Source organism: Trichoplusia ni, chromosome 15, assembly GCF_003590095.1.
Source record: "Trichoplusia ni isolate ovarian cell line Hi5 chromosome 15, tn1, whole genome shotgun sequence".
In the NCBI taxonomy this organism is placed as follows: domain Eukaryota; kingdom Metazoa; phylum Arthropoda; class Insecta; order Lepidoptera; family Noctuidae; genus Trichoplusia; species Trichoplusia ni.
Genome location: NC_039492.1, coordinates 5,687,563 through 5,953,743, shown reverse-complemented (window position 1 = coordinate 5,953,743; position 266,181 = coordinate 5,687,563). Strand labels below are relative to the sequence as shown.

Below are 266,181 nucleotides of genomic sequence, written 5' to 3'. Positions count from 1 at the left end.
GGTGTTGAATCAATATGACAAGCGCTCACTTGGATCGGATTGCAAGCCTGAATGGAGGCTGTTCAAGATTCGGGAGGATCCCTCTAAATATGTTTATTGATGTCGAGAGGGCATAATTAAATTTGTTAAGCCGGATCGAGGACAGGACGAAAGTAATTAATTTTAATATTTGGAATTATAGGTATGTTTATCTTTGTCTTGGAATTAACGATTACGAATTTTAATACCAGGCCTATATTCGTCCCACTGCTAGGCACAGGCCTCTTCCCTTTTCTGATGTTTTGAGCACTGATCACCGCGCTAGATTACTTGATGATTTCAGATTTTTTTATTTGAAATCTGGGTTTCTTTACGATGTTTTTCTTTAACGTTTTGTCTTTACATATATCTTTGAAAAGATCACATTGGTACTTTGCCTGCGCTCGATCAAACCTGCATTTCGAGCAAACCATGTATATAACCGCAAATCAAATATGCGGAAGTGTTCCCTGATAACAAACCTCTTTTTCTAAATGAAACTGTCAGCGTAGGTGATCGCGATACAACAATACCAGGGGAAACGTCCTGTTTAACAGAGGAGCTCGCTATCTTCTTTACGTAAATCGAATGAACACAAAATTAGCATTTTATCTGAAGTTATTAGTATCTACGTTAAATGGCATCGGTACGCCCCCCTTCCACCCCCCCCCCTGTCCCCTGTCCAGAGTTCTCGGGATCGCTGATTGAATCGCGCCGATTATGACGTTAATCTGTTCAATGCAAATTGGACGAGCTAGTCATTTACATCCCTTTACCAGAATTCGGCGTTAAAATATTCAAATATTTATTGTTTTGCTAGACAGCTGTACGATACTCACCGGTTTTGTCGCAGTTCTCGAATCTGGGTCGATAGCTTAACGTGGAACGTCAATAGACGTGGAATAAGATTACGCGTGATTGTTTGTTAGTTAAACAAACGATTCAGCAGTTTTAATTCATGATTGTAGTATGTTGTCCTTCTGAATGTTTAGTTGGTTAAGTCGTGGTTTCGAATCTGTAAATGTTCTGTAAGGAATACTCAATAGAGCTGGAGCAAGACAATATCCAGGAACACATATCCAGTTTTTAATCGTAATCAGAAATCAGTTGTTGCGTCATTTCAATTATAACTCTGATCCAATTAAATTGAATATCGATATACCAATTTAATTTAATTATAAAGTTTAGCTAAAATGTGAGGTCTTTCTACCTAAGATACGGCATTCAACTTAATGCAATTCATATGCCTACTCCAAGTAAATACTTTAACACAACCCTAACTTAGAAAAAGGACTAGAACAGAAATAACAAGTAATTCTTAGCATGTTGCCTTGAGACTAAAACACATTAAGGTTATTAAAACGAGCTGAATAGTATTCAAGGAGATATAGCGGCAGTCTGGCAGCTAGACTAATTCCGATCTGCTCTGCCATTATCACAGCAAGGAAAACATAAAATACACTCGGTCCTCAAACAAGTGTACCAAAACTATTCTTGAACGTTAGATATTTCTTCAGTACTTGTATTCCTTATAATGTGATGAAGGAAGTGTTGTTCTAGAATGTTCTTTAATAAACAGTTAATATGTGCTATTTTGGTATTTATATGAATTTGGGGCACTTTAGAAAGAAAACAGATGTTTCTGCATACAGTATTGGTAACAAAGGAAAATATTTAACACTATTAAATGATGTAGCGGTTTACTCACGCGTATTTATCGCCGACGATTTTTTAGCGAGTCGAACTTCGAAGTTCGACTCGCGATCCCGCCGCGTCTGTTCATGATTAAGGACTCCGGTTGGGTCCGAAACTAGTCGGGCTACCCCGATAAATACGCGTGAGTAAACCGTTACATCATTTAATAATGAATCAGTCTCACGATAGTTATTATAAAAATATATTACACTGACTTTTATGCTCGGTAATATAGTTCCGCAAAAAAGTTTTGATTTTTTAAAACACTCTTTAGTTATATAAATATTGTATCTTAAATACTATAATACCTACTAAATCCATTGTAAAGCGATAAATGTAGAAAAGTTGCCTCAAAACGTCGCACTAAGTGAACTGGTTTTGATGATTTTAAGATCATTTGACGTGAAATAGCTATTTGTTGTTTTGCTCAGTAGGCTTTTATTTGAAATAGATTGTATGCTTTTGTTTTAAAATTATTATTATTAAGTCAAGAGCTTTAAAGATTAGCTAAGTATTTTTTTATAAAACAACGTAAATAAACACCGTAAAAAGAGATTTGCCCTGAAAGAGAGACTTCTGCCCAGCAGTGAAATAATAGCCAAAAATAAACAAATAAACCATTTTATACCAACAACATGTTATTTGTTATTTAATGCAACTTACGAAAGTTTAACAAGCTGTATCATCATTTACAGAGCACAATTGTAAAACCACTTTTGACAGTTCAACTTCTAACTGCCCGGAACTATAAACCTGTAATATATGTTCTAAGTTTTATTTACAACAACTTTATTATATTTATGAAACTATTTGTTAAATCAAATGTTTAAGTTTTTACTTCGTGAGCATTTCAGAAAATAACGGTCAGTGATACATTAGTCAGCTGTTCGTCTGTCTAACTTTAGCGAATAAACTGATTCGATTATTGTTAATGAATTTTCTTTGTTTGATAGCCCGTTTTGTGACGATAGTTCTAAGATAGTTCATCGAAATTGGTTGAGTAATAAACAAGATGTAGAGGGTGAAATTTTGGATGAATATTTGGAAGTTTTATCTATAGATCCTCATCCTTAATTTTTACATTTATATTTATAAAGTTATAAAAAACTTAAAAAAAAATGGCCATATTAATTACTTCAGGCGTTCGACAATCCATGTGACAGTATGACGTCATTCGACACCCACACATACACATCTATGTAAATATTAAGCTTACACACATCCAAAAAAAAAAAATAGCTTTATTCTATATTTAAAATATATTTGCGAGAACTGTTATCACCATTCAGCCGTAGAAATGATTTATTTTCTGCGAAAAGGTTTTTACGAACTCTTTACACCACATTTTGTAAATGAAGCGATGGAATTTATCGAAAATGATTACGGAAAACGCACAAACAATTATAAGAAATTATAAAATAAATATACTTTTTAAAAATATATAAGGCGAAAATAAAAAATATGCGTGATTTTTTATATCGCTCGAGCAATCTAGATTATAATTATAAAAAACAACTACTTAAAAAATTTAATAATTTATTTTAAGTCTAAAACACTAGAATATCGTAACGTTTCGCTCTGCCAGTGGACCGCAGTACGTTGATGTCGGCATTAAAATATAATTAAAGCAGATAATGTTACTTATAATGTTGCGTAAAATGCAATCGGTTATAATAACGGCCTTTTAAATATGCAGGACCTTCGTTGCCTTTCACTACAATACTTTTATAATGTGGTTTGGTGCATAAATATTTAAAGTGAAAGTAGAATTAAGTAGCGTCACTGGCCACAAAAATAAAACAAATATAAAGTGTGTCAATGAAATTTTAAGCGCAATACAAAAAACACAAAGTACTCGTTCGGACGGCACCAAGGTCATCACATTTGCTCATAAATCATCTCGGTACCATTCACACCAACCTCACTACATTAACTTAGGCCAGCAAGTTAATAAAAGCTAAATAAATAGGTGGTGTGTTCACAAATCTGGGCGTTCTCTCATTCTATCGGCACATTTACAGTAACAAATCGGCGATGTCGGAAGTGGGTACACAAGTTAATGATTGGATATTTGAGAACGTCTGAAAAGATTAAATGCGCGCCGTTATTCAGCGGGCTCGCCGAGTGATTGCTGCCTCCCCGACGTATTAGATCGCTGACTACGGTATTTGAATAACTATGAATCCCCCTTCAGATGTCTATTAACTGCTTAATTACGGTTATAACGGTTCCAGTTGGAATCGATCGTGCAATTATGGATATTAGGGCCGAACAAACCGTCTTCTTTCACTTTTCTAAACGGTTTATTTTTATTTAAATGAAGACGATTCCAAGAAATGTTTTCAGACGGAAAAATTAGAAACCGACGCATTAAGACTTATTACAGTTATAAAATAAACATTTCACAAGATAAGTAGTCTGAATTCACATTATACTGTTTTAATTTATATCATTATGATTCTGTTTGTGTATAATGTGTCTTTAAAATTAATTAATGAGATTTTTATGTTCTTGAAAAGGTGGTGAGTAATGCCGCTCAACACTTCGTTATTGTTTAAAAGCTACGTATTATACGGTTCTTACTTTGAAACAACATTCAATTTTATTCGATATTTAATTCTAAACGAGCTAGGCTATTTAAATTTGAACTTTGTAGACTAGACCTGCGTGCTGCTCGCGTAGTCTAGCCAAAACCTCCTTAGAAGTAATTACTTCCTACTGCATTTTATTCCCAAAAGCAATTTAAAACCGCCTTAGCAATTACGGTCCCATTCATAGTTAATACGCGATAAGTACTGAATAAACAATGCCTAAATACACGCAAACTACACAGAATTAAGGTGCTCAAGTAAGTACCGAACAAAGGCTAGCACATGAACCCAATTATTGAATCGGGAACTATTCAATAACTCACTAAGTCGATTCATAGCAGACGGCTTTAAATTATTTAAAGAAATTTCAGAATTTAAAACTTCCTCTTCGTTTCTAGTGGAGTGATTTGCAGCGCAGGGAGTTAGTCTAAGTGAGTAAAAGAGTAAAAGTCTAAAGTCAATGTTTGCTGCCGTGATTTCAGCTCCCCTCGGCCGGCGGTGACGCGCACTTTCCTCTCTCCCACTACGCTTTGGGAAAATGTGCATCACTATTTTTAGTGACGTTAAATAAAGTCCGATTCGATTTCGGAACAACTGTCCGTCGATCAGTCACCGCTCAAAGTGCATAGTGATGCTACTATTTCAGGGTATTGACTGCCAGTTTTACATTTTATTACTGAATGTCGCTTTACACTAAATTTGCCTTTTTTATATTCGTGTTTATTTGTTGTATAGCAATGTTTTAATTCTTAGTTCGTGTAAATAGAGTCGGCGTCGTGCTCAATCTGTAAAATATTTTTCAATAATGAACTAATGAAACACGTCTTAAATGTGAAGTTTACATTAACGCTTTTTCACGTTTCTTTAACATTTATCTCTTTTAAAATAATGCTTGAATTAAAAAAAAAATCGTGGAAGCAGGTATATTTTTATTGAGAAAATAACGATTACAACCAGATGCATACATCCACAAAGACATACATACTAAGAACAACCATTCAAAGATCACAGAAACGTTTGTCATCGGGATTTGAACCCGGTTCACATCGCGCACAGTGCGTTCAATGTAAATATTGTCTCTTACTTTGAAATTTCAAACAAGACACCAAAACATCCAAGTTACAAATACTGTATAAGGAGCACCAATAAACCGCAACATAATTCCAAAATTAAAAGCTCAAGTAACTTAAATGGGAGCACTTCATAATACTCGAGCTGTTTCTTTGAAAATTTCGCATGCAATTGCATCTGAGAGGAGTAAAGAGTGGCTTGGAATAAAGGGGCGCATGTCATTTCCCGCCGGCCTCGAGGGCGAAATCGCATGAGCAAATGTTGACATCGTCCTCTTCTCGGATCAGGCCTGCTAGACGCACTATTCAGCCTTATACTTCCGTTGAATGGAGCTCGCAAGTAGCATACTTAGGTAGGTCCCTCTTGTTTATACGAATGAACTGAAATGTGAGCCGGTTACAACTTGATTAGCGCCAAACTGACTTTTGCACCTTGCGAACTTGGTAATAGAAATACTTGATATATATTAGATAATTGAAAATTTTAGACATCACCTCAGATACGGTTATTGACACTATGTATGACGTAGTTAACGCTAAAACATTTCAGTATTGTGTGCACTCTATAGTTCAGGACACAATGGACATATTTCAATAGAAATCTTCACATAAAAATATTACTAATACTAAAATCTGAATATCTGCAGTTCAAACCTATTACGATGGTATTGTTTGCCTCGAGAGATTATTTTATTCTCAAGCTATTTGCATGTTAGGTTTAAAGACTACAAGTACTCAAGCCCGCCATCTTTTATGATGTGGATAAATGAGCAACAAAGGAGAAATTGATCTTTTCTAAATATTTTTATTCGTTGGGTGGCTTATTGGAGCCCTTTGTTACGATAACGCTTTTGTAGAAAAACATGTTTTGTTTTATTCGTACCGCTTAGAAATGAAAACGTTTAATCCGAGAATGTTGGGAATTAAACAGAAGTATTTTATTTATCTATTCTCCACGTTATACTACGTTTCGCTCTAAACCTTTGTCAAATAAATAACGGCAAAATTCGAGTCGCGATAGACAATAATTTGAGTTCGTAAACAAGTTGGCGTTAGCACTAATTGCGTATCAATATTGCGGGCAAATGAATTACGAAAGATTACATTACTGGAAGTTCGTTATAAAATTACGCTAAAAATATTAAGAGCCGTAATTCGCGTTGGTTCAATTTAAAATATGAGAGTACACTACATTATATTCCGTGAGGAGAATATTTCGATCGCGGCAATTTTATGAGTGCGGTGATCTGAACGATCAATTTGCATCGTAATTAGGAGCTTGCTCTGTTTTAACACAAATTAGCTTTACCGAATAGCTGGTTATTTTCTGAAAGCAAACACGTACGCCGCTTTATCGTCCATTGTAATATTGGATTATGAGTTAAACAAATACATTACGTGGAAGCTGCGTTGTTTTTATTTGTGTGTTGCTTTTGGCTTTGTCTTGTGTTAATTAGAATGCATGATTGTGTTATATTTTGATCTCATTTTTTTGGCAATATTAATAAAAAAAATATCATGACCTGAACCTTTATTTCAATGTTATTTATTGTTCAGATTTATTTGACCTTACACAAATTCCGTAAGGCTACAAAATAAACTTGATCTTTTTCTATCGATTAGTCAGATATTAATAAGTGCACTTTGTGCTAAAATGTTACAGATTTCAGTTCTGACCGAAGCGTCCTACAAGTTAGTTAAATAATAAATGATACTACCAAAGTCTAGACTGTAATATGCCGCCGTACTACAAGTGCAAGATATTAACTTGGACTCAAGGGTCAGGCAAATGACTTTTAGATATTCTTAAGCTAAAAACAAAAAACCTTATCCACTGAGTCCTTTAAAAAGGTTAAGACCATTTTTTGAGAACTGAATAATATTCTCTTTTAAGTTATGTTAATTAATGAAATTAATTTGATGAAAAAAGATTAAATTATTAAACTAAAAGTCGTTAATTTAGCTTTCATCACAATTATGATGGTAATGTTTTTCAAAACATACAAATGTGCTATTTATATATCGATTAAAATTATGCAAATACATAAACAAATGTTAAAAACAATACTTATAGTTGAAGTATTGATATAAAATTGTGCAAAATGAACTCGTCATAATCCCGCATAACGCTTTTCAATTAGACTTGTACAACACACTGCCGGTCATTCTTTTAAACACTAAAACCGGATTCTGCTCGTAACATAAAACTAGATTCGAGTATCAGTATTCATATTCACGTCTTATACTTAACTTAGTAATAGAACAAACTGGCAGAAGGAATAAATTCAGCGTATATAGTGGGTTAAAGCAGCTTACTCGTTAGAATCAAACGTAGGAACAGGAGTGGAGTGGAACACCACAGAATTCTGTCTCAGTCATTATGAATTCATGGGCCAAGCGGACGAACTGCATTGCCAAGCAAATGTTGTCTACAGGACCTTCTTGGCTTTTTGAATAGTCTATTTTGTTTCAAAGGTTAAGTAAAATATGTGGTGGCTGATGAGAAGGAACGCAGCCTATGTAACTCTTTTTATCCAGAATAATTTATCTAAATGTGTGGGTGTGCTGTTTAGCTTTCAGTAAAAAAGCAGTTAAAAGTTATACAACATCACGCACGTACAATATCAACACATTGACCTGTGTATTACGTATCTTTGTAAAGTAAAATAACCAACAATACACTGTCTATAAAATAAGTATGAATAAAGAACAATGACATCAATATTGCGACGTTTAATGTCGCCGGTGTACGTACAGACGACAAGCCGATACAAAATGTTTACGTTCGACGTCGACCACTTTTGCCGACACAAAAATCCAACGACATTTTCCAAGAAACGAAAATACTTCCACACGTACACCAAGGGACAGGGAACACGACAATATACGAGGGTTTCGAATACCAGTAAAAAATAAAACATTCATTTCAAACGTAACTGTACTTCAGCCAAGGTAATTCAACAAGTAAGTATTACGAGTGTAAACGTGTACTGGTGGCACGCGATTTGCAAATAAAGCTACGAAGATATCAAACAACAACGTTTACCGCAACATGCGATAAAAACCTCTGCCGTTTCAAATGGAAATAACAAATGGATGTCTGATATATTTTTTCCACTGCGTTACTATCCGATGTGGCTTAAACCGACTTTAATAATTCATTAACTCCGCTGAGCCACTAATGAGATTTCTTTCCATAAAGTTACCAATACACACAGTGCGAGTCTGCGACCCGTGCACGATACACTCAGTCTAATTGTTTTAAGCGAGACTTCACTGCACTCTTAGGACTTTCACAATTAAAACTCGATGAATTTCTCAAAATGTCTATTTTCACTCCAATTAGGAATTCAATTTAACCCTTATCTGCGACATCGACAAACACCTATTTGACCTCTACACGCGAGTTAATACACCCTTTCTACAATAATATACTTTATCCACACACCATAAAAACGAACAACCTTCAGCTCCTAAACCTTACGGATACATTAGGCGCGGCCATAACCGAAAATTCACTTCCAATGTCTCACATTTGATAACAAAGGAAAAACACCCGACGACCGACAAGATGTTCTAAAAATACTTTCGCAATCTAGCTACCTGTTCACCTGGCCTGGCCATTCCGGCCTTCCCATAAAGAAGAGTAGACGGGAAGCGCCGGGAAGGGTTTATCGTTCCTGAGGGAGCGGCCGCGTGCCCGACACTATATCATTGCCGCCTCTATCTCTACGTACACTACGAGTTCTTTGTACTCGGCGAAGCATAAAACTTTCTGAAAACACTCTTAATATGTAACGTACTCTGAGGTGTTACAATCGAACTCGGTGCGGTTCATTTAAGTTAGACGAAAGCTCTTGTTTTCCTTTGCATGTGTGTGTGTAATGTCTACCATACACCCGCGCACACACACGCCGAGCCCGCCGACGCCCTAGGCACTGCCGAACTACCTGCATAATGGGCCTTGATAAATCCGATCGATTTCATGTAATAAAAACACCGTTATCGCAGCTGATGTCGAAAATAATTTAATTAGCAGAATTAAAACCAACACTCGCAGTAAATAACTTTGTAATTTGTTAAATAACGGCGTGTTTTTGTGCATTATTGTGATATATTAATCGTTAATGCGTCGCTTGTCAATGTATTCGTAATGAAATGCCTGTACACAGTGCGGTCGGGGTTGCGACACCGCCGACAAACAAAATATGAAATAATGTTCGCGTTATTTGCATAATGTTCACCATAAACGGTAGGGTATATAGAGAGCCATCATATTATCGTGACGTCATAAAGGCCTGTGCTAGGAGCGGCGGATAAACGCAGTTGACGTGCATAAAGCTTTGTCCCGGGATGTCACTATGCCGTAAGAATACCTATTGGTATCTATCATAATGTTCGGGATGAGAGGGTGTCCGAGATAACAAATATTTTGACTTTGTATGTGTATACATTTTTGGTACGAGTATCTATCTATCATTTTATTCACATGACTTATCGAGATATACATTAAAATGTATAAGTTTTAAGAACTGTCAAGCTTTTATTTAGACATACGAGTACGCCCGAGCACTTCTTGCTATTTATAATTTATAGAGTGATTCTGTATTCATTATTCATAGATGCCTCATATTGACGAAAAAAACGCGTAATCGATTTACCTGATTTGAATTTCAAAACGATTTGACACAGGCACACAAGAATTCATACAAAAATAAACATTCCAATTTCGAATACGTTTTATTCTTTTTATAAAAATAAGTATTTCGAATTTGGATTAAAGACGTTTTCATTGAAAAATGGCGTCTATATAAATAGTTTCTTTGCTTATAAACTTTACACTAACAACTTGAATAAACTACATTTTAACAACAGCAATCACTTAATTAATTATTTACGTTGGGTCAAATCACTTTATATTCTGCGGTACAGAGTACAGACGGTACATAAAGTCCCCTCTAAAGTCACAGCATACAATAAACTAGAGGCAGAGATACTGCGATATATGCTCGTGTTACTATGTGCGGAACCGCAGAAACCGGGAGACTTTACAGGACCCTGGGGATAGCCGGAACACCTGAACGGTATACATTGATTTTACATGAACTTCGCAACACGACATCGTTGTTCGCACATAAGTGCAGATGGTAGTGTACAGTCGGTGACAACGAATTACAAATTCCAATATTGTTTCGTTGTTCATTTGTTTATTTGTTTTTTAATGTTGGTAACGGCCTTGTTTATATTTTACTTTTACGTCGGTGTTCTTTTTTGATATGCAAGAATTAAAAAAAAACATGTTTTTGAATTAAGAAGTTGTAAGAAAGTAAGCTTTCTGGTACATTTTTAATGAACTTATTTTGTTTTAAATGAACATAAAGTTGTGTCATTTCCCTTTACCTACTTTCGTTCTTAATAATATTGGGTTCATTGTAGTTAATACAATTCTATCGTAAATGGTCAGATATCTGTTTTTGTGTGTAAGTTTCAATAAGCTATGTTCCTATAGATAGCGGAGTGATTGATTTATAGTAGGCGCCGTCGCGACGTTCAACTTCGAATCAATTCGTGTAGTACCTAGTTCAGTTGTTTTTATCGAAATCATTCATAGTATTTTTAGGATTACGCAACCGATGTTAAAAAAACAGAATCATACAAATAATAAATAAAACTTCGTTGTTCGTTCGTCTGTTACAACTCGACTACTAGACAGATGAATTTTTGATATTATGACGTATTTCTCCACTAAAACAAAAAATAATAATAATCGAAGTCAAGCTACGGTAGTTACGGTCATAATTTGATGTGAAACCAATTTTTGTCTATGTTTAGCATATATCTACAGAACCTATAGCGTCGCAAGTTCGACTCGTACTTAACCGCTTGTTTACGAAAACTTAAAATAAAATACGACTTCAAATTCCAAAGTCAAGATTCATAGCAAGTATCCGCACATAATAACGCGTGTGCAGCTAATAAGATAACATTTTCCAAATCGTATTCACCCCAGCAAATTACCAACATAATGTGAATACGGGGCCCTGCTAAATAATTATAGCATTTTCCAGTTACGTATGAGTTTCAGGCGGTTTCTTCGGAGGGACCGCGGAGGGCGCCGGGCGGAGTCCTGAGAAAACTTTTGGGTCTTTATTTATTGTTATTGCCTCATTAAGGTACCTACGTAGCAGGCGATATCCTACAAATTGCAAATAAATAAGCCACCACTTCAGACACGTGTGGAATATACAAGCGCTTCTACTTATCTAATTACCTAGGTGTTTTCGTACAGCTCACTTATTTACTTGAATATAAAAACATTCTACACGCTTACTTCGGTTGGTTCACTCCTTATGATATTGTATTGTGAAAAGTAAAACGAAAATATATCTTTCAAAGCTTTTAGACTTAAAAGGCAAAAGGAAGCCTAACATTTCGACGGATTTTGTTTCATCACTAATAATAAAGTAATACGTTGCTGTACCGAACACATTAGCAATAACAGACAACTTTCTTATACATTTTAATACGGTTGAATTTTAATTAAAAGCCTTATTCAGTAACTTTAAGGTACTCTTGACTAAGTAAATATTGATACCTCGAAACACGTGAAAGACGCTTTGATTGAGCGAAAGCGAACTCAATAATTTATCAATTTAATTTTGAGATTGAACCACAGATCGTCGAGGGGAGGGAATAATTCAATGTGGAGCATTCAACCTGAATCAACCTTCACTAAATTAGCGAACAATAATTGTTTATTCTCGCAAAGCAACAGTCGTCAATCGTCATTCAGATACAACAAAGAATAACTCGTACGCGATTATTTGCAGTGAACAGTTTCAAATAAACAAACCAAACAAAATGGGTCGCATTAACCGAGCTTACAATAATGCTCTAACGAGCAACGTCCGCAGCCGCATTTCGTCTGATTCGAATGACTCATGATTAAAATATTATCGATAAATAAACTCAGAACTGCTTCAGCTAAACATTGCAACATCGCAAATAGCGCGTTAACTCAAAGGTGGAGCTCAGGTATTTTGGACTTATTGAGCGCAAATTTTGAAGACCGCAACCCTTTGAATAGTCAATGTCGCGTACCCTTATCTCGCCACAGAAAGGCGACACCACATTACCGGTATTATAGCAGTGCTCCGCGCCGCGGCGTCGCGCGACCCGAAACAGGCCCTCGCTTACAGTATTAAAGTATCGAATTGTATGCACACTTTGAAGTACAGGGCATTTTCAAAGTGCAATTTATATTGTATTGGAAGTTAGAGCGGCGCGTTTACCCGGCTCCACAATATTTTGTGTCGGGCCAATGTGCCGCGCGGCTGAGCCTTGCTCCGTGTTGTTGTCGCTCTCCGACCGGTTTTACATTTTCTTGTCTAAGGAGAAAATTTAATAAGCATAAGTGGAGTTCCCGCACTCTATTGCTGTAGCAGACGATTAGAAAAGTTTTTATATGTTGTTGAGATCTCTTTGGAGAGCTGGTTCGGGTTTTTAGTATGCAGTTTCATTGTTTAGGTGCTTAATAATAAATTAATCAAATGTTGTGTTTTTATATAAGACAAATAACAAGAATTTGCTTTTACTGTAAGTACATAAAAAAATGTACGCCAAATTTACTGAAGGTAAGACAATCCAACTAACCAATCCAATTCCTCTCCTTACTGTCTCGGATAGTCTCGCAGTCAAGCGTAAGAAATACCCTTCGATAGTAAATTCAGTAGTGTCCACTGAGGTGTACCCGAAACCGAATACACTTTGGAATAATGTCGTGGCAGTTGCGTGACACAGGTGTAACCACGCACCTCGCCGCCGATAGCCCAATCCGCCGAGCGAGCAGCGACCAGACCCGACCAGTCACTTTACTGCGCCCGAGGGATTCGCTCCTATATCATGACAGAGCTACCTCTCCTCATTCCCCCTTCATATGTTCTACTCAGCTATATTTATAAATTTTGGTTTGATACATATTATCTTCCATGTTTCTGTCATTTTTTTGAGTCATGAGACTAATATCTCTCGACTATAATTAAGGAATGTTTGTTTCTCGTAAATAAAGTCCTAATCGCTCAATTGACAGCAATCAAATCGAAACCCTTTAAAAGGGTTACATAATAGACTCACAAATAAAGTGATTAAATCAACTCAAACAAACTTCAATCACCGCAATTCAAATCGAAAATCTACGTCAAAAAAGAGCACGTAAGATCAATCGGTAGAGCGAATGTGGCGAAGGCCCGACGGGGATCAGATCAGGCGGTTGGGGCTGTATTTATTTACATGTAATTAGGTCGGTGTCAGTGATCGACGGCGGCAACGGACGTCCGCGCCGAGGTAAACAATCCATTACAAGGCTGTCAGGGTGCCAGCCCGCCAGCCCGCCAGCCAGCCCGTGCATACAGCGCCCAATATCGCCGACAAACACGCGAATTTAGACCAGTTCACTGTCGCCCAACATCAATATTGACCACTATTGACTTTTCGATATAAATACTTAGCGAACAAACACCTCGCCACGCTAAAGAGCTCCCCTTTATAATGAACTGTCGACGCTTGTGCCAATATTTTGGTTTTGTTTTTCGTGTGGAATTGATTTGTTCTTGTAGATTTTCTTTCATACATGACATATATTTGCTTTAAACAAAAATCTTAGAAATGGAGCTGGTTGTCAGTACATAACAGTTTTCTTGACTTATTTATGAAAACATGTTCATGATTCATGCAACAATACATATTTGCTGTACTTAACGCATTCACAAAAATAAGAATATCACAAATTATCGCTAAGTCTGGAGCAAACAGCACTGTAAGTAGGTGGCCACAGCCGACTATGATTTATGGGGTGCACTTACCATGAAGCGGGCCGTATGCCAGCTTGGCAATGTTAACTTAAAAATAAACATTATCTACATGGAACATCGCCGAAACAGCCGCACGTTCATACAGTATCATTGCTATTTTTCTTTCGAAATAATAACATTATCTGCGTCCCTTGAAGCGCACAAAGCAGACCCCCGATGCAGTAATCCATTCAATGTATCACTATGCAACTCGTACTCTTATCTTACTACGTATAGCCACGCCAATCCGTTACCGATATTTAGGCAAAATACAAATTCTTTTTGGCGCCACGCGATTCTCTACCCTACTCGACCAGTGTTAGGTCGGAAATCATGGACGAAGCGATAAATTTTACAACGTTTTACAGCGAATAATCCGGCTGATATTGGAAGGCTCGTCGATGCATTCACTGGGATGCACGAAATTTTCTATAAGGATAAAAGCAAACAAGATAGCCATCGGAGCAATGTTACGAGTTGTGGCCGCGCGCTGTAGGTACGCAAGTAATGCGCCTAACTGCTGCGGTTTGGCTGCGAAGCGACGGACAAATGGAAGTTTGAAAGCAATAAAACATTTTTATTTGCTCATGTCAAGTACTGGACGATGAAGCCGAAATTTTACAACCATTGAGGTTTTCATCGCAAATATTTGTTAGAAACGTTTCATTCGATTAAATTATTTTTGTGTTGACTGTGGCGGGCTTTATTTTACGGATATAATAACGGCCCAACTTTTTTGGCGTGTAATAGGAACAACAGTGACAATACGGCGGCGTGGCGTCGGCGAACGTTAAAATGTTTCCGTTTTTGGCGTACTCTCAAGTTAGTTAATGTTTCCAAAACAACGCTGCGAACACTGGGATACCTATTTGCGGCGTAAAGTTTGGACGTGACTTGCTCTATGCGCTTCTGCCACACACAAACTGCTAATAATAACGTTCTAATCTACTGCATTAGACACCGGTCCTTTGTGATTCAAACTGTACTAATTAGCAGCGCCCGCTAAAAGCCACCGAAATGGACGTTTGAATTGAGCAAGTTTTATAAAGATGTCGTGTAAGATATTAATTTGGGCCATCGTAATATTTGGAGGCTGTCCATTGAGAGCGCCCCTTGACAGGTTAATATTCGTTCATCTAAATACACTGTTAAAACTTTTGTCATTTGGTGACTGACAGATTGGGGCTTGGTATTAGAGATATTGCGGCGCCTTATTATATCCGGTTATTGCAGATACTATTAGGATACCTTATAGAATTTAATGGAGGTTTACATTATGATCTCTCGGTCCTAAATCAACATTAAGGTAAAGTAACTTTTATAAGAGGATTGATAAGGAGTCGGTGATGTAAGCTTGTTACCATTCTGATAAAGTTTAGTAGAGAATAAACGGAACGGGAAAAATTCTCTGAAATAATACAATTCCCAAGTTGGAAATTAGGTTAAATAAGTGATTACATAATACACTTTACTCGAAATTGTATTTCTGGTTTTTGTTTGATCTATTTTTGGACTTTAAATAAGAAAAACGAGTTAAGTAATGTTTCTCCAGAGGCTAGCAGGTAATTCTTATACAGTAAAAATTAAAACTGGCTTCAGAAATCGTTTTCTTAGAAAACCTATACAAGCAATCTCATTACATATTTCATAATTAAAATAACATCACATTACAATCTAAGACACTCAAATTCGACCAAAATTTTGAGATAAACACTCCACATACGGCGCGAGTTCCACAAATTAAAACAATTAGTTACATACCGGACACCGCCTCTTTACACCCGTGACAATTTCCACCAACCTCGTGATTTATCACCGGCTAAATAAAAACCGATTTGTGTTAACTCCTACTTTTAGTACAAAGTGCACTACATTCTGTAGGGAAAACAGTTTTTTTTCCTACTACTTTGGCTCCGTGCCTGTTCGAAGCGGTTTATGGTTTTAAATCCAAAAAGCTGACGCCGACTTCGGAACAAATGTAGTTTGCTACATTACTTTCCTGGTTAATTGCTTATTGGCTGTAAATTACTATTATTTATGAAGTTTTTATGAATTGTCACGTCATTTTTTGTAACTGAATGTCTGTAATAAAGATGAAGATTATATATCAGATGAATTAATCTTGTTGGCTCTTAAACGTCAGTAATTGATTATTTTATTTAATCAGTAGCAAATAATTAAAGGTTAGTTAGAATTTCATTATGATGGAACTTAGCAGAAGGAGGCCTCTGAAGTACTTTATTATACAGAACATCATTCTCGTTTTGCCTTTTGTATTCATATTAATTTCCCTGTAAAAGCTTTTTGAGTTTTTCTAAGTAAGGCTTTTCCTTATGGTCGTCATAATTTAATGTAGTACTGCGTCAGGCGCGGCAAGGTACGGGGTGAGGCGCCGCCGCCACGCCGCCACCACGCCACCGCCACGCCACCGCCACGCCGCCGCCACGCCGGCGTCCGCGTCGCCTCGTCAGCGACAATTAACGCGAGCCGCGGCCCATAATTCACTCCCACCGACAGTCGCTATCGCACACCACTCGCATCCACAACCCAACTGAAAATTCTACTTTTAACCACCACCTACGGTCGCAATGCCACACCAACGGGCCCCACCACTGTCGCATTGGTGTTTGTAATTTAAATTTTGAATTTACATAGTTTATTGCGGTTTAAGAACGCAATTTGTTAATACGCAAGTAGACACGCTTGGATTTATGTCTCGTTGGTATTCAGCATGCAACTTGTGTTGTGCATAACTTTACAGCGACTGCTACGGAACCGTATTACGCTCGCGACCGTAATTAAATATTGGTTTACTGAATTAAAGCGATCCATTATCTCGAAATAAACAATTTACGTCTCGTTCGTGACGGAAGGAAAACTTTTTTTCTATCTACCGATCTGAATATTTTGGGCAAGCGGACGCGGCGGTGCGGCCGCATTAAGCGAAAAACTTTATAATTAACGAGCTCTATCCCCCTGTAATTGTACATAACTAAACAGGGTGATTTGTCGTGTAATCAATCATTGAACACACCGCGTGTACATATCTATTGATCCCGCGCCCAAAAGGAACTAATTTGGAATGTTATAACACGAAACTATGATCCGCTTTAGATCATTGGAAACAGAATATGCATATTACTGCACCAAATGACTTCGTAACACTGGTTTTGCTATTTTGTAGAACAGCGTGGCCTCTTTATTTACTCTCTTCTCACCTGAATAGTTTCACGAAAGGGAGCAATTAATTCTCTCAGTCTAGTCACGAAAATTTTTCATTTTAATTAAAGCTCCGACCGGAGGATCGTCGGCTAATTAACCCATTAAAACACAGACTCTCCTTTCATTTTGTCTTTTTTCCTCGAGCGTTCACTTTCTTGTGATTTTCGAAATGAAAATGAAAATATGAATGCAGAGTTAAGTACAGATGCCGTCATAGCCGACGCCAGGACTGTTTGCGAACACAAGTGCTCTGGACTTCTCTCCGCAAATATTGGTAAAATAAATCATACGCCGATAAACGGTACTACATGTTACAGAATTTAATACGATTAGCTTTATTTAATTATAACTGTCCGGAATCTGTCTAAAATATGAATTATGGAAGTATAACTCGGGTTGACGCAATAGAGCCTGCCTGGCTGTCAAAGAGTTTGACTTAGTTTTTATTTTGAGTGACGTCGAAGTAAATGTTTTAGGAAAAGAGTTTTAAATATCAATCACTTTTGTTTTAAGCTTTTTATTTTCTGAGAGAGAAACGCTAACGTATTATAAATTGTTTTGTATTTGAACGGATGAAATAATATGAACAGTTACATCAAAACGCAAAGCATGTCATTGTTCAAAAAACGTTAGCTGTAATAAAAGAGTTGTTGAAACAAATTAAAGTGAAATATAATTTTAGCGAGGCTAAAGATAATTTGAACTATTTGAAAGTCTAATTGAATAAATAAAAATTCTTAACGAACAAAATAGATGTCTCAGATACTCATCAAATAAAAATTCGGCTCAACGTTCTCAGTTAATTAATCCATTAAAATTTTTCATCACTTTAAATTACTTGTTTGAGCAAAGTACGTGATGAAAACTTTTCAGAATGTTCCCCTCCTGTAAACACATCACGTACAACAAAATAAATGATAAACCTAGCTGATTTAGTAACCGTACTCGGAGCTATTAATATGTTAAATTAACGTGTGTCTGCAAAAACTCTAATTTCTGCGGTAAATGATGAAAATCCACAATTATCATTAAAGGGTAGTTTACAATGCAAGCTGAAACTTGTTGCCGTCATAAAAGCGAGCGGCGAAACTCGGCGAGACAATGGCACATGTCAGCCGACGTAAGGCCGCGCGCACAAAGCGAGTGCCTACAAGTACAGTCAACAAGACAAGCCGGTAAAGCTGCGATCATCTGAATGACGAAGCAATTACGCGCATTCAGCTCGGGGCGCAGTCAGTCGAGGCAAGTGGTGAGATTGGTTTCAATAAAAGCGCAATCCCTCCCCCCATGTTTTTCTTTCATCACTCAACTTTGAATGGTGTTATTCAGTACTGCAATTATTACTGCACTTTGTCACCTTGTACCAAATTTAATGATTTGTTTTTTTATTGTTTCAGGTAAATCTTTTCAACATCTTCTAACATCTTTCATCACGTACAACTGAGAACAGGTAATGTGCATTGACACTGAAAACAAGCTAAATTGATCAGCAATAAATACATTTCAATCATAGATGTCGATACAAAAACCAAGTCTTGAAAATTAACATTTGATTACCTGTTCAATATCATCTACGATATCATGCAATTAAGTGAACAATAGAATCACTTAAAACAATAAATGCAATCCAACATTAGTCCGCATCACTTAACACCGCCGCTAAAAAATCATTGAAGCTGTAAATTATCGTAAAAAACAAGCATAAACCCGTCCGCGGCACGTGCCGTGCTTAGGAAGAAATACTAACGTCCGACAAACGGATCATTGAAGTGCTGCTTGAAATGTGCCCGCGGCTGCGCTGATTAATCATCGCTCAGTGATTAATTAGTGGTGAAAACCCCGATGAAGAGCAGCGATCCTACAGTCAGCACTCGCCCTTACTCGCGATTAAAAATAAACATATTTTAACTAGAGATAGTATCTGTTATGCTATGATATTGCCTCTTCACTCAGTTTTACATTAGCATGATAATCCGTAGGTGTATTACAATGGCATTCTTTGTTGTAAAGAGATAAACAGACTGGATGGTTGCGTTCGTTTTGCAATTTTATTAAGTTCTTTTAACTTTGTGTGTCAGAAACGTTTCTTACGATTTTATCCCTTTACCGTACGATACGCTACGGAATAATCAAATACTTTGTTAAGTTAAAACAGATGTAAACATTTCGAATAAAGTTTCGTCGCTGTTACCGTACTAAGTTTGCTCTCTGAAAACAAACAAGCATTCTAAGCGTGACTCTAATCTGAAAATAGTGTAGTTGTCACTCGGTCCGCAGACTGGTGTGCATGCGTTAGTAAACACTGTTACAGGGTTGTTAAGTAGAGAACATACTCTAAGTGATTGCCTCGTTCATCGGAGTCGTTTGACGAACGGCCGCTCTACGATTTACACCCAAATAAGTCGTTACTCATATTACAGGGGGAGATTTAAATGTCGCTTTTTTAAGATGAATATTTTACAGTTTGTACGCCAGCCCGACCGTTATTCATTGTCAGTGAATTTAATACGTTAAGTGCACCCATTTATGAGTAAAGTTTTAAATGCGTGCGAGATTGATCGTGTGGATAGGATGACTAATATATTTGTGTTGCTACCCACACGCTGGTGTCAATGGCCGATGTCAAAATTGGTTAGCTATCGATCAGATGACAATTCAATATTTGTTCGTAACACGTGATCAAGAGAAGGGGTTGAAGTTATTAATAGTAAAAGTCGTATCTTATGTGTGAGATATCTTACCTTTATTTTTTAAACGCGGCTTGTTCTGATGGATCCAATATTCCATAACAAGCTTTTTCAAATTGGTTTATTACCTCTGTAGTCTGATCGATGCTTGTTCTTAGCTTCGTTAAGTCTGGTCTGCAATGTTCATCAAATAAACTATTAGAGAGTTAGGGTACTGTAATTCTTGTATCTACTGCACTATATTTATCCATCGATTCTTGAAGATCAATTCTTCACAGTTGTTTGTACAACCTAAACAAAGTATATATTTCTGGCATATTTTCTTTTCTTGATTCGCAGTAATTAAGACCTTCAGCGTCTAAGGAATTGCTCGTTTTTTATGCTTAATCTTGGCCGTTCGTTCTTGTAATATGCAACATTCTTTCTAGTTAGAGTAAAAACAAAAACTTTAAAGTACGTTCCAACGGGAGAGAGTTACCCTCAGCCCGAATATCAACCTAAAATGTTACGTACTGTGCATTCTCTGGGGATATTTTTGACAGTATCAACTGTGCCACTAGCAAAGGTTTGCAAATGTAGCCAATTAAATGAAATTGAAAACATACTTAATATTAGATTAAATAACTTACTTTGTTTTCATACGTTGGAAGACAAGTTGAATGCGATACGCTATGTGATAAAACAGATCTTTAAAACTTGTATCATTATTGTATGAGATGAATAATTTATAATTACACATACGTGTGTGGGAGTAAGTTAAACTTAAAGCACATTAGGCTATGAGTAATGCGGCGCCTAGCGAACGTAATAAATTGATTTATTTATAATAATGTCGGCAACTCGGTGCGATTAAGTAGGAAATATGACGTTGTGTCGACGGTGGATGCTTCTCGGTCGGCTCGTAATTACAATAATTGCAAAACTTTCTCACTACAGTCTTAACCGCGATGCTTTAGGGCCGTTCGTTTGTATTTATGCATGCCGCGTAAACAAGTCTTAATGGCGTTTCGTTTTATATTTTCTTTGTGAGAGCTTCGGATCCGTCGGCGAGCAGTCGCAGAGAAAATGTATACCTTGAACACGACGGGAAAAATCCTAGTTCAAGTTTACGAGTGTTTCATAATCATTGTGTCGAAACACGTAAAATTTCCTCGAGTTTTATGCAGACGCAGCATCGTTTGGTCGGATGGGTCGTCCGGCCGGCGTTGTAAAAATATTCCCGGGAATCGTGTGGAAACAAAACAAGTGCTACGTAAAAGTAACAGATTACAGACCACTCCGCGTTTACAACGGACGCGCTACGGGACCTCTTTGTTCATATGCGGACCCACGGGAGGTGAGCTATTTTTCGCCTATACCTATTTGTATTTTCATGAAAACATGCATTGTCCGTAGGTTTTTTAAATTTTCATGCTTTTAAATTGTGTTGGTATACGTCGGATTATTTTAGATTTGCTGTGTGAGAAATATAAATGACTTTTAAAATGGGATTTAGAGTTGGCTGTTGTTGCCAGTACTTGCATTTTCCACCGGCTTGCTCATTTACAAATCTTAAACGTTTGCGAATATTTATTAAAGTATTAACTGTCGACATAAATAAAGATAGCGAGGTAATTTATTCTATTCTTTAGATCTAGGACATGCTATACAGATTTTACTTACTACTTAGGTACGTAAAGTAATTAGGTACCAAGACATATGAAGCATAAACTTTTTGTGCGGCATTTCACTTTTTCGACAATTAAACTTACTCATAAACTTAAGAACTCCTCTGTACCTAAGGCAAAAATATAGGAATCTATGGAAAGGTTGTAACTTGTGGTGTAAGACAGAACTGTGTCCGTCTGACGGTCTATCGGTCCTATCACACCCACTCTGTCTATTTAGACAGTTGATATATTCATACAGTTGATATATTTTGACGACCTCCGTGGTCGAGTGGCATACGTACCGGTTTCAAGGTGTCGCTAGCTCTGAGGTCCCGGGTTCGATCCCCGGTCGGGTCAATGTATAAAATTCAAATTTCTGCATTGTCTCGGGTCTGGGTGTTTGTGGTAGCTTCGTTGTATCTGAATTCCATGACACAAGTGAAAAAGAATATTAATGAATATTAATATTTATGTCTGTCATAAAACTTGATCTAATCGTATAACCAAGATTATCGATCTTTTAATCTCTAGTAATTTTAATTAGCGAAATGAAACCTAACTAATACGTAGTTAACAAACTTACGTAAGTTTAATTAAGTTGGTTTTAAATGAAGTTCTTCGTTAATGCGGCACAAGTCACAAAGTTTTGCAATAATTACAAAAAATCTAACTTCGGAAGTTATTGATTTCAGAAGATCGGAATGCGTGGAATATTTTGTTAAATTCACTAATCTATGATTTGCAACCGATTCAGCTTTCTGAACTGAAACATTTTTAATGGCCATTATTTCTCACAATACTTTCCCCCACCGTTCGTCAGCGGTGTCTCGTTAGGATCGAACCTGCACCAACCAACTACAAATCCTTGCATATGACCAACAAGCCCACCATGTCGGATACTTTTAATCCAACACAAAAAATAGAACAATTTCCTACCTATTCGTTACCATAAATTGTCTTTTATCCAACATAGCACATGTTTGAAAAACAGCTGATTACGTAGAACATGTGTTAACATAAGTTGGTCTCTCCGTTTATCTTGCGACGAATCAGTGTTTCCATTTAAGTTTGTTGGCTTGTGTAAGTAACACCGGAGATCGGGCGCTCCCAGCCATAATAATACATGTTCGCACCGAGCCTAGGTTAGGCACATTTCTGAAGACGTTAGGCCTGATAGAAAATGCTAAAATGTTTCGCAATCAAGACTTACATTTATTTTATCGTGACGTAATCTTGGGGTTAATAGGAAAATTCAAATGTTCCGGAATGAAATTTTAGTTCTAATAGTCATGTTACTTTGAATCCTCATGCAGTATAATTACTTAAGCGATTCGAAGAAATTTAAATTGTCTATAGGCTCTGTAGTATGTATTAACATCAGCCAATCGCAATCGGTATCGTATGTATAAATACTTTATTTTTCCCATGCCTGTCCAAGTTCCAAAAAGTTTTTAATCAAAAGATTGGAATATACATACGGAACTGTCCAGTTCAAAGTACGAAGCCCGAAATCTCTTTAGAAGACTCGTATATTTTTTTATGTTTCCGTCTAATTCAGCGATATCTATCAACATTAACGGCTGCAGAAAGGTCTTGTCTAGGGGCCCAAATCCGGCAAATTAACTAGAAAATATAATGTGGTTGAGTACCCGCGTCTTAGCTACAAAATGTACATAATTAGAAAAGTTTTTACGAGCGGTGCCTTGCCAAGTCGCGGCTTGTCACCGCCTGACACGACCCCCCATGTCCGGACGCGGATTATAATTTTACTGAACAAATTATTTACAAATTGTGATTCTTGTTTTGGTTTTTCTCTTGTTTTGTTATTCGACCCCTCAATGATACTGATCACCGCAAGTTTAACTGTGTTGAAGTTATTAAATTTGGATTTTTAAACAAGGTTTTATTAAAAAGTGCTCGGATTTTATTTTTGTTTGTTCTCCAAGTTCTCCAGTAAGTGCTGAAACGTAAAACAATATTATTTGAGATAAATATCTTTTAGCATGTAGCTAAAAATATGACACGGTATATAAACTGCAGGAAACGTCCAATATATCTTATACGTTCCATCTTAAAAGAGTTGTAAATATGCCAAGTAATTATTCAACGATTGCACTTTAAAGTAATAGAAATAATTTATGGCCACCGCTATTCCGACTCGGAAAGAAGACAAACAAATTATCTGCAACATCTTAACTTTGCCAAAAGGGTAATCCTCCATCGCGGGCCATAAATTTAGTCTTAAAATATCTACAAAGCGTCAGACCGTAATATTTAAAACCGCACATTAGGACGCGAAGCTGGCGATACATGGTGTCCCGAAACATGTTATGTATGTGTCAACGGTCACGAAAGATTCGCAGTACTTGGCTGGGGCGGCGTTATAAAAATAATTGCCGTTTTTGGCACGACACCGCGTCAACGGCGGGTTCCTTGCCCTAAATGAGTGTAATTACAAAAGTTTTTATTACTAACTGCGCGCCAAAACCTCCTTCCACGATCGTATTATAACGTTGGTGACGCGAAGGCTCACTACATCCGGCTTTGTTTCAAATTACATAAAATTTTACACATTTAAAATGGCGCGTTGTAAAATACTTTGTGGGGGCCACTGTTCCCTGTTACTTGGCGAGGTTTTGTCACGTTAACTTGAATGTGCAAGCTTTTAAAGGTGCTTAAATACCTTTCATTAAACGAGGCCAAAGCTCTTCAAGAAAATCTTTTTCATTAATTAAGAGGTCGTTTGAAGACACAATATTTTTAATCTGAACATTGCCTACAATTTTATATAGTTTACAAATGGCGTTTCTAACTGTAATATGTCCCAACTATTAAAAACAGTTTAGGTACACATAAAGCTATATTACGAACGCGAGCTTAAAATATTATGAATAATAGATAACCGTCACGAATACTAAATATACCCTGATGGTGAATAAAGTAAAATGTTTCATCTTCCGGTTTTGACTCAATGTTCGGTTAAAAATTATAAGTAATTGTTTTACCAATCTTCCTCCGTAATTGCACTGGATTCTTAAAATTCATTTCGAATACCTTCATAATCAAGGTTTCACCTTCGCATCCAACCCCTGCTCTTCAGATCCACTTCCAGGATTAACGATTCATATTTTCGGTTTAAAAATACCATTTAATACAATTGCGTAGACTTGGAGAAATTTAACTCATTAAATTAACAAAAGCAATTAACAAAAGGGATTTATAGCGCGGATGTAAGTGGAAATGCCGGCGCAGGAGGGGACCGGGAAGGTCTTATACTGACCTCCTTGTCCTCGACTGTCCTTCAATAAGGTCAAGTCTCAACACCCTATTGACTACGTAAATGGATAACTAGCTAAGGTTCTAGATTTTTAATTATTATTATTTTTCGAAACAATTTCGCTCACATATAATAAAAGACGAAAAATAAATGTCGGATCTTTTGTTCCAAATTGAATTGGCACCCAAACTTTGTATAAATTCAACGAACAAACATGATTTGCACTAAGTACACAACCTCACTAGCAGACATTTAACGGAAAATGTTTTCAGCTAATCGAAGACATTAGCTAATTGAACATTGTAGGGATCACGTAGCAACGCTTTTTATCGCTCGGGAAGCACATTCTCACCACCTGTGCAGCGCCAGGCTGCAGGCACATATAACACTATCTCACTACGCGAGCGAAATAAATGCTGGAATTAGAAATTAAATTTTCATTTAGGTGTAGGTCGATAGATATCGGCGCGGATCGAGCGGGTCGGAGAGCAGCTCCTGCACAATGAGCCGATTAGTTCCTTAACGAAGCCGGGGCTGATTCGGGCCGAGGGGAGCGCCGTGCACGAAATAAACGGAAAAGCACGTGAAGTTAGAAAATCCCAAGATACGGAACTCGCATTCGTTTAGCATGACTTTTCACATTTCGGAATGTAAATGGCCCTGAACTAGGAATTCTAAGTTAAACGTTCGACAGACGAATGAGTTTTCAAAGAGCTTGGTATTTACCGCACACGTCTTTGTTTTTCGTGGCAACGAAGAAAACATTTCTTAGCTTTCCTCGGAAAGTCTAGGACTGAGAGGGAAAACGAATTATACTGATCCAGCGTGATGAGCTGGCGCGACTTTTATTATATTCTTTTGTCTAGTCGTGAACTTATTTATGTATAGACATTACTAGAGCAATTACTGCATGCACTGGTGAGTACTAACATTATGCGACGTCGCAGCGAGTCCGATAGTAGTACACTTAGGGACCTTATTATTTATTAACAGTGATACAGGGAGTCAGGGCGCGTGCATGTCAGATGTGTCGTGCGGCGGGCGGGCGGCGGGCGGCGTGCATATGCGGCGCCGCGATATGCCACGTCCTGCGTGATGTATGCGACACTCACGAGGTCTCCTTCTTGCTTAACACCGTGAACACTCGCACGGCATAAATTTAAGCTTAAACCTACAACTTGAGTCCAGAAATGTGTGGAATTCCCAGAATGAAGTTTTTACAAGTTCACCAACGTTTTCAACGACTAACTCTGTAAATTATTACGTCTCGGTACACCTACGCTTAACGTCTTAACAAAGATTTATGAATTACGAACTTTAGATTTCCTTAAAATGATACGCTTCACTGCAAATGTAGACAAATACTAGAATGAATGGCTTTTGTTGTTGCCTTTGTTCGGGATTTTGATGCTGAATAAGTTGAAATTTGTGTTGGTAGTTAAGGTAAAATCGAGCACGATTTTTAATAAATTCTCAGGGGAGCGATTAAAAGTGAAGATAGTCGAGGTGAGGAAGTGTGGCGAGGTGTAAGGTGGGCCCGGCGGGGCAGGGCGGGGGCGGGGGGAGTCTCGGGGAGTGCCGCGGAGCCGCAATATCGCGTTCGGTGGAGCGTGGCCGGCGTCGCGACATTTGCATCTTTCTAAATGAAACCATATTACCGATGTTGTGGCGCACTTATTGAACGAGTTATTGTGATGATGGAGCCGCTCCGATAAAGTCCCTACTGCCGCCAGCAAATGTTTTTTTTTCGGTATTTAAATACGGGAAGGACCAAAAATGGTTGCGGGCAAAAGTTATTTAACTTAAATGTGGGCAAAGATTTATGATTTTCAATTTACATATTTCTAAAGCTTTTTATAACGATACACCGTTATTGTTAATGGTCATTGTTTCAGCTTAAGGTTGAATGCTTATTAGGCCACCAGTTCGTTCCATTTTTAATAAGCAATTATGACGTTCCAATTTTATGAAGACCACTTATAACCATTAGAAAAGATAAACTTAAATAACCAAATGCACTAAAAAGCTGTTGTTGGTAGTAGTTGTAATGTAAACATACACTTTCATCTGTACCTGGGATCTCTTAATTAACATTTAAAACTTTTCATAATTAACCATCATTACAACTCTTGTTTATTTTCGTGCAATTATTTTACAAATTTAAATTATTCTTCCCAGTGGCATGGCCGGTATTGTTTTATAAAATTCTCAGTTATTTTATTTTCAATTATAGGTTGGCTTAATCAACGAAAAATACAATTTACTGAACGTTGTCGGGAATAACAAACACATTTTCCCCAGTGAATGCAATGCAAAAGTTTCAGACGATAAAATCAATTGACCTACATATGTTTAAAATGTGTACTGCTATCGGTATAGTTAAATGACAACGTCAGGTACACAAAGAATTCCCCACACGTATTCGATTCCTGATTCCCTACAGAAAGAAAGACGCCTTTACAGCGAGATTCGGTGCCCGTTCCCAGCCGCAATATGTATGATAAATAAATTGCTATCCAATATCAAATGGAAGCAATACCGGTGAAATGTACAAAGCGTTTACTCATATTACATGTATGCGTAGGAATGACTCCTCTGGAGGGCCGAGGGAGCCGCCCGCCCTCCAGATGGTCACTCATCATTGTATTTAACAAACGAGGTTTTTAATACCGCGCTATCACCTGCGTCTAAAAGGTTTTATAACTTATTGTCTTCGGTCAAACAAGGGTCACCTTAAAACGAACTCATATGGTAAATTTAAATCATCCTTTGTTTATGCTTTGAGATCTTTATCGTTGCTTTTAATTACAGCTAAATTAATGAACGAATTCATTCGCATAAAACGTAGTGTTTGCGTTGGCAGAGATTCTTATCGGAGTCTAATCTAGATAAGCTAAAGGAGGTCCAGTCGTAAGAATTCCCGTCAGGCACCAATATTTGCTGGGTAAACGAGTATATTCAGTAAAAGTAAGCCTTTTTATTTAGGCCGCATTTAACTTTGCCAATTGTCGGTAAATGGGGCCGCAACGAAGGTAAGAGGGCTCGAAGTCGCGTTTGTGTAAAGTATTAGACCAATAACGAACATAATGCGAACTCGGATAGAATTGGCTCTTCCACATATCATGTTAGATTGGAGCGTTATATTCTGCAGCTGTATGACTGAAACGTAAGTAAAAAATCCCAATCTAAGAAATCGGAACAAAAAACACTCAGATACAAGGCTTGATGTCATTCTGACTCGAGGACAAATGAGACAAAGGAAATAAGAAATATTAAACGTGACTCGAATGTCAAGAAGCTTTCCATACAATGATACGGGTTTGTGCCATCACACGCTGGGTACATGTAAACCATGCAGCTTTTATGGAAATAGCGTTATTATAACAGAGAAACGACACGCCGTTACCGTCGAGATTTGTTACAAAAACGTTGAGATTGCTTTGTTTTTTGCAGTGCTCCTGCGAACCCACGCTCAATTAATACTAAAAGATCTACAAGATTCTTTAAAACAAAACAAGTGACTATAGCATGTCAGCTGGGTAATAAATAAATACTGCATCGCTTAGACAACGCTTCATTTCTCAAGATAAAACAGAATTAAGTCATCAAAGTGTTCCGTGATCTGAACTTACAGTCATAAAGTAATATAATATTGAAATACAAGAGTCAATTACTCAGTTAATATCCAATAAATCTATAGTATACCGGGTATACGGTAGGTAAGTGTCGATGTATGGAACTGCTCTATGTAGAACAAGTCTGGAAAGAGAGCTTGTTGGAAGCAGATAATGCGAGTAATGAAATAATGAGCTAAACTTAAACGGGCTGTAAAATTTATGTTTCGTGTAGCTTAAAAACAGCTCCCCGGAGATTCCCAGCTACGGAACCGAGTTAACGTTTTGCTTTCAGTTTTAGCTGCTTTTTTCCTACAACTTGAATTTAGCTTGTGGCCGTCTGTGTTTTTCCGAGTTAAAAGTTTATGTTCAGCTCTTTCATACCAACATTTTAGGGAGAATTAGGATATAAAGAGTGTTTATTATTACTTTAGAATTAACTTTTTATACGAGTACTAATTCTGGATAAGTATTTAAACCTTCACCGCAATATTCCCTCCCCGAAATATAAACCGGTATTATTTCACCTCGAGGAAATAAAGGGAAACGGGAGAACGTTTCATATTTCTTCTAAATAAAATCTTCCAGGAGAAACCGTTTTTAAAAATAGTTTCGAAGCAAATCTAATAACAACCGCGGACACTTGAAGTAGGATTGTGCTCACGTTGACCTCGACGTCGCTGAAATAAAAGTAGTGCTTTATCTAGACAGACGTATTATCTAGATATCTGAGGAGGAAGCTGATTAACGTCAGGCGGGGTGTGGAGCAACCACGCAACCGCCGGGGAGGGCCACAAACAACACGATTTATTGTTAATGGCCCATACCCGCACATTGAACGCGATGAATTCCTTACGCAAACATCCACACTGTATTACTAATACAAATAGGGTTATACACATGAACATTGATGACGTCGACTTCATTTACTCATCGAGAATGTTTGTCGTACTGGAATATATCGCAAAACGATTGTTATATATAATCAATTAGCGTGTTTGCGAAACTTAGTGCAAATCTTTTGCTCGCACGAGAAACACCGTGATTCAGAGATTAAGCCGTAACAACACACTGAGATTCCACGTGCTAACAAGACTTAACAACTCGTTCTAGTGTGTCGTCCAACTTTCTAGACAACGCGTAAACACACTACTTTGATCTAAGCACAAGTACACGCATACTTGAATAAAAATGGTATGCAAGAGCAGCAAACCAGAATATCGATACAGAGGTGTATGTATATATTTTTAAAACATTAAGGTCGAGTTTCTGTCTGTCCCTCTCGCAGTTTATGGTCCGTAAAATAGTCTGCAGAGAGGACTCACTTTGTTCCAAACGGCACAGGATGTAGTTTCGGAAGTGAAACTTTGTGAAAATATTGTGTTGGATATTAATTGTTCGTACAGCTCGCGCTTTCATTGTTTTGCACACATTATGTGATACCGGCGTTATGAGAACGAGATACCCTGGCGTATAATATTAGAAAATGTTTTATTCAAAAGGCTCTCACAATAAAAACCGGTCAATTTGAGCTCACCGCGTATAAAAACGCTATTCCTGTAATATTTACATTAACAACTCTGAGGATATGATAAGGGTTTCGTTTTATCCTTTCAGGAGCGGAATGATCCCGTAACAAAACGAATAATCTCGTTCGAACGTTAAAAATGTAAAAGTGGCATCTCTTTCCCCTTCAATCCCGCTCTCCGAAGATTAGAAAACACGTTTGAGAGAGCTCTCGAACAATTTTCCGTTTACGTAGCGGTAATTGTCTTAGAACAGGCACGAATAGCTATCTGTCGGTGGGCACGGCGCGGCGGCGGCGCGGCGCCGGGAGCGCACTGCGGTAGCCTCCGCCGCAGCCCAGCTTCCTCCGCCGAAACCTCCGATACGCTACGTGCACTGAATCCTAATACCACCTGTACTGATTTTATTTTTGCCTCCCTCATTCTTGATTCAACTATCTAATAGTTATCTGCAGACTTCCGATGATTCTCTTCACTCCGAGCCAACGAAAACGTTTTAATTTTTAAACTCAATTTCCGCATTGTCATGTGTTTACGTGCGGAGCAGTTTATGGCCGTTTTTATGTTTTGGTTCAAACATTTCTTTCCGTGTAAATTATGCAGAAATCAATTCCGGCCAATAAGCTGGGCGCTGGTAAATAATTCAGTGCTGATTGTAACGAGGGTCCAAGTCCGCTCTAAATGTTCCCCGGGAACCGCGCGGTCCGCAAACGCGTCTTGTTTTTCCTTATCTCTGTATAAGAATGTTCTCTTACGAAGCATTTCAACTGAGTCTCATGTCCTTGTGTTCACGTTTTCCCAATTATGTAACATATTGATTTTCGATTAATTCAATTCGAGGTTGCGATAAGACAAGATTTCAGAAACTATTACAGTTTTTAACTCCATTAAGGGGAATGTATTTGTAAAGCCAAAACGAAATCACTAGGCACCCCCACAACCTGCTCTAGATTCCACAAGCGTCCACTGTCCACCGCACTCCAGCTGATTCAATTATTTCATTAAAATAATCTTCTCTAAAGACTACGAGGTCTGCACTATGCACTATATTGAATAATATCATCACGAGTGTTAAGCAAGTTATGCGATTAAGTTCGTACATTTACATAATTGCGGTTAATTATCTAAGCTAAACCATTGAGGGATTTTGTTACTAAATATATTAAGTAAAATAAATTAAACGAAACATTTCGTCCTCGGCGCCGCTTAGAACAGTACAAATAGCCTTAAAATTTAATCGTTTTCTGCAAAGATTTTTCCATGAAAAGTTTTCCACTTCAAACTTTGCCACTTCGCCGAAGCCAAGTCGCGTTTAACAAAGCTTTTTCATACTTACATTTTTATATCAGGAATGGAACGTCACGCTCGGTTTCATCGGCACTCGTCCGCCCGACCGCGAAAAGAACGCATAGACCGGTAATAGGTGACGCCTTATACAATATTCCGGTCACGTCTAGAATTCCTTATATTTCATCTTTTTCTACGGCCCCGAAAAATGTCATCGAATACACATTTTCTCGTAATCCTCATAAGTCTCATGGCCTCGGCACCGCAGCTCCCCGTCACGTGACACCTCACCCCCCCCCCCCTCACAGCCGCCACCCCCGCGACAACAAGTTCACGCCGTGTCGTGACTCGCATTTGCAATAACACTTTGGGTAAGGTGCCGCGACGAGCCAGCCTTCAATTAGGTAATGGTCTGCCATATAAGTTGTCTCAAGACATTGAATAAAACAGCATCTCCGCGCGTGACAACCTCACTAATTCAGCTCATAATGAATGCCGCATGTGGACGCTGACATCCCTCATCGCTTTAAAGATGCTTGCTCTACATTGTGCAGAGAAAGTTTTAATTGAGAAGAGTGCGGGTATTTTGCTCACCTAGACAGATTGGGGCGCGTGTTAGGATTTAGAGTCGAATCCTTCTCCTTATCGGGAGCAGGTTGGAACATGCACCTTGCACCGTCGTCGGAAGTTTCCGACAACAGTCCAACTAGTTTGGAAGCTTGGAAACTCCATCAGATACGTGAGCTGGAGCGATTACCTCAAGCCAGCTACAAAGTGGAGGCGGGGACGTGCATTGCCAATATGTTGTATATTAACATCGTGTTGTCGTACCTACTTATGCTGACAACAAGTTTAGATTACGTCGCATTAACTTGACGCTGATCAGAATATTTTGTAGAAGCTAAAAATACTTGTGACCTGTTCTGAAGTTTTGGTCCCCTCCCATCATGTTTTATGAAATGATACAGTATAGTGTACTGAGTCAGTATTCCAGGAAGTATATTTATTTTTTATTTAAGTCCTATAAGGGACAAAGCTCTCCTTACTTACAAAGTCTGAACAGCTTACGTCCGCCCAGACTTCAAGTTGTCTACCTGTTTTCTATTATTTAATAGAGTTCCAAGTTCTTCTTGAATTTCTTACTACTTTTGCTATCGTCGGATGTGTGATAAAATTTATTTGTTTGATATTATGGACTTTGAAAACTCGTAAACAACTACTTGTTTGTTTTCACTATTAGGTTTTTGTGCGAACTTCGTCAAAGAAAACCCATCAAATAAGTAGAAACTGTCTTAAAATTACGATTGTTTTTCTCATTTCAACAAGTATATCAGTTTGTGTAAATGGTGAGATACTTTTATAAGTATGGCTCTTAAGTTTTAAATGGGTGTTTGTTTGGAAAGAAATAAATTATATTTTCTTTAATAGTTTTATGTCCAAAACTAATCGTATTTATTAGTTTAACAAACCGACAAAATAGGATGTAAGCAGTAGAAGTGATGTAATGTAATATCGATGAAGTGCACTCCTTGGTGAGAGTTAACAATGGCAATATTTCAACACGTAGTGTAGTGCGGGCACTAACTAGTGAACACAGCTGGAGTTGCGGTGCAGTGACAATGTTTGGACGCCGCATCCTTGGGCCGTCCGGGCCGTGCGTCGCATCCGCAATGAGGCCCGCCGGACGACGCCCGCCCGCCGCACTAATTTATAGCAACGGTTAATTACCTACAAGAATCTGACTCAGCCCGGTCCGACAACAAAGCCGGCCGCACTGGAGCCGCGTGTTTGTTGTGCGCACACCGCTAATCAATCTGATGCTATTACAACTGGACGCCGCCCGGACCCCGCTAGCAACGTGACTCCTTTTAAAAACTTCCACTATTCAACGAACTGCGATAGTAAGCTACATTTATCTAATTGCACTTTCGTTACACAGAATTTTAAAGTTAGTCTCGGTTTAGTAAATAATTAATTAAGAACGATTAAGGTAACTGTTGTGGAATATTTAAAGTTTGCGGCGAGGTAAAACCGAAACCGTTAGGCATATATCGAGTACAAAATTAATTATGTAAAGCCGTAATGACTTAATTAACCGCGTTATTTAATGGCTGTTTCAAAGTTAAAATATGCCAAGAATTATTATAATTCTTATTTATTTGATTATTCTTGTCCCTCACTGGCGCAGCTAATTAATATGCATAATGTATATCGAGCAGAATACTAGGAAAAGTTATGCTATTTGCGAAACTTTGATTAAGACTTTATATTCATAAAGCACATTTAATTATTATGTTAACGAAACCTTCTTTTGAATAAAATATTAGACATGGTCTGTCAAAGAGAATTAAGCATTCTTTATTTCACGTGTTGAAAAAAATAATAAAAATCTCGTCTAATGAAAGCGTTGCGGTCCTGGAAACTTGTAGCAAGGCCCCATCAACTCGCCTTCATTTCGTAAGGAGTGCGTATATGAACATAAAAAATGCATTTATTCCGAGGAAAGTAGTAAAATACAAACGAATGTTTTGTTTTTAGTACTACAGAGAGGTCTCAGGGAGGTGTTTTCGCTGTTAAATTATGCAGAAATCAATTCCTTTTTCCGGAGTGAGCCTTGCTACCGTCTGATAAATAATACATCTGTAATTGTGAGCTGGTCTCGGACGCCGGCGTGCCGTCCGCGTGCCGCCGCGGCGACCATCACCTCACTCCGCACACGACCTCAGTCGCTTCTAAGATCATATCTCCGATTATATCTTCCTCCGTCTTAGTGTTACCCTGGCATAGTGCCAGTGGCATTCTCAAACTTCCACTTGTCTTTAACAAACTTCTGACGCGCTCATTAGTGAGAGTAAGGTCAGTTGCCCTCTTCGTGTTAAAGTACATTTAGGGAATTGAAATATAGGTCTGAGTGGACTTAGGTTTCCGTTTAAATATAAAATCATAATCTTAGCAACTAGTTTAGGTTCTATTTATAACAATTACTTAGGAACGTTAAAGGTAGATTAAGATGGCTGTGAACCAGTTTTGCAAAGTTTGAGATACTAATCTTATTTCAAGAAGTCTGTATTTGTTTCTAATTTTATAATTAACACTGAATGTCAAATCTAACCTTACCAAACTACTTTAAATGCGAGTACTTTTCATAAAATTGTTCAATCGAGTTCAAAAAAGACAATCGGTTTGTCTTCCTTACGAAATTCCTTGTCTTTTACCATACACAGAAGCGACGGTAAAATAAACCGGACTCCATCCTATCAATACATAAAATATACCTAGCGATGCAGCAAGTAAGTAGAACAAAATTGCCCCAAAATCAACGGCTGCATAAAGGATTCACGACATGGCTAGCACGAAAAGGGCAACATTTATTTTAGTCTACCTCTACGTGCATCAGCTTTTAACAAGTTGCCAGCTGATACAAATTCCTTGCGAATATCTAGTAACGAGCTGCACAATATATTAGTGTGCTGAGCTGGTAATGTCCCCTGCACTTAGTACGGGACGGTATTGATAGCTATCCGTGATAATGTTTCATAAGACTGCTGCATCGATAATATTAGTCCGATATGTTTTGTAGAACAGTTTATAATTTGGGATAGTCTTTTGTTTAGATAGTAATATTGAGGAATAGAACCCGAATGAGGCAAGGAAGACACTTGAGAATATGAGAGAAATCATGTTTTAAAAAATCCTACTGTCGAGAAATGAAAAAAGACCTTTCTGCAATAAGAATATAAAAAAACAGGAACTGCTTATCTTCTGTCCTGAACGATCTTGAACTATTTTTAATAATATTAAAACTTGTATAATTGTTGATAAATTACTTTAAGTCATATTGTAACTCTAGATCTTATCGCGGTTAAATTTTAAATTTAAAAAAAAAGCCGCGATAAAATCTTTAAAAGTAGTTTCATTTCAATGTCTAACATTCGCGTAAACCTAAGAAACCTCTATAAATTAATATCATTTCCTAGTTTCAAATTCAAAATAGTAAATCAAAGGAAGACGAAAGCCATCAACAATTATGATCGAGACAAAACATCTCAGCATTTAGGTTAATGTTTTGTTTAAAGGGAGCTTTCTGAAAGTTTGACTGACGTCATTAATTAGTCAATTATAGTCGGCACTTTGCTTTAAGCTGCTTCCAACCGCAAAACAGACCCTAGACTTTCGATTGGGCCGAGATTTTCAGACAGTCTGAAGCTCTATTTAGCTCAGTACGTACATTTAACGTTACTTAAGTTAGATGCTAAATTAATAGTGTTAACACTAATGGTGTGATAAGGTGCAGGTACGATCCCATCGCAGGCATAGCACTGATGTGACTTTTAAGTTATAGTAACTCTATTAATTACTCTAAGGCCCCACTGATAAATGGCAAAGGAAAAGATAGTGAGGAAACCTTCATTCCAAATATTGGAATCTGAAATTTCTCATCCGCAATGAGCTAGCGTGGAGGTATCCATGTAAAATGTCTTATCAATTACTACTTTAAACATTAAACTGGCAAATCAATTTAAAGGTGACCTTTCAAAATTCAACCACAATGGTCTCAAAAAAATGTCTTCTCTCATAGTTTCGAGACCTAAAAAACCATAACAAAAATAAACTTTGATGTTTCGTTTTCCAAAACGTTTTATTTGACTGTTCCACCTGGGCAAGTCACGGATTGACGCGGATATCGAAATCCAATCAACTCGTGTTGATTGACAGCTGGTCAGGACCGGGGAACGTATCGCATGACACGACCGCATAAACTGTAGGGAAATAATCCTCGTCTTGCTTGCAAAGCACCGATTTTAAAACCGGACTCGGGCAGTTTTGAAACGTAAGTAAAATTGAGAAGTATACTCGATTTTATTAAAGTTTAGTAGGGCTGTTGGAGAGGCAGAGTAAGAATCTCTGTAACTTTTTAAATTTTAGGCGTGTTTTTTTTTGCGAAATAAAAATGTAGAAATAAATAGTAAAAAATAATCCAATTGCTCTATTAAAAAAATAGTCATAATAAAACATTTTTGTTACTATTTGTTAATATGTGCGATAATTATTGTGACACCAAAAAAACATCATGAAACAACCACAGCACTACCAACAACAATAAATAACAACATAAAAAAATACTTGCAAACAACACAATCAATACACCAGTATCACCAAGAATTAGTGTCCCAGGAATATCGATGAGCAATTACCTATACAATTGTTATTCCGGTGCAACCGCGGCCGGAGAGCGGGATGCATCCACAATCTGTTTTGTACAATCAACATCGCAGAGGAACCCGCTTTGTGCATTAGTCGGCCGTCCACCCCCGACCACTTTAAGGCTTTATATTCAAGTGTTGAACCCCGTTGATGAGTTTCGGCTCAAGAACTCTCCCAATCTGAATATAATAATCGAATCATCAGTTTGTCAATCAGATTTACAATATCTATGAGTAAGAAATTGGATTTGGATTTAAATATTGTTGACTAGTAATGGAATAAAAATATACATGATAAATATATAAAAGCTAAACAGTTTCAGATAAATCTTATTGATATGTCTAGGTCATACAGCATACAGCGTCATACAATTTTTTTAAAGCAACAAAGCAACAAAATACTATTCAAAGATAAAATAAAATTTACTGTTATTTAGTTATTTTATTTTATCTAATAACGCAAGCAAAATGGACGTTGTATAGTGAAGGCTATTGTATTGTATCCATAAACAAGCCTATGAAACGCGAGTTATAATAGTACGCATAGCAAACGACCCGCCAGCGCCGGCTGACAAATTCAAATAAAATTTACTCGACATACGTGAACTACATTCGAGCCGCCTATATCCCGGTTCAGCTTATAACTAAATAACCTCGTCACGGGAAGATAACGAACTATCAATTAAACTCGCGTATGTGTGCCGAATATGAAAGTAATGTCAATTTTTCCATCAGCTCTAGCCGGGCCGCGCGGGAATACAGCTTTGTTAATTAAAATGCCTCGCCTAACACGACCCTCCGCGAGCACGCATGACAATACCCAAATTATCATAAAGACAAATAGTAACTATCATTATTTATTTATTTATACTCCACATATTATTGTGAAATCTTAGAACTTTTTGTACGTATAAATAGAGCCAACTCATAAAGTGGAACATGGCATCATTCCAAAATATAACAAGTGAAATATCCTAATACTGGTACCTACAACGATGGCAACATTATGAGAAAACGAGAACCCTTTTTCCAATAAGTATGATCGAACGACGGAGTTTCTCGTCGGAGCTGGGAATTCTTGGGCAGTTGAGAACAAGTTGGGGCAGCCCTGGCCGCGGCGGCAATATCGGCAAGTTGGGCGGCCGCAGCTGGCATGCGCCGCAATGTCTCAATAATCCTCAAGGTACCCTCCTAATCGACTCTTCCTTAGTTCGACGCAAGTGTGACTAACTGATTAATTCTGCGACTCGCTGTACGTGCCGGTCTGTCTTCGCCCATTATTGTTTGCCCTACACTTCGTCCGCTCGTGTCCCATTATTGAGCGATATTTGGACTATTATTGGCGGAGTCGCACGGAGCCTTATATTTATATGTTATCGAAGGGTGGCCATTACATACTACGGCATATAGTTTCGGATTGTAATTGCCGCTATTTTGTTAGATTGAATCCGATTTCGTCCGCTTAGTTTTAATGGTTCGTTCTTGTTTTGGAATTGCGAGATGTTAGGCGCATTACCGGCCCGCACTGACTCGCTTGAGCGACGGTTTTGGCTGGCGTATTAATTAACTAGAGCGTTTAATCGTAATTTCTTGCACTCGCTTGAATTCTTGTTGCACCAAAATTCATATTTTACATCTAAAGTGGTACTACCAGTTAAACAAATCGCAGCGTATTGCAATTTGCAACAAATTACGTTGGGTGATACAGCGTGTATCAAGTTTACTGATGTCAATGTTTGTTGTTTGAAAATAGTCAATTACTGTTCCACTTTGCCGCGGCCCACGTACTAATGTTTACCAAATCAACAGTCAACTATGTCACCTTTATTAATAATTTAATGCTCCACTAATTTAGCCACCAATACATACATAATTACACTGGCAGGGAGCACAGGCGGTGGACATCATTATAGTAACATACGACGATATAAATTAAAACATCAGAGTTAGTAAATTTAATAGCAACTGTGATCTACCGGTTACATTAACGCGCCTGGATAGTGATTATTTTAACGAGACGTTAACGTCGACGTAAAGCTATAATCATTTTGTAATTAGTTATGGCGGTAAAGACTACTTATAATTAACTGATTTATTAAGTGTGATTTCACATCTTCTCACAAAATTGTGACATTGCGTTCGATATTCCCAAGTAGAATCATAGTTGAGTAATGATCTGCACTTGTGTCACTTGGACACAGTCGCCAGGTGGTGAGACCGCGTCATCGTACATGAATCATATCACTTGCATACATTTGGCAACACACGCTCTGAGCACAGGCAAAAATACATCTCCAATATTAATAACATCCTGACACCTGGAAAACTGATTCAAAGTACGCTTTGTCTTCTTCTTGTTTGATTTCATTTTTCGTTTAAATATTTATACAGTAAATTCTATCGCACGTTAAGCGCTTTAATCCGATCCTGAAATTAAAATAGCGCAGTCTTTTAATCGATGCTTCAGTATCAGTAATGTAGTCTGAAAATAAGTAAAGGCTAAAGGCAAATCCGTTCTCGGCAGCCATTATTGAGAGCTACCTCGAGCTATTAAACATCTGTTGTTGTTAACTCTTTGCCTCTGTTAATTGCTATATTCTTGATTCCCTGAGCTTTTTCCGATAAAACGTAGATTGCTCTACTTGTTGGGCCGGAGGGAGGTCGCTCGTGAGGCGGGGGACGTTAGATAAAACGAGGGTATATCGCCAATAACTCGCTCCATTGTTTGTTGGCGGCTGACTTAATAAGTTCTCCGAATTTATTATGATTTGTAGGCTCGTCGTTTGTCGTCTTATTACGAAGCTTTTAACATACTCTAGTCGTATAGTGTGTTACTGCGCACAATATGAAACCACCAATTTGTTCTTTTACAACCATCTTAAAAAGGGACGCCCCTATTTCTGTTTTAGCCCTCGAGGTAACCGCACTAACTAAAAGAATGGAATGTTTTATGTGCTTCTAGAATGAAGAGTATCAGGAACTTTACGTCTCAGAGTCAGACCAAGCCCATGAATTCATGATCATAAACCTTTTTCAGGGGCTTTGTATTAAATATTGTCGCAGTAAATTCGGTCAGAATGGCATAAATAACTAAACAATACAACAATGTAATCGAGAGGACTGGAGTTAAATGAAAAAATAATTTCATTATCTTAAGAAATACGCTGGAGTGTTAATTAAAACTAGTTTCTTTCTTGACACAAGGACCCTCTGGGATTTCGAGCTAAAAGTATTAATATAAATAAGTAGGCATCAGGGTCGTGATTTATCCTTGATTGATTTACAACATAAACTTGCGGCACACTTGACATCCATCATCAAAATTAATGGAAGTTGATCGGACGGATCCGTAGACATTTGAAAAATTGATGTTGTTAATAAATTACTTTGAATAATGCGCCGCTAAGTGTTCTACTGATTTGTAATTTTATGAGGACGTTTGGCAAGCCAGCTAATAACGACTTATCAATGATTCTTTTGTCTTTATAATGAAGAGGTTTTACTAAGAAAGTTTATTTGTAAAAGAATGTTTAGATTTTTCACACAATAATATATTTTTTAATGAAAGACTTTTCTTTAAAAGTATCTTTATTATATTTCGTATATTATAACTTTTAATATACGAAAAACAGAATTGAATTGCAGTTTTTATACTAATTTAAAGAGATCATACGAACACAGCGGTTTTATTAAAACCGTTAACAAGAAAACCATACGTCGATCATAAAATTCTGTTTTCTAATTAATCAATTTAGAAAACACGTTAGTGTCGATCAGTTACAAGTGGGTATTAAATGAGATTTTATAAGTGACGGTGACAATGCATTATTGCGGATTAAGAACATAACGACTTAGCTTTTAAGTGTATACTACACTAAAAGCAGCTTAGCTAAAGCATCGCTTAAGATACAATAATGAAACTTCATCGCATTTGTAATAGTAACGTTTTCATTGTATTTAGTTACTCATGAATCATGCGATTTTAGTTAAAACATTTCAAAAAAATAAATCCATTCTTTTCACAATATTTTAATTGTAATTACTTTCGTGAGGTGAATTCATCAATAATGATTTATTTAATAAAGGTTTACTCACGCGTATTTATCGGTATACTCCGACTAGTTTTGGTCATTGTTTCGTATGGTTTGGATATTATTTAAAAATACCTTCCAAGAAAGGTTTCTACCACGTACATACATACTAATAAGTATTTTTCTTTCTATTCATGATAAAGTTAATAGTTAACAATGATCAAATAAGTAAATGCTTATTTTTGAGATGATGATGTTTTTTTGATGATTTAAGAGTTTTAATAATAGCAAATAACAAGCCTCTACATATTTACTTCTTTCGCCACTATAGATTCAGTCTAAACATTTCTGTTAAGATCTTCAGAAAAGATAAATAATAACTGAAACCTAATATAATCAATTTTACACTTAATTAGAACTTTCTGATACCTAGACAATCAAAACAATAGACTGCTAATTAAATTAGGTTGTTGACACTGTAATATATCAAAGGTTATTATTGCACTATAATTGCTTCGAAAAAAATACGATTAATTGTATTCTGTATTACCAAGTTAACAATTGTGGGAACTAAAGCATTATTTTTATGTTATGGTATTTTAACAATATGTATTGATGTCGTACTCTATCTAAGTGAGTTCTTAAATTTTAATAACAATAGTTAACACTCTAATATCTATATCGATGACAGATTTAAGTCAAGTATGGTTTAAGTCGAAACGACATGTTCATAATTGTTTTCTTCTTTGTAACCCGTTACGACTGTAAAATATGTATAAATAACTGTGACCCACAATTTGACTTGACTTTCGAAACACGGAAGCAAATTTCTATAACATAGATGATCACCCATTGTCGAATGGCATCAAGCTTAGCTTAACCATGATCGACCAACTTGTACACTCATAGCTTAGCGACGACCATCTTATCCAACTCACATACACACATAATAATTAAAAAGTAGCTTGCTTGCACAATAAAATGCTTCTGCATCGCTTCAACTGTGTGTTTAACTTTAAATGACTTTCAAGAAAGCCAATAAATAAAATTGAGTGCACTTCGTCGGTTGGAGTCATTAACGAGTGTCTGTCGAAACCTAGCGGGGACAACCTCGTAAATCATTACTAATAATACCGCCGCCATAGATATACTAACCGGCGGACACGACCGTCCTCACTACACTTAACGGTGTGACTGATATTTTTAATATGGAAACAACAAGTGACATTTACTTCAAACACAATTAGTCTTCTTACACATCTTCAGAAAAAAAATATTTGAGAATTTTTAATGTAGATGTATGTTGTTTTCTGTAATAGAGAAAGCATTTAGAAAAAGGGACAACAGGGATAGAAAATTGGAAGTAGGTTCAGTTACTGATGAGAACATTAACAGATGGGAATTCCCGGGGCTCGCCTAGCCGAGTAAGCCCTTAGGCGCAGAAAATGAAAGGTCCAAAAACTCAATGACAACGTACAAATGACGTAACCGCTCAGAATGCTATTTTGCCGGGGAAGCTCGGAAGCGTGACGCTACATACAAATTAACTCAGAAATACTCATTACAAATTACAAATTTGTCATCAGTCACCCTGAACCACAAATCGACCTCGTCACGATTCCACCGCGAGATTCGCACGGCGACCTATTTGTTATAATTACGTTAAATAAACAAAATATAACGAGTCATTTAACACTGTCATTTAATATTAACGATATAGCTCGTCTAAACTGCGTACGTCCATGTTATTCCTATGAAACACCAGATTTATATAACACCTGGTTTCTTAAATCAACTCAGACGCTGGCATTGGGAATGATACAAAAATATAGCTCAACATGCTGTAATTTTGTAGCAAAAATAAATTTGTTACGTCAAATCATTTCTCTTCGAAATGATTATTTAGTTTGGTCAGAGAATAGCGAGATAGCGATGTAGTGTGCATGAATCTTACAGAATTACAGCTACAGTACGTTATAATCAGGTAAATGAATATTTAAACCTGTTACGGTACAGTAAAAGCGTTGTGTGAATCATTTTCTACCGTATTTGGTACAGTTTCTTCGCTTACTTATCTAGTTTTATATTATTTAGGTTCGAGATTTTATTCAAGTATTTTTTTCGTCAGTTCGTTCTACTTTTCTTTCGTTTTTGTCATTATATTAGATTTTCAAATAAACATCATTAAACTAAAATATACACTTAAAAATTTATATTATGTACTCGTTGTTATGAGATTTATCTTACAACAACGAGTACGTACTCCTGTCATGCGTATACTATAAAGTTCTCCTGGATATGTACCAAAAATTGAACCATTATTCATAATTTCATTCATAAAATTTCTCGTTCAGTTTTTTTTATGGGTAGCTCTGAAAAGAAGCATGTTTTATTTTTATTTTTCACATTGATGAACATATTATAAGATTTTATTAAAAAAATGTCGTATTTAGTAGATTAAATTAATTAGCAGTTACTTTGTTGTCCTGAGGCGCGTAATTAAGATAATTCAGTACAGTGTGACGCAGTGCGCGGCCCAGCGCTCTAATTGAATCCAACAACATCGGAGAATAACTCCGGCTGCAGCGAAACTCTTCTGCTGAATCAAAATGATAATAAAACTCGGTTTAATCCAGTTTCACTTGATAGCGATACGGGAAGTTACACATTTGAACGGAATTTTAATAGTGTTTTACTATTAAAATTCCGTTCATTAATTACTAATTCAATTTTTCAATAGGTTTTTAGAGAAGATCTTAAACATTGTAAACGTAATCCTATTATTCATTAAAACCTCTGTAGTGTTGTAACACAACACGCTCCCAGACCTACCCAGACTCCATAAATTAGAAATAATGAGCTCCGTAATTGCCAGACTTCAATGTAGACTCACTCGCAATACAGAAAGCCAACTCTTAGTTAAAAGTCTTTGGGCGTTGTGTATAGACATAATCAAAGTTCCAGAAGTGCACCGGCCAATAAAGCTGGCCGAAAGCAATCGGTCGCCTCTATTCGGCACAATACTCTGTGCCACTCCATTCCCACTGTTCTCTCCGCTCACCGAGGAACGAGTGCAATTTCCCGCGTTCCGTATCGCGGGCGACGTACAAAAATTGCTTTTCTGAACGTGAAAATATAGAGAAAAAAAAGCTGGTGCCATGCAAATTTTTGTAAAGTCATTCGGAGGCGTGCGTTTGTATTTCTCGGGTGAGGGTAAAGAAGGCGAACGATTGTCGCGGGGAATTCCTTTATTTTGTAAGAGGGATATTGCGCGTCGCATGCAGGCGAGCTCCCAGCTGCCGCCCGAATGAGCGTTGTTTACCGGCGGCGACCGGCGACCGGCAATACGCCCGCATCCAGCTCCCGATGCACCGCCGCCGCTTCGATTCCGACAAACCGCTCTTATTAAACACGACTATCCGTGATTACACGCTACATGCGCTCGTTCCTTCGCTCGTCATCGACTTTTACAAGTTAATATTAGGCAATAAATCACTTCAGTCGCCCGACAAAAGAATTCAGCTGTAGTGTGTTTATCTGACAAAAGTTGTTTTCCCGGGTAGGTACAGGTCTCGGGGCGGCGGGCGGCGGGTCAAGGCTCGATTTGCTCGTAAATACAAATAAATAGGATACCGTCTGAATCTCATTGCCTGATGCTTATCATATTTTATGGTTTCGTAAACTAGCGTACAAATGTTGCAATAAGAACGAATTGTTTCGTTTGTTTGCTGGTAAAATTGGGTTCGTTAATCTTAGGTAGAGTCAATTTTACTTATTGGATACTAGAGGACTTTATCTGAAACCTGACTACTATTTCAGCCAACGTTTAATGAAATCGGTAGTACCTACAGGTAATTTACGTAAACTGGTAATTTTATATTCCGGGCACAGTTTATAATTATTGTGATAACCGTATTTTCAGTGGGGGATTCCAACTCAATTTAAAATTTCCATTCACAGTGGATTCCCAAATATGTCAATTTCCATTTCACTGTTCCATTTACATTCCTGTGGGGAATACCAAAAATATCAAACTATTTCATGAATGACCCCTGCTTTAGATAAGGTTCGAGATTTGCTTTTTTGCGATAAACATAACAATACAGTATTGTAAATGAGTATAGCTTTTGGTTTAATATAAAATGTAATTTATTTTACGTTATAATGGTAACTAATAAAAAATAACATTTTTATGATACTATGTACATTTTACTTGACACAATAATTGCCCACGATAGTATAAAATTCTGTCTTCTATAGAAGTTTTTTTTCTATCGGATTAACTTGTATAAATCGAGTAATATTCGCTTAAATCAAACGATCTATCGTCAATAAAATGTTTTCTCAGACACCAATAACCTGTCCCCAATTACTTCATAAAAATATATTTTTATGAAAGTATTCCTCCATTTCGATATACCTACCTATCGATGATAATGATATTCAACATTGTCTCGAATCCTCAGACAATGATATTCTCCGTTCTACTAAAACTAAATAAGCTGTCTATGTAATTTTGTTTTCAGGTTACGTTGCCGCCTTGTAGCCAGGAGATAATTTGCGAAAAGGTAAGTCCTCATAAGCATCTATTTGTATTCACGAGCATGGGAACTATTCCTCGGCGGGATCCGCTGCCTCTCGAAGCTTTTGATCCTTTTTAACGGCGAATATCAAAAGAGAGAGTAACAGAAAATATTGCACCCTACGAACGTTGCTACATAATAAGCAATCAAAAGGAACGCTGACAATCGGTACGAGGCAAATTCAAAGATACGTTTTTCAAGACGTCTTCGAGCCCTGCTCCTAATGCGATTCTAATGCTTTGTTCGAGGAAACAATAAAATTTAAGTGTTATGTTCTCGATTCATTTGAATTTACAAAAAGGCTTGTAGGTACTCTTGTTTGGGTACGGAGTCAGTTGTTAGTGGGTTCGGAAATAAAAATACGGAGTACACAGATTTCCATTTGACAAAAAATCTATTTTGAAAATGCGCAAGCAACATCTCGGTTCAGTTTACGAGTTTCATCGAGCTCGCTTTCGTCTTCCTATTTCGTGGTGGAATAGCCCTAATAACATGCCACAACTCATTCTGATTTATACCGTCTCGTTATAATTGTGCGCTTCGCTGGCGCGCCGCTATTGCCTGCTGTTGCAATTTTCATGCAACCGATTCGCGAGAATGGATTTATTCTTTCTGGCAATTTGCTCGTAACTCCCTAGCCTGATATTGCTCGAGATAATTTAATTTTAAAACAGCTAGGCGGCTAATGGAGCTTTTGCGCTTAATTTACCTATACCAGACCTTATCACTAACTGGCTTCTTTTGTTACGGTTTGGTGAGACACGCCAGCCTACGGATAGTGACTCATTTAATAAATTCATTCTTGAAAAAGTGTATTATGTAAATGGAGCGGATTCTGGGTTAATATCAGCACGGGTAATTTCCAGTCATGTTAACAGCCGCTCTGAAATCGTGCGAAGGACGTCCTAAAATAGTGTACCTATTTATTACAACATGAATCAGTGTGTGTTCCTAAGAAACTGTTATGCGGTGTGTACATATAAATAAAACGTAATGGCCAGACATTTAGAGATCAACACGGACATATAAAAATATTAATCACCAGTCGTAACTTAAATATCTAAGTTTGGCAGTTTAGTTCGGTTCAGTCGCATTGATAGCCGAACAGTTAACTGAACTAACTCTTGGTTTAACGCATCAAAACTTCCCCTGTTTCTTGTGATTACGAGCTCTCTAACAATACAATCAATCGTCAACTTTTATTTGACTTATCTTGGAAATAAAAAACAAGTAAACAAACGTTGGGTTTCGGATTTCGTAGATCCCGGTACAAAGTTTGAAGGTGGGCCGACGACCGTCTCCCTAATAGAGAAGAAAAATACGTTAATGTACCCTCAGATCCCGAAGACAAATAAACCGAGGCGGACAGGGACCAAATAAAAGCGGGGAGGCACCGAGATAAATAACAATGATCCTGTGGAACGAGTCAGCGTAGCGACGCTGTGCGGTGCGGAGCGGAGCAGTGCGGAGCGGAGCAGTGCGGAGCGGAGCGGACGCTGTCACACTACTCACACTTACCCGCTTTTATTAGACTAGCTTACAAATCATTTAATACCCTCTAATAAAAATAAATCACTTTCTTGCGTCATTCCTCCAAGCAATATTACTTCTACCGACTCCCACCTTCATATTAACATAGAAAATATATAGGTATCAGAAAATATTCCTGATCGAACATGTATATTAAATGCGTAAACAAGAATATAAATTTATAACATGGTAAATAAGTCAAGTATTTGAAGAAAATGTTGGGTAGGAAACTTAACCCTACAATGAAATGGATAGATCCAATGCTCTGCTGCGCGAAACAATACCCACCGCTTGTCAGTTGCGGAAGTGTCGGATGTTACAGGGTTGACAGTTTGTGTGTCTTTAATTTTAGTCTCGTAAAACATGAATAGTTACAACGTACATTGTTCCTCGTTTCAATGTGTAATGATGATAAATGGCTTTCATTTATTCCATTTAACGTAACACTGGCCTTTATCAAAGTATTTATTTTCTTTGTTTATTTTCGAAGAGAAAATCCGATTCGCAGTCTTATTTGGCTTTTGGAAAACATTCTTACTTCATTCACATAATCAGCACTGACGACATAGTAATGACTATGTCGATTCCCATTATGTAAAAGTTCTGAAATATATTAAAGCCACATAAATTATTTTGATCATGAATCACAACTGCCAACGATCAAAGTTAAACAGTACTGTATACATAAATATTAATGGCATCGATTACGTTTGTTGTCAGTAACAATATTAAATTCATAACCAGAACGCGAACATCCTCAAGATTTATTTGCTGGGACAATGCATTTTCTTCTAATCCTCTTGCAAGCTAACGACAATTTAGCATCGTTTAAAAAATTTAAATCATCCAAGGAAACTTGAATAATTTTGACCCTTTACCCAACCCTGCGCCGAGCGAAGCGGATTTCACGATATCTTTTTGTCTGCGTCAAGCTGGCGGCTTGTCATAATCTTCTTCCTCAAAACAATGTCAGTTTTAATTAAAATACTTTAAAATAATAAAACTTAGGATAAAAGAGAACAAAATCGGGGCAATTGTACGCAGGCTTTATCGTCGAAACCGGGAAATATACGTTTGTGGGATCCATTCGTTTCGGATCTGACATTTATGAATATGAAAATGTAATCTTTTGTTGTTATAATAATATCAAGTCGTTGAAATGTTAAATATAAATTTAATGACAAGTGAATATAGTCCACGTTGAGTTTGTTGTGAAAACAATAAATAGTCGTAACGTCTGTTTAAATAGGCACCTACGCAAATTGGCTCTTAAATAACGGGCCTATTTTTAGTCCGTCGAAATGAACACAGAACTGCGCTTATGTTGTTTTGAACAAGACTATCGTATCGGATCGGAGCGCCGAGTTCGAATGACGTTTAAGCCCCTAAGTCAAACTGTCAATAGGCATGCGACCAACGACTTGTTTATCAGTAATTAGCTTCCTGCGCCCGCATACTCGATAACTCTGTAACCGCGAGCCGAGCACTGATTTCTAACCGGCCAGTGAAATTACTAAGTTATCTAATTAACTCGCTGTTGTTATGACACTAATTTGATAACTGTGGATTTATGCGTAGTTAGAACTTGCCCTTACTACGTTCTGATAATACTTGTGCATTACTGTTCTATTTATAATTGTGATTATATTAATTGATTTGTTGCGATGGTCACGGACATGTTTGTGATGATTCATACTGAAGTCTTCTCGATACGTTTAGTCTAGTGTGTCTTGGAGATGTAACACATTGCTGATTCTGATCTGTAAATGTTTCTATTACTACGTATGGCGAAAACCGGTCAAGCGCGAGTTGGACTCGGGACACTGACGGATCCGTAAAAAAACTTTCTTAAGAATATGGTCTATTCAACCAATCCATCAAATTTGTAAGTTTACCTGTACCTAGTTTTGCTTAATCTTGATTTTGTCTGCCTAGCAATAATAGTATAGTCTGGTGACATACGAACGACGGGCCTTAGTAAAAGTGTTCCGTTACCACCCTCTGGGTGCGAAATCCTAAAAATGCCCCTTATTGTAGATCCAGTTGTAGATAGTAATAAGCTTAAACAATATAAAAAAATACAAAAATAGTTATCTACATAATAGTATACAGTTTTACAACCTACTTATTACCTTCCCTTACCTATTTAGGGTGGTACTCAGGTAATTAAAGGCTAAGGTAATGTCTACAATAGACAAATAATTACAGTGATGGACCTTGCAATGGTCTCGCGGAGCGTGTGCGGGCGCACTGCAACCCGACCCACTTGGCATTAGTTATGAAGGATAGCGAAAGATATGCAGTGGACACTGATAAATAAATTGTAATACAAACTATTTGGATATGAAGGAGAATCGTGAAGTTGCAGTAGTAGAGTTTGTGCGTGGAAGACTATGAATTCATTTGTTAAATTATAGTGAAAAACAAGGTTTTTAGGTTAAACTGAAATCAACAGACTGTACTATAAATAATTAAGTTCTTTTTTATCTGTTAAACCGATCGTTTTCTAATTTGGTAACCAACTCCAATCTCATTTACAAAGCATTAAAAGAAAGATTCCCGAAATTCCACAAATACTTACCTATTTACAAAAGAAAACTGTGTCAAATAAACACTGTTGGCCGTGCTAATACGGAGATATAATCAATGAGCGGGCAACACTCAAAAACGAAATTCTTTCGTAAGCCCAGAATACTTCTATCCGACGAAATATTTATTCTATTATAAAAATGTGGGATCGTTTCGATAACACCTCTGGATATTTATACATCTAACGCAACAGTCAGTTGGAAGCCAAAACAACAACTAATGCAGACCGGAAAGAGATTGTAGGTGGCAGCACTAAAACTCGCAAATTTAAAATTACCAAGGAAGATTTATCAATGTGTACCATTTTGTTTATAATGGCGATTGTTCGATACACTCACGCGCATTCCTCAAATCATTCGACTAGGAAACTCAATATCGTAATCCTTCGTGATCATGAGCTGACGTAAAGACATAAACGATGTCCTTTTTGTGTTGCAAGACAGAAACTTTCCAAACGACACATGCGCACGAGTAGAACCTAATCCGTCTATTTTTTTTTCTTCTCTAAATCAGCGCTTGCTTTTGTTTTTCTTTACCGACCTGCACTTATTTTTGCCAGTATCTGACCGCTACATGTATTTTATTCAGTCTTGTCTCTTTGTAGACGTCATTCATAAATAGTTATGAGGTGTAGTGTCGCAGTCGCAGTGCTATTAGGGTTACAAAGTACATTATTTCAGTAGAAGACCGAGATTTTATGTTGTTCTTGTATTTCTGATCTTAGAGCTTTTCTGTTCGCGTTCCATCTTTGAAGTTATGAAAGTCTTGTTGCAATACAACGGATTTATTTTGATGATTTTTAACATTATTTCTAGCTGTAGTAAAAAGGGTTTCAGTGAAAATAAAGCATTGTTACAATTTCGATTTTTTTAAAACTCCCAAAAAATTGCTGCAAATATTCCAAATGAAGTGTCGAAGTGTGGGCTTGCGGTGTAGGTTTTACCAGTTAATTTGAATGTCAGGAAAATAAATATGAACTCATTTTTCCACAACTAAACAAATTCCCGAAGAGTTTATGACAGTTGATATAGTCACAACACCCACCTGTTTACAAGCCGTAGAAGGTCAATCACACAAGTGGAGCTGACGTCACGAACGAAAACTTCGCCCTCTTAGTACATCGCAATGTTAGCACATTGGAATTAATTATAATAGAATGTAATGTTAATAATTTTACAAATTGTGTTTCTAAATATCCAAGCAATTATGTGAGCGACTCCACGGCTGTATCACGCGGACTAGAAACCGCAATATCACTACTCTACTGATATTACATTCCCGTCGCCCCCCCCCCGCTCTCGACGCCATGAAGTCCCGTCCACCCCTCCCCACTCCACTCCAAACCCCATAGGGTAATGAATTCGACCACAGCCATTCTATCGATATGACCTATAAAAATTTAGGACGCAATTATTGCTTAATCACTTCATGTACGAATTCTGTGAATACATCGTCAATTGTTATCCAATGTAAGCAAATCTCGTGTTTTGTGTACGTTAGTAATGGTCACGAAATCGATATTCGATTGTTTTCCGATGTAACCTTAAGCCTTACACTTGTTTGTTAAGAGGTACATCCTAAACGATCAAATGGATAAGTTAGTTATCAATTCATTAGTAGTTCACCGTTCGGCAGACGTGTTGAGTAAGAGCCTACATAACCTATTTGCTGCAGAGTGTCTAAGTGTCTAGATCACTCTCAGACATTTAGGGTTAGGTTATGCTATGATGCCGCCATGATAAATGACTCAGACCCCTAAGCACATATTCATTTTGTTAATTACTTCTACTAAGTATCATTGCAATATGTCCCGTCTTGCGAATATAACGTGAAATATAAACGGCGTAAAGTTTTACAACTTCAAATTATTTCAGTTATTATCATTAACAAGTCGCTGTCTTATGTGATTCTCGAGAAACATTATTAATTTCATTGTCTTTACTCTCGCAAGTAATTAAATGTATGGTTGGTACGTATTGAAGACAAATGATATTAAACATTTTTGGAATTGTAATTTTGCGTACAATAAATCAATGGATTCTGAACAATTAGTATTCAGTTTCAATTAGTAAACTTTGAAATGTCTTCTGTTTCTTTTGTCAGTACGTATGAAGTCGTTGCGGTGTCATATACTTGAGCCAACTTGAACACCCACTAGCATACCGAGAAAACCACTGTTACCATTTTAAGCTGATCTCCCGTGCCCCCTTTATTTCTACAGAAAACTACAATTTCTTGTACGATATGACAGCTCCACTCAAATTGGATACATGTAATAGCGAAAGCGTGTCCCATAAAGAACATTCTATGTTTTGTGCATCTGGCTTGTTTCATTACGCGTCGCAATACTGTTTCAATATTTTAAAACAGGCTAAGTTATTGTACGAGTTATATTAATAATAATATTATGTTTTCCTGTAGGGGAAATTTAATATCAGCTACATTAGAAATATGACGCTATATCTCAATATTTTCCGAAATTAAAGTTAAGGTTTTTTCTGACCTTCTTGACTGCAACTTTTTCCAAGTATTTTATCAAAAAGAAACGAGAGAGAGAAGAATTTATAAGAAAAATCAAATGAAAAATAATCGATGTCATTTCCCAACAACTCCATATCTTACGGTAAAGTTTGCACTTGCACGTCGAACAACACGTAATACCTTCCAAGAGTTTCATATTAGAATAGTATGGAACAGTAAATTTACTCTTTTCATCCTTGCTCCGTGGGACACAAACGCAAGATTTTTCGCTTAGGACCAAGGGATAAGTTTTCATATAGAGAATTTTGCAGAGTGCTTTTGGGATTTAGTCTTTGGCTTAGTTGCTCTACTGCGCTCAAGCTTTGCTATAAAAACCAACAACAAAATCCAACCAGTAATTAAATATGGAGGGAAATATGCTCTAAATCTGGGTTTCAAAATGCATTATCCTAAACATTTCGTTTGTGTGCGTTTTATAATTGCACAACATTTTCATGAATGCAAACTTTTTGTGTAGTTTTTTTAAAGCTTGTAAAATGTAAAACGGCATCGGAATATTCTGCACTCTGCTCCAAATGAGTGACAGTCAATATTCGCGCGAGCACTGTAAAACTCTTACGTCGCACCGATCTTACAAGCCATTTGTCAGTCGGAACACAAACATGTTGTCAAATGAAAACAATTGCAGCTTTTATCGTCGATCTACGGGCACTTGGGCACCAGAAAATTGTGTCCGATACATCACAACCGCTTTTATAGCCTCGTGTTTTCTATATTTAGTGCCAAAGAGGAAAGGAGGAAACATGGTATACGCTTGAGTTATTAGAGAATTGAATTGATTATATTATTGGGAAATATTTTATTGTGAAGTCAGGAATCGATATGTTTTTAGCTTTGACTGCTTTTCTGTCCTAATAGGCACACATATGCTTTTGTCAAAAGTTCAAAGTTCAAGCTATTTTCATGTTCGTCCACATGCCTAACCCGCGTTCCCTTTCACTGGGCCACTATTAGGCGAAATGTAAACATGATTATCTCTGTTACATCGCAAATCATTCGTTATGGTTTCGATGTGGCGATAGTTGATTTTGTATTCCGCCGCTGGTGAACTATGCAATAGCCGGGGCGGAATCAGACGGAAACAAATTCAATGCTGGTACATACACCGGATTGCTTCATAGTCGTAAACTTTGGCCCGACTTCCCACGTCCGTTGTTCCGGGCGTTCATTTTTAAACAAGTGATTTAGATACTATAAAGTTTCGCTGTTTTGCTTTCGAGTGAGTCAAATGCACTCGCCGCTTTTTGACTTAACGTATACGACACTGCTTAAAATATGTACAGACTTTCTTCTTAGAGTGAACTTTTACGTTCTGAAGAAACTCTAAACCGGCCTCTTATACCAACCAGGTTTAAGCTAACGTCGTACCGTTAGGAAGATTAATATGATAGCAGTAAGAAAAACGTACACGTACATTTCCCCGTAACTACACGTAATAGGTACATATTTCTTCTTCTCCGATTGGTTTATGTACTTGTTCTGCAGTATTTCTTGTTTTGGTAAGGGTTATGTTAGTATCAAAGTTTGGAAATACGATGTAAACAAAGTACACTAGGCATCGGTGGCGACTAATCTTTTAGCGCGTCACCGGCGTACGCACATAAATTGTAGGTGAGTTACGAGCCGCCCCGAACGAAACCGATGCTACGTACCTACTCGATGCTACCTTCTCCCCACTGTAAATTTCAACTTTACTAGGAGAATTGTTCAGAACAAATAATCGGATTGCACGCGTCATCCAATTGAATATTCCGGTTTATTACTTTTATTACACACTGAAAATGATTACGCCCATAGTACTCTGCTGACACTTGCAATTTGCATCAGTTATGCGCAAGATGATTGCGTTACAGTCGCGCTTTTATTTTACCTTCGGATAAATATTTTAATGTACAACACACAACGAAAAACTTTGCGCAAAATCCATTTGTTACGGTACTAAATCACATATTACTTTCGTGTCTGCTTCCAGGAACGAAAAGAAATGAATTAATTTCGCAAAAGTGTCGTGTAGTCTAGCAAGGCAGTCGCTGGTAACCGAAGTTAGTTCTTCATTATTACATTTCTGTTTCCGGTCTTCGGATTTTGATTTATGACTTTAATTTGGCAAGGTTGGCGACGACAGGCCGAGACATGTCGGAGTGTTTTCAAGGAGCCATCGTGCAATTGTTTAATTAATCTTAAGCTACGGAAGCGCTGCGGGTGCACTACACTTGGCCCAACTTTAAACTCGTTAAAAGTTCCTTTGAAACATTTGGCGTCAGATAAGCCGCAGTCAGACTTCGGTTCCGAGATTGTTAACTTATCTAGTGTTATAATTAAACATGGTCCCATGTTTCATTTCTCGCGTCTTTCTTTGTCTATATGAAAATGTCTGTATTGTAAGAGTTGAATACGATGTAATATATTGAACACAGTTGACTTAGTTTTTTAGTTGTGTTCAAGGTGCTTTTTAATCTCGAGTCTGACTTTTGAAAGGTGCAACTTAGTACCCTAATTTGAATAAACCATTTGTTTTTCATCATTGGAAGGTCTATTTTTTTATACGTTTATTCAAAGAAGTTCACCGACCAATCTTAAACGTCATCTGTAAACTTGAAAACAACTTGAACTATTTCTAGTTCTTTATCGTATAGCCTCTGTACGTATCGACCTATGCTCTGCCTTTTTATTTCAACTTAGTCTCTCACAGTTCTGGCTCACTCCGGGGAGTTGCGCTGGTTTTGGTGGATCCTGATATAGAAGCCCGATTCGTTCTGCAGTAACTACATACTTTGTTAAACCTGGTATACATTGGTTTCACTATTCTGTTTAAGTATTCTCACACATCAATAATTTACCGTTCTTTTTTTATTTTCATTAAATTAAATCTCTTTTTTTACAACATTGATTCGAAATGCAATTAATTTGTTTGCATTTTAAATCAGCATATGATAATACTATTTATGGGATTAGATAGGAGTTTAATACAATTCTCCTAAAACATTTATAATTTGAATAATAGTGGGTAAATAATAAGGTATGTTGTTACGATGGATACGCTTTACTCTTATTTAAATAAAACAGAATAATTCTTACGCAAAACGAGTACTATTTTGACTCTCGTTACTTTACTAACAATCCCCAACCGTCTTATCTTTTCAAAGAAAACTGAAATGCATATGGCGGATGAACTTTCGTCCGAATGTTAAAATGTAAAGTCCATTCCACAGACATTCATGCAATATTCCTGAGTAGGAAAGTAGACATTTAAGTGCAAATATGGCGTCATGAATTACTAGAAGAGAGGACAATATGGTGTTTGTATTGTCATTGAAGACACTCAGGGGCACTGTCGCCGTGATCGCCGAAAGCATGTACCTAACAGCGAGCATTCAGGGAACAAGCCTCATTCCGAGCGTACAAGATGGCCGACAATGGCCCTTAGCGGATAATTACTCAAATAGATTGCCCATTGGGGCATTGTCTCTGTGTGCTGTACTGGCATTATATTAGGAATGTTTCTGACTGGCATCAATACCACTCATATAGCTCGGATAGTTTGGTAAGAACTCTAGCTAGTGAAATTAAGTTCAAAAAATGTGTAGTAATTTTTCTTAAACTAAAATATTATGCATAAATTGATATGATACCAGAAGCTGAATGGTATCATATTTCCAATCCAAGTGAATGCCTATTTTTTGTGCAATCTCAAAGAATGTCAGTCATATTTTAATACGCGATTGAATATGTAATAGATATTCATATAAAAGATAATGTTCTCGCGACTTCATTTCCACGAGGGCGACGGCCCGGCAAAATTTTTCCCGGTTTTGCATCACCAGCATTTAATCAGGGGTTTTGATCAACACGTCCTCGCTTGGTAATATAATTACAGTTAACAGCAGTGCGGCGACGTTATCGCGCGTATAAATTAGAGCGATTTACATTTACGGTCGAGACATAGGCCCCGCCATTATCGTGAATGATGCGGGGTTAGGTGCGGGCGCGGGATCATCGCACCACGCTGAGCTATTGCTGCTTCACTGAGCTCTCCTGTCTCCTCGGCCGGCACTACATCAAACACTTTTTATTCAAAACCGTTTTTAATATTAACCAATGCTGACTTTAGGGAGGAGTGAATAACTGAATAAATTACATCAACAGTATTTGTCTACTCTAAATGTTAACGAGAAACATGAAATAAATCGATTACCGAAAACTGATTTGTGTATACAATCTCAAAAGATTACGACAATAATGTCAAAATGATGAACCAATTTTGTGTTGCAAATGATACCCCTGTATGGGGAGGCGGATTAGCTCAGGTAATATAATCAGCCGGCGTTAGGTAACACACCAACAACACACCACTAATTCTTATTCATACTAAATCAAATTAAAGTCGTTGATTACTCGTTCACTCAAATTACATTCGTCATACTGCTTGTAAATTAAATTCCCATATTTCGCGCAAAACCTGTGCAAATTGGTCTTAATTTAGTTGAAACGTATAGCCTTAATGGTAAGCGTATAAGCAATATCACTTTAATACAGTGCGCCGGGGGAGGGAGCGCGACACACCGCCGGTAAGGGTTGCTTCCACATAATTCTCCGATATAATATTATTTATTATAGCCTTGGAGACAATCCCCTCTGATACCTACGACGTAACATAACTATGTATCCCGGTCTTAGTGGAGATACCGGGAATGATTCCGCTGCTCGATGCCACTACGTACGCCAGTGATTTATTGAAACTGCTCTCAATCTTTATTATTGTTTTATCAAAAACGTAAAGGATACGTATAGAACGATTTTAGTTTTATTTCTCTCGTAAACATTTTTTGCAATGAAATTAACATCTGTAAGTTTATAAAGCACCACTCAGACTTATTACCCTTTACATTAAATTAATGTTACTTAGTCTAAATAGAAGGATTTAGGGTAATTTAGGTTAACCGCTGTTCATGTTACTCAATCAATAAGACCCTTTAAAAGCCAATTCGCGGGGCTCAGTAAATGTGTGAGGCCAATTTGATTTACAACACGATATAAGACGGATCATTAGTGCGGCCGGTAATTGTTACGCGTCATCACGGCACAATACTGTTCATGTGTGCCAGTGTGCTCTACAATGTACCAATTATACAGATAAATGCGTGTTGTTAACTAAAATCTACATTACAATATGCGTTCACTATATAATTGCTATATTGTTAATGATAGACAGGTACATAAATCAGCACTATTCAAAACAATTGAATACGTAGATGTATAAACAAAGTACAAGCCGTCAGTACAGCACCGCCGCGCATTTCAAATGATTGCAGAGTGAGAACATTTTAAACTCGTCTCTTCTGAAATTCGATTCCATTCGACGCGGACGTCTAACGTTGCACGTGCACTGACTAGCTAAGAATTCCACTGAATGTGTTCAGTTCCAATATAGAGCTTCAGTCAACTAAACTTTTATATTTACATAGCTAATCCGGCATGGAGCTCAACGCATTATTTATACTTTGTATGTCTCGCGCGTAGAAAAAGCAGTGAGGACAACCCCTCCTAGACATCTTGATAACAACTTCGACAATCTTGGATCGGACCCAAGTTCTCGAACAAATTAATATATTTTATCTCAAATTTATAACAATATTCTCCTACATAAGCTATAGGCACATTTAGTAAATGGCAAGCAGCCGTAAATTGTGGCCGTTTGAAGCGACCGACATCGGAGTCGAGGCAATCTCATTTTTTGTCGCAACACAGCCATGGCGTCTTCGAGCTTACTACATATTACATTCATTATTGAGCGATATCGATGAAAATCTCCAGCATCCAATCTCGCGGGATCGCTGGCGGCACGCGTATTCTTGTAATTTCTGAGGCATAATTTTATTTATTAGAGTGTGCCCCCGCCGGAGCGGCGAGAGCACCCCATTTGCCGCTTCATTGACTTACAACGGCACTCTATAACACTTCGCACATATTTCTGTAGCGCCTCTCCCACAGATGTCGGATCCCTCGCACCTCATTATATTGCGGATGACATTTAATAAAACATTATGGGTATCTCTCAAACGGTTTTCGATAACCGTGTACACTACACATCACATGGTTATCTGTGAAAGAGGCTGCACATATCTTGTAAAACCATTCAAGCTTGAAATTAGTCATAAATATTCGGATATCTGGCAATGGACTATAAAAACCATTATACTTTTTTATATTCAGTACCCTTAAATCCAATGAAAGTAAACATTTTTCCACAGTATTAGCAAAATAATCAAAGTCTAAATCTGAAAGACTAACGGAGCTTTCTACATATCACTTAACTCCCATCTCGGCTCGCATTCCAGTCTTTATTTCATCCCATCCCATTCTTAGTTCAGACGCAGCATAACTTAAAATATGAATGTATAACGTAATCAAATTAACAGCATTCAATCATTGCACAATTGCATGTAACCCAAAATAGCAGTATCATTTTGATTAACCACACAATTAGTTTGACCATGTTACTATGTTACCGCATTTGTGTCCAACTAATGTATAATTTCATTGAGTTCAGACATGGCGTTGTTAACTATTGAGGTGTGAAACTGATGAGGCTTATTATTTATGTACATTATTGCCAGCCTTTGTTATTTCTATGCGGTTTTAATTCATATTTATATCTGTAGTACCTTTTCGGACAACCTTTTCAAGGTAACCTTTTTAAGGTAATAATAAAAATAAGAAACCATAGGCTTTTTTATCGCGAGATGATTCACAAACATTGAAGACAGATGCACAAAGACACACAGATTTCAAACTAGCATTCGTAGATTCGAAATCGTGACACTTCGCGCACAAGGGGTTTCGTGTGGTGACCTATACAACTTGGCTTTCTGTGCAGTCACCGATTTTCCACTGGTGGCACCAAAACTCGTCCCATATTCAGAAGATTTGAACACTGATCATCACGCTAGCTCACTGCGACTGCTCACTTTATGATTTGATTTATTTACTTTGTATCATAAATATGTATAAAGTCAAGTATATTTTGGTGTCCAATCTCGGAATATGTAAAGAGGCATAATATGTGCCATAATATTTTGAAGGTACACTGACTTCTAAGATACAGGTACCTACACCTAGTTTAGAAGTCAGGGTTTTTTTTACTTTATGTTCTATACCATTGCCTTAGCTCTAAAACAATGTAATATTTAAAAACTTTTTTTTGGTGAATAAAGATTATTATTACTTTTGGATTTCAGATTCCAATATTTGGATTCACAGTTTCTTATAATAATTGGAGTGATACGTATAACTTTGAAAAGATCACATTACTACTATGACAGTGTTGGACTTGCTCTGCAAGGACGTAACGACCGCAGCCACAGCTGATCAAAAATTGTTTCTTCAAAATCGTTTTTCGTTTGTTTTTAGATTGCTACTTCTTCGTCCCACAACATTTGCATCTGTTATCATATATCCCATCTCAATATAAACCATGTCTGAACTAGTTCAAGAATATGCACATTTCCTTGTATCGCGGAAACTTTCATCTAACTTTTCATTCCAATGCGGGCCGAATTTCACAAAACAAGCTTCTATATTCGCCTCATACGTATACAACGAAGTGCGCTAACATTTCTGAGCAAGATATGTATAGGCATAAGTTCACAAAGCTTATTCAGTCTATTGCAATCGTGATAACGTTCAGTCACATATACAGTACTATCGTAAAGTTTAATTTTATTAACAGACTAATATTCAGTACAAATGAAATATTCATTGTTATTCATTACTGTTGTAACAGAATAATTTGAGCATTATCTTTCTCGGCAGGTTTCTGAAAGAAATGATTAAATCGCACCATTTTTTTTTGTCTCTCCTCTAATAAGAAAGCCGAAAAATAAAGCACCAGGAAAACTGGGCATGCATTTAAAATAATTTCAAGTTAACTTTTTCCGTTTAACAATGAAACTTGTAAAATATGATGAAAGGGAGAGTTATTATACTCATTTGCATATTATAATACAGACGAGAGCCTACCCATTAGACATAAAAAATGCAAAATTGTTGTGTCATACTAAAGATTATGGAGCCCCAGTTAAACATCGTGTTTCACAATGCATTACTTGGTTCTTAAAGTCTGTCCATAGAGAATACTTGTAGTGTGCAAATATACACATCATATATTTTTAAACAAACCCGTTATTGCTCCTCGCGACGAGCTCTCAACCACCCCCGTCGGTACTGTTTGAAACTCAGCTTAGCTCTAGCATGTTTCAATTTTTACATATTATGTAGTACATGTATTCTGAAGCAAGGCTGCAAAGACTAAAAATAAACAAGGAAATATTGAATTTGTTACAAGGATAAAACTTTAAACAAGTTTCGCAAATGCCTTAGTTCGTTTTACAGCATTTGTGCGCGCGGCCGGCTGACGGATTTTGATTTATCATTTTAATTTGGCGAGCGGTGACGACGGACCGAGGTGTGCCCCCGGGATCCCGCGGGATCCGCCGGGCCCTCGGTTTAAATTCAAATCCGTTGTATTATATAATTATTTTGTGGGTACATAAAATAAAATTAACAAATAAATTCATTACGATTACCATGGTATTTTTGGAACAGTTTAAAGTAAATCTCTTTAGAATTTAAATGTAATTGCTTTAAAAACAAGCGATTCACAATGAACCAGTGAAGCGGCAAGTTATGTAAATGAAGTGAATGTAAAGTCACACATGACCGTTAGTGTTTGGCTGGCATGGGGTGGCAGCGGCAGTTAGCAGCTTAGAGCGTGGTACCGTCACGCATCCCCTACCCCTGCCCTTCGCAGACGCCGGCGTCGCCGCCGCCCGCCTTCATTTGTTTTCTGGTGTCACTTCTTATCTCGTCTCGCAATTATTACAATTTGTCCGCTCCTCCCCTTATCTTAGAGAGTTTGCTACTTCAGCATAAAGGCAACCGACTTCAGCAGATTCGCAAGATCATATTGAGGCGAATCGCTTTTTTTTCTAATTTTCGCAGCTGAATTATTTTGAAAACTTTGAATTATGACAGTGCCGTAAATTGCAGAGGTGGCCACGAAATGCCGCAGACAGGCGAGCTCGTTGTTTGTTGTTTTGCTAACTTCAGTTTTTCATCGCTCGGCCGACGGTCCTTGTTTTGATAGGGCCATTTCACTCAACGGAGATTTTTTATAATGTTGTCTTCCCCGTATTCCATTCAAACTAAAGGAGCAACTTTTTTTAATCAATGCTGAACATTGATAGCATGTATTATGTTAGTATAGACTGCAGTACCTATTGCTTTGAGTGTTTCTTATATTACTTAAATATTACATATGCTTATTACTGTCTTTCAAATGCGTAGCTAGGCCTATAAGACTGTCCTATAGCAGCATTTAGCATCTTAATGATCTGTCGCAGGGATCTCGAAGCTGTGCACTGCCTTGCAGGTATTTCAGTACAGGTGTACATGAATTAACCACTCGCGTCACCGGTCGTTAGTGCTGCCGATTGCCGCTCAAACGCGTCGACTCTGTATTTTTATCGCTCCTTCGGCGGAGGGGAGAGTCGCGTGCGCTCGTTGTCGCAACAAAATGTTCAATTTTAGATACAAATAAAAAAGGTCGGACGCGTCGCACAGAATATTAACGGCGCACAATATGAACGTAGGCATCCGGAATTCGCGTCAAAAGTGCCAAAACGATGTTATTCTTTTCCGCGCGGAGGTAATAAGCGAGGCGGTCCCAGCCGTGCCGCGGATATGAAATCCAGAAATGTTTATGGCACGCGATAATGGGACGGCTTCGTATCCGATCCGGGTTTACGGATGAAAGGATCCACTCGTAATTAGAATCCTTAAGGCCTTTTGTAATAGCGTAATTGTTTCCCGTTGTCGCCTCGGAGCACGCCGTTATCTCTATGAATGGAATGACTCGAATACAAAGAAGAGACTGCAAGCATAACGCGGACGCTCTAGTTTCGTTTGCGAATTTTTATTATGTGTTATATTGGGCACAGATAAAGTAGAGTTTCGTGTAGCGTCAGTGGGCGGGTGACACACGCGTCACGTCGCTGAGTGATTGAGAGCCGCCAGTTGCAGCGGCCGGCGCGCGACGCCGAGCGCGCGCGTGCCTGCGCCGATCTATGCCACGGATTGCACGCCAAACATCCTCACCTCTAATTACACGCGTAACTCAACAATCTATCACTATGCGTTACACGAGCGACGGAAAAATAGAGCAACGCCTACACCGGCCACCCACTAATCGAAACTGTAAATTAGATAGATTTATAACAATACTCATACATAATATTGCAATAATTGGCTCGCTATTGAATAGCTAAACGGCCAGCTAGTACGCTAATTGATCCTTTCAAGTAGTTTAATCATGCAGTGATTATGTGTAGATAATACATAGGTAGTGAGTCGCGTCAGTAGTGTGTTAGCGCTACGGGTGTAGGTACCCGCGTACAGAATGGGTGTGCTACATAGACACATGGATCGGTACACCGCAATAACCCCGGAGCCATGTTAACACGCTTAGAGCAGATTTGCCTATGAATTGTTCAACTCTGCAATTCGATTGAGTTATTGCTCGACGGACCATCAGCGGTAATTGTATTTCCTAATTGGCTCAGTTAGGTTATTAGGCTTGTGTGTTACTCTCGATACCTCGCGCCCATTTCCGGTGCGTTCTTTAGGGAATGATACACTCAACATTCAGGAGAACTCCAGTTAATGTGCGAGGGTCTCGGACAAGCTCTCTTATTATAGTCCCAGTGGCCGTGTACCGAGTGCTACTTCGGCTCAATGCGTGAGTTCGGTGTGGTCCTTCAATAGACTCCCTGTAATAATATTTACATACAAAGACGTTCCCGCCAATGCTTTGCGCTTTGTACGCAAATTCGTAATTTTCTACGAACTGCTACTACATAGATGGCTGCCTATTTGTAACAATGAATTGACTTATAAAGTAATGTTGCTATGCAAAACATTGACATTATTTAGTAACGTAGCTAGTAACTGAAGCTCGCCTCTAAGTCGAGTTACAGTTTAAATAAGACACATGTTGGAAATCAAACAATAGTTAGCGAGGGCATCCCACGTAAGAGATTAATTGCATCAACTTTCGCTGGCCGAAACATGCAGGCCGGTGGAAGTAGTGTGAGGGAGAAAGCAGCACTTCACGGGAGCGGAACAGAACGGATTAAATTGCAAGTACGCTGATGTATTTATAGCTGGGCCGGAGACAAACGAGCGAGCGCGTGATGGACCTGCCTCGTTATGGGAATTAATCGAAGTTGCAGCTAACGGCACACCTGCACCGTCTAACTGAAATATGCTCCGCGCTGCAACACTGCTACATCTGGGGATCCTGCTAAAGTCGCTAGCATCAACGTGAAATTAACATCGGCTTACAATGGTTATTCATAAATACGGGCTGGTGCTAACAATGGCTGCTATTGCAAGATCGTGTAACGTGTCTGGTAAATGCCAAACTCGTGCTTTATGTAACACAATAATGCTGGCATTTAAAAAAAGTAATTGCCTGTTATTAAACTTATTAGTCGTTAACTGTTGGAGGATACACCTTGCTGTTTGGTCTTATCTTGATAGTAATTTAGTAATGGTAATTAAAACTATTTGACGTACCTATATTTAATGAGCATACTTATTATTTATCAATTCTTTTCGAAACTTATTTTTCTACAATTATCATTACCGAAAAATATCTTAAAATACCGATAACGTTACGACATCACCTCAATAAGCAATATAATAATTTAAGTACCTTTTATTTTTATGTCATTACTTGATCAAACAAGTGAATAAACGAAACGAAAAAGGAAGAAAAGTTTCGACAAGTTCGTTAAAAAAACCGACGCCAATAGCTAACCTATTCAAATTAAATAAGACCTCATTCGACTAACAAAGATTTGTCTTGTCTTTATTTGAAAGTTAGACAATAATTTCCAATTCCGAAGTAAAACCAATTTAAAAAGACGAATACATAAGCCGAGATTTGCATTACAATTTGGCCCTTCCTTTAATTTTTATTTCACTCCAATACCAGATCTATTTAAGAATAGATGAAAGCGAATTCTTACTGAAGTCCCTCGACTAATAATACTAACAATATATTTCAGGTTTAATTGGTAATACGACTTGTTGGGAACGTCTGTGCACATTGAATTGTTCAATTTGATCATTATAGTTGGAACGGGCACCTGCGCTCCACGCAGTCTACATGAGCTAAAATAACCGCGAAATCGTACTATTGGCCATTCGTAGCCATTCAATACAAACACGCACTTCTATCGTCATTTCGGTTCAATTGCCAGATACCTAGATTCTACATTATTAGTCACTAATGATTTCTACAATCAGTTCTGTAGTAGCACTCAATAAAACTTCATTGTAGTTATATTAACGAGTCAATCACGAATAAAAATAATAACGAGCCTCAATTTTGAAGGTTAAAAGTCTCGAATCGTTTTAACGACGGAACTTCGTGATCAAACAGAATCAAATCGAAAAGCATTTTGTTGGGATTTGCGGTAGTTTTTCATCGTTTCCCCCCGATAAAGCAAAGCGAACAACGAGAAAATTCGAGTCAACTGTTAAGCAACAAAGGCGGCTTTGATTCGCGAACAATGCAGCGAGCAGTCGACGGCTGGTATTGTATCGCGTTCGTTACATAGAATATTTATGGCGTCTACAAACAAAACTTGAAGAAGCTAAGTGGTCTAAGTTCGCGCTAATTTAAGAGTTGGGCGCGCTAGCAAGCGGAGCGTGCAGGCGGCGCGGCGCGGGCGGCGCGCGGCGGCGGGTCGCGCGGCGCCTGCGAGCCTGCCACAGTTTGTCATAACTTAGTCGGTTACGACACCGAGCCTGCCTCACAGACACATACTGCTTCATTTAACGCAGCTTTTGTTCTTACTCACGGAAGCTAATCAAAATGTACGTGCATATGGGGTCTTTTCCACCCGTAATGAAAGTGTCGCCACTTGGCAATATTGTTTTCGAGCAATAAGTGTTCTGCACCCGAGTATGTTCCTCTAGATTAAGTTGTAACAAATTGTCGTAGTTAGTTAATTTGTTTCTGTTGAGGAAGGGCGACCGTGTAATCACATACTGTCTTGTGATTCTCACCTCTAATTGCTGTCAGGTAATACACTTATATTTGACTTGGTTAGCCTCTTATCCAATTACTCTATTATTATAGCATGAAAGGAATAGAAAGACATTTTCTTCTGCAGCAAACATTATAAAGTTCGTATGGTATGGTAAACTTAGAAATAAAAAAATGCATCAAAAATATATTCCTACTCCGACTTATCCACAACTTATTCGCATAAAACAGACAGTGTGAAATTAAAAAGATGTAAGCTGTAATAAATATTATTATATGCATATAAAATTTGGTATAAGCGTCGGTTAAAATTCCGCGTCTAAATTAACATAATTTAAAATTCAAAACCGTATGAAATACTTCATTGCGGAGAGCACGCCACTGAAAGGGGCATATTTAATTCTTTCAGCAGCACTTTCCGAGGAATGAGTGGCGTAAAAATCCTTCAAGAATATCAAGCACGTTTCGACTTGACTTTAGAAAAAGAAAAATACGGGTAAAAATAATAAATAGCGGTATAATGGCGATCTTCACGCGAAAGATTAGCCACAAAAGCCAGGGGCTTAGCAGTATTTATAAGGAGTGTTAGCGGCACGCCACAGGGCGGATCTCGAAATGTTTCTCCTGCCTCGTGACTTCTCAAAAAGTGTTTTTCCTATATTAGATAATGTACAGGAAAAATTTGGTCATTGAATTCTCCCAAATGTCTGCTTTATATCATTTATCCGAATTATTCTTGATAATATTTTGTGTCTTTTACCAGAAATACTAAAACAACAACGTAATTTTCATCTCAAGTTTCTAACAACGTAACAGCAAGAACTTGAGTTTTAAGTATACAATTTGCTAGATAAACTCGTCTAAAATCAGTGCATAAATTCTGGCTAAGCTACGGCAACTACTCTTAGTGATAAACTAGCAACAGTTGCAGTTATTAATCAAGTGGCAACGGGCAAGCTACACGCACTTGATTGCGCGTCTCTAGTTAATGCTACTTTACTCCTGTTAGAGTTAGGCATAGATGCGAACATTTGGACCTAGTTACCGGACGGTCCCAGCGCGGAGCCGCGAACCCGCAACTTCGCCATAACTCGTTTACTCTCGACCACCTAATTTGCTTGCCGACTACGTACACCAGCTTGTCAGTATAATTTATAGCATCTTTACACAGAGTTCAACATTGTATTATTAAACTTTTGTTGCCTATTTATCTCTAGACGTTCACGTTTTGCACGAGATGTTTACTGTAACAACATCAGCTAACTTAATCAATGTTAACTTTGCAGATAGACAAACACTTGTTTACAAAAACCATTCACTTTTAAAAATACGCCCATTGAATATATTGAAGCTAAGAAGATTGAACTTCTTGTAAAATGGTTAACTTAAACAAATGTGCTTTTAATTTCAAGTTTATGACTTGAGATTAATGTTGATTATGCAAGTGTGCGACTACGTGTCTCGAATAAATTAAATAAATGTTTGAATTGTGGCAAATGAGTGCAGTGATTGTTGGAAGCATTAAATCTTGCAGCGAGGTGGTACTAAGGTGGGTAATGAATACAAACTGCGGGCCGCGTGGTTAGCACCGCAGTAAATTAAGGCGGGAGTGGTGCGGCCCGCGAATTGGAAACCACTACCGTGAAGCTGGCGAGGAGGCCAGGAGGCAACTCCCCAGCGGATCGTTCTCCTTCCGAACCTACCTTCGATTACCTGAAATCCAGAGCATTGGGAAAATATAAAAGAACTTACTGCTAATTGAAAATCAAAGCCAGACACATACAGGTTTGAGGAAAGGATAATTATAACAATAGGATAAGGTAAAACAATAAAGTTTGTTAGTGCGTTAGGTATCGATAACATACTTGAAATTCAGTTAACTACTTATACTTTTAAAGTTTGTCTTACTTGGAATTTTAAACCGCTGCTTTTATATGATATACCTACGAACACTAATTTAGAGAGCCACCACAAAGAAAACGATTTGCACAATCAAAGAACAATCTATAATATTCTTTCGCGCTTTACACGATACATACAATTTAATAAATTTATAGACGTGGAAAACTTACCAAGAATTTGTTGTGAATATAAAAGTACTCGATCAAAGAGGTGCATTTCCACATTCTGCAATTACGCGAGTTCGTAGAAATCGTCGAATCGATAGGGGTCATCGGCACCATAGGAATCATCTATGAGGTTGCACCCTTAGGAGGGTGTTTGCCACACATTATAACCCTCCGCCCTCGCGAACATAGAATTCCAGGAAAACATTGCAGCACCTTCCATTCTTTATTTATCTTACTGGAAAGTACGTAGTTACATACTCGTATTAAGACGGCAAAACTAGTCTGGTTATAAAATATATTCAGGGACGATATTCTTCGAACAAGAAACAGGCATTGTCTGCTCAACGTACAGTTATATTAATATAATTATCCCATTATTATTCAGGTCGAAACCAAACAACATTTGAAGGTAAATAAACATCGGTTATCGATTTGATCTCCGTCTCGATACGCCGCCTTCCTTTGCTTGCACACGCATTGTTCTCTTGTCTGTTGTCTATTTATGTGAAATCGCACTGATACTATCCTGAAATGTTTCTATTGAACCTGATTCTTAGAATAGAAACGCGAAAACTTCTTTTCCAATTTTCTCTCAATGGCCATTAGGATGAGAAATGTAAAGTAGATTCCCGGACGAAGTCGAGATATGTGTTTGAGAAGAATGAAATTTCGAACTAAACTGGCATCGCACCGGCGCGGCGGGCGATAGGATCCTCCCAGCCGACGAAACGACCTCAGATACGAACTATTTTGAAATTATTTGCATGTGTCATGGAACCCCTTTGGTTAGATATGTGTATAAAATTGTGTTCCAAAAATAAAAATACCGTGCAAAATCCGCTGTACTTTCCGACGGCTCATTTGGCTCGTCTTAAGCTAAGTCAATATGATTAAGGACTTTCTGTTGTTAGGAAAGCAGTGATACAAGTTGTGTCCACAACAAACAGGCCTCTCAAATCGTGACTTAACGCAGTGTCAACAGGTTACTTGAGTCGAGTTGACAATCTATAATTTAGCGCCGGCGGACCAAGTTGCAAACGGGACCCCTCGCTTATTTGCGAGCCCACAAGAAACTTTAAACTATTCAGACTAATATATAACGTGCTTTAGAGTTCTAAGCTCATGACCCGTTACGTCGATTCACCTGGATCCTTGAAAACAGGAGGTTGTATTTTCGGGTGAGCTGTTAAACTTACTATTATTACGCGTGGTGGAACGTGATTAACCCATCCGTGAGGATTCCGGAATTTGAATTACAACTTTAATTTAAGTGCTTAATTTTAGGATGACCCAATAAATAGGGAAATAACTTTAAACCCTTGCCTCGTACTTAGGGTAAAAAGCCGACGTTTAAACCAGATAAAATTTAAAAAATAAATTCAGTAGAAGCACACGCACATGAGTAAGTTCACCAGATGAAACTTTACACCTTAGTTAAGATAATTAAACTAAAGTATATGAAACTACAGGCTACGAGAGCTAACTTTTAAATGAGAAAAAGAAGTAATTCTTTACCGTTTCACATCAATCTTACTGAAACTTTACAAAATAGAAAAAGAAACTTCGTCTTGCAATAAGTGAATAGAAGTAACTTTATTAAAACCGAACTGACTAATGCAAATTAAATGGACGATTCTTTGTAGTGAACCATATTTTCATATTAAGAATGCGAGCCCCTGCTGGCAAACACAATTTCTTCTTACAATGGAGGTTAGGGGTGAGGGCTAAGGGTGGGGGCGGACTAACATCGCTGCACTTTTAAACCCACCGGTCACCGTGGCTGTCTCGTCTCAAACATGACGACCAAGCCTTAATTGGTTGGGCGAAGTATGACAGTCTTACAAAAGAAAAACTGCTTCTCTGATTTCGGTCTGAAATTACTAGATTAAGCTTAATGTGTTACCTCAAATAGAAAACGTAGATAAACTGTCGTAAGATAATATTTGAGCTCACAACATATCTCTGAGTTACGCTTTGTACAGCCACAGAGATGCTCGCACTGAAATATATCTCCTTAGATTTGACTAAACACAATAACGTTAGCATAAAAACTCGTTTCAACAGTGTAAATGAACATTGTGTAACTTGTCAGCTCGTATTTTTTGTGCTCATAGTCCAGTACTATGGCTGGTGGGTGCATTTTTATGTAACCATTCCACGTTTCTAATAGAGCGAGCTCATTTTAAAGTAAAAGTTTGAAAATTTAAATTTACACGGTAACTCACTGGGCGACTTATAATTTGTTCTGCACGTCTGGGAAAAAGACCCCGGCCGCTGCGCGTTTAGGGTTAATATAGAAACAATGAATTAAACAGGCTACAGTATCTTATGACTGTATTACATAAAACATGAAATAATGCTCGGGTTATGTAAGGAACACTTTTGTTAGATAAGACTTTTGTATTACCTCAATGTTTCTGTGATCTTGCTTTTGGACCGACTTAGTTAAGCTGGTTAGTCAACTGTCTTTCTTCATTTTGATACTCAACCTCACATTACTTTTGTTTCTTCTTATAGAAAAATAAACCGACTCCGCAATAATACTGTACTAAGCCAATTTAGGAACGATCACGGTACTGTATCGTGATTCATTTATCACCTCTTTCAACCACACTTTCTACGAAACTATTTGGTTACACATTACGTAAGAAGTATGCAACAATGCCAACAACAGACACAGCACAGTACAAATAAAACACTTTACCAACATATCAAATACTGAGGTCGCATATCCGTAACAAAATAAAACTGTAACAAAAATAGCAAAGGGCAAAAAATACATATCGTATCTTCGCTTTACTCTTTGATCGGAGGTCGCGAGCTAGCGAGTTTTCACCGTTATTTCTTTAGCTGAGAAATCCCCTCGCACAAGTTTAGTTAGGAATTCCGTACACCTATCTTCGTATCGCACCACATATTTTGTGTAGACGGGAGGCAGGGGAAGTTTCCGTTTCCTTGTGAAAATCTTCCCTTACGCGTAAGTATATTCTGGAAGGGCAGCTTTGATAAACCATTATTATTAATTTTGATTCTGCACGTAAAGGAAGTAAACGTTTATGTGGGTTTCTTTTGATGGTGTGTAGTTTAGTGTTGTTTTTACGCTTTGTACGATCTATTTAATTTACTTTAGAATGCTACTTACATTTATACTGATGACTTGATATACCATACACAACATCAGAGATCATTAAACGTCATCAAGTTCAAATAAGTAATGACGATGTAGGTACAATTTACAATTTGAATCCATTAAAAGATGACTCAAATATAAAATAAATTGTGTACAAAGTAATCGCTTTCGTAATAAAATGTAATTATGAGAGGAACAACGTAAACCTTTTTATAATCGAATGATGGTTTACTAAATTATGTTACCATAGCGTTGAGATATGTTCGTGTAAAATGTAAACACACTTGGTGGGGGCTCGTACGTAATGTACGTGGCGTGTTGTCGTCTCGTCGCGAATACCTCTCCTGTGTAATATTGGGAAAAACTTGTGCGGCGACGGATAGTTGCGGGGGTCAAGTTAATGATATCGCCGCCATTTGCGGACGAGTCCCCGCTCCGAATTGCGCCCGGGCACGTTAATGGGCTCAGCTACAGCACTCTGAATATTTTAAAGGACATTCACCGAAATTACTACAAAAATAATGTCGCTTTGCTTGTACCGAATTACCCGAGAAACGGTTTAGAGACCGGCAATAAATATGCGCGGAATCCTCTTCCTATTGCCTCTTTGGAGATTGCTTTTCGGATTAAACATTTTCAGTATAATTTTTTACCTAAGTTCGATCAAAGGTTAAAATTGTTATCTGAAAGTTCCCCATACCATGTATCCCACCCCTGTGTCTAGCATCGATTTGTTATAAAGTGAACGTTCAGAGAAGTCAGCTTCACTTGCGACTGTTTCAGAACACCGATGTTGTAAATTATAAATGAGCCTCAGTGATAGAAGAGAAGGAGCACGTGGGCGGCGCGGCTGTCGAACGAATATTGTGCCGGCACCGCGCCCGCTCCCGCGCCCGCGCCCGCCATGCACCCGGCCGCGTGCAGACAGAGAGCTACGTGCGCCGCATAATGCACCGTCCCGTGCAAAATTCACAACTACGTACCCTCCGGCAAAATAAATTTACTACCTCTATCTTATTTGCTCTAATTCGCGAAAACTGCAACTCGAAACTCTGGTCTAGCTGTAATGATCGTACGACACCGTTTGCAGAATTAGTGATGAGTAGCGAATGTTTCGTTTGGATTAATAATTTGTGTCTAGAAAGCGCCTGCATAAATACATGTCTGCGGTACTATAGTAAATGTTATGAACTTCTTTTGCATTTTGCAAAGTGCAAAAGTTTTGTACGCGCCGGTGTATCGGGGCACGCGATGCATGCGAACGCGAAGACTTCCCCTAACTTTTTCACTCCGGATTTCTTCATTTAAATAATGTTTCCTCAACTAAACGCATTTTGCGAAGGTAGGTGATAATCTCGTTTATGTTATATAATATAGTGTATTTAACATTATCTTTGTATGGAGAAATAGGAATGTGGTAGGTAATGTTAAACGTTAAATGTGAAAAATCTTCAAGTGGGATCTTGATTTAAATGAAAAAAGAATAAGTAGTAAGAAATAAATAATTCAAAGATTGTTAGCGAGACATAAAGCAATTCTTTGAATAGTAGTGAACTTCTTTCAATTGATTCTCCGCAATAAAGTTCCTCTGCAGCCTATTTATTAAAAAAGTTGGTGCTTTAACCGAAGGATGCGGCAAGCACCTGACCCTGTTCTTTTAAAATTATTTTCGTCGGCGATTTGTAAAACAAAGCGTGTTATGTCTTAAAGAAATGGATGGCCTGCGAGTTGCCGCGCGGTTCCCCTTCACCCCTTTTTGAAAACATTGCTTTGGTTATTAGATTTGAATAAAGTCGAAACCCTTTGTTATAGGTCCCCATAACGAACGTTATGCATAATGTTGACGTCATGGATAATTTAATGAAGTTTAAAAATCCTAGTGTACGACAGGGTTGACACGTAGGAACAAAAAATAATTATTTGAAAGTTTGACACGTTATACTTTAAAAAAAGGATCAAATCTACTTACGAACGAATTAGCACATAATAACAAAATATGCGAGACTGTCGCTCTTGTTTTTCAGAGACTTGATTTACGCGTTCACACTTGTGATGGAAAACTTGCTTCAGCCTAATTTACACATAAATTTGTAGACTATTCACAACTTATCGAGTTAAATTCGTTGTGAACTCTATGTAATAAACAAAATTTGACACTAGCTAGCTTACAACAAAATAATTTAGTATGTTCTTTACAAAACTTCTAGATTACCAAAACATATTCAAAATAAAATCAAAATGTTACCCATGTACATATATTATGTATACCTACGTATTATACAATTTCAGAAATAATTCGTCTACAAGAAAAATAAGACAAAAATATGAATAATAAGCTAGCACACCAACGAACATTGGAATAAATACTTCATAATGCGCAAGCACATATCAGAATGACAGTTGACAGCTGTCACAATTTGAAGTCGTCCTTGTTTTTTTTCATATTTATTATCGATACGGTTTCTCTTTGTTGTTTTGATTATCCGTCAAATATTTGTAAACGGCCTAATAAAAATAAATAAAACAAAATTCTTTATTTTAGCGCAATATCTTTTATACCTTTGGAAAATATTCAAACCCCTTTAGATATTTCAGATTCTATTCATTTAGATTTTCCTCAAGGCAACCCCTTTCGTTTTATTTTTTCAGTAATCATTACGATACTGTTTACCTTAACAGTATTAAATCGTTTTAGCGGCTTTCAATTTGATTTTATTATTTTTTTTACTTTCTTCAGTAATGCCAAGGGCATTTTATTCCCACTATAGTACCTGCCTACCTATCTGTAAGAAATATAATAACATCAAGGACTTATTAAATTTACAAATATTAATAAACGCATTTCTCAAATATCCTAAGGGCCAAGCATTAATTTTATGATATTTAAGTACTTATAAAAAAAAACAATATCTACCAAACCAGCACAACCAGTCAACCTATTTTCACAAACATCAAATGTCTGTACAACATTCTTTATACAACTTCCTAGTTATCAAAACCTACGACGTAAACACTAACTTAGTCACATAAAAACCATATTTCAGCGGTACGAATCGATTTAAACTTACCTACATAATAACTGTAATACACAGCTTCCTTATGGTAACTCGCAGTAGGCTTTGTCTGGCACCTTGGTCTTATTAACGTGCATAAATATCTGTTCCCCGCCGCCTCGCCCCAATTTAGCGCCAGTACGCGGCGCTCCTAACAAATCAACCTGTTCTAGGTAATTCCAACATTTATCCATTTTTGGGTAGTTGCTCAGTATATTTTTAGGGGTTTGGCTATAAGACAATTTTTCTTATATTAAACCTACTGAACTTTTTGTTTTTTGTCTATGTCATAATATAAAAAAGTTCCACAATGTACTTACGTAGATCTACAACCTTGTTCCATGAAGTTCTTTACAAATAAATTCAAATAATTTATAGTTAGCAAGTGAATATTACCAAAACTAGGTATGACAGCCGGAGCAATACCTACTCAGATAATTCTATAGAAACCAAAATTAATTATTTTACTTGCGTACCGAATTTTGTTTACAACATCCGAGCGCCCTATGATCCGCGGGGATGCATGCATATTTTATTTGTTTGGAACATCAGGTCGAGAGTAAAACAAAGTTGAATAGTATTTTACTAGATTTTATTATCTGAAACGGGTAATTTCCCCTGTACAAACACTCGCCTCTGTTCATTCGAGAGCCCCAGCGCGCGCTAAATTTGAATTCATGTTACGAACGGGCTACATAAACCAATTACTGAGCAGAGCCAATGGCGGGTGGCGGCACGCGGGGAATCGATAATTCACAATATGCCCGCTAGAGGGCAACGCAGACGACGCGGTGCGCGCCCACACCACTCCTCCACGTTGCGCACCCGTCTGATGAACCTTGTAACGGCGTAAGATCAAAACAATCATGCGTCCAAAAAAGAATTTCATTTTTTTAATAATTGTAGGTAATTAAAGTATTAACATGTCTAAAATTTTAAGATCATTTGTTTTGAAGTTTATTGAATAAATTTAAATTTTAGTGAAATGGTTTTTAAAATTATTTATGTATTTTTTTATGAATATAAACTGTCTTTTTCTCATAAGGACTCGGAAATAAATAACACATCTAACAATTTTAAGCAATATAGCGCTACTGCACAAAATATCACATTTTTTATCTACGCCGGTGCAAAGTCACGTCGAGCTGTCGCTCGTAGTCAGCTGCTGCTTAGCTTGCCGTTTCGTGTCGCGCTTCTTGTCCGCTTTCAATGTTTTCCGTTTTATTTTGTTATTTCTGTGATGCAAACCGATTTTTTAACTAATATTTATATTATTACGTTAATGTGAATGAAACTGTGCAATAAATACAGTGGTATCAGCCCCCGGACAACAGAAAGAAAGAGGTAAACGCCTTAATATTTTTGTTTGTCGCGAACATAACCTCTCTGACATCACGTACGATGCTCAATTTCAGTCGTTTAGCTTTTTATGTGAATTGTAGAGCTGGATAAGAGTCTTTATAAAAGAATCGGATGTCGGTATAAAGTTTCCATTCAGTGTAATCGTTGAATTTTATGTTTATGTTCCGTATTGATGATTCCGATAATACGAGGTGTTCCTTCATTATAGAGCTAATGTTATTTCCCGTAATGCTTTTATCCGTATATTTTGAAGTGTTATTAACCATAAAACTCGATTATACATGTGGAATTGAGTTACATTTTGCATGCTTTTAATTCCATTTAGTCCGGTCAAATGTTGACTCTAAAGTGAATCACCATGACAATGCTTGCTTGATAAAACAATGACATCGTGTTCCCACAGGGGGCGTTACTTGTCGGAAAATACAAAATAGCGAACTAAATAAAACAGTAACTGTATGAGTGTTGTTTTCCATTGCATGAAATAAACATTCAGCATTTTTGATGTATAAGTATTATGGTAAGGTAGCGGTATGTGTATTGTTTCATAGTCATGGTTCTTTTGTGATACACTGATTACCGTAAATACTTACCTACTGTGAGTGTTCTGTGTCATAACTTTTTATTGTTTAGATACTCGACGAAGTACTTACGACCACGTGCTTTAGTATCGTGTGTAAGCATTAGAGAAAGTAAAAAGGGTGAATAGTGCGAAAGAGACAAGTAATGCAGGTTGGCGACCGCATCGATATTATGTTTTAAAGAGAGACATAAACTGTGTAAGTTTGTGTACCGAAGGCGTAAATTCTTATAAACAGACAAAGGAGAGCGAGACAAGGCCATGTAGGAGGTATTTTTAACAGGGCATTCACACGAAAACAGCCTAACCAAGCAGCTAGACTATTGAACTTAGGTACTAAAATAAATTACAAAATGTCTAGAAGATCATTAATACAAAAACGTGAATTGCGAATACTTTTTATTTGGTTTCGCATGCCTATGGGAATTTTAATATGTCTTTTGTTTTTGTTTAGGAGTAGCTTGAAAATACTTGAAATAAAATTCATACCTCTAAGAACACCAGTTAAATACCTGTGTGCTACATAAAAAAAAAACCTATGTCTAACATTCCATTAAACAATTGTTTAAGTCATTACTTGTAAGAACATTTCGTTGTTATTGACTATTTTTTTTAATGTAGAAATATATCCTCAATTGTCTCTATGTTGGCATGCGTGTGAACGTTTTTGTTCTATATCATAAAAGATTATTATAAAAAATCTTAAATGTTTGCTGTTAAGATCAACATGAATAAATCTGTCTAGTTGTTTTGATATTACTGTTATACGTACACTAAAATATTCCTATCTACTTTCTCGATAGTTAGCGATCCGTATTTATAAAGCAAAAATATTTTCTTAAACGTATCTCTAAGATATTCGTGGTAGTTAATGGTATCGCGTAATTTTTCGTTACCATATTTAATTAGTCGCGTTTCTCTTATTTATAAAACCCATAAGTATCCCAGTGCTGGGCAACGCCCTCTTCCCAAGTTTGAGCATTGCTCACCACACTTGATTGTCGGCGATTTTAGAGTCCAATATTTGGAAACCAACCTTTCCTCAGAAAGTATCGTTCTTTGTTTTTCAGTGGTGTCTTAGAACGGTCAAGAAAAATAAAATTATGTAGGTGTAATTTTGTATAACTGTAAAGAAGTCACACCTTCGTTCATACAAATCTGTACTAGGAACCACTTAAATATTAGATTCAAATGAAAGAATTAATAAAACTGTTGGCCAATACTACTAAATTCCGTGTTAGAGTTCGAAATCTTACGAAAGATGTTAAATAATGTACGTCGCTACAATAAGTACACTACGCAGTGTTGTACGGAACCCGTATATCAATTTTAACTTGCCCTTGACTGACTTCTATTATTGTAGTCGTGTAACAGCCGGTAACTGTTAGTAAACACATCATGTGTAGTCGTTCAAATCGTACCTATTCAAAGATTCAGACTGTATGTATATGATGTCAATAATTTTGTTCGACTCATGCGCATAAATACATACGAATTTTGGTGTCGTCGCAAACTTGATGTGTTTTGGCGTCAGATAACTATACGTATTCTCTGTCGACTTCGAGATTACCTCATACTTATTAAACAACTGCATGTCTTTAAGTATACAAATGGTCTTTACTGTTAACTGACTAAGCAATACTTTCCAGGTTAACTAAATGTAACCACCCACAGCAAGTCTTAATACGGTTAGTCAAACCCACAAAGGCCGAATAAACTAGCTTTAGCAAGGTTCAAGTTATATATCGAGTCTGAAACTGCAACTGCATAGAGACAGAATCGTAGTCAATAGCTTACAAAATGCAGTGTAGAGAGTGAATGATGTCCTCAAAGAGCTTCATACAACAATATCCATCCATCTATCTTTGTCTTACGTACCTTTCGTATGTAAATGTATCTCGCTCGAACCATCCCGTAGTTCTTTTAGACGTGCCTAAATCCACCGTTCGTACTTCGTTGATTAAGAACAGATAGTAATTAATCACAGCGATCCCTTAATCTCAATATAAGTCTACTTATAACAGACATATTTGGTATATCTCGTGGAGCATAGCTTGTATGATATTACTAAATGATTCCGTAAGTAGGTAATACCTTTGAATGTCAGGCTAAGGCTGTGCTATTTGACATTTTAAAGTATGACAACATGTGTTTTATCAATCAATATTTAATTTACATACACTTAAATGTTTCGGATTCGAATACTAAAATGTGAGGCCATTTTAAGTAGTCCTAACTAGACAGTTTAATCTATTCAATCTGTATTCCTTGTATCTGTACTGCTTGTCAACCATGAATGTCAGAACTTTCCTAAGCTAATTGGTAACGTATTCTAAAATTCTGTTAAATACAGATGACTAGCTGAATAACGTTTGCAAATGTCGACTTTTGTCGAAAATGTCCGTCTCGTCGGCCATATTCCGTTTAATGTCGCAATATTGTGAGCGTCGGCGGGCGGCCGCGGCCGGTCGCATGCATTTACATACATTAATGCGGACGGTGCACATGCATGCACCTCGCTCTGAATGTGTGTGCGCTGCGAATTAACTGTAATTGAGCCATTCGGACAGCGGCGAGCCGCGCTCTACTGCCTCTGTAGTTTGGCCGCTCAGCCACCACTTTACGTGTGTCGTTGTATCTATTACAAACAATATCAGCATTATCTACTTCCCATTATATCCGTGGGTGGTTGCTCAGATTTCGTATATTCCATAAGATTAAATTCCATTCGTTTTCTTCGTTATGAATAATGTATCTAAACTTTCTTTTTCTTCTATTTCCTGCGTTATGGCTGGGTCACGTGAGTTGTCCTATTCGCGACAACAACCTACCAATGCTAAAGTTAAGAATATTCATCTTCACCCCTTTCTAGAGAAACAAACAGGGGCGCCGGAATTTCGTTATTAAGGCTACTGAGGGGGTTTGTGCTCTACCGTCGCGCACCTGACTGATTGATAGCACTTCTTTCCACCTCGGGTCGAGCTTGTAATCGAGCCATTAATAAAGTTTACTGCCTCCAAGTTTATCCTGCGGACTCGTTATTTGCTTAATGGGCCGGCAAACGGCTCGGGCACGAGACACCTGTGTTGGTCCACTCATTGTGAGCTGAACACTAATTGACGTATTGATAAAGATGTTAGTGGAACTCTGAACAGATTGACTTTCCTTCGCATCATTAGTTATCATGGATTTAAGGAGGACAGCGTTTGTCACCCTTGCTCTACCGATTTATCTTCATGAATGGAAAACTTTATTGAATCTATGTAATTTAACCCTTATTTACAAACAATACACTAGAAAAAAAAGCAATAACTCTTAATGTTATTTTTACAAATCTATTTTTTAAGTGTTTGATGGAAATAAATAGAGGCATGAATTATTTTATTTGGTTTCTAAATTATCTGACAGTGGGTCGAGCTAATGTCACTCGACGCTTGACAAAGCGACTGTTGGCACGGAGAGGCTTTGCTCGCAGCTATGTAAACAAAGAGGGCAAAAAGGTTGACGCAGAAAGAATAAGTTTTATTTATATTGCAGTTCAAAACAGTTAAGATTGAAAATAAGAACCTAAATGAGACTAGTTATTTTTCAAATTTGCAAGATAAATATTCGTCTTATAAATCTGTTTATTGTTCTTCAAAGTTGCAGTCAGCTAACTAATGTACAGGAATCCAACCAGGCTGAATAAAGCTTTTAGTGGTATTGGCTTTCGTCAATTGCGCTGTGTAGTGCTATTGTCAGTATTTTGACAGTGAACACTCGACAGCGAGAGGCTTAACTTGACAGAATGTAAACGGTGTGGAGACAAGGGAGGTGCGGTGTCGTCATAAAAAAGGGCAAAGCAATAATTGCGGTGGAGTGCGGGGCGGCATCGGCGCACGAGCTTGGCCTCTTCCTTCCGCCCGCCGTGATTGAAAGTTGACATTGAACGGCGCGGGGTGGCACCAGGTACGGCCCTCGCTATTTTTGACCCCGCGACCTATCGCGCCGGCGATCGGCCTCGACAGAAACTTGCCGTTTTAATCGCGTGAATGTGCCGCACAGTTTGCAAATGCGCACAATACTAACATTTCGTGTACCAACGTGAAATGGGGTCGTTTACAGCTCCATATTCATCGATGCAATTAAATCATAACAGTTTAATATACAACTGATATAAATACTTTCTTGTATGCGTAGGTAGGTATAAGTTTAGTAGTAACCAGGTCAAGTGTGTTGCAGAAGTTGAATATGGCGCCCACAAGTTATCAACTTTCTTTTGTTGATTATAAAATTAAATACGATTTTTTTTTGTATTGTCAATCCATCGGTCATACTTGTAATCCAAATGGTTTGAATGGAGATGTTGACACCACAGCCGTGGCAGAGTATCGCTTGAATTGGGTCAACGCCTACCGACAAAAGGTGCGGCGTCAGATAAGAGACATTTCCCGGCGTCCAGCTGCCGCGTGGCCCTACTAAAACAAAGAACAATGATATATATCTCATTTATTTACGTTCACCACGTTTCTTTTTTTCACCGTACGCAACCAATGTATAGATAATCATTAAGCGTCGTTTACTCGGCGCCCTTTAATGTGTTTGCATGCTCGACAATTTGATACCACGCCTGTTTGCATTGTTGCCATTTTGCCTTCCCGATTAGGGTCGCATTCGAGCTCCATATTTATTAGAGCGTAGGACTCGCGACACGACTTTCATTTTATACGGATACAACATGTCTATAATAGCTATATTACGCGTTCCTTTTTCCGAGGGATAAGTATTTAAATGATAAAAGTATTTGTACATACACAACATCGCACTGTTTTACCGAGCATACAGGCCAAAAACTACGTAACGCACGTGCTACGATCAAATTACGTAGCCATTCGTCATGCTTGCTCAGTGTTGCATCGACTGCATCGTGATTGTTTATAAAATGTTACTTAGGTTCCCTTTAATCACGTTGGGTCACCAAAGAAACTTTTTATTCGACCTTTTACGTAGTTGCCTAGGGGTTCGAGTAGAATTTTTAAAACTCTTTGACAGACTAAAGCACAAACATGGCGTAACTGGATAGTAGTGGTAGCTACGTATAGAAAGCTCTGTGGCGGAAGGACGTGTCACTCACGGCGCGCTGACGTCTGCCTGCTTTCAGTGGAGCGCCAGGCGAGTTTCCGACCTGCCCTCCGACACCGACACTATTCAACGTCACATAGTTCACAATTGCAATGCCGCACACAATCGAAATCCCTCACATTGATGCTACTCAAACTCTTTAATACCATTTTACATCTGGTATTTCCATTACGTAAATTGAAGAAAATTAACAGAATCTGTTAAATTTTAAGTAAAACAAATAATTACACGAGAGGCAACGCGCGTGTAAAAGCCTGAACCGCGTACAAATTACAATAAATTGTGAAATGAGACAACAATGGCAGTGTCTCTGAAGGGACTCGGGACCCGGTAATCATTACGTAAAATGTTGTGACACGGGATAAACAGCCAGACGTTCGAACCGAGGACGCCGCTAGATAGAGTCCACAAATTATATGGAAACCCTTTCCATGTACCAATAAGCACAGACCCAATATAAGTTTACATGCCAAATATTGTAAGCCTTTTCATTTGGTCTCCTAATTAATTTAGAACATTGATTTATTTATTTCGCAAACCAGTCGAATTATTAACAAAAATAGGACTGTTCAAATATCATTGTATAACAAAATTATATATAACAATAGCGTTAAAAACGTGAGTGCTACGTAAAAAGTAAAAAGCGCAAGTTATGTGGGAGCAAACACTTGACCAGCTCGGGTCGCCGCCGTAATCGTATATTAAATGAATTAACACATCAAACGACATATTTATAGCCCGAAAAACGTAACACTTTTTTGTTGTTAAGGTCCCTGAAACAAAAAAGCTTTTATGTTTGCCGGCCGACATTGTTATGTATATTTTAATAAAATGTAGTCTACTTTGAAACTTCAAATAAACAAGTTATGTTTAGACCAACGACGTCATTGCGTTGTTGTAGTACGGGCTTGTACAATACCCTATAGATTTGAAATTTTACAATTAAAACATATGAAGTGGATTTTTCCTTCCCAAAATGTGTATAAATATGTATGTAAAATTGTGCACTATCCCTTTATATCCAAATCCGTTATAAACAAAAAATGATAAACGTCAGTGACAATACTCGGACTTGGGAGTGGCAGTTTAATACCAGGTTTAAATAGCTCTATACAGTTTGAAATCTGTGGCCGCAGAAGTTGATTGGCGGGCCACAGATTTAGCTATTGAATGTGTCATTTATTTATGTTTGTTAATGCCTGTAAGTGGAAAACGCCGGGCAATGTGAGGCGGTTTATCACGTGCGAACCGGGTCGGCCGACGGAGTTCGCCGTGACGTGCCCGCTGCCATAATGCGCTCAATCACGCGACATTACACGCTATTGGTAAAATTTATTTGTAACTAAAAGTTTGTTTACAGCATCTACTTAACGCCCCCACCTCCCACTCCTACAATGTGCTTAAACTTAGTTTATTAGACCTTATATTTTACAAGCGACTTCGTTGTCGTGTTACATAAATCTACATGTCTTCATAACAGTTTTCAGCGGGTTAAATTCGAATTCTACAACACACTTGTCTAAATTAGAGTAAATAATGACTTTGCCGAGTAAAGCCATGTAGCCATGTAGGTATACCTCTGCTTTTCTTCCGGATGAAAATGAATTTGTGATAAATTCACAATTGTTTGACCGCTGACGCTTTTTCCATAGACACAAAGTGAACGTCATTGTTATTCAACGCGAGTATTGTAATTATATTGTTGCGCAATACACGATGTATTATGCTACAGCATATATGAATAATACGGAATGTTACACATACCTAAAAAGTATTGTCTGATATTGATCTAAAAATGATTATGCAAAAAGTTTCATAATTATTACATGATCTTATTTTAACGAGAACATAAAATTTCGTTATTGAAATACCTTGGAATCAGGTTAATCAAAGATACCAGCCTAATAGACCACACAGCCTAAAGTAAAGCATGAAATATAACCACTAGAAACATTTTGTTATGGAAACATAATTAAGCTTATCGGCTTTATTAGTCCTAGTAATCATTATTTTGTAACCGTAAAACCACAACAGATAAGAAATTCATACAGAGTACAGTAGTAATGCGTGTTGATATTCAATTCCATCCCCTTTGTATTCTACTCTGATAAAGTTCCGAACGTAGTAATACTAACTTATTGCCAATGTAACAATGGTTAGAGTAATCTTTGAATAGCTACATTATGTCCGTAACTGAGTACGTTATAACACAGTAGTCGTATTGTGACGTGATTGAAATTTCATACGACCGACGACAACGGGGTAGTTACAAAAGTTGTTTAGTATTTTATGAGGTAGCAGTCCTCATTGTAGTCGCTGTTATATCCCTATGTTCCATAAAACTCTCTAATGCTTTAACGATACAATAAATCACAAACTTGGTTCTAACCACGAGGTAACAACTTTGTAATGAGATATGATAGTTCCTACATACGAAGAAGATATCAAGTTTAGTATTTGCTCGTTTTAATTACTTACGGCAAATATAGATTTAATTTATCAAGCAGTGAAAACCCAAAACTTCTTGGTTTAAAGTCCATATTGAATTTATACATACTTCTGTTGATTTCGTATGTTTCCAAATTCGGAAATCGGAGAAAGGAATTGATAAATAATTTATCGTTTAATCTCGAATCTCCGGACAATGAAGGCTTTGTACAAGCGATAATTTAATTTATTCCGACAACATGAGCAATAGGTACCAGTCCGTTTACGTTTTCAAACTTTTTGTGCGCGGTATATTCGGGCAAGTAGTTTTATGTCGACCATTTTGACTTTTATTTTATTTTTCGTTTATTTTCCCTTGCGCGGCCGTAAAACGTACCTGGGCTCGCTCGCGGGGATAACGGAGCGGGCTCACGAAAAATTTATTATTGAGACCTTTTCGCCCGAGCTCCATCGACAGACATTGCGAAGGCGAAAGTTATGAATGACACATGTTTTGAAATATTACCTGCAGTGAACTGCTCCCGAGAAGAAAATTTCATAGGATGAGAAGTTTATTTGTCGTGAAATATGTGGGAGTTTTACGAGAGCGGGCGACTTTTACAATGCTACGGATCAAGCAATTTTCTTACTTTTCGGTCTATATTGCAGAGTAATAAGGCTGAAAGGTACATTCCGGAGAATAAAAGTATGAGGTGCGACAAATTGGATGAGAAAAGTTTGTTATTCAGTCCTTGAGCGCCTATTTGCTTCGTTACCAACAAGGAGTTTTTGAATCAAAGGAAGAGTGGCAGCGTTTCCCTGCAGCTTTATTAAAAATGAAAACTAATTTCTTAATCTGTGAGGCGCTGTGGATGAAATCATCCTTATTAAAATCAATATTCATGCAGTCAAAAATATTACGTTTACACAGTGGGTAGGAAAGGTCGCTTATTACATAAATCAATTAATTGATAGCCATGTAGATGAATGTGTTATTGGATTTAACTGGAGCCAAATTGGCGCACTTGGAACGCCTCAATGGTCTCATAGTCATCCTGACTTCGACATCTGCCTAGCACATGTGGTCTTTACTCTCGTGGCATCTGTGCGCTTGACCTAACATTCACCCATATAATATACCCATGTAGTGTATTAAATGGTGCGAAGTTTATTTTTGTCAATACAAGAAAATATTATGGAACAAACTTCAGCATATGCGAGAACCACTCTTGTATAAATAAGTATACGTACAGTATACAACTGTGTCATCGCTCGAATGGCGATTCGTTGTCGGGCGAAATTAGCGCCAACTCGCCCGTCCGGAGCCTCTGTTTTATTCAGACCCTTGGGAACTCTGACACAATGAAAAAATTGTTGTATGGTATGCTGATGTTTTATTTTTTTTCGCCAATTATGGAAATGCGCGGGCTTCGCGCGCCACCTGGCGTGGACGTGCGCCACAAGCTATTCTCCCGAGGCCGGCCACTACTGATGCTAGTTTGTTCCTGTTTCGAGCTAGAGAAAGTTCTAATTTCACTTTTACTATGACAACCTTATAACTCTTAGTTAGTGTGTAGAGTATCACAAATAGCCTGTATTATTTTGATCACGTGTCTAGACAGTTTGTCGAGTTTTCAGTTGAGACAGAGAATAGACATTTATGAAGACAAGGGTTCGCCTCGTTGTTTCAAATCTTCAATTATTCTGTAATTAGTTCTACCTTGGGTTCGCTTAGTTTATATACATTTTTAAACACTTGTCCAAAACTTTTACTTCTCTATGAGGTGATTAATAAAAGTTCAGAAAAAGTAGACCGGCTTACAAACCTGCAACAACCTTCCTTTTGTGTGTCTAATAATGCAATCACTTTATTGGGCCAATGATTTTATCCGCACGAACATAATAAGTAATTTCGCATGGCCGGTCGATATTGTGCAAGTAATGTAATCGTGCTGTATCGAAAGTGGTTATCGAGTGGGCGATCGGTATTTTCCCGTCACCATCGCGGCCTGAGTCACCGCCGGCGCGCCGCACAGCGCACGATTCGCAGAACTCGCTTCAACCCTTCGCAGAGGGTGCGTTCGCTAATGACTACCGGACAACGACCGCCCTCCGAATGGCAAACCAGACTTCGTGCGAATGTACACCCTCGAAACCACAACAGTAAACTCCAATTCGGCAGATTCCGCTATCAGTCTGCAATTCTGTGCGTGTTTATATGCAGCTTTTCAATCGGCAACATTATTTTGATAAATATGCATGAAGTGGCGAAACCAGCGGCGTGGGTAACACAACACGCCATCGTGAAAATTTAATGACATTTCCTGGTAGTCACATAATGAGTCATATCCGTCGAAGGGTTAATTTTAACGCGATATCGCAACATAAAATCATCAATTTCCTATCAAGGGGTTGCTATGGTAAAGCACTTTACCTAATACGCGAATGTTTTAGTGTTGCTATATAGGAGAATAAAGTGAGAAACATAGTTATAGTTAAGAGTTTACGCCAAAATTCAATTTTAGGTCATGTAGCTGTAATCAGCTATTTATAATAACTAATCTTTCGTTCTCCGATGATATTGACTCTAACATGTACGTAAGTTGTTGTACAGTTATTTTTTTATTTCGAAACTCTTTTTCTTCCTTCGAATTTAGTTTAAGTCCAAAGATTTCGTAAATCTAACGCCTGAATACTCCTCTACAATGTAGAACACAAATGACTATAATTACTGTAACCGTCGAGCTCCATTACAAGTAAAAAGTAAATATTTGCCTGACTCATTGTATCCTTTCATGAAGTTTGTTAAATTAAGCACTGTTTGTGTACACGTTTGTGTATCTTGATTGCTCCAGTTCCGATTGTGGGTTGCTTTGTGCTTAACTTGATGGCGTCTGTCTTTACGTCACTTTATTCGAGCAGAGTTCGCTCGCTTTGCTCGTGAATCTGAGACTTGGCTTATCTAGATTTAGTCGAAACAGTACCTATGTAGTATGTACACAAGTAATGAGATTTTCTAGCTACCGTAACACTAGACTGTTCAAAGAGCTTTAATAGGCATCTGCATTCATCAAGAGTTCTACGTTACCCGCCATACATTTGCATGGATACTTGATACTAATTTTGGGTTTAGCGTAAGTGCATCTCGTTAGACACAATTATTTGCTTAGCTCATTGTTATTTTGATTTCTGTACAAATTTAAATGTGTCTCTCTAATTTCAAGTATCCGTTTCAAAACTCATTCGTAATGCATTGTATTGTACTGCTCTATATCTCACACCTCAATATAAAGCGAGAAACAGATAAACACACATTTAAATTATTACAAACAATACTGTAAATTTGAAAGTGTCCGTTGCTCCCCTCCCGGCTGGCAGCCCTCCCCTGCAGCGACACATTCGATAAGTGTAGATAACAATCGCCATTTTACATTCACTTCACCAGCCACCTTGACCCACGCAAGGTGATTCAGTGATATTATAACGCTGTATCCGCCAATGACCACTTCGAAAGTATCTAGACGTTATTCAGACAGGCTGGCATAGTTTGCTCTTGATGCAGTCTTGAGATTTTCAACCGTGCAAATGGCAACCATTTTACTGCCATTTCAAATCAAACTTAAAGTTTTCGATTTCACGGTTGTTTTAAATTGGATCATGTATTAGACGTGCAATTAATTTCCACGACATAAAACCTAACACTACCAAAAATATTTTATTATTCTTAAAATATTCGCTACTACGATAAAAAAATACGTATAAAGCAGGAGTAACTTAAACAAAGAAACTCAAACCAGTTTAGTCATTCATACTACCGGTAGACACACAAAAACAGATTTTTGTTTTGGGTGGATATTTAACGTTTCAGTTTCACCTCCTCTCTATATGCCATTAAAAAAACTCTTTAATACTGTAAATTAATTAGAAGTTTTGGTAAACTTTCTCGTTCTTTAACTTGCTGAAAAGCGTCTTTTTCTATTACCTTACCGGATTATAACTGGTAAAACATCTCACTGACAGTATGAGCTCATTTCCTGAAACATAAAACACGGGCATCATAACAAATAGAGCAATAAGGTTGTTTTGCTGCGCGCCACATCGCATCGCATGCACAAAACTGGTTGCGTTGTGAAATAATGCCATGAGCCTGCCACTTTTTACTCCGCAATATTATTAAATTTTGTTTAACGCAAGTTTATGTGAAGTAATGGTGTATTAAAATGTTTCTTAGTAAATGGTTAATAATTACTGCTTTATGCTTCACTTTAAAAGTGCTAGTATCAATTTCACTTTACCTTTATGTTATTTATGAAGTAATGGGATTATTATACCTTTGCACTTATATTAGAGAAATTGAAACAATGTAGTCGGTATAATTATGCAAATCTTGATAATGCCATTTTCTTATTGCTTATTTTTATTGATAGACGGATAATAAGGAAAGTATTAACAAACGTCATTGAACTCAATGCAATACTCTACCTACCTTATGGACATAATTTAAATAACAAATTATACAAGGAGCAAAGAACTGCATAATGTCCACATAAAGCTATATCCACAGCATTAAAACTTATGAAATCGTGATTTTAATGCAGTGTATAAGCAGATGACCCGACTAATGCACCGGCCGGCGACCGACTTCGACAGAAGGGCTCTTTCGCAAACTGGTTTGTGTGCGCCGGTTTCGCCGCCCCCGCCGCATGGCCACAATCGCCCGCCAACTCCGCACAGCTCGCCTGTTTAATCCACGATGTAATAAAACTTATATAACATTCCATTTTCTGATGTTAGTTAATCATTTAATGAAATTCGCTATTCGACCATACTGAACATTTTCTTGTTCGAAACCGTTACAACTCAAGTTAAATTCTCGTTTCATAACATTGTAATTATCATCGATAATCGGGTAATAGTGACACCACAGACATAAAACGTTAACGGATAAAGGTCAGGCAGTAATAATGGATAACTTAATGTTCTCTACTGTCACAGACAAGTGCGTTTTCATATTGATTCAGCTTAATTTAATATTCACGTTTATTTGCTTTGGTACAATATCGATTTGTTAAAACTCGTAGTGTACATTTATATTTACAGTGCTTACGTAACAAGATATGTTGTCAGAGTGTTACTACATTTGCGTGCATGTACAGTGCACACTGACTACACTGAGGTTGGCGCGAGCAGTTTTGCAACCGTGTTAACTTCTCCGCTTTTGATTGCTTGTCAGTCAACTCAAAACATATACAATACCCTCTCGTTCTACATACTTTTTGTACTCCATCTTTTGCCGTCCAACATAACTGTCTGGCATTCATTTAGCACTATTTGACTGTCGCGCTCAGCATGACTAATTTAGAATTTTTCGTCATGTTCTGCTGATTAGATAATATGACAGACAGTTTAAAAGAATAAAGAGCAGTCAGATGGTCGCACTGTGTTGTATTCGTTAGTACAAGTACAATGAGATTTGCACGGCTTATGCGCAGCGGTAGACTTTCTGGCAAGAGAAAGTGCAATGCTGCTCTACTTTCCACTTTTAACTAATACACACTATGGTATAAAACACGAATACAATTGCCATATTTGTCGATAAGTAAACCGCAGACAAAATGTGTTTATCAGGCCAGCGCAACAAGGATAAAAGTAGTTCTACTGTGCATTACGACTATTGGCTTTCAATAATTATAATTATTAAAAGTTCAAATGAACGATGGGAATTAATTTGAAGTTTAAGTTATAATATGTTGAAACCATGTATGTTAGTGAATATATATTTTATTTAAACACTAACAATGCCTTGCAAACATTGTAATTATTTTGCTTTGCATTAAAAATATACGTTTGGAAACTTGATATTTAAACGCGTCTCGTATTGCAAGGTGAAGTTGAATTCCTTGGTTATGGTCTAATAAACGTGGTATAAAAGACCTGTCAAGGCAGTAATATCGATTGTAAGATAATAAAGATTACACGTGCACAAGCATGCAATGTTCAGTACGTAGAACAATTTAATGAAACATGCATACCAACGCGTTTCCTGTGAATAATAGTAATTTACATTAAGAGATTAGTACATCCGTAACAGCCGAAGTTGTATGACTACACACATAACTGTGTCGTGTTATGTGGCGCCTACAGTCTGCCGCATGGGCGAGACGACGACTGAATTCGTAGCTTTTATTGCTTCATTAAATGCAATTTCTTTTATAGGTCGTAAATTCGTAGTATTCTAACTATATATTTTTCATAATGATGCATACCTAAATGTAGGTTTTTCAATTAGAACGGAAACGTAAAATGTTTTAATTTGCCTGCTAATATATTTAAATAATAATTATGATAGGGCTATATCAGTGAATGAGGAAATTCCTAGAATTCAGTTGGCAAGGAATAACGAGCCATTTTTGTTATAAATCCAGACAGAACGCTACTGTGGGTTGCAGAGAATAATTCTAAATTTGAACATTCGTCGCGTTGAATCAGAAATACCATTTAGATCTAAATGGATGATTTTGCCTAAAGTGAGCTGAGACGTTAGAAGTGTAACTAAGTATAACCCCACTTGAAAATCATTTCATGAAATATTCGCTGTGTTTTCTTAAGTTAGTTATAATAGTTCTGTTATACAGCGACGCCATAGTCTAAAGCATAAACGCAGGGTTTGCAGGCAAGTTTCAGCCGGGCTGCCGGGCAGCCGGGGGTCGCGAGGTGTTCCGATTTTAATCTTTCTTGCTGCCGCAGCCACGCTACTTCGCTCCAATGGAGCCATTTGCATGCGACTCGTGGGCGAGGTCCGTCTACCCACGGTTACACGGATCGTAAATTTTGTCCTTTTACTTCCAAGGAGGGATTTTTTCCAGAGGAGCAGATGTCCATTTTTGCGTAAAGGGCTAATTTATTACATGTTGCGGCAAAATCCATAAAAGGATCTTTGAATTAAAATCAGTATCGGAAATGTGATCGTTGACCTCTCATTTTTGGCAAATGTTAAACATAAAACCAGATTTAATGTTTTGCTTTTGAAAGTCAATTGCGTAATGATTCTGTACATTTGATTTTGGCACTATTAGTGTGGTTTCGAGCGCGTGATGTATAGTAACTTAATGTGAAATGGTCTTATTGTGATTGAGAGAATAATGAACGGAGTAACGAACCCGAGATCGATACGATCGGAAAGACCATTCTCGGCACCAGCTCGATTCACTTTCTAGTTAGCGGGCGCCATTGTTAGCTGGCTCTAATTTATCTAATGTAAAAGTCATTCCCCGTTCAAAACACTTGCTTATCTCCATTATTGTTAGGTGAAAGTTCTATATGGCGATATTTACAATTGCATACGTTTTAAACGTACATTTCTCAACCTAATAAAAGAAAATCCTGTAAATAACATCTATTTAGTCTAAAGGCACGAGTGTTCTCAGAAAAGGCTACTGTCCGACTAAAGCGGTGTTGCAACATTCGTAATGACTCATACTTTTGGCTATTAAAGCGCCGAAGGCCAAGTAACGCGCTGTGCAATATTCGTCAACTCAAACATTTCCATTGCAATAACTCTGCTCCATTAAACAATTTCGACCGTTACTTGCAATATACTTTTATATGCTGATATGTACATTTATTATTTTTAGCGTTGATTCAATTCAAAGTCACATACGCACAATAAATCCAACTTAACATATAATGGAGCATTGCTCATGCGGCGTAATCAGTACTGTCCGCCGTACGAATGCACATTGCATTGAGACAAATACAAATTACAGAAGTACTTAAATAGAGAGTCAGTCATTCGAACGCAAACAAAAAATAGCACCCATAAAACGAAATCATCAAGCGAGACGAACAGCAGACTCACCCGATTACTCAGCGTGTAATTTTGTCGTTGCGTTAGGTAGTAAATATGGGGCTTTAGAAACTTGAGAAATAAATCTATCGATAAATATTTACAGATACATTGTCAGCCGATACGCAACATCGCACACAATACCATTTTAAAATTTTGCAGGCAGGATTCATTGGCATAACAATTGCGCATACGTCTTCATTAAACCTCCTTGAACTCGAGACTTAACCTTCAAAGCTGTGTTCGACAGATCATACTATTTACCTGTCTACCCAACTAATAAGGAATTGCTTACGTTATTTGTACGCTGTTTATGGGTTCTGAAACTCGGTCTAATTTACTTATTCAGCAAGTTTGGGATTATAATCATTTTCCTTATTCATAACCATTTCCTGACACGGTCATCTAACAGACAAGAGAAGAATACTAGCTTTATTTACTGAACTCATTCTATCACGTGACAGATTCAATCCGTGACGATTATTGCATCAGTTTACAAAAAAAAAAAGTAAAAAACCGTGTTCTAATTGTGCATTTGATACTTTTGTATTATTTTCTCCGTGACTCAATAAAAGATTTATCGGTAAGGCCGCCTGAATGACGCTATAAAACAACAAATTCAATAGTTTGTGAATCAACACTAGTTATACTAGCCTCTTGTTACTCGAGACTCTAGGTAATATTTACATTATTTTAACGAACTGTTGTTAGTATTTTAATTTAAAGCGCTTGCTAAATATTTAACAAGACTAAACGAAGTGATGCTCAATGCTCATTTTACTTAATGTTTAACGCAGACTTGCTTTAGCCAAGTAGCCTAAGAATGTGTATTTTTGATAACAAAGGAATGAAACAATGAACAGCTTTCGTTAGAATGCAACAAACGAATATCTTTGCTGTTACTAGTTTTGTTTATAAACATTATTTATACAAAAACCGGTCGCAATTGAAGTATGTCTGTAGCTTACAAGACACGTCATCATCGAAGCATGGCAACATAGCTTTCGCAAATTGATTGTTTTCTGAATACTTGCCAAATTCCCAACCGATAGACGTTGCGAATTAGCAAAGCAGAACACAATCAATTTATTTATGAAAGAACGTATTTACTACACTTTCCCTTTTTAATGTCCTATTCAAAGTTATTTCTGGTATTAAAGCGATTTGCAGCAGATGTTATTATGTTCTTTGCAAAATTGCAAAGTATACATTGGAGCATTTAAAATCGAGTACTTACGTGTGTTAAGAAGCAAACCCTTGAACTCGTCTCGAAGAAATCACCAACAAGCTCGTTGAACCTTCCCTCGAGTAGGGCACGTATTGTACTTGTATAAGTACCCCTTACTTTTCCTGTATTCAAGAAGTTGCCATATTGTGTATGTTATCGGTGATAATTTCGAGTTATTTATTGGGTCCTCTTTCCCAGTTCCGTTTTTGCTTTCTTTTTTTGTAATTTTTGTACTGCTTCATGTATTTTTACCAATTTCTCTTTGTTTACGGTAAGCGTTACAAGTTTCATGTAATCATACAGATTAGTTGGTTACAGACCTCTAGTAAACAAGCGAACTTGAAGGCAGACTCACGCTGTTGATTTATTGAGTTGTCTCTCGTCATCTATCGTATATCTTTTACCAGTATTGCTATTCATATCCAGTGATCATCTAAAAGAAATCTCTTCTCGCATTTTATACGCTGACGTCATAGGTGCAATGTCCGGGCCGTGAAGATTGCAGATGCGCGGGCGCAATGCGCTTAAACATGACGTTATTGAGCGCATCAAATAATAATGGCATTTTAGAACGTTTTATTTTATATCCCGTATATTTTGTCAGGCATTAACACGCAAATCTCTTTTTACTCTTATACAGGTAGGTATGTGAGGAAAATTTACAAAATATATTTATCAAATACTGTTTCTTCAACAGTCAGTCAAAATCCGCAGTGGAATAAGTTATTCGATGCGTTTGAAACGCAAACAGATTAGTTGGTGTGCAATTAGAGTGCGGAGGTTGCGGCGCGCGTTAAGTGCCGCCCTACGGATTACGCCTTCGTGTTCACCGCGCAGTGTTTACTCACCGGCGAAGTGGACGTTTAGCGATCGCCTCACTAATGCGCTTTGTTCAATTATTGATCGATGAATCATTGATTTGGTTTTACGGAGAGCTGGAATACAGTCTACCGTTGCTTTACTCCAATGACTCAGATCTTTGCCTATTCCTGAAATTATTCGGCTCGAAAGCTAGCTCGGTTAAGCAAATTGAATGTATATCTGTGTATTGTGAAAGTTAAAGTTTCTTACCTTGATACCGAATTTCTAACTCACTTAATAGCAAAGTTAAGGTTTATGACAACTAAGTTGCTATTCCGTTTGTGCAAATAATTTTACAATGTATACTATTTATAGAGACCAATAATAATATGAAACTGGTACTTAAAAAGATTTCAGCTTGGTCAGCTCATAGAAAAATATAAATTTTGCCTCAATGAGCAATAAATTACCATGACAGGATGCATTTAACAAAACAATTGCAAATGGATAAAATAAATTACGCGATAACTGTGCAAATAATTTATGAGTCCAGACGACAAGTCTAATTTATGAGTATCTTGATTAGAGATTATGGAAGTCAATGACCGACATAGCATTACATAGACTAGTAATTACTCACCATACATGTCGTCATGAATGTTGTATGGTAGAGTCAGTCACCTTGGCACACGGGGGCGAGCACGTGGGCACTCGCCACTGAACTTGACACCAGAGCCACCGCTCTGCATGCTAATCCTGTCATTGGCTTTGCTTGTTGCAACCTAGCCGACTTTGTTGTGCCGCTACATAACACTCAAGGAATTTCATTAAAACTGCAATTAGCTCCGTGTATTTCAGATCACGCTATTTTCATTACCGTTTTTGTAACAGTTATCTTCCTACACATTGAACTACATTGTGGAAGCGTCATAACTGTTAACTAAATAATCGACCATTAAAAACTTTGTAGACAAATAGATGTCTGAACTTTCGTATATTTGTTTCTTTTTTATTGAGGCGTTCAAACTCAACACAGTAACAAACTTATCCGTCGCGGCATCGTCGCGTTCAGACCGGCAATGTTGAAGATTTTAACTCATTTAGTTACGGTTTTTATGAATGCTATAGGCGGTAAAACAAACTGACAGAACTTAGCTGTGATCGTGTGAAAAGTGTATCAAGCTATGCCCATTCCACCTATCAAAATTCAAGGCTACGATAATAAGCCCAAAATTTACACCATATCCCTACGCATCAATTTTCACCCGCACGCACATTTTATGGCAGCTACGGTCACGCACTCCATATACTATAAATGTGAAATTATTAAAATTAGGGCTTCTTTTGAATGTCGACTTCTGCGAGAATATGAAAATTGGAAAAGTTTTAGACTCACGTGCCACAAGCCTACATAGTATAACTTAGATGAACTTCCCCTCTGTTGAAAAGGACACGTTCTATTTAGTTATTTAGAATAGAATTTGTAGGACTGGAGGATCACATAAATCTCATGTGGCAAACTCATTATCATGCCAGTAGCTTATGTCCATTTTTCGAAAAAGTATGCACTACAGCTTTAGTGACCTTGTTGCTATTGTCTGACTGTTTGCGATTGATTCAACAGTTTTATGGATTGATGCCCAAATTAGACAGCAAGTTAATAGGTTAGCGTGGGTGCGGCGATTCAACGTTTCGGTTCTTCATCCATTCCGTCTTGTTTATCGATTAGTCAAGAATCCGCGCCCATGGGCCAACTTATGTCATTTGGCCGGGAGTCAAGGACGACGCCGCGCGGCTCGCCGGTGCCTCGCCGGCCTTATTTGGCGATTGGTGGGCGCCAGTTTTACGACTTTGCCTTTTTTCCTACGCCCTGTTTCCATGTTGACTACACTTTAGATAATACATATGCGTATGTGTGCTGCAAACACACATACGAATCATTGACCTCTGACAGTTTTTTCATCTTCATGTTGTCTCAAGGACGACAATTCAGTCTGTAGTCTTATCATGTCGTCATCTACAAGATTGCTTATTTTGTTAAGTAACGCTGGATAACTTGGATACCTACTTTCCAACTTATTTCTTGTTAATAGATGAAAGGATAAATATCTGTCAGTAATTAAGCCTCTGGATGTGAGCTTTTTTATTAGTATGCGAGTAAATTTGTTATTGCGTAAGGAATGCGTGCAATCGGAAGCATTAACTGTGCAGGTCGGTGACGGGCTCTGTTGGCTGGAAAAATGGAACGTGACATTTTAAATTTGGCGCAAAGCTCGCGACATTAATCTGGCGCGTCGCCGCCCTCGCCCATGCCGTGCGTGGCCTAATCCGCCCGCTCCCCGAACGACCCGGGAAGATGGAAAAATCTCGAAAGACTCACATCAAATTACCAGCTTTAAAGCGTAGTGAATTCCCTTGGGCTCGAGACGACACACCTTGCCTTTCAGAAACGCCCCTAAATAACGTCGCGGTGTCCTTCGGGAAGTTTGGAAGGTTCGGGTGCGCACGTGCTTTTGTCATAGTCATACTTTCGTGGAGTTTTACGTACGACGTGCCGCGCACTTCGATTGAGTTTTGAAAACGCGTTATCCAACTTTATAAATAAAATTCTTACTTTAAAGTACTTTTTCTTATACCGAGTATAAAAAAACAACTCGAAACTGTCATCAAAGAAGTGTTTTTTAAATAAGAAACATAGGTTTCTCTGAAACGAACTTATTCAGCTGAACTCCATTACTTAAAATTACAACTTCGAAAGATACATATGTCATTGTAACAACTTTAAAATATTTTTGCAATTTGGAGAACGTTAAGCAAAAAAATAAACTGAATTCAGGTCTCTCATATAGCGTCGCTACTTAATTTTTCTTAGTAGACTTTAATTTTATGATAACATTTACTCATACTCTTTACAAAGTAAATGAGAAACTAGTTAGTAGACACTTGTTCGACTCGAGCACGGTTCATCAATTAGATCGTAAATTAACATGGTCCATTACGGAATTCGACTCAGATCATGTTGATGCTAGTTTACTTTAACGGTAATTGCTCTTATAAATAGTTAGCAACTTCACTTCCTCATTAGAACCATAAATGCTTACCGTAGCAAAAGCCAATTCCTCATGTTCAGTGTGTCGTGTAAAGTTTCGCTATTGTTGTCTGGCGACGCTGGCTCAGCGGTGATCCCCCTATCTCAAGCCATAGGTCACAAGAGATACATAGCAACAAGCTCAAACTATAATTCAGAGCTACTACAGCAAGGAACATAAACTACTGTTATCTTCTGCAAGTTGATAAAAATGCAAACATTCCAGATTGTATTCCGTCTTTAAACGACCGTAGCGTCCGCAGTTACTGAGATTATAAATGAAATAATAGATCTTGGTGAAAAACATAATATTCTAAGAAACCCTCGTGTGAACCTTAAGGCCTTTGTCTCCGAACTGGCGTGCCGCGCAAAAGTAGCTCAAGCTTTTGAAATACCGTCTTGCTCGCTATTTCAGACGTTCTGTAAAAAGACGCGTAACACGTTAGCGCCGCAAGCGTGAAACTTGCACACTTGCGGTCGCCTCGACGCTCAACAAGCGTGCTTTAACGTGCCCTACTGCCTCTTATTAGCCGTATCTCCAGGCCTAATTCACTTAACTTATTTAACACAGCGATACTACGTCATATCTTAACTCATGTTTATGATCTCCTTATTAAATCCTGCTAAGTAGGTAAATTAAACAATTTAAACTATTAGCCTAAAACTCAGCCACCGTTTCATTGCGTTAATTAGTTAATAAATGTGAATGTGAAGCTTTTCCTCTTACGGTATCTTACCGTCGCGGTCGTAGAGTTCGCTTCGCTAGCTAACTATTACACCGAACAATAAGATAGCAATCGCACACTGTAGAAAGGTAATGTACCTTGTAAAGATATTTGCACGAAATCCAATCTTGTACATGTCGCCGTTTCCGTAATGAATTCAACAATAATTAGAGTTGCCGCGAGAGCGCTCGCTAAGCTTACCGGCGGATGTCACAAATCCTAGCCAAGGGCCGGGGCGTGTAATGCAAATAACAGTGTTTACCTGGCCCCGCCCGCGTCGCCAACCGCGCCGCCATCGCCGCGCGATTCATAATAACAGCTTTTATTTCCGTAACTAGCTACGACGCTCTCATTTTGTCGGTTAACGCGTATTGTGTCATGGCGAAACGAATGCCACCCAGTAATGGAGTTTTCAAGCGCAGCTTTTTCGTTCGGCGCTGCAATAGGAAATTATGTAAGTAGTATGGACTTGATTGCATAATAAACATTTCTTAGTTTTCTTCGATTATATTAAAACCTTCTTCTGACCTTTGGAACATGAACGCTAAAGCACTAACTGCAATATATTTTTAGACGACATACCTAACGAAAACATATACCTACATATGTTCGTACCTAAAAGAAATCCAAACATACAAGTCATTAATTCGATAAATTAAACTTGAGCTGAGTCGAAACGAGACGGTCGAGAGAAAATAAAGTATGACTACAAAGTCACGCACCACAACACAGTTGACTTAAAATGCTTTTACTGCACATATTATATAGCTCTGTCTCGTAAGCTTGTGTGTGTTTAAATCAGGCCGAGTGCGTCGCCAACGCTCCAAACTTCAATTTGAAGACGAGTCTTCGAAGCCGCGTAGAGGGGCTATTGCCAGTTTTACATAGGTATCATTTGCCGGGCATATTGGAAAACTTCTAATTGGTTTAGTTTTATATTCATGTGCTCATCATTCTAAGAACACATTTTATTCCAAAAATGACATTTTATACCGACACAGTATAAAATATTTTACTAATAACGATTTTCTCATCTTTTCAGATTTTGCCCGGAGTCATATATCATTGTAAAGGAGCTCTCTTCAAAGTAAGTCTAATTACATAAGTTACAACTATCCAAGTTAATTAAACTGTAACCGCAATGACAAGTCATATCATATTCTGAATTTATCTACCGACTATTCATCTGTAATTATTTTGTCTAGCTGAAAATTTATTTCGGATTTAAATATCGCTGTTTCTCTCTCTGTCAAATTTTTCATGATTTCTCTCTTGGCAAAATACCAAGATCTTACTCGCTTATCTTTCGTAACTTTGCTCAGCAAAATAGTTCAAGTTTTCTCAATACTTTCCTGTTTTTTTTACCCTGCATGTCGATTGGTTCAATCATTCGTCTGGGGTTAGTTTAATGTTTTAATGTTTATTCTTCACACAAATACCAATTCACAAATACGTTAACCGACTTATCATTGTTCTTGCCTAATTTAGGATGGGTCGCGAAATAACTCTTTCGTGAAAATTACTTGAGAGCCCAAATTATGTACAATCCGACTTACATAAAACGCATCCTGTCGTACTCCGAATGATTGTAAACTTGTAGTGCACACTAAGTCTGCCACAACGGAGTAACATGAGCGGCATTGTCTGGAACTACAGACCGATCCACATTAATAAATGCCAGATTGCCCCTACGAAAACCGACGTCTACATCACAGTTGGGCCCATACACCTCTTCGTCCTCATAAAATAACCACACAGTGATTGCAAGTATACTTCATCCATTCGAAACTACTAAACATTTTAGCAGAAATTCGAAACAAGTCTTAATTCGTTATTCGCTTATGTTCGCTTAACAATATTCTATTTTTTACACTAAATTCCGCACTAAGATTTATGATTAATATTTTAAGATGCCAAACTTATATTACTGTGGTATTTTTTCCTCTGAGTTCGTTTCATGTCCGTATAATCAAAATCAAAAGTTTTTATTTCAAGTATTATCGATATCCATAAAAACCGAAACAAATTACGAAATGAAGGCTGAAAGTACGTAAAAGTAAATATCAATGATGACGGTTGTCAAAGTAGTCTATATTAATTGTTGCTACCTTATTAATGACGGGATTTAGAATAGAAATAACTCGGCTTCTTGGTTTTGAGCCAACGCTACTATCATCGTTTACATATTTAGCACTTGACATTGTAATTGCACTTATTCAATTTTGCCTGAAATTTTAGTACATTTGCAGTGTGTGCGTATAATAAAATACCTTCATTATTCTGACACAAGTTTATACATATCCCTTTAATACCTTCACCGAAGTTTGCACTCCCAAACTTGTAAGAACAATTAGTCATAAATAATTGAACATGGCCGATATTCCTTTGTAAGAAGACAAAGAGATGTCATACTCAAAACTTTGTCAATTTAGTTTGAAACCGTAAAGCCCCTTACTAGCTCATGTCCTTACTTGGTAGAAAAGTGGAGGTAACATCAAGAGAACTTTCCACTCGGGGTACAGTCGTACTTACCTTGTCTAGAAAGGGATCAAACTGCGGTGCATTCTCCGCAATGTATTATGCAGTCCCGGGGCGGGTGCCAGTGTAAGCGGCTCGGAATCACTCCCACTCCCCGTCGAAGAACACACAGCTATTCCTTGAAATTTTCTATTCCAAAAGTTGAGGAAACCATTTCGTTTCAAATATCTTTTGTGAATTACTTGTGACGGTTCTGATGATCGTAACTTATACCCGTGTTAGCTCTTTCATTTCTCAAGCGAATATCATTTAACAATAACTTTTATAGCAAGAATTATTGGCTTTGCTTTTTCTATTTTAGCAGATCGAATCAATCTGAACAAAAACCTCTGAAAATATCCATAGATACAAAGTAATATTACTTCGTCAGCAGTTATTCGAATATGATTCAGGTAGGTATAGTACGTTCTCGAACTAAAAAGAGACTGTTAGCAATCTCATTTTAATCGGATCATTTATCAAACGTCAAGAGAGCACAATGGCAACTTACTGCAGTTGAATCTGTAAGTGAAACGGCACGATTAGGGTGATAGCGAGCGCCTTATAAAGTTAAAATGTACGTAGCAACACGTTCATTGCAAAGTACGGTCTACCTGCGCTGATAAACAGACAATATTTCCTTACGGGTTTGTTGTCACAGCTATTTTAAATTTATGTGAATGTTGTGCCGATGTACAGAGCAAATGTTCGCCGGCTGGGTAAGCTAATCGCATCTCATTTCCTACGTGTCGCTCGTTGTAGTGGGAAGCACAAATGAGATTGTGGGCTGACGTGTCGTTCCGGAGACCCAGTCGCGTTCGACATCGCACCCGAAACCGCATCGCCACGCTACGCGCTGTTTACAAAACATGCTATCAGTACTCTACATGTATTACATATGTAATTTGTTAGAGAGGTATCATCTAATCCAATCATTTCAAGTGTAATTTATTTGGCAAATAATACACAACAAGGTTTTATTTTGTGGAGTTTATAAAACAATATAACCTCTTGGCAATCGAAGTTGTTAATTGTTGGTTTTATACATAAATAACAAACTAGCGTTCCGGTAAATAACTGAAAATATTTTTTATGGCTAAGCCAAACTTAACTTGATTCGTGTTCAACGCGAAATCGTAAAATTCTTTTTATGACTTGTTTGCATTTAATTTTTTCGACTGTGAAAAGTATTGTTCTACTTAGTTACTATTATGGTAAAAGGTACTTTGGTATGTCCAATAATACGCCTCTAAAGCTGCCTACTTTTGCACGACAACGTTTAAATAGCTTGCATTATGACGATATCTAATTTGTTAATCATGTTCTCACTTAACAGGTTTAGATATGTATTTAACGAAAAGCAATTTGCTTAAATCGCAATGAACGGCTTTTCGAACGAATAGAGGTCCTTTATCGCGTTTCACGCAACTTTCCTCGGCCGACTCTCTACTTACACGATTAATTTGAGTCGATAAATCCGCATTAAAAGCGGAGCAGGGGGCAGCCAACCGCGCCGTTCAGTGTAAGTAGCCCCCATTCCGACCTTTTTGTTCTCACTACAATCACTTGTTCATAGTAAACTCTTTAATCTATTATCGCTCTACCTTCCTGAGTGTAACATAGCGTGACATGTCATAAGTGAAACGTTTTCGTAGCCGCTATCGATCGGAAATTGGTAAGGTCTAAATGTCGGTTTCATACGGTCTGGCGGCGGGCGCACGTCACTGGCCGTCGAGACAGACAGGCAGCGTGCGCGGCGCCTGCGAGCCCATTAGACGTCTGCCCGATGTGGAACGCTCGATAAACTTGTAAAAACGCCTTCTACCCATTTAATTTTATACCTTCGCTTAAGCTTTGCTATTGGCAGATTTCTTCCTCCTTTTTTATGGGACCGGCATTAACTGTATCGTGCGTCTATTATTTCTCGCTTGTTTAATCTGCTCGTTAATCCAACAGTGTCATTTTAAATACAAGCATTTGCAATTAATTCAGAACCTTCAAGTTATTTTGTACTTTTATTAGCATTTAAGGCTCGATTGTCATAACAAAGCTAGAAAATAGCATTCCAGAAAAATATACATTTATCTTATCCCCTGTAAAGTTTAAACTTATCATTTAGAAACGTACGCCAAACACACCTCAAACGGGGAAGTGATATTGGTACAAAATATTTATGACTTTATGTGATAAAGTTTATGTTGCGGTAAGAGTTTTATTTCTCTCGTGAAACGACTATAACTTTTTTCGAATAACGTAATATAAAATGAAGGAATATTGGCCAATAAAATATAATGTTTTCTGCATTATGTATAAATGTATCACGTATGAACGTTATTAACATATACCTTTTTTACGCATTATTAAAAGTTATACATAAATTATATGCAAAAAAAGTTATAGAATTTTATAACCTTCGTTGAAGCTTTGTCAGGCGCTCTACACTTTTGAAAATCTTCGACCGAAAATTCGATGTAATATTCATGAATAAAAAAAAATATTCTCATTTCACACGTAGCGATAGCATTTCATATTGTGTGTAGGATATGAGGAAGTCAAGGAGTGATAACGTATTACATATTAAGGAACTAAAGTTGCTTCCGAACAAAATTTACGATATATTTCATACATTTTCTGTAGTCGATATAAACTTTCTATGCGGAATGGATTCTTGAAGGCGACATATTCAACGATTAAATGCTTCTAAACTCCTAATTAGAATGTAAAGAGAACTTCAATAATACTTTGCCGGTTGTCGGGGCACGTACGCGAACTTTTATTCAGCGAATTTGGTTACGTAATTCGTTGGAAATATTCAAGTTTTCCCTTCGGCGAGACGTTATCGCGGGTGGGCTCTCAACGCGGGCGTGGGCGGGCAGCCGCTCCCCGCGGGGACTTAATTTGTTGCTCTCCTGGCGCCTCGCATCTCACTTTCAAACGGCGTAACGCGACCTTACCACTTCCCATTCTCCGACGCCGTGTAGACATCATGTTCTCCAGCGCCTCAGCTTGAGCTAGATCGAACAACGCTGTATTTCAATACATATTGCGTTATAACACACTTATTACTCCGATATTGAAAGGAAAATGTACGCTTTTCTTAACCTTAACATTTTGTCTTCATATCTGTATTGTTTCCGGAACTGGCCAAGATTGTTTCGAATTACTCCGAATTGACGTCAAAAAGGAAAAAGCATAAATTTATAAGTAAAAAACGTCAATATTCCTTTTTCTGATAAAAAGCAAACATAATTTTACAAAACCTGTTACAATAGACAGGACTTCGTTTTACGGCAAAAGTAATAATTTGTTAAAAGAGCAAAGTAATGCTGCAAATCCACAAAGACGTATTTTTAGCCAAATTCTATTACATTCCCGAAATACTTGACACGCGTTCATTTTATTCCAAATTCGATATACCATAGATTCGCGTGGCACAAGCAGCGCGACAATCTAATCACAATACCATAAAGGAGTGCACCGTAAAATATTTATGGGTGCGGGAGCAGGCACGCTCCGGTACCCGTCTCCACCACGGGCCATCTACCTCCATCAACCTCGACGATAGTTCTCTGAACGATACCACACCCCGTAATACTGTTGTTCAATGTAAATTAAGGACTAAGGTTACAACACGAATCAACTTTTGTTTTTCTTGTACCTACTAAAGCGTACAAGCAAATGTGTCGACGCAGTCATTTTGAATAGCATAATTATCTGAATAGAATTATAGTTTAGTATAAAGAAATTGAGTGTGCAGAGAGCTCAATTAAGCAAGTCCTGGGACCGCGGTGGGCGCAGTGCTCGTTACACACCCGCTCAAATTGGCGCCGACCACTGAACTGTAACGATAATGACGCCGCGTGAGTTGTGCCCCATTCGTCCACTAACGTAAGCTAACTCCTCTCATGGGAAACCCTAAAAGCCACTTCATACGAAGTATGTACTTCCACATTTGGCAGTCTCGCAAAACTTTGTGGTTTTTGTGGCACATAAACAACTAGCACACGTGTGCGTCCGACCGCGTATCGATTGATTTGACTTAAAATGCATAGTTTTGAGCCGCGATGTCGATCGGTTTCCGCCAAATTTTCCGCTGCGGGCGCTTGGCAACCGCACTTTGTGGTACGCCACAGTTATCCATACAAATTGAGAGGTTAACGCGGTAGACGTTACGTCAACTTATACAATAGCAATTTTCAACGTTTCACAATTATTCATATTCGCCATAACTCCAATCGCAGAACGTATTTGGCAACACTCATAATCATAGCGAGCGCGATCGACCACTGAAAGCTTTTTGAAAGCTCGTAGTGACGCGCGATGAAAGGTTCATGCGCCGATTTCAAGCGACTGCTGTGGCCCAACCAGCGAAAGTGACAGCTTTTATGAATGCTTTCTAATATATCCTCAGCATATTGTGAATATAATTAATATGTATCATACCTTGGTGACTCACTGTACTCAAAATTTAAAAAGTTAGTTGTTGAAACTTGGAACTGGGTATCGGGTAACAGTCAAAAAAGTATATTCGTTTGCTCTCGGATACGTGATAAATAGCCAAATAATGCGCCCTCTGTCGCTGCTCTAACCCCACCCCTAATGTCTTCTTAATGCTGCATGGAGTTGTCACATTGCACATTTTGAACTGGGGTTAGTCTTATTCGTTTTACCAAAGGTAAAACGCCCTCGTTAGCCGCCTCAAATCTTTTTCCATATATTACGAAGAATATGATCATGAAAAATACATTTTTGTATTTTTTTTGCTATTTTTCGTGTGCATTTAATTTTTAGCCCAAAGTTTAACCACATTTAAGATACATACAGACATACTGGCCACGTTTACAAAAAAAAGGGTTATTTTATAATTTTAAACAAAAGTTAGGTATTTTGAGTTTGTTGTATTAGTATCTAGTTCTATCTCAATTAAAAGTAGAGAATTCGAAAATCTAAATTTGCTTTGTCATTTTAAAAAAAGCTTTTTGGCGCCCACTCAAAAGACAGTGTTCTAAATTAAACTAATTAAACAATATAATACAGTGTGAGTGTGAGACATATTCGCATGTCACAACAACGAGTGGGGCCGCATCGGTTGTCGGCGATACACGCTGGAGCAGTTATCTCAGTATCGCCTGACTACGCCCGTTGTGGCCGCCATGTTTATTTTTAGTCTCGCGTGTACATTCACTATTGCGATGAAATTTACAGCGATCGCCGCGGCTCGCCGCTTGCCGGACTCCGATACCGACGCTTCAAATGACAAGCTACCGCTATTTCAAAAATGTCTGCTATTTTACGCGAGAATTCCCGCTCTTTCGATGAGCAATAATTCTTTTGTTCAACGGGTGAAAGGTCCATGAGATTACTTTTATTACGCGTTATTAGAAAACCCCTGGCATCACATCTATACATTCTATACGTTGTTTTATTTTAAATGCCTTAAAGAGTCTGATTACGTATTATTTCATTGTTTAATAGACGTAAATAAATTCAAACCAAATTCAGTTAACACGGACATGGACGGAATATAACATTTAGGGAAATATGTATAAATATCGAGTTGCCTATCCTTATTCGTCCAATAACATGACGCACGGTACGAGGTTTCGCTGTCAAGCTGAGATTTGGCGTAACTTAGTGACTGATTAGCAATTGGTGTGAGTTGGCGGGCGCGACAGGTGGTCGGGGTGCGGGGGCCTGACCCGCGGCCTCTCCTCTGATTGATGGCCACGTCCCGTTCGCGCTCTGGCTTGCCATCTTACATTTGATTTCCACATCGCCTTAACTGAAATGGGCTGCAAATGTTTTCAGAGTGAAGGCCTGTCCAACAAATATCAACACACGCTAATTTCTTTAGAAATCAATTAACTTTCGTATCGATATACTCTTAACTGAACTTGATTTTGAACATTTAATTTATTTTAAGGACTACATATTTTGGTTATCGAGGTACAAATCATGCAACAAAATAAATGAGTCACTTAATATGCTAAAAATAAAATTATAACCTTTCGCGAAATCTTAATACGACTTGAACTTAGGGAAGTGAGACGAGTGTCACGCAAATGTCAAATGTCGATTGTTGCGCCTGAGCGGTCCCACGCTCCGAGAGCGCGGTCTAATAACCCGAGGTCAAGTCTTGGCTCATGCATATTCACAGGCGACGGTGAAGCCGCCGGTGGCTCATCTGTAACGGTCCTGCGACCGGTTGTATGAGCTCATTGTTGCGTGTGCCCACATGGAGGACGCGGACGCGGTCGTCCTGCGCCGGCGCCGCCGGCCCGCGCTGCAAGCAACACAATTTAGGTTTTAGGTAGCATCCGAAATTATACCTACCCTAATTATGTTTAATCTAGAGTCACATTTTAAAAGAATTCTTAAACAAGATTATATGTTGTTTCTGATTAAGTCACTACAAGCTTCAATTGATCTATGTTTCAGAACCAAGCATGACGTATCACTTTGGTAATTAGAATTTTCTTAGTACTCAATACTAAAGAGTAGTGTATTTTAATCCTATCTTATGCAAAAATACGTATTTAGCTGCTTTCACGCAAAGCGGCCCGGTTATTAAGATTACAAATACGGGGTCAGCTGATAAAAGCCGTTGTTGATTTGTATTCTAAATAGATGCCAGCTACAACTGCCGGCCCAGGGGTGCATGTTTAATTTAAAATACGTTTCTTTTTACCTGTTTTATTATGATTTTATTAAAACTGATCGATTATTGTCGATATTTAAAAAAAAAAAAAAAAATTGTAGGCGACGGCACATGTTTTGCAATCGCTAGCGAAAACTTCAAAATTGCAAGTATATTATCAATATTTTAATAAACACAATTTATGATCCCTTCCATGTTATGTCATACTAATATACGTTATTAAATATTTATTACGAGTTTCGGTATCCAACATTATTCAACATTTAGTCGTAGCAGCATTATAAACTGTTGCGTATTGTTATATTTAAAAGCAATTTATTTTTTATTTAAAATGTCATTTAGCTATAACATTTAGATTGGTCAGTTTTTACTGGCTGTTTTGGCCTGTGTCCGCGTGTCGAATTTGTTCAATGTCGATTCTGAAGCGGAACAAAACAACGCATTGCGTCAGATAAAGTCAAATGCGTCTTTTTTGTTACTGATTACGATTGAGCATTACAGAATGTGTTGAACATTTTAATTTCAACATATCTGTTCCGAGCGTAATCTTGTAATCTTCGAAATATTTGCATAATAACAACAAAACAAATTGTAAAGCATGACAACTCCTATTCTACTGTGTAACAAAGTAAAAATGTAAGTTTTAAAGTAATTATTGTTACAAAGAATAATAACACAAAGATGGTGCAGCAATGCAATTCACATTTTGAAGGATCATTAAATTGCGCATTACAAGGCCCCCGCGCGTCGAGGGCCAATTAAAAAGAACTGCTAAGATGAAGCTCGTAAAAATGAACTCGTGTTCTCAACTGATTAAAAAGTCCGCTCTAATCTTGCTCAAGTAAAATTTTTAATCAAATTCATTTATCGCAAACGACCCTTACGCCTCTTTATCTTTGACCCAGAATGACATCAAAAATAATAGTTGGCATGTACGAAAATATCATGCAGGTGTTTTGAACATAAAATAGAAAACAGACTGTTATATCTATCTGTTTGTATAAAGGATCAAAGTTTCATAGATAATTTCGCTTTCAGGATTCACTGCCGAGATCTATCAATTAACGCGCAAACTCCATCGGCTTTCAGGTGAATGTCAATTAATGTCAAAGTCTGAGTAGCGTCGTCCGCAGAGAGAGTATCTGTAAACCGGTAGATAAACGAAATGGTTAGCAACAAGTATCTTTAGTGTACTTTACAATAATATTCCGTAAGCTGTTTGGAATAAATCGACAGCTTGGAACAGTGGTAAACATGTTTGACTACTAATTTATGTTGAGACATGACGGCTCGAAGGCCAAACACGGCATAAAACTTGGATGTACAAGATTATCTTTCTATTGTTCTTAAATCACTGAAATAGATGTCTGACAAAACTACTCACGAAGGGAATATACATAATATGGTACTTGAACAAGCTTAATGTTTTTTTTTTTTTATCAATTATGACAATGATTTATGTTTCGTAAGAAACTATAAAAACATCTTTATATTAATTTAAATAGTGTTAACTTTGTCGTTTTACGTTAATTTCTATGCAATTCAAAACATTGATTGCTAATATTATCGCACGTATGTACATAATGATGGATATTGCACATCTAGACATTTACATCGGGCTGGCTGCTTGATTGATTGATGGTGACTGACTTACCGCTGTTATCATAGTGAATAAATCAACTGAGAGTTCATTTTATTTATCGTGTTATTTATAAAATAGACTTATCAATATGTTAAAAGTACCTAAAGATTTATACACCAATAAAATTATAAGCCATTCGCAAAATTACACTTCATAATAATTTGACACGTTCTAACATATGTTACGAAATGAAAACAATCTTATGTGAATGCACTAAATATTGATGTTTTGCAAACAGACGTAGTGTGGGACAGTTACGACACGATCACTATGAAATCAATTAATTTATCGCCGTTCCCATGCCGACGAATGACCTTAACAATAAATGTTGATTATTTAATTTTAACAATCAATTAGTTTCGCAAAACTTATTATTATAATATTATTATTTGATTGCCTAGATTGTTTCATAAACTCTTAACTTAGTGTGACCAAAATTCATTTTATTTGGAGACAAAAACCAATGCGTGTGGATTGAATATCCACCACTAAACTAGATCAAATTGTAAACTTGCGAAATCCCAAATATAGAGGCATGCAAACCTTAGGTCGCCTGCTCTTACCGTGTGGCTCACGTTTGCACACCAAAGTCGATATCAGAGTTTCGAAATATCGTCTGCGGTTACAATAATATCACTTTGTACATATTTAGAAACCTGCACAGGTCAGTGCAGTGTTATTCAATCTGCGACCTATTTGTGGTCAATCGCTCCACCAGACGGTCTCAACCGCTTCGTACTAACTTATACCGAACTTGTTTGCACTTGTATGTCACATTATTACTCTACAGATAATACACCTAATGCATTGTCTCTTCAGACAGATGTTCTTACTCATTTAACTTTTTTTTTAAAAGCGTTTGTTATTTTAATCGCCTCTCCCGTCACTGTTACCGCTTTGATTTTTACATAGTACATGTTATACCATATTCAGTTACAAGCATGATCGTTTAATATGATTACACTAAATATTCGTGATCATAGCCTCTTTGTAGAAATTATCATCTGGATTAATTCCCAAGAAAATACCATCTTAAAATTTCCGATATCATGGAATTCTAAATTATATAAATATTGAATCACTTCTTCATTTCCGAGCTTCCGGCAAACGAGGACTCGCACGACGAGACTAATAAGTGGGTCAAGTAACCCTTTGGCGTGTAGAGGAGTGAGAGCAATCACACGCGCCGCCCGCCTAATTGAAGTCCAATGTCGCGCGGCCCGCCCACGGTGATTGATACCGCCCAGACCAGGCCGGCTTCTAATTCGATTGTGATATTGTTTGGACGCGCATCGACGTCACTCCCACGAGCTAGAATCTAATATGTACGCACGCGGATGATGTCATCCTGAGACAGCGATCGCTCGATTCATTTCGAGTGGTCGAACGAGATACGCTTCGAGGGAGATTGATGAGTGTCCGTTAAAGCGTGTTGTATCGCTCGTTGTCACCGTGAAAAAAAAGCGCTTAAGCAGGCACGGCAGAAAGGTGGTGGTGGGGGCTAATTAGTCGCGCCATAGCCATCAATATCCATTAGCGGCGCCGCACGCGACGCTCGGCGGCGAGTCGCGCCTCCCCGACGCTGTGCCGCGCCGCGCTACACCGCGCCGCGCCGCCGCCCTTGACGATTGCTCATACTACCCGTGTGTCGATTTGCGATAAGGGTTTGCACTTCCGTGACTGACCGACGCCGCACTTTAAAACGAACAAAAATAGAACAGACTTGGCGGCACCTACGCCAAACATATGTTAGAAATTTTAGCTCAGCAAAATAAAAAAATCATAATAACAATAATTACGCCTTAAGACAACTTTTCTTTTTAAACGTGACCAAATCTGTTACATATAACGTAAACTGTTTATAAAACGCGTGTTGCTCCCGTCCATCAAAACAACATCTACAAAGGACCCGAGGGGCTTTTATTAAATATCGAATATTGTTTGAGTTGAGCATGCATCGAACTCACTTGAATGATTCGATTTAATTTTAAACTTCACCTTACCGCACCGGCGATACTGGTAAAGGGTTGCCCTCTGCCCTAATCTTTGAACTATGACTTGACCGTTAGTACGCATTTATAATTTGCTCTTCGATTATTTAGTACGGTGGAATGGTACGGCGAGATACGAATAAATTAGTTTCGTGTTTGGGAACAAAGCCGGTTCAAAGTTTTGAGTAACGGTCACTGGATCGTTTTAAGAGATCAATTTATTTCTCTGTTTGTTCGTTAACCATGCTTTATATGCATCGTCTTATTTTATTAACAATGAATTTTCATGAACTCCTATCAAACTGCTACCTGAACAGATAAAACATGACTTCATAGGCTCATAGGTACAGAATTTAGTTAGGAATGTTGGATGTCGGATCTAGATTTGCTTAAGGTATTGAAAATTAATTCAAAATTAGGTGTACCTTTGTATGTTTGTCTTAAAGTGAAGTCAAAATCGCTTTCTTAAAACAAATGTCATTGATGTTTCAAATATCTAATCCTTTATTAGAAAACGATATACAATTACACCCTAGTCGATAATAACGACCGTTGCAAGAGCATTAATGTAATTCACTTGTTTAACGGGTTACTAAAAGAAGTTGACAGAGATTCCCCTATGATTGAACTATGGCCGGGTCGCGGGGCCGATAGCTGCCCCAGACACGCCGAGCGCGACCCGCAGGTGTAAACTCGCCCTTACTTAGTTGCAGCTTCCACACACCTCATTTACATAGCCAAGGTATCTTATGCACTGTGCATGCACTCGCTTCTCACTTTATAATTCAAATGATCCACACGAGCGCCGGCTGAATTCGAGGAAATGTGAGAATTTGTAACGGAATTATAGCAGCAATTTAGACAGAGTTCTTTGTTTATATCCTTTTACCTAGCTCGACAAATTATGCTGTTAAAGGCTAACCAAATATGAAGTTATATTTTTATTTGGTTCTGGTATTAAATTCTATTTTCATTATACGCTTTATGCCTACCTTATCAATGGATTTATTAACCTGAACGATTGTGGCGAATTTCGAATCGCGTTAGTTTGGCTCTGCGTGGCGCAATTCAAAGCAACACTCACTGTGACTGGATTTTGAGAGCTATCCTTTGTTAAAGTTGCGAGTTCTAACCGCTTTGAAGTGCAGTTTGAATTTGATCATGTTATGGCGCAAAAAGATTCATTATCATGTGCTTTAGCAATAAAGGTTAGCAGGTGAAAAACTTTGCAACGTTGTAGTTGCGCACTCTCATGCTTACTGCTAATCATAGTGGCCTTGCCCTGATGTAATCAAATTAGATGACTGACGTCATCGACTTCAACACCATTATGCTAATTTACACGAGCGGTGATCTAACATCGATTGAAGACGGATAGATGCCTCCGAAATCACCGCCACTATTGATGGATGTAAATAAATATAAACCGGTATGTAAATACATTTGTGTGAATGCTTGAAAATATATTATAACGATTCTTGAAGATCGTCATCGTTTTTAGCAAGGTTACTTCTTAAGCTTTCCAGACAGATCGCAGAAATCAGACCAGAATTATTAAGTTAATCTTTAACGTCCATTGCGAACATCTAACCAGTTTAAGTAATAATGGTACCGGATCAAAGCAATATTTTTGAAACATTATGACGGTACGGTCGACCTGGCGGGAGGCGCGTAGGTTGATTCCAGCCAAGTGGTAACTTCCTTCATTACGTCAGTTTTGTGAATCACAATTTGTTCCATAAGACATTAACACTTTTTGGTCCTATTCTACATCGACCGCGATCTTGTTCCACGCTTAACCTCGGCTCGTGACCTTGTTTAATCCAAATCTGACAATAACAAAAGTCAGTCGCGATTTAGTAACAAGTTAAGTAAAAAACTGGTATTTTTAAATTGGTACAGACATCATATCGTCTGCAAATTCGTCACGTTGATGTATCAAACGGGTTTGTCTGCTTCTGAATAAATAACCGCTCTTCCATTTAATGGAAATAGTCAAGTTCCACAACCATTACACAAAGCTGATTGCAGAGAAACATGAACACAAACCCAAGCTCAGAACAATATTACGATTACGTCATTCATAAAGTAAGTGCATTTATGTAGGGAGCGAGGGAGCCATCTTTGTGCGCCTCCGCTGCGGGCCGCTGCTTGTGATATGAAAAGCAGTTTTCTGTGGAGTAAATAATAGAGTGACAGTGAGAAGGCCTCGTGCATCCGTGACAAGTAACGTGGCCCCGTGTGATGGTCCCGTATCCTTTATATCATACTACTTATTTAAAATAGTCACTTTTGTTCATCTGGGTTTCAAGAATTTTGAAGCCTCGTTTTAAAACGAACATGTAGGCACCTAGTTTTTATAAATAACATTGAAGTTTATCTTCAATATCCATAAATTCTTGTTATTCTTAACTGTAATTAATGAGCTATTTTCCTGAAACTGCTTCCCTAGGAGGTGAAAATTCCGTACACAATTCAAGCAACATGATACCATAAGTAAGTATTCCCAGACGGCTAATGAAACTTCGCAAAGCCAACACGAGACCGCGCTTATTTAGAGACGACGATGTCGAGCAGATGACGCCCAAACAAATCTCAATATCTGGCATATGGTATGAATATTTAGAGCAGGAGAACGCATCGAACGTTTCTCTGCACGGCTATAAGACATCGAAAATAGATTGTGCGAATGGGGTTAGACGCACCTGTTATTTGGCTTTCGGGCGGGTGCGGTGTCGGGAGCGCGGGGTGGCAGATTCATTAATAATGGCCCACAATGAGACGCCATTATTTACGAGTTGCGGCAACCGAGTTGAACCGCATCGCACACAGCGCAGTGCCTTCAGTCCCTGTCCGGAAACAACTAAGTAACTTAAGCAAAATCTCTGTAGGAATTATATTAGACGGCAAAAACGATATTAAACACTTCCATGTACTGACATAAATCATTATAATCGCTTCGACAGGCTCTTCGTTTTTGTTGAACCTAATTTGTTTCGTCACCATCATAAGAGCTTAAATTCTAACAATCGAACTCCTGATTCCCTGTACTTCATTTGCGTCTTTGAGCCAGACATATACGGCAATCCTAAAAACTAATTTGGTAAGACGGTCCATACCAGAGAGCATCGCATTTAAACATGACTAACAGATTGCGTATTATGCCACCTTGTTATGGCCATGAATGTTTATACACATTTTTTTTTAATAATCAAAATTTCATGGAAATGTTTCATACAGCAAGTAACTAAATTAATGCTGCTACAAATATTTATAATATTGAAGTAGGTTATGTATTTATTTAAAACGGCAAAATATTAAAAATAGCTTGCACGCGCTTTATTGTTTATTCAATTTTTTTTAGTCGAGGATTAAAAACAAGTTCCGTTGATACTTTCGTTTTTTTTTTTTTTTTCTTGATATACCTGTTGTGTGTCATAAAAAACATTCGTTTTCATTTCAATATTAAAATTGAAAACCTGAACGTGGAACTCGAGAAATCGTATTACATAAATTTACGACATAAAATTTTGACAATTATATTATTTACAAATGTCAATTCAATTTCTAGCTAAGAGACACGATGATTGGCGTTTTGCAACACAAAGTATCTTTTGTGTTCTTATATTTGCTTATATTTTTATGTCATGACTCAACATTTTTTGCACATCAAAATCAAGGTTTACTCAGTACTGGTTGTTTTTGTTCACCTCCAAGCAAAACATTATCTACAATAAATTCATGAACAAATCGAAATTGTATTAAATTTTCGGCAGTGATACGTGTTTCGAACCCCTGAGAGACATTATAAGCGATCAAATAAACAAAGAGCTATCGGACTAAATTCGTGCATGAACAGTCAGATAGCCTCAGTAGAGGCGGTGAGATGAGGTAAGCGACCTTAAAAGCCACTCAGCACTGTGCGCTTTCCGCGCCGGCGCCGCTCGCTGCGTTTCTTATTACTTAGCGAATAATTCGGATAATAACTAGCTACTCTGAAGCACTTGCTCTTATAATACTTATAGGTACATTGTCTACAGGCTGTTAAACATTGACGCCCTCCACGTACCACTGTAACTCTAATACAACACCTAAATCATAGTTATTTTAAGCTAATAAGCACTGTGGTTAACGAATCTAATTATTTTACTTGTCTATGGTACATAAAATACGTTTATTTTAATTAACCAATTATAAAAGTCAGTGACTGCTAATTTAAATTTTCTTTTGCTGACTATTATTTTTATCAGGACTGCACTATATTTTAAAAGATTGTTGTTAGTATGAACTCGATCCGAAAAGTAAACGAATACCTACCTCCAAGTGAAGAGCAGCAAAACACCTGTACAATTTCGCGTTTCGGCCGATCACTATAAGTGAATCAAATATCAGCAAATAGAAGTTTTTCATTTCCGCACCTACGTCACTGATCCGGAACCTGTTTCAGCACGCGAATCATCTAAAGATGGGCAAACGTTCATCGAAAACCGAACACACGGAAATCACCGCCTTCGACTCCAGAAGAGCGCATCGTATACTGAACAAAATACATTTTAACTTTTTCGAGATGAATTGTGTACAAACTGCAATTCGTAAATAGTCACAATTAATGTGCAGTTGAATTTTGTAAGAAGATCAATGTAGGCAGGCAACAGAGTACAAATGTTGAGTCGAATGGAGCGAGTTAATTAACGTTTATGCGGAGTCATCAAACAGGCGTAAGCGCGAAACCTTCGGGACAGGCTCAGAAGCGCGACTCCGCCTCACCGCTTTTAATTAAACGTTGGTACCGCGGTGCTAAGAAGTCATCTACAACCCACTTACCAACACCACCCTCTATACATTTAATCAAAAACATGTCAATTGTAGAAATATAATGCAAAAATAATTTGACTATGAAGTTAATTTATTTGATCAAGTGCGTGTGCATACGAATGCTTTGTTTTCGTTTCTGTAATTTTGTGTTTTATAAATAATATGTTATGTATAGTTATCGTCATAGAAGCCACTCGTCGATTTAACAGCAGTTACAAAATACAGAGTTTATCCGCGTTAAGCTTTCCAAAATGATTTTCTGCTGCAAGTCAATTTATTTTAATTGGCAATGAAATTACTTCCCAATTAGCTGACTATAGAATACTAAAAAAAGTGACTAGACAATAATTTCTATTGAAGTGTAATTGTTCATCTAGTTGCAAGTGTCTAAAGAAAAAAATAATCAATAAATCACAAGTGATGCGTCCGTGCTCCTAGCGGGGGTTAGCCAATTACTACGTCGCGCTTCAAGGAAGCTAACCAGTTTCTAAATTCTTCGTATATTTAATTTAGCTTAATTGGTGTGTGGATACACGGCGGCAGTCGACCGAGAATTGGAGCCTCTGTGTTGGCGAAATCGCGTTTAAAACGGTACCCTCGCGAATCACACTTCGTGCGCACTCTCTTCTCTTATCGCATAAGTGGTATTATTGTTCTCGTATAGACGTTCATTTTTTTGACACTTTTCCGAGGCTTATGCTAACGGAAACTGAATTACATTTTTTGTCACGGTCATCGTAAGTGTCAATGGGTGATAGTCAGCGTTATTGTTTTGATGTCGCCGGCATACTTTCAAAAGAATTGCAGTAGAGCGTGAGATTCGATTATTTATTAATCATTGAATAAATATATCTCCTTAAATCTGTTTTTTTTTAAATTATTTATTTATGTTATATCCGATATAACATACCGATTCAACATTACCGTATGAATAGATAATTCTAAAGATGATGTCAACCGTCTTTAAATATGATAAATATTGTCTTTATGAAGTCACAAAAGGAAAGGACAATCGTGTTTGTGGGTGCTCAAATGGTGATGATGTGAATGGTACAGGAAACTCGGCGCGTGCACGGTAAACTGATGTCGAGATGAGCAACGTGGGCGCACCCCCACTAATTTATTGTTGTCGAACAATTGACCACACTTACGTTTTGCGCATTATTCAGCAAAACAGAAATTTTAACGAGCTACCACTTAATTAATAAATTCTATAGAAGTGTCGATTGCAATGTTTTTCGCAGATTGGCTTGTTTAAGCATCTCAAGTTCAGCACTTAGTTGCGTTCAAAGGAGATACCCGCCATGATCGCTAACATCATGCTGGTAATAAACATTGTTCTCGAAATGTTCTCCAGTATCCGAACAAGGAGAGAGGTGCGGTGTTCGATTACACGTGCGGTGATTGGTAACTGTGTTGTAGGTATGTGTTTCATATACGCTGTACTTACTTATATTTTTATGTGTGTGAGAACTGCGTTCGTCGTGGGACGGGGCAGTGCATTTTTTGCGAACGCGAGATGAACGGCAGGTTATTGAACTGCGCCGCTTGTCTCGGTGCCGAATTTTGCCAACGGAGCGCATCTTTCAGCATTTTTACTTGCTGCATTTATGTAGCAATTCAAATATACGGAAATAAAAGTAGTTTTCATCCTAATTGTAGCGTTGGTTTAAAATTTAAAAAATCAATGATCGATATATTAGCATGCTAATTACGTTTAAAAATAGCCATTGCCGTTGTTAAAGCACAGTGGTAACACTTAAGTCGCGTGTTAGCGTTGGACGACGGCTCGCCGGCACGCATTGTGAGCAGGCGAGCGGCACGACGAAACAGCTGTCGGTATCATTGCTCACTCATTAGACGGTTAAAAAAATTGTTCAAAAACAACTAATTAGCACCGCTGCCGTGCTTATTTCCCGTCTTTTATCCGAGAAGAATGTATGGCCGACGCGTGCTTTCTTACTTTATGAAGCGCAATAAGCTTTCGCCCCGACTAGGTGAAGTATGAAGAAAACACCCGCCACCAACCAAGATAATGCGCAATAAAAATTCAGAACGGAGCTCTTCCACGAACGCGATATAGGCTACTGATATAGTTTTAATGCTATTATGTACCACCAACTAATTGCCTGATAAAATGAAACTCTACCTTACATTCTCTTTAATATTTAAATTGTTTTAAGTAAGTGTTCGCATTAGAACGTTATAGTTTGGTATCAGTTCATTTGACTCAGTGCTTATATTTACTTCTCTTATTATCATTTCAACACGTGGTTCTTAATGGTTTATCGAAACATCTTAATATGGACTCAAACAGTTTAAATAAAACTTAGCACTTTGCTCATTTAGAATTCATTGCAAAATACAGCGGATTAAAAGTTAAATTGAAGGCAACAATAAGTTGGCCTTGTCTCGGGCATTGACCACGATTTTACAACAAATCATTTGCAGCTCTGCATTATTAAGATGATAGCTAGCCGAATAAAAAATGGTTGGATATTTCGAGTCAAACGACTATAAGAAGCGTATAAACGAGCGTATAGACGTCACGCTTGGTGGCGTGCGCGCCACAAAAACTAGCACACGTCGCATTCGTGACTGCTGCCGCCTGCGCCCGCAACGCTGCACGACCGACCAAACTGTTCAGACAATGCAGACCTTATCTCAGACTGAACATTACTTTTCGAAACACATGGCCATTCGATAACTCAGTCTTATGGTCACTCCCAGTAAGGTGGCTAAGATGAAAGTAAGATGTAAAAATGTTCACCATGATCCAGCTTTCGAAATGGCAAGAATGATCAATGATGAGGATTACAATTTGCTTCGTTCCAGAATAGAGCCACAACTGTTAGAAAGTCCATAACTAGCATTCAGTTTATTCACTACTCAGCATCATATTAGTTTTTGGTTAATTGAAGCAAATAGGTTGACCAAGTTTTTGCTTATTAGGTGTAGAAGTTGTCATAAAGCGCTTTAGATCAATAATAAAGTAGGATTTTCAATTAGGTTAATTGCTTTAATATCCGATAACTTGTATTAGAGTGAGCATCAGATTGCGAGGGCGAGGGGAGTCTATCGTGTCCTCCGGCAGGTCACGCGCCACGCAAACTCGTTCTGCAGCGCACTTTCGCCGCTCTTCGCCTGCGCCGGAGTTTGTTGCTAGCTCGCTTGCACACACTGCACCCTCCCCCCACAATTCACCCGACATGGACAACTTACCAGACATGTTGCAACCTTGCAATCAAGTCCTTTGTTCTCTCTTTTGTATTTTGTCAACTCGGCAAGGCAAAGCTTTCGGTGAAAGCTTTCTTGCCGTGATATTTGAAACAATTAGCATTGGCCCGATAGAGCTATCATAAAACGAGAATATATATAGTGAATTCCACACGTATGTTATTAATATTGCCCAATTTAAAGCTGAAAAAATTAAAAATATTTTCGCTGGTACATGAATGTCGGTAAAAAAAATGTCTTGTGCTCAAAGAGTGGAAATAATCGGTGCAACACATTGACCGGCTAAAACTCTATACAATCGACGGGGCGGGCGGAAGTGTGGCAGTGGCGAAAAGCTCGCAACTGCATGAGGAGAAAGGAAGCGGCGCGCCGCGCGGTGTGATAAGGCGGCCGGCTGGCGTCGGTCGCGGGGCGGCGCGGGGCCGCGGGCGCGGGGTGCGCGCGCAGCAGCAGCCCCCGCGCCGCGCCATTCGCCTCCCGTCAGTCGCCCGCCGACTCCGCTTGTGCTTGTGTGACTCGCGCCGCTCCGTGCACCGCACTCGTGCCCCGAACACGACGCGTGGCGCCCCACTGTGGCCGCGAACGCGACCTCTACGCTACCGGCGAAACGTTTCTCCTAACTTACGTGCAACTTGCTATGTTTTAACTTACGGACATTTACACTCCCTTACCCGGCTTGTTTATCCCTCATCATGTAAGTGTTACGCTCATTCTATTAAATGCGGCTTGTCTCGTCGAAATTCGGAACTTGCGACAAAGTGAATATCGTGAAAGTTTGGTGAATAAAGGCTAGTGAGTTGTTGGCAATCGTGATTCGTACCATCATCAGTCTTGTTAGTGTTTATCTTTGTTTGTGGACGCAGTTAATCGACGATTTCCGAAATTCGACGGAAAGTTTCCAACAGTAGGAGCGGGCGGTATGTTTCTAGTGCCGGGTAATGCTGCTGAATCGGTCCGCTCGCTCCGCCGCATGAGAGCTTTTGCCTTGGTTTAACCTGCCAATGCAGAGGGGGCCTGTGCTACTCGCACGACAAACCCAAGTTAAAGCTTTCATCGACATTGCCTATAATGTAAAAGTTACGCTAAGTAGACTTTCCTAATCCCGGCCGAAACTTTTCCCTTCATCGTTCAACTTCAATTTCTTCTACTAGTGGGTTTGGCTATTTCTTTCGTAGATTTATGTGATGTGTTCTTTCATGTTTCTTCTATAAAACTTCCTCTGCAATTCTTTGCGGCAAAGTGTTTAATTCTGAAAACCTGTTTTAATCCAGAAATTGCAATCTTTATACCGTAAAGGGTTTACTCGAGCAATATTTTATGAATTGTACTGAGTTAAATATATATATTGTAAACCGAAATTTATTAGTCAGACTTAACTGTAACTTTTTGGATAAAAGTAAGTAAAAATTATCAGTGAGTCTCCTTGAAAATTCCAGTTTCCAAATTAATAGTAACCAAAACTTGCATGCTTGTCTTATCATATCTGCAGTGAGAAAATTACGTAGTTTTTAATCTTATCGTGTAATATAACACAACAGTGTGCTGACTGAAGATAAAAATAGTTCATAAAATATTCCATATATTAACCGGCCATCGTTATAAAGACACATATTTCTTTAAAAAATCCAAGGTCTTGTTAAGAAGCTTCAAAGTTTCACGGAAAGATTGTTAAAATGTCTTATCCGAAATTTCCAAATAATTTTCTTACATTTATGTCACTTGACAAAACGAAAAAATTTACGATTAAATTTGCTTACTTTGTCATGCTCTAAATTATATTTTAAAAGCAAAAACCGCAGTAAAGCAGAGCTGAGCGTGTTAATTTTAAAAATGGCAGGGCTTATCCATTTGTACGTACAATGGTTTGTTTGCAACGATCCTACGAGGGTACAGCTGGGCCTGCTACCTGCTCGACAATAAAAACGTGTGTCAATAGAGAGCCCGCCGTGCATTATTATTATTGGCCCGTACCAACACTTAATACAGATATCAATTTTAATAATTGAATTGTTAACTCGAAATCCGTTGAACGTATGCACGAAACTGATTTACAAATATATAGGAGACCTCATTTCATGCCCAAAAGTCCCATAAAAGTTAAATAAATAATCCATAGTTTATCGGCACTAAAATTCCGAGAAACGAAAAATTGTTTCTTAAATTTGAAACCGTTAAATATAATCTATACCTATTCTAGTAACAATGACTAACTCGAAAATAAGGATAGACCAAAACCTAAACCGGCAACGATAACTGTTATCAGCACTATCTTATCTCGGCATAATTAAAGTGGTTTAACTGAATTACATGACCAAATATATCATTGATTTTATCGTCCATTGTCACCCGACAAAGAAAGATTTTTGCTTTATGGTCATCCGATAAATTAGTCTATGCCAAAATCTCTTGTTGTATTTACGCAAAACTAAAAATCATTGCAGTCAATCTACCGTCCTTAGCTAATCTCGTATTGACCAAAGACGATATTCTCAGTCAGTCCTCGTTTCCTCGTTTTGTCTTTTCAGTTTCTAATTTTCGTTAAATTTTTGAATTTACATCTCAACAATCTGTGTTTTCACCTCATCTTTGAATTAAATTAAACTTGCTCACTGTGGAACTCTTGCAGTTTTACATTCTTATACCTACTCGAGATCACCGCGTCTCCTTTGATATAATATTTGTTTAATTTAACTTCTTAGTGTTTTGTCAAACAATCTGAATTTTTCGCTTAAAAGCAAAATCTTATCGTGCAAAAAACTTAGCGTTGGTAACCTTATCCAACTTGAAAGCCTTTGAATTTTCTTTCCACACAAGCAACTTAGTTGTGTTCATGTTTATTAAAAGAAGTAGATATATTGTGTCGTGATTAGTGTGAGGTGGTGTGTCTGATAGGATCAGCGCCAGCGGCAGCAGGTCGCCAGCCCCCGCTCCTCGTTCGATAAGGCGTGCACATTAACGGGCGTGCAGCAGCGATAGCGCCAGAATCGCGTAATTTGCGCCTCGTAAATTTAAGCCGTCGCAAATTTTTCGCCTCTCTCGCTAATTACCAGTCCGCCGACGTCCCCTGAGACTGCTAAATGTGCCTCGTGCACGTCCCGAATGCGAAAGTAGCGCTAGTTGCGATTTGCTTTGCCTCGCACACGGTAAACAATTGGCTTTGTTTTGGCTACTATGGTTCACCTACGTGTTTAACTAACCATTTAGTTAAAGCTGCATAAAATTTTTAGTATAACAATGACAATGTTAATTTCCGTGACATTTCCATGTAAATTAATACCAAGTATTCAAATTTTCCATTGAGTGCATAACCTGTTATAAACCTACAAAAGTTTAATAAAATAAACAGGACTTTGTAAATCACATTTTACAGATATGTAATACATGACCATTTCTGATAATTTATTTAATAATGAAACATGCAACCTCGTACTACACGACATAATTACACAAATAATGTAGAGTTTGCATTTCAGTCACAAAATTAACTTCAGTAAACATCCTTCTAAGTAATTGATAACACTTTTTTCCTTGACGATGTGAGTCAACAATTGCGCGCTCTGACCAACGAATATAGAACCATGCGTGGAATAACAAACGGTGACATCACTTTGGATGCCGCCGAACACAAGCGAAACCGAGTCAAAACGTTCAATTTTCAACCGTCGTCGCAAGATTTATGATTTAAATTGCATTACAGGGGGCAAAGAAAATATGCCCTTGAACGTTATTACAAACCGCAATCGCAGTTTGGATTGATGGAAATGTCGCATATGAAAAATGGGGACTTGGCTCTGATAACGGCGTAATGTCATACAATTTAAATTATCTGCTCTGTAACGATCTGAATATTTAATTAGACTGCACCTTGTTATAAACCTAGTTTAACATTTAACATGCAAAAAAAACTGATCAACGCCATTGTTTCTGCTTCTAGATTAAAATACAGTGTTATAAAATGGTCTAGCCTGGTTCGTCATTTATAGTCAAATAGATTCCCACAATATTTCATTAGAAGCAGTCGTTCCTACTCCTCGTTCTCGGCCCTAACACTTTTTAGACTTTCGGAGGTAGGAGTTTTCTTCCGGAAAGCTTTAAATTTTACCAATAACTATAGATGCAGATTACATCAAAGTGGGGGAGTGCACTGCGCTCGTCGTTGTTTTAATCAAGCATGTCGAAGGTGAACACGGTGGTGGTTTTTGCGACGATGTCTGCACCGAACCGCGAAACAAACCAAGGTCACAACGCGACCATACCTGTCCTGCTTTCCGCCTGCCTGCCATTGTCCAACGGCCTTGCTGTCTAGGCAACTTTTTATCGTTCAACTGAACGCTCCAGTTGATTGCTGCCATCTCCGACACCGATAAGTCTAGTTGGCGATAAGAAAAGAGGGCATTCACTGCCTCTTGTAAATCAGTGCAATTCAAAATGCTCGACTATTTAAACTTCCTTTTTAGAATTGTCTGTGAATATATATCACATAATTTCACGAATAAATTACGTGGAAGGAACTTACACTCCTCCTAAGATATCTAACCTCGAAAAAAAAAAGACGTTGGTGTAGTTGGAAAAACACGCTCTCATAAAAAGTTCATATTCTTATAACTTTATACGAGTTTTCCTTAGACTATTAACAATTTTCAAAATATTTGTTAGTGCTCAATCTATTCTACAAATATGTGCGATTCACATTTTTCATAAAACCCACACAGTTTCTTGTTGCTTAAATAACTTTTTAAAGGAAAAATTTCTGACTTCAGTATTTATCGAGCAAAGTAATTGTTGCCAACCGATGTGTAATGCAAGATATGACTATCGATACTTCTAACTTCATTCATCCGTATCACGTAACTTATTTAAAAACAAAAAATATTTTTCCAGTTATTTATCTTTGAAGGTAACGAACCAACCAATACCTTTCAAACAGCTGCACCACGCGTACGCTCGACCTTACCCCGATTCTGTCGAACCCAATTCTACCGCAAATTATAAAGCCTTCGAAAATTACCGTCGCAAGCGTTCACTTTTCATTTACAATGACTTTGATAATACTGAACCTATTTGAAATAACTGAATTCAAGGTTATATCGTATATAACAGTAAAAAATGAGAAAAGCGTAAAACTCCTTGTTCAGAAACGATAAATTGATTTATTACACTTCTTTCATTATTCTTGAAATATTCGCTAGGAATTCTATATAATTCCCGAAATTTTTTCGTAGAAGGTTTCCAGACGAGGTGTTCGCATTCTGATTGTCTTGATAGCTTAGTGGTAAGAGCGCCCTCCCAAGAGGTGGGAGATCCAGGTTCGACTCCCGGTCAAGACCGTGGATGCAGACAAGTAGTCTGGTTGCCTTTGTGCAGAAATACAAAATGATTTTTAAAACACTGCGTTTTTCTGATAACTATTTAATCTTCATGATATTCTCGATGGTAACTTGATCGAATCGGCGATCTCACAAAGGCCCGCTCGACTGTTTTTCCCCCTCCTGCGCCCACCCTGTCCCCGACCGCTCTCACGAGATTCTTATTTAGATTCGCTTCCGTCTGATTGCTCTTGGTAATCTTTTCACTGGGTTATTGAATGTCTTCCCCGTGCGTGTCGAACACCGAAGGAATCTCCAAGCTATCGGCGCCGACTTGAAAAGAATCGGCCCTCGATATCATTTGCAACCATACTCCATTTCTGGTTTAAATGAAGATAGTAAATTCATTTTCGTGAATTGGCTTTTTATTTGTTTTCAATTATTTAAGAAGAGATGTTTTTAATACTTTTGCACTTGATAGTATTAATTTGGTCTATGTGAAGTATTATTGTTTACTTTTATTATAGATTTTCACTAAATTAAACGAAGATACAAAACAATAGATTCGTACTATATTATAAAAGATACTAACTAAGACGGATGACAAAGGGTTATTACAGCTGTGGGCCTTGATGTAACTAGATTTGGTCAACCACAGAATTGTGTAATCATTATTACCTGTTTCCTTGTTACACAGTAAAATCTAATTTCACGCCAGCTACTTTGCAAAGTAATCGATGCTATTTCAACAATTTGTCACAATAAAACCATAATTTAGAGCGATTCATTCACCCTGTTACTCGATAAAACAACGTCGTAACACAATAAAAAACGTAACAAAGCCGTGCCGTTCAGGAAAATGTGTCGGATCGAGGCGAGCGCATCCACTCCGCGTGAAACGGTCCCGATGCATCTATGTTGAAAATAAAATTTGAAGATTTATGCACGGTGAAGAGCGCGACGTTGCGTTGCCGCACACCGAGCTATTTTCAACCAGGTTATGCTTTAAATAGCGCATTACGATAGGATTTGGTTTCACGAGTTTTTCCCTGTTCCCGGCCTCAACGTTACGTTTCTAGTGGCAGCGCCCACACAAAGAATTTTTCTGTGCGATGATTCCCCTGACACTTATTGGCGTTGCCGCCGTGAAAACACTTTTACATCTTTTCATAGTTTTATTCTGATGAGATTGACGTCAGATAATCCGGCTTGGTCGATCAAAGCTTTTTGATTGGATTCTACTCTATTAATGAGTTGGCTCTTTGTTGTTTAATTGTTCTTTAAAGTCTCGTTGTTTCGTGTATCTCATATGGTAACTTTTGTAACTTTTATTTTTCAACAGATTTATTATATAACAAATTAAAACAAAAATACCTTTTCAGCTGTCGATAAAATTGCAAATAATGTATTTGGGTAATAGTAACTCGTGTTAAATGTTTTTAATCATTATTGTCACCCTAGCCGTAATTTTTTTGCGTATGTTTATGATTGTCATTGCGGCTTTAGTCTAATAAGTTAAATGTAACCCATCGATGTGCCATGACCTCATTATCTACCTACTCGGTTATCATTTACATTTTAATATACTCATTCCTAAATCATATCATACTTCAATTTCATAAATCAAAACACCAAGTAGGATAATGATTATGGTGGCAGGTCGGAGGCGACGATCTACAATTCAGTATAAAGGTACCTTTCTGCCTACATTATAGCCAGCATCCAATTTAAAATATGTGATAACTGCTAATTCCTCTTGTGCACCTTTTATAGTTCACAATGCATTTGTTGCTGGCTAATAACATTGCGACAGAACGAGACCTGACAATAATGTTCGCGTGAAATGTGCTGCGAGTGGCGACGTCGCGCCCTGCCCATGTGGCGCGCGCGGCGTGGTCACGGCGCGGGCCTGAGAGCGGCCGCCGCGCGTGCTTGCTAACCCGGTAGCCGCTTGAGCTTGGCTCCGGGGCTGAAGGCCCGGAGAGTAACCAGTGTGTTTTGTTGTTCGCAGAGTTGAGCCCCGCACCGCACCGGCTTGCTCGCTGACCGCCGAGCCGCTAATCTAGCTTTTTCGCGCCCCACCGTCGCCCGCCCAGACCCGCACCGGCCGCCGCCATGCTCGCGCACCAAGCACCGCTCGCCCTCTACTAAACTCAACCGTCAACATCGATTAGAACGCGTGTGATAATAATAATTTAATACTCGCCTAAATAAGCTTGCAACGTCGGTGTCTTTAATTCTAACTTAATTGTAAGATTAATCAACTAGTAAGTAGGTACCTAACGTGGTAGTCGCGCGTGAATAGCCGCGGAGCCGCGTTCCGTGCGTGTGTGTAGTAGTGCAGTGAGGGTGCGCGATCGCAACGCCAGTGGCCGCTACAGCAGAAGCTCTCTCTAGCCGTGTGACCAGCGCATGCTGAGAGCGCGCGGGCGCGCTCGCCCCCCGCCGCCTATGCGCCGCACTCGCTCTGCGTAACTGTGCGCGCATCTACCGCCCCTGAAATTAATGGCAACAATGGCCACCATGGTGAACATGAATAACCTCTTAAACGGCAAGGACTCACGTTGGCTGCAACTCGAAGTGTGCCGCGAATTCCAACGGAATAAGTGCTCGCGACCCGACACCGAATGCAAGTTTGCGCATCCTCCGGCTACTGTCGAGGTGCAGAATGGAAGAGTTACGGCCTGCTACGACAGTATCAAGGTGAGTTAAACTAATTAATACATTATCACCTCTTGAAGGAAATTGTATCTACCATTTAGGAAACTTTCAAAACCTTATGCAGCTGCGATTTTCCGGTTGAACAAGAAACAACCCCTCAAGGCGACATTTCGCCGCCGCTATTCCGCTCGCCGACCTCAATCCCAAGGCTAGCTTGAAGTGACGTCACCCTGCCGCCGCCCGCCGCCGTCGTTCGTCTACTATTGTATGGGAATTGGCATAGCGCTAACATAATGAGCAGGACGATGACTCGTAGCATTAACTTGTTCTCCTTCTATATATAGGTTCTTGTATAATTAATATTTTCATTACGTAATATCTGCTATAGTTATGTTACGTGCGTTTAGTATAGTATAAGCTTGAGTTTAGATTTCAACTGGGTTTAATTTAACGAAATTTAATAGCATAGGCAACATTAATATTTTACACCGATTTGCACAAATAAAACGGTTTATCGGTAAGTTTGTTCGGCTATTACGTGCTATAGCGTTATCAACACGGTAGAATGACGTGATAACGGGTAGGTATTTCGGGCGAATGGAGGGCGATAAAAATTAAAACTGACATGTAAACACGCACCTCCGCCGCTGCATCGCCTCGGGCCAGAGGCCTTATCGCGATTATGTCCACTCGTTCGACTTCCAAATAACAAAGGCCGTTTATTTTACTAAAATACATACAGAGAGCGCTCATTATCCAAAACTGCATTATTACTTATTGTAAATTATGATTTTAATTCTGACATTATGTGGAATGCATTTGTTTTAATTTAAAAAACGAACTATAAAAAAAACATTTATAGACGAATTAAATTCATCGCTCTGTCCGATGTAAGACTGTTCTTTCTCTTACTAAGGAAACTGACAATGCAAGTCTGAATACTCTGATATTTATCTTTAAGGTACATAGTTTATTCGTGAAATAGAACAATAAAAAACCACATTATACAGTTGTAGATATCCTGTTATATCCTGTTAATTCTGTATCTGGGTTTTAGAGAAATCTTCTGTTAATACATGATCTCAGCCCGCATAGAACTTAAATGTACAAGAGATTGCAGTAGTGTACAACAAGTAACACGTGTGTGGCTGCAGTTGGTAATTCGCTTAAAGCCGGCATGATGTTTAGTCCGAGACTACACAATGATACGGACATTGTGCGGGAGAGAGGCTTTGTTCCTCCCGTTGGTATCGCGCGATTGCGTCCGCACTACCGAGCCGGGCTGTGCGCCTCACAATACCGTCGCCGTCGCCGCGTCGCCGCGACGCACAGCGCAATCACCATAACAAATCAGCTCTGGAAAACAACCACACTAAGAAAATTTAATTACTCATTATCTAATCATTTTTCACACAAAGATTGATTAAATTAAACAAAGTAGGTATAGGTGTTATAATTGATGAACCATTTCCAACATATTTCGTTACATTACGATTTACAACACGATACGCTTATCTTATGTTTTCTAAACATTTCCGATAACATTTTATAAACGGTAGAGGTACGTTTAGTTTGTTATTAAATCATGTTTGATAGATTACATTTTTAAGCAACTAGACTAACGGGTTTTTCCATCAAGGACATAAAACCATTCCTTGTAGTAATTGCCACTCATATAAACGGACCTAACTTGCATCAAAGTATGTGACTCACTAATTTAAGATTATCATAGTTGATTACTCAGAATGTGAAATGCTGAATAATATCTACTAACTGCATCTCTTGGAAACTGTTTGAGCTCAAGAAAACTAAATAATCCCGAGAGAATACAAAATAGTGCATAGTACGAAGCTTCGACGCTAATCTGCACAATAAAAAGCATCTCGTTTTAGACCGTCGCTTATACTGTTGACCGGCGATGGACCGTCCAGATATTTAACTCGGGGACGAAAAAGTAAACAACGGCTTTGTGAGGCGCACTAGTCCTCTAGCCCTTTGAAGCAGCCTGCCCAATGCCCCGCCGCCGAGCTGCCTAATCGAGCAAAGCGAAAACTTGCTTCTTTCATCACAAACCAGAAAAGATATGTGATTTATCCTTTCAAAGTATTACTTCCGGATTTGTTCACCAGTTTTATACAGAAGTTCCAAAAACAATATATCACTGCAGAAATTACATCATGCATTCTTTAGATAAAGATTGAAATGGATATGTATTAAGATAAATCCATTTTTTATCAAGTACATGTAAATTTGAAAATGTGAATGTGTACCTTAATTTCGTCCCTTTAATCACCTGACAAACAGACGTTAATATGAAACAAAACCAAATGTTATCCCACAAAAGTTGTCGCCGCCTCGCTGGTATCTACGTAGGTAATCGCGGGCTGATCAAACAACCCCGCGGCTCAGCCCGCGCCCGCGTCGCCACTCCGTCGCGAACGTCTCTCGTGATTAAGCCTTCAATTACGCGATATGACGAGGGGGTCATATTTGATTAGGCTACGTGTTGTGTTGATTAAACCGAGCTTATTGCCTTATTCAGTTAACCTCGCCCACGCTCCTCATATGTACCTGCAAACGATGCGACGTATTGTCACAAACTATGTAGATTTGAAAACGTTCTTTTGCGTCACCTTCAAGACATTTAATTTGCTGACATTAAAACGACCATGAAACATTGACCGCACGCCTCGACGAAGGCGTCAACGAGTCAACACAGTCACATAAGTTTTAATATTAACATTAGACAGGAAAATGTTACGTGGCTGCATCAATTTAGCTATCAAAACTCCGATTGTGTCATGCATCTATACGTAGCTACACGTCATCGCCTTGCGAAATCTACCAGACAGTGACTTCATCTTAGTCAACAACTGTGTTATGGTTGATTAAATTCTTAACAGTTTTTGCCAACTGTTACATTAGACCAGACTTATAAAAAATCGCGTGCTATCCAGGTTTGCGTGTGGTAATAAAAATACTTTAAGCGATATTTTTATTAAGCAATTTATTACTCGCTTTTTATTTTATTATAACACTAACGAATAGTCAGTGCAACTCGATAGTTACATATACCGTTATCGGATTAGAAACAATCGCATTACAACAAGTGCAAGATAGAGATAATGCTAAGTCAAAGCACTTAAAAATGTATATTTATCGAGGCCTAAACGTTAGGCCCAGTATGTATAAAGCATCATTCACCTTATTAACTATGCACCCACACATCATGAAATATTGTGTGCAAGCCTAATAAAGTACTTTGTAAAGGGCAGTAGTGAAAGTGTGCGTGGGTTCAGGTGAACTGCGTTCGCAAAGCTTGCAGTATTGCCTTACGTGGGCAGTGATAGATGCACCGACGGTCGCCGGCACCACGCCGCCGGCCCGCGCTCCACACTCGAAATAGAAGTACACAACCAACTCGTCCTCCCACACGCTCGCTTTCATCGCAGAGCTGATTTGTGTGCAAATTCACTTTTTAACTCGAAATACTCTACCTTGAACACTCTATTGAAATCATAGCTATTTTACATTCTAGTGCTAACAATTTTATGTTACAAACTGATTTTATTACCAGAGATTCCAGTGAAACTGCACAGAAAATATGTATAATAAATCTTGTTCCCTACGTACAAAGCTAGCTGAATAAAACGTTGCAACCCTTGCCAGCGAGGTCTAGTTAATCGGAACTGCAGTTCTGAGAATCCAAAAAACACTTGCAGAAATCACAAATGACCCCTTTCCTTAATAATATATTTTGTATTCTATTTTTGCTTTGTTCGTTTTTCTTCCGCTTTGAAAACTAAAAATATTTGAAAATATCAATGATGAAATGCTTTGATAAACTCCAATCACCTCGACTCGGTCGTTTCACAAATAAGCAAAACTACGGCTAACAAATCTGGAGCAAAGGCCATTGCTTTGGGTACTCCTCTTGAGGGGGTTTTAAAACTCGTCCGCCAAGTGTTCCACAGCTGAACATTCAGAGCATTCGGGCTATTTAAAAGCTGCGAGTAATCTCAACCAACGAGTTTTGTTTGCCGCGCTAGAGTTGGTTCATAAAATGTCGGATAGCTTTATACACCGGCTAAATTATCTTTACGAAAACTTCTTTAGTAAGAATTCTTCAAGTCGCACATTTTCATAGAGTACAATCATCTAAGTAAAGGCAATCATTATAATGTAACTGCAAGAATAATCAGCAAATAAACCACAGAAATGGATGTAATTATACCGCGAAATAATATTCATCTTATAATTAACCTACAATTCTATTTTATTCAGTGACGCACAAACAAGGTCACCAATCTGGGACTGGAGATTGTACGTGAACCTCCACGCATTGTAGATAGATAAGTAGACGTGGCCGAGACAGCGGGCTCTGTTAGAATAGCAAGCACCGTTACGTGATTCATTATAGGTATACGTATGTCTCTCGGTCCGTCCTGCCTCCAGACCGCAATGACGAGAAATTAACCGTGGAATGTTTACTGCCTACGTGGTTCACTTAAGAACTGTAATTGGAAAAGGATATGCATTTACAGGATAGATTAAACTGGTTTTAATAAAAACATCACTCGATCAGATCGATGTTTTAACGCTTAATTGACTCTATTCGCGTGAAGTAGGCAATGTTTATTCATAAGAATAGAAGTAAGTGACGTTGGTGCCCAATTAAGCATGAAAAATTTAATACGCAAACAATCCCTTTAGAGTAAAATAAAGATAATGAAGTCTAATGAAGACATTTAACTAGCGGGTTTATTGTACTCAATTTAGATTCTTTCACTAAATCTGGCTGGGTTGCGTTTTGCGAAAACGAACGTTCATTAACTGTGTGCTGCAGCCAGCGCTGTGGGCGCACTCGTCGCGTGCTATCGTTTGCATTAGTTTTCAAAAATCACTTAATCTGACCTGGATTGAACGGCAGTATGCTTCAAGTAATTGCTGAATAAATTGTCGTTCCGGTTTTAATTGTACCAGCTTTTCGAACGCCTAACTAGTCGTGTGGTGGTTATGTTTAAAGTATATGTATGTAACTATCCTATACTCGTGAACGTGTTTAAATTAGAATTATAATTCAGTCATTTGTAAAAAAAAAATGGAACTCTATCTAACAAAAATGTGATCAAAAAAGACCATGGACTAAAATCGTGATTCATGTAGAATGTAATTCGCGAACTCATTGAAGTCGGTCGGTATCTAGAGTCGTTACGCAGTTATAAATAACTGATTTTAATAAGATGTCCAACTTTCACGTTGCGTGATAAGTGGGGTGTCACGTTCCGTTCGCTCTCAGATTTCGCCACTCGCCGTTCAAATTGCACTTGGGTTGGCGTTCGTGCGCACTCTATGCACTTAGCCAACTCGATATTACAACATTAATTGAAAAGCATACTGTATTAACTTAATTATACTCTCGCAATACAAACTAAAATGTATATTTCCATTAAATTTCATTATTTACAATGTTCAGCAGATTAAAATGTTGTGGAACATTAAATAACTGCTGAAAATGTGCTTTCTAAAAACGTCCCTCTCTAAATTTAATCTTTCGGCCGAACGCAGAGCACGGGCGAAAAATACTGTCGTGCCTTGTCCATTAGGTAAAGTATATTTTTAGATGGTGCTCTCGACAGCATAAACTTTCATTCCACTTTCAGTTAAGATAGCGTCTTAATGCTCTTAAAACGTATAAATATAATGGGGTGAATCATGGCGGTGACTGTTAACTTGGTCATTTCCGGCCACGGTACTAGTAGAATGAAGACAGAATGGACTATTCCCACTATAGCATTTCCAGAGTCGTCAATAAAAAATACCACGAATCGTTCGCGAATGAGGAGGGGCGGCGCGCGGCGCATTCCTACATGCCGCGCATTTCCATCCGATATTGCGCCGCCATTATGCCCTGCTCCTCGGCTCCCGCCCCTTGGGCCTCACCCCGCCGCCCTTTAATTAAACGGTGAGGCCCGAGAGACACGTCTCCACCACCAACGTGGAAAATCACGTAAATAGCTCCAAAGTTATTTTCTTTTGTTAAGTCCATCCTATCGGGAACTAACTTGCTTCATTTCCATACTTCACGTTTCACCCTTCTACATTTCGTGTATCTACTAAATGTTTTAAGAAATTTAATCATTAAACCACCACTGCGAAAATAAAAATAACTACTGCTGCAATAAAAGCAGCAAAGCTGAAAAAGGGAACATGGCTCTGCAGTAATTTTTCGCCCGGGTGTAATAGTAAGCAAAATAGGCTCGCAACATTCGTCGTTTCCATGGCAATGGCTAGGTGAAACAATGCGTGTAATTCGACGACATTAACCTCCTTTCTCGACACATCCGCGTAATAAAATAAAGGCGGCTCCGACAGGGCTCATAATGACGCCTGAGGCTCCGGCGTCGGGTGTAGGGTGTAATGAGCGCGACTTATCTCCGCTCATTTGCATTCCGAGTATCAGCCTCGACCTTGGCACCTTGCTTGCATCACGATTCACGTATACAACGTGCCGAATTCTACGCCGCGCTACGCAGGACGGCTGGACGCAACTATTACGTCACCAGTCGCCGCCGATACGAGACTATTACGCGATAGCGAAAGTCTAGTCTGTCCCTTTACGGCTATATTGAACAACTGGTCTGTGCTGCCGATCAGTTAGTCGGATCATATAAGGACACTTATTCGCTAAGTTGAAGTAGCGTTCGGTGGCGTAAATTACATGTTGAATTTTTATATTATGGTATGGTACATAGCCATCCTATATATTTCGATCTAATGATAGTGACCTGAGTGTTGAATCATGCTTATACTAATTTTGCTACTGAAATGTTTGTAGGAAAACTACAAATAATTTCTTATAACGTTTATTTTTACCAACAATCATTTCGACTTCCTACTCCATTATTATGCGGTTAAAATAGAGTTGGTAATACGAGTATCCTTCAGATTATATTGAGTTAATATCTACATATTTCTGCAAATATATGGATATGTCGCTTACAAAATCGCTGTGTTAGAGAGAAGCGAGATCTGTCCCCGACATGCTACAGCCGAAGCAGATGGTTATCCTTACTTAGATCGGTACTCACCGTATCGCTGGATTACTGAGATCGACAGGCAATCGCTTCGCAAAAGTGCATTTTCAGCCGGAGGCGAGGCGCGAGCTCGATGTGCTACGCTTTAGCCCCGACGACGCTTTACATGACAATTGCGATGTCCCGAGGGCGAGCGTCGTCGTCGCGACGCAGACGCTCCAGTGCCGTCGCCATCTCGCCGTTTCACAACCACGTGCAATATCGAATGATTATTAAAAGTTTAACCGTATTTAACATATAATGAAACCGGCCGAATTGTAAATGCTTTTATACTTGGAGAAAGTTTCACTACCTTCATTGTTTTTTAGCTCATAAGTCAGTGAAAGGTGATGTTGGAAACGTAACATGAGACTAGGCAGTCGAAGTGCATGCCGACGGTTCGGTTCCGACGGTCAATAAATGACAAGTAGACAGAGAGTTTGGGCTGTTCTTTCTCGACTATGTTTGCATAATTGAATACATTCACTAGTCGCGTCACGCGCGCCTCCATCCAACTCAGCATCCTTAATTGGCCTACGTATTATTTGCCAATTAAAGTGAATTCTCATCGCGGACGTGACACGAAACCTGTATGGATTCCACAGGAAAATGGATTGTCGGGTTTAGAACCCTCTAAATTATTATAGGCAAACAAACCCGCCACAGTTAAACGTGTACGTACCAGTGCCTATATGTTTACAATTGCAAATTCATGTCCGGCCATAGTGTATACTGTTGGTGACGTACGCCTCGTAAATAGATTCACACGTCGCGATATAAACAAAACCTACACTGATGACACTCTGTCTATAAATAACCATACATTTAAGTGACTCATAACCCCGCCAACTACAAATACATAAATAAGAAGTAATAATATAAGTTTCTGCTAAAAGTACACTGACATTATTGGTTGAAAGTTGCAAAACCGGCTCCTCAACTTAGTGCTCTGGGCTGTAACACAAGATTAAATTGCTCTTACAAAATAATGTAATACTTTTTATAGCGAAATACTGTTTGTATTTGTCGTTTACAAACCCGAAAATCTTGGAAATGTATATTCAATGAAGAACGCAAATATAATAAACTGTCGAAATCAAATAAGAGTCGGAGTGATTAGATTTTAGAAACAATATCAATTGATGTTTCAAAGGATATTATTCATACTTTGAAATAGCTTATAAATGCAAAAAAGTTATTGTATTACATAATAAATAGCCGCGGGTGGTTCGTTTTTCCGGATGGTTTACGAGTTTTACTTTTAAAGAAATGAAAAACGACAGTGATCGCAATTTGTTTTTCTTTCGTAGTAGTTGTTCATTTCTTAACACAGACGTTACACAAGTTGAAAAGATTTTTACTAACGCTATGGAGACTTGGGATTCAAGGCCAGGCGTCGTGTAGGAATCGAGTTCCTGATCCGTCCGGGATGCCTCTCGCTCGCTCCCGCCCGGCCGGCTGGAATGCGTGCAAAATAAACAAGTATAACCGGTTACGTTTCGCATCGCGCTTTGCCCACTCGAAGCCAGACGCAGCCTTTTCTCTAATCCCATACTTAACAGCTTGTGTATTCAGAAAGAACTTTATATATTGTATCCGCAAATCGATGCAATGCAGTCGTGTGAAATAAGTAGGATTAGCGCCGGCACTTACTTGTGCACTTATGGTTTTTTCTTTTCACTAACGTATAAAGCAGTTCTATTGCATTGTCTCTAAGAACGTGCTCTTTGCTTTATTTTTAGTACTTTCGAGTGTCGCTTTGATCTTAATGTAGCTTTATGTTTCTAATGTAGAAATTCGAGATTTGTGTTAACTACTTTATCTATTTCTCTTTGTATACGTGGAATACGTATAGATTTGTGGGTACCACCTTTATGTTAGTTTGTCCCTAATATGTTTTTTGTGAGGATCGCTAGCTGCGTCATTATTTATGTTGCAAAATGCACGTCGTGGAGCACTGGACAATATGTTACCGTTCACGGCGACCGATAGACGACATCGGCCATATATCTCCCGGCGGCAGGCGTGATGTATCGCCGCCGATCACACCTCACTACAAACTAACCATCAACAACCCATTATATTATAGCCCCACATTATCTTCTTAGAAGCCCCTGTATGACAAATGTAGAGGAACGCCAAAAAAAACCGAAAAACGTTATTAAAGATTATAGATTCGTGTTATAAAATTAAAGGCGTCGCTGGATTGCAACAGGAAAAATAATTTAAATACCGTTATATTGGTGGTTAGTCGAATGCGTTAAGTGTTAAAAATTTCCTACAAATAAATGGAATCGAACATTTTGTGAGGATAACCAAGTTTTACCGGAAATAATAAACTAGATAGCTGTAATGTACAATGTGAAACACGTTTCAAAGTATTCGATGGAATAATGTATTTAAAATGATTAATTAAATGTTCAGCGGCCCAATTCATTAAAGAAGCTTCCGAAATAATGTGTCAGCCTCGTTTTTACGATGATGTTTACATTTCGTGGTGAGCGTTGTCTGTCGCGTTAGGTCGCGAGCCGCGAGACGCGCCACTCAATGGGCGCGAGCCGAGGATGAGTGCCGACAGACAGTCGCGGCCCGCTCCACGATTCTTGTTAAGTGGTGAGCATTCATTATTTAGCGACACTTCTACTACAGTTATCTTTGCCTTTTTACACTTTTTCAAACAGAAGCTCGGTGTTCCATGCCAACTGAAGTACGAAAGCTCTTTTAAGTGTTATTAAGATTTTTGGATTTACACAATTTTATCTACGTTTCCCGATTCACACGAAGGTGTGAATGTGCTGAGTATTCAGACTTATAAGTCTCTTTTTTATGCTCTATAGTACATTGAAGACATCCTTATCATTTTTAACGATAATAAGTAACTACTTGCCATAGAGATAAATCCAGCTTCATGACGTCGAAGACTTTCCTAATCTCGATATTAAAATCTGGTGGCTGGATAATGTAGTTTAATTTAAACTTATTCATTCTGATATTTTCGAGGTACCTAATCCCAACTAATGAGAAATCATAAAGTTTTTGTTTTCTATCCAAAAGTTTTACCACACGATTTTATTCCATATATTCTCTTAAATTAAACCCGGGTTTTTATTTCCCAAACATCGTAATTAAAAATAATTTCACAGGTCGGAGTAATTTATCAATTATTCAGCGCCCCAAGTTTGCACACAATTAACTCGATGAGATTTTTAAGTACAAAGCGAGTGTTCACCGGCGGAATGATCGCGGCGCAGTACTGTGTTGTAAAGTAGAGCAGAGTAGAGTTTTTGTCGGCAGGTTCGTTAGTCGCAGCGAGGTGACGCCGCTACAGTACGTACTCGTGCTCGAGAGCGCTCCTCCAACTCTTTAACTGCCTACATGAAGGACACTTCACGGTGCACTCTCCTATTATAAACTGCGCTTTTAATGGTTTGCGCCGATTTTAATTATTTTCGCTATTTTTGGTTCACTTCATTCGTATCTGGAAGCGCTAGAAATATACCACTACGAATGTGCAGTTTTTAAGTGGGAAACAGTTTTATATTTTTAAAGAGTACTTACCGAATCTTGCCCGCTAAAATTAGTTAGGATTAACTGACATAGTATGAGGAAAATAATCTAAACTAAATTACCAACGAAGATGGTCTTACATTACGTAGAGGCCTTAGCGTAACAGTAAACACTTCAGTTTACACGGCTGAAATATTAGATAGATCGTTACACCGCCGTACTCACACATGCAAGATACTCATTCCGTTATCGCATTAAACTCATATTCAGGCGATAATCCCGTTAGTTTGCAATAGGCTGACCGCGTCGGATGCTGCACCAACAAAATCTATTAAGTTCGCCAGCTCGTTCCATCACGGCGTGCGATAATGCAAGCGTTGTTGCGTATACCGCGAGTCGCGACTAAACGTTCGGGTGTGCTCCACGACCGCGGATTACCACACGCACAATATCCACCAAATTGGATAATACACTTAAAATACAATCGCGCTATGAACGCGCTGTAATCTAGTGACGCGGCTGCCGATGAGCATATTAATTTGTCGCGGGAATAGGATTAGCGGGCGCCGGCGGGGGCGCGGCGCGCAGGGCGTGATGCGATCACAGGCTTACTGTGTTCACCCAAAGCACCGACGCTCTTAAAATTACTGCCTCTTGTATTTTGATAGGTAATTGTCTGGTTGCAACTAGATAGAGATATCTTTGTAGAGGGTACGGAAGGCAGACATAATTTGTACTAGACTCTGTATAGATTGCATCTCTACATTATGTATACAACTAAACGCGAAAACATTTCTAGTATGGACAAAGATATCCATATAAAGCATGGCTATCATCGGCCCGGGTAGTTTAAACGCTTTTTGAGAGTTGGATGGACAAAACTGCGGCAGTTTCTTTCCGAACGGCAATATTTCTTAGTTTGACAGCGGGATCGTGGTGAGGTGTTGTGCGGCTCCGACGCCGCGCCGCGCCGCCGGCTTCGTCTTCCAACTTTGAAAGCGTCGTGCCGGAGTATTTCGCCTCGTGAAAAGTTTTAAACTGTACACTTTATGTACTTTATTGTCTTCGCGGGGCTCGTCTATCTGCGTAAAATTTAAACATCTAGGTACTTTTCACAACAAATCGCAGTGTGTAAACTCCATCGCTTTGAAGTTTCCACATAATAAAAGCTCAACGAACATTAAGGACTTTACGAATGGTTTCCCGATGGCATGTAACGAACAAACATCTGTTGGTAATCTCCTAGCAACAACAGAACGACCGTTAAGTCTCTTATGTGTTGTGGACACGCTACTGGTTTTTCAGAAAGCTCCGCCCTTCGTCTATCGTATCTCCACGCTCCTCCCTTCGTGTCTCTTGATGCCCTACTTGTTGAACAGAGACGTTAAATGTTTATAAATTTACAACTCGTATGATTCGCTGCTCACCTTTATACTTATTAAATAACAGATAACATTCGTAAGGCGTCATTATAACGCGGCATTTTGTAAAGGATTTAGGGAGGGAGCCGCAAGAGGAGGTCACTTTTATTGAGTGAATAACTTAAAAAAGTCGTAGGTAAGTCAACAAGGTGTAACCAGGCACGCTCGGTCTGTACCCGTGTCAGCTTAAATCGAAATTTCGCCGCGGCGGATAGCGCCAGTTAACTTGTAAGTTGTAACTCACTTTTGATGTATCGTTGTTTTTGTAGAGTTGGAATCCTTGTAAATATCAGAACAGTAAAGTTTTGGGTCGCCTACCTACCATTTTAGTTATGTTGGTGAGATTTAAAACTACTTTATTAAATACGCTTGAAAAGTTTCGGTTAAAGGAACTTTCTATAACGGCTTTATCCGGTACTGACTAATACATCATCCTTAGATAATAATGTAGGCAGCACGTTCAGATTACATTTGGTCAGTAGAACTTAATAAATGGCGGCAGATTGTAGAGCGGCGTCATTGTGCAGTATTACACCAGCGGGGACCGATAATAAAACAATGCTCGAACCCGACGGTTTTACGAGCCGATCTCGAGCACAGATAGTGGCAACAGGGAATAAACAGCGCGTAAAGTCATCCGTATTTAAACTTGCAAACGTTCGCTACGTCTATGCGAATGTAACTTGAAGTATATTACCACACTGGTGTGACCTCATTACATTAGCTCGCGTCGTCACATCTACATTACAATCGGGCATCGTAGCCATTGAAAAGACACGTGCGTATGTAAGAACCACTGCTAATAAGTAACATACTTACCAATAGATAAGAAACATGCAAAAAATACCGAGAACACGAAGCCTAGCTGTTCATATTTCAAATAATAATATTGAAAAAGAGTAGTAATGCAAAATTTGTTAAAAGCAATTCATATTAATGGCTTTAGTTTCAAATACAAACAATCAACATATGATGATAGCAATAGTCGAATAAGTGTGCTCACCAGTCGGCTTCTACGGTTTTACGTAAATGGCCGTCGATAAACCGACCTCCACTCGCGCGGCGACGCTCATTTGCATTCATAGGCTCGTAACCCTTCCTCGTTCTTCCACAGCTTATGCAGTCTCATCCGTAGCGCTCCAGCGTAAAACTTGCTGCTTTGCCTTTTGCAAGATAATTTACGACTCCCTATGTAATACGTCCAGGCGATATGAGTTCGGCGTGTATCTACGGACCATGAGGTCGCGGTGTTGCCGTTCGATTTACATATTATATTAAACTCGCCGTCGCCCGAGCCCCTATTCCTCTTCGCCACCGGCCGTTACGCTCCAACTTTTCTCAATTTTTCCGCCCATAAAGCGCCCGAAAGGAAAGTTTCTCCACCCGCCGCGTGAGGTCGAGTGTAAATACACTTTTTATAATGTACTTAGTCACTCTGTCGCCCCTTCAAAAAGAGACTTCGTTTAATAAGGATTTTTACAGTGACTTTGATATTAGATCTGTAAATTAACATTATTAAATCTTTAGATTAAATAAACCTGCAAAGTTAGTAATTTAAATTTGTTATACCTACAGAACGCGGGGCTTGTGTCAATAGCAGCTTGTGCGTAAACCATAGGTATTAAGGAGTGCAAGCGTGTAGCAATTTTCTCAGGTCGAAGCGACGTTCGCATGTCTGCTACGCACGTACACTCGTCTGGCGCAGTCACCTCGCACCTGTGTAAGCAACGAAAGTTACTGACCTTGACTACGGACAATTTTGTACCACGTGCTTTGTTTTACTTACATAACGCGTATTGACAGTTTTCTTTACGACTCACTTGAAGTATTTTATAGTTAAGTAAAACATTTAGGTCTTTACTTTTATATTTATTAACCGTGCAACACGAGCGGTAATCATGTACTGTATAACCCATATCCTTATGTAAAATATAATACTGGCTGATGACGACATACCAAATAAACTGACGAAAGCTTGCGTGTCACTCAACCAACCCCCTCGGTGAGCCCCTATCGTTAAAACTTTCCAAATGTGACTACACTTGCAACCCTTTGTGTAATTTTTCCTCTTTTGTATTACGATTAGACGTCCACTATCTTCGCCAGCACCACTTCATTTTTTATCCTTACAAAGTATCGCAGTTTTTATATCCCAGCTATTTCTCACCACAAAGTTTCTTTTAGAGCCTGATCCTATGATTTGGTCGTATTAGCGGGTGGATCAAAGAGCCGCTAGGGCGCACGGGGCGCCGCCGGTTGACTCTCTGGCCCGATAGCGTCAATCTAACGCTCAATTAGCCGAATGCGATTATCCGATTTGGATCCAGAATCGCGAGCGTCTCCGGCGCGCGCCTCCCCAAGACAAGCTCGCCAACTTTATTAATTAAGCCGTGTCTTATCTCTTGTTAGCACTCATTCTATTATTTGTCTTTTCACCGCTCATTTCCATAATTTCATCGGCGAGTAATTACTTACCACTAACGCGAAGCATTTCTCATTGTGTTTGCATATTTTGTTATCGTTTGCATTGTAAACATTCTCAAGTAGAGTTTAGTAAAAACAATGAAACGGATTTTAGTTCCTTACGAGTATCTACTAATGCACAATTATATAATCTCGACCAAATCTTGAGTATTATTTTTCTTAGTCTTGGCAAATGTCAAAATCGTATTGTTTTCTTCTTTGTTCCGGAGTGTCATTTGTGTTCATAAAATGGTGCGTCAATAAGGATGTGATGGGAGGGCACGGGTAGCAGGCGAGCGTTCTCTCTCCCCTCTGTGTGTTTAATTAGCTTAATTGACATCGTGAGGCGCGGTGTCCAAGCGTTTGTTTGCGATATCGTGTTACCGCACCCGCCGGCGCCATCACCGCGCGCCGCCACATAGGCGACGTAGCCATTGATGGCGTTGCTGAATTTCTTTGAAGTTTCGATCTATAGTAAATACTCAACACGAACATTTGAATCGACAACACAAAAAAAGTATCTCTATCCATCAAAACCTTTTTGACCCTAAAATATATCAATAATCTGCATGTGTCGATATTGAGTAGAACCACCCAAACGCCAATACAGCATGGCATCAGACGCTGCTTAAAATACATTCGGATTTCGCTCTTACTCGTCCCTTTTCATGTGTATATAAAGGTAAAATTGCCACGATTTTTTCCTTAAATTGCCCGGAAAATAAATTGTAGTCCGTACGTGAACTGACTTTAATGATCCCATATAGTGCGCAGTCCTACAATTTTGAGTAGTTTTCTCTTATTCAAAAATCCAATGGAGCGCATAAATCTATGATGTTTCGTTATTGTATACATTTTGCATTATTCAGCTACGCTTTTCTGCCGGTACCATCTTAACGCATTAATAAAATGTTGACTGAATGATCAATAACAATTCTAATTAATATCTCCACTCATTTCCATCATACGGAGTGCGTGTGATTAATCTCGCCGAACAAAGAAGTCTGTTTCCGCGAACCCTCCACACTATCGATCATTCACCTCCTCGAATAAAAATAATAATAAATAATAGGGCCGACGCCATTGTCCAAACGAGGCGTGCGTGTCAGCGAAAGTTTTAGCTATTTGATGTAATGTCGACTAACTAAAATTATTATGGTGGGAGCCTATCCACCAACACCACTTACCGATTTCTTTGTTTATAATCGTGGGACCCAAGGTCGCACAAGACTAACAATGAACATGTACAATTCACATGTTCTTTATAGATAACCATGTGCAACACTTGATAGTCATTTCAAGCTGTTTTTCCTAGTTCTCTAAACTGTTTAGCTATTTTTTTATCTGCTAAGTATCTTGCAACAGAACATGTTTGTTTCTCCACTGCATAATAAGCTCTATCATATTAGTTTACTATACAAGACAAGTTTGATGGATGATCACACAACGCAGCGCCGCCCTACCTTACGCCGTGTAACACACCTCTAACGAACACAAACACTTTGCCACATATAAGTACTACGGTACACCTGTTAACTTTATTATACATCAATTAACTTATTATAAAAACTGTACCACCCCTTAAGACTATAGTTATAGGCGTATTATGTTAGGGAACAAGGAATAAAAGTCAAAGATTTTTTTTAAAACAGGACATATTTCGATATCTACATATTTGCAAAATGTATCGCTTGATAAATTCGCTGTGCTGCGCCCACACTCGTCGGTGTCTTGGACCGAACCATGCACGTGCTGATATCGTAATACCATAACAAATGTCCTCCTTGGTCGCCTTTTTATTTTAGATACGTATGAGTTATGTCGCACAGACGCGCTTTATTCGAGTTGCTGCAGGTAACTCCGCTCTCAAAAATATATCCACTAAGATTTTCCAGACGTTTATCGTTGTCTTTCATTTTATTTTGTATGTTATAGTGACTTCTGATGTTATTATTATTATTTTCTCGTGACTTTTTTTGTTTCTAATGTAAATTTTAAAAACTAATTCTTTGACAAAAGTCTTGCAACCCGATCATTGATTGCGTGGATGTGAACCATGAATCGATAAATTCAATTTAGATCAGTGTCGAACGAGTTCGGCATTAGCGGCGCACATCGATCCGTTATCTCTGTTCACGGACAAAGAGAGATGAAATTTTAATCGGTCTCGTTGCCTGCCATCGCAGAAGTTGGTTGGCGAGCCTGCGCCAGGCGCCGTCCTACTCGTATTGTAATGAGTGGGCCCGCGAGCCGCGGCCGCTTCTCTCACCACTTGAATAATACATGTATGGAGTGCGGGGCAGCCATCGCAACCCACCTCCGCTGCGTACTGCCCATGCCCGACTACCATCAAACGAATCGATCACAATCGTTACTCTCGATACCTTATTTACATTGCGTTCATAATTCACACGACTCGCATCATGTGATTCAATAAATTAAAAACAAAATGAGCTCTGAATCTAGAACGCAATGGGTAGCCGCAATTTTTGAAACCAATCATCTGATATACCCGTTGGTCGTTGATTATAAGCGAGGGGACCTCTTCTTACCCGGACGTGACTTGCTTGATTTAGGACAATTATGAGGAAGGGATAAAGTTACGTAATCTTATACCTCAAAGCGGTCAGTACTTTTGTTTCTACCCAAAATTTTTACAGCTGGAGTTTATTTTACATGAAAATAAATTGTCTCTTTATTATACAGTAGATTTTTGCTAATTATTAAATACAAAAATAATAATAGGCATACATACGATCTTCGTAACGTTTTATTAAGAAGTTTAGAAAAGTTATGAAGAAATAAAAACCCAAATATATACAGCGCGGCGTAAACATTTTTACCTGCAATATAAATACATATTTAATGTGAGAAGTTTAAGATTCTTCTTAAAAGTAAGAAACGGAAAGTATTCCCGGATTTTAATATCAATTCGGAGAGATCTTCTTTAATAAGTTGTAAACTTATGTTGGAGGGTTCTTGCCGCAAATTCGATGCTACAGGCACCGGCGACTACCGGCAATCTCGTTAAAATCTACGACGAAACTCCGCAATGGCGTTTCACGACCATTTATGAAATCACATGCTACGGCTAATAGTATGTAAGTAGTTACTTATACTTGTACCATCAGCTGTAACTAACTCCGGCAACTTGCGATAGTACCGGAACAATGTCTTGTTTTGAAGTTGCTATTGTTGTGATATACATGCTAAGGTTGGATGCTCTTTCACATGAACCAAGTTTAAAATATATTTATTCAGTCTTTTCTTGGAGTGCCTTGTTATTCGAGGCATATAAACAGAAAAAAGGAGGAAAATTAAATAATACTTTTGCTAAATCGTAAATTCTGATAAAACTTCAATTAACTAGGGGCTTTTAGCATAAAATTTGACCCAATTTTCCGTAACATTTACTTAAATTCTTTTTCTAATAGCAATCTCAAGGGTGGAAGGTACATAGCTGTCCACTTCCACCGCAGGCGGTGTCGTTAAGGGTGTAGTGGCGGTCTCTCCTTATCGCGCGCCACTACGCGAGTAATGACGCCTTCGATCGTTGGCTAATGGCCTCCGCGGGCCCACTTAGATACGCAAATGAGCATCGACAAGTACCGCCAGCCAGCAATCGCGATTACGCGTACACATTACTCCGACTGATGCTGCGCGCTGTGCGAACCGTGCCTTACACGTGCGTCGTGCAGCGCCCGTCTGTGAAACACGACCTCTGTTTACATACCCAGTCGGTCAAACAAAACTCAATTTAGTTGCACTACGTAAAATATTTAGAATGTTAGAGCGCAAGTATATTTTGAAAAGATGATTGTTAATCATATAAGTCATCCCGACTCTCATGTTTATACAATTTATTTATGGGACAAAAACAAACAGAAGATTTGGGCAGACGAAATATCCAGATTTCCCTAAATCTCGTCATTCACCTAAACTGTATTCTCGGCATCTCTCCGGCAAAAAACGTTCCCTGTTCAGAGCACTCGGCTGACACATGTCCTCTAGTGGCTTTATACAAACCCCGTCTAGTGGCTACCGAATCCATGACACATTAAATTCTTATCTACGAGCTGAATACATTGACTGTATGTTTGTACGTACGTATATTTATTTCTCTACAATTTACACCATACTCACTCGAATGGCGAGTAAACACGTTTATTTTAATGAACAAAGAGTGCTTGACATTTATTGCTAGTAACTGCAAGGAGCAATGGTTATTGCTTGTGATATTAGTTTGAGAAAGTAATGTATTTAATTATTTAGTGGTAGCTCTATATTTTTATTTACTCCCAACAAAACGATTTCGTACATAAAAATAAGAATAGCTACCAAAAGTGTAATTCGAAAGAGGGTATTCGTGTCGTTCACGTCGTTTGTCACGTATAATGCCCTATATAAAATTTTATTTTAGTCTAGAACAAGAACAAACCGACGTGCCTCGCTGTCCACTCCCTTGCTTGAGGACATTTTGTATTTTTTATTAAAAGTAGCTTTCTTTTATTGCCTCCATACACAGACATGAGCTTATCAACGTGTCGCATCCGCAACGAGTTTAAGATATAATTATATATGTATAATTTCCTATGATTGGGTAGGATTCTGAATGTTTAAGAGCGCATTAGATTAGGATTATTCACGTTTTATAAGCAAGCAATCCCGCATCGTGGGGTGGTTTATTAAACCTAAAAAGATGTTTGCGGCGCGACCAACAATGCAGGGGCGCCGCGACGGCGCCCGCCCAGCTGTAAATGGAGTGCGCATTAATACTCAACTATGTAATAAATGTTATTGTTTGTCATAAAGTTTGTTTTATGAAGGTCGGCCGCCCCGGCCCTCGACGCTGTCGGACCTTTAATAAAGTTTAGCGTTTGCTTATAACCTCCATACAGATTTAAGCACGATCATGTGGATTGTTATTATAGTTTTATTTATTTCCGACATGAAAACAGCGCACAACTCCAGTCGCTTACCGATCAAGTCAGATAAACGATATCCTCTTTGCTGCTCGATAAGAGCAGACACAAAATAAAATAATCTTATTTTGATATTTCGAGTAGATACACCCGATGCCTTGCGACGGCGATGTCGCGAGATCGCTGAGTCATTGAAAAAGTTGTGCTTAGCTTTGCAAGCAATATTTTCTGCTTCGACCTTTTCGTACCCGGGTCGAAAGCTTTCTAGATGCCATTTGCGGTGTAGACAAATTATTATTTCATGTCTTTTTTAAACTTTTAATAGAAGTTGTTCTTTGTAAATTTGATTTCAAATCATTCTTTCTATGAAGTTTTGTTATCCTCTTTTTACATATAGAGTATCTATTTAAGCATACAGAAGTTTTTTTGATAGGTACTTGAAACTTCGTCTTTATTTGTGAAAAAATACTTTTTTACGAGCGGAGACACAAACTTTCCGACTTATTTGGTATGTAACACGGCGGTCCCGCACTGCTGTAGGGGGGGCTTGAAGACGTTCAGCGCAATTTTTCAACGCTTCGGTCTCGTGTTCGGAAAGCCGATGGCCCTCGCCGCAGTGCACCACCCCCGCTGCCCCGCTCCTGGCGCGTGCCACACCTGCTCCAGCGCTGAACTGCTGCAACTTTAATCCCCCAATCCGCCACCGCACGACCGCACACCGGGGCGATGCTATATTTCAATTAGTTCGACCATCCATTTCCGACGTGAAACTACGCGCCGCTGATCCTACCTCATAACGTCCGCCAGGACGTCGATCCCAGTTGATACGTCAAGGGCCGAGACTACCCGCGATCATAATGCTCTACTAATCTCTTGTAAATTGAGAGTATTATACGCCATATTCGTAGACAGCCTCACTCATCAACGATAAGCTCGGATACATTTTTCACGATAAATCTTGATTCACAAGAACACTTTTCGCCTCTAAACTCGTGACGATTAAACATTTAAAGCCCAATTAATTGCAAGTTTTGTTTTGCATATTAATGGGTCGTTCCCGTGGAGCCTCGTCGCCCGGCCGGCATTAAGTTTCGTCGGGTGCACATAGAGCGGAATAATCGCCACTGTCTCGACTTCATTTATCGCTACCGTGTTGTTCAACGTTCACATTGCCGCGATTGTCTGCTCGTGCACAAATTAAAACAGACAACTTCAATCACAAATAACAGAGTCATTACTTCTCATTCGTTCCTCACATAGATTTGCTTCTGTTTCCAATCTCAAAAATATATAACATTGAATGATTTGGAATAAAGGAGACATCTTATTCCTAGCCAAGTCAGAATTTGGGCAGCCGCACGTGTTGGTCATACCGCTGAATCAACTGAACCCGACTCCCTACCGCAACTGAATGTACTTAATTTGATTTCGATTGTATTAAACCCCACTTCGACTCCAATTAATGACCTGAAAGGGCCCTTAATAATAACGGCGCTTTATGAACCTTTATATCACATTTGGCAATCAAATTAAATGATTTAAAAGTTTTAGGTTGGCGATTATTATCTTACTATCCATTTATTCTTTCTTAAACTCCTGGCAATGCTAAGTGACAAAATATTTTCGATATCACAGAAATTATCGATCAGAAGTTCGTAAAAATGACTAACAGCAATGACATTTCAAAAAAATGTCTGCTCTTATTACAGAATTATTTATCTAGGTTATCACAATTCTCGTAACTTATAAAAACAAAAACTATGCTTCATAATATGTCAGCTAAGGTAACGGAAAAGTAGGTACTGAATAACAGCAATATTTAATCACAAACTTTGTTAGTTTCGACCTTCATTTTACATACTTTGAGTAAACTAGGGAAGAATCATGTAAATAAACCGTCACTTTGACAATTGTGACTGAAGTTACATTGATTTTTTTCTATTAAACTTTTGCTATAATAGTGTCAGCATCGTCCTCGAAATCAGAAAGTTCATATTGGGATACGTAGATACGTTTGACAAAAACCACAAACAACTTTACAGTGACGTTACATTGTAGAGACAACAGGCGGCGTAGAGGCACAAAGTAATTAGATAGCTGTTGTATTGTTCGCTTGTTCAGCGCTTTTCCAATGAACGGTCGTCGTTCGGTCTCTTGTTTAATTGCGAGCCACACCGTAACGGACAGCGGCCCGTTTTTGTCCTGCCCCGAATGAGATGAACCGCGCATCCTTTAATGAGTCGCTTCTCCCGGCTGCTCGGACACTCGGACCCTTCCGACATCTACATTTCAAGCTCTCTTGAACATTTGACTTTGAATTTGGCTAACATGATTTTAATCCAAGGAATTATTTAGGTATGTTAATATGGATTTGTATGAATTGATATCATCATCATGATTGCAATGCGTATTCAACATGCGAGAAACAGTTTAGGGCTTAGTATTGCGATATTGGTGATTATGTCATGATGACGATAATGTGAAATAATAAAAACACCAAATGTAAAAACTTGTAAATAAATCAACTTCTGAAATAAATTAGAAAACAAACAAATTAGTTACCAACAACATGTATACACAAAGTAGTTGAAAGTTTCAACATATTCCAACGCTATAAAGTTACCCGTTTAATTATTCAGCAACATTACTCTTTGGTCAAATTAAATCGAATCAACTTATTGTGGGTAAACTAAAAGTTTGCCGTCTCCGATATATCTGCGGAGCGGCGCCGCTCTCGCCCGCATTCGGCGCCGCGTAAATAATTCACACGCTCGGAAACGAGTTGGCCTACTCGGATACCGCATGTAATTCCACCTTTTCACGCCGAAAGGTTTCCGAGCACGCATTAAAGTTTTTGTCCAACCCCCGTGCCTATTCACGATTAATTTTCCAAATTCTATTCCCTAACTTATTTATTGAGAGGGCGTTTCGTAAATACTTTGCTTAATTGACACCCGAAGCTCCGAACTCTGCGTTAACCCTATAAATTATTCATTTACAGTAGTGTAGATGACAATAACTGTATTTCGTCTGGGCATAATATAATGATCTTGTTACGCTCTGCGGGGATATCGGATCTTGTTAACATACGTTAGTGACGACTAGAATATCTGAGCGTTGCTTTAATTAATTATTGCGTGTCATTAATAACGACGGGGAAGGCGGTGTGTAGATGGGGTGTGCGTAGTGTAAGGCGATACCAGGGTACCTGATCCGTGGCCGGAACAAGCCTTGACAGCGTCTACGTGTGTGTGTTCGTAGCTCGGCCTTCAAGCCACATCACGCACTTGTCATTTGTCACATGTGTCTGCCGCACGGGGTAACTTCAGCGTTCATTATTATGTCTTGGAGCTGAACGGAGTATTCGATTACATTACTCAATCTCAAACTTACCGTTAGGATAAGTAACAAAATAGGTTGTAGTCGTAAATTTATTTTAGGGCACCAGATTGAAGCAATCACTTTTTAAGTTGACGTCATGTTTACTTTATATTAAGCTGTCGTACACGTAACGATCATCGATCGTTGCACTTGTAAGCCTTCCATTAGGTGTCAAACGGTTAACTTCAGTCTGTTCTTGTTTGTCATCGGGGCCCGTCGCGCGCTCGCTTACCGTACTTTCGGTACACAATATAAATGGTGTTACAGTGAAAAATCGTCTCATCGACGACGTTGAGAGGCATCAGCCGAACACTTCCTAGGTAAACCGTTTGGTAGGCTCGCAACAAAGAGGCGTAGTTCCGAAACAATCAAATTAATTTTCTCCGTTGTTGTTTAATTAGCGCCGAGTCTTGGATAGCGCGGCGGGCGGCCGATGTTTATCATCGGATACAATCGCAAGCCGCCTCACCCCTCTCGCCCGGCTCTCCAACGAAACCCATTATTATCAAAGTCAAGACTGTACACCCAAGTAACTTTGGTTCGTCACTCCTGCTTTCATTGTTATTATTAGCGACATTGTTTAGGCTAATTGACTTTAGCGTAAACAAATCGAGTGATCCGACTAATTGTGTAATCTTTTTGTTTCAGGTAATCTTATTTGAATGCTGTGATATAATTTAATGGTAGAAAAATCACTATGCGGCAAACGTATGTATTTATATTTAAGTGACATATTAACAAAGTAGTTGAGGCGCAAACTGTCTGTCTGTCTGTACTCTGTCGGGGGTGGGAAATATGAAACAGAATAGTTTGTATGAAGCCTTACCGAGTTAATCTGAAGCCATATTTAATTAAATTGTGAGGGTACGTGGACGTCGCCGCTGTCCATTCTGTAGTCCACGGTCTATCAGTGCGGACGACTTGTAAACTTACGCGTATCTATACCAACATTTCTACAATATTTCTCTGCAGTCGGTGAGCATATATTTATTTTTTAATATCATATTCAGTCTCGTAGATGCTACTGGTGACTATTTAATTACACTGGTATTTATAATACCAATATAATAAATAATGTGCTAATTAATTAAGTAATTCTCATTTATCTGTTTCTTTACTTAGTAATTAACTGACGATATGATTCGATACTTCCTAAAATTGTAAATCTATACAAAGTGGAGACAATAATGTAAAATATAAATTTTACTATTCCACAAATTAACAATTCTCGGGGCAAGTGTTGTGTGTATAAATTTAATTGAACGATAAAATTGTTCACTAATTGGACGCTTTCAATATAAATTCCAATGTTAACGTGTGCGGACTTAATAAGAAAAACTCGTGTCGGTTTGCGCATCGCCGTCGACTCGCTCTGCGCCCCCCTCTAATCTAATTATCCAGTACGTTCTTCTAAAAACTTACAAGGAGCGAGTGCAAGCCGTTTGCTCTATTCTTCCCTGCCCATTCTGAAACCCCCACCTATCCACTGAACCACCACAAAGCAGATAATTGTTTTTGTCAATTCAATTATTCGATCCCACGTACCTACATCGATACGTACTTATAGTGAACGAATTATACTTAATTCGCCCCAACGGCAAGGGATTATTTTCAGCGGCTGACCCGCGTCGACCTGACCCCATCCTCTGACCTCGGCGCGATGATCTGCACCCTTCATTCGGCTAACCTGTTTTATGAGATTAGCGCGATAAACACTTTACCTAGTGGAATATTAAACGAACTTCCCCTGAAGTATAGAAAGTTATTTAGTAAAATTATTGCTGAAGCACCCTCGTAACAAAGTAAAAGGTAGAACCGCGCGAGAACACGTATTACCGACCTGGCAAGACAGTTTCCTCATTTACAAATTAACTCGTAAGTATTACGTATCCAACTGTGTGTTTATGTAAGGGGGGGGGATAATTAAGCTTGCGCTTGTATTACGATACATTTTACGATTTATTCTGTTAAAGTATGAATAGATAAAAAAACTATTCGTTAAATATCTTATAGCAACTATTTGCCCGTAATAAACTGCAATCCGAACATAAAAATACTACACAAACAACATTCGCCCGTAAACTTATATCTTAAAGCTATCATAAAAACAAACGCCTATCCCAAGCGCCGTAATTGGAAAAGGATTTAATCAAATTGGAAAATACGGCGCAGCGCTACTTAATATTAGCATGGAGTCGTGAGCGTATAAAGTAACATACGGCTAGTGTATTTCGTCGACGGACTAAACGGCTCAACTCCGAGGCTCGTATTTGTAACACGGCGCGTTATTAATAGCCGCGATAGCGAGGTGGCCCGCGGCGGACCACGATATTTGGGAAATCCGGATTTGCATAGGATAATGGGGAGCGCGCCGCTGCACCTCGCAATGTGGACGCGACGCCTTGCGCTATACCTGCCCGCCGCCGCGCCGCCGCCTGCCTCGCCGCATACGTAACGAGACGTCAACCCGATGTGGATTTTAAACTAACTCTTCTAAGAAATGACTTGCAAATATATTGTGCAACGTATATGTACCTATTCCCAGGTTAGTTACGCGATTAAATACAGTATACAGGTAGTCGAACAAGATTAAATTACTTATATTTGATTGGAGGCAAGTTTAGTGTCTGTTGATATTAATATCTTGTCAGAAAGTTTACTTCCTATGAAAGTAAATTACTTCTTTTTAAATAACGACATCGACTTCTGTGTAAAAACAACTCCTAAAGTTTTTAGTTTTATTTATTTCGACATAATGTATTTTGTAATTGCATAGCTTTGCAGCAATCAGGGTGTTTGTCTGAAAACAGCCATTAATTCAGTGAAAAAACGAACAAAACTATGATAATTGGTGAGGGGTCTAGCGACGATGTGGGGTAGAGCGGGGGCGGCGGCGGCGCGGCGGTCGCGTGCCTGATGTATGCGCCGCCGCCGCGACGCCAGACCCGCTGGCGCCGCGACGCCGCCCCACAATGCAGATATCGTGCATTCGACTCCATTCCATACCGAGGGCCGGCATCACGCCTTTGCCGTTTATAACCGTTTACTACCACGCGAAACTCACCTGACACACGGCAGCGCCGCGGCTACAACACCCGCCTCGGTCTCTATAGCTGCTATCGGAAATCGACTGCCACACAAATTGATCCACTTCGTACGTTTCTAAAAGTAAACCTTGCAGGCCCACACTTGATTGATGACCTGCGTAATGACCCAGGAAACTATTTCCCTCGTATTTCCTCTACTCAATAAAGCATCAAATATTATGCTTATTTATATATTGGTATCAGTTTATTTGGAGTTTGTCAATGCGGCCTGTAGTGCCGACTTTGCTCGAAAGACCGTCATTTGTCAAGATTATGGCTGTTAGGGGATAAAGATATGAAAAGGTTATTGTTTTGAATATCTCTTATGTATCTAACTTCTCCAGCATATGTTGGTTGTCAATGGATGAGATTATTTATTGATAGAAGTATTCGGAACGTTACATTTCACGTGGCTGAGTTAATTGAACGCACAACCCAGTATTAAGTAGGTAGAGTATATTTTGACCTTTCTGTGGCAGTCATGCGACCTTATAGATGAGGTGGCACAATTAGCACGTACAAAACTCGTCAGTCACGGCTTGGCGCCGAGTGGCAATTACGGTATTTCATCCTCAATAAAAGTGCACTCAGGCCCCGCTTACGTTGGAGAAAGCTCCCCGTCGCCTATAAAGCTAATGTGGACGTATAGAGATTTAAATGACGGGTCTGTACTTGGACTCGAGGGACTTCAAGAGAGGCACACCGGCTGTGTGGTCACCCTCTGATACAGAAATCCTAAGCTGATATTCGAATTAAAAGTTTTGTGTGTATTAACAATTCTGAAAAAAAAACTATCATCACACACGTATATACTCACCTGTAAACATACACGCGCACAAATCCACTAGCTCTCGACATCAACGACCTTCGATGTTTTCAGTAAACAACCTTTTTATACTCGGCATTTTGTGTTCCCAAGAAAAAACTACTGAACCCTTCCAAATAGAAACATATATTGCACAAACTTTAACAAATAAACTTCAGGAAATACTCTCATCCAACACTTCGAGAGCCATCATGATTCTACGTTAGTGTCAGTAAGGGAAAAGAAAAACATTTTCCAATATTTACCTCATTATGTAGAGGTATAGACTAAATAACGGCAGTCGTATAGCGTGTGAGCAAACATTTTGGCGATTAATCAGGGAATACAGTGCTATATCGAGGCGCGGGAGGCGGCACATTTATTTTATGTGCCGGCAATGTTACATACGCCATAAAAGTCGTTAGGACGGGCGTAACGTCTCGCCGTCGTCTTGCCCGCTTTAATTATACCTAGATAATGCGGCGCCGACTGCGCCCTACGCCCCGTGCCGCCCTGAGCCGCCCGACACCAACCTTCGCGACATTAACGTAACACGATGCAATAACACAGTGCCACTCTTCCTAATGTACCCGGCCATACACAATCATTCTCTATATTACGTACATTCGCAACATAAAAGGGCAATGTAGAGCGAACAAAGTTTCGCTTAGCATCGTAAATCACCGCGGTTAATAATTTCACTCCGTTTAGAAAATTGATTTATGCTTACATATTTACTGGCTTTGAAGGCTTAGTAAATGAAATATGCACGGGCTCCTTGTATTTTGTTTACAAATGAGATACTCGGGAGCACGCACCGTGGACCAAACGGAAAACTCACATCTTATCTTGAAAGCAGTGCTAATTTATATGACACTCAGTATAAACAGTAATTAAAAAGATTTCTGCGTTCCAATTAATTTTCTCAGGAATTGAATTCATTTGTTTTTTAGAATTAGTACAATAAATAATTGCCCGTCGTTATTTCGATAAACTTTTTCTCAGCTACAAACAAAATTGAAACCCGCAGTAATGATTTCTCTTGATTTGAAGAATTGTTAAATAAAAAATTAGTCTTCAAATATAATCAAGTAAAGTAGATAAAACGAATACTACTTCACGATGGTAGGCACTATGTGGTATTTTATTATTCATAGCTTGGTTGGTTTCCGAAAGTCGACGGTCTCCAGACGGGTATGTGTCGAGTCGAGGCGTTACGCTGAAGGTAGGGGTCGGGCACGGGCACAGATGGAGATTTATCACGCCCGCCGGAGCTGAGACTACAAGTTCGCGCATTAAACGAGTCCGGGACATTAGCCGCCTGCAAGATGCCGCCCGAGATCATAATTAAGTGCCGCCCAATTTATCGGTGCGACCCGAGCCCGAAAACTCCTCTTAAAGTTCCCTTATCGTACGTAGCAAAGGCTCTTTATTTTGTAGTTAGTTCGCTACGCGTTTATCGCCTTTTATCTGCTTCGGTTTTGATGTTGTATTCTGCGACAAAACTTCCGATGTGGGATCATTCAAACAGATCGTCGTTTAGTAATGACGGTAAGACACCTATGTATAGATCTACCCACTTATTGCCATCCGGCAAATCGCGGTTTATTCTTAAATCTCGAAAAGTTATATCGATATTGAATAAATACTCAAACATTCGGCATTTGACAAACAAAATCTGTGTAGTTCAAACAAATACCATGCAAATATTTTAGTTTAAACAACTAACGTCATATTTCTATTCTTTTACTTCAATGGTTGTGTTAGCTGTTTCAATCAAACAATTAGAATTGTTATGTTTTACAGTTTGTACCGGATGAAGCATATGTTACAACGAATTATGTAAACACTGCCGCAAGCGGTTTACATTGCGTACGAGGTAAACGAATCCTCAGTCACAGACACTTATGTAAACGACTGATTAGTATTAGTTGCTGCGGCACCTCTTGTATTAGATTCTTATTATATTGGCATAGAGCATTAGTCTTCACAAATAATAATGAGGACTCTCCATATTAAACTCTCGTTTAATAATTCTGAATCAACAAGGTCAGTATGAAATTTATGAAATAAATACATAGAATACATTATTAACAACGCAAATTAAAGTCACATAAAATACAACACGGATATAAATGAGGTCGGAAGCTGTTTTAACAAAATAAGCTGCATAGTGGTAGATACAAGATAGACACTAACTATCCCATTCGCCGACGCCAAGGTTTTGTGAAAAGAACCCGATATCGTTCAACGTTTTCTATTAACTTCAGTACAAAAGCAGAGAAAATACCGTTACGGAAACGTCCTAGAAACCTTTGTTGTGATACAACTATTGTTGTCTGCAACTATAACAGATAACCGATGTTGAAAGTCAAAAATCTTCTATGTTTAACCAGTTCTATTGTGTCTTTCACAATTTGTAATTAGTCTAACACGATCTCCGGAGCTGTATAGCGATGGCTCTGAGAGCAACGGATGACCTAATTATCATTGAGTGGCTACGTGGGTTTAGACTAGCCTAAGCTTGCTTTTAGGTGGAATAGCGGAGGTGGCTTAATTTAGCTGTGGTGTGCGGATCGGGCCGGCGAAATCCGAGCACGAGTTAACCCCTTAAATAAGCAAGAAAGTCAAAGAGAGTACCGGCACTTGCGAGTGATGTGCTCCGTCTGGCTGCTTAGACTAATTACTGCAGCAGCAGGGTTAAACTGGTTAATCGGAGCGGGCGCGACGGGCTAGGCCGTCTCATGTCGTGGCACGTCGCACACTAACGCTTCAGCCGCCACGCTTATTTCACTAGACTGCACGTGACACGTGCAAGCGGACCCGATGTGATTCATTCGTAACATGATCACAACATAGCTTATATGTTTACTCGGTACGTATAATATGTATATACTGAGATTACTTAACGTGATAATCACTTCTTGTATACAACTATTATCTTTGAAAGTCCATTTGGTTGCTTACCTGGAGCATTCAAAATAGGTTCATAGTAGATATTTGGACCTTGCGTGATTTACCCGAAAATTAGAAATGTCTTCATGCAGAAGCTTTTTATTTCTTTACTTTTTCACTGCTATAAGTACAATAACCATACTTCAAAAACATTTCAGCTATTTCTGAAAGATCCTCTGATCCTGTGCAAACAAGCCCTGATTATCAAGAGGTTAGTTCTTATTAGTTTTGACTCTATCTTGTGTTAAGACGGTTTCTTATTTCATTTGATTATTCATGACATCCTTGAAAATAGAAAGTAATTTTATAAAACAAAAACCTCTCAGCGAGCGCTAAAGGCATTCCTCACGAAAGTATTCACTGACCTAATGTTTTTTCACCCCTCGCCACGTTAGTAAAACAGGCAATTTACGCGAGCCTATAAGTAACAAGATTCATTAAGGCTGTTACAAAGTGGCGCGGGCGTTCTTAAAGCGAATGGCCCTCGAGCTTGCAGCGTTCATAATGGGCGTACGAGCCGGCCGAGGTGCCGCGCGCAATTTAATGAAACACCTGGAGAGGTCGCGCCTGCTTCCGCTGCATTAATCTCGCCCCGAGGACCCCGCGGCCGACGCCGACACCCACCTACGACGCTACACTGTTGTTTACTCTACATTTATTTGTTAATTGTTAAAAATTGCAAGGATTTTGTTGCATACGTTATTTTCGCGACAGTTAAAAGCCCTAAGCTTCGACATTAACGTTTAAAGTGGCCAACTAATATTAAAGCCGGGATAAACAACGAGTGACCGCGCGGCGGGCGCTCGCCGGCGGCAACGGCAAAAGTGGCCGAGATAACTCCGTGCACGAATGCATATTTTAACGTTAAGCTACGGCACCGCGATGCAAACTTGTTGGGAACTTCACCGGACTGAATTAATTCTTACTTTAAGGCTGCCACAACTTTTTTTTCGTCTAGGTAGGGGCTACTCGTTGTTAACGCTCAGACCTACATAATTGTAAGTGTTATTGAAATTATTACGTGGACGAATGTCAATAACTATTCTATTATTATGCAGTTTTTAATGAATTACAAGAGAATCGAAAACTCATTTCCAGTTTTCCTTTGTAAAAGGTGATATCACTGAACAAAGTCTGTCTATCTGATTCAATGTTTGCGGCGACATTGAAGGACTGTAACGCTGGACACACCGCTTTCTACAAAATTAAATTAATTTCCTAACCGGCAGTAATGATTATCAATTCGATGTCAATTAGACAGTGGCTAATTATTTTGTCTGGTAGGCGTGTTCGACGTTAGTTACGTCAGCAATACACGCCGGGCGGCGCCGCCCAGAGGCCGCGATAAAAAATATGCGCTGAGGAGCGCCAAGCGTAAACACGCGCCCCTCTCGCATGACGCCTCATTAGCCACTCCCCAGTGCCTCTATAAATCATTTTAAATTCAAATTCTACTTACTCTCAGAATTGACTTTGCTTACCTAATTCCCTTCCCGACCACAAAATTTTGCAAATTAGATTTCACCTTTTCCTCGTTCTGGCTTCTCGAAAAAATTATTTGCGCCATCCGGCTTCAGATTTTGGACACTTTGTGATCGTGACACCTCTATCACTCAAATTCATTACGACATTCTATATTATTGGTGAAACCTCTCACAATGACTTGGTTCTGGAATCACTCCAGTCCTTGTAACGAAATATTGAATAGCACGAGACCGAAATGAAAACTGTCTACGTGGAAATTTGAAATGCCACATGAATGTTAAACCTGCAGCAATATGTGTGGGCCACGTGTCGCGGGCGCTTACTGCCTACTCGTTGCAGGAGTTGGCACGTCTCATCGGCCGCTTCTATTTCCGTCTGTCTCTAAATATTTCTGGCACCTACTTTCGTGCGTACAAGTGGAGTCCAAACCGTTTTGCTACAAGAGCGTGTCATTCATCGGCTCGTTACCTCATTGTTTTCCTCGTGTGTCGATTTATCCCGACGCGTGTCCGCTCGCCTCGTAGTAAAATAGACGAGTAGAGATCGGCTTGTGCGTACGGCTGACCACGCATCGCTGAGCGTCGACGACGTGTCACCGATACATCAATCGTGATCGAACGTTCTAATCGATTAACGACCGCACGCCTCGTCTGGCGCGCGCATCTTTGTGTTCTATTTGCTGGATTTGTATTCTAATTAAGACATCTGCATGTGACGCCATATAAATAATGAATCGATATACAATTAACTAACTGAAATTGCAACGATTTTGTAAAGTATGATATACAGTGTGTAAATTATGATAAAATATACAGTGTGTGAAACAGAAACATTTTGTAAAAAAATATTTTTTAAATGTAACGCAACTTGTAACGTTTCTATAGTTAATAATCATTTTTGTTGGCAACAGCAATAATACACCAAGCGCCAAAGAGGTCATTCATAACTTCCTTACGAGTTAGTTGGTCAAAGTCTAATTCACATTATTTGGTAATAACGTGGTAGCCTCTTGTTGCCGTTTTCGCATTACAAAGCGGAAGAGGTTCTATTTGGCAGCATGATGCAATGGTGGTGTAACAAGGTCTGCGGCGCGTGCCGTCTGGCGGCGCGCGGCGGACGCCGTTACTTTCGAGGGTTGTTCGTTATACACGTCATAGTTCCGGAGAGCTCTCGGCCGCCTTACTGCTCTTACCTTAACGAGACACAAGCGTCTCAGTTCATTGATGTCGTTTTCGCTTTAATCGGACTCTGGTGCCAAGTCACAATGAGGTATATTCATCTTGAAATTCGTGTCGTTTGGCTCAGACATATAGGGTTCCCCTCGCACGTTATATGTTTTTCCTTATCTCCAGGAAGGAAGGCAGTGATGAAACTGACTCTCAGCTAACCCCTTATTGTATTGCAAGTGCGCATTGTTGTGTTATAAAGGACATAGCGAGGGTAGCGCGCTCGGTTTGCTCCTCCACTATCACACAAAAATGTTATTAGTTTTGGGCGGTTATTGCCCACCCTGCGCTCGTTCGACCCTCCCGTTGCCCTTCCCGAACAAATAGGCCATATTGAAAGTTTTTGTTTAATTTTCGGGTTTCATTTGGACAACTACTACTTTTGTTACACATTTTTGTGTCTGTTTTAACAGAAATAGTTAAGACTGAGAAAGTCTTCTTACTTAAAAGTAATTTTCTCTTTGGTCAGCAATACATCTAGTTAAAAGTATTTTCATATGCTATGTGTCTAATTTGAAAGTACAAAAACATGCAATAAAAGCACTGTTTAAACAAGCGAAATATAAAATAAACAAATGTAGAGGCGTAGTGATCGAAGAGCAATTAATGTGTCGTAATGCGTTTGGCGGGGCGAGCGCGCGGTCATCCGTCTGAGGCGACCGGCCATTTGTATCCGCGCGGGCATCCGTCACGCTAATCGCTGCTGCGATACACCTGCAGCGGCCTGCGCTCACCGACACTAACACACTTGTATATGTATATTCGCCACATTATGTAAAGTATGCCTAAGTTGCGCTTTAAGTTACTAAATACTAACTCGAACTCAGTGGTTTGGAAACCTAGACCACAATAATAGTTTACCTAAGTAATAACTGATGGTTTAAACTATAAACTTATCTTGCGTATTGTCCCAAACTACGTCAGCTAATAAATAGAACTTTGATAAACCTAACCGAGTTATCATAGTACCTAATGATGAAACGTGATCACCCATTCAAGTTTCACAAATGGGTTGGTTCGAATCGAAACTCGGCTAAAGTAGACGGCACGGAGTAACAGGAAATAATAACTTTATCCCGAGCTTAAACTGTGAGAGGACCGTCCAACTAACATTATGCCTGCCAGTAACAAGTTAATCTAAATGCAGCCGACTGCTTCCGCCAGCTAGTTGTAGCACGCATCGCTAAAGTTTAATAACTGAGAAAATTCGGAACATGTCTGCGTCTGATTCGGTTCGCACTCAAAGATTCACGCTTCGCGTTGTTTACTGATAGACCGACATACGTATAGATACGCCTAAAAAGTACTCTCGTGATATCATCGGCCATGCTTTACAAAAGTTACTCACTAAATCACTCCAGAGCTGTTTCGCGGACATTATCAACGAGGGAGTCCCCAAGTAGAGTACTGAATATTCAGATGGCGTTTGTTTGTATACGTATTTTCTTTGAAACTGCGATAAGCGCTTTTCCGTTTTTTCACTGAATAAAATATGGCCGAGGAGGCTCTGCGTGCGACGATAAAACGTCCGTGAAGCTCTTCCCGTCACGTAGTGCGACAGTTAATTACACGGATGTAAATAAATCATCATAGACGGGTGCGGCGGAGGGCTTCGATTTCGAAAGGCAATTATCTCGCGCCTCATTGACGTCGAAAATGAGCGCTACGAGGAGCGCGCCCGCCCCCGACATGCCTCACAAATATCTGACACCACCTAAGACGCGGTTATAAGGAAAAATCGAGTAGAGGATTCTGGTGGCTACGTGCCCGGCTCACGGCAATTGTGATGCATGGAGGGATTTCCGCACATTTGGCCGATATTGAGCCGAAACCGCGCCCGCTACACATATTGCTTATCGGAATGATATCGAATGAGGTCCGCCATTTTCGTCTATTCTCAGGGACCACAAATGTCGGTTACCTGCGGTATAGGTAAAGCTCTCATATCTATTGCATTTTCCACAAATGTGCTATTACAGCGGGCCCTACACAGTACAGTGTTTATCCTTAATATACATAGCTTACTTTGTTTGGTATTTCGTAATATCGAAATTAACGAACATGTTTATGTGATTCCAGGGTCGGTGTAACCGCGAGAAGCCACCTTGCAAGTACTTCCATCCACCGCAGCATCTGAAAGATCAGTTGCTTATCAACGGCCGAAATCACCTAGCACTCAAGAACGCACTCATGCAACAGATGGGCCTGACGCCGGGCCAGGTGCTGCCTGGCCAAGTCCCAGCTGTGGTGAGTCACCCACGCTACGCTCCTTCTGTTCACTACCGAAGCTTCGAGCGATCGGACCTCGACACCCATGTAGGTATTCTATGCACGCAATATGCAGCTTTCGGTGTTACTTGCTACTCTGTAATTTTATAAGCGTTCTTATTTATTGAAACACGTAGAATTTTAAACGTATCGTGTTTAAGTTGTGCCTCTTTTCAATCTTCATAATTATGTAGTTAGAGAAATACTAATTTTAACTTAGGTCTAAACTTTTGAAAATACATATTTATAAGTACACTAGTATCCTTCAAGTTTTCTTGCAAACTTAATCGTATGCATGTTAAAAGTTAATAGTAACTGACTTTCTTTAAGACGGTACGGCCGTTCCTGCGGCTAGACCTCACTTTAATCTAAAGTTTAGTTTCGAGTGTGTAATAACAATTGAAAACAAACAGTGACCTCTTTTTATAGAATACATAGTCTTCTTATAGACGGGCACAACTTAAACTTTGCCGCTCTGAGGCCGATCGCTCTTCACTGCTTGAGCATGATTGTACGAATCGTTCCTTAAGTGGCATGACTACTCTCCAAACTTACTCACATGTGTATGATCTGGGTATTAGCGGTAATGCAAATTAAATCACCGGACATCGTCCCCTTCACTGTTCACACTGTCGCTAACAACGCGGCCCCACACTCCTCGGTGTTTCTCTTCGCACCGCCTCGGTGCTGCGAGCTTATGCAATTGCAATTAGTAGCCAGACGTGCAGGCACAACGCTACAGTAGTGAAACAGCGATAGCGCTTAAGAGCGTCATGTCGCTCCAGTACAAGGTGGCTGCGAGTCGATGCGAAGAGCGACGTCGAGGTGGTGAGCGTGGTGGCGCGGGCGCGGGCCTTGCCTCGCACGATGAGTAGCGTGTTTGTGTGGTTTTGTCTTGAGGTGGGTGGCGTGAGCGGTGCAGGCGCAGCCGCGAGCCACCTCGCCGCACTGGACCCGATCAGTCTGGCCCTGCTCGCCCCGCAGGTAATTGCCGCCGCCGCCATGCGCGACGCACCACCACCGGCTTCCCCAGCCTCCTCACGCCTCCTCCTTTGTGATCACGATAGGAACACCTCCAGCACCGTTATGCACAGCTAACGAAACATTCTGCTCCTGAACGATCCTTGTCCGTCCTTTCCTTTGTTTTCTTCTGGTGGCCGGTGGATAGCTTGACAGGATAAACAGTATGCTTATTTAATATTTCAATCTGTATTTAAAATTGCATGTGCTTGTTTGGCTAACAAATTTTTGGATAATGAGTATTTTTAAGTAAATATATTTTTTTAATGTCGGTGTTGGCTAACTGTTATTGTTGTTTTGAAAGCGAGCTTTAACAAGCGGGCTTTTCTAAATGCAATACGTTGTGGATTTAAACGCAACATGATTTGCTGTAAAATGATGACAACGCGAGTAATGCTTGAGTAAATGTACAAGTATACTGAGTGTTAGTGTTGGTGTGGTGTGCAGGCGACGTCGCCGTACCTGTCGGGTGTGCCGGGCGTGGGCTCGACATACGCGCAGTACTACGCGCCGCAGCTGGTGCCGGCCGTGCTGGGCCACGACCCCGCCGCCGCCGCCGCCTCGCCGCTCGGCGTCATGCAGCAGCCCGTGCTGCAGCAGAAACTGCCGCGCACCGACCGCTTAGAGGTAAGCATTATGCACATCACCTATCCCCTTAACTGGCCGTTTACACTCGAGTAGCGCTTCCCCATGTTGCCACATATGCCGGGGACCGACCGATCAATTCTTAACAATAAATAGGCAAATCTTAAAATGAGGTCCAATTATTCCTTATCTAACACAATAGGTGTTACAGTACTAATAATAAATATGTCAAGTTTAAACCCGTATTAATAAACCGCTCCCATTTAAAAATTTAGTTTAAAGCTTCATTTTATAACTTAGCGATAATGAAATTTGAGAAAACTTATTTGAAACAAGTGTTTTTGCAAAGCTGACATTTTGACTGTGTGCTCTGTTTGTGGCAGTGCTTGCAATACTGAGAGCGATTTATAAATATCGGTAAGTATGTCGGTCCCCGTAGCAATCTTGGGCCTCTGTGCCGTATGTCCGTCCCCGTGTGTCTGTGGCGCGCGGCCGCACTGGCCCGGTGCGTCTGCGTGTGCGCTTCGCGAGCAGCACTCGCTTTCTCCCTCTGGTGAAGATCCTACACTGTCAGCACAATCTCGGCGCAAACTGCGCACGCTCGTGTTTGCCCAACAGGTGACTATGGCGAGCTGTCGCCAACCTGCGTTGCGCCGAGTTGCGCTAACAGTGTAGACGTGCCGAAAGCTTCACAGTCGTCTATCGAACTTGACTTAGAGAGTTTAGAAACACGAAATTCTTTGCTGATCAATTAATAATGAAAATTATGTTGCGACGGATGCGTAAATCGTTGATTTGAAAAACATATTAGGCCTAATTCGAACTTTTATCTACAATTCAATACAAAGCGGCGTCCGGTCGAGGTCAATACAGAATATGAAATTGTATTATGTGACAAAATGAAATCAATAAAATCCGTCACAAATGACCTCTGTAACTCGCTGTATTAAATAAATAGTAAGTAGAGATCGCGGTGTTGTGTGAGAGTATCGTACGCGGAAGCACTGGTATCGTACACGCTAGCTAGGCAGGCAGAGGGTAGATGAGCGCGGGGCGCGAGCGGCGGACATGGCTGGTGTGTGGTGGTGCAGGTGTGCCGGGAGTTCCAGCGCGGCGCGTGCAAGCGCGCCGAGTCCGAGTGTCGCTTCGCGCACCCGCCGCCGCCCGTGGCCGCGCACGACGACGGCTGTGTCACGGTGTGCATGGACGCCGTCAAGGGCCGCTGCGTCCGCGACCCCTGCCGCTATTTCCACCCTCCCCTGCACCTGCAGGCGCACCTTAAGGCGCAGGCGCGCGGCGCGGTACGCCACCAGGCTGCACGCTCTCGCCTCGCTCGCTCGCGCTCGCTTCTGTTCTTCCGCTTGGTCTCGCTCGCCGCGACGCCGCTTACGTTCGCAGAGCTTTGTTCTGTTCAGTTCGCGCCGGCTCGCGCCACGCTTCCGTCGCACTCACGCTTAACTTTTATTTTATTTTTATCTATCGCATAATATCACCTTACGCCGAGCTTTAGGTGTATTCTGTGCATCTACTACATCGTTATTGTTTCTGTCCCGTCCTGCGACGCTTCGCTTCACGTAGACGGCCGCCGCAGCCCAGCAGCCGGCAGCGAGTGCGACTTCGGAGCCGGGCAAGAAACGGCCGGCGCCCGCCGAGCTCGAGCCGCCACCGGTACAACGCCAGCTTTGCACGCTTCTCCTCCGCTCCCGCTCCCGCCCGCACGATCCCTCCGCGCGCCTCTCCCTCCTGCTGCGGGCGAGCGCGGCGCGGCGCGAGGGCTCCCCCCCGCCCCTCGCGCCCCGCCGCCCTCGCCCGCACGAAGCCCACCGCCCGGAGCCCCCGTTCAACCGTTTGTTTCTCGTTTCAGATGGACATGAAAAGCGTCGGATCCTTCTACTACGATAACTTCGTAAGTATCATACGCGACAGTGACACTATTGTTGCTCCAGCTACAACTTATAGCTAATACTTATTTTTACTTTCTGCAGGCCTTTCCTGGCGTGGTGCCGTATAAGCGACCCGCCGCCGACAAAGCGGGCGTGCCCGTGTACCAGCCGGCGACAACCTACCAGCAGCTGATGCAGCTCCAGCAGCCGTTCGTGCCCGTGTCATGTGAGTACCCCGCGCCCGCCACGTCCGCCCCGCCGACCGCGAGCGCTGCGTCGAGCGTGTCGGCGCCGCCGCCGGCCGCCCCCGCGCCCGCGGCCGTGTCGTCCGCGCCGCAGCCGCCTGCCCCCGCGCCCGCTCCACCCGCGCCGTCGCCGCCCGTCAGCGCCGGCGCGTCCGACCCGGGTGCGCCCGACCCCGCCGCCATGGCCAAGGAGGTCGCGCAGAAGAACTACGTGGCGGCCCTCGCCTTTGCCGCGCAGCACTCGGCCATGGCGCAGGCGGCGGCCGCATACACGCAGCAAGCGCTGAAGGCCCGCGCCGGCATGCAGCACGCGGGGCTGATGCGCGCGCCGCACCCCATGATGATGCGGCCGGGCTGGCCCGCGCCGCCCATGCCCGTGCCATACTACCAGCAGCCGTTCATGTACGCGATGCCGCCGCCCACGCCGCCCACGGCGGCCGCGGCGGCGGCGGCTGCGGCTGCGGCGGCCGTCAACCCTTACAAAAAGATGAAGACGACATAGACGCAGGCGCGGTCGGCGGGGCGCGGGACGCGGGGTCTCCGCGTAGAGACTCGTACGTGTGCGGCCGAGTGTCCCGCCCCGGCCTGTCGGGGCGGTTAGCGCTAGGCGTGTTGTCACATTTGTATTGTATTATTGTAAGGACGAAGCGAGCGGCGTCGCCCTCGCGGATGTCTCGGTAGTTTTACGCTATATATATATACTACTGTATCTCTACTCACTTACCGTTATTACCCTATGCGTGTATATTTCTCGTATCTACGATCCCGGTAATAATAACGCTTGAGATGCATGACTGTACGTTTTTTTATTACCTCTTGTCGATCGTCGTTTATCGTGAGTACCTATCGTCGTACTGAGAGTTGAGCGCTTGGTCCGTCGATCCCGCTACGTACACGCTTGTTCTCGGAGGAGCTCCGCACGGGTGCGCTTTGGCCGATGTGTCGATCCCGTACCTACCTAGTGGTTACCGGCTTGCAACAGCAGGCCCGCACCTAACACAGCTGCCTTCTAATTTTCGCATGGAATAGAATCCAACACCCCTATACGTTTGGCTCATCAGGTATTTTTCTCATTATTCTAGTGGCTCCCGTGTGCGCTAAGTGTGCCGACGTGTTCATCAGTAGTGGCGCGGGGGTGACGAGCGTCACCTCCGCAGTTTTCTTTCGGTCGCACCTCCTTCTATTTATTTAAATCGCTTTCTGTTTCATGCCTTCCGAATGACGCTTCGGCTGTCGTCTGCATTGCAATCTTTTGTCGCTTTTTGTGTCGGGACGGACAGGCTGTGCGCCCCCGAACGCGCCGTACGTGGTGTACACCGACGAGCGCGGACAGGTAACGTGTTCCGCGTGCCGCACCTCCCGCCCCGCTCGCACTCGCCCGCACTCGCCTCGCGCCGCTTGTCGGAAGCTTCACTTCTACCTGGAGACGCCTAATACACTATGAAAAAAAAACTATTGACGAATAAACAATGGACAGTTTGGAAAATAATTACAACTTCTAAATTAACTGATATTATTCCTCGCCAGAAGGCACACTGCTAACCAGAGTTAAATAATAATATGTCTAATAAACCATTTAAGACAGTTTTGTCGACTGTGAATTTCAAGTATTGGACTGTGCTTTGGCGTCTCCATAAGCAGTTAGCACAAGTGGCGTGCGAGGTGACTTTGTGTTAACGCAGTATTCGTCAGTATTTAGTTCGCTCCACGGCACATCCTTGCGCTATCCCCGGCTATCCCCGGCTACCCATGGCTGCCGCCACCCGCACTGACCGGCTCACGAAAACCTTGCCTCGCTCTAACCAGTACGCTATCGAACGCATATCACCCCTACACCTCTACGACTGCCGCTTATTATGTTCTGTTCACAAAGCTCGAAGTCAACATACTTTTAATATTCGAAAATTAAACTAAGTATCAAAGTTGTTGTGACTATGTGTTTTAGTAAAATGTATGGGCCTAACATATTCTAATAAGAATTAAGACAATATACATATTTCATACAGCTATAAATTTGCCTATGTCATAATCTTGTAAAAAGTAATCCTTTTATTCGTATAGTAATTTAAAATTTGATAAAATGTGAAGAAGTAAATCTTCCAACTTTGGATCTCACATAGAACTTCAGAGCTTGCTTCTTCACTCGGCTTCTGTAGAAGTATTTAGTATTAGTTTGTGACGCTTGAGGCGAGCTTAGTAGGTTGAACCAACGCTTGTTAACAATGAGCAAACAACAGACAAACACGATCACTACTAGCGGGCCATTCACAACAGCGGGACAAGGTGCGCTTGGTGAAATGACGCTTTTTAATCAACCTGACAAGACGCATCGAAGGAAGACTATAAGGAATAGCAGTAATAATATCGTGATAATATGCACTTATCTGAGAATATCTTCCTTGATTGCTGATACAGGCGCCAGGCTGGACACGTATTATTTGTGTATCTGATCGGCCAGCACACAGTGGAGGTACGAGGACTCAGCGACCGCTCTGTGACGGTCGCCGGCTGATGGCATCGCTTGTCAGCCGTCTCATGTTTCTATGTCACCATCACATCATCTAGTCATTGTGCTGTATCTGTATCAATATATATTGTAATGAACAGTTGATGCTACAACTTACTTGTTGATGATTTTTAGTTTTGTATAGTGAGACATACTTGCTTTCAAATGTGGAAGAAGTCACTCTACAGTATTGCCTTGCTTACACCCGGTAAGATACAATCAGCTTACTATAATATCCTCAGTATAAGTGATTTCCTGTTTGGAGCCTATACTGAAACACGCCGCCTGACACTTGCATGGAATTGCAACGATAACTTTAAACGCTACCTTACCTCAATATTATGCTTCTAATGATACCTAATCTAATCAACTCGGCAGTTTCAGTAAAGGTCATGTTTATTATTGAATTTTAACGAAGCCATTTTATTATACTAAACAGTTGACCGTCTTATTAATATTCTTAAACTTGCCTAATAATGTTATGATGTGTGTAAATATAATGTTAGTTGTTTGACTTACGCTGGGTCAACTGTTTGGTTACAGTGAAATTCACCTTTTGGCCAATATCAACTATCAACTGCTAATAAGGGGGTTTATTTTACACTCATTTCAATGCTTTTTGTAAACAATTATTTTATGCGTAGTTGGTAGTTGAAGTGACGATGGTGAAAAGAAGAAAATTCGAAGTTCTTATTGTAACAAAATAGTAGAAGTAAATAATATTCTATCCTAAACATGTTTGTAACCTCCTATATGCATAAGGCACGTACACTTGACAATGATTTGCTCTCGCTACTTCGAATTTTCTTCCATATGCTTAAAATGCTTCGCCGTTGCGGCTTCAATTCCTCGCTTACGACTTGTTGAGGCCTCTCTGACGCTTATTTAAAGTGTTCACGTAGATGTAATAATATACTTGGTTTTCTTTTGTTTGTCGTACAGTAACCGCACTCTCTAATGGTCATTATGTTGCAGTTTGTACTACCACTAACATGTCACGTCCAGAACTGTCATGTAAGCTAAAGGTATAAATTTAATTTGTCTATTTACATTATAACCATGACAACGTACCGATAAGCATGACGTCCTCTGTTCCTCTACTGAGAACATCGGAAGATCTAAAATCATCACAGCCGACGCAGACACATGTCGTAACTCTCCCCACACAGCCTCTTTTAGCTTTATTATAGCAACAGTTGGTATTTATGGGTACACTTTGGACGCTACAAAACCTCTAGTACGCCCTTGCCCTGGTAAAAGTTGTCTAGCATCATGCTTAAGCTTTTTTGTAAAATATAGTCACGCTTAAATAAGATTGGCTGCGCAATAATGATTATACTTCAAGCGTTCTGCATGCCATTTAGATATTATATATTCATACCTACTATGTGCATAGTGCAGCGTACTTACACTCTCTGACGGTTGTGGAAGCTCGGTCACGAGAATAACTCCAACTGTGGGCTCTTAATTTACTATTCTTTTTAATATTGCATACTATTATCCCAACAGTAGTACAATATAAAGGTGACACACATGATTGATATCAGCGCGCACGTAATTCAAAAGAATGCTTGGAAGCTCCAATCATATTGTGCAACGAATCTTGTAAAGTTCTTGTAATATTGAAGCAGCAACAAGATTTGATTTCGAGCAATTTTCGCCTTCCGTGTGTCCCGTTTTGTGTTAATGTTATGTAGCGACTGAGAAACTACACACGCATACCTACTCTCTTAATATCTATCACTTCGGCAGGTTAACACGAGTAGGGAACCTTAATTCAATACAATGTGCTAGGTTAACTGTAGTCAACTATTTATAATACTTTGCTCTTTGATATTACAAAAACTATTTCAGCGTTATTTTTCAGACGGCTGTGCAATGAGGATAATGTTCAGTGTCAGATGTATGAATGTCCAATCAGTGATGAACTAGACTTTAGCATTAACACTATTAACATAACAATTCATAAACCGTCGTTACTCCTTAATCTGACAGATATACTCTTACATATTTACACTAGTGTTTAATAAGAGTAGTTTATATTTTACTATACTTAAAATTAAGTAACGTTATCGACTGTTTATGAAGTAGAGTTATAGTTGTAAGCTGCATACGAACTATCGTTCTACAATGCGAATATTGGTGACACAAGTGGTTAGAAAAAAAAATACTTTTGTTTATATTAGAAATGCACTAGTGATGTAGATGTATCCAAATGTGGAACAAGATGGAATGAACCAAAAAGTTTTCATGTCCAATCACAAAATGACTAATTTGTTTATAACAAGAGATTATTATTGAAATAAGAATCAGACAACGAAAACAACCAACGAATATATTATACTCCAATTTAATTACTGTTCAATATTGTGAAAGCATTTAAATACCGCTGTGTCGAACATCGTAAGCATTGTGGGACTTTCGGTTCTTATGAACATGAAATAAGGTAATGACAATAAATACTAATTGGCATGTTATTATATTTGCAGTTACTGGACACCCTCCCGGTGTGCCAAGATTTTAATCGACAAGGATGTACAAGACCTACCTGCAGATTTGTTCATATTCGTGAAGGTAAGGACAATACAATACACTCCTTAAACTAAGGCTCATTCTCTTCTGATCTACTCATGAACAATACATGAATCACTGATTTATTGTTAACGTGTTACTAATCAATTGACAGAAATACGTCAAACTTTCAGATCATGGATAGAAATGTCCCCTTTCCTCCTCCCTTGTATATCTGCATGATCACCACATTTTTGTATTTTCATCAATAGCGTAGTTTTAATATATTAAAGTAGAAAATCTATCTGTAGACTGAACTAAAACTATATAACCAGTTTAGTTTAGATATTTCTGTTTTTAATTCAATTACTATTTAATGTAACACTTTTAAGTACCTATTAGTTGAAAATGGTGTAGTTTCACTAGTCATAGTTTTTCGCTTAACATTTCATATACTATGTAGACATAATTTAATGTGAACCCCGTGTTATGCACTGAGTATCGTTTAGATCATGACCATAAGATAGTTATCACTCTATAAAATGTTAGATCATAGAGACATTGTAGCGGTGCATAATACATGGATCTCATCTCTCTTTCTATTGTGTACCCTGAACTGACTGTGTCTGTGTATGGTGTGATGTGAGGAAGAGTGTACCGGAGAGCGGGGCTGACGGAGTTGTCGTGATGTTGCAGGGTGCGGGCTGCAGGTGGTGGGGTGCCGCGTGGTGGTGTGTCGCGACGCCGCCGCCGGCACGTGCCGCCGCGCCGCCTGCCGCTACTACCACATCCCCGTGCAGCTGCCGCCCGCGCTGCGCCCCCCCTAACCGGCCCCGCCACCTTCCACCGCCGCACCCTCGCCCCCATCCCCCACCCCACCCCTCATGAGCACCAAACCCTCCAGAACCCAAGTCCCTCATCGCCCGCGCCCCGCGTTATCCATATCGATCGCGCCTCTGGCACACTCGGGAAAGGCAGGTTCGGCAAGTATCCTACTGTCGCTCCCGCGGCTGAGGTGGTGATATCTTAGTGAATATCGGTTAGTGTAGAGCGGCCGGGGCGGGCCGCGTGCGCGCGCGCTCGCGGCCCGTCCCCGCCTGGAGTGCGTTAGTCTTCGGGAAAGAGTGTGTACATAAGTAGCGGGATATGATTCTCAGGCACGGTCATGCGATTGTGATATGAATAGATTTCGAGACGCCGGAGCCGTTTGAGTAATTTTATCGAGATCGTACCGAGATCGTCGAATAGTAGTTAGTGAGGTTTCAAATGTTTTATTACTATTGTATATTTTTTTTAAGATACGATATGAGTTCCTGTAAAGATCGGTGCGGTCGTCAGCGGGCGCCGCACGAAAACTTTGTTGTATATAAGCAAACGATGTAATGTTTACGGGTGGTGCGAAAGCACCGTCCCGGTCGGCCGGCCGCGCCGGACCCGGCCAGGCCCGCGCCGGCTAGCGTCCGGGCGCGGACGGCCGATGGGGACGCCGGTGTCAAAAGTTGCATCACCCCACTCCTAACGTGAGCATTTTTGTGAGAATTATGTTACTTTTTTACGTACGTTATAAATTTATTTTTTTCTAGATGACAAGTTTTACACTAGATTAGATTAAGTGAGTCAGTAATGAAACACCAATAGAGTAGCCGCTTCTCTCCCTCGGCACTGAAACTTTTGACGCCGGAGCACAATTCGCGTGTGTCGAGCGGCGCGCGCAGCCCGCGAGTCGGACGCGCGGCCGCTCGCTGCGACTAGTCGGTACGTCGTTCTTCCCTTAAGGAGCCATCCAGTTCGCACCACATCCCACATCCCACGACGCCGATGCGTCGCCCGGTTCACACATTAGCATACGATCACGACACTCGTAGAGTGATAGAGGACAGATATTCATAATACAATGAAAGTTATCGGACAATATTAAAACGAAGAAGGCATACTTCCAAGCTATTTACCTAAATTCTAGGATAGAACGTCGGCTTTTATTCCAGATAGATTTTGCTAGATAATCATTCTTTTCCGGTCGATTCCCGTCTATCGATGCACAAAATATTACCGACGATCGAGTCCGATTACCTCTCGGTGAGTACAGCATAAAGAAATAGCTACCTATATTGTTTTCAACACAAACAGTATTAACGTTTTGATCAAATTTATATCGTCGTATGTATGTAGAGGTGATATGCGGATAGAGAGAGAGGCGGGATCGCGCGCGCCGAGCCGCGCCGAGCCCGAGCGGCCTCGCGACCGCTCGCGCCGCGCTCGCAAGCCCGCGGCCGGCGCGCGCGACCCGAAGGCATGGAAGCCTAATGCCTAATATTATTCCTAGTCCATATCCTTTTTGTTGATCAGTCATGCGATTAATGTTAGAATAAATATTAATAATTTGATTTATTCCTCCCATTTAGTGGATATTTTGATAATGATATATTAATAATGAAATATTTAAGATACATAATACATATTTGATTCTAAATCCTGATAAAGTGACACTACGTTAGTAATTTAGTCGGAGGGATACTTGTGCCGTGATTATATTTTTAGGTATATATTATGAAATAATTCCTAGCGTCGGAATTAAAGAAGTGATTAATGTGTAAGCGTGTTATATTTATTGTCGTAACGTAAGTGGAATGCCATATCGATAAAAGGTGAATATCGGATGCGGAGTCAAACTCATTAGTAACTCGTTGCGTTTGTGTTTATGTTGATTGTTATTATCGGTCCCGTGCTAGTGGCTAAGGTGAACACTTCACTTTTATCAATACGGCACTATGAGTCTTAAATATATAAGTTGTCATTTATTTTTTGTTAAAATTTATCGTTTCATGAATTATTTGTTGCCTATAATTTTTATAATCAAAATTTTATGATCTGACGCATTTATTGTAAGACAATCGATTACTTTTATAATTAATTAGTGTGATAATAATAATTATGGTATCAAATTGCCGTTATGAAATATAGAACATCGAAAGTATCCTTCCTGTTTAGAAGGGACTCTTCTGGCCCAAGGTTTCTAGTGGATTTTATATTTTTCTTTTGTTGTATTTTTAATGTTGCGTGTGTCTTACACATAATATATTTCATTTTTGTGATATTTTTAACTATAAAGTACTGTTATTATAAATCCAAATGGAATAATGATGACCTAATTAAATATTCAAGAATTTATTTGTAAATCACAAAAAAAAATGTAAAACTGTAAATATATTGACAAAAAAATGAACTGCAACACAATAATTGATTATTATATCTCTCATCAAATACACTGTAAGTTGTTTGAATACCTAAGTAATGGTATCTTATTATGTAGTATGTACCTACAATCTACTTAAAGGTAAACCGGTCCAGTGAACAAAGTATTGATAATATTGTGAACATTTTTTTATTCACGAACAATCACAGAAAGTACATGACATTGTAATATTATTTATGAAATTACTATGTGATGTGATCTTCGGATCAATTTTGAGTACAGTATAGATAATAAACAACTGAATATGTGATCTGATTGTTTCATTCTGTTGATGACTACCCGAACCTCTAAGAAATAATATTTGATTTAAGATGTGTCATTGGTCAATCTTTCGCCTTAAGCAAAGAGGCCTTTGCACTACAGTGGAACATGCTGGTATTCCCCTATTACAATATCAAATATATAAGATGACAGACAAGAGGAATCCAGAAATATTTATTGGTTTGTATGGATCTTGTTTTTGAAGTAAGTATGTAGGTAACTATCTCATCACTATACATGACTTTATCTCAAGCACTTACACAAATCCGTAGTTTAAAATAAGAACATCTGGGTTCATAAAAAGTCAAAATATTAATACAGTCTAGTTTTGTTAGCTCAGACTATATTTTGTAATAGTCGATTACAACCTACAACCTTCCTGTGCGTAAAACTCGCAGTTTAACTACGCTTGTTCCCATTCTTTTAAATTTAATCGACACGATTACATATACGTTAATAACATCACTGCCAAAACGTAAAATACGCCAAAGCTAAGAAAAATGGTACAAAATAAGGTCAGGTCAACTATACATACTTGAATTAAAGTCTCTAATGTTATTAGAGCGTAAGGCATCCTTCAACGTAACCTTGGCCCTTATCCACGTGTCAATTCTGTGACCTAAAAAGCAATGAGGTCACGCTACTCAACCGGGGGACCCGTGATGAGATGAATGAGAGAAACATGTTGGTACTTATTCTGCGCAGTTGACAGAAGGTTCATGTGTAATGTACTTTAACCAGTGAGTATTTTGGTCTCAAATGGACGTTATTTTTAATTCAAATTACAATCTTATATCTTATCAAATTGTATTTTGTGTAAAAACATTAACTGACCCGAAAAACGTTGATTTGCTCTAAATTATTTTTAGGGAATTTCAGGTGAAGAAACGACATTAGGTACATACAACAACCCTTATCCCTTATCTGGTATACATAGCACAGGCTGATTCTCACTAAACGTGCACACAAAAATTCATAATAGTAATAATTCGAAATAATATAATTCATTCCCTTTCGGAAGAGTACGGTAACTATTTAACGGACACCCTTGGAAGTCGATTATAGCTGCGAAAATATAGCCCTCCTTTAAAGAAAGGTACCATCTACCTCAATACTAAATTTCCTCGAAAGTTAAGAAGAGAGCGAAAATACACCATCTGTGAAACTTTAAAGTGCCTAGCTATCATGGTTTACGAGATACAGCCTGGTGACAGACTTACGGACGGGAAGAACGACAGCGAACCCTTTGTAGTATCTTGGTTTAGTAAATACTAAATTATACTACTAGGACAACTACCTATTATTACGCTCTAGCACTGTGCACTTGATGTAAGTATTACAATAGGCATAATAAGGATGATGACTTGGAAAAAAAAATAAAAGAAAAAATCATTTGATTAGAAGAAGACGTTACATTAGGCGTCACGGGCTTGAGACATGATGATTTCTCAAAAAATAACGTACATTTATTGTTATTTGATAAATTTATGCTGGCGGGATAAAAGAAAAATTACGCATCCATTATTATTATTTCCTTTGTTTAAACCTTACACCATATAAATTACATTTTTAAATAGATATAAAAAAACAACATATATTTTAAAATATAAAGAATAGTGTCCAACCGGCAACGGGCACAGGGCCAGTGGTCAGGGCTCCAGAGACAGGAACCTCCTCACGAACGCATCCATTATTATTAAGCGAACTAGCTCTGAGATCTGAAAAAATAAATAAAAAATAAATAAATAATAAAAAAATAAATAAAAATAAAAATAAATAAGCAAATTCAATGCCTTGCACAGTAGCACTATAAACAGTATTTTAGAATGATATAAATCATCAAAATACCAATCGTTTGAATTTCTTGAACTGCTCCGATACTCAAAAAACTTAGTGCAATGTCCTATTTATTAATACTGTATTCTGACTTAGACAAGATTTTAAGAACATGTTTTAGTCGATTGATTAAATTTGCAATTTTGTCACAACTTAGCTAACCTCAGACCCTTGCTCTTAATAGTCACACTAACTAACCTGTTAGACCAGAACTGAAGTTATTATTAGTATCTATGTATTTAGTAGGTCTTCGTTCACTGTAATTAGTATAGTGTCATTAATTTGTGGTATAATTTCACCATAACTGCATTTAGTTACCTCATAATAGTTTGCTACGTACAAAGTTTACACAGTCAAAAATAATCTTAAAAATTAATTATACTTTACTTTTGAAGATTAAAGTCGATCAGATATAATTTTAAATCAAATTTAACAATCGACTTACCATTTTAAATTCTGACTGTATCTGACAAGTACCACACTAACTTCACAGATTTCGATGTCAAACTGTCAATGTCAGAAATTACATGTCACAATTTTTCAGTGACATTTGAGTGATTAAGTGATCTTTTTTTTGTGCGAACAATTTCTAATTTACTCCTAATTAATTGGTGTTTAAACTGGTTAAGCAAATATGTTCTCTTCAGGTGTTAGGTGTTTCCATGTTATAAATATTTTTTTTTGACTATTTAAATGTAACTGGTTCTCTACGGGATTCGCATTGCATTATTTTCGCTCAAAACTGGTAAGCTATCGAACGTTATCATGGTCATTTGCATTGGCGAACGAGTTAAGTTACTACTGTCGGTGATATATTTTGATTGTTTTTAGAAACGTCACTGCAAGTTACAATGTTCGCGAGTTTGAAAAGTAAGATAAAAGAAGAAACTGGCAGTGACATCAGTAAAATAACCAGTAGTTGGCGGAGCGGAGCCTTTCTCGGCAGAATTACTCTCAGAGACGACTCGGTAAGCCGATAACGTGTTCTATCGATTATCATTACGAAACTAATTAAGTTGTGATGTTATTTACAGTCTGTTTATTCAGTTATGCTAAACTACATTGTGTTTAATCATATTATTTTATGGTTCAACATAATTTTTAATTGATTGTGGTGTAAAGGCTGTCATATTGACTTTCGTATTAATTTATTTGATTCACAGTCAACATCTAGCCCTTCCAGTTCCGGTGGTCATGGAGATTCTACTTCAGATGTAAGTCATTAAAAATCAAAGCTTCTTCAAAAGTTGTTCATTGCCACATTTATTATTAATATATATTTTTTAATAAGTAGATCCATACTTTAAACATAATATTATTGTGAAATTTGAACTGATTCACATTTCTTAACTGCATGGTCATAGTAATTCCTTTGTGAAAAATGATTTTTTTTGTAATAACTTCTTGCTTTGTCTTTTACAGTCAATATCACCACAACTGGAGTCGTACTTGTCAGAGCGCACAGGTGGTAAGATCGACCAGGCTGTATTACAACAGCAGTACTCCTCTCAATTGGAAGCCAAGCTGAGGGAGCGAGACACCTATTGGGAACAAAAGATTGAAGAATTGAAACTTTCACTTGCATCGGTGCAAGGTCAGTTGGCAAACATTTACAAGTTTTTAATACTTTAGTAGGTAATTACTGATATACTCTGCATTGGTATGTTGAGTTATTTTATAAATATCTTAAATCTCGTATGGTACTTTTAATTTGTTGGAATTTATTATATTTTCATTTACTTAGTTGTCTGCTCTGGATAACGAAGCCATCATAATAAAGCATTTATGATTCATCGCAATACCAGCCTTAATACATCCCACATATCACACTTGCATGAAGTGGGGAAGGTCCTGAAATCTTCTTTAAACTTAATATCAATAGATGTTAATCAATTTCATTCTTAGTGTCTTCTTAAAAAAATTACTTTCTGGCTATATAATGGATTATAACAATCATTTTCTCTCTAGGGGAAGAGGCAGCAGCTGCACAGGCAGTAGCCCGTACCGCGCAAGCCGAGGTAGCTAAAGCAACCACAGAGCGAGATGCAGCTAAAAGACTAGTCACAGAGTTGAAGACACAACTGGCGTCCGCAGAACGCGCGCAAGACAGACTTGACGCGCTCAATGTGAGCAAAAAACACTTGTATTGTACTATCTTGGCTTTTGTTTAAACAGTAAGAATATGGGATAAAGTTATAATAATATGCAAACAGGCGGTTGCAATGTGTTCAAGAAATTTTTCAGAAGCTATTACATACATACGTAATCATACGTGTCTTGTGTGAGTGACTTGAATCTTTGCGAAACACCCTGTGCCATAAACATAAATTTCTTACAGCAGTAATCACTTTTCACAGAGAAAATATTTTTTTTCACTGCACATCTTTTTTTCGGCAGTTTTCTAAACAACATTCGCTTTGTTTACTGTCTACTCATAAGTTTATAACTAATGAATACTATGTTCATAGGAGGAGTTGGAGCAGTCTCGGCGCGAGTGGGCGCGCGAGCGGGCGGAGCTGAGCGGTGCGCTGAGCGCGGCGGAGGCGCGCGCCGCCGACCTGGCCGACAGGCTCGCGCTCGTGGCCGCCGCGCTGCCGCCTGACCATCCGCATCATCACATGCATGACGATGGTGAGGACGCACAACTTAGAAATAGCTGTCAAAATATATCAGGCCTGTAACATGTCTGGGCAAAAGTCAATGAAATATTTTGATGCCCAAATAGCTAAAGTTACCATGCTTAACACACTGTGTGCGACGTCTTGATGGTTTGATCCTCGCGTAGGACAAGCCTTTGTGTGATTCACGAATGCTACTCTGTCTTTGCACAGACGATTTGAATGTTTGTGAAAGCACCTGCTACACGAGGATTATATTACTTGATGTAGAAATTCTAAACAATTTGCTTCTTTCAATTTGATTAAAGTAACCGAGGATTCACAAACATTTATTGACCATTTCGTAATAAAGTTTAGATCTTATTTTTAGTTTAGTTTCTTGTTCATCTTGTGCGCTAACATACTTTTTATTTCCATACAGACAAACGTGAAGTGACTCCAACAGAGTGTGCTGACTATGACCGCGTGTGTCGTGAGCGCGCCGTTCTGACGCGACAGCTACAGGAAGCCAAGATGGCGCTCGCTGACGTCAAGACCTCCTGGAGTGGGCAGATAGCATCGCTGGAGACACAGGTACTATATTTTGTTAAAATTTTGAGTATATGAACCTTGGATCATCTATGTCTAGTTCCCTGTGGAGCAAAGATGGCCCCTAGTAGATGCCTTTTTTCCCAATAAGGTTGCAAAGAGTTTGATTCTTGCAAAATTCTGCCGATGTTTCTGTTCGTGTAAAAGTGCATTTAGGTGTTGCATCAAATAATAGGTAAATCCTGGCAATTTTAATGTCAAAATATTTGTAAACTGCGACAAACCTTGTCATAGCGTGTTGAAGTCGTCATAATATGTCCATTAATTTAGTACATATATCATTGCATGAACCATCAATGTACGTTATGTGTGATGTGCATTATAAAGGCGTGAGCATGAAGCATGCAACATTAACCGACAGTAAACTAATTAAAATGTACATATAAGTGTCTGTTCTTAATAATAACACATTAACTGCTACTGTACATAATTATAGTTCTTCTTAGTGCATAGTATAAAATATGGTTGTGGTAAAACCTGATTTGATTTGCCTCAGATATTTGTATGCTCAAGTAAGTCAAGTATTTCTCAGGCAATGTTTGAGATGGCTTTCAGTTTTATGTGTGTAGGTGTCTAGTATAGGTATAGGCATATTTAATGAGTAGTGTTTTTTCTGGTTGGTAAAAGGAGAAAAATATGTTTTCTTAAGAGTATTTTTTTGCGTTTAATTATGGACGCGCTGAAGCACTTAACAATTTAATCTTAACGTTGTTAAGCACATAGATTGTACATATTATTGATGGGAATCGGGTGTTTTTAAGTACTGATCAGTCTGGATAATAAGTTATAATAATTATGCATGTTACTGTTAAATATATAATGATAAAATTAGTTTAATATTCTAAGACTATACTGTCTTAATGAAACATTATGGTATTAATGAAACATGTATGATGTAAATAGAATATTATATGTATATTTTTATTTTATTTATATTTAATTGCCGTGACCCTTCACATGTTAAGGTAGGTAGATGTAATTATTATTAATTATTAATTTATGCAACAACACACAATACATTTTACAATCATCAATCTCTACAATAAGTCATCATGTAGAGTTGTGACGTAGGTGGCGCGACTGTCGCGGCAAGCAGGCGAGGAGGGATCTGAAAGGAGACGGGTAGAGATCGAAAAGAAAGAGATGCAAGATAAACTCAACAGTGCCGCCGCGGAACTAGAGAAAACTAAACAGAACTTGGCGAACAGTGAAGCTAAGGTATATATACTTTTTATTGTAGTGTAGATTTATCGTACGTTATTATGCCTACTTGTTTATATGTATGAAGTTTGTATGGTGGCGCTAGACGTACTCACTCTATTTTTTCTACTAAGTATATTTGGTCTTCCTTCCTTTTTCTTTGGAGAAATTCTGGTAAATGTTAATAATAATTTCTTTAGAATAATTAGGTTTGTAGATTTTACAATGGGATAACAGTTTTTAGAGTTTATAAAAAAATTAATTTGAGAAGAGCTACAAAATCTGGCTTTGGAAACTTAATTAAGTGAATTTAATTCTGTAACAAATATTATGTTCGAAAATGTAATTATCTGGATCAATAAACGGTCCCAGAAGGGGTCAGAAGAGGGAAACTGATAGTTTACTATAATTCAGTAACAAAGTCACGCACTTATTTTTTAAGTGTAGCAAAGAAGCCATATTTCATCCCTCTCTCTTTCAGCTCTCAATGTATATACTAAAAGAAACGCTATTCTAATTATCTTCGTATATCTAGCTATATTATTAGGCAGCTATTTTTCAACCTTCACGAAACAAATCTTAACAAAAAATGCTATTGTATCCTCTCTTCGGGTATACGGGGTGTGGTATTGTGTCGTGGTAAGCAAGCTAGTGGTCCGGCAGGTGGCGCGCCTGAACGGCGAGGTGCACTCGCTGGCGCTGGAGCTGAAGGGCGCGCGCGCCGCCGCCGACAGCGCCGCCGTGAGTGTCAGCCTCTACACCATATAGTAACACTAGTGTTGCCGCATACGCCTACACACGTGCCCTGACGCATTAACACTACTGGCAACATTGATGCTTACCTAAGATGGAACGCCATTAAAAAAATGACATTCTTAATTTAATTTAAGCGTGTTAAAAGGAGTTCGGAATCATTATTGTTTAGTGCTTTAATGCTACTATATACTTTTGTTTGTAGTTCTTCATCTTTGGTCTATAGTTATTGTATTATTAAATTTATTTCCATTACAATGTTAGTAGCATTTTTGGCGTTACGTCATCCAAAGTTAAGATCATGTTTTCAGTAACTTAGATTGTTCGGCGTCATTACACGTACCTACAATGAGAATCTAGCCGTATATTAATTAATTATTATAAATGTTTGCATTTAGACATTTTAATTATTAGATTTATATGTTTCGTCCTATTTTTATATTTTATATGTAAAGCTGTGTGTTCATTGTTGTCGAATTGTATGAATAACAGTGAATATATGGCCTTACATGATATGAAATTGCACTCTTGGCCTAGCTTTACTAGCTTTGTGTGTAATGAAGGTAGCTAGGATATCTATCGTTTCACTGGTTTTTAAAAGCTAATTTATTATATTGATTAAACAGTTTTCCTCATCCACAGTTTTAAGTAACTAATATAGTTTTCAAAAAGTATTTGTTGATATAGAAGACTAGATGGATTTTGGACAAATTTTCCAACAATATTTAAAGAAAACACTTTTACTTTTAAAAAGCATTGAAACAAAAATGTTAGTGGATATTTTATGCACATGCAACATTGTTGGCAATGATACTTATTAAATAATATTTTGTACTTGCAATATTAATTTTTAGAGATTCGTTGTATCATTTAAAACGATGTTACGTGAGCAAGAGATTTATTCTAATGACTAGATACCGTTGTCTAGATGTTTTATGTTAAAATCATCATAATAATTAATAACTTGAGAAAAAAACATAAAACTCTACTTTGATGAGTCGAAAATATTCAAGGTGGCTAAGAAACTTATTCTTAATAATTTTAGGAAATACTAGGTTTATTAGTTTTGTCTTGATTCTTAAGTGTATTTAATCAATTAATAAATGTACTGATTACAACGGTGATTGGATAGTCAAGTCTCACAAAAAATCACTATAAAAAATAACTTCTTATGTAGAGAAAGTTTGTACATCCATTACATCGCTCATTCTCGATTCTAGGTTTCGATTAGTTGTTGTGATCTTAGATTGCATAACAACATTAGATTGCGAAAGTCGATGGACATTTAAGTATAGACCTAAGCTTGGCCCAAGATGAGATGTGGACAGCAAAATACAGAGGAAATAGGCATGTGTAAAAGAACATCTATGGGTTATTGAAGGCTGATGATGATGACGTAAGTTATCTAATCTTTTTTGTGTATTGGCGAATATAAAATTACCATAAATATTTTAATTTTCTGTAGAATTTATAATATAGGCATGTCACTTTCTATGTGGGTTTGCCTTTACACAAAGCGGAAAGAATACCTTATGATCTTTTATAAAACAATTAGAATTGTTTTAAATTGTTGTAGGCAGTGTTTATAGACGTAATGTCATTGTGCCTCGTGATATACATTCCTTTATTCGAAAGCATTAGTCGGTTGCAATTGTTTTTATGGACTCACGACTCGATTTATTGTTTTTTTTATTGTTTCAATGAAAACAGACACCTAGACAACGGTTTCTGTTTATGTTCCTGTTCGTTATCGAATTTTATGAAATTAGTCCTTAGATTTTTTTATTTTCATAGTACTATATTGTGATTTAAGTTAGATATTTCCTGATGTATCTCTTTGGGTAGCTATAAGCAATTCAATACAAGTTTGTTAACGGTAGCTTTCTGATTACTCTGTGATCGAGTGGGTTGTTTTCCTCACTTTATTTGACCAGCTGATTGTCAACTGCGGCCGAAGCCTTCGTATTTTTAATGCAAAAATCTTTTCTCATAATTGTTCATGAATGTGTGTATTTTTGTAGTTCGGTCGCATTTGGCTATCAATCTGCACATCGCTTGCTTCAAAGGCGGGTATCAATAGTCTCTCTTGTTTGTTATCGAGACTCGCGTTGATAAATTGATTATGTACGCGACACGTGATCTTTTGTCACGACCAAATGTACGCCTTAGTCATTCACTTGACACAGGTGACTGAGCACCTATTGTTCCATTCCTATTGAAACCAACGAAACTATTTAATACAATAAAGTGCTACATTCCAAGTAAGTAATATTATACTGAATACATTTATATAGAGTACAAAATTTTAAGAAATTATATTTACACATTGTTGTTGTTTTGATGTGATGCACGGATTTGTATAAATAAATTATTTCAGTAAATATTTCTTTTTGATTTTCCCTTAGTTTTGCATGAGGTGTTGCTTGGCTAACAGCTAGATTAGTGTGCATGTCTGTGCTAACTTCTAAACCTGGTTTGGGAATACTCAATCTTTACTTAGTTTATGAAAAAAAAATTGTGATGTGGAGTTTTAATACTTTTAACAAATTATCTGATACTTTATTGAACTGGTTTGCAAGAATGATCCTAGGTATAATAAATAAGTTAGCATGACCTTTAAAAATTTTAGTAGTGTTATATATTAACTTAATTAAATTTACTTGGTATGACGTTACATTAGCATGTTCCGTAGTTAATAGCTGGCATTACGACAGTCCAGTGGCCAGGCGGCCGGCATTACGGAGTTAAAAATACAGTATTGCAACAAAACCGGAATGATTGCAAATGTTTACTCACAACACCTAGTGCTGAACTGGATCCCGCGAGAGACGCACGCCTGTCGAAACTCCGCAGTTTATAGTAAATAGTGCAGCAAGTTTAATGTTCTCAAATGGTGTGTGTATAGTCAAACAGCTATACAATTATAAGAAAGAGTATTTTCCATATATCTGCAGTGGTGTCTTCTGCAGTCTGTTTAACAGTTTAATTTCTTGTCCATACGCTGTCTCGAATACTAATTTGAGCTGTGACTCATGTTATACTGCTAGAGATTTAACTTTCAAACGTTATTATGAAAAATGTGTAAATATTTTTAATAGAACGCGAAAAACACTATCTTTGTACGTTTATATCACGAGTGTTAGTTTATCAGTCGATTAATCATAGCCGAGTGATAGATACACTGCATCAACAAGTGTAAGGAAGTGGGAAAAGTAACAAAAAAACAATTTACTGTTTTATTTTTACTATACAGTGTCAAAAATAATTACATTTTTTCTTTTATTCTCGTATCACGAATTTGCAAAGTTAAAACCAAAAATAAAAATAAAGTCTTAAAAATGGACGTATTACAGGAAAAAACAATGGATTTCGAAAGCCGCATCCAAAGTCTGACCGAAGAGAACAAAGAGCTGGCTGAGGCTCTGGAGAACGAGCGGACGCTGGTGAAGATCTTAAGGGAGAAGGTGGACAAGTCCAACCTGATGTGTGACGAGTCCAAGGCGGAGGTCAACCACCTGAACTCCATGGTGACGGAGATGCAACACGACTTCTTGGATATACAGAGGAAGTTTGACAAGTAAGTAATATACCTTATAAACCTACATGGTGTCTATACTGACTGGGTATCTTAGTGTATGTGACTTGAATATTTTTGACCCCGCGATACAAGCATTATTATTAATTCCTTAATGCGGCAGTCGTTTCTTTAGAAGAAAAAAGCAAGAATATAAAGTAGATGTAGGTACTACAAAGTTACCGTCTATTTTCCTCGCGTGTTTCCTTTATCGGGTAAAAAGTAGTTTAAGCTATCTCAGTTGCCATTTAGATCAAAATCGATCGCCTCTTCCATCTCATGATAAACTCAATCACAATCGTACATAGACCGAAAATGTGGTTAGTTCACCTATTTACTGGGCTCACTGGGCTGTATATGGTTAAAGCGCTGGTCTCTACAATATTAGTAGTACATAAATCGAATGAGCAATGAACATACCTATGTCGAAATTGTAATCGAAGTTACCTTCAATTCGATACACTTTCTACAATTACTGTGATAAATTCCTGAGTCTTATGTTTAGTGGTAACTTCATCGTATTGGAAATTGGAGACAATCATATATTTTAACTAGCTTCCCGCGGGCTCGCACGCTACTGTTTGATTTTAAGCTGTGTGAAAGCTTAAAATCAAATCGCCAATTTTTTATTTTGTCCAAATATTTCTCAAAGCAGAAAAATTCAAATTTCCTTTATATCTATTTTTTTAACACTTTGCTTTTTATTTCTCATGTCTAGTCAATATCTGCATTAAGGCCATTTATTACCTGTTGATAACATTTGGTTGCAAAATTAATGACTAACTAATCTCTAAACCATGTATAATTGTAATTGCCAAAGTACTTAAAGAAGCCGTAGAAAATTAATAACTTTTGTTCCATACATTAGTTATGTGTTGCCATGTGAAATTGGCATCGACTTAGAATACCTTTAACTTAGCTTTTAATTTCATTTTTTAAACAATAGGTAGTTTAAAACCGGTCAAGTGCTAGTCGGACTTGCGACACAGAGTGTTCATTACAAATAGACTTAATAAAAATAAATAGGTTAGGTGAAAAATAAAATGACCAAACGATCTACATTATCTTAGCGATTGTTGTTTTATAACACAGGCAGAAATTCATCATTTCACCTTCCAAATACGGAACACTAAAAATCTTAATTAATAATAGATACCAGCCTATATACATCCCACTGTTTGGCACAAACCTCTTCCCCTATAGAAGAGGTTTGAGTATTGTGGGTAAAATTTTACTTGGAGTGACTAATTTAAACAAGATTACTATTTTAAATATAAAGTAAACACAAGTCTCTGACACAGTTTAAAATGTTTGGATAAGGTAGTGTTAGTTCGAGGCCATAATAATGATATATCGTCACGGAAGCGTGTACCGTGGAAATCTGATTAAAAATTATGTTTAAACTTACTATTTGTTCTAGATAATATGTCTTAGAAACATTATTTGACAAAGCATAGGCTACCATGTAGTATCCTTAGTTAATTAGTGGCTGAATGTGTGAATAGCTGGTAAATGGTTTGCGTTAAAAAACCCCTGTTTCTAAAGTCCCTGTCTGTCTGTCTGTCCGTTACCAGGAATGAATGACCTCATGAATCGTGATAGGTAGACAGTTGAAGGTTACCAAGCTAAAAAAAAAACGAAATGTTCGTGGGTATTTTCTATCGACAATCGCGTTTCCTTAAACTCGTTGGACTCTCAGTGTCGTTAGAAATAGGCTGCTTTTGAACTCCTTTGTCAAGTCCTCTATCATAATATTGAAAACCTACATAGCTCAACTACAAACACAAACACTCAGAATTATCTATTGTCCTCTTTTGCTAATCGTTCCATTATCTTTAAACATTGCTACTAATTCCAATATTTCTTTTTACAGGGAAAAGCGTGAGAAAGACGAAGCCTTGCTGCGGAACGCGCACATGTCCCAGAGCATCGAGATGAGCCAGTGCAACGTGCGCTATCAAGAGGCCGAGATTGTGGAGCTGAAGGCTAAAATTACAGAATTAGATGCACTCATAGCACAGCATAAAGAGGTAAATATGTTTTTATTATAGATTTCTACGCGAAAAGAGGAGTGTTAAAGTTGGAGGTGTCTGTCTGTGTGTTTGTGGTATCGTAGCTCCCGAACGGATTAAGAGATTTGAATTTAGTACTAAAGGTGAATTGTACGAGTGTTATTAGACATTAGACATATTTCATAAAAATCTGTCGGTTTTTTTAACGAAATGATTCTTTACATGTTTCAGAATCAGGCAGCCTGTATGTTAATAAAAGAAAATGAGGAAGCACGAAAAAAGGAAATCGAGGATCTAAAGAAAAGAATTGACGAATTAATAGAAAACGAGACTGCACTCAAGAAGACTATACAAGACTTGGAAACTGAAATCTGTGATAAAAATAAGGTTTGTAATGTATATTTTTCAAATAAAAACGGGAGTCATTGTATCTTAGTCAGTAAAGTCCAATTTGATGTCCCTAATATAATCTATTTGTAACCCACCAATAATTTAGTATCATAACTTTTTATTTCGAAACTTCTACGTCTTTAATACTCCCAGAAACTTCAGCTCCTATATTTATGTTGACCAAAAATTCAATATATCTACTTAAGTGTAAAAGTGTGTTAGTCGCCTCATCTAAAGTTTTATCTTTCCAGAAAATAAAAACGTTAGATAACAGAATATCGGACATGAAGAAGACTCTACAACGTGAGCTGCAGAGCAGTAAGTCTGACCTCACGTCGGCAGAAGAACAAGATATTAGTAGAAGGTAAATATAATTTAATATAAAAGCTGATAAGGATTTAGACCGTATATTTCAAAATGAAACTCATTTTTCAGTCAATAAGTTTCAATTTTGCTTTGTCGTATAATTAATAATAATGTTTGTATTGGCAGGTACTTGAAGCACGTGGTGCTCCGGTTCCTGACGGCGCGCGAGCTGGAGGCGCGGCAGCTGACGCGCGCGCTGGCCGCGCTGCTGCGCCTGTCCGCGCACGAGGAGCAGCTGCTGCGGGCCGCGCTCCCGCCGCGGACGGGCATCGCCGCCTGGTTCCCCTCGCTCAACACCTGAGCGCAGGCCACGCCCACTGCTACACCGCTACGCCGGCCGCGTAGCCGCACACACACGGATCACTTAGGTGCTGAAGCGCACGTAAGTTATACACACACATCGAACTATATGGGACAACAGACTCGCAAGAAGGAATTAACAAAAGACTGTCGCGTTCCACGCAGAGAAACGAAATGTGACAGCTCCTGATTGGACAAATTTGACATGTAAGCATAAGACATAAGGTCCGATTTGGTTTGCACTGCAATGTAAAAGTGCGCGTTCTGTGTAACATGTAACGTATAGTTCAATGACTATAAATATAGTTAGGTTGATGCTGATTGTAAATATCCGTAGAGACCTCGTGTGCTCGAAGCTTTAATTACAATGAGTGTATAAGTTCTGTTGTAGTTTGTATTTACAAGGTCGCCGTGCTGTAGAATAGTTGTATTTGGACGTTAATACAGTAAACTTTCGAATATTAGAACAAAGAGAACGGGAAACAAATTGATGTTTGTTAGATTGAGAATCTCTAAAAGACATAATCCAATTAACATTCCAATAGAATATAAAAGGAACGAATATTATTTTTCTGTTTATGTTATACCATCAAATTATTATATTTTCTATTTGTTTAATTAGGTTTCTAAATTATCAACAATCAGTATTGATAACAAAATCAACCTTACCGTTTGGTAATACGAGTTGTTACCAAGATGACACTGTAGTCTCCAATGCTTTATCTATTTCTGTATGTATGTTATGTTTTAAGCTTTGGTCGGTCATACACGGAGTGCTTGAACTTCAATACCTTCAATATAGCTACAGTCGGATAGTTTACTTATAGTACTGCTTGAGTCTTGTGCGTTCGTTAATATGTTATTAGTGTGAGAAAAAGTCCAGCGGGAACAGTGAGTGTCGTCTCGCGGGTCCTCTTCAAGTCTCACTTACCTAAGGCCCATGAGGACATACTAGCACTTGTGCACTATACTCGACTCATTCTCAAGGAGTTCGTATATGACTGGCCGTAGTTCTTACCTTTTTGGCGTCGATCAACGAATTTAACAAGGTACCCTTAGGTTTTAAGCCATTATTTTAATTATTTACTTACATTCCTTGACCTGAACAGTTTCGCAGATTTACATTATATTAACAATGAGCTAATTCTATGAATCGTTACGATTCCATCCTTCACTTCTTGCCACTGCTATATTATATATTGGACACGTAAGATCTTGTAATAACTAAAATACATATATTTTATTTATATTCAAATGTTTAAGCATGTTTTTCTGTTTGATTACAAATTTAAATTTGTTTATTATTGCCATAAACAACATATTTTTGTATCCTGTTTTGTTTGAACAACGAATACCATTTTAAACGCTTGTCTTCCCATTAAAGCATGTTCAGTAGACGTGACACAAATAGCGAAATTAATTTAGGGACAGATGTTAAGTCATCTGTGCGCGCGGCGCTGTGTGCGTGCGATAGCCAGCTAATGTTTATTATTTAAGTTTTAATTTGACAGCTGTGTTAGTGTTCATGGTCACTGTTTATTTACGAGGGTTACCCACACATTGCGCCTCGTGCAAAGATGAGTTAAAGACAAGAAATTAGCCACACGTAGTTATTAGCTACACATAAGCGAATTATGTATTATCTATAAGTATTGTAATCTTATTGTATTTTTGAACAACGTTATTGTAATGTACATTGTGAAATTTTTATTAAAGTTGCCTTAATAGTTGCTAGTCATAATTTATAAATAATTGTTTTGTATTTAAATGGTGTCAATGTTTAGTTTGTTGGTGTATAATGAAGTTTTAATACCATGATTTTTGTTATGGTTAGTAATGTCTGTCTAGCACCTTCTTAAATACCTGTCTATCTATTTGTTAATACTCTCTTAAGCCATATAATGTATAATTCGAAATAAATTAATGGATGTTTCTTCATTGGTACATTTTAATTTTAATATTTTAAATAATATTTAATTTTGTTATTGGTTCAACATGTCTCCTACCAACTTCAATTGTCATGGTTTCTAACCTTCGTTATACAGCCTTAATCTTCATATTAGTTGTCAATTATATGTTCGCAATAATGGCAGTTTGTAAAACGTTGATAAAATGATAGCGGCAGCGAGTTGTATTAGGGTTATGGTCTCATAAATTTAATTTATTTATATGTATAGAGAAACAGTAAACGTGATGTGCAACACACTGCCCTTTTGTAAAATATATATAGCCTTTATTATTTAAAACGCATTAATTACAAAAATTGTCATGTACATCCAATGTAAGACTGCGCTGCTAACAAGCAACTGCTAGGATATTCCTTAAAAACTGACCCTTCAGCCAAGGTTACTTCGATAAGCGGTAGAGTCAATGAAGTTGAAATGTATGAGAACGCCACATATTGACTTTGGCCTGTCATCTTCATACACTCGAGCGTTTTCTATTCACTTTAACGACTGTCAAAATGACACTTGATAAGGGGGGCTGGTAATTGTCAAGCATCACAGCTGCACACGCAAGGTACATGCGATACCTATTTTTCACTTTTATAAGAATTTGTAATATAACTGAACGCACTCGGCAGTGTATACAATGTATAGAGGTTTATGTTGCGTATGTATAGTGATTACAGAATATATGACTAGTGTACGGTTTGTAAAATATAATCTTTAGCAAGCAGTATTAGTGTCGTGGGCACTCGTAATGTTTGTAGAATGTTCTGGATCTGTCGGTGTACGATGTTTGTCGAGTTGGAATAGCCTGTTTAAAATATAAATAGAGTTTATTATTTTTATCGTTACAGAGAACTAAATATTTTGCTTATTTCCACAGTATTAATTTTACAAGATGTCTATAACGTAATTAATTTAGTAACTCATGTTGCTGAGAACGATCATGATATTTTTTTATTTGTTATTTTGTTTGTTCGACTTTATTACTGTGTTATTATTTTGTAAATTATGAATAAAGTTAAATAAGTATTATGTTGATAGTTTTTTTTTACTCCGTGTAATTTAACCTTGAGTAATTTAATAGAAAATATAAGATTGCTATACAAAGATGACTGATGACTGATGAAGAAGGTGACTGGTACCTTTATTCATCATTTCTTCTCCGCACAGCCATAAGAAAGGTTAGGTAAAGAAAAAAAAAGACGTACATGACATTTTAATCATTTATTATAATTATTTACAACTTACGTAATAATTTTGTTTAGGAGTAAACTGCAAAGTCTTCCTAGTCTACACTACTGTGCAGCGATTTTCGTTACAAGGCACAAAAATCTAAATACAAGACCGTATCGCGATTCCTTGCCAAGTATTTATTAAATTATTTGGTATCTGCTTCGCTAATATTAGGACTTAAAGTGCCCAAAACAATACTTAGGAACTCAAATACATGTTAAGATAAACGAATAGAACACCTTATGTGACTAGATGGTGGAATGTCATCTAATACGCTACATACAATAATATTTTTAAACAGTTTTATTTTTTCTGTAAAACCAGCAGTATAATAATTAATGCTAAATTGATTTTGTGTTTAATGATTTATAAAGAAATAAGCTGAATGAATGAAGGTTTCGATTTGAAGCAAGAGTCGTAGAGCTATATGTATCTGGGTGACGAGCCTGAACCAACAGCTAGTGTTCTCTACGCCTAAACAATATTACCGCGGGCACGCACACACTCACACGCACACGCTCACATACGTCACACTTGTTTACAACAAGGTTGGACTGATTACAATTAAAAAAATAAGCCTAATGGTATTATCATATTCTTTTCAAGGTTACCCATTATTATTTACCTAAGGTAGTGTGTCCACACCCCTCCCACCGATGCCTTAACTAGTAATGGTTTTGAACAACAATTTACGAAGTCTATACATAAATGTAAATTTAAACTAACCGGCTATAGTAATATCTAATAATTAGCACAATGAAACGTAATAGCGTAAATAGTGCATAATTCTGTGTTTTGGTCTATCTACCTATAGGCTGCCTGCAGGCATTCTCTCGTTCCCTACCAGGGAGGTTCATAACTTCATACTGAGTACGGAAATTTCGAGATTGTCTCACATTGGGTGAATGATATCGACTTGAGCGTTACCGAATGTTTTAAGGATACTCTCACAAATTGATTTACATGTATTGTCCGGCGCTGAGTACAGACAGCAGTAGGTGCGGTGTCGGTGCCAGCCGCTGCCCGCCTGCCGGCGTGTCTACAGCTTGACCTTCCCGCTGCAGATGTTGGTGTAGAGCTCGGGCGTGACGGGCACGAAGTCGTCGCCGGAGCGGAAGTACAGCGGCTCCTTGATCACTTCAGGGTCGAAGCCTTCCTTCTGGTACTGCAGCTTCTTCAACTTGAACGTGCCTGGAAACATAAGTGATGAATGTTTAGGAAAGCGGAAAAAAAAATTGTTATGTTGTTGTTGTTTTAACTTTAGCATCTTTCGATGATTGTAATAAACTTAAGACCCTATTGTTATCGCACATTTCTTAATTCATATTTATTTATTTATTTTTTCATTTGCATCCTTGTGCTGACTTGAACTGCTATTTAACGTTTGAATAGTTGCTTTACCAGACGGTTTTTTTAAGCTATGGTATGTTGCTCATAATTAACATAGGAAATAAGATTTGAGTTCATAATGTGAGACAAATATTATGTATGTAGGTTACAAACACAATTATCTGACTTTCGTCAGCACGCTTTGCCCCAGTTGCAGTGATAAGATAGCTGCCCGGGTCAGGTCAACGGCTTACCTCTGCTACTTGTGCCATAAAACATGGCCTACGGGAGTATAGGTCATGTTTGTAAATATTAGGAGATTACAACATTTTACAAACTTTGATTAGAAATAAATAAATTTGTTAAAACGGGAAGGAAGACAATAATGATGGTACTTATGTGTTTTAATTGTACTAGATGACAAGTCTTCAGGCTTGGCGAGAATTAAGGCGTTAGAAAAAAAAACCAAGGCTTTCTGGATAAGAATTTTGGTACCAAATCGAGATTTAACCAACTTTCGGGGTCAGGAAATCTACACAGTTGTCTCCGACAAGAAGAAGCGTTAGCAAAAATAAAGTCTTCAACTTATTCTCATATCTCGAATAACACTTTTGAAACCTCGCTAGGGATATAAAGTTATGTATGTAATTATGTTGGGGTACTCACTGGTGATCTCGATGTCGTTCATGATCCTGAGGAAGAGCGGGCGCGCGTAGGAGGGCAGCGAGTCGTCCAGGTCCCGCGCGAGGCGCTTCAGCTGCAGCGAGCGGGACGGGTCCGCGATGGCCGCCATGCCCGCGCGACCCTCCAGCTGCGGGATCTGACGGACAAACAGGTATTGTTACTACTTTTTGACGATTTGCCTTAGGCCTCGTTTAGGCGAGGTGAGAAATATCTTGCAATACACGTATCACGTAGCCGCTTACGTTAAGAATCACAAGTGACAAAGTCGCTCACATTGCTAACACACCTCGATATATTGAAATTATGATTCGACAGAGAAGATTACTGGCACTGCTTCTAAGCATCTAGATTTATATCAGAATTAATTATAATAGCGCACCGCAGCCAATCTAGCGCTTCCTAACATTAGATACTTAATTTGAAGTGCTCTTACAATTTCTTAAGAGGGACAGACTTAGGTTGCCGGTCCATTTCCTCGAGGATGTTGCTCATATCCTCGTTTTGCACCGATGTTTGTCAATAGAATTGCGTGATGAATGGAGCGCAAATCTTAATAGATTCCTTTTTTTTATTTCTCTGTCTACGCTTTTCAGTTTTGCATCGGTTAAATAGGCAGGTAACACTTTCGATACTTACAGAGACTCCATAGACGACACAGGGCCTCTGCTCCAGGCTGGTGGAGATGGCGTCCTCGACCTCAGCGGAGGCCACGTTCTCCCCCTTCCACTTGTAGGTGTCGCCGGTGCGGTCGCGGAAGTACAGGTAGCCCAGCTCGTCCGCCACCAGGATGTCGCCCGACACGAAGGCGGCGTCGCCCTTGCAGAACACGTCGCGGATCAACTTCTTGTTGCTGTCGTTCTGGAAAGGAAGGACAATTAATAAGATTACTTAGTGGAGTTTTCATAAGATGTTTAGCATTGCGAGCTAGGCGGAGTAAAGGAAAAATGATGATCCACCAAGATAATACGACTTTTTAAAGTAAGGCCGTATGTCCACTGAACCGCAGTTCAGTTGCAGGTGGGTGAAACTTACACATACTTTTTAATACGGTTGCATGACTCGACTCCATTTGTCTGCTTCACACGCCTTACTTTGCTTTAATGGGCATGCAGTATAATACATTTGCAATTATTGATGCGGGACGGTGCATGAGTATGGCGTGGATCTGATAAACTTGTAAATGTTTCACCTTATCAACGTATCCGTAGTACTCTCTGGAGGCGTTGCCCTGAGCAATCAGCCCGATGAACATTCCAGGCTCATCTGAAACATTCAATTATCTTTAGGTTAGGTTAGGTTTAAAGAATTTATTCTCAAAAAAGACGAAGTCACTTACATGAGAGCATTAGATAAAATTGTATCTACATTTTAAATGGTCGTCACAAAAAAGGTAATCTGGTGCTCATTTAACATACATTAATTTGATAATTTAATTGAATTTAGACGACAATTCTCTCTCGAAAAGTCAAAAATTGACCAGGGCTAATTTGTCAGAACAGAAGGAGCTGATCCACAAAACTGGATTGGTTCAAATATAATATATATTCACGATTCGGATATTCTATTTCAATATGACATGATTCGAACAAATTACCAAGATAAAATTGTCCTCTTAACTCTCTGTTAAGAGGACAATTTTATTTTAATAAAATGAATAGTTTATTTGATGGTGATGGTTAGTGTATACTGACTGGGCTTGCAGCGTATGCAGTACCCGTCGGGCCCGCGCAGCAGCGCGCCGGTGTCGTCGGCCTTCACCAGCGCGATGGGGTGCAGCCGCGTCGGGACCAGCGTCGGCAGGAAGCCCACCGCGCCCACTGTGTTGTCCACGTTTACTGCACACGACAACAAATTAATAAATATATATTAATTAATTGATGATGGTTTTAGTAGTCAAATGTAGATATCCCTTACTTATCAATCCCTATCTTAATATTATAATTGCGAAAGTAACTATCTATCTGTCTATTACGCTTTCACGTCTAAACCACTGAACTGATTTTAATGAAATTTGGTTCAGAGATAGAGTTGACCTTGAGAAAGAACATAGGATAGTTTTTACCCCGGACTTTTGAAGAGTTCTCTTGGAAACCGACTTCGACGCGATCGAAGCCGCGGGCGAAAAGCTAGTATCCAATAATGCTAGTTATTCCAGTGACGGTATTCCGTATTATATCTAATAAATAATTTATCTGTACATGTACACGCAATCAGAAGTGTGTAATAAAAAGGCTGTAGGAACTAAAAACTATGTTCAATTAATTTTGATTAGGTTAAAATTATTTATTATCTCGCAGTATTCTAATTCAATTTTGGTGTTCTGGTAAAATTATTCTGTTAGCATAAGGTATTTCCATTTTAGGCAATGAATAACAATAAAGTAAGGTTATTAAAAAAAGCATGCATGCCAAAAAAATCCTTGAAGATCGAAAGGTAAGCAACATTATTTTAAATGAACCTGATAAAGTCTGGTTAAACGAGATATGCCACGGCCAACCAGAAAATATTATTTATAAATGTTTGAGGACAAAAACAAATATATCTATATGTTACGTTGGTCTGTATGTACGTGTATGTAGGCATGCTGGAAATAGAATACGTTTTTAGAGCAAAATAAAATTAAGGACATCAGATAAATTAAAATGTTAATTAAGTCAATGTTACGATTAAAATTAGGTACATTGACTAGTATTTTTGACTAACTAACTAGGAAACGTCTAAAAAATATAAAAAAAGACATGCGACACTACTGAAAATGTCCAAAGTAATGGGTGTCTAAAACTACACCAGACGCGCTTCAAACTTAGAAAACGAGGTTTAACCTAATCCATACGACAAGAGATTCTCGTCTAACTTTTAGTAAAGACAGTGTATTTTTTACAAAAGATTAGACCTATTTAGTCCTTAATAGTATTAGGATTATAATAATATTACTTACTTATGTTGGCGTTGCCCTCCGTAGCTCCATAGATTTCATTTATCTGGGGCACTTTGAACCTGCACAATTATAATTAATTTATTGATTTATACATTGTACACACAATCAAGTTATTCCGGTTTTGTGATAACTACAAGAATATAATTAAGCATGTAATTTGTAAACGATTTGTTTATGTAAATTAATGTTGTTTACATAGATAAGTCATATCGTGGACTTTGGTCGGTAGCAAACTCCAGTAAGATATTGATTAGTATCAAAGTCCAATGAGACAAGTTAAGTCAGATTAAAACCACCAAACACATCAAAATAAATACACCAAAAAGGTTCAATTATTTAGTCAAATTAAAAAATCTTATTCTTAATCACGAAACATAATACGAATTTATTGGTTTACAAACAGACTGAATCAGTGTGCCTGCAGACCTATGCACCGGGCGTCCCTAATAATCCGATTGTAAAAATCCGTTCTGGAGCCGTGCCACATACAGATAGATACGTCAAACTCACAAAACCCCTCTTTTTGGCATGAGGATTGATAAATAATAATATACAACGTTGCAGTTCAAAAGCATTGTACCTGTCGACGATCTGCTGCCAGATGGCGTAGCGCATGCCGTTGCCCACCATGATGCGCACGCGGTGCTGCGCGTCCGACACGCGCGCCGGCTGCGCCAGCAGGTAGCGGCACATCTCTCCGATGTACTGCGCGACCTGCGCCCGACAAGTGAACAAAACGAACTTATATCAGCGGCTATTAGGTATTTGGATAGAAAATCAAAATTAGTTTTGTCTTTGTATTTTTTTATTGATTTAATAACATAAACAATGCGCATCCAATATTATAAATCTACCGGATGAACAATTTTTTTTTGTCAATGATGCTGTGTCTCTTAACGTAATTTTTCTTAAAAATATATCTCAAACGAGGTCATCAGATTTCAAAAGCAAACCGGCTTGGTTTTGCAAAAGCAAACCGGCTTATCTTGCCCCGGGCAGAAATATAATATTATTTTTGTTGATCCTGTTTGGCGTCTCACAGCAACGCTTTTGGTTTCTATACATGCATTTTTACACGAAATATTGGATTAAATATGTTTTAGTTTTCTTAATACAAGTTGTGTTATCACATTCGCGTATCCGGTTTTCGGACTAATCTGTGCAACATAAGGTAACTACTGTATTTTAATTCGGAATTTCTGAGAGCTGAGAGCTAAAAGGGTTTTTATTTAGAATTATATTTTCGATATTACAAAACTACTTTTAAAGTTATATTTGGGAGGGCGGAATACTACCAAAAAAGGTAAGCTGTATCTCACCGTGCAATCATATTTGATGCAGTCGGTCCAGTAGTTGGAGGCGGAGAACTTGGCGCGCAGTACGGAGGGGATCCCGTCGACGAGCGCGGCGCCCGTGCCCACCAGGCCGCCCGCCAGGTGGTACAGCGGCAGCGGGTTGTACATGCGGTCCTTGCTGTTCAGGCCCAGCATGTGGACGGTCGCCACCACCACCAGCAGGTACCTGCGAGTCACACGGGGATTTTGTTAGTGCCAATATCCACCAACGGAGTCAGACCAACGGAGATCCGCCTGTCTTGGATGGTGAATTTGTAACGAAAATCAAACTCGATCCCGTTTTCGATACAAAAATGTATCGAAAACGGGATCGAAAAACTTGATAATAAGTTCGAATAGACTAAGGATAAAAATGATTCGATTAAAAAATCTCTAAATAGTTTCACACAAGCGTCCAATGGTTACGTGGAATGTTACCTACACTAGACGTCAAAAATTGTAGAGCTTAGTTCTAAATATTATCATTTCGATCACAGGTCTTACTTGGAGTTGGGCAGTACAGCGGCCTTGGGCATGCCGGTGGTCCCCGAGGTGTAGATGTAGAGCAGCGTGTCCTTGTATCGCGGCTTGTCCACCACGTCCGGGTAGTCGGCGGGCTGGCGCGCCATCTCCGCGCGCAGGTCCACCACGCCCGGCGCACACACGCCGTACAGCTGCAGCAGCTTCATGTCCTCCGGGAGTTGCTCACGGATCTCAGATATCGCTACAGATAAAACAAATTTTATTATAAAAATGTTAAATAATTTGCTATTTAGAGGCGTATTTGATAAACTTATATAGGTATATGAGGTCATGGTAAAGAAGAAGAAAGAAAGAGGAAAGAAGGAAGAAAATACATTTATAAGTTAGGGTTAAGAACTGGATCCAAAAATGTCCCCAAATAGTTACTATAGCAACAGACCGGTGCAATAAAAATGTAATTTTTCGAGTTGATTAGATAAACACACCATTCAACTTTGATTTTAAGTTTGATTGTTTTTTACATTAGATAGGTAAAAAATTACTAATAGAACATTATTAGAGTAACAATACCTACGATAGTCACAGTTAATTGCCAGAAAATATGTAAATACCAGACATTAAGGGGACAATGCAATATGTAATTTCCATCATAGGTTTATAATTTTCCAGATGAGTTGGCAACAATACGACTCTGATACATCAGGCTACCTGCGTTGATACAAAAAATACAAACATGTTGATTGGTCCATTATCTATTATTATGTTACCAAATTGCAGGCTACCACTCGAAACTTCGTTACTCAGTTGGAAAAAGTCCCAGAACTAATCCCTAGGGTCAACTTTGTATGGATACATCGAATTACTAATATTGGAGTCACAAAACTTACGTTATAGCAATTTTATTTTTCCGTAACTTTCGTGTATATACTTAATATAGTATATGTATAAATCTATGTAGGTATCTATGTATAGCTACATATTTATTAATAGTATTCTTTTCTATTTTTTACTTTCTCAATTTGAACATGAGAGGAATAAGCCGACGCTGGTTCAACACGCAAATATGTGATAAACGGAAGCACATACAATGGTGGAAAAATGTAATAACCTCATTGCAATTGACGGTATTCAATCAAATTCATTATTGTACAAGATAAATTAAGTATAAATAAAATCAGGAAAAATACAAACTTACGTAAACAACTGTTGTATTAATTATGTATTGTTTGTTGTTAACTGCGCATTCGTTTAAACGTATTCATTTTCGTTGTATTAAAGAATTTGCAACAGACTACGCGACGTACGTCCATCAATATTTAATATCTACCTACACGTCATTGAAAATATTACAATACGTATAATTACCGTCCTCAAAACATAATTTTGAAAGGAAACTAATCAGACTCTAGGCAGTCCTTTTTTCATCAACATCCGTCCTCAAGCATTGTTCAATGTTCATAGCAAATTATTTTCCATATCAAAAATTTGAACACCTGAATATCGAAGCAGTTTGCAGGAGGAAAATTAAAATTGTTCACTGAATACAAGCTTGTTTTATCTGTAGGTGTAATAAGTGAAGTCTGTATCTGAAAGCGGTTTTTATTTAATTGACACTGGTCTTTAACTTTCTCAGGAAGTTTACACTTTCAATAGGAGAATGATCTGATCTTTGAACGCTATAGATAACTATATGTAGTAAGATTGCCGTGAGAAGAGATTAGACAATGCGTGCAGAGCAGCAGGTTTATAGGTACCTGTGTCGTAACAATTAACAACACTTCTCTATTTACGGATATGTTTTTGCACAAGTAGAGCGTATTTATAGACTTTTCTTTAAAAACACTGTTCAACGATAAAAACAATAGACTCTTTACCCTGCGGAGGGAATATTGCCCCAAAATTTGTTTCCGCAATATTTTTTTAGGCTGGCCCAGAAATGATTATTTTGACCATTATTTATTAATAGGGAATGTATGGATATGTATGTACGGACGAATAAAAAAAAATATCCCGTTGTTGGTATAAAATTAAATGTTGTCCGATTCTCTAACCTACCCAGTAAGCATACAAAGTTCGCGAGAATTGATGTAGCCGTTTCGGAGGAGTTTAACTGCAAACATGTAGAGTGTAGAAATTTAGTGATGTTAGACTCACCTTCAGCGAGGTGTTCGGAGAAGACGATGGCCTTAGCCTTGGCGACCTGTATGCAGTGCAGCAGCGGCTTGTGGCGCAGGTTGCTGTTGATGAGCGCGGATACGGCGCCGAGCTTGGCCATGCCCAGCCACGTCCACACGTACTCCGCGCAGTTCGGCATGAACACGCACACCACGTCGCCGCGCTTTAGACCCAGGTGCTCTTGCATCACTCGAGCCACCTTGTTAGAGTTTGTGGCCATCTGGAAGATGATATATTGTTGAACAGGTTCTTTGTCTGATCCATCGGTATAGATAGTTTAAGTATTATTGATACGAGAGTGTACATTTGCTGACACTTGATAGACAGATATCGTCTAAATAATTAAGGAGATGTATGTATGCAGAGTTAATGCAATAAAATAATAGCCCAAAAAGCCTAGTGTTTGCCTGAATTTTATTTCTGGCTGATTCATTGTCGAATGTTGTCAAGTCCGTACCGAAGATAAATTATAAAGTAGTCTGTTATTGTTATTAAATGCCTTGTGATGTTGAAAAAGGATGTATGTTAAAAACAATTTATTATTGTTTATTATTCATTCATCAAACAATGCACGCTAAAGATGTCTTCTGCGCGGTTTGGATATTTATGAAGTAAAATGAGACCTCTGAGCTTAAGAAGGTAGTACTTCTAATATAGAACTGTAGCCATTGTTTAAGAGAGATACCGCTCTATGCTGGGGTAATATGCTATCTCGCTTTAACTATGGCTACAACCTTACTTTAAGTTCAGACAGTCCTCTAAACAAAATGTTTCACTGCCTAATCAATATCATAATATAAGTAGGAAGGCTCTAGTTACCTCGCCAAAGGTCCAGGTGCGGTCACCCACCACGATGAAGCAAGGAGCGTCCGGGTTCTTGAGAGCGCGTTCGGTGAACAGTTGGGCCACAGTCATGTCCTGCCGGCCCCACCGCTTCGAGCGGATCATGCCCTGCGCGTAACGCCATAGGAACCTGGAAAACCACAGTTCAATGTAAGGAATAAAAATATGAGGTTTGTGGACGAGAGCTTTACTAAATAGGACTAACGTTGGTGGTCAATGTGGTCTTAACAGTTAAGATTGCAAGATAATAATGTGATACTGTCCCGCATAGTTAACCTCTCGGTGGAGAGAGTTATCTGGAGAGATTTAAAGCATCCTCAATCGGCAAAAAAGGTTGGTCATTAAAAAAAAACCAGGATAAAATATTGACCAATTGTTTTTTAAGACTACCTGACAAGAATATTAAAGCAAAACATATTTTACTCAAATACTTGTCAGGATAAAAGACAATGCTAAAAAACAGTTTTGCAGATTTTTTAAGCACTCTGTAATTACTTTATTTACATACAATAGAAAACGAATCACGATTCCATAAAAGCACTGTATGCTTTGGGTGCCTAATTAACTTGTAAAACTACTGCGCATTATATTTATATCAACTCTTCATTAATATACGTTAGCTATAAGCGATTCAGTTAATCGATATAAAATCGATTTCAGCCTATAAATCAAGGACTGATTGAAGTTCACAGTATTCTCATTTCACTTTGAAATAGAGCGACTTTAATAGCTCCAGATGTTCAGTTTCTTACATTTTATATGTGGAATCGATTTTTTCAGCTTTTCCTATTGTTATCGTACAACACGTGGGCTAGATTCCCGTATAAAATATTCAATAGGAAAGTACATTATGAAGGTGTTGCTAAAAAATGTGCGGACTTGGATATTGATTCATAAAGGAAATAAATATGTGATGATCCATGATCCATATGTGTCCATGGTTCTCTCTCAATAAGAAGGGTCACTTTTGATAATTATATAATATAAAACAATAACGAAATCTGCATAGATTAAGCCGTTGTGGTCTACCTATATTTATGGATTCAATTTAGTCCATCATTGAAAATGGCGAAACTCTAACTTAAACACAATTTCCAGCAGCAGCATACATATTAGATCTCATACAGTTTGAAAGTGGAGTAGAAACGTGTATAATCAGTATGATTGTATAATTAATGTGTATGTCTAGTAGCGGAACAGAGAACGTTCTGCGGGAGTGAGTGCACGGGGGCTGGGATAACGAAAATATTGTGCAAGCTAGCGTACCATCCACGGTACGACGAACTAGTTAGACCAAAGAGTAAGTAAGTAGGTACAGTTGTAGGAAGCCATAGACGGCACTGCGGCGGTGGCGCTAGCCCGCCGGTCACGCGACAAGGTAGCTTGACGTGTTCGTAATCCTATAATTAAATGACTACAAATACGACCTTCGCAACAAATAGGTAACCTTAGAATCTTCGTAAATAAAAACGGCGTCACGTTTGACATTTTAGAGCTCAGATTTATTTTTAACGACTCTCGTAGCTGTCTATCTTCTATATGACGGTTATTAATAATTCGATCTTATCGTTTGGGCTACCAAAGAAATGGAATTTATATTCAATAACATTATAAACTCAAACAATCTTGAACTAGTTATCCCCGAGCTCTTGTTAAATTAATATTGAATTAGAAATAGTTGTGAAGATTTCTGCTAGAAGATAAGCAATAAAGAATCGGTGCACAACCACTACTTACTAGTGCTCAAATATGCGTGTTTGTAATAAAACATAAATTTAAAAAAAAATGTGTATCGCGAGAATATTTTGGTACTTAAATAATAAGTTTCTGAATACTTAATTGACATCACAGGGACGTACAAAAAAATCGACTAGAAATGTCTGTTGCGTACAGGCAAACATTTCTCGTAATTGAACACTAAATACATTTTAACGGATAGCCAGTCATGTCAGTTACGTATGGTATTGATATTTTATGTAAATAAGGCTAACAAAACAGTGTTCATTCACCTTGTGTTATGACGAAGGCACGTGTCCCAGACGACGGCTCATTATTTTCTTAATATACAGAATAGAGCGGTCACGCTCTTTTCCCTTACGGCATATCTTTAAAGCGTAGCCATGGATTATGTTGTTCAGTAGCTAGGCACTTTGTATAGATCGTCAAAACTTTGTGGAACAGGTAGTATTATAAAGACAGAAACAAGGCTTCTATTAGTCTATCGTTTGAATTTGTTAACTTATATTTTTCCCTTCTGAATAAAAGATATTTATATAAAGGACATTCTAGAGATGAAAATTACATCAAATTTTGTTAAGTTTGATAGCATAAAGATAGCTTTGGATACATGTTTCTTCTTCAGTGTAAGTTAGTATACGCATTAGTTTATTGAAATTTATTATTTTCCTTGGGCCTTACTTAAATAAGATTTGTACACGAGTAGACTGAAACCATCGGTTAGTGCTACATATCTAAAGGAAAGGTTACTGTTATATAAACAAATGGCCTTCAGAGGCATGCGTCGCATCAAATTTAGTTGTATTGTGTAATATTTACGGGCTAGGACAAACTCCCTTTGGTACTAGGTAGTAATTTTTGTGTAAGTTTCAATTATGTTGACTAACTACGAATTACGCAGGATTCAAATCCGATAATTTATTTATATAAGAAACAATAGCATATTCGAATAAATACCAAAATTGATATTTCGAGGTAAAGTTGTTAATTCCGAAGTCGTGTTCGTAAATCTTTCAAAAATGTGTTTCTGTAATAATGTTCTGCCTACCTGCCACGATAGATCAAACAGATACGTCACAGAGTTTAAATGTGTACCATGTTGAGTAAATATTTGTAACTGTAGCCGATTAGATATCATTTTAGAGCAAATTGCTCTTCACTGCCGACTTGAATATGACCTTACCATAAAATATGTTTTTATAAATAAATGTCCGTATACGAGTGAACCAGCAATTTACAAGTGAATTAATTAAAAGACTCTTTACTCGCCACTTTAGAGATTTCCATTTTCTCTTCGATTTTTAGAAATCGATTTTAAAAAAGGTTTGAAATACAAACAAAATCCTATAATTATAGATGACAGTAAAAAAAACCAATGTAAAAATTCCCTCCAACCAGAGGTCATTTAAAAACACAATTGCCTTTATCTAGAACCCAGACCACATTAAACAATCCTATCTGGGTCCGTTTCCTATATTTAACAAAATAATAAAAGCAAAAGTATCAAAGGAAAGCAAGATAAGTTATATAACGAATACAGCAATGCGTATAGATGGAGAGAGGCCATTGGAGTATGCCAAAATTCTTTTAACTTCCACGTTACGGCTATGACGCACCCGGACTTAATATGACTGCATAAAACCTTACCTACGGAGTTAATTCGCTTTACAGCTCTAACCACATGTAGTTAATAATATTGCGCCATAGTTCAATAACACATTCTGTTTTTAGATTTCGCGTATGTTATTTTATTTTCAGCCCTGTCTCCCAGACAGTTGGGATCGGCGATAATGTGTGTTTATTGTCACTTGGCGTTGGGTTCGCTTGTAGAATATAATCGGACAAACGAGAAGATATCACTGAGTCTAAAAACGTTTCTAAAGGGAGGCATTTGGTTTGTTGTTAATGATGGCTGGTCTAAGGACTAAATACACAAAAACTCGTCATATCCAATTTATCAATCACCAATAAACCTCTCAGGCGACATTTATTTAACGTAAATTAAGTAAGTATTGACTAAAATTGATTTCCCTTGACAAAGGAATCTTCTTCAAAACATTATCCTAGACAGCATAATTCCACTGCGAAACAAGGGCATTCAAGATAGCAAATAATTCCGTACTGAAAGCCTATTTTATGGCCATTAGTCCAACGGTTGTCGGTGCTACGGATTAAAGAGCCTAGTCATTGCTTATTCCTAAAGCTACGTGAGTGACTTTGAATTACATCTTAGGAAGACTCCTGAAGTATCTAACTTCCTTTATATTTGTAGCAACTTTCGAGATGATTGATGAGACAGACAATAGGTAGCGAACAAAGGACTTAGACACCGCCGAAACATTTTAGATTTTAGATCCGAATACTAAGTGGAATAAAGCATGATCGTAAAGAGCTTCCCAAACGCCTATCCGTACAAATAACATTACTCATCTCTCATTAAGCCTAATACATACTTCGTTCAAATAAGGACATTTGAAGATAAGACTGAAAACAAGTAAACACCTAATTAACTGCTTATTCATACATAATTAAAGACGTAATAAGAACAGATAGTACTTGTTATCTGGAGACAATAACAGGCAAACCTTTGTACTTAGCTGCAGAAGAATTTGGTAAACACAAAAAACTAAAATGACAAAAGGGAAGATATGATGCGGATCAAAGTCCAACTGATATTGACTGTATTTGCAAATGAGTTAGCATATAATCATTGTCTGTAATCGTTTGAGGTCCCTACTTACCTAAACCATGGTACTTAGGTGATTTTGTAGACCTGAAATTGTGAAGCAGTAAATTTTCGACTTGACTTTTAGTTAACATTTTTAAATTGGTAACACAGGCAAAGGCTGTCTTGTCTCCAAAATAATACTACTTTAATAACAAAAGTATTTATTAATAGAACAACCCTTGATCAATTATCTTCGCAGCAGTAACAAATTAAAACTGTTCTGTTCACATCAGCATTGATCTTGCCAAGACGCGCTAGCTGACGGTAGTTGTTTTTAATTTACAAGTTAATAAACTTCCGATTGATGATAGCAGCAAATGTAGCAATATGTTATGAGGTTATTGAAACAATGTCAGGACAAGATAGTCAGAGGCTGAATAACAATAGTGGGTATACAAATGTAGTTCTCTATTATCCATAAGGCACTTAAGGCCAGTGCCTAGGAGCTAAAAGAAAGCTCGATACATTTTTCACTGAATGAAAATAACTTGAACCAAGCCCCCCCCCCCACTCCCTTGTTGCCTCGAGGCTTCGGGACCCCTGGGCCCCTAGATCCGGCCCTGTATAAATGTTGTTTAGATTTAGATTTCTGTCATCTGATAATAGAAATGTGATAGTAATTTTCAAAGTAAATAAGAATTTCTTGGTTATTGTAACAAATAATAACTGTATTTGTTATTTTTTCTATTGGCAATATAAAACAGAGTTTTATGAGCTCATAAAACTCCGTAAATCGTCAATAAACGAAAGTTGAAGAACAATAACTCAAAGTGGTTAGCCTACACCGATTTCCACATTCCAGTTACATGTTATACTTAATTAATAAGGCCATTCTGAAATTAGGCCCATTAGTTGTATGAAACTATGCCAGAAAATCTAAAAATAAAAAGAAAACCTTAGTTATTATGCAATGTTTAATTTAATACCCAGAAACATTACAGTAAAAGTATGCTACTTAACCGAAAACACGTCTCGTTGAGTTTTAAAATGGAGTTCTGAATAAAAGCCTTTGAGTAGTTACTTTGAGCTTCGCTCTGAAGCGGCTGGACCCTGAGGCTATCGGTAATATAAGGCATTTTACAAAGTGCCAAGTGAATCATGAATAACGACGCGCTATAAAAGAGTATGCTATAGAAATGAAAAGTAATTTCAGTTATAAATTTTCTGAATAGCTGAAATATAAAACGTGTTCCACTAGGTAGGTAGCACTTAACAGTTTTCAGTTACCTAATATTGAAGAAGCCAAATGGTAAGCTTTAATTAAAGGCAGCGAAGGGTTTCATAAAATTTATTTTAAGTAATATTTCAAAACTTTTATACAGTTTATTACAAACTTTCTTTCTTGCGTGAACCTTCACGTAAGTTTGCAAAAAGCTAGAGTTGGCGTCATCAGCGTCAGGCGCATCGCAGCCGTTTACGTCAAAACTAAATTTGATTTGTTTTTTTTTTTCAGTTATGTCCGACTTGGGTGTCTATTCTGATCGGACAAACTATGTAATGGAAAAAACGCGGAATTGTTAATGTAACCCTGACCAGAAATAATACTAGGTTATCATATGAACATCATTACTTTTTTACGGTCTTCCTTGAGTAGTTACTATTTATGGATTACCCTTCATAAATATAAAATACTTCATTCCCAGTATCTAGTTGGTTAAGACTTGCACCTGCTACTGTTACCGAACGCCGAAGTTAGCCTATTAATTTTTAATGAAGGGAAAAATCTAGTTTGCAGTCAATTATAAATTTAATGTGCGGGGTTAAAGGGAGTATGGGTTTAGTCGGTAGGACGAGCTTTTTGTTATTCCCTTTTTATGAGTCTTAAGGACACTAAACTTACAGAAATTTGCCGTATATAGCTATTTATTATGGCAGTTATTTTTTTCGACACTCACAAAAGAAGGAACTAAGTAAATTATTATTCAAGTAAATAAACTATCAAATCTGATACAATAAACAGACACATGTTTGTGTAGCTTGTATCGTCTAATCGTACCTACCGTAAGCGAGTATTTCGACTAAAGTTCAAGTCAAAAATAGCCGCGCGCAGGAGAGTGTAAACAATGTATGTAAATGTATACGAGACGAATAAGATCGGCGATTGCTGCCTCTGGAAAGGTCATGCAGGCATCCGCATTGATACATAATTAAACAGTGCTACTGCATCAAGAAGCAACATAACCGTTGAATAAGAAAAATGGTAGCATATTGGTAGAGGCTAGCATCTTTATGCATGCATTCGTAGTGATAACGTTTCTGATGGTATTTGTCGGTTGAAATTGAATTTTCCATAGACTAGAAATGTGTTGAATCCATACAAATGCTATAGGGGCTAGTCAACATACGGCGGTCTGATCAATAAGCCATAAATATTACGCAAATAACAATAGTGTCGGTCAGACCTTGACATCTAATCTCGTACTTAACAATCCGATTAACAAGCCAATATTTCTTTTAGGAAAACTAATTGCAGAAACTCTGATCTATTGTTTAAAGTCGACACAACGATCTTTGTTAGTCCTTCGCAAACATTCAACGATAGCTCATTATAAATAGATACGGCACAAGGCTCACTCAAGCAGGAAGTTTTACGAACCTAGAGCACACACGATATCAAATTAAGTGTTGCTCTATTGTTTTTATTTATAAATAAAATACTTCAGAAAAAAAGAAAGAGCTAGTTTTTACTAGTATTATACTAAATACTAAAGATAAAGAAATCCCATTTGTGTTTAGCGCATACACTACGTCAAAATATTTTTGTGGCCTTGTATTCTCTTTCTTTATGTGAATATGTAGTATGCATTGTTTTCCTCCAGTTTGAAAACCTTGTTCAGAATAATCCCCCAGCAACGAGTCATTAGGGAAGCAGTGTTGTGACGCAATCAGATCTCATTTGCAAAGGTCCGACTAGGGTTTGTATCACAGACTGCGTGGCACATTGTGCCATCGATTCCCCCAAAGAATAATGTAGGTCACATGTCTAGGGTTGCAAAGTCCATGAATAATGTGCGCATTAATTGCTTTTCCTGTTGCGTTTTAATGATACTAGTTAAAATAACGTTACGTGTTATTGTTTTCCGTGCCTACACAATGCCCACTATTTTATGGGTTAGATAATAAATAATACTACACTGGCCATTATTGATTCTTGCGTTTTGTACTATTGTACTAGATACTCAGACGTGTGGTCTGGTCGTGATAAGTACTTTTGCGGTACAACCCTAGCGAAACGGCAGCGTGGCCTTGAACGAGGGCAAGTACAACGGATGATATACACTATACAGGATGGAAGCAGATATAAGAGGCCTGAAAATATGTATCTGAAGTAAAGTGGGGCGTACGAGATATTGAAACTGACACAAACAGAAACCAAACAATATCTTACGGCACATGATACGAGATATTTTATGATATTTTGATTATCGTCCTATTAATGAACTCTCGGTTAACAATGAAAGTGGATAATAAAAATATCGTCGATAAATAAACCTCTGCAAACGATTCAACATGTGCAGATTGTCTCGTATCTACGTTTTAGTTTATAGACTAGCGAACTATGAACTATGTTACATGTATAGATGAGATCATAATATTCTTTACATGCTGCGAGTATGAGAATTAAAATATTTATACCAATTTGAATACCGGATCCTTTTGTCTTGAATGTTAAATCATTAGCAGTCGAAATTCAATCAGCGATTGTTTGGGTATGCTTTCTAAGAACGACTTTTTTGACCGCCTCATAAAACAATGCCATACAGGTAGGTATAAGTGATAAGATTAAATATCTACCAAAATCAAATTGAATCTGACGATAAAATTAGAGCTATTTAATGCGAAGATTTTTACGCAAGCTGCATTGAAAAAAATTGGTAAAAGACCGTTATTCGTTTAATACGTTTCATGCACCGCATAAATTATTGTCTTCCACGTACTAATTATGCGACGATGGCATTGAAAGAGCCGGTAAGGGGGTGAGAACTAGGGACAATCGATAAAGCGATTCACTTTCAAACGATAAAATGAATTGTGACAAACTGGCGGTTATTGAAGTGACGTACAAATAGAGTATGGCAAGTAAAGAGATGGATGTTTGAACACTTTGAACTTTGATTGATTTAAAAGTTGAGAGCGCATTCAGTTCATAAAGGACAAGTTTATATTAGTGTTTAGGAGATTGCTTTAGTGGAAAGGCGTTTAGTAAATGGTACTCTCATTAGTAAGATTCTACTCACTCCACAACTAAAATAAGATAGGTTTCTACGTATTTGTTAATAGTTACCAAAATGGCAGTACTGAAACACTGCCCTAAACAATTCGTTGAGTACTATAAACGAAGAATGTTGAATGGAAAATAACAAATGAGAATCACAATTCCTGGATAGATATAAATCGGGACCAAGATCCAACTATCAACGAATAAGAATACAGTATTTGGGTGTCACGAGACCTTACCCCACGAGTTCCACGGAATCTCACGTTTTAATATGTAAGACCCGACCTTTATGGTAATCGAGTCAACCAACATAAAATATATCTAATAATAATGATAAAGCTGTGCGCCTACTTTAGTACAGTAATTGGGGTAGCGTGTGTAAAGTAAAACTGAATCCACATATCATTTCCTTGTGGTTACCTAGCATGTGGAGCGCTCACGTGTCTAAAATCACAAGATCATTCTCGTTAAGTATAACTCTGCGCATAATGATCTCAAGTACTACAGTTACTGTTAAACCTACCTGAAGTACTTAAGTGGAAGACTGTGTAACCTTGGGAGTTAAAATTGTTAAGTTTACATTGAATGAACTAGAAAAAGTTATGCTATTCACAAACAGAATTCGATTAACTGACAAAGTACGGATTACGTCTAATTAGAAACAATTAAAATTTGTAGCATTTCTTTCAGGTTGTAATATTAAGCGACCTGTTTAATTATGTACTCTGCATTAGTAAAGGCATTGGAAGGGTTCTGTTGTTTTGTAAAAAGGTTTTGAAATAAAAAGTTCGGTAAAGAAGCATCGCTATCGCATGTCAAATGGTTGTGTTCTTGTTGGTAAAGGCACAAGGTACAGTTTTTTATGCTTTCGTCATGGTTTTTTGGAACGATGGCGCAACTGCAATGCTTTAGTTGAAAAAATACAATTAAGTCCGTAGTACCTAACCAACGTACTTTTTAAAGTGCGGAGAAAACTTTAAAGAAGCACAAATATTTCATTCAATTTGTACTTTGTCAGTTATTGTTTAGTTTGATAGATTCTTTTCAAGGCCTTTTAATAAGAATATCCACAGATTAAAATACCCTCCGAAGTAAATAGAAGACCGAGTAGAATAGAAAGAATAGGGACGTTCGTTTGCTCAAAAAATACCCTTACCGGCTAAGTCTTTTGTGTGGAAATCTCTAAAGATTTGTAGTCCGATTGGGTGGATAATTATATAACAGTTCAATGTAAAGAAGACCAATAGCATGATGGTATTGTCAATGATCATGTAAACAGATAAAGTAGTGTAAAATATGATTCATAAAGAGATATTTATTCATTTTCTAAGCATCACATGTAATCAATAGTTCTAGAATAATGTTTAATTGTATTTATATTGTAACGCAACAGTAAGTCGCACCTGCCATGCACATATTGATCTAGTAAATATCTGTATGATCCGTTAAAACCCGTGATATGTTACACGGTGTCAATATCAACAACTAAAAGGAAATAAACATAATGATAAATAGCAGACATACTTCCACGCATGTAAATAACTTAGTAGCTAACTAATCGATATTAATGATTGTTGTTGAACCAGTGTAGTTGTAAAATCGAGGGCTACACGTAACGTTTTAATAATGAAAAGAGCAAACTCGATATACCTACCCCCTGTTAAATGTTTCTCGCGAGTCGGGGCAAACTGGTTGGGCTACTAATACAATCCTAAATAAACGGACTACTACGAAACCAGTATCAAAGACAGATACCTTTTGTAGTCCACAAGGCAATCTAAGGGTGCATCGAAATGAGTCTGGATTCGAATTTAACCCGTCATACAGAAGATTTTGATCGCCTCGCTCGTGTACAAAAGACCTTGCTATCGTCTTTTTATAATAGCTTATTATATTCACTCGAAACAATATTCTAGTGCAGATATAAATAACACGGCAGTTAGACGTCGAAGAAACGTCAACGTTATAATAACATGCTCAGGAATGGACATAAACCATGACGTGACTTGCTTAAGATTAGCTGTTGTTGTACACTCCGTTACAAAAAGTACCGTAATTACCCGGTATGGTGTGCCTTAGGTCATTTATTATAGGTTAGGGTACCTACGTAACGATACGCTTAAGAACAATGAGGGTTTTATAGAACTTTGATGGAAATTATGTAGGGTAGTCGGAAAACATACGTTAACCGTAATTCTTCAAACTTTAATAAATATAAGTGCGTTAGATTGAAGATCTTCCTATCGACCAAGATTTAAACTTTTCATCTCTATCATCGATTTGTGGGAACATTTATCTATATGAACCAATATCAATAATCTTATCAGACAATACAAACAGATTATCAGCGTGTAATCTGAAAGATTTACAGATATACAGTGCATTTGAATAGCTTGCTCACAGGTATATTTAATATACAGGACCATAAATGTATAGCTACTGACTTATTAAGTAATGTTACGTAGACTGCCAATTAATTATTTATTCAATGGACGTCACCTATCCTTCGACGTACACAGGATTCCATACACTTCCGAAGTCAGAACGTCCAATTGTCAATTCATGATTCCCTACACAACGGATGTACAAATTTATGGAAACGTGGTCGTGACATTTAGGAATTAAAAAAGTCTTTCTTTGTCACCCAAAATTATTGAGATTGTAATGTAATTTCATTAAGTTTATGCTGCTCATAGATCGATAGCAACTGAAAACTAATACGAATATCGATGTGTTCTATAAAATTAATAACCCATCGCTCACTATGTTGTTTTTGCAGAGGCTGACTAAAGCAAGGCAGGCAGTTTTCACACAAAATTTTCATTGTAAAGCGCAGTAATTATATAAAGGTTTTCTCAATTTCCAAGGCAGTTTAAAATGTATTTTTTTATTAACAACGAGGACCAGTTTTTGACGCAGTAGACAGGTAATGCAGGTGTTTTCGTGCATGCTTTGTTTAGAGTTGAGGTAATAGTAAATAGTAGGGTACTTACTTGGCGTCTCTCGGTAGAGTCTTGATAAATACGTAAATGTGCCTCCTATATCGGTAGACGCAGGGCGCTACAGCGAGGATGACGAATATCGCCGCCTTAGAGAGTGTACTGAGCACGGCGGCCATCGCGGCGGCCAGTGCCATGAGAGCGACGAGAGCTGCCAGTATCGCGTCCATGCTGGCGATCAGCCCAGTAGGGCACACAGCGGCTAACTATACACCGGTAACAGATAAACAGTACGTGCGAGTACGACGCGCGATCACTACGCACCGGGGACGCGCGCGTCCATCGACACCGAACAGTTTCGTATAAATGCGGGAAGGACGCGGTGCGGTGCGATTGCCTCGCGAGCGGCCGCGTCAATGGCGGAGCGCCTGCCCCGAGCCCCCCTCGCGCCAGCTGCACATGCGCCGACAACAGCTGATCCCCGGACGGTAGGCGCGCTATGTCACCCACCCCGGTTAACTCATCTGAACTTGTGTATAAAATACCGATATAGGACGCGACAGTTACAAATTTTTTCGCGGATGCCTTGTGCGGATGACGTCTTACATTATTTGATTATTTCACACGAATTCGGAATTTGAAAATATTTTACAAACAATATAGACATTAAAAAAAATATCTTGAAAAAGGTTACCTGCTCAAAAAAGTCGGGAAATAATCATTTTTGGTCTATGACATGACGTAAAGGAATCTACTTCAATAAATATTGAAGAAAAATTGTATTTTTCGTGTTATCAGATTTGTTTTTCCTCTATTTATAATAGATAAGCTATTGTAGCTGTAGACTTGAGTCCTTTGTTCACATGCGTATATTTTGTATGATAAACATAAAGTCAATGCTCTAAGCTGAGAGCCATGAAACTGCAAATAAATTTCTTTTGTTTCTTTAGTTAAGTCAAACAAAAGAAAATGTTCCTTTATTTTCGACAATTCTGTAAGAGCGGTAGTAGCTCAGTACTGGGGTATGGAATTCTCGTTGATCGAGACGCTAAGAATATCTACGTTTATACTTATTTTTACCTAAGCCTATCATATATGATAAGAACCGTTTGCTTCAAGACTGCACAATTCTTCCCATAACATTCAAACGACAAAAGTATTGAAGACTGCTCATAAAAATAGTTGGTATTTAATTAACTGATCATTGCTTACTTTTTGATTTTCATTTGCATCTTGATGTATCAGCTGTAAAACTAAATATTTAGTATTTATATTGGGATTGCTAAGTACATTATAATTTCAATTAAATTTCATTTAAAAAAGAGATGCATAATGGGTTATACAGAGCAGGATAAAGAAAGTTAAATGAAAGAAAAATAATGTATGAAAATATACATTTAATGTAGTTTTTCCAACATATCCCATACCATTAAATAATCTTAGAATCTAATTCATACAACAAAAATATAATAAAATTGACAACAAAATAATCTTAGTCTCAATTAAGACCGAAATTTATTTGAATTTGTAAAAACGTAAATAAAATTAGCTACTATAGTTTATACAAGGCAAGTATTTATGAAAGACCTTCATATCGGGTGTATATTTATATAAAATTATAATAATGAGAATTTTCGATTATTGAATAAAAAAAATAACATTGTGACGACTTAATCTAAATACAACATTATTGAAAGAATAATAATATTCCCACACCAGAGACACTGTTTAAGTACAATACTTTTTACAAAGCCTTGTTTTTTACTCATGAAAAGTATTAACAAAGTAACATTTTGAAGAGAAATGAGGTATAGAGTTGGTTGGATGTCTTACTTCCGAATACTGGAAAGAAACTTAATTTTAAGACGGTCTCAGATGTACATCTGTCTCTTCTAGACACAGTAAATTGACAGTGACGGCATCAGACTTGAGGGCTTCAACTTTCATTAAGGTCTATGTTCGATTTACTCACCTCACCATTTAGGCGCACCTCATGATTAAGGAGTCTAATTGGATCCGCAAGTCCGAAAGTAGTCGGTCTATCCAAATAAATACTTGTGAGTAAATGGTTACATCAAATAATTATTAATTCGCCTCAAGATTTCTTTTTAGTTCGTAAGACATAGAAAAGATTGTGTCGTTCAATCGCCTCTTAAAATTAAGGTTCTTTTAGTATTCGGCTTTCACACTGACTATAAGTAAGATAAAAATTAAATAATAATAACATCAATAATTTTATTCGAATATTCTGACACGTATTTATAAAATTGTATCTGTTAAGATGTAGGAATAGCCTATATAGCTAAGAAAAACAAACACATTGCTTTTCTTTTCACAGAAAGATTGTTTTCATCTTGTCCGGAAAGGTGGACTAACACTAACACTGTCGACAGGTCATAAAAAAGTGTCCTTTTTGTCATAAAAAGCTTTTTCTACGCAAATAATTGTATAAAGTATATCAAACGGAAAATTTGATCGTATTCCCCGATTATTTCGATAAAAATGCTATATTAAATTCATAGATTCCCTCGCCTCCTAAAATTATTTTTTTAGCAACAACATTAAGGAGTATTGCTAATGATAACACTACATATCTTTTTAAGAATGTATGATTCGAAGCAGCCTTAATGGTTTACTTAGTTTACGTGTAATACAAGTAAGGTCGCGATAGATTGTAAATTTTATCTACTAAATATAATGTTTTTGTATGCCGTTTACCTAGCATACAAAAACTGCCTAAACAGTAACAAAAAAAAAAACGTTTCTATGAGCATTTAAAAAAAGGATTTTAGCGTGAAAAGGGCGCTTACCTTACAACATGATTTGAACTCAGTGATTAATTAATATATTTGTTTCAAATCCGCCTTTGTGCATGAAATATTTGATATTGATATAAATAATCATGGCTCGCTATTCTTTTTCCTCTACCCACAAACTATTGTAAAGACTGCAAGTCCTTGGTTTACGAAAAGATGATCAAAATAAGAAATAGCTAATCATCTGCCATACATGTACATGCCAAGTGCTGTAATTTTTTTTTTGTTTAGTTGGTATTTAATCTTTTGATAGATCACATTTGTGATAAGAATACATGACAACAGATTACAATAAAACTTTCAGAAATTAGGGACGAGTTTAGCTCTAGACAGGAGGAAGATCATTACTAAAATCGGGTTTATTTAGTCAATGACATAACACCTAATCTTTTTTTTGATAAGTTGATATTACATTAAATTACATTCATGGTTTCTTCAACTATTTGCTATTGTTAATTATAATTGATATTTTGTGCTTTAACGCCAACCGTACAGGAATCTAAATGAATACATACGACATAATTTTCTTATCGTATGCAGAAAGTAGCACGTTCTCTTTCAGTTTTAGACTACTTATAATTATTTAGATAAAGTATTCATTTTTATTGTCCCGTATGAAAGCGTACAGCAACAGCTCGGCTCATACAAAAAGTTTCTCGTGTAGGTTCTAAGTTACCATGAAGGAAGGTACCTTTAACATTTATAATCGCTTCAAAAGACAAAGCGTACTATTTATGCTACTATCAATTAATAACAACACTGAAAAACAACAGATTGTCTGGATCACAGCCTAATTTGTCCACTTATGATTCTTTCGTACTCTTCCACCCCTAGTGGTAGGTATCGACCTTGTTTTAGATCTAAGTAGTATAGTTTGTCGTTTTTGGCCAGTTTCGGATCGAAACCATCCTTTTGCAGATCAGTCTTCTTCATTTTGAATGTACCTGTAAAATAAATTATTATTTAAAGATTAACGAAACCAGGTTAAAAAATGTTTAAGTTTAGACGTAGTTATATAGACTTGGTATTCATGGCTTGCAAATTGCAATCCAGGTTAATTAAATTATTTTGGCAAACAGTTTGAAAATATCTAAAAGGAATAATAAGCATTATAATGCTATTGTACTCTTCTATTGCGTGTTATCGTAATTAGGCTTGGGAGAAAATATGAAATTAATAAATTAATAAAGTTCCGATTTTGGTCAGTTACCAAACTGACAAGCCAAAGTCACTAGTCCAAAAAAAAGTAATGTTATTTTATATATTTGAGTATTTCTCTTTGCTTTATCACTACCAAGTGGTAAATTCTCTATAGACCCAGACGAGAAAGTTGCTATCATTGAAAATAAAAAATGTTTCAACTCACCAGTCATATCCACGCTATCCATGACCCTGAGGAACACAGGCCGGGCGTACACGGGCAGGTCGCGAGCCAGGTCGGTCGCCAGCTTCACTAAGTCAAGCGTACCATCCACGTCTACTATACCGCACATGCCAGCGCGACCCTCCGTGTTTGGAACCTGTTTGACAATAAACATATTTATATTATTATCCCACTTCTGCCAAATTCGGAATAGCGACACTGATTCTATATCTATACTAATATATAAAGCTGAAGAGTTTGTTTGTTTATCTGAACTCGCTAATCTCAGGAAGTACTGGTCCAAATTGAAAAATTATTGAAAATTATTCATTCATCGAGGAAGGTTATAGGCTATATACCATCAATCTGTGACTAATAGGAGCGAAGATACAATGGAAAATGTGAAATAAATTAGGGCAGGTATAAATCATAACTTATATCTTCTAACCACGGGGACGAAGTCGCGGGCAGCAGCTAGTATGTATATAAAACACATCCGTTAAGTGATAAATAAATTGAGGATTGCTATGTGGCACCCAACAAAATATGTCATAAAAACCGTTGCATAATCTCAGTCTTTATTTTTTGTTATAGCATCAACAGAAAGAAATCATGTGTAAAAAAACAACAACAAAAACAACTGTCTAGCTATCACAGTTCACGAGATACAGCCTGATGACAGTCGAACGGTTTAGTAACAGGGTTCCCTTTTTTACCCTCTTAAAAGAGCGACACAGAAAGCGTGTGTTGCGTTGTTTTACTTCATAGATGGTGCACTTCGGTAAATTCAATCCGGTAAATGGTTGCACTATAAAAGCACAAACCTTAGAGTACCTAAACAAGAGACGATTTGTAGTAAATCTGAAATTGTCTGTTATAGAAAGTGACGGTGAGAAGTATTTCTCCCTATGCATAATAGTATAAAATCGAGTCTTATCTTTAATTGAAGTTAAGGTCTTTTACTTAAAAAAAAGTAAAACAATTTTCAGTCAATGCTCAAAAAAGGTCAATGCATAGCGTAAAAGTCATTCGCACAAGCAATGCCCGAGCCGAATGTAAATACTACGAGTACATTGTTGATTTGTTTATAATACTTGTACTACAACACATCAATGAAGGCTTCGTTACGCAACGATTCGATAGTTGGCAATGTTGGCATACAATATTCTCATTCACATAGTGACCTGACGCTACTGGCACAATGATACATAAATGACTGTCAATATTATTGTGATGACTTTTTTATTGTGTCGTGAGATCGGATATTGTATTGATTATTTGTGCTATCGTTTACATATGTATCCGGTCTTTGTGTAGCTGATTTGTCTAGGAGAAAGTATTGTTAGTTGATCTCGAACGGTCGTCACGGACGCGCGAAGCGAAGGTATGTGTTTAATTGATATTGTCTTCTTTTGGAATATGTGACAAAAACCATAGTAGGCTGATAACCTTGGTAATATCTTAGTTTCAGCCTTCATTTATATTTTATAATACTAAATGAAATTCTAGTGGGCCAGTTGTAATATCTTGTCCATGCGTCTTAATCTTAACCAATAATACGGGATATGTATTTTTCCTCTCTACAATTTGCTACACTACGAGCCCACACTCCCAAACTTTAAAGCATGATCTGTAACTGTCTTGTTCAGATTTTTATTCTATTTAAACCAGAAACGTATTTTCTTATGTGCATCAAATATCATGCCATGGCACAACAGTGACTGACAGTGGAAATTGCCAGTGACGTCACTCCCTTCTACAATTTACACTGCCAAGTTACGCCGTCAACCCCCACTCCTAAACTTTAAAACACTTTATCTTTTTACTTTGTTCTATTTTTTAATAAAGAAGGTTTTATTAAACTGTATTAAAAGTACAATAATTACCAAAACTCCATAGACGACGGCATCTCGATGGTCCGCGAATCTCGAGATTGCGGACTCCACCTCCGTCGTGGAGACATTCTCCCCGCGCCAGCGGAATGTATCCCCCGTGCGGTCGCGGAAGAACAAGTAGCCCAGCTCATCTGCTACTAAGATGTCACCTGTGGACATTTACGTATGATAGAATCAATTCAAGAAGGTTTAACTCCCATTAACTTTAAGTGCAAGTGTAGTCAATGAACTAAGAAAAATGTTTCAAAAAGAGTTGAAGTAGAACGTTTCCCATACAATACGATTTTACGAATATTAAGTTAGGCAGGCAGTCAATTGTGTTATCATTAAACATGGTGAGAAAGCTTTCTTGTCCATTTTGGAAATTGTATAATTTAATAAGGTTGACTCCCAATCCCGTGACGGAAATAAGCCCAATATTTTGCGACTATACTTCTACAGTAACTTTCTGATTTGTACTTAAAAGAGGCAACGGTTTATGGGGATTGCCGAACCCAACAGGTCCTTAATCAGTTCGGCCATTGACGCTTTAGCTCATGATTAAGGATTTCGCTTAGTGAGAAAAGAATTCTTGAGTAAAACGTTGCATAATTTAATTACTTGACTCGCAAAATTTATCTAATATCTGAAATCTTTTTCGATCATCCTTGTCCACAAAACACAAATCGTATTGACACAAATTCTTATTATACTATCGAATATCGGAAATACTTCATGTTTATCATTATACCTGATATAAATGCCGCATCTCCAAACTGGAACACATCCCTGACGACCTTCTTCTCCGACGCGTCTTTGTCCACGTAGCCGAGGTACTGGCGCGCTGGGTTGTGAGACTGGATCTTACCGATGAAAACACCAGGCTCGTCGGGTTGTGCCAACTGATGAAATGACATTAACATTAATAACATTTTTAGATTGCACGAATAGCTGAGTGGTTGAAATCATCGCGGCAAACCTGCTATGCGCGTTCTACAGGCTTGATCTCAGCGTAGGACAATCGTTAGTGTGATCCACGAATGCATGTTTGAGTCTGGGTGTCTTTGTGTGTGTTTTATTTATCTATGTGACTTGAATGTATGTGAAACTCCCCGCCACACAAGGATTTTTTATTTTATTTTCAAACAATAAAAAAAACTATATTAATTTGATGTTAATTAGTACTTATGCAAGATCACTCCAGGAAGGATGCAATTTAAGATGTTACATGATGTTATATTTATGGGAAACGAATCGATTTATACCTACGCGATCAAATTTTATCGACGTCGTAAAATATATTATCGATAATGCATTACGTAGAGTTATAAGATTGCTTGTTATGCAAGCTCGTAAAATATGATTCTATTAAGACATAAAGATAATAATAAATGAGAACCGGTGATTATCTTAATATAATTATGTATATATAAATTACTTGTCACGTTGTTTGTCCGCGATGGACTCCTAATCTATTTTCCCCCTTTCAATCAAAATTGCACGCCGTGTACAGCTTAGCTCGATCCGACTTACATCTTAATATTCAGCTATTATTTGATAAAAATAAACTGGTCAATAATTTGGTCTGAATGATTTCTTTGGTCATAAAACTTTCGTAATAATTTAATGATTTTTTGCGAAACAGATCAATAGCTATTAAGCTAATTAAAAATTATGAAAATTGAATGACAGAGAGGTAAGAGAAGGGAAACCATTTTTATATTTATCCTAATTCGTAGCCCTATCTTATATGTTTAACATCACCTCCACTCCTAAGCGACCTACAAATCAATTTAACGTGACTTACTTGACAAAGCCCCATAGCATTCCTTACAGGCTCGCCAGTCTCTTGGTTGACTTTGATGATGGCTATCGGGTACACGCTGGGGAAGATACGGGATACGAAACCGATGGCTCCCGGTGTGCCGTCCGTATTCGCTGAAATAATAAGCGAAATAATGTATTTAATTAATTATGGGATTTTTCAGTCACGGGAAATTTCATTTTGATGTCCATATTTACCGTACATTGTGTTATATTTTTACTTTGAACAGATCAAAGCAGTTGATCTCAGTTAAATTGCTATACCTCACAATTCGGTGAGATTTTAGGAGATCTCCAGCCAAAGCAAAGATTGATAGGAAAACAAATCAAATAAGAAAAAACATGTGCGAATAAAACATAATATTCATATTACGGTTACTTTCGATTTCTCGAAGATAAAAACACATTTGAGTGTTGTCCAAATTCAACTAAAGAAATATGTAGGGTGTGACACATTACGCAAATGAGATATGTGGACAAAGTTTGGACATTTTCATGATAAGGTACATTTAAGCAAAGAACGAAATACCGTGCGGCTTTCGGACTTCGGTACCTGAACGAATACTAAAATAAGTATTCGCAGGCAATGTCGCACAACTCGTAAATATATCTCCACTCGCCTAAATGAACGATGCATACGACCTTGACACTTACTGCATATTAATGGACATTGTACGTTTAAAAATAAGCAAGAATGTCAAACTATGTTATACCTATGTTGGCATTTCCTTCAGTCGCGCCGTAGAACTCTGACACCGATTTAATATTAAACCTTTTCACAAAGTCCTTCCAAATCTGAAACAAAAGAAATTTATCCTTTGTCATTGCGAGATGCATGTACTTTATGGCGGCGTATGCGCAGATGTTGAAGTGTTAACAGTCATAAAACATATATTATCATAACAATATAATATTCATTAGCAAAGTTTTATGTAGAAATTTAACGCTTGACCTGTGCTGACCCCGCGTATTAATGTCAAAGTTCATTGCACCTATAAATATTTATTTATCATATTCTTTGTTTTATGAACAATAATAAACTTTATTTTAATCGTACGAACGTGTAAATTCGAATGTTATAAAAGTATGTGTACAAAGATCAGGGTTTTGTAGGTCCTTATATTGTTATTTGGCTTTGCTTTAAATGCCTATCTTGTTGTGTTTACAGACACGATAAAATTCATTACACGTTGTTTCTTTCCGTCGTTAAATTGCGATGATACTAGGGGCTTAACTATTAAACTATTAAGTAATCTAAGGCATCTCCCCCCCCCCCCATGAATAGAATCCCTAATTATTCAAGATTTACTAAATAACCGAAAACATTTTTTTTATAAATGTTATACTTATTTTTTATGCTGTACCAATTAAAAATTTTCTTTCTTCTTTCTTTCTATCTAAATTTTTTATTTTCGATAGCTTCCCTGCCCATTCTGGTAATCCTATCGTCCACTTAAAGTAAATACCTACACTATTTGTAAAATCCCCTTAAATACTGGATGACTATAATATTATAGTCTAATAAGTCTAGGCTTACCAGTGTATTTTATACTTATTCACGAGCTATTAGGCCTGGTTTATTAAATATTATGTAAATGTATATTGAGGTTCATTATCATTCGTTTTTTTTTACTATTGTACTATGAACTGGCGCGTAATAAATAGGCTTTAAAGGTCATCAATGTCAACGATATCTTAATTGTTTTCAACAGTATTATGTCTATCAAACTACTTACTAGCAATACAAACAAAGTGCTTCTACATAGGTAGGTTGTAGTCAAATAAAATGGAAAGTAAGATTAAAAGTTTTAAATTAGTGTAGATAAAGTAGTAAAAAAAAATCTTGGCGTCTTTTTACAACATATAATAAATAAATAACACTCGAATATAACTGATTTGGTAATCTTTATTGTTGTTTTATGTAGGTTTTTAGTTGTCATTCATTTTTGAACTGATTTTTTTTAAATTAAGTTTAAGGAATATTATCTTAATAATGTATGAACAAAGAATATTCTAAAAATTATTTGAATAAAATTGGTCCGTCAGAAAGGTTTTCACAATCATTGCGTTTTTTTTTATCATTTCAAAAAATAGATTATGACTAGAGGGCGTGGCGGAGGGTTGTGACGTCACTTGTCAGTAAACGTTTTACAGGCAAGTGTCGATATTAGACCGGTATTAGATCCACTTCCAGTACGTTTTAATTTAAATTAAAAAACAAAATTCGCCTCAACTCTGCGCAAATAATTTTACAGTAACCGAACTTTGTGTGAATAATTTATTATTTACCCGAATATTTATGTTTCAGTGTCGTCTCAAGGACTTAACAACCTTAAAGTTAATTAATTCTTTTAATAAACAAAAGTTTTGGACTTTACACTTCGTAACATTCAAAAAAAAATATAGGTATGTATGTCGCTAAAGATGAAACAGAACAGAGCATTTTAGTTTATAACGCATACAATTTCTTGTTAATTGAGTACCATTCATTCGAAGAATTTCTCAGAATAGTTATGATCAGTTCCACTTTTCCTAACCTATATTTTCTGTTTTATTATTTAATAACAAGCCATGTTTGGTTTAAGTATTTTCCCAAGCTTTTTATATTTTCAGATTTCTCGTCAAAATAGTTTCGTAAAATATTAATATTTGAGTTATCGACCTCTTTTATCTTCGGTATTGTATATTATGATTGCACAATTATTGTCTAAAGAAATACCGTGAAGTGTCCATAAGTCCATTTTTGTTGGAAACTTATCCAGATATTGAGATGCTAAGTAACATACTAGGTCTTATTAAACAGGGCCTAAGTATGAATTCAAGCAATCCAAACTTCTAGTCTTTGAAGAAGATTGTCTATTACGGGCAACAAACTAGCAGTACATTCACGTTAATAATTGGAACATTAATCATTTCCCCTTTGTTTCTTAACTTGAAAGTTACGCCCAATATAATATTCGAACTTTATCAAGATAAAGCAGAGTGATATTTACCTGTGGTCTGAGTCCGTTGCCGTAGATGACTCGTACTCTGTGTTGTGTGTCTGCCGGCGATGGCGGCGTCGCTAGCACGTAGCGGCACATCTCGCCGATGTAGTGAGCACCCTGTAAGAAATATTAGCCTAAATTCAGAACAGGCTTGTTACCGAATGAATTTTTGTCTAGGGCTTTGTGTGGTGAATAAAAAAAGATCTTGGAACAGGGCAAGATAGATAGAAGGACGAACACGATTCCTTCTCGCAAAACCGGCCCAAGTATATAGGGAGGTATTTGCCTTGGGAATGGCTGCTATTAATATAATAATGAATTGAGAGTGGTTGTTGGCACACAACTTCACTTTTGAAGAAATAACATCGTGAAAATAAGCACAATTCGCAATTGTTTTTTTTTTTTGCAGAATATCATTAATTTCCATTTAGTCTAGACGAAAGAATTTGTTTTGTTTGCTGCGAATAGTTCATAAACAAGCTAATATCCTTTCTGAGACTATAGACTATCCGTATACCAAACTTCATTACAATCGGTTCAGTAGTTTTGGCGTGAAGCAAGACAAACAGACCGAGATACTTTTGCATTTATAATATTAGTATGGATAGATAATTCGATAAGATTTTATACATCGAAAATCGCGTTGAAATGCGAACAATGATGTATTTATAAATTCAACAGTTCAAGGAATCATTGCACGACTGGTTTAATATTATTCCATGATGACGCTACAAATAATTACGGGTTATAAAGTACAATCGTAATGTTAATGTACTAGATAAGCATATTCATCGACCTTGGATTCGCTTTAAGGTGGGACGAATAAACAAAGCCAATTAAACTTTATAAAATCGTCAAAGAAAAGGTTTTAATTCGACACCAATGACTAATTTGAATTGTCGTAATAGACATGTGACCTATAAATATACGATGTAGGCAAACTAGAAAAACAGTTGACGTAGCGTTTGCAAAATAGTGACGAATAATGTGAAGTTGATGACAGAAAAATGTGAAGGAAATTAAAATGAACCAAGTTTTTATTTTGCAACTATTTTAAATACCTATATTCCATTTAAAAAAAAAGTAATAAGCGATATTTAAAATGCTTATATCAATTAATTTTTTACCTTGTATCTACACCTCTTTTTAGAGTCTGCTTTTTTGTTTAAAGTTGGCATAATGCTAATGACACTTGTACCGCAGAACATTTTTTTTTACCGCAACACAATTTCTGACAATTTTAAAGCACACAATACCTTAGTTGTCGTGGTTGAAAATAAATCATTCATTTGATTGCAGTATCTATGGCTTACATAAAATACAATAATTATTCCAGTTGACCGATTTTATTGTGGCTACCATACTACATGATTAAATTATATAAATATAATGCATACACTGCATACAGCATACATCTAAATTAGCTGTGAGTATATATGCAGTACTACAAGTTGCAGACTACAGGCAGGCGCATGTAAAGTATATGTATTATAGAATTGAATTCTCTTTCATCACAGAGTTAATTAAATTTTGACTCGACATTTACGACTACAATTCTATTCATGTTGAAAGTTCTTGTAAGTCGATTTGGTAACCAAAACAAAATATGCAACATCTTATCACCACTACCATCAGCAAAAAGCTTTTTCTTTTTTTTTCTAACTCACCGTCGCATTATATTTGATGCAGTCGGGGAAGTACTGAGAAGCTGAGAACTTGGCTTTGAGGGCTACAGTGACGCCCATTATCAGCGCTTGACCCACACTGATCACTCCTCCAGCGGTGTGGTATAAAGGCAGAGGACAGTACAGGACCTCCTGGCCTTCTAAGCCCATATAGTGGAGACCAGTCGCCATGAAAACAAACCTGAAATTATGATAATGATGTTAAGATACAAAGAAAATTAAATTTAAAAAAATAGAAGAGTTTTTTCTGTCACGTAATACAAAATGTTACGTTTGTATTACGTGCGGATGTTTTGTTCCAAGAAAACAACCTAGCAATAAGTCTTGTCGTTTGTTCGTCACACGTAGAAACTAGGTTCATCATGTGGAAAAACAAGATAAAAACGTAATCATCGGTCAAGGATAACGGGGAGCGGATACATCTACTAAAAACTAATTGGGATGCAGAGGAAAGACGAATAAACCATGATAAATCGTAATTTTATGTTGCATCCGCGTAGACGCTGCGCAAACAGCTGATGTTTCCTTCATTTTTTCATCAACAAGTATTACGTATTCGCAAACTTGACAAAGAGTTATCGAGGTCACACAAGCCCATTTACGTCTATTGACACTACGTCTAACCTGGCATTTGATATAACAGCAGCCTTAGGAAGCCCTGTGGTTCCAGATGTGTAGATATACAGGAGTTTGCCTTGAAAGCCATCAGCGTTGGCCAAGGTCCAGGGCGCTGGTGGCGTGGTCTCCAGCAAGTTGGTAAAGTCCGTGATCGCGTCACCACCGCCTTCGGACTTCGCATTCGACGTGTTCAAGGGCCGGTGACTGAACTTGTACAGCTTTAATGACGGACTTAGTTCTTTTACTACATCTTGGATTGCTGGAAGAGAGGTTGAGATTTTACATAATCCGGACTTCTTTAGGGATAGCCAACAGGGATATTGGCTAAAAAGTGAATTTTAAAGAATATGAAGAGATAAGATAGACAATATTTAGTCTGACGATTTTACTTTTGTTGTTTACTCTTGTTGATTTGACGTTTGTCCATTTCTAGTACCTACAATGTATTTTATTACCGTCTTTCTTAAATGGCTGAGTATGACGTCAAATATCATCATTGATGTATCACTAAATATTCATAGAATTTAATTGCATTGTATCCGCGCTTACGAAATCCGTGTATTAGCTACTTACTACATATTGCCTTGTACATCATTCTCTCATAGAAGCGTCGATAAAAGTATTCGTAATGTAATGTTTACTAACCTAACGTCGCAAGTCAAATGTTTACCTAAACAACCTGACTAATAGTTGAGATTTTTCACATTTGCAGTCATTTTCTCAAATTACCGTAATTCGATGCTATAAAATGAATAAATTACCAAGATGGGCAGTGCATTGGCATTATGTGACATGCACGAGAAGCTAGAACAAACAACAAATATCTACACAACACACGACAAGCATGTAAATAATAATGTTGTCACCTTGCGGCGTTGGTGTTAATATCAAAGAAACACAGCAGCTACTACATGTATACTAAGTACCGTAGCTGATTGGGAATAGCACTCCGATGCAGCCACGACCGTTTAAACTTTTGTGAAAGTTAACACGCTTGTAGGGCTGTCATATTCACTCACAACTCAACGCAACGCTTGAGAAAGCAAAAATCTTCGCATGAGCTTGTGCAAATATGGCTCTATAGTTGGGTTCATGTATTACGATACATCTGAGTGTCTGAAGTCAGTTCTCAAGTGCGCTTTTAAATGCTGCATTGCTGTACTTTTTCGCTTTGCTTACGGCGAAGTTTACATTCAATTTACGTATTATCTGGACCCTATTTTAACGTGTCACGTATATTGAACATCTTATTATGTGCTAACAATATGAAAGGTGAACTACTTCATTTTAAGTTCAAGGTTAACATTTGTGAACTTAAAGAAGACAAAGTCCAAAACCAGTTTGTTCTCAATATACAAGAATACTAAAAAACTGGTTGTCAGTCACTTATCATAACGTCCATAATTACCTTACTGCGTGGAGATAAAAATGCGATTGCGTTCGGAATGGCAGCCAAGTATAATTAGAGACTAATGATCGACACAACTTTGTATTGTTTATAATTTGGGAGTTGCGTACAGAATTGTATGGTTCAACGTGCATTTAACTATTGTAAGTAGTAAGTGCATTGTAATTGGCTTGGTTGCACATCGTTCCTGGAAACGGAATTCGAACTAGTTCTATGGGCATTCAGGTACTATTATAATATTCCGCAAACACCAGAAATAGACACTTCCAATTTGCTGAGAGTTAAGTTTTTTGCATATGACGTGCTAAAATGCTTCATAAAAACTTCACATACTAACAAAAAATACCGAGACTGCTAGTTTTCTGTTGCTCAAACATACTACAATTGGTAATACGTTATAATGTTGAACCTTTTATACTGGGATTATGTATGGTTTGTCTTAACAGTAATAGTAGTTTCTTACCAGGTTGGTACTCATCGGAGAAGATCAGTGCATCACACTTTGCGACGTTTATAGAATGTATGAGAGCGTTGCCGCGCTGGTTGGTGTTGATCAGGGGTGTTATAGCGCCCAGCCGCGCTATGCCCATCCATAGAGCCGGCTGTTGCGGACAGTTGTTCACCAGTAGCCCAACAATATCACCCTTCTTTATACCTTGCGCTTTAAGCACTGCTGTTACCCGCAAACTGTAGTCTTCCACCTAAAATAATCGGTAGATGAGTAAGATTTAACAAATTATTACTGTCAAAGTAGCTGCCGTCAGTCACTTGCAAATTAATAGCCTGTGTAGGTAGGATTCCAGTTACCTCTTTCTTTACCATGTTTTATCAAAATCGGTCAAGCCGTTTTCACGTGAAGCGGTGCACTTGCTCGACTTTCAAGTATTAATGTACTAGTCCAATTACTAAGAATTATTAAATGTTTTAAGGGAATATCAATACTGCAGGTTTAAGAGAACATGTTGTGAATAATTGATGTACTTTACTTATAAGTTCAAAAAAACTGTAGACACACACAATATTAGTTAACATCCCAAGAGCAAGGATGTTTGTAAGTAAAATATTCTGTTGTTCCTAAAGCTAATATTGGCATGTTTTTAAATTTACTTCTTGACAAATATTTAAAAAATCTAGTTCGTATTTTTTATAAGTTAACCAAAATTAACTGTGTAACGTGTGTGTTTTGATCATCAATGATAAATAAGCATGTGTTTAACTGGTTTTTATTAAACCATGTTGTAGTTGTAATTATGTTAAATTATTTCGTCGTCTTTTCTTTAACATTGGGCCTTAATTTGCAACGGTATATTGAAAAAACAACGTAAGGTGTAAGTTTTGGTGTTTCGGTGAAAATTAAAACGAAGTCTAAGTGCCATAATAGATTGGTATTGGCTGTAGTAAATAATTGGTAAAATAATGACTTATAATTCAACAATTAGAACTGTGTCATTACATTAGGTAACAGGTGATTAGGTTGAATGTTAAATGCAACAATTCGTAAACTTTAAAATTTAAATGAATACACACAATAGTTAATTGCTAAGGCCAATTTGTTGGATGATGAATTGCACATATTTCAAGTAAAACTGTCACTAGCCAGTTCTTGTTCATTAATTTTAATTTATTAAACATCTATTTTTTAGTATTCTTTGAATTCCACAGTACTAACTATTAATAAACTATACTAAAGCTACTTAGGAAGGTTTTGCTCTTTTATTTCAATTAATCTTTTTAAAATACTATAAAAAAAACCGAATTAATCTGAAATTCAGATGAGAACCATGTGTATTGTATTTTTTTTTTTCAATTATAGCATTAAACACATGTTTCCGTGATAACTTTCACCTTAATGATACTTCAAAATATGCTTTCTATAAAAACTTTCTACAGGTTTTCATTGAGTAGTTTATTTTTCTGGGTATAATGATTTGGGCCAATGTTACTAGACTGAACTAGGCTGACATAGTTTCTGATGTTGTAACATGTCCTATGTGTACAACATTTGAATAAGTAATGATTAATGACAAAATAGTCTTAATTTAGGCCACACTTGTTACATTGTTTTTAATATTAGTTTATGTAAAAAACAAAGTGATATTATTGAAAAATATAATCAACAAACCTCTTTAAAACTCCACACTTCATCTTGGAACAAGAAACATGGCTTATCAGGATGCCTGTTCACCACTTCGTGAAACCAATCTGGTATTGTCACTTCATTACGGGCAAACTTCTTAGTTATCCAAAGGATTTTTACATATGAAAAAAGGGCTCTAAAATAAAAAGAAAATAATATAATTTCATTTCAATTGCAGCTTACTATTTTAAAGTTACTTTGCAAAGTTGTGCAAGAACTTCAACAAAGTCATTAGCTGGACAATACTATACAATTTAAACTTGTTGATCTCTTCTGTAATATTCCTTTAGCACTTTTGTATAACAAATACAATGCGATGACGTGCCAGTTTAGAACCCTTACCTTAAATCTCTCGGGGCAGTTTTTAATGCGACGTAACACCATCTTGAATGAAATGCAAGGAGATATAACACACCGAGAACTACGAATGCCACAAACATACAAAGGAATCCTTGTGAGAGCCAAACAGCGGCGCAAGCAGCCGCGACCGCGGCCAGCACGAGCACCATCACGACCGCCTTTCGCAACGAAATGCGTCTAACTGCTGAACGGCGACCCACTGTGACGGTTGCGCGCCGTTATCTAGCATTAATTTTGTTTTATTCATTCACTCGCTCAATTGTTAGGAACCTATATCTGTTATGATTGATACCGGACTTGTAGTAAACAGATTTCGTAGTCCTTTAACAACTAGTTGTACAATAACTGTAAGTCCTTTGTAACACTTTTAGTCAGTGTAACAAATATTCGCTGTCCCTGTGTATGAATAAATGTATTTAACTTTCACAAGCCTTGTTTCAGTGATCATCAATAAACACGAAAGTTGTCATAAATGATATTATCCAGCTGACATTTGGTAAATAATGCCAAAATTATAAGGGCTCGCTTTTGTCCTCGAACAAAGTAGGGTAATGCCGCAATGTATAACGTAATCATGTCATTGTCAACCGATTTCAAGACTAAACGTCACAACCACAGCTTGTAAAATACTTGACTACGTTTTGATATTCTGATGACAAACCTATTATTGATTTTTCTTGTATTCTTTTAATATGATTTACGTCTCAGATATGTAAGAGTACCAACGTAAACCAATCTTTTTTAACAGAATCAAACGTTTTGGATAAACTGCAACAGTTTAAGCTGGTTTTGGGGGTAGGAAAATGAGGTATGAAACTGTTTCAACTTTTTATTTTAAAATGTCGATTGCTTACACCATCTGTCCATAAATTATTACAAACAAAGGTAAATAAAAAATTTACACTACCTACCTATTTTTAGAAAACATTTTCTAAAACCTAAGTACTAAATTCATGGTTCTTAAAACAAAAGTTTTAAACCGCAATACAAAACAGTTGCTTAACTTAAAATAAATTAATAATACAAAACTATGTAAACATTGTTGTATCTGATAGTTGTTAATAATTGCGCTTTAGTAAGCAAACCTATGCATTGATAGTGCAAAATCCTTTTGAGTATCGTTAGTGCTCTACAAATAGCAATGGATGCAGAGTGCAAATATTAAAATACCCCAAAATTTAGATACAAATCTTATTTTGACAATTTGTTATTGTTTGAATCTTGGTTGGATTACTGTAGGGATTTTAGGTGATTAATTTGTGAGTGATATAAATTGACAAAATGAGACTGAAATCCATGAGTTTTATAAACACTGGGAAAAAAGATAGCCATCCGATAATTATCAAAAGATGAACATGACAATTTAATATTTTTTTTAAGAAATGTTTTTAAATTGTTAAAAATTGTGCGGCACACATTATGATAAAATGATGAGATGTATAATGTTAAACTACCCTTTTTAAATGCTATGTCCTTAACTAACTTAATTTTATGGAGTTCATAGTTACAATTACCTTATACTATTTAAGGCATATATCGTAGGAAAGTTTACACTTTAATTTTACATAAAAAAAGAATAAAGACAAAATGGTTAATATTTTTTCATCTAATCACTTTTCTAGTAATCTTGCACTTTAACAGTATCACATAATGTTTCCTATACAGCGAAGGCACATAATATCATCTTTAAAAAGTCAATAAAATTAAAATCACAGTCTAATTTGTCCAGAAATAATTTTCTCGTACTCTTCATTGCCAAGAGGCACATATTTCCCTGTTTTAGGGTCTAAATAAAATAGTTTGTCTTTGACTACCGATGGATTGTAGCCTTCTTTTTGTAAATCAATTTTCCTCATTTTGAAAGTACCTGAAACAAAACAGCGTATATGAAATAATTTGAACTGAAGTAACATCAATTTAACTGAATATTACATTTATTTTAGCACGTAATACAAATTTGCTTTACCTGTCATGTCGACGCTTGTCATGACCCTAATGAATATGGGTCGGGCATATTTGGGCAGATCTTTCGCAATGTCCTTAGCCAGCTTTTCCAAATCCAGGGAACCTTGCGTATCTACGATACCGCACATGCCTGCTCTGCCATCGGTGTTGGGAATCTGCACAAAGATAGGATTTAATTAAACTGTTGAGTTTCTGACACGCTATCGTTCTGAAATCACAAATAATCTTCTATTATTCATAAAGAACAACACACCTATTTTCCACTTCAGTAAATCCCAAGTCATTTTTAACAAAATATGGAACGAGAAGAACCGCCTCAAGAATTTTTAAATTTATAAATGTTGGCTTTTATTTGATTTGCTAGTTTTCATGATATGCACTGAACAATATCGGCTTTATTAGGTAATTCAGGACTTACTTCAACACCATACACTACAGCATCTCGTTGGTCTGCGACCCTCGAGATAGCAGACTCCACCTCGGTAGTAGAGACATTCTCTCCACGCCACCGGAACGTGTCTCCCGTGCGGTCCATGAAGAACAGGTAGCCCAACTCATCAGCCATCAAGATGTCACCTTTAAATAAATCAATATAAATGTGTGCTACTGGGTAACTACTGGATAATAGGAGGTGATTTGTGCGTACTGTAGATAATTGCGTAAATCGTGTATAAATAATTTAGCTCATTGACTTTACCTCACGTTTCCAAAAAGGAATTGATAATTTAACCGAAACTCCCATGCTACTTCGACAAAGGTTGTGTTAATCGTTTAACGCTCCCAAGGAGGGGTATTATGTATAGGGGTAGTATGAAAGCTCCTCGAGAGGAGGAATAAATAGAAAGATAGGTACCGACTGAAAGTATCACTTGAATTCATTTCCTTTCAATTTTGGAGACATCAAAACCATGATAGGAACAGAAAAAAATAGGAACTGACCTGAAATAAATGCTGAGTCTCCGAAAGTGAACACGTCTCTTACAATCTTCTTGTCTGAAGCGTCCTTGTCCACGTAACCTAAGAAAGCTCGGGATGGATTGTTGGGCTTTATTTTTCCTATGAATACTCCTGGCTGGTTGGGTTGCGCCAACTGAATGGAAAAGAAAAATTGGCTGTTACTTTGAATACATTTAACAAAATTACCTGTATTTTACATGCTCCCGTATTGGTCAATTCCAAAAAATGTAGGTTTCCAATAAGGTCTCATTAAAAAAATCGCTAGGTATTTAATACAATTAATAATAATAATACGGCATATAATTTTTTTTCTCAACTGAAATGAGGTAAATTCATAATCTCCACATGTTTGATTCTCTATTCTCTACCTTCTTTTTTACACGTATCTCGAAGCAACACAATACGACATAAAACCATAGCCGTGTAAAACGGCATTATTAATGTACAACCAAGCACGTTACATAGAAACCTATTTCATAGTTTTGCCAGTAATTTATAAGCTAGCTTAATGACTGGCGAAAATTATCTCTAAACTTACGCGGCAATAAGAGTCAACTGAATGATATTTGATCTATGATTATTATGATTAAAAAGTTGTCATATTTTATTACCTGACATAAACCTTTTTTGTCCCTAATAGGGTCTCCAGTTTCAGGGTCCACTTTGAGGATGGCGATGGGGTACACAGCGGGTATGATTCTTGACACAAATCCAATGGCTCCTGTTCTGTTGTTGATGTTTACTGTAGCAAAAATAAAACACGGTTAGTCGGTCTTTAAACACTCAATAGAAATTCACTAACGCAGGGTGCAAGAGCGATGCATAGTAAACGCATAGTCATCATAGTCACCTTCAAGTGGAAGGTAAAGACAGAAATACATTTCAAGACGCTACTTATCTAAGCATCGTTGTTGCATATGTTGTAAGTATGTATAAAGTTATTAAAGGAGTTCTTACCGATATTTGCATTTCCCTCGGTAGCGCCGTAGAATTCGACCACCTTCTTAATGTTAAAACGTTTCACGAAGTCTGTCCAAATCTGCAAATAAAGATGTTTTGTTGATCAATAAATTTCATCATATTTTGTGATTATCAACAATTTGTGGCAAGGCGTTATTCGTTTTAATTATACTTAAATAAAGATTAATACCCGAATCGAATACTTTCTTATGCAAGATCTGCTTGCTTAATACGGCATTGTGTGTTACGGTCTATAGGCTCAAGGAATTAAACATCCAACACACACAATCATCCACTAAGTTCATCTTACCTTCGTCTCTTTTGCCTTTGTGTGTTTGAGGCCTTCAAGTTTACTTTTTAATGTTCAATCAAGAATTTTAAATGAGAGTTTTATTATATCTTACCGCTGGTCTCATTCCATTGCCATAAACAGTTCGGACTTTGTGCTGCTTGTCTGTCGCCGCCTGTGGAGTCGCCAGCACGTAACGGCACATCTCGCCAATGTAGTGAGCCACCTGAAAACCGATAAACCGAAACCGGTTCTTAGTCATTTATTTGGAAATATTTGTGTTTTTTGCAAAGCAAGCTTCAATATATATATGTATAACAAACCCTATGCTGTAACTTGGCCTAACACCCTACCGCGTGTCTATATTTGATTAAAAGGCACATTGTTAACGATGACGTCGTATTTTTGAATTACATGTCATTATCGACATATTTGTCGATTATTTCTTTGTTGTACAACGTTTCCGGATAAGTTCATTCTTTCACTTTAATTGGGAAACATTTTAAGCAACACACGACAAGTCATGTTGACTGTTTACAATTTGAGACAATAATATCCAGCAATATTTTTTCTGAACTTTCACTCACCGTGGCATTGTATTTGATGCAGTCGGGGAAGTACGCTGAAGCTGAGAACTTGGTCTTCAGGACTATAGTGCAGCCGAAGATGAAGGCTTGGCCCATTGTGATACAGCCGCCAGCCGAGTGGTACAGCGGCATCGGACAGTAGATGATATCGTTAGCTCGTAAACTGCCGAGGTAGTGAACCCCTGATGCCATGAACACCATTCTGAAAATAAGCATACGGTTTAGTAACCAATGATGACGTAATTGTGACTGCATGGACACCTATCCGTGTAGTAGTAATGGTAAGTATTCCCAGCCAATGAAGGCTCAGAGCGAAGTTTTTCGGGTTCAATCCCAGTTTGGGGTGTTACTAAAATGTGATTTAGTCGTATTCTGAATTCTTAATGAAGTGAAAAATGAAATGAATCGTTTCAATATGAATTACCGAGAGGAAGAAATAACTGCTGCCTTTGGCAAACCCGTAGTTCCAGAGGTGTAGATGTACAATAGCTTTCCGTTGAAGCCTTCACCATCGGCCTGTGACCAGGGAGCAGGCGTGACGTTCTCCAACATAGCAGTGAAGTCTCCAGTGGTTTCAACTACCCTGACAGCGTCAGCAGACGTGTTGAGGGGTCGCCGAGTGAACTTGTAGAGTTTGATTGAAGGGTTCAACTCTTTTGCAATGTCTTGGAAAGCTGGAAATGTATAAAAGGATGATAGGTAAATATTTTTTTTTGTGTTGTTTAAATCATATTGCACTTTGAATGTTTAGTAATAAATTGAAGTCATAACATTATGGATGTCAAAGAAGATATAAGTACCTATGTACGTTTTACATTTTGTTTCATTTCGTTTAGCAACAGTATCAAATTGTTTAACCTCTAATTATACACTGATTAGTTAATTTAAAAATTAATGTCGAAACTTGACCAGCGTAAACCAGTTCCTGCTTTAAGTTATCGATTGAGTCACATATACTTATTAGTTTTACACAAGAAACCAGCTTATATGCTAATTTATAATAATAAAATCCTAACCGTACCGTTGTAACTGTTTCACTGAGAAAACCTTTAAACGTAATTTAAACGAGAGCTCTCGTCTCACACAGCTAAAATATTGCTGGAAAGGATGAATTAAAAAAAAAGAAGGAATTGCTTCGCTTAGCAAAGGGTAAGATAGTTTTCAACAGCCGGTTGTCTATCTTATTAAGTTAGACTGACAGTTATAATAGGAAGGAGGGAAAAACCATTTAAGGAAATAAACTTACCTGTCGAAAACTCATCACTATAAATGACAACATCACATTTAGCGACGTTGATGGAGTGCAGTAACGTGTTCCCGGTCTGGTTGGTGTTGATGAGGGGGGCCACTGCGCCCAGCCGAGTGGCCCCGAGCCAGATCGCCGGCATCTCGGGACAATTGCCAATCATTACCGCAACTACGTCACCGCGCTTCACACCTTCGGATTTTAGGACTGCCGATGCTCTCAAACTGTAGTCTTCTACCTGGAATTTTTGGTGTTATTAGATTTTAGGGTATTTTAAGGAATTTCAGGTATGTTTTAAATTCTGAATTATTAATAGTCGTATGCGTCTTAAATCATGACGCCATATCAACCCATGTCCTGTGAAGATCAAATAAGTACAATAAACAAAAAAAATGCACTTCGGCAAAATTGGATTTTCTTTAATATGTAAAAATTTATTTGGTAATGCTCAAAGAAAATGTTTTAAATATCCAAATAATTTTATCTTTGAACACTTACTTAAAACACTACAGGCTCCCGGATATTCATTATACGTCTTTTTATTCAAACTAAGGTTCATTGTTTAACTAGTTGGTACTTAAGTATATAGCTATTTAAGTATTAGAACAATAACTTGAAAAGTCAAAGTTCAGGACGGTCGCAAAGTAACAATCCATCACTTTTTTACATATATTATCGCTAATAGACATCTCCAAGAATTTTCGTAAAAACCTTTACAACAAAGGAAGGCAGTTTATATGATTGGTGGACTTTCTGTTCCCATTTAGAGAAGTGTGACGGACATTAAAATGGTGATCAATTATATTTATTTTACTTATTTATTTTCGAAGGAAATGAGGAAATCATTAATGTCGAAATTAAGGAAATTAAAGTTACTGTTCCAAAACACGATAGCTGAAGCCGCGATTTAAAAAATATTTTCAGAAACCAATATTTTGGATTTTGCTTGGCTGAAAGTTTATTTACATTTATAGGTCGCGCAATACATACACAACTTTCGTTGCATAAAGACTACCTAGATACTATAGAGCTAGACTTGTACACGAGATATATCTTATTGTGTGAACTGCCAAGTATAAAACACTTACGAAGACAAGACACATTGATCCTTAGCTTAGCAATATATTTAAACTCTACCCAATGAATCACGGTGAACGAATTTAGTCCTAGAATTGTTCGATGGTCTATTTATTCAATCTGGATTTAGTGTCCACGTCATGGCCTCATGCATGGACAACGTATTGTACGGTATAGTAGTTGTACACTTCATCCTGTTGTTGCCATCTCGTACGTATAGAAGGGAGTACAATGCTTTTATTGAACACCTTTTTATTAATCCTATGAATTCGTCCTTCTTAGTCATCGAGCAATAAACATGTTCTTTCCATTGCGTTTCCACAGAGTAATCATTCAGGGTTTATTAGCTTGGATGGATTTTTCTAGACAGTAATATTTTTATAATCGTAAATCGACATAAAAAGCTAGAGATTTTTTGTATCCATTACGTGCAATAACAAAAGTATTAAATCGTTTACTTCATCAACATCTCAGTAGATTTCAATAAATATAAAAATTTATGCTGATAATATAACTGGGTTTTTTGAAAATATATCTCAGTAGTCCGTCATACAGGTTTGCGAAAAGATGAATAGTTAATGGTAGTGTAGGCTAATAAAAATTACGATACTGGTAAGTAGCGTCACACGCGGTTTTATTTCAGTATATCATCTTGATTTTTAGTTTACGAGATAAAAGAAAAAATACGTATCCAATATTTCTTCTCGTCTGAAGGTCTAAACAGTTTTTAACCGACTTCAAAAAAGGAGGAGGTTAACTGTATATTTTTTTTAAGTTTTTTTTTTCAAAATCATCATCATCACCCCATATTCGTCCACTGCTGGACATAGACCTCCCCAATTGCACGCCATCGAGTCTATCTTCGGCAGCTTTGGTCAAACCCTATCGAATATCAAATATCGACGACACAATACTTAGACTTGAGATCTCTAGTCAAAGAAAACCTCACAACAATGGGATTTCGTAACCGTCCGTCACAATACGAGAGTTACAACACCAACACTAGAAGAAGGACTTCCTACTTTATGTTATGTATTAGCCTGACATTACGATATTGACTCACTACGCAACTCATACGAGGAAAATATCTCACTTGATACAGGCGAAAAGGTATGTGATTTTCCCTCACACAGCCAAAATCTATTTGATCAAGGAAAAGTAATCTTAGTGCTTATAAGTATGGATTCATTTGACATTATCTCAGATATTAGATTAGTCATTTAGTTCAAAAGGTTTTGGGTCACTTTATCTATATCCTTTTCCTAATCATTGAAATGATTTGTCATGGTAGTTACGCATACGGGATTAGGGATTCAAGAATTTTCTATTTTTTAATTAGAACCTTTTTAAGGGCAATTCAACCGTCAACCGTCCCACACTGCATTGCAAAGGCCTTAATTTCCTTCCATAATAAAAAGGTGTAAAAGGCGGATGCCCAAGCTATATAACTTTTTAATAAACATCAAAAGGTTAACGAACATACCTGTTTGAATGTCCATGTCTCGTCTTCAAACAAGAAGCAAGCCTTGTTTGGATGTTTCAAAACCATTTGATGGAATATATCAGGCATGGACCACTTTTTATTTGTAAAGTTTCTTGTCAGCCACAAAATTTTGAAGTAGCACCAGAGAGCCCTGAAAATTAAACATACGAAACTGATGAATGGGAAAATGTTTGGGGGGTTTTTTTGTTGTTGCTATGCGCAAATCTACTAAAAACAACGAAATAAACCAACGGGAATTGGCATGATTTAAACAATGACACGTTTTTATTAAGGTACGTACAAACCCAAGCAGGTAGTTGAATTATTCCTCAAGGTAGACACAAAACAAACTAAAATATAGTATTCAACAAAAACCAACCCGTTATTATTGTAATTAAAACTTACGAGAAATCTCTTGGGGCTGTTAGGGCTGCGACATACAACCATCTCCAGTAGAACGCTATACAGTAGACCACTGCAAGGATGGCCAAGACCTGGAGACTGGTCTGCCAGTCCTGGAACACCCAGGTGACCGCGCAGGCCGCCACGAGGACACCCAGCGCCAACATCGCTATTATAATCTTACTCCAAGGTATTGATGACTCTTCCCTTAGCTCTTCTTTTTTCAACTCTCCCTTTTCCAAGTCAGCATCTGTCGCCTTCAACTGGAAACGAGGTACAAACTACATGTCGTGACCACTGATGATAATACACTAGAGTATCAATAAACAAAATGTTCTGTCACTGGAGATTAGATTGGTGTTATCAGTCGATTCTAAAGTGAATGTATGAGTAACATGCGTTACAAATCGCATGTGGAAGACTGCGTTAATTAACCTTCTGGAAGATGTATTGTACTATTTGCAGTTATTTGTTTCTTGGGAGCTAAACCCCTAGTCTGTCGACGATTTTCTCTATTATAAATTTGACTTTGAATTAAGGGCCAGCAAAGACATTTTCGTTTGAATCCCTTGACTGTTTTAGTAAGAAATCTGAGCCATTATTTTGCATTAAACCGTTTAATTTACTTAAGAGAACTCTAAAAACGACTAAATTGATCATCGTTTTAAATCGCAAATTACTTATACTTGCGGTTTTTTGAGCAATTATGGATATCAATGACGTAGGTTGAATTTATATATTTTTTGATTACGAGATGAAAACTATTAGTAATAGGTGGACATAAACCGATCTTAGAAACTGTTTATCCATGGACAGTTATGATCTACTAATACTTCGTGTCCATCTGATCCGGATCCGTAGTACGTCATAGAAAAGATAAATGTAATAAGCTTATAGATTAGTAGATAAGGAAAATAAGCACTTGGAAACACAGCAAATTTAGTATTTAGATTGAATTAGATTGTTGGCTAAGTACATTAGCACGTACAATGAGTAAGAAATAAATATAGAAATGGTTTTAACGGTGTAGAATTACAGGTGCCGACGTTTTCCAGAAAATTTGTTGGGATAGTTCCTAAAGTTGTTCAGAGCTAGAATAATTATTTTTCATCCAAAATCTAAAATAGCTCTGAAATTACGTTGGGCTTTTCATCCCTGTTATATATTATAGTAGAAAGTAGACTAGATATTAATAGACCTGGTATGATCATTAGTAGAAATTAGTACATTGTTATTTTTTACTTTATTAAATTATCAAAGCGTGTTGGACTTGCATTCCCATGCTAAACTTAAAAAGACACTATAAAGAATCGGGTCTGTCATTATGACGTTAACGTGATTAAAAGAGGTAAGTACGAAATAAAAATATTTTATTTAAATCCTTTCCTCATATCATATCGGCTACGACGGCTACCTATATAAAAATTATCTACCTACATGCAAATACCCTTCAAGGGCCCGTAGTTTTTATTATAACCGGAAAGGTTAACATGATACAAGTTAATATAACATAAAAAAAATAACGAGACCGCGTAATTAAATATTAATAAACTTTTGATTATTCTGGTCTGAAAACTGGTTATTTAACCAAGAATTTAACCAACTGTATTTTATGGTCACCACCAAAACACGTGATAATTAGGACATTCGTAGTTTACTGACATACGTCGATTTTTTATATTTATAATCTCGCGTATACAAATTCTTTGGATTCTTATGAATAATAAGCTTCTACTTTATTTCTTATCTTTCTACTGTGAAGTAAATGGGACTTTCATTCATTAAATATACTTACCTCATTACAAAGCCAGACCTGTTAATTATCAAAGATGAAAGAATAGTTTATTAAAAATAAAACGCGATTGAAAACGAATGTAAACAACAATGCAGGTTACCAAATCCCTACTAATATTATAAATGCGAAAGTAACTCTGGCTATCTGTCTGTTACGCTTTCACGTCTAAACCACTGAACTGATTTTAATGAAATTGGGTACAGATATAGAGTCGACCTTGAGAAAGAACATAGGATAGTTTTTATCCCGGACTTTTGAAGAGTTCTCTTGGAAACGCGATATAACCGATCTGTTAAAAATTAAAAATAACACTGGAATATATTAGTCGCTTATTTCACTTGTGTGATTTTTTTAAATTACACCAAGATTGTTCCCCATTTTACTAGTGAAACAAATGGAGTAGGTACTTATAGATTACTTATTTAAGTTCGGCACATAGAAAGTAGTTTATTAAATCATTTAATTCTCATAATTAAAAATAATCGGTTAATGTTAATTAAAAAGGGTATTTACCTCAAACTTTTGGTTGTTTATATCAGTCTTATTCATGTTGTTATCAACAGCAATATCGACGGCCGCCATTTTTACGATTGTTGATGACTTGGTTGATAAACTGTTTTTAATTAATTTCAAACTTCATTTTTTGGAGAATTCTCTATCACAGCAATACCTGTAACAAATAAAAATACTTTAGCACTTACTTATTCTGACATTAACTCCAAAGAAATAGAATAAATCTTTATTAGAATATTTTCTTTTAAGAAACTATTTATTTTCTCTTTTTAGTTTATTTTTGGCATATTGAAGTTGTCAACTCGAAATGAACAAGTGTTGTTGGAGAATGTAGTGATTACTAATGATGAAACTCGTTAGTTATTCTTATCAGCAAGAGGTCTTTGCTCCCCAGTAATAATAATAATATAGTCGACTTTCACACAACGCCATCTAGTCTCAAACGGAGTAAAACTTAATTACTAAACAAATGATCGTCTCCACATAAATTGTTGTCTGGAGAACAACGTCTGGGCAACTAACCACTAGACCAACAATCTCTTGTACATATTTAATTAAACCAGTATTAATGAACTAAAAAGTATGTACAAAGTGCAGACTATGTCAATATTCGCTTATACAAAAATATTTCCAAACTGTTTTTTTAAAGTTTAATATGTAATTTGGGGCTCCATTTGCCTAGATAATTTGCCATTCGGTAATGACTAATGCCATTTACATATATGCTTATGTCACGGTATTATATTATGTGCTGCGATTAGTTATTATATTTATGTAAACCGCATGTTTAAATATTAAAATATTCTATTCTTCTTCAAATTATTTATCAAATGTAATTTTACTTTAATGTTTAGCTAGACAGCCAAGTTTTTTTAAGTCAATCATTGTTTTTTTATAATTTTTATGCAATAACTTATGCAGTGATTGTATTTCTAGTAACAAACCTACTAATTATGAGCTATTATTAAAAAACGTCTAATAATTACAGGTTATGCTAACTTAGACTTTAAATCAGAAAAAATCATAGACTCTGCGATTCAGGTTTAGTCAGTAAGTGTCTGATACTACCCGCTTCATTTCCCAAGGAGGTCAGTGGCAATGAGAATTCCCCGAATTACCAAAAAAGTCTCTCGTAGGCGAAATTGAATTGAATTTTTGCAATTCAACCGTGTCAACAAGTCAGGTAAAGTGGAGCTGGAAGAAGAAAATCATTTCCTAAATATTTTTGTCCTCCTAAAATCTATTAGATCATTCCTACTTACATTCACTGCTGCCCGGAACATTACGTATGTAGAGTTTAGCTTTATCTCACCAAGTTCCTTTGCCTACTGCCGCGATTCATCCATTGTCTTACAGATAACAAACAATTAAAAGACCGGTAGTGTAAATAATATAGTTTAGAACTAAGTTTATTGCATTGACCACCTTCCTACTTTCCCATGTTGAGATGGCCTATCAAAGCATATGATGGCTTAATTGTGTTCATACTATCTTAAATTTAAAGTTTTTCTCAAGGCAGTGACGTATTTAGCGATATTAATGTCCACACCTACAATAATAATAATCATAAGTGTATCTAATTAAGCCATTGCAGTTCACAGATTTCAAAATATAAACAATTTAAACCTTGAGGAGATTACTATCAGCTGTTTATAAAACCTTCACCTTTAATGAGCTAATTTAATTCAGGTGAATTTATTTAATGATTAGGTTGAAGCACGTTTGGCGCCACCACGCTGTTCGAGATTGGTTGGTCTATTCGGAATTGCCGATACCCGGAGTGCAAGCTTCGACTTTTTGTGCATGATGAATTGAGAATATGAAAGAGATGCTTGTAAGAATACGTTGGATGCGAAGGGCAAGAGATGTAGGATACATGCATTAGCAAAGGAGGCTTACTCCCAGGACTAGGTTAGTAAAGGCTGATGATGATGATCGAACCTTGAAACGACCGAAACGAGCAAGTATTTCCTGAATAATTCCAATTTAGAGTCAGAAACAAAACTGAATTAAGCAGTTCTGTTTGGTCTAATCGCAACCACCTCTAACATAATATATGTTTTTTCTGTCTCCATCATCTTCTTGATTTTACTGATATTCCTAATTGGTATGAATATTTACTTCCTGAACAATTAATGGCATAAGGTGGTTAAATATTTAGTTTTTTTTTCTTGTATCTCGTTTGGCAGGATTTCCTTAAGTAAATACTCGGTTTGTTTTACTTGATATGTAAATATGTCTAATTAATCAATATTTTAATGCCTTTTGTCATTTAATTTCAAGGTCGAGTCTTATGTAAATTGAAGAATTTAAAACTGCGTAGGCACCTTAAGTATAAGACGTGTTTTACGGGGGCTTCAATATTTTAAGTTGAGATTTTGGTTTTTAAAATGTCTATTAAAGCCCTCAAATTCTACTAGGATATAAAACTCCATATTTTAAAAGTAAAGTGATAAAAAAAAATTGAGCACTATAGTAACACAGTACTTTTTTGTGAAAATTAAGTACTTTTTAGATATACGCTAGATAATCATACAATAATGTATCTAATAAATAATAACCGCTTAGTGTCACGCTGCCACTAACAGGGCCCCGATTCTGCTATTTACAATGGCCGATGAATTAACGCCAATTGGAATAAATTTCCACTATTCGTATTATTCCAAGCATTTTTCCAACACAATAATTGAATATTCTTTACGGAGATTAACACTCACGGCCAATACAATGAATTTCCAATTATTATGTTGCCAGAATGCTTAAGGGAATAGGAATTGTTTCAATTTTAATCCAATCGCCATTCCTATATCGGCTGTTGTAAATACCTATCGGCTATTGTAAACAGCAGAATCGGGGTCCTCGTCTTAATTATGGAATGAAATAGGTAAATATGTACACAGATTACCTACAATTAGCTTAACACTTTCAAAATCCATTAAGTAATTGCCATACAAATGTTGTATGATGACTAATACGTGCTTTTTGGGACAAAAGCCGTAATGTAGGCCGTCGAAAGATGAACGCACGTCCGGACTCAGTGTTATAGAACCTCAATGGTAAATGAAAGTAATGTCAATGACCTTTGGTAAATAATGGACAGGTAAGCTCAAAGAAAGCGAAACCGAATCGAATTTATTGTTATCTGCTGTGTATTATGTGTATTTACTATACTTATAGATTTTAATGTACGTTTGATTGTTTAGAAGAAATCGCTTTTTAGATTAGGAATTTAAAGCTTTTTCTTTTAGTTGAATGACACAGTTAAAACCGGCGCTCAGTTCAGAGCAGTTATGTTTTAAAATAACATTTGCACTTATTAATTTAAATTAATTTTGCCTTGTGTCGTGATACATGTCATCTGCACAAAGGCACCAAAATTCAAGCAAGCATAAGTGGATCACACAAATGCTTGTCCTCCGCGGGGATCGAAACCGTGGCACGTTGCGCACAGTGGGTTTGGCGTGGTGACCTACACTACTCGGCTATAAGTACAGTTGCTGGCGCTTTGCATTGATGTTATAATTATTTTTCTTTATTTTTTCGTAGACCGTACTGAGCACTGACCCACATACCAAGAACTGTTTTTGTGGTAAAATGCACCATAGTATGTTTTCTTAGTCTCTACAGACTCCACGTGCCTGACTTGCGACTCTTGCGAGTTATAGCCGACTGTGAGGACGTAAAGAAGTATCGTTGGCTGTTTGACGTTCTCAAATCCACAAATATATTACAACATACAGAACGAAACCAATATTGGGCAGGATGTGGTTGTATTGTCAACACCAACATGTTGTCAAAACTGAGTGAGAATGTTGACATAATACAACTTTAGTTGAGTGTCAACAAATGAATTCCTGGTAACCCCAGCCTCTGACTTATTCCTCTAACAGAATTATGCCGGTATAAGTATGGGTTGTAGAAAATGTCAAATGTCAATGTCAAAAAAAACACTATTGTAGGAAGCAACACCTGTTATAGCCAACGAACAAGTTTGAGAAATAATTGTTAAACCGAAAAAACGCAGATTTGCTTTGCAAGCAGAATGACAAAGAGTTTTTTTTAAATCTCGAGTTTCAGCAATAAAAGGTATTTCTGATTTGTTTTCCAAGCTCCGTTGTATGTATCGTGGTGTAACGTGCTACTGTCCCGAAGGTGGTAATTAACCTATGTCAATTATAAAAATACTGGTTGGACTAGTAACAGTATGGTTCCATTAAAACCGTAAGATACATTATCAATGCTATGTAATTTAAGGAAAAGTAACAGGAACAGCCCAAACAGTAGATAATGTAGCCTATCTATAGATAATTGAAGCTCACCGTGACAAAAAGCTAATTGAAAATTTTAATGACAACTTTTGAATGTTATAATTACAAAATTTAATCTCATCCATTTTATCCGACAATACGAAACGAAATTGCCTAGATTTCCGTTCTTTAAAATCATTAACGATTGAACTGTATGGGAAAACACTTTTTGGCAATGTAAACGCAAAATTCATTCTGCGAAATGATGTTCTAGCTGTTGCATAGAAAATTAAGATCTATTCAGTCCCTAAAGGGTTTACCTTCCCGTATCTGACACGAACATGACATGCATAGAAATTATATAACATCGGTGCACCTCTAATTACATAACAAAGCACAGTCACGTGACCATACGTTCCGTTGTGCTCAGGCCGAGACCGAAATTGTCCCATTTTTGCAAACAAGAGATACTTTTGTTACAGTAATATAGTAATTTAAATATTTAGGTAACTTCATAGACTTTATTAATATAAAAGATTTTTTTTGCATAAGTATAGTTTTACAGACACAGTTCGTCTGAATCGAATAAACCGTGGTAGCTCGATTTGTTTAATTTTTTCCCACCTTTTTTATACACTCACTTTTCAGTTATGTTTGTTGAAAACTCAATCATTTAACAAATTATTTACATCTGTTGCTAATTTGTTATTCTTTACTCCCATTTGTAGTTCCAGTCCCAAGTCGACTCGCACTTGATTGATTTTTACAATAGCTCATGCGCAAATCTCAAAAAAACAAACAACGTAGTGATCATTAACAAGGAATATTGTTTTTACTATTTTTGATAATCTTTCCTCTTTTTATGTACAGTAATTATTAAAACAAACTTTAGAAGGAAATCATTTTGTATTATGGTATTGTAGGAACGGTCTTTTTAATTACAGTAATAAATTGTTTCTATTATTTAAAGGTGTATTAAGACTTCTCGGTTCGGTAAGTATGACTTATCAACTTGCTTGTGTGCTTAAACTATATTATGTAGAGATTTACTGATGTTACGAGAGTTTAACTTGCGAAGCTATATCAGATGTAGTTTATCAAAACTGGTCAGGAGTAATTATTAAGGTGCCGATCCCAAAGGGCAAAAACGTATCCCTATTCCTGATTCTGATTTTCTGCTGCCTGTCCGTTGGTTTGTCACCACATGTCATGAGAGGATACAGCTGGCCAGTTAAAATTTTAACACATGTTGTATTTCTGTTGCTGCTAAAAATAATCAATAAAAAACAACAATTGGTACAGCCATGAATTTGACGAGTGCTTTAGCCGGTGTAAACGAAACCTTATTCTATTTTTTTTTCTCTAAGACACAAGCCCGACTCGCTCCTGACCGGGTTTTTGGAGAAAGTAATTTATATCTATAAAAAAAAGGTCTTTAAAGTATAACCGATCTTCATCAATATAAATTAATACATTCTAGCTGACCGCTTCCATATATCTGCACGTGTCAGTATGTGTCCGTCTATGAAAGAATGCGGAGATCTCATTGTTCGATAGTATTGCAGTAAAGTACACAAGCATGGCTTGCATACCGTGATGTCATGTATTCCGGTTGACTTATTCCTATTACTTACTTAGCTATACTATCACAATCGTATTGTAATGCATCTGCTTTAATGCTTTACTGGTAATGTGAATTATTTAATTAATATCACGATAAGTAACCACTATTGTGTCTACTATTAATAAAACGGGTCAAGTGCGAGTCGGGATTGGGACAGAGAGGGAAACAATTGTACAAAAAATGTTCACTCATTCAATTTATGCGCTACTAGCCTAAGCCCGCGGCTACGCCTAATATGTTGCTGTAAATAGCCTGTAAAGCATAATCCTCTTTTTAAATTGATTAAAACAAACCCTATGTAACTAATCCTTCTAATCTAAGAACATGTTTGCAAAGTTTCATGACGATCGGTTCAGTATTCTTCGTGCGAAAGCAGAACAACCAACTTATGAATTAAGAAAAGAAGCCAGAAACCAATACAGATAAGTATTCATAGACACCAACAAGAGACAAAAACGCATCGGATAATAAATTTTGGGTAGTTGATTTTGATAAAATTTACATAAGTTTGCATACATAATTATTCTTATTAACATCTCGTTAACCTTGGCCTTAATGTAGAAAAATAATATTAAAGTCGAATCTAGTTAATATGTATGAAGTATATAATCTTATATTATTAGGAAAATTTGCAGTTTAGAAAAATCTTTGCATTATTTCTATTCTAAACAAATTGAAGAGTTAAAATGTTTAAATAAAATGGGAACGATTTAATCACGTGTATGTACTGAATGACCTGACCGATCGACTCGCGAAAATGCCGCCAACTTAGCTCCTAAGTAAGGACTCCGGTTGGTTCCAAAACTAGTCGGGCGGTCCTGATAAATACGCCTTTCGTATATATCTATTAAGGCCTCTTAAACGTTGTAAAAATAAATTTGAGAGTATGTTATAATATTAAGAAGGGCAACAATGATCGGCGAATTGATTATTCATCACCAGCTTACATTTAACTTACAAATTATCTTACTACACCGCTGGTTTTATGAGATAACAAAATGTGGGAAATATACAAATGTGTAAACTTTGGCTACATAGTAGATAACTAGTAGCAATAATGAAAATGCAGTAGTAAAATTATCGTTCATAATTACCGACTGTAATAATGATTGATGCTGTAATAATGCTCATGAAGATCCTTACTCGTGTTAGTCATTATGAATTGTCAGAGGATATTGAACTTTAAATTCTCTCTATGTTTGCTATCTACATAACTTCCAGTAACATAACTTTTTTTTAACTGCCGAACTAAGGAATTGCGTGCGTAATTACTTTTGTGTCTGGGGGAATCTCACAAACATTTCATTCACATGCATAGGGCACCCAGGTTCAGAACAAACAGTCGTGTATCACACAAACACTTGTCCTACTAAGGGGTCGAATGCGTAGCTTACCCCCAACCAGGAGGCTTCTTACGAAGTGCCTTTACTTTTTTGAGTAACAGATCCTAGCTAGATCATCTCGAGATTAAAAACAAGCAGAGGACTTAGAAGCCATTTAGAGAGACAAGGAGAAGTAAATTAAATAGTGCCCGTGTGACGGAAAGAGACAGAGCATAAATACATAAAAAAGGGGGGCCTATGGTCAGCAGTGGGTTATATACCTATAGCTAATAATATTTTGAACTTTCGTGTAGCAATTAAATATCTACGAGAATTTCTTATGGATTGCCCGTCTAGTTTCGAAACCTACTTTAGGGGCTGTCGTGATTTGGCAGCTTCATTTAGCATTTAATATTAATAGCCTCTAGAAATATCAAAGAAATTTTAGGGTTAAATGTAAAGGACCTCTCGAAAGTTCTCCATTGAGCCCACGTTAATGCGATACAATTACTGTCAATCAAAACATATTTTCAATCAAGGTTCAATGTTTGGGAAATACGAAACGAAAGCCATTAAAACACAGATTGTGTTGTTATAACATTATCATATGCTTTCAAGTTAAACACAACACAAATGGGTATAGTATCTATTGTCCATTTTTTCACAAGGTCATTTTTTCAGGTGTCAAAACAAAAACACGTGTCAAACAAAACTCCTCATATACCTAATAAGATTTGCAGTTCTGGAAACTTGGTACATGCACTGCACGGCGTAGATCGACTCGTAGTGTAAATTATGACAATCTGCATTTTTAAATTGCTCCAAAATTACACCAATATTACCTAACCTATCTTTATTTGATTTTAAGAAACCGATAATCCTGCCAATCACAGTGCAACCTATTTTCCGAAATGAAAACTGCATCAGGCAGGAAAAGAGCATTCATAATACTTCAGTATTGGTACGCTCATTTTAAGATAGCTCTACCATTTTATCTGTACCTGTAGCAACTGTATATTATTTGTGTAATTTATCAATAGTTACATAGGTACTACCTACATATTTGCGGTCTTGTGGTCAAAAAGAGCTTATCTCTGCCTTCTAAAAAATCTGAAATGTGTTTGTCTCGTTATATTCAAAGCATGTCATTATAAAACAATCTTTAACGTCCGTAGAGACTAATGTGATATTCCCCATCACGCACACCTCACTACTAGACAATTAATAGCTTCTTTAATGGCCGCACCGTTGAATACGATTAGTTAATAAGTATTAAGAACAATAGCAAGTACCAGGAAGTAATTGTTCTGATATTGCGTTACATAATTATACCGAACCTTAAGCTAGAAGCGTCAAGGATTATAGAAATTTCTTATGAAAATAACCTTTCAAACAAACATGTCTCGAATTTAATTTCTTCCTAAATTTAAGGTTCCATTGACAAGTCAGTTTACTTCGAGCGCTAATGTTTAGGTACCAATTCTTCTAATCATGTTTCTTCATATTCTAAAACGAACGCGGAAATCGTTTAGACCCTCGACAATTCCGGTTGCATATTATTTAGCTGGGATAACGGTTCCAAATATTTGAACAATTCGATCAGCATAGTAATATAATTTTAGTAAAGATAGTAATCATTCTGTTTTGTATTCTCTACAAACATTTGGGAATATCATTTTTATTGCGATTTACGTAACATCTTCAAACGGTCTGTTAAGTACTTAAGTTAAAAGCACGTACATAGTTTCACGTCAAAATGTTTACTTCCCTTAATGGTGTATTTTTCGCAACACGTGCAGTAAATAATTATTCTGCTGTTTGTTTTCTTCTTAAATGCGACTTATATTACTGTGCAAACATACTCTAGAAGGTACCTAAATGTCACGAGTTAAAGCGTGGCCAGACCAATACCAAAACCAGAAAAATCTGTTGTTTTTTAAAGCGGAGACAAAGACCAAACTTGATATACACTTAAGTTCAAGGTTTTCATAGAATTCTTTACCTATTGAGACAGGCATAAGGGATAAAGAAGACCATCAATCTGTCTTTTCTCAACTACGTCAGGATCTGCTTGGAGTTGAACTCTTTAATAAGGCTGATTGACAGAATTTTTGGCTTCTTTCGGGACTAAGTGGCACTCAGTGGCAGTCGGGACAACCACTATTCAGTCTAATCAACGTAGCATTAAAATCTTTCTGAAGAGAAAAGCCGACAAACGGATATCCATTAATAAGTTTCAATTTAGAAGTGTTTGTCTTGATCTGAAACCGTGCTAATGGCACTTAAAAGTAATTGGCTAGATAAAAAAAAATGTGTGTAAGTAGGTTTTATACGTAAGTGTTATTTACTCAAATTACGAATAAAGTAAGGTTCCTTGTTAATAAAAAACCGACTTTTTATTTATATTGTAATTTAATTAAATTATCTATCCATACCACTCCATATAATACTACCAGCCTATATATGTCCCACTGCTGGGCACAGGCCTCTTGTCGTATAAAGGTTGGATTTAAGATCACCATTTTGCTCACTATTTCAATTGGTCAATACAAATTGTTAAGTTTTTTGTTAACTTATGTTCACTGATGTTATCTTCATGTTCATAAAATTACATTTCTCATCTAAACTTAATGAAAGTTGGTGATATTTGAATTCACATTACGTAAAAGTTTATTTACATTAAGCTAACTCACGGCTGTTAAAGATGATTTGCGAGACTTCTGATTATCGAATAATTAGTAATGTTCGCGAATTATTGAAGAGGTTGTATTATAACTGGTGTGAAAGTTGCATGTGTATGGCTCGAGAGAAAGTTTTTGTGCTTTCGTTTCTCAGTAAGTTCTTTTATAATTGATGCCTGCGTCATGTCTGCTGTAATATGACACGCCACTTTATATTACAGTGTATTATTAGTGTAGGAAGATTTATTTGGCTTTAAAATCAATTTAGTATAGGCTGATTCCAAAAGCTATGTAAAGTATACTGAAATATCGACAGAATTTTAAAAATAGTGTTATACTCATCATGAGCCTAGCCTTTTTCTAATTTTTTGGTGTCGGTTTTCATTTTTTTACTGGGAACTCCTGCCCATCCCAAGTCCTCAACCCAGTTTCCTATGCAACATGGTACTTACGCCTAAATAAGATTGGTTGTAAGACTTTCTAGCTTCAGACTATTTATACATCTTTGACAGGAGTTATGGGTTAACGCCTGTCAAAGATGTATAAATAGCAACTGGATTCACAATTTGTCTATTGTCGTCAATTTGAATCCGAAACACGGAGGAACTCGTTATGACATAGGTAGTCACCCGCGGACCGAACGTTTCGATCAACTTATGCGGTAGCAGTTCCTTAAAGAATAAAATAATGTCTACTAAAACATTAAAATACAAGTTATTTAACGTGGACTTTCAATCTTGTCATTGATACAACGGTTTGTGTTGCTTCAAACGGAAGCCTATTTCTATTTATTTCTTCAAAACACAACAAAAGCCTAACCGATCGATACAGGAACCCCTGCCAATGTTATTGACCGTAGGTCCTACACCTTTAGAAAAATGCAAAACTAAGATTAGTCACGTTCGTTAACCTCAGCTCACTTGATATGCACGACAGGTCCCGGCTACACATGGCTAAAACCTTTGTCACCACATCATGGACTTACGGCTATAATGTGTCATGGATAACCTAACAAAACCTTTTGTTTCAAACTCTCAAGATCTTTAATCCGATGTTGAACTTTCTCCGGCTTTCCATTTTTATTTCAGTTGATACTTTGTTGTTTAATCGTCGTTTAATTAAGCTATAAAAGCGCTTTATAACTTTGTTAAGAGCATATTTATAAAAATCTGAGAATTTCACACGTACGTGCTGGCAGTCAGTTGTTTAAAGAAAGGACTGTATGTAATTATATGACTGCATTATATTATTTTAAAAGCGATCTTTGACATTTGCCCTTTTCGCATAGGTACTGACATTTAATAAATAGTCTTTTGTTTCCATATTTCTGGGAGTAATCGAATGCAAAACTTGCTTGCTTGTGTTCGTCTTTCTGATACATTTCAGCTATAACGCAAGTACCTCTATGTATAGATAACAATTCTCAATTTATTACAGTTATTTGTCCATAGTCATATCATACAGCTAGTGGCATGTAATTGACACCAGTACGTTCACCAGACAGGCTGATACTCGAGTGAATGATAGTATTCTCTTTAATCAACGAACGTGTGAAGTAACCAAATCAAAGTGAAGCTTAATAGTGTTTATTACTATAACTCTATGCATCATGCTTTTGATTCTATGGTTTTGCTATTATAGCAATGGTGGCTTGTTAGTATAGGTTGCTCGTCATGGCCTATTCAGGAAACAGAACCGTAGGGAACAGACGAAGGTAATTCCAGACTTCATCACAATGTTTCTCCAGCTTTTTCAATGGGAATACTAGTTTTTTTATTGGATTGATTACTGATTTGGGTTTATCAATATTCTCGTGCATGTCAATCCGTTCATTGAACCGTACACTGCGGAGGCAAATATTTATCATAACATTATCGTTTTATGATCCATACTGTTTCATCGAGTTCGTTTAAGTTTCCAATCTTTAATTAATAGGGATATACAATAAATGTATATGTAAGCTGGTAAAGGAACTTTGCTCAATGTTTTTTCAGCATCATGACCCAGCATTTTAAATTGGTTAACTATTATAATTAGAATTTGCACAGAATTTACTTTTTTATCCATTCTGTTCGTGAGCGCATAAATGGTGATTCGCAGAACACTGTTTTATAAAAAGTGCTGTATTTTATTCGTCATCGTAGTGACTAGGTCTAATCTGGTGTTTGGCTAATCAACTCTACTAAATATGAAAATATGATTCTTATTTCTAGGCAGACAACATAAGGGAAATGTTATTTAATTGCATATCAGAATACCCTTTTGTTACGAAAAAGAGCGAAAATGCCAACAAACTGTTTTGCAGTTTGACAATTTTGTGGTTTATAACATTACTGCATGAATTAACACTAAAATTGCAATCCTCATAAAATCTTTTTTACCTGAGTAGTTTATTCAAGAAGGACTCGCTAATTGAGAAGTGAATATTATGCGAAGCTGCTTGTTTACATTTTGTCAAGACCATGCATGACTAAAAGTAAATATTTTTTGACCTCATTTTGCATATTGTAAACTTATTAGCACCACATGATACAAACTTTTCAAGGTTAACGTAAACGAAAACAAACCAAGTACGTTTTCACAAATTCGATTCACCCATCCACCATATTAAATAGTATTCTAAATTTGAATAGGTTTTTCGTAATGGCGTTTCGACGTCACTGGCGGTATTACGCCATGTTGCGGGCGATGGGACCTTGCTTTTCGTGTTCAGCCAACAGTCTCCGACAGATTTTGTAACATTCGTTTAGAAACAAAATTATATTATCTATGCAAATATTATGTTACTTTTAGTTGGCCATGTTATGTGTGTTTATCGTTTATTCGATCATGGGACAGTTATTTTAATCGTAATTGTAATATATGATTTTTTTGCACATACTTAATTGTATAACGAAAAATTATTATCTTTCTTATCGCAAACTTTTTATAAGCACATAAATAGTATACATTTGTAGAGCGTTATCTTCCTTCAAGACTCTTAATAATATTTATTTAAGAGATGGTTGTAGGGTTTATTCTAATAATAAATTACACTCTCATAACCATTGCCTCCATAGTTTTAAATATTTCTAATATTCCGATACAAGAAGCAGAAACAACATTGATCCACCTATTTGTAACCTTTATAGTCAAAAACCTAAAGCATAGTTGCGTATAGATTTAGACGCATTGTCACGCTGTTGAACTTTCAAAGACCTTGACTGATTTCTTCACCCGTTTCTTCGCGAAAATCGTATAATAGAGAAATACTCTTAGACTTTTAGAGGATGGTGTAAAGCAGTGTACTTTTGGAAACATATTTATCAGCCTATACTCACTTTTGCCAGGATGCCAGGGCCCGATTCTGCTATTTACAATGGCCGATGAATGAATTGCAATCGGATGAAATTTGTAATTATTCTTATTCTTTTAAACATTATGCCAACACAATAATAATTGTTTTGAGCTTGAGTGTAACGTCCCATACTAAATTTCCAATTATCGTGTAAAGGAAAAATGCTTAAGAGAAAACAAAAAGTGTAATTTTTAGCCAATTTCCATTAATTCATCGGCCATTGTAAATAGCAGAATCGGGGCCCAGGCAGGCATCCTGAAAAGTAAGTATAAGCTTGCATGCAGAATTAGGGTCCGTACGCTACGTACTCTGATGTACTTAACTTGTACCTAGATATAGGTTTGATTGTATCTAATCATTGTGTGCTGTGAACTTGAATATAACAGGCATTCAATTATCATAACAAGAGGTAAGTATCAAGCAGGTTAATCATATGATGCGATGCTGCAATCCACAAGTATTCAGGCTAATCGTTTCGACTTTTAAATATTGAAAGATTCGAGTTTTAAATCTACTTATAATGTAGTTTTATTTGCATTATTTAAATATCAACAGGTTTGATTTGTCGGTTGCCTTAATTGCGTTTAAATAAAACAATATAAAAATAATTGAATCAATTAAATTGATGAGGCAATTACGCAGTCTGTCACATGTTTAACTATTTTCGTGGCAATTAAAAAATAAAAAATAAATAAAAAAAACTACAAATTCAAACACTACGTGTGTTTGAATTTTGTATTTAACAGGAGTTTTTATTATTCTGATGGCGCGTTATCGATTGATAAGTTCACACATGTTTCATTGTTATTATCTAATCATTTGCGGTTTTTGACAATATCGGGTAGCCTAGATTAAAATATAAGTATTTCAATCTACATAAAAATAAATATTGCTTTATAAAGTTTAAAAAATACTTGTAATAATTTCGCACAGACAGAAATGAAGAATTTATATAGGATTACTTTATTTAGATTTTTTATAAGGGTTATTTTTTTGCGAAACTGTAAAAGCGAATTGTGTAAATTTGTGTGCCACACCTTCACATATCAGATTCCCCTTGGGCCCAATGATTTCAACAATGTAATATTATTTATTGCCACAACACCGAGATTTACGTTACGACAACAAACTCACACACCATGAAATATAGCTTTACAACCACAGCCATTATTTTGTAATGTTTTCAAAATTTTATTGTTTTTCTGGCCTCTTCTTTACGAGCAGAATGTACAACCTACATTCTTCTTAGTTAATTTTTTCACCGTTATTTAAACTTGAAGCTCTAGGGAGTTTAGAATTGTAAATAGATTCAATAGCTGTCTTTCTTGATGCGGTATGTTTAAAGACCGTTATGTTTATTAGACAAATCAAGTTTCGAAATTAAGAGATGAAATGGAACTCGATCAGATACCAAATAACCACAACGATTTAAAGCAATCAATTTTATTACTTACCCAACATTTTTCTTCATTTAGTACATGCTACCAACCTAGTTACAATATCTACATAATTCAGGATCAACATTTCCTTGATTTCCACATGCAATCGTGAACCACATGATTCCTATAACACTTGGGTTCCAACAACGCATCTTGTTTCATAAACATTGGCATTGCTGACCGTTATGGCGACAGTAATGGGGGTCTTGTGTGCCAGTATCGCCGGTAATCATTGTGCCAGGCACATCTCGGCCTTGAGTTGTATGTCGCGTAATCAACTACTACTATCGTAATTATCTCTCCCAATGACGCGTCAGTCGTCAATCAATACGCTTTTCCTACTAATATGCCTGTGGGCTGTGCATAACTTATAAGCATGAAGGTCGGATTTTTTTTTTTGGAGTTGTGATTTTTGAATTAAGAACACTTTCTCTCAATTCGTAGGTCGTAACTGTGAATAAATTGCGGTCTACATCATAAATAAATCATTTTATTTTTATAGAATAGACCGCTAAAGCAGGTCAGTATAATCTTCTAAAATATAAAATTCCCGTGTCACGATGTTAGTTACCGTACTCCTCCGAAACGACTGATTTTTATGAAATTTTGTATACATATTGGGTAGGTCTGAGAAGAGAACAACATCTATTTTTCATACCCCTAAGAGATAAGGGTTGCTCACACTAAAAAAAAATATTTCAGTTTTTGGACGAAATCGTTTGTTTTTATTTTTTTTATAATGTGGCATTAAAAATACATACAACTAGAAAAAAAAATCGGCAACACAACGATTGCTGGGTCAGCTAGTAACGTTATAAAAACAAAAGTTTAAGTGGGAATAAACTAAAAAATTTAGACACTCAAAATAGAGCAAATTGATTAAACATGCTCTATGTTATAAAATAAATTTATTTAATAATACCAGTGACATTAGTATTTTCCTCATCCTGAGCAATTTTGATTGAAACTGGTTAGATAAGTTCTTTATCCTATATCGTTGTGCAATATATTCTAGGTATCACAAATGAGAGTGTCACCTACTGGAAACACATATCGTTTTGTTCTTGACCGCTTATCTTGGTCAGTCGAGCTGCTATCAATGAACTCACAAAGGAACCATTGAATTGTGTAACAAGGTCGCCGCGTGACTCCGCCTGAGGGGTGATGTGCAGATGTTTTCTGATTTGTAATCTGCTATCTTTTTAGCGGATTATAGCCGAAACTGAACGTGATGAGTGATTTTCGCCTGAATACTTACTTAAAAACCTCAGTAGAAGAAAAATTTCGTTTATCGCCATATATCGTGCTTTCACACTATTACAACTATATCCACTTCTACGGTTTCTCTCTCTCAAGTTTTTCTTATATCATTACCTTCAGATGCTTCTGACATTTAAAAACATTTAATAAGAATAGAACCTAAGGGAGCCTTTGCCATGCAGTGGGACAGTAATGGCTAAATAAAAAAAACTAAGAATAGAAAAACATTCTGATGTCTTACTAAAATCACAGTAAATTATTGCTCACATCTATTGTTATCTTAACAATGGGTCTACAGGGTTAAAAAATAATATTTTATTACGTTTCAATAAGTACTTAACATAAAATTATCTTGGTTTTTATTTTACAATAGGCTAACAATGCAATAATAATAATTTATGCTAACACAGGTTTCTAACAATGTCCGCATCCCGAAGTAAGCGGAACCGCTGGCGTTGCATCAAATTTCCCATGTCATTGACCGATTACGAAGAGAGTCTATTTATAAATACGTAAATCGGAACGCATAATTAAAAATAAAGCGCTCTAATTATTCTTATGACTCTGTGACAGCGTGATGACATTTGCAAGAGTTATGATCTGAGGAGTAAATGCATTGCTGTTATTAAAACTTAATTAGTTGATACTAAAGATTGGTTTGGCATCTTGGCTAACTACATAATGATTGATTCCTCTTGTAGATAGGTTTAATCATCAGGGCCCCAATTTTGCTTTTTACAATGGCAGATGGATCAATAAAATTTGGCCTATTACAATGTTCGTATTCACTTAAGATATTCTCTGCACAATGATTGGAAATTCAGTACGGGACGGTACTCTCAAGGTCAATACAATTAACTTCCAATTATTATATTGGCAAAATACTTAAGAGAGTAGATTCCTATTCTCTAATTTCAAATTTAATCCAATTGTCATTCATTCATCGGCCATTGCAAATAGCAGAATCGGGGCCCTGGTATACTAACTTCAATATTGTTTATTACGTTAAATCAAATAACGTCTTAAATACTACGTTAGTTACTGGGTTCTTTAAAAAAACATCATTCATCTATAAAAATGAGTGCTAAGTTTGAAATATTATACGCATGCGTATAAAACACATTATCCTTGTATATGTGACACTGCTATTTGATTAATTTACTATAATATTAAAATCACCATGATATTTTAGTTTTGATGTTAAATATGACCTTAAACGGCGGTGACAAAAAGTTTACCAGTTAGACGGCTAGGTAATCAGGTTTTTGTATGAAATATCTATGGACTAACCTTGCAAACAATTTTGAAAAAAAAATACAATCACTGCTTAAATTGATGAACTACGACAACCCAACAGCCTTTAAAATTGTTTAAAGGCGAAAGATTTGAGGATAAATGATTGTTGTCGACCCTTTCATGCTTGAACAGCTTGTCCAATTTTGATGGAATTTTGTGTGGTTTTCGCTGGCATTCTGGATTGACATCGAGTGCTAAAGAGGATTTTTGCTATTGAAAACCACATTCACTCGGTAGAATCAGCGGAAAAAACTAATTATTTATGTAATGCACTACACTTTTTCACACTGTGTTTGTAGGCTTATTAAGTATATTGGAGATGCAATAAGTACATAATTTATAAGACATATTTTGAATTACGATTTTCAACAAAGCAATCTTTAACTAAAGAGGGCTTTTTAATAAATATCTAATATTATCAATCTGAAAGTTTATGTCATTAAGGCAAAAGCAGTATAATCCATGATGAATCTTAGGAGACTGAATGAGATGAAAGTAGTATGATTACTTATAACTAGAAAGTTCTAGATCTCGCGTGCTTTCCTACGAAAATTACTGTCTAGCTTAGAAAATTATGAACTACATTACCGCTAAATGACAAAGTTTTTTGTTCATTTGGATTTAATTTTACTGCCTGCTTAGAAGTAGGTCGCTTTCAATTAATTGTGAGGATTCCATGAAATATTGTCTTTCTTGTACTAAATACCCCCACATGATTTTAGGCACAGTGATAGTGATAACACAAGATAAAACAAATTATCCTAAGATTTTAAATACTAGCATAAAATTATCTAATAATACCTAAATTGATAGCAATTGATCGATGACTTTAATCAAGGATTTATATAAATTAAGCTTTTCAATTACAACGTAAAATCGAGCGCATACAATTAATATATTTTTTGCAATATTATTACAAAATTTCGAAGCATATATACCGGTAAAGTTGATTTATTTTTACCAATAACGTTCCGGTCAACTGTACTTGTACTGGCAAAAACATTAATCACAGATTATATATTGTAGTATCGATGTTCTCATTATCATAATGACACTTGTTTCAAATACGGAATGAGGTGTGAATGAGAAGGTTCTAATTACCAATTCTGGGCAGAATGCTCTCTGCCCGTGCCTCGCACTTTAATAAGAAAAGCTCTTAAAACTAAACTTCGTACGTCATTACCATTGACGTAGGCAGTGAGTGGATCTGAATTATTTAAATGTAGTCTAAGTTTTATTGGATCCTTGACATTGCCAAAGAACGAAGTCTTGATTAGTTTTAAAAAATTGGCAACCAATTCAAGGTTAACCATGTTCTTTGACTTCTTCAGGCTAGGAGCCGATTTTTCAATCGCCAGATAACTTTTATACTTTTATTCGACGAATATGTTTGACGTCTTGACAGCTTTTGTAGGGAAAAATATGTCAAACGGCCATATTTATTCCACAGATAAAAGTTAACTGATGATTGAAAAATCGGCCCATAGAGAAACAAATGCGGGAGAAAAGCAAATAAATAAGGTAGAACAACGCATTTCGCCACCATTTAGATGTTATGGGTGGTAGTGTCCTTGGTAGATATTTATGTAGAGAAAGGCATCAAGTCTACCGCTATTAATTGTGCACACAAAGTTTAAATAAATAAAACACTAAATAAATTATCTTCGCTTAATTGAATCCCAGACAGGTTTCTTTATGCCGAGAAAATAACTCACAAACTCGTGTTGTGGGAATATAAAAACTATTATAAACAAAAGAATGAGTTTTCGCGCCAAGAACCAAGGTTAACACACTGAAGCTTAGGTTACATTCACATTATAAATATGTTTAATACAATGGCGTCTTTTTCAGATGTAACTAACTTTCTTCAAACTCTCCCACGTAAATAAAATTGTTTGTTACATGTCACATGCATGTATGGATTGTTTGAATATCTTTCACTTGAATTATCTTTTTGGGTAAGGTAATCTTGATTTAATGTAGTCGAATTAAGTACCTAGATTATCAAAAAAAATTTTTTTGTATATTTCCTGATAAGGAGCATCACAAAGTCGTACCTAGTTATTATCTACGACATAATATTGTATGGCTACCAAAAACAAAAAAAAAATACAATCGAAAAAGGTGAAGGGTGCCGTCGTTTTTATCTCTACTTTATGTCCTTATACCAATTAAGAATTTGTGTTATTAATCCAAAAATGAATTTTCTATTTATCTTACACAAAACTGTTTACTTAACAAATCTATCAAAACATAACTTACTGAGTAATATTACATACGTTTACCCGATTACCGTAATAAATCACGTTTTCAACACAGTATGTCATAATCCTTATCAACCTTGTTACGATCATTAATATTCAATGTAATTTCTAGTGATATCGTTTTATTATCGAACACCTTGCATATAAATCTTTTATTAATTCAAATCATAACTCCTTGCGGTTTTACTTACGTAGTTTCCCATCTCTTGGAAGTGGATCGGGACTAAATACCGGGAAAAAGAGTGCAGTAAAGGGTTCGATGCTTAAATAATTACGCATGATCCTTGCTTTTCCGAAATTCAATCTGTCTTCGTATATAATTAGTTGGCTCAATCCGCTCAATTACCGTACTTCTAAGGACATTTAATTAAGTAAATTGAAATAAGAACATTTGTAGTAACATTGTAGTCAAGTGGATGAATAGAGCAGTTGTTAAAAAAAATGCTCTGAAGACATACTCAAAAAGCAATCAATCGTTAAGTCTGTAAGGATGAAAAAAGAGTATCATTAATCCATCGATAAAGTCTGGGAAAATTATTATAGCTCTCTTTTTTCAGGTAGGCTGGTAAAAAAGCTAGCCAACACCTAATGTTGCAAACAATTACCAGATGACCGCAGATACCTTTTGTTTTTTAAGAAAGTGTGTCTAACATCACACGAATAACTAGTGTGATAATGATATTGAACATAAGTCTTCATATCGTTAATACTAATCCTACGTTTCGACACGTAACTGTCAAGTGCCAATATCTCATTTAATTAAATGTGCATACTATAAGTTACGACTATGCCCATCGTTTAAAAAAACAAAAGCGTGCTTTGGATGCGTAATGAACATTGAATAAAGAACATTTATGGTGCTATTGTGCTAGTAAAACGACTATTTGTAAACCAATTATTGAAAGTCAAAGAAAAAATATAATAGATACTTCGTTTTAATTTGTTAGCTATTTTTATTAATGACAATTTTTATTTATTCTTATTTCTCACTTTTGAAAAATCTTCTAGCTTCTTTTTTTTAAAACTGTACTGTACTGTGTAATGACAGACATCAAATAAGTTTGTAAAAGGAATAAGTCTTTTTTATTTAAGATAAGAAGTTTTTGAACGGACAGGTTTATGACAAGCAACAAAATCCATGACTTAGCATATTATTAAAATAAAAAGAGGCACTTAATAAAAACTGAAACAAGACAGATGATTCTGGATCTTAAAACGATTAAGTGCATATAAAAAGATTCTACGTAGTAAAGATAGTGTTGTTTAAGCATATGAAACATATTTGATTGTTAAGAAGTTATTTACTTATTACAGATATGTCCGGCTTTTAATAATATGTGCGAGTAACGTAATTTTGTTTTTTTTTTTAAATTGTGGATATATAGAAATTACACCAAGGGTAAAATAACATGCTATCTAAAATAACAATCTTTTTAAGAAGTTTAACTTATGCTTTCCCTATAAAACTCGGTCATTATTCAAAAGATACTAAATCTTTGGGTCCATTGTCATTGAACTCCTAAAAGGCTGGACTGATTTGAACGATTTTGTATGTGTTATGATTTAGATTCACAAAAAAATATGTTATTTCCAACTAAAGAAAAATGAAATTGACTTTCATTCCATATTTTGTTTAATATTGCTTGGAATATCATGTCTACATACGACGTCTGTTGGGTCCTCTAGTATATTTTATTTTTTGTTTTGCTAATAATCCAACTTAATATCTATTAAGCAAGCCCCTCACGAAAAATATTAATCTGATGGAAGATAAAAAACTACTCATAATCTCTAAAGCATTACGTCCAAAAATTCAATTAATTAGATAAAATTGTATTTATCACTTGATATCCATTATTTACGGCCAGTATCTACTTAGGCAAATATAATCGCACATGTGATAACATTGTTTTTTACATGCGCATTGTTATCTGTGGTTTATTTTGAAAATTACAAATGGAACATATAAATGTCACTGCTTGAAGAATTAAAAGTAGAACTTTGTTCGGAAACTCCTTTTTATGGCAATGAATGGTAATTGTGTGACGCTTATTAGTGAAATCTACCGAAATTAGGCTTTCGCCTTTCAGTAAAGTTTATTGTACTGAGTGATGTTTGTTAAATTAGTTTGACCCAGCTCGTCTACTGTAAGCGAATCTAAAATCGATTTGTCTACTTTGTAAATAATGATCCCAAGTTCTTTATCTGATTTTGGAACGAATTGTAAGGTTCTTACTGGAAGTTTAAAAACCTTTGTAGACAACTTATATTGTGTTGACCTCTTTACACCTGCGAAGAGTACTGCTCTCTATGATTGCTTTATGGCGTATGCGGTTTGAATCGAAATACTATTTCCTAATCAGGTTTAATGACACGTTACCACATCGATTAATTTTCGTCACCCACGGTCACGGTAACAAAAACTTGTATAATATTTAATGTCATTGTCTTGATAAAACCATGAGAATAATTCGGTCAATAGACACAATTATGAAGTTAAGTACTTATAAGCAATTACATGAATATTAAAAACCTATAAAAATATTTTAATTTGCAATAAGGAGGTAAGCCCTGAAGTTTATTTTAACACAAAATTAACATGGTTTTTGTTTTAAATTGTGAATAAATACGAATTATCACAATGTATCTACTGCTGCGAATTTGGCAAATTTATAAAGTATGGCATTAATTACACATTACCTATACTACCTATAATAATTGTAAAATACATAGATTACACGCGTGTATCAAAAATGTTTCTATAATAAATTTCGAGGTCTATGTATTTTTACATAAGTTATTGCAAAAAAAATCACAACGTTTTAAAACACATTCAGTCATAATTTGCAGAAACAAAAGTGAGATCTACAATACCATCTACTGTAGTACTGTTGCGAATATTTTACTAATATTAATTAGGCCCATAATTATTATAATTATTAGCATTGACTAGTAAAAAAATATCATTTCATCACAAAAGAAGTAGTTAAGAATCACTGAAAAAAAAAATCAATGTTGTCAATTAATTAAAAAAAAACACTCACCGTTGCGGTCCAATAAAAAAATAAACACTTATCCGCAATGTCATAAAATTAAAAACACAAAAGTTGATTTAAAATTGTTGCGAGAACGCGTTCTTGATTCAAAACTTTTCGTTCCGCAGTTAGGCGAAGAGTTCGGCACACACAGGCGGCGGCGACGCGCGCTAGCGACTCTGTGACCGGTGGCAGCGGAAGCAAAGGCGAGTTCAGCCGCGGCCCAAGCCGTGGGGTGCCTCGATAGCAGTGATTAGTGATAGTACATAGGTAAAATTGATACCATACCCATAGTAACACATTGAACGCTGCTTTATGATTAAGAATTACTTTCAGCTTTGTTTTTTTCCGTAAGTTCAAACACAATTAATAATCTTACATTTAAATGTATTACAGCTAGAAACTGCATGTCAAAAAAAATGTATAATCAGTATCAAAATCAATTAGGTATTTGAAAGATGTGCTATCACACAATTAAATAAGGAAAAAATAATATACAATATAGGCAAACCTTTTTATTGACATCGTCTTGACTTTATAACGGATGTATTAGCACTTTAAGTACCACACTCGCTACTTCACGAGATATTGTCATCGTGGGACATTCTCGCCTCTCTCTATTGAAGTGTGCCGGCGAGATCACGATCGACAAACACACGCCATACACTACCGACTAGCGACTAGAAAGTCCCGCCATAATTATTATTTGCAAACATGAATGATGGCTGTATTTTGGTTGAACGATCGCTCAGCCATGCCTTAACATACATATTATAGTATCTTGCAACTAAAGGTACCTATAGCAAATTGTGCATAAATACTATTTTCAAAAAGATAAACGGCAAAAAATAAATGACTTTACATTTGTGACAGCAATAATTGCAAAATTTTCGCTGTTAGATGCTTTTGTTTTGGTTTTGTAGCATATTCGCCGTTCAGGGTGTAGTAGAAGTGTATTTAATGCATCTCTATGCTAACGTCATTAGTCGGTAAGTTACTAACCTCAAGCAAGAGCTATCAAAATAAAGTTAATGTCTTTGATAGCAGTCACGGTAATTAAAAACTTCGTGACAGAACTATTACTAAAACTGTAGCATTTCAATTCGAAATCTATACTTCTATACTAATATATAAAGCTGAAGAGTTTGTTTGTTTGTTTGTTTGAACGCGCTAATCTCAGGAACTGCTGGTCCAAATTGAAAAATTCTTTTTGTGTTGAATAGACCATTCATCGAGGAAGGCTTTAGGCTATGAACCATCACGCTGCGACTAATGGGAGCGAAGATAGAATGGAAAAAGTGAAAAAAACAGGGCAGGTATAAATCATAACTTATATCTTCTACCCACGGGGACGAAGTCGCAGGCAACAGCTAGTGAAAAATATGTTGTTGTTTAATTTTAATTCATAATTAACAATAGTAATCGTTGCCTCTTACACATACCAACCACTTAGCATTGCAAATAATTGCAATGACAAAAAATCTGGCATCGATAAAATGAAAATCAACCTTTAAAATAGGATAAAAATAAACTATAATTAAAATCTACTACATAAATTAGCTGTTTAGTAGGTAAAGCAATGTAGAACATCGTCTAGAGTCTAGACCACAATTATAATTCTAATAAAATATGTATATTAAATCTGAGAATTTCGCGCCGTTGACGCAAGTAGAGCGGGCAGAACCCCAGACATTGATATTTACATATTACACATACCCACACAACTATTATGTAGATAGCAATATCTACGTAATTTAATATTACATAACAACTAAGTTTATTTAGTAATTTTATTATTATAATTATGTCATAATTAATTCCGAACGTGTCGAAGTCTTGATGTTTTATTTTTCGTTGATTGTTTATACCGTATCTCTACAAAACGGTGTTTTTTTTGTCCATCGCCGATCTTCATCTATTTCTAGAGTCCTTGAGTGTTGAGCTCAGTGCTCTCAATTTTTGAAGGAGAATATAATGATGTCTGCCACCGATGCCGCGATGTAAAGTGGAATGTAGGTATAGCAACTCGGTTCGTAAGTCCTGATTCAGCATAATCCTGCATACCTCAAAGCGGAACAAAGGCCGTGAAAAATTGTTCGAGTAGAAAACTTTAAAAAAAAACGACTCCTGCAGTAACGTACTAGTATCTACATATATCACGAGCTGAACTACTTCAGAAAAGTACTGTAGTAAGATTTGAAACACCACAGAAATTTAATTAGGTACTTACCGAGATTCTTATAATTATGAACAAAACCAAAATATATATGGAGGTACAAAACTTACTTCAACGTTGTTGTCAGTATACCTGATTCAAGTGCACCTAAAATAATAAAATTTGTAATAAACTGGTATAAAGTCAAAGACCGTGACGCTTTGAAGCGGATCACAATACAAATATTTACAAACTGTAAACGTTCGGAAATATTCATTACATTTAATGTCTACTTATCTACTTGTATGCCAGTGCTTACAGGTAAGTACTACCGGAGGAAATGTGGAAAGCACTACCTATACTTACCTACATTATAGATATAAATATCTTCTAAATTACGACGAATACCAACCAGTTTCTTTTTAACAAATAAATTAGAACTCTTTCACATACTACTATTATTATAAAGGCCAACATTTGTTTCTATGAATGGATGTTTGTTATTCTTTCACGCAAAAACCACTCAACGGATTTTAACGAAATTTGGTGCACAGATAAGTATCTAGTTTTTAACCTGGTTTTGCACGATGTGAAATTAAGATAGTCATCTAATATCAACATGAAATCAATAAAATGTTGACAGTGCATTAAATAAAACCTTCTTTTGTAGATTGAGTTCGATAACCTTTTGATGTACTCACCTACATATTTGTATGTAAATTTGCAAGTACTTGGTCTGGTTTTGGATGCTTGAACATGAATTATGTTTGACATACGAACTATGTAAACACTAAAAACATTAAATAAATATGATCTGCAAGCATTCTTACATTGTAAGTGTATGCATATGAAGGTATGAAGAAAAAATACGAAGCAAACAATCATTGAGAATCCAACACCTACCTACAGTTCCTTCATTTAGTTGTTGTTTTAATCTTATAGGACCTAACTGGACTTTTGACTTATTTTACTCCATACTAGGAAAAATAATCTTTCTCATATTAGAGCCCTAAGTTAGGCGTCCAAAAATCCCTTTTGACAACTAGAGCTCTTACTTAAGTGTAACACGGGTCGATGATCAACCCCAGCATATTCTGTCGACCTAGTAGGTACATGCCAAAACCTTATCTATTAACAAACACGTGTACACTAATCATAGTGCTATAATTCACTATGAATCAGATTTGATAAAACCTTCAGTAAAAATACTAATTCCTTGGCAAATAAATGATTGTATTCTTTTCAACCACTCCCACTCACTGAAACCTGAAATTGTAAATTAATCGGTCTGATAAACTCCATTGTTTCACCCACCCTCCTCTTCCTGCAGTAAATAATGTGCTAAAACAATACTAAATGCGATAGGATCTCGTAATCTGACCCAAATCTACCACCCTTACTCGAAAATACTCGATTTTGGTCACTGGTCAGGGCTTACTGTTTTAGGGCATGAGTATATTTTTAGTTTAAACATTAACCTAAAAACTTAATGTAGTGCAAGGTATGCTTTTACTTAGCACGGTTTTCACGAACGTCACTTAACTCCCCACGTTTGTGTGAGCCACGAATGCTTGTCCTGAGCCTGGATGTATTTGAGCATGTAATTTTGATTTTTGTGAAACCATCCACGACCTATTGTGTCGAAAATAGTAAAAAAGACGAGTCTTTTTTATGTGTGTTGGACATATACATATAGCAATGAATGCTTAGCGGTATGACCTTTGGAGTCCCAAATCAATGGTTCCAATCCTGGAAAGCACCAATGTCTTTTCGAATTCATGTGCATATTAAAAATGTCTAAAGCCATCATTAGACTGTCTAAAAGTGCTATGCCATCTGTAAAATGAAATAAAAGTAGAGATAGAGATAAACATATACTTTAGAATCATCATCATCATCGTCCACTGCTGGGCATATCACATAAGCCTCTTCTATAGCACTCCGTCTATTACCTAAGAATGGCACTCCTTAAAGATTATTTTACCGAGAACGTTGGTAAGTAACTGAAATATTACGTGAAACAAATGGCTGCAGTGTATTCCAATTGGAAAACTTTATAGGCAACACTCAAATGTCAAATGATTAATCATTTCTTAAAAACTTATGGTTATACCAATTAAAGATGTTGGTAATAAATAGTTACTTCAGATGGTTTCTTATAACTTTCGCTCATAATAATTTTAATTATTTCCTCTTTCGCTAACAGGTAGACAGCTAGATAGTCTATTAATAAAAAACTTACTTAACCTTCCTCTTAAATAAGAGGAAATACTGACTGATTTTCAATTTTAGTAGGGTAAATATACCTACTGACAAAGCTTTTACAAAACTTTGATCCTTTACAAAAATTTGATCATGATTTGTAGGATTTGGGGCGAGTATAACCTAAAGGGGCTGACCCCTTATCTATGGTTATACTCGCCCCAAATTCTACCAGATCCAAGTAGTTAGACTGATCGGAACTAAACAGTTTCGACGGTTTGTCTGAGAGTTTCAGGCTAGATCCGCACCAGAATCCAGCTCAAGATAAAACCTAACTACAAAGCAACAATTACCTTAGGCCCTTAGGGCACGTCTTGTGAGGGTCGATGGTCCTACCAATCCCTTTCAAAGTCATCTTAAGTGCTCACATACTTAAGCGGCAAGTTTACATCAGCGGTAAAGATACTCCAGCCGTCAACTGCGGTCTACGACCAGTGCCGTATTATCCATAAGGCACTTTAGGCCAGTGCCTAGGGGCCCACTATAACC

At 37.6% G+C, this 266,181-nt stretch overlaps 5 protein-coding genes across 16 annotated transcripts; 2 read left to right on the top strand and 3 right to left on the bottom strand.

The window, feature by feature from the left end:
• Positions 1–74,487: 74,487 nt before the first annotated feature.
• Positions 74,488–169,569, top strand: LOC113501159 (protein muscleblind). Of its 10 annotated transcripts, XM_026882205.1 has the most exons (11): positions 74,488–74,673; positions 97,550–97,594; positions 124,685–125,376; positions 159,741–159,977; positions 160,830–160,913; positions 161,379–161,576; positions 163,113–163,202; positions 163,399–163,440; positions 163,520–163,643; positions 168,658–168,742; positions 169,376–169,532. In XM_026882205.1, the coding sequence occupies exons 3-10, from the start codon at positions 125,179–125,181 to the stop codon at positions 168,690–168,692; spliced, it is 1,008 nt and encodes a 335-aa protein (XP_026738006.1). In that variant the 5' UTR covers positions 74,488–74,673; positions 97,550–97,594; positions 124,685–125,178; the 3' UTR covers positions 168,693–168,742; positions 169,376–169,532. The 10 variants fall into 10 exon arrangements, with proteins under 10 accessions (XP_026738006.1, XP_026738008.1, XP_026738007.1 ...); XM_026882207.1 differs by lacking the exons at positions 74,488–74,673; positions 97,550–97,594 and adding an exon at positions 117,839–118,061 and having other exon boundaries at positions 159,741–159,908; XM_026882206.1 differs by lacking the exons at positions 74,488–74,673; positions 97,550–97,594 and adding an exon at positions 117,839–118,061 and having other exon boundaries at positions 161,397–161,576.
• Positions 169,570–174,554: 4,985 nt separating this feature from the next.
• LOC113501236 (golgin subfamily A member 1) lies at positions 174,555–185,955 on the top strand. 3 transcript variants are annotated; one of them, XM_026882312.1, is made up of 14 exons: positions 174,555–174,774; positions 174,861–174,997; positions 175,193–175,243; positions 175,452–175,623; positions 175,998–176,155; positions 176,498–176,660; positions 177,069–177,220; positions 178,307–178,453; positions 179,099–179,176; positions 182,542–182,765; positions 184,636–184,792; positions 185,006–185,161; positions 185,416–185,528; positions 185,657–185,955. In XM_026882312.1, the coding sequence occupies exons 2-14, from the start codon at positions 174,881–174,883 to the stop codon at positions 185,829–185,831; spliced, it is 1,863 nt and encodes a 620-aa protein (XP_026738113.1). In that variant the 5' UTR covers positions 174,555–174,774; positions 174,861–174,880; the 3' UTR covers positions 185,832–185,955. The 3 variants fall into 3 exon arrangements, with proteins under 3 accessions (XP_026738113.1, XP_026738114.1, XP_026738115.1); XM_026882313.1 differs by lacking the exon at positions 179,099–179,176; XM_026882314.1 differs by lacking the exons at positions 178,307–178,453; positions 179,099–179,176.
• A 3,036-nt stretch (positions 185,956–188,991) lies between these two features.
• On the bottom strand, positions 188,992–211,047 carry LOC113501235 (long-chain fatty acid transport protein 4-like). Its single transcript, XM_026882311.1, has 12 exons — positions 210,479–211,047; positions 198,778–198,931; positions 197,938–198,178; positions 195,805–196,024; positions 195,286–195,487; positions 194,547–194,680; positions 193,967–194,025; positions 192,720–192,863; positions 192,218–192,291; positions 191,665–191,886; positions 191,011–191,164; positions 188,992–190,206 (listed from the first exon to the last, which is right to left on the bottom strand). Exons 1-12 carry the CDS (start codon positions 210,652–210,654, stop codon positions 190,055–190,057), a joined length of 1,932 nt encoding a protein of 643 aa, XP_026738112.1. The 5' UTR covers positions 210,655–211,047; the 3' UTR covers positions 188,992–190,054.
• A 757-nt stretch (positions 211,048–211,804) lies between these two features.
• On the bottom strand, positions 211,805–228,093 carry LOC113501234 (long-chain fatty acid transport protein 4-like). Its single transcript, XM_026882310.1, has 12 exons — positions 227,479–228,093; positions 227,122–227,272; positions 225,463–225,700; positions 223,598–223,850; positions 222,956–223,154; positions 221,295–221,405; positions 219,015–219,096; positions 218,285–218,415; positions 217,229–217,379; positions 216,490–216,647; positions 214,607–214,760; positions 211,805–214,184 (listed from the first exon to the last, which is right to left on the bottom strand). The coding sequence occupies exons 1-12, from the start codon at positions 227,643–227,645 to the stop codon at positions 214,024–214,026; spliced, it is 1,956 nt and encodes a 651-aa protein (XP_026738111.1). The 5' UTR covers positions 227,646–228,093; the 3' UTR covers positions 211,805–214,023.
• A 436-nt stretch (positions 228,094–228,529) lies between these two features.
• Positions 228,530–261,465, bottom strand: LOC113501233 (long-chain fatty acid transport protein 4-like). Its single transcript, XM_026882309.1, has 14 exons — positions 261,285–261,465; positions 238,771–238,927; positions 236,466–236,725; positions 236,061–236,211; positions 233,501–233,738; positions 232,679–232,928; positions 232,255–232,456; positions 231,783–231,893; positions 231,376–231,457; positions 231,030–231,160; positions 230,401–230,551; positions 229,880–230,037; positions 229,463–229,616; positions 228,530–229,363 (listed from the first exon to the last, which is right to left on the bottom strand). Exons 2-14 carry the CDS (start codon positions 238,837–238,839, stop codon positions 229,206–229,208), a joined length of 2,115 nt encoding a protein of 704 aa, XP_026738110.1. The 5' UTR covers positions 238,840–238,927; positions 261,285–261,465; the 3' UTR covers positions 228,530–229,205.
• Positions 261,466–266,181: the final 4,716 nt, after the last annotated feature.

Coding starts and splice junctions, on each gene's coding strand:
- LOC113501159 (XM_026882205.1), top strand. CDS start 125,179: ATGGCAACAATGGCCACCATGGTGAACATGAATAACCTCTTAAACGGC. Junction 163,441..163,519: donor CCTTCTACTACGATAACTTC/GTAAGTATCATA, acceptor TACTTTCTGCAG/GCCTTTCCTGGCGTGGTGCC. Junction 163,644..168,657: donor GCCGTTCGTGCCCGTGTCAT/GTGAGTACCCCG, acceptor TTATATTTGCAG/TTACTGGACACCCTCCCGGT.
- LOC113501233 (XM_026882309.1), bottom strand. CDS start 238,839: ATGGCGGCCGTCGATATTGCTGTTGATAACAACATGAATAAGACTGAT. Junction 236,726..238,770: donor TAAACAACCAAAAGTTTGAG/GTAAATACCCTT, acceptor CCTCGTTTCCAG/TTGAAGGCGACAGATGCTGA. Junction 231,894..232,254: donor GCATCAAATACAATGCCACG/GTGAGTGAAAGT, acceptor ATCGGTTTTCAG/GTGGCTCACTACATTGGCGA.
- LOC113501234 (XM_026882310.1), bottom strand. CDS start 227,645: ATGGTGCTCGTGCTGGCCGCGGTCGCGGCTGCTTGCGCCGCTGTTTGG. Junction 223,851..225,462: donor CTCCGATGAGTACCAACCTG/GTAAGAAACTAC, acceptor CCTCTCTTCCAG/CAATCCAAGATGTAGTAAAA. Junction 219,097..221,294: donor GCAACGGACTCAGACCACAG/GTAAATATCACT, acceptor CTTTTGTTTCAG/ATTTGGAAGGACTTTGTGAA.
- LOC113501236 (XM_026882312.1), top strand. CDS start 174,881: ATGTTCGCGAGTTTGAAAAGTAAGATAAAAGAAGAAACTGGCAGTGAC. Junction 184,793..185,005: donor TCATAGCACAGCATAAAGAG/GTAAATATGTTT, acceptor TACATGTTTCAG/AATCAGGCAGCCTGTATGTT. Junction 185,162..185,415: donor AAATCTGTGATAAAAATAAG/GTTTGTAATGTA, acceptor TTATCTTTCCAG/AAAATAAAAACGTTAGATAA.
- LOC113501235 (XM_026882311.1), bottom strand. CDS start 210,654: ATGGACGCGATACTGGCAGCTCTCGTCGCTCTCATGGCACTGGCCGCC. Junction 196,025..197,937: donor CTCCGAACACCTCGCTGAAG/GTGAGTCTAACA, acceptor TTTTATCTGTAG/CGATATCTGAGATCCGTGAG. Junction 192,292..192,719: donor CTGCATACGCTGCAAGCCCA/GTCAGTATACAC, acceptor TGAATGTTTCAG/ATGAGCCTGGAATGTTCATC.